The 250,010-nt window shown below is 35.4% G+C and overlaps 6 protein-coding genes across 8 annotated transcripts in view; 1 reads left to right on the top strand and 5 right to left on the bottom strand.

Moving 5' to 3' along the window:
- Positions 1-7,119: 7,119 nt before the first annotated feature.
- Positions 7,120-136,750, bottom strand: LOC106065386 (vasopressin V1a receptor-like). Of its 2 annotated transcripts, XM_056020875.1 has the most exons (6): positions 136,192-136,750; positions 104,470-104,573; positions 30,305-30,754; positions 25,550-25,576; positions 12,128-12,371; positions 7,120-9,178 (listed from the first exon to the last, which is right to left on the bottom strand). In XM_056020875.1, exons 3-6 carry the CDS (start codon positions 30,526-30,528, stop codon positions 8,408-8,410), a joined length of 1,266 nt encoding a protein of 421 aa, XP_055876850.1. In that variant the 5' UTR covers positions 30,529-30,754; positions 104,470-104,573; positions 136,192-136,750; the 3' UTR covers positions 7,120-8,407. The 2 variants fall into 2 exon arrangements, with proteins under 2 accessions (XP_055876850.1, XP_055876854.1); XM_056020879.1 differs by lacking the exon at positions 25,550-25,576.
- A 71,732-nt stretch (positions 136,751-208,482) lies between these two features.
- Positions 208,483-217,244, bottom strand: LOC106065382 (isocitrate dehydrogenase [NAD] subunit alpha, mitochondrial-like). The gene is made up of 11 exons (XM_056020863.1): positions 217,089-217,244; positions 215,723-215,767; positions 215,522-215,605; positions 215,214-215,386; positions 214,886-215,015; positions 214,244-214,377; positions 214,021-214,123; positions 213,849-213,913; positions 213,671-213,752; positions 212,255-212,407; positions 208,483-210,294 (listed from the first exon to the last, which is right to left on the bottom strand). The coding sequence occupies exons 1-11, from the start codon at positions 217,179-217,181 to the stop codon at positions 210,217-210,219; spliced, it is 1,140 nt and encodes a 379-aa protein (XP_055876838.1). The 5' UTR covers positions 217,182-217,244; the 3' UTR covers positions 208,483-210,216.
- A 4,366-nt stretch (positions 217,245-221,610) lies between these two features.
- Positions 221,611-225,568, bottom strand: LOC106065392 (uncharacterized). The gene is made up of 3 exons (XM_013224187.2): positions 225,160-225,568; positions 223,283-223,367; positions 221,611-222,485 (listed from the first exon to the last, which is right to left on the bottom strand). The coding sequence occupies exons 1-3, from the start codon at positions 225,220-225,222 to the stop codon at positions 221,857-221,859; spliced, it is 777 nt and encodes a 258-aa protein (XP_013079641.2). The 5' UTR covers positions 225,223-225,568; the 3' UTR covers positions 221,611-221,856.
- A 3,427-nt stretch (positions 225,569-228,995) lies between these two features.
- LOC106065381 (dephospho-CoA kinase domain-containing protein-like) lies at positions 228,996-234,272 on the bottom strand. Its single transcript, XM_013224174.2, has 4 exons — positions 234,087-234,272; positions 232,251-232,454; positions 231,726-231,813; positions 228,996-231,575 (listed from the first exon to the last, which is right to left on the bottom strand). Exons 1-4 carry the CDS (start codon positions 234,199-234,201, stop codon positions 231,299-231,301), a joined length of 684 nt encoding a protein of 227 aa, XP_013079628.2. The 5' UTR covers positions 234,202-234,272; the 3' UTR covers positions 228,996-231,298.
- A 58-nt stretch (positions 234,273-234,330) lies between these two features.
- LOC106065385 (RNA-binding protein 48-like) lies at positions 234,331-240,998 on the top strand. Its single transcript, XM_056020843.1, has 5 exons — positions 234,331-234,540; positions 237,462-237,655; positions 238,475-238,620; positions 239,262-239,986; positions 240,710-240,998. The coding sequence occupies exons 1-5, from the start codon at positions 234,448-234,450 to the stop codon at positions 240,740-240,742; spliced, it is 1,191 nt and encodes a 396-aa protein (XP_055876818.1). The 5' UTR covers positions 234,331-234,447; the 3' UTR covers positions 240,743-240,998.
- Positions 240,999-241,384: 386 nt separating this feature from the next.
- Positions 241,385-250,010, bottom strand: part of LOC106065379 (glycylpeptide N-tetradecanoyltransferase 2-like) — a 9,736-nt gene continuing 1,110 nt past the window's right edge. The window contains exons 2-13 of one of the 2 annotated variants that reach the window (XM_056020828.1): positions 249,635-249,899; positions 248,801-248,939; positions 248,446-248,570; positions 248,240-248,331; positions 247,807-247,923; positions 247,506-247,676; positions 247,295-247,403; positions 247,097-247,168; positions 246,390-246,488; positions 246,036-246,200; positions 245,771-245,908; positions 241,385-243,051 (exon numbers count right to left, since the gene is read on the bottom strand). In XM_056020828.1, coding sequence (XP_055876803.1) covers positions 243,031-243,051; positions 245,771-245,908; positions 246,036-246,200; positions 246,390-246,488; positions 247,097-247,168; positions 247,295-247,403; positions 247,506-247,676; positions 247,807-247,923; positions 248,240-248,331; positions 248,446-248,570; positions 248,801-248,939; positions 249,635-249,899 — 1,513 coding nt within the window. In that variant the 3' untranslated portion in view covers positions 241,385-243,030. The remainder of the gene's footprint in view (positions 243,052-245,770; positions 245,909-246,035; positions 246,201-246,389; positions 246,489-247,096; positions 247,169-247,294; positions 247,404-247,505; positions 247,677-247,806; positions 247,924-248,239; positions 248,332-248,445; positions 248,571-248,800; positions 248,940-249,634; positions 249,900-250,010) is intronic. The other variant, XM_056020834.1, reaches the window with a different exon arrangement.

Here is a 250,010-nt window from a genome sequence, read left to right as displayed (position 1 = left end):
TGACCAGCTTTGGCATGATGACATATGACAGCATAGATGAAAATATTAATGATTTTATTGAAGCCCTAATAAAAATACAAATAGCTCAGTACTTCTGAACATCCGAACTGTGAGAATGTTTTAGGACATTCATAGGAGCGCGTCATGGATGCATTGTCTCTCCAGCTCTTTTTAACATATTTCTGGAGCATAATATGGTGGAAACTCTAGAAGGATTTACTCCCAGCTTGACCATAAATGGGCGGCTTACTTCCAATCTCACAATTGCAGACCTCATTGGAGAAAATGCAGACCAGGTAGAAGAACCTTCTTCAAAACTGGATGCTGCAGCTAGAACAGTTGCTATGGAAATCAGTTCCAAAAAAAAAAAGAAGAATACTGGTTTGTTGTGAAGATCGTACGAGATGTTGCATACAGTGAAATAGCTAAACATTAAAAGACGATAACTCATGTAAATATCTAGAGTCAAACAAAAAAGAGATGGAGGATCAATAAGAGGGATAAGAAAAAATCTCTTAAGTTTTGTATCCGTTATTGTGAGCTAACCTTGTGGAAACTCTGGAAGAGTAACATCAGCTTCAACGTAAAACTAAAACTGTAGTCTTCGCTTGTGAGTCATACACAATTATTCCAATGTGAAAGTTGTACACTGAACTAAGCTTTTTAATTTCGGGATTTGTATAATTGGCCAAGTTGACAATATCCTAGGGATACAGAAACAGATGACCTTTACATCATTTGCACCCATAGATTTCAAGGTCTTCATGTTTTGTCATGAACGTTATGGTGCAGACAAGACAATGGTTGACATCACATTGAGACTTTGTCATAGATACAATAAACTAATAAAGCAGTTGACGTGTCTGTATTGTACATGATATCTTTCAATGGTCTGACAAAGTTGAACAATGACAAATATGTTTTAAAATGACAAAATTAAAATATAAACGTAACGAAATAAGTGATTAAAATTATTGATGTATGTAGTACGATTCAAGGGATCCCAGAGCCTGCCAGCTTACCTGGCTTGTTATAGTTTTCTTTTTTGACAGTGGGCTGGGCAGCAGAAAAAAAAATACAACAAATTTAAATTACTTAAATATTCTCCCTTGAAACATCTCGCTCCGAAATGTTTCAATTTGGGTCGTTTGGAAAGCAACTTGAAGTACATAGATGGAAAGACGATTAAAAAAAATATTTAAGAAAGTTGTGAGTTGCTTAGAAAATACAAATTCCTTGAAGATGTTTATACCTAGGTACTCAGTATTCAGTTCAGGTTATTTCACAGAAATGGATACAATCAAATCTATCACACACATTTGGACTTCATTTAGAAACCTAATGGGATGGATGTAAAGCCCCAAGGATTAGATCTGTTAGAGAGCTGTTTGAAGGATGAGCATAATCAAACAGTGTTTAGAGTTAGTAAAGTGCCCCTATCGGTTAACGAGTGTGTAATGTGGCCAGCACAACGACAAATAGACTCTACTTTCCAAAATTAATGTCAGGTACACATTAGTGTTGGGTGGAGTCAAAGGGGTTCTAAAAACCTCAAGGCTCAAAATCCTAGTCTTCACCGAGATTCGAACATGGGACCCCCTCATTTCGGAAGCCAAGCCCTTTACCACTCATGGCATGTCATCATGTGATAGCATACTAAGTCAGACACATAACACATTTTGTAATAATGTCATACAAAGTAATACGTTTACAGATCTGCATTGATGAAAATATAAAAAAAAATGAAAGAGAAAAAGCGAGATGATATAGTTCAAAATAAATAATGCATGACATCACATGACATCACATGATATGTATACATGGCATCAAATATTAATTTCAACATTGTCTTTTTGACATCCTGACACTCTTGACGTCAGAGTTGACGTAACAAAAAAAAATACGTTGCTACATGATTGGAACTATTTTACCAAACGTATCAGTCGTCCTACTTAAGAATAACGAATAAACGACAGACCAAAAGACAAGTGTACGAAAAAAAAAAAAAAAAAAACCCACAATATCATTAGTAACACATTAAACTCTGCAATATGCCGAAAATAGAAAAGATTTTCATGTATGGCAAAAAAGTGATTTACTGAAAATAGAACTTGTAATATAAAAGATAATTGAAGTAGTAATAATGATAATAACAATGATAATCATGTCAGTTTCTCCCATTCTTGTGTTACGAAGCAAGCCACTAACCAGGTAGACTGTCCGTTATTTTTCATTATATATTTTTGGTTAATAATACACTTGAATTTGGACATGTGCAAAATAACAATAACATATGAAATATAATAACATTGAAAAAGGATTATGTACATATATACACATATATTTTTTCTATGTGTTTATACTAGTCAATCTGTTTAAATATAATCAGTCTTTAAACACATTTTATACATATACGCAAAGTTAATATAAGTTAGTTGTTTTAATAAGTGTATTTTCTATTTAAAAAAAAATGGAGTGTAATCTTATCTTATAAATTACAGACGTTACTCCACGCGTATCCATTTATCACTCTAGACATCAATGTCTAATTAGTGGCTTTAGATCTGCCAAATCGTTTGTTTTCCTGGCTGATTCGTGCAAACCATTTCATGTTTTAACGGCACTAGTAAAGTAGTAGTACTTGTACGAATTTGTCCTAGCATAATGTGTATAAGAAATGTCCCGCATAGAAATCAAAACGGTTTAACCAATCTTGATCAAACTTGGCATAAATGTTCCTTAGATCATGGCGGAGACCGTAGTGTATGTTTAAGCCCCTAACACTACCTGAGGGCACTAAAAAGAAAGATCTGTTAGGAGAAATCCTTCCTAGCAGCTAACGGGATAATGAGGGACAGAGAAGGCGCTCCGATTCCCTGATGAACTTTTTTTAAATGTCGATTGGACTAGAGAACTCAAGATTGATCTGTTTGCAAAGAAATATTTGTGCTTAAGTTTCTGCCCACGAAACATAGAGAACTGATGACAGCAAGAGAATAAAAACAGGTAAAGAAACTCCCCTGGAAACTCGGGTAAATAAATTCGTGTTTACATCTACACAAAATTAATGTGGTATAAAGGAGCTGATATCACGCTAGCGATAAAAGAGAGGAGAGATGATCAGATGAATTGTAAGTTTGTCATGATACTCGTATACGGGGAAAGCTGAAAGCGATACGGCAAAGTCCGAATTTTGCTTGTAACTGGTAGCTTGGAATCACAATCAGATATAGAGATACATAGACTCACAGAGAAATCACTCTTTTCCTCTTAACACTAAAGTAAAAAAAAAAGTTTTCCTTTCAGACCTTGCGGTCTATAGGGCAGACGATGTTAAGGTCACCTGTTTCTTTGGACAAAGGTTAACGAGCAGGGTGTTATGTGACCAGCACAACGACCAACAGCCTTAACTTTTTCCAATTAAGGTCAGGTACCCATTAGAGTTTTATGGACTCAGGGGCGCCCTATGCTATGGAGTGTGTGTGTGTGTGTTTCTATGGTGATGGTGGGAAGAGGTTAGCGATTGGTTGTGAATTATGCAATATAGGTGGCATTGTCGTCATTTGATCTTAGTTAAGATAGACGATTCAAGAACGGGAGACTGAAAGGTTGTGTTATTATTGTAGTCAGTTAGATTTTGTTAAACAAAAATTATTACTAAAGCTTGATACATTTACTTTATTTCGTATCAACTTGATCTTATTTATATTATAGTATTGTTAAAAAAAGAAGCTACTAAAGTTATTTTGAGTTTTAATTTAATTTTATTCAAGTTGCATTACACCAACATCGGTTTAGTTGTCTACCTGCAGTTTTGTGCTGTCATCGATCTTCAACAACACCCTAAAAATTTCGAAATTAAAAATCCCAGTCTTCATCGAGATTCGAACCCAGGACGCCAAGTGCCTAACCACTCAGCCACCTCGTCCCTTTCCCTCTTAACATTGTCTATTTTTTTTCTTCTCACTCTCTTTGATATCTTTCGTTTTCTTTTTTGTATTTACCATTTTTATATCTAATATTCTTATGTTTATAAACACAGAGATACGTAACTATCTTTATTACGCAAGCAGTAACCAGATTTCATATCAAACTCTCAATGCTAACACTTACCTATAAATTTACGCCCGTGTCATGTTTTTTTTTTTCATCCCCCAGTTTGTTTATTTATTTTTACTTTTGGCGTGAGGGAGTCTTTTGTCTATCTATCATACAGCAGGTTATAGGGTTGAACATTCTTTTATCTTTTCGTGAATATAGCATTGTAAGATAAACACGAAACATAATAGACACACAGGCTACTGCCGATAGGTTTGTTCTGAAAAGTCATTATACTCGGATACAATTTAAAGATTTTCTGAGCAAGCTCCCCCACCCTCCCCTATTTCCTTGTGTTATCACTGTTCTCCTCCCAATAGTAAGATTTGAACAATTGTTTGATGTTGTGTTATTGTTTTTTAAATTAATATAAATATGTGAACTTAGGTTCACTCTCCTAGGATCAACAGAAAATGCTCCATTTTTTTGTTTTATTTCACTATAAAGGTTAATGATTCGTGTACATTTACACCTATGCAAGAATGTTTGGTCTTTTTACTGCTCTAGAATGTGATGCTCGTTCGCAGGGGATAGGTAATATCATCCGTCGCACTTTTTTTTAGTTCAGATAGGAGAGAAAGCAGACAAAAGGAAAAGCTAAAACTAATTATCCGTATCTTATTTACAAATGATTTCTAGAATTTTTTTTTATTTCATCAACAAATAAATGGCAGCAAGAAAAACATTCCAAGAAATTACAATTTTTTAGGCTACAGAAATGTCAAGATCTTAAGTCAATATTTTGCCTGGAGTGTAGAAAGATATGTAGAAAGTTTCGTCTAAAAACAATTTTGTGTTGTCACATCTTTTTTTGTAATAGTTAAATAATTTTGTTTCCCGTATTTTCACGCATATAACCCACATAACTCGTACATGTGTTTACCTCCGCACAAACTACAAAATAAGTGAAAACAAAATCTCGCATCCTATATACGAGTCGAGATGGCTGATTGGCAATATGCTTGGCTTCTGAACAGGAGGTTCCCGGGTTCGAATCCTGGTGAAAACTGGGATTTTTAATTTCGCGATCTTTTGGGCGCCTCTAAGTCTACCCAGCTCTAATGGGAACCTGACATTAGTTAGGGAAAAGTAAAGGCGATTAGTCATTGTGCTGTCAACATGACACCTGTCAAGGTTTTTACTGGTTTTACGGGTTTATCTAGGGGATGATATAATTAACCGAGGTCCCCACTTCAACAGAATAATGAATTTAACAAAGAGAAATACGGATAAAGAATCAGCCACGGCTCCAGGGGCGAGCTCAAAACTACACTTTCCACCATAACCCCCAAGTCTAACACCCTGAAACAAAGAATAATTTACATGTAGCGATGCCGCTAAATCACAGAACCTTTATTAACGACACCCGTACCGAAAATTTAACGTGACTACTACATTTATGTACTTACGTACCGTTAAAACGGGGCTGTAGCACAACCAGATTCTAAAGCTAGAAAGCTCTCGCCGCTACAAGAACACTGCGGGAACTAAGCGTGACGTAAACACACACAACAGTCTTGACAACAAAACGCGCCCAATACAAACTACTTCCTAGACATACCAATACAACTAATACGATAAGCAAACTTCACGCGCACACGACAACAGCCGCGTCAACCGTGGCCCACAAAAAACAGATGACCTTTACATAGTCTGCCCCCATAGACCACAAGGTTTGAAAGGAGTACTTCGATGGCTGCACTAACAATAGCGAGGACAGTGACGTTAGTGAGACATTAGTGAGACATTAGTGAGACATTAGTGAGACATTAGTGAGACATTAGTGAGTATTCATTGTAGTCTATGCGTTTCGACATTACCGTTATGACTACTTAGTTGCTGACTTACTTGTCACAATCGATTACTGGCATAGATTAAAGATTGTCTGCCACATTGATACTATTTGTTCTCTTGAGGTTTTGAAGGAGATGTTCATGAAGCTTTCCAATGTACATTTTACATCCACACAGCGAGCTACAGGAGGTATAAACACCCACCAGTATGCTATGTTTATGAGCAAAATACATTTTGTAAAACCTAGCACCTTCTTATTCTGGCACAGCTTCCATTCGGTTTTTAAACGTGTATAGTCCGCGGGTTATATGGGCAAAAGTAAGGTACTCGATTTTTTAAGTCTGGTTTAAATTAGAAAATAAAGGGTTGATTGTTGGTGGACATTCAATTGAGCAGACGTATCACTGTGGACAGATAGTTCTATTAGGAATGACAGATGCATCAAAATAGACAATGTTTGCACCAGTTTTTTAAGAAATAGGCCTACTGTACTCAATAAACAAAAATCTGCAGAAAGTATTTTTAAAGGGAGGTAATGCTATGAGTAGATTAGGCATAAAAACATTATACGTTTTTTTTTAAAGATAACCTTTTCACTTTGTATTTTGTTTTAGATTTCAATTAAAATTGTGACATGACAAATTGAAAAAAAACAAAAAACTATTGGACATTTTTTTTTACAAGAATCGTTTTAATCAATTTACACAACTGTAAAAGACGTAATTATTGACCATGTAAGAGTTACGTGAGTTAATTCTTGTTCCGCCTAGAAAGCGTCAAAGTTCCAATGGAGAACGATACAATTCAATATTCACCTGGTTTACAGAACTCTTAATTATTGTGCGAGGTATAGTAATTAGTCACTGACTATTCGAATGTTCATCATCTGATTAGGTCAACTCAGCGTCACATAGAAAATTGTGCAATGTTATTGGACAAGACATTTATCAAGACAAGATAGTTGTACGTATAAATATGTACATGTTTTTTTTTTTTACATCATTATTACAGCCAAAACAAAGTCATTCCCTTTTTAGCACATGGATTGCTTTTGTAACTATAGCAAGGGTCTATAACCTCAATACTTAAAAAAAAAAGATTGAAGTTATTTCCCTTGTTCTTAGTCTGGGAAAACTAATGTAGTCTTGGATAATACAAAGCTCGATTTACGCTTCACCTCAGCTTCCTGTCCGACTTTGTTTATAGTAAACATTGTTGAAATCTCCCGAATCACACAGATACATAATTGTACAAAGAATCAAGCAAAAGTATACTCCTTTTGTAAAAACTGAAATCTCAAATTTAAAACACCAACACAGTTTTATTGGCTTCATCATTTTATGAATGAATGAATTCAATATATACTTAAAGCACAGGAAAAAAGTCTGTTTCAACGCTCATCGAGAGTCTTTGTTGAGAGAGTTCGCATGATTACCTTGGCATAGTCAGAAGGTGCTACCATCTTTACAGTGGTGTTGATAATAGTTAATATCTTGCTCTAAGCTACAATTTAAAAATTACCTTCCCATAAACGTCATTCGCTGACCATTGTTCTTTTTGATAGCTCCAAAATAAGATTACTAATTGTCGCAGAGTTATATGGTAAAGTTGTCTCAGTTTTCACCCCATTAATTCAACTTAGTTCTACATTCCTCATAAGAGTTAGTGCTGTATATTTCCTGGGTTTTTTCACACACTGACAATGATTCCCTATCTCCCGTGCCGGAGATCGGAGATTTAGTACAAGTGTTTTCTTCATTGTCCTGCAGAACTGTAACATCCGGTCATCTTGGATAGTTTTAGTGTCTTAGTTCCAGAAATGAAACTTGTTCTACATTTAGACGATTTCAGACAGGAAGTGTATTGTCTCCACTTGATGACACGAAATTTAATGTGTTGTCCCTCTAGTTCATTTCATATTTCCCAAGAAGAAGAGCAGCTTTCTAAATTAAGAGCCAAACTGATTTGGCATCATTCATTTATTTCAATTTCTTCTCTATATATCGAAACATTTCTTAATAAAGAAACGTCCCGCCATTCATTGCGGGTCTGTAGAAAAAAATAAATGTTTATATTTACAGTTCTTAATCTCTCGTCCAACTCACTTGGAGTCTTCATTGAGTTCTACATTCCCGTCCTCTAACACCCGTTTCAAACAAGTTCCGATGAAGGGGAAATCAGTTTTTGGCTGACATATTAATAATTGATGAAGAAGGAAAATTTTTTTTCTTGCTGGCAAACTTTAAAAAAAAATCTGGGATGTTTAATCGTTAATTATTTTCTGTTTTGCTGATACGGCAAAAAGACATTATTGAAAAATAAAAACTAAACTTTTTTAAAGAAGATTTCTTTTTCTAGACACATCACGGTTATTATCACGTGTCCAATCATTTTCAGAAATACTCGGAGAGTATCCGATGTTGTGAAGTCTTCTAAAAGTAGTTGCTGCAGTCTTTGAGAGTATTGTAAAGATGAAATAGAATGACATCGAACCAATCCAGGTGAAACTGATTGATTACTTATTGCCTCTGTTGTTTCTTTGGTTCGATATCGATCTGTTGTAGCTTGGTTTACGACCCTTGTTCCCTGCGGTACTCAACTCGAAGGATTCTGTCGAGACCCCCGTCATTGGGGTACGTGAATACGCCGCCGACGAGTACTCTCTCGACCGAACACTGCCGTTGTACATGAGCTGTCGGTTGTTGGGTCCAGTCTTTGCCGGACATAGCTTCAGGTTTCTCAAGCATTTTAAATTGACGCTGAAGAGCAGGAAAATGTAAGGGTTGACCGCGGAGTTGGCCACCGCTATTCCACCCAGCAGGGCGTAGACGTTAGGCTTGAGGATGTTGTGGTTGCCGTAGGACATGATCATCTCTGCGATGAAGTAGGGCAGACCGCACACGATGAAGCAGCTGACGATGACGACGGTCATCCTTAGGGTCTTCAGCTTGGCGCTATGAAGGGTGGCCGACGTTGTGTTGCTGGTGAGATGGATCTTCCCTGGCTTGAAGCTCTGCCGCTTCGAGGTCCGGCAGTCGGAGGCCTTGCGGGCGATCTTCAGGAAGATGCGAATGTAGCAAACACACAGGATGATGAGGGGAATGAGGAAGTTGACCAGCGCGGCGTAGGTGAGGAAAGCTTGGCGATGGCTGATGTCCTTACTGCGAAAAATGTTCTCGCAGACGGTCATGTTCTTGATGTGATCATATCTAAGGTGGAACACGTAGAGCATCGGCGTAGAACAGAGTAGGGCCATGCCCCATCCTATAGAGACCATGATCATAACCTGTGAAGAAAGGGATAACTGAGCTGAGTTGCTTATCTATCTATCTATCTATCTATCTATCTATCTATCTATCTATCTATCTATCTTATCTATCTATCTATCTATCTATCTATCTATCTATCTATCTATCAGGGCCGGTCCTACAGATTGCGGGGCCCTATGCGAAACGGATTGCGCGGGCCCATTCTGGGTTGTGATAAAGATAATAAGTGAAAATTAAGATTTTGTATTAGAAAATAAATTCGTCTTTGCATTTTATTCATTCTTTACTAAGTACAAAATCACTGTCAAATTAACTTTACTAGCTATCTCCAGTAGATAGTAGTTTTCCAACTAAAAGCCGATAAACATTCAGATCTGCCCTTTAGGCTTACTATCGACCAGAAAAATATCGCTTTTGTTTTTTTTAAGAAGTTGAGATGGATTAAGATCTATATTTATATGGCCAGTTACTATTAAAGTAAATTAAGTATTTGCACTTTTTGTTTTTCTTAAAATTTGCATTATTATTACATTTTTATTAAATGAAAGCTGACAATGCCGGGTTTTTTTTAATCGCGAGTAGGATTGGCCTTGTCCATGTTGGATGACAAATTTGTCTATTTTTAAGGAGATTTGCATCAGTTTTCAGAAGATTTTAATAATTTCAGGAAATATTCATGACTTTTTCGTATATTTTGCAATTTCCGGAGAATTCCATGAACCCTTTAATGATAAGTTAAGATGGTTTAATTTAATAATTTACACCTACAATTAGCGCGGGGCCTATGAAAGTGCGGGGACCACATAGGTTGCAGTGGTCTAAGACTGGTCCTGTTATCTATCTATCTATCTATCTATCTATCTATCTATCTATCTATCTATCTATCTATCTATCTATCTATCTATCTATCTATCTATCTATCTATCTATCCATCTATCTATCTATCTATCTATCTATCTATCTATCTATCTATCTATCTATCTATCCATCTATCTATCTATCTATCTATCTATCTATCTATCTATCTATCTATCTATCTATCTATCTATCTATCTATCTATCTATCTATCTATCTTTCTATCTATCTATCTATCTATCTATCTATCTTTCTATCTATCTATCTATCTATCTATCTATCTTTCTATCTATCTATCTATCTTTCTATCTATCTATCTATCTATCTATCTATCTATCTTTCTATCTATCTATCTATCTATCTATCTATCTATCTACTATCTATCTATCTATCTATCTATCTGTCTATCTCTAGATCTATCTATTTATAGCTTATATATTTGCTGCTCTATCTATCTTTCTGTCCACAAATCTAATAGTGTTAATTTGCTTATATCCGTGTGTTACTTAAAGGTTTTTCAAGTTACCAAATCTATATTTGTTTCTTGACCTGTGAACAGTTTACAAATTAAATTAAAGCGATGACTTGATCTTAAGAATACATTTCTCTATTTCCTCCTTCCTTCTCCCTTTTATAATTTATTTCTTTTTTCTGCCTTCTATCTAACATCCATTTTGTGTGTGCATTTGATTTTCATGCTAGCCATTGCCAAGGCCTATTTGTTTCTTCCTGTTGTTACACAACCACAGAAATAGTTTGACACCTTGTACAAGGTGTCATTATATTAACAAAGTAATCTGGGAAGATCTCCATAGACATCTATTTCTGGAACCCGTGCATGAGACTAAGCTCTTCCGAAAAACGACTTAAACGAAAGAAGGGAGGCAATGATGGAGGAGCATGGATCAAAAGACGTATGGTTTCTGGAGCAAACAGCAATTTGTCAAACAAAACTGTTTTAAAAAATGGACAGCCCGAAATGAACATGCTACGTACAAAGGAAAAAAACCCATTCAGGGCTGTTGGTTGACATGTAACGTCAGTGTTCAGATCTGCAATGCCACGACACATTCTTTAAAAAAAAAAATTATTCGCAGGCATGCGCAGAGAATGACCATTATTTAAGGTTTTTATTTTAAAAGACTTCTGGTCTTGGTGTGGGGGTAAGGTTTTAAAGGGGTGGGTAAGGTGAAGTGGATTGAAATAGAAACACGCCATCAATCTATCAGATCGTCCTTTGAATAAAAACGCAGTTTAAAATTATTTCTTTCTTTATTCAACCGCATTTTATGTCTTTTTTAAATTTCATGTTTTTCTTTTATTCTTATTTAGTGAAAAAAAATGAAATTCTTTTCTGGAGTTTCGGACAGAGAAAGTATAAAAAAAAACACAACTCTTTGTTTACATAATTATTAAATATTTCTCAATGTGTGAGATTTGCGGGACTTTTTCGTAAGAAGAAACACGTTTAAAAAAGTCAGCCATAACATGGAAGCCGAAAAGAAAACAGGGCGGTCCACGTATAACACGGCGCAGCATTTTCGTAGTAGACCTGAAATCTCTAGGGACCAGTTTGGAAGAGTCTGTAGAAGTCGCCTATGACTGATCTATGTGAAGAGAGGTTTCCGCCCTGTGCTCCAAATGGCACGGGACCTAAGTCTAAGTCTAAGTAAGTCAATGTATATATAGAAACTATATGATGAATAATAATGAATATACACTAAAAGACCAGCTTTCAAAACTATGCTCTCTCCTAAGAGTCCATCTTTACATTTATTTATACAAACATTTAGAATCCATCTTTATTAATATGTATGTACCGTACGTGAGTCCAGATTTATATTTATGCAGTGCATTGAGGGTGCCGCTTGATAACTATGCTTTCTACTAAGACTCCACCTTTATATTTATGATCTGAACTTAAAGTTCATATATTCTGCATAATACTTAGGGTAAAAGTAAAAAGCCAAAGTTTCAATAATGTATAAAAATGCTTATTTTTGTATTGACTTTACTTGTTTAAACTAAAATTATTGACAACTTTTCAATGTCATTCTAATTTTCGCAGCGAAACTTTTCGGATCAACTGCAATGATCAGAGAAAACTTACTGAAAACTGTTTCTTCAAGGGCGCCGTGATGGCCTGGTGCCTGTCTACAGCGATGACGACCAGCATGTTGGTGCTGGCACACACGGAGAAGATCTGCAGCATTTTGACAAGGCGGCACATGACGTCGCCGGCCAGCCAGTGCCTGTGGAGATGTTCCCACACCAGTTGGGACAGGCAGGAGATACAGATGACCATCAGGTCCGCCACACACAGGTTGAGAATCAAAGAGTTCACTCGAGTCAGTCTGGAACAAATGGAATAATCAATTAGACTTTTTACCATCTCGATCTTGTCACGGGGATCTATGGCGAGAGTGAATATGTTACTTTGATATTTTGGTATGATAGTTATATCCCCGTGTTTATGTACTCCCAAGTTATGAATGTGAATAGTCTTGCAAGTGTTATGAGTTGAATGGTTTACTCTTCTTTGAATGTTCGAGAGAGTGTGTTAGTCAGTGAGGTCTTGTCCCCGGTCCAGGAAGGTTGGACAGTTGCTTCCTGGACTGGTGGTTTTGTATTAATATTTATTGAGTTGATGTCATTGTGTGCTTATTGAATGTTAAAGTATTATTTATATTTCCATGGATATCTTTAGTTGGAGTTGAAGTGTTTTTAGTAATAATTGTTCTAGAGTGTAATTATTAAGTAACCCCTAACGAGCCTAATCAAGCAATAAAAAGAACCCCGACATTTAGGGGCTTCGTCCGGTCAGGTACCGTGTCTGTTGTACATGTCATCTGTCATTTGTCACTTTGGTCAGCCAGTCAAGAAAATATATTTGTATTGTAGACTCAATCTATAAGCTCGAGAGGTTACAACAACGAGACAGAGACTATAATTGTGCAACGATTAAAGGATTTCATGTAAGACACAATACGACTTTGTATATATATATATATTGTGGTTTATACGTGACAAAGCTAATGAGTTACTAAATTTAGAAAGCCTTCAGGATAGAAGACTTAAAAGTAGAGTAGCTATTATACATAAAACACTGAACCATAATTTTCAAATACAAAAACAAAACCTAATAAAAATACTCAGAAAGATACAAAGATAAAGGCACATTTTTCGTTCCATATGCTAGAACAAATTTGTACTAATGCTCCTTCTTCCCTAGTGCTATTAGAGCATGGAATGGGTGGCCTAAGCTAGCCAGGAAAACCAGTGACTTGGCCAGAATTTAAGTCATTGGTTAATATGCAGTAACGTCTGTACTTTATAAGATAAGAAGATAAGTCTATAAATATATTTGTAAATTGAATTGTAATTTAAAAGTTTGGACTATTCTCAAATCAATCTCTACTTTTTGTTCAATTATATAGTAAACTATACACGGTTGGGGGGGGGGGGTGGCCAAATGCAAAAGGGATATTACTGATACTGTTGATGGAATGTTATATGGTGGGAAGAGTTGTGCCCATGCATAGGGGAAACTACTCTGGTAGCCAAGATGGCTGATTAAAGTTATTTGTAATGAGGTGAAAGTATTCATATGTCAAGTTTGTTTATTTTCAAGTAGGCTATCTATCGTAACAGATACTCAGCAATAAGAAAATTACAATATAATTGGAACAGTGAGTTAAAAAGGTAATTAAAAATGTTCATTGATTCAATACTTCATGACATAAACAATACGAAAATGAAATAAATTGTTGTCACGCAGTACGAGTTTGTATGCGAAAATTCAGCTGGATGGCGGAGAATGAACATTTGTCAATATATATTTTTGTTACTATGACGATCGTGTGAGACAAGAGTAGAAATTGAAAACGCATCACTTGTTGCCAAGAAGTGGACATTTATTAGAAAAAGTCTTAGTTTTTTAAAATTGTTCCTACAGTTTATGGTCATATGATTTCAAAATAACATACATATTTTAAAAAAGAATATCCCATTTTTGAGACATTAACCTGACAAACGAACTGTTAAACAGACAACACAGACGCAATAGCAGCTTCTCCTTGCACTAAACCAACAACAAGTAATTCATACAGATGCACACGTTAAGATTTTTAATTTAAAGTCCAAAGTTTTGACAAGCTTCTCTCAAGCAAGATCCTATCTCTTGCGGATGCGTCGAAGTCTTGGTTGACACTAACTACAGCACGACAGGTGCTCCGACAGAGCTCTGCAGTTCCATCAGGTACAGCAAGAAGTATCAGCTATTATTATGATGTCTAGTTCAGATAGACCTAGACTCAAGTGTTGTTGTTTTTATGTGGTATTTGAATGTATGCCTTCCATTGAGTTTCGAAGTATTGTATTTTTAGCGCACAGCTGATTTATGTGGTCTGTCCGTCTGTCAGTTTATATTGAAAAGATTGAAAATCTGATATCGTTATATTTTAGATCTTGCAAAGTTCTGATGCAACGGTTACTTTTTTATTTTCTAAAAGCGAAATGTTTAATTTTAAAAATTAAATATGCAATCATTTTTCAAATAAAAATACACAACTTTTTAAATGGATGACTTGATTCAAGGGTGGTAAATCTATTTGGGCAGTTGTTTGAGACAAACATCTATAAAAATAAAGCTAACAAGATTCTAGAAATAAAAAATCACCCTTTTGGTCAGTGATATTGTGATGTTACCATTAGATCTAGGATCATAGAAGACACCGATAGCAAAGACGAACAGACATGAGAACCATTTTCCCGATGATCAAATCATTAAATATAAACAATCTGATATAAACTTTTTCACAGGTAAATTATGAGTAAGTCTTGTGTGAATGTACAATTAGGTTTTTTATAGTTATATTGTTTTATTTGGTGTAATGCACTAAATTGTAAGACACATTTCCTTACGACAATAAAGATTATTATTATTATTTTTTTATTATTATTATTGTTATTATAATGTGAACTTCACCAATGGGGCACGAGTTTGAATCCCAACTTGAAAAAATATCTTTTGGTTTTAAGGCTTTTGTAAAGGCAGCTCAGATAAGATAAGAGATAAGATAAGATCATTTTTATTGGTTCAATCAAAGAAAATTCAGTTTGACTACCATTGACCACCTCAGCGTAACTACTATAGCAATAACAATATTGATGCAAATACGAACAACATTCACAGATGAGACACATACACACTCAGAACTAGCGCTTTAATGTGTAATAATAAATGTATGTATAAAGCGCTGTTAACAAACAAAATGTAGGCTCAGGGCGCTGTGATAACATTACAAACATAAACAGGAGAGCTAAAATGGCATTTTTTAATTGGTCCAATCAAATGAAAATGCGGTTTGACTACAAGTGACCACCTCAGCGTGACTACTGTAACAATAACAATATAGATGCAAATACGAACAACATCCACACACGAAAGCTGAAGGCGCTGTGATAACATTACAAACATAGACATGGGAGATAAAATGACAAACGAATCTAAAAAAGACTTCTATGTTCTGTACTTCTTGATGACTACAGATGGGAATCTCCAATCATAATGTAGGTATATATTTTCAATCTTGCGTATTTGTAAACATATAGGTACATTCTATGTGAAGTGTGCATAGGTCACACTTTATCAATAGTGACAATGATGAAAAACTGAAAAGCGCACTTTATTTTTTTTTTCATTTCAGGAAGAGGGATGTTGTGGGCGGGCTAGACTTGTGTGTGAAATTGATTCACGAAGGGCCATAACTCAAATTTTCTTTTTCTTTGTTATATTTTACATCCATCCAACAATTCGTTTTAGTTATAGAAGGGGGGACAACTTCAAAATGACCCCATTATTTATACATGTAACCCAATGTCATAATACATAAACACTCTTTCGAAAACAAAAATATAAGCAATAATGTTCAGGCTGTGTTTTATAATTGAACAGTCCTTCCCTATCTGCCTGTTTTCAATAGACTGGAATAAATGTGTGTAATATATTCATAAAGACTAGGGCAGTTATCGTCTTCAGCAGACGCCATGATGCGCGATGCGTTGGACGGTCCTCATATACCCATATTCTATACACAATTTTGAGGGAAATAATAAAACGTTTTGTCCTTTGAGAATTCAACGTTCGTTTTAGGACAAGAAGAAATTAATAGACACTTGTAACATTACAATTATTTCTTCTTGTTATTGTGAATTTAAAAAAAAAAGGATTCCACCTAGACAGACAATCAGACAGGTGTGAGTTTATATAAGCTTTGTAAAAAAAGTTAAAAAAAAAATTGAGTTTAGTGTGGAAATTCCCCATGAAGCCATGATCATAAGTCGTAATCCAAATTTAATTTTAAGACGATTATATTTGGAACAAGTATAACAGTCAAACCAGAGTTTTCACTGTGTAGCTATGTGTCTAATTAGGTAGATTTTTTAAAATCAATATTATATATTGCTAAAGCTGCGAAGCCGTGTTGAGATATATTCTAATAGTTTCATTCATGAATCGCGTAATCTAATAAAAAAAAGGTCACCCATGCTCAGAGCGGAGCCTTCACCCACGCTCAGAATGAACTCTATCCAAGATAAGTCTAGATCTAGATCTATGTCTAACTCAAGATCCACTTTATACTTTAACACATGAACATACAAAATTAAGTTTATTCATTAAAAATTTTAATCAAATATATGTAGGCGTACAAGCAAATGTTTTTATTTGAAAAAATGAATTTAAGTCGATTAGCTATTTTGATAACTCCATTCATACTATTTTTTACATTCACGCATTCGCTTTACTTATAAAATTATTATTTCGTTTAATTGTTTACAAAGCACTCCCAGTAACTATATCGAAAGTGATACGCAAATTAAAACCAGCGGGCCGCGGGTAACATATGGTTAGTATATTATATATATACATATATATATATATATATATATATATATATATATATATATATATATATATATATATATATATATATATATATATATATATATATATATATATATATATATATATATATATATATATATATATATGTATATATATATGTATATATAAATGTAGATCAATAGATAGATAGATAGATAGATAGATAGATAGATAGATAGATAGATAGATAGATAGATAGATAGATAGATAGATAGATAGATAGATAGAGGCCTAAAATGCCGAATTTCTAGAATAATCGTTAGAGCCGTTTTTGAAATTCCCGACCAATCAATTTTAAGTCTATTTCTTGTTCATTCCTGTAACAACTTGAAGAATTCGCAAGCATAATTGCGCACAAAAAATTGCAATTGTAACAGAATCAAATTTTTAATTTAGCTATTATACAGTGGTTAATACAGTGGTCAATACAGTGTCTCTAGACATTTAGTTTCTGTCTCTATATCTGTTTATCTCTTGCACAGAGAATACACTAGCTATCTTGTAGACATAGACGCTCTATTATTAATGCCAGTACATTGTGTCGCAGAGAAAGGTTTCACTCGGTTGTTATGTCTTTTGCATCATGGGAAGAGAATACAGCTGCATCATGGGAAGAGAATACAGCTGCATCCGATGATTTGATAAGCTATAAATAAACAAGTGGGCAGCCTCCCTCAGAGACTAGTTTTATTGAGAAAACAAAAAGTCAACTATTATGGGGATTTTTTTTTTTTTTTACCTTTGTGATTTATTGTTGCTTCTTATATATAAATATTTGTGGGTTTTTTTTCTTTTGTTTTCATGTTTATAAAGAAATGGTACACATAAGCTAAGGCCTGATAGATGAACGTCGTTTAGTTAATTACAACAGAATTTTTTTTTTGTTTACTTAAACTTTTTAGTAAAATGGAGCAATAGAGCATAATTTTGTTTGGTTTAATTTCAGTGGAACTGACGTGGTGGCCGAGGGATAAAGCGCATGAATTCAGAACTGAGTGGTCCCGAGTTCAAAACACAGTGAAGACTGAAATTTAGTTTTTGGGATTTGTAGGACGGACTCGAGGTCCAGCGTACTCTAACGAATACCTGAGGAAATAAAGGCGTTTAGTTCTCGTGCTGGCCACGTGATACCCATGTTATCCGTCGGCCATAAAAACAGATGAGCTTTATATCATCATCCCTATCGTCCAAAGTTTTGTCATTAGGATCAACGTGTAGTACATGTCTAGAAACTCAAACAGATTTATAAAACTGGACTAATAATGTCTCCAAGAGATCTTTAATTTTCAAAGATTAAGCTATACTATGAAGTATAAAGAAAGGTTGATGTATGTATGTATGAGACTTATAGACATCAAAACCGCTTGACCAATCTTGATAAAACTTGGCAGTAATGTTTCTTGGGTACCAACTTAGACCTTAGTGTATGTATTGTAGCCCTAAAACAAACTTAAAGACCCTAAAAAAAAAGTTGTCCGACTCTATTAAGGCTATAGTATTTATGGATCAAGGCCATGTTAACAATGTTGACATGAGAAAAGATCGAAAGGATTTAGATCTAGATCTAATTTTAAGAAATACACTTTGCGCAGATAGTTTTTTACTTTGACACATGAAAATACAAAATAAGGTCAATTGATTTCATTATATAATAAAATTAGCCTTCAAATTTGTGTTTCAAAAGCATTTTTACATTAATTCGTTATTTATATCTGCGAATTTAGATATCCCGATGCACATTCTTTCATTAGACATTACCAAATGGTTACACATTAACACATCTCTCTACTGAGTCTATTCCTAGGCCTAGGTCTAAAACTCTTATTGAACTCCAAGATGATAAAACTTCTTTTCGCAAAGATAGTTTTATGGTTTAACACATGAACATACTAATTATAGTCCATTCATTTCATATTTAATCAAATTTACATTCAAATTTGTTTTTCTAATTCATTTTTAATTACATTCGTTCGCTGTTCGCTAAAGCTGCGTAGCCGTGTTGAGATAGGCCTATATTCATTCATGAAAAAAGGTCACGCATGCGCAGCACGGAATGAACTCTATAAAAGCCAATTTTTAACTAGATTGGTGTAGATTTAGATCTGTCTACCTCAAGATCTACTTTATACTTTAACATATGAACATACAAAATTAAGTCTATTCATTTCAAATTTTAATCAAATATATGTAGGCCTACAAGCAAATGTTTTATTTTGAAAAAAATGGATTAGCTATTTTGATTTCGTGGCTTCATTCATTCTATTTTTACATTTACACATTCGCTTTATTTATTACATTATTATTTCGTTTAAATGTTTTAAAAACACTCTCAGTGACTATATCGACAGTAATACGCAAATAAAGACCCGGGGGTCGCGGGTAAAATATGTCTAGTTAGCTTATAAAGAGCGCAATCACAGCGTAGGGAATATATCACTTGTTACTATAGTTGTATCTCTTCTCATTATTTTGTTAGTATAATAAATAACAATATCAAATCTGGCTATAGTACGTCAATCACGAAAACTGGCCACTAAAAGACTTCACCCCCCACCCCCAGCCTCTAATCCTAATGAATTCTGGGACATCTTCAAACAGAACGTATTAAACTGTTCCTCTCCATCTTACGTCATGACAGGGGTAGATAAATCTTGAGGCTAGAAAGTTTGCCTCTGAAGCAAGACGTCTTGAGACAAAGTCCACTAAATTTGAGTTGAGATTTTATAGCGATACTTCCAGTACTCCCTGGCTGATGATTGGAAAACTCTGACCTCGTGATTACATCTTACATCTTAACCACACATACAGAGACTGTAGACATTCAATGAGGTCATCGTTGGTTCCACTAGCAATCTCACTAGACTCACTAAACATGAAGCTAGCAATTTTCTGTTCATGGCTATTTATTATATTTATTTTTCCAGTATTTATCAGCAATATCTTTATTTGTACAACTTAAAATATGATTTTATAATGGATTCATATTTCAATTTAAATAAAGGTCTTGCAGGTCTTACGAAGCAAATATATAAACATTTAGTGTCAGTTTGTACGTTATGACGCTGAGGAGGGTTCTATTATTTCTCATTTAAATGCACCAGGACAAAAGAAGACGACGAAAAGGAAATTTGAATCGACCATCGTCGGAAAACGGTTATGTCTACGCTGGATGTGGTAAAATATGTAGGTCACAGCTGGGGCTGCGTAACCACGGGTAATACTGCATTCCTCATTAATCTTCGGACTTTAAGACAGGCCCTATTATTATTATTATTATCAAGTTTTTCATCCGTTGCCATAAACAAACTAGAAAATCCTGAAGAGTAACATCAGCTTCCAAGTCAATTAAAGCTGTATTCTTCACTAGTGGTCTATGCACTCTTTATGGTTGTGAAAGTTGGACACTGAACGCTGAGGCTGAAAGAAGAATCCAAGACTTTGAGAGTAAATGCTACAGAAAAATGTTGGGTATCAGACACCAGGAAAAGAAGACAAATGAGTTTGTACTTTTACAAGTCAAAACTCTGACTGGCGAAAGGTAGGCACCTTTCAATACTGTGAAGAGACAAAAGCTGAGCTGGTTTGGTTAAATTGTAAGGCTGACTGACTGTGAAAGTCATCCTTCAAGGAACAGTGGTGGGAGCATGAAGAAAGGGTCATCCAACAGAGAAAAAAAACAACAGGCTAGGCAACATAAAAGAATGGACTGGACTCTGCTTTTTTTTACAGGGAAAAGTGTGTGTGTGGGGGGGGGGATTTGGTTACGTGAACTGTCACAGCACCCCTACGACGAAAGTTGAGGGACAGATGAGGAGGATGATGTTGATATATTTATTTCAATACTTCATTATAGCAAGACGTGTGACGTAATGACTCAAAAATCTTTTTTTTTCTTCTCTGATATGAAAAATTCGAAAAGCGAAATTTTATTTTGAGATGAGAATACGCTTGGAAAAAAAATATAACATTGTAAGGGTCAATAAAGAGTGTCATCAGTGTGTCCAATTACCTAGTGACTTTTTTTCAAAGATATACAATAACTGTAAAATTTGTATCTATATTGTTACAGTTACAGGTGATCAATTGTACTAAAACTGAATTTCCATTTGATTGGTCCAATTAAAATTATCCTATCTTATATATATAAGTTGGCCTCATCTCGCACACTTTGTATGTGGCAAGCGGCGTTGTCTGAGGGGTGTAAAGATGGTGGCAATACCTGTTCGCGCAAGGATCTCAGTATTGCACACTTTTTTTTTTCCATGTGATTTTCAAGATCCTACGGAGACATCGCAAATGGAATGAGTTTAGTTTTCTCTCTTGCTTTGCGTAGGTGGTCAATGATTCACTGCCATATGGTAGTGTACTCATAACGCATGCCTTGTAGACTTGCATTTTGGTCACTGTAGTGAGCTTCTGGTTTTCCCAAACTCTTGAACTGAGTCTAGCGAAGATGGGGACAGCCTTTCCTATGCGTTTTTTAATCTCCTCTTCTAGAGACAGGTATATATATATATATAGGTTACATAAATATGAATTTTCTCCTTTCCTCTTATTCTTTTCGACCAGCCATAGAGACTGTAAGCTAACAGTAGGAATAAAAAGGTTGTCCCCGCAGAAAATAAAAATTGATGCATAGATAATTCATGTTGACATACACATGAAGTGATTCAGTATTGTCTTGTAATCTTATTAAAGATACATCTTATTTAGATAAGCGTCTTATTATGAAACTGCTTTTTCTGTGGGAGAAAAAGTAATTTATCTTCATTGAATCCAACTAACTCAATTACTGGCTATGAAGCGATATATCTGTCCGTAGAGAAATGCCTAACAGACTTAACACAAGTAGCTTTTTTTTCCCTACTTGTAATGATATAACGAAGAATTTTTATTGACCATAAATGATTTGTAAGCATAGGTTTATTGTTGAAAATTTTTTTTAAATAAACTATTGTAAGGCAGCTGAAGAGAATCATATTTAAATAAAAGCTTAAACCTTTAAAATGTTTTGGTTTGTAAACAAAAACAAAACAATAAACTGACCCGCTTTTACTTTCCGATTTAAGATAATATTCATACAATAAAATGAAGCGAATGAAAGATTCTGGAAATTATTTCCTGTGTTTACAAATACAATTGTGTCACAGAGTTTCCCATGGCCTTCACCTTTGACTTGTTCAATACGTCACAATAAGACACACTCAATTCAACCATTTTCGCCATAGTTCACTAATATTGTTTGATAATAACCAAAACAAAAGAATGTTTTGTTTGTGGCACAGAGAAATTTGATCTAAACAAAATGTTTTTAAAAGAACAATGTATATTTTCTTTCTAGAGTAGGAATTAGGAATCTCAAGGAAGTACAACCGCTCCCTTTCACGTGATTTTGTTTCTCTCTCCATCAACACATTCACATTCACATTCACATTTCACTAATATTGTTCGATAATAACCAAAACAAAAGAAAGTTTTGTTTGTGACACAGAGACACTTGATCTAAACAAAATGTTTTTTTAAAGAACAATGTATATTTGTTTAGAGTAGGAATGTCAAGGAAGTACAACCGCTCCCTTCCAAGTGATTTTTTTGTTCTCTCTCCATCAACACATTCACGAAATATCTCCTCTCCTCTAACTTCCCCAAACTTCCCCCGTCTCCTCTTTAATCACATGACAAAAATGTTCCCCCCCTCTCTGAGACCCATCCTTAAAGTCGCTTATCGAATGTATGCAATTCCGTCGTGAAGAAAAAAAAATTTCATAGCTTAGACTAAGCTGGAGGAAAATTGACTCCTTTCAATGTTTGCTTCCATAAGGGGGGCACTATTTTTTGTATGCCCTTTTGGATTTTTTGCAGTTGTTGTTTGATTTTTGTGTAAGTTGTGTTGATATCATAAACATGGAGCCTTTTGTATGTCTCCGCGACCTCTATTTTAGTTCATGTGTTGAAATTGTGAACTGGTCGACACGATGGCTCCAGCACTACGTAGAAAATGTAAAATGTTTGACATGTTTCGGATGTACCTTCAGAGTTGAAGATAATTACTTCCTAGTCCAAACCTCCTGCAGGACGACGGGGGAGGGGAGCGGGCAGAGTTTGAAGTAGTTTGAACCCGGGACCATCGATAAATCTGAACGACAGTCCAATGCGCAAACCGCACGACCAGGCAGCCATCCTACGTAGAGTGAGAAGAAGAAGGAATTGAAAGAAGTTTAATTTATTCAAATAAAAATATAGGGTATAAAAAGGAAATATGTATAGTTCTGGAAGCTCTTAATAAGCAACGAAACAGAAATGAAATGTTCACAAACAAACACTGTATAGCACACGATAATCACACGGCATACCTAAAAAAGAAATAATTTACTTCTTTGCACCTTTGTGTTTACGGATGTGTTTATGTGTGTTCTTTGAGTTTGTCAGTTTTGTCAGTGTTCTTGTTTCTAGACTTCAAACGACAGTTCTTTTACTTTCTATTCTTTTCTTGAAGATCTTTTTTTACCTTTACCTTTTACCCTTAGTCTGTTGGACCGTTGGGGCACCATGCAAGATTTTTCGACCGTCTTTCTCCATTCCTCCCTGTCTTTTGACTTAGATAGAACTTCTTTCAATGGCAGGCTAGTCCATTTGTTTATGTTATCTTCCCATCGCTTTCTCTGTCTCTTCTTCTTTATCCTGGTGCTGTTCCCTGAAGGAATGTGTTTTTCGAGCCCCGAAGACCTTGTAATATGGCCATAGATTTTTAGCTTCCGTTTTTTTACGATAGTTAGCATGTCCTCCTTCGTGGGGTCCAATCGATGTAATAACCCTGTCTCTAATCTCTTGATCTACAAGTATGAAAATAAGTACTCACCATCTTTCAACAGAGCCACTACTAAAGACTACGCCTATGATCATGTGTTAAATACTACAGGTGATTAAAATAAAGTAAGGGAACAAAACCATTTCTACCCTCTTACTGTTCAATAATTATGTCATAAGTCTCAGATATTTGAATCGAAATACTGTTCAATGATTATGTCGTAAGTCTCAGATATTTGAATCGAAATACTGTTCAATGATTATGTCGTAAGTCTCAGATATTTGAATCGAAATACTGTTCAATGATTATGTCGTAAGTCTCAGATATTTGAATCGAAATACTGTTCAATGATTATGTTGTAAGTCTCAGATATTTGAATCGAAATACTATTCAATGATTATGTTGTAAGTCTCAGATATTTGAATCGAAATACTATTCAATGATTATGTTGTAAGTCTCAGATATTTGAATCGAAATACTATTCAATGATTATGTTGTAAGTCTCAGATATTTGAATCGAAATACTATTCAATGATTATGTTGTAAGTCTCAGATATTTGAATCGAAATACTATTCAATGATTATGTTGTAAGTCTCAGATATTTGAATCGAAATACTATTCAATGATTATGTTGTAAGTCTCAGATATTTGAATCGAAATGCGCTCTTCAATACTAATGTGCTGTTACTAAGTAAAATATCTTATTCTGTCTTTAAATGTGATTGAAAGTGAAGAGTTGAATAGTCATTGTAAGGTTGTTTTCTGGGATTTTTTTTTCAGGTAATAATATAAAATGAAAAAGAAATTCTGACACCAAAAAAGAAACAAAAAAACTGAACTAGAAATTCTAATTTGCAGACACATATAATGAACACCACATAGATTAAAAAAAATGATATATTAAAAGTGACTTTTTTTTGTTGCTACTCAAATGCTATGTGTTAAGCAAGTCTTGAAATACATAAATTGTAAGATGACCACTAAAAGCTTACATAATCACGCGCAGGAACACGAACTTTATATGATATAAACATTGATGTACAAGTTTCAAATATTCCTTCAGAAAGTAAGAATACTACGTCCTAGCTCAAACTTCTAGCAGAAAAAAAAACTGGGTTTTGAACTCGAAACCATAGTGATGATAGTTCGAGCACATACCAGACAGCCACCACAATCAATAAATTTCATAAATATAGTGCTTATTTTTGTTGGAGCACTCGGAATGGTACTGAAGTATTTGTAAAGCTCTCACTTAAAATATGATCAAAAGAGGTCTAATGTAATTATACATCTTTCGGATCTAATGACATAGTAAAAAACTGATAGACTTATTTTAAGACATTCACCACCAGCTTTTTTAAAAAATATAATAAAATTGTTTAGAATGTGAATCTTTAAAGAAAGAAACATATATCACTCGCTATAGGTTCTTAATAAACAATATTGTTTTATCACAATAATTACTTGAGTTATAATATGTCGTGTCTATTTTTTTAAAAGATCATTTTATAATTTTTTTTAAAAACTTCAGTACCATTCACTAGGCTTGTCCTCAGTCTCTAAAGCAGAAAAAGTAAAACGAAAAATTTCCATTAACCATTTGTGCAAACCATTGAAAAGAGAATGCCACCTAACGTGCATTAGAAAAATCAATAGCCACTTCTGGCAGACGTATCTGTGAAATAAGATTAACCAGGCCAAACAAAAGAAAAGTATAATCTAGTAGAAGAAATCTACTACAACAGGAGTTGCTGGTGGATGAAAATTGGGGGCCTACCTTTTTGGAGACGGATGATCAATTCTCCTGCATTAGAAAAATATATACAATTAAAACCTCATCTAAAACGTATTTAGTTTGTTTCGACTTTTAAACTGAATTAAAAATTATAACTAACAAAAAAAAAAAAATTAAATTGTGCATAGCTTTGGGACGTGATAATGTGAGTCTACTCCTTCTTATACAATTACTTGTTGACCTTGTGTGTTACTGTTTTAGTTTATTTTTTCGGTTGAAGGGGCTTTTGGATTTTATTGATACGAATTATTAACATTTGTAAATTTAAATTGAGATGTACTTGTAGAGATGAATAAATAATAACAAGAGGCAATGCTTAGGATTATAAAAACCAACAAATGACCTTCATTAACTCTTTCTCTCCGTAATTATTTACCACATTCTGGTGGAATCAACGTTGGTATCGACAGTTAGGAGAGAAAGAGTTAATAATTTAGGACAGACTATTCATTCATCACACAAATGAAGAATAAGTAATATTATGCTTAGAAATTAAATTATGGAAAATAAAAGTTCTAAACATCATTTTTTAAAGCACACAACTCAAGACAAATACCACAGAAATTGTTTTAGTTAGTTTATTTTCTATACAGTGGTGTTCCCACGGTTAAAGTCGTCTGATACGATTATCGAAAGGTGTCACTCCATCAACCAATCTCATATTTTGTTCTAATACAATCTGCCGGCGTATTCTTTCTGTTGAAACCTATTTAAAACAGCTAACAATATACATTTATTGTGAGGCGATTCGGTAATTTTTTTTTGTCTGTAGATTTCGACATTGTATCAATAAAATGGCACAGCCTTATGTATATCTTCCGGTTTTGTCGCCCTTGTCTCACACCCCCTAGCAACGCCACTGCAATCTTTAGAAAAAAAAATCTATGGAAATGACTTTGTTATTATTGCTTTTCCACAAGTGGTTTGAACACCCAAAAGTGTCGCGTAGATGTAGAGGAGTACATCATGATAAATAGACTTGGGTTAGTTTGATTTCATCATGATAAATAGACTTTGATAGTTTGATTACATCATGATAAATAGACTTTGATAGTTTGATTTCATCATGATAAATAGACTTTGATAGTTTGATTTCATCATGATAAATAGACTTTGATAGTTTGATTTCATCATGATAAATAGACTTTGATAGTTTGATTTCATCATGATAAATAGACTTTGATAGTTTGATTACATCATGATAAATAGACTTTGATAGTTTGATTTCATCATGATAAATAGACTTTGATAGTTTGATTTCATCATGATAAATAGACTTTGATAGTTTGATTACATCATGATAAATAGACTTTGATAGTTTGATTTCATCATGATAAATAGACTTTGATAGTTTGATTTCATCATGATAAATGGACTTTGATAGTTTGATTTCATCATGATAAATAGACTTTGATAGTTTGATTTCATCATGATAAATAGACTTTGATAGTTTGATTTCATCATGATAAATAGACTTTGATAGTTGATTACATCATGATAAATAGACTTTGATAGTTTGATTTCATCATGATAAATAGACTTTGATAGTTTGATTTCATCATGATAAATAGACTTTGTTAGTTTGATTTCATCATGATAAATAGACTTTGTTAGTTTGATTTCATCATGATAAATAGACTTTGTTAGTTTGATTTCATCATGATAAATAGACTTTGTTAGTTTAATTTCATCATGATAAATAGACTTTGTTAGTTTGATTACATCATGATAACTAGACTTGGTTAGTTTGATTACATCATGATAACTAGACTTGGTTAGTTTGATTACATCATGATAAATAGACTTTGTTAGCTTGATTACATCATGATAAATAGACTTTGTTAGTTTGATTTCATCATGATAAATAGACTTTGTTAGTTTGATTTCATTATGACAACTAGACTTTGTTAGTTTGATTACATCATGATAACTAGACTTGGTTAGTTTGATTACATCATGATAACTACTAGACTTGGTTAGTTTGATTACATCATGATAAATAGACTTGGTTAGTTTGATTTCATCATGATAAATAGACTTTGTTAGCTTGATTACATCATGATAAATAGACTTTGTTAGTTTGATTACATCATGATAAATAGACTTTGTTAGTTTGATTTCATCATGATAAATAGACTTTGTTAGTTTGATTACATCATGATAACTAGACTTTGTTAGTTTGATTACATCATGATAACTAGACTTGGTTTGTTTGATTACATCATGATAACTAGACTTGGTTAGTTTGATTACATCATGATAACTAGACTTGGTTAGTTTGATTACATCATGATAACTAGACTTGGTTAGCTAGATTACATCATGATAAATAGACTTGGGTTAGTTTGATTACATCATGATAACTAGACTTGGTTAGTTTGATTACATCATGATATATACACTTGGGTTAGTTTGATTTCATCATGATAAATAGACTTTGTTAGTTTAATTTCATCATGATAAATAGACTTTGTTAGTTTGATTACATCATGATAACTAGACTTGGTTAGTTTGATTACATCATGATAACTAGACTTGGTTAGTTTGATTACATCATGATAAATAGACTTTGTTAGCTTGATTACATCATGATAAATAGACTTTGTTAGTTTGATTTCATCATGATAAATAGACTTTGTTAGTTTGATTTCATTATGACAACTAGACTTTGTTAGTTTGATTACATCATGATAACTAGACTTGGTTAGTTTGATTACATCATGATAACTACTAGACTTGGTTAGTTTGATTACATCATGATAAATAGACTTGGTTAGTTTGATTTCATCATGATAAATAGACTTTGTTAGCTTGATTACATCATGATAAATAGACTTTGTTAGTTTGATTACATCATGATAAATAGACTTTGTTAGTTTGATTTCATCATGATAAATAGACTTTGTTAGTTTGATTACATCATGATAACTAGACTTTGTTAGTTTGATTACATCATGATAACTAGACTTGGTTTGTTTGATTACATCATGATAACTAGACTTGGTTAGTTTGATTACATCATGATAACTAGACTTGGTTAGTTTGATTACATCATGATAACTAGACTTGGTTAGCTAGATTACATCATGATAAATAGACTTGGGTTAGTTTGATTACATCATGATAACTAGACTTGGTTAGTTTGATTACATCATGATATATACACTTGGGTTAGTTTGATTTCATCATGATAAATAGACTTTGATAGTTTGATTACATCATGATAAATAGACTTTGTTAGTTTGATTTCATCATGATAAATAGACTTTGTTAGTTTGATTACATCATGATAAATAGACTTTGTTAGTTTGATTTCATCATGATAAATAGACTTTGTTAGTTTGATTACATCATGATAAATAGACTTTGTTAGTTTGATTACATCATGATAAATAGACTTTGTTAGTTTGATTTCATCATGATAAATAGACTTGGTTAGTTTGATTACATCATGATAAATAGACTTGGTTAGCTTGATTACATCATGATAAATAGACTTGGGTTAGTTACGAAAAAGTAAAAGATTTTCTTTTGTCATAACAAATATGCATGCAGTGATTGATAATTAAGTCTTTGAACTAAAACATTAAGTTTATCGATTAGTCTTACAACAAGAAGCAAATCTTTTTATTAAAAAACAGAACACATTACACGTCAATATCTGCTTGTATAAGGCAAGTCGATGACTAAAGGATGATAGAATTAGCATAAGAAAATTAATTTATAAGTTTTAGATGGTTTAGAAATCTCGTTACTGTTTAGGAAGAAAACATTTTGGTCTAGTATTCTAGTCAGACAGAGAGCAGACAAATGATATCAAACATTCATTCTACATAACGAAGGGGAGGAAACACTACAAGACACACATAGCGCTAGAGAGTTATGTTCCTTGTTTCTAGTATAAGATTGACCTGGGAACTCGTAAGCATTCATAATTCCATTGTTAACTAGAGCCAGATCTTACGTTCATTTGTCTGTGGTGTAAGTTTATAAATAGTATCACTTCTTAGTCCTCCAAAGGAGTTGTTCGTCTTCTGGAGCCTTGACATTTACACGAAAATTGTATTACATTTCTTTTTTTTTTATATAACAGCAAAAACAAAATGGGGAATATAAAGTTATCAACCACTTTGTTAGCCTGTAGCCTAGTGTCATGAAAGTTACCTTCTGACAATTGCGGATAAAATCAATATTTCTGATACTGTTGAGATAATTATCAGACAAAAATCAATGAACACACATTAGCACTATCAAGCGAAAAACAAGAATGCTAAAAAAAGTATAACAACATACAGGAAACAATTACCAAAAAAAATTAATTAATAAAGATATTTGCCCAAGAAAAATATCAGCACACAAAAGAAATATATACACACACAAAATGCCAAATTGCATGTACAAATGGAAATATTAAGAAACAAAAACCTTAATAGCGAAACCACAAGAAAAATATGAAAACATACATATATATCAACACACACACATATGCAAACAAATATTAACGAATAATTTTAAACTATCAACACACATGAAAACTATCAACACACAAGAAATAAATCAACACACAGGAAAATATCAACACACAAGAAAACGCACGCAAGACATGGGAAAAGAATTAATTCCTGCAGGGTTAAGGCGTGAGAGGATTTCGTCAAACTCCTGTGGCTGCAGACACCTTACATCAGGCGATAACGGATTAGCTAACTAACCAAACTGTAATGGGGCGGATTGCCTTACCTTCGCGCCCTGATCATGTAATAGAAGAGAAACAGGGCGCCAATGATCCCCACCACGATCTGAACGTACAGGATGGCCAGCCTGAGGGTGAAGCTGTACATTAGGTCGTGGACCGAGGTGGTGCTGCTCTCTATGGGGATGGCCGTGGCGTTGGGCCCCCCAGACGAGGCGTTGTACATGGCTGTGAAAGGCGCCAGAGACGTATTGTCTGCGAAGAACATCATAGTTTTGATTTTTTTTTTCTTTGACCTGTCTTGGTTTATCTTGTTTGTTTTTTTTAAACGCCTAAATCCAAGCACAATGGCGCTGATTTCCCGAAGAAGCTCAGCTGAGATATATTCCTCCTGGAAACAGGTTCAAATGAACTCTGGTATAGATCTTTGTGGCGTCCCAGTGTTGAGTGACGTCTTAAGGGACATAACTGAAAGACAGTTGAAGACGAATTCTCATCTGGGCGGGAAGAGAAATAAATAATTTATAAGTTAGCACAAGTGTTGACAAATTGGAACTTTTTGGTAAGATAAATGTGTGTTCGTAGCCAGGACTTTGTGTATGTGTGTATAGTATATACATGTAGATAGACACATAGAGAAAGACAGATTGATGTGTGAGTGAGAGCTCAGTGTTGGTGTTTGTGTGTAGATCTTATGAGTTGGCAGATGTCAGAAATGTTTCTCACCTGTATCCGTCTCAGGTTCAGTTAAATGTAATGAAAAATACTTTTTTAAAGAAAGTTGGCATCTGTGATGGTTGACTTTAGGGTTCACATCAAATGAACCTGATTGCGAGAGAGAGAGAGAGAGAGAGAGAGAGAGAGAGAGTTCCTATAACATAGCCAATATAAAATAATTTTAAAAAAGCAAGTGTGAGTGTAATAATTCAAAGAAAAGAGAGAGAGATAGAAGGGGGGGGGGAGAGTCAATAATTTATCTACAGCAGCACGCTGTCTATCTTCAACTTTTTTACCCAATCTGTCCAAGTGTTATTATTGTCCAGGACATATCTTGACCTGGTGGTTGAATGGACAAGTCAATGTCAAACGACGCGTAGAATTGGATCACACCCCCCCACACACACACACCACACACACACCCCACACACCACCCCACACACACACACACACACACACTTGTCGCATAAATCTATATGCCTTTCTCTTGTCATTTCAGGGGGAGTGTAGCACTCTAACCCAACACATAGAATTTCATAACATCTACAAGCTGTCTCCCCTTTGCTTTACCTTGCGGTTTCTATCCATTCCCAACCCTGCTCTCCTGGCGTCTATTTCCCCGACTTGGCTCCCTATTCCACGACCCTAAAAGAGTACAACATTTGAACAATCCCCTGGACTCTATGAAGTAAATACTCTTTCTTCCCTTCTTTCTTTTTGTTTCATTTCTGGAACGTGTAATGGAGCCACTGGTCCACTTTATTTGGTCGCTGGATTACTATGCTTGACCAATCGATACCATCGAAAGCCGGACATTGGTCTAATGAATGAGAGAAATTGACAGCTAGCCAATTAAAAATACATGGTCAGTTGTTGAAATGAGTTCAATGTTGTTTCAGAGTAAAGTGAAGACATGGTCACGTACAAGTTATTTGTGACTTGACTTGTTGTTTTTTTTTGAGTACAAAAACAGTAGCAAGGCATTTATTGTCTTAGTCACCAAGAAGTTTAAAACTCAAGCTGTGACAGATTCAAGATGTGACAGATTCAATATGTGACAAATTCAAAATGTGGCAGATGTGAGAGATTCAAAATGTGGCAGATGTGAGAGATTCAATATGTGACAGATTCAAGATGAGACAGATTTAATATGTGACAGATTCAAAATGTGGCAGATGGGAGAGATTCAATATGTGACAGATTCAAGATGTGAAAGATTCAAGATGTGACAGATTCAATATATGTGAGAGACTTAATATGTGACAGATTCAAGATGTGAAAGATTCAATATATGTGAGAGATTCAATATACGTGACAGATTCAAGGTGTGACAGAGTACGTGGCAGACTCAATGTGTCACAAATTCTACTTGTGACAGATGAGTGACAGGCCCAATAAGAGACTGGCTTAAAATGAAATTATACGTAACGTAACGTGGTTTATTAAATATGGAAATATCGTTTCATAATTATTTATATTTGAAATTTAGAAAAATAATTCTCGTAAAAAATGTATGATCAGAGCTAAAAAATACTTTAAACATTTGAACTATCTTTAGTAGCTTACTGACTCTTAGTAAAGCTTGCTTATAAACTCAATATCTCTCAGTATGAAAACATATTTCTAAACATATATGATAATGAAAAAAAGTCAGTTAATAGCACAAACTCATAGTCAGCCCCCACTGGTTAGACATATTTACAAGGTAAATTGTAGACATAGAAAGACCAAGTAATAAACAGTTAAACCGCATCAAGTACGCGATTCGATAATCTTTCAATAGCCTTTTGTTTTTCATTTGTGGGCTACGACTGTGACAGATGGACTGACATAACAATAGCGGATGTTTCCCTAATGGCTTCACTGAAAAGTTAAACATTTGACTGAACTTAATGATGCTGACGGGTTCAGATAATAAGTAGGTCATCAATGTTTCTTTTCTACAAATATTTGGATACAACTTTTTAATCCACCACTAAGATGTCAAGAATAAAAGGTTCGGGCACGAAAGCCAGGGGACGGTTTGACAAGTTTGTTTATATAATGTTCTGATTATGTCATCAGTAAAAAAAAAAAAAAAAAAAAAGACAACAGATGTTTAAATTGTAATTTAGTTTATTTTCTTAGTGGATGACAATCTCTTTAGGTTGAAAATTAACACATAAAAATAATATCTAAGTATTTTATGTTTTTTACTAAGCTTACATCAATTCTGTCTGTCTGTCCGTCTGTCTCTCTGGTAAAAAGTTTGAACACGCTAAAGACACATGAGTCTTAACAAAAATGATTCAAATATATCCGAATTTCGACGGGTCAGAACGTTTGTTTATTTTTCGTATTTTTAATACTGGCAAACATGTCGTGATTTTCTCGACACCCATTCTCGGATCAAGCTGAAATTTCGCAAAATTATTTCTTTTACCTGACCACACAAGAATCATTTTAAAAAATTAAACAATTAATTAATTAATTAACCATTGATAATTATTTATTTTGTTTGTTATTTCGAACAAGGGAAAGAAATTGTTCTTGACTGAAGTGGTGGTAAAAGCTGAATTAGTGCCCTTTATAGGTCGCCGCTCTAAATTGAAATAAGCAATACATAACTATACACTCTTCTCTAGTTATAAGTTACTCACTAGCAGAGTGGTTAGCACGTCGGCCTGATGAGGCGTGACTCACGAGTTCGAATTCATGTTGCCCCCCCCCCTCTTTTGTTTTCTTTTTTGTAAATGCTTTTAAAAGCTAATTACGGTAAAAATCTACCCAGATATCCCTTTCTTTCTCCCCCCCCCCCCCCATTTTCCGAACCTGTCCAGGTAAGTGATAGGATCAAAGCGTATTGAGAAAGCTTGAAATAGCACTAAACAAAAACGATTGGTAAAAAGTTTATTAATCACACACAATTATTGTTTCTTGGTCTAGATCTATTACAAACTTAGTTAGATGACTGATCCAAACAAATTTTTACAATTACACTTCTTACAAGCTTTTTTTTTTTTTTTAAACGTATTTTTTAGATTTCTCATGAATTTAATTTCGTAGCGCTTGTTTTAAAAGCAGTGTTGTTGAATTGTCTACTTGAATGTCTGACCTCGTTTTTCTGTTGGACTTTCTCTTATTCGTAGTATACCTTTTATTATATCATTCTATTATTCACTTACCATTTCTTTTTTTCTTGCTGTCTCTCTCTCTCTCTTTCTTTCTCTCTATCTGTTTCTTTCTCTCTCTATCTTGCACTTTCTTTTGCTTTTTTGCTCTCTCTCTCTCTCTCTTTCTTTTTTTTTCTCTCTCTTTTGCTCTCTTTCTTTGTTTGGCTCTCATGCTCTTTTGCTCTCTTTCTTTGTTTGGCTCTCATGCTCTTTAGCTCTCTTTCTCTCTCTTTCTCGCTCTGTTTCCCATCAATAAAAAAAAGACTTAACGCAACGGTAGAATGCCAATAAAAAGTCGCATCAGCAAATTGTTTATGCTGCCATTTCTCAGGGCCGAGATTTGATCGTCTCGGGAAGAGTCCGTGTGTGTGAAAGAGGGAAGCCTTTCTGTATTGCTCTAGATAATACATCCTAAGGACTTTTTCCCCTACCACCCCTCTACACACCCGCCTTCTCACAATGTTTATTTCTTTGTCTTAAACTCTCTTCACTTTGCCCTATTTTTTTGTGTAGCCTGCCTACGGACCAGCATATAATTGCTGGTGAGAATGGAATGTCCAGTATAAAACGGATGTGAATGTATTTACACTGGTTAACCCTCTTGTTAGTACTCATCTTTGTGTTGGCCACAATTCCTCAGGTAGTGTTCTTCCCATACCTTCGTGTCTTTGGTGACCATTTCAGACAACAAACACGCTTTGTAAGGGTGTCGAACACTAGAACAGAGGCCCGTCTTTCACGGGATAGGGTAATAAATACCAATCTGTTGTTATAGGCTTAGAACGGGAATAGTTTAAACGGGAATTTCCTTTTAGCGACGCGACTTCTAATGGACCTAATTCACCTATTGTAAACAAACAAACACAATGTAGCCACGTAATTCTCTATCTCTTCTATACAAATTACGCCATACGCTAAGGCTGTCACGTGATACGTTTTTTTCGCTGTTTTATCAATATTATCACGTGGTTAAATGTTGTTTGTTTACGTTTGGTGAATGAGGTCCATTGCACATTATTTCGAGCGGAAGTAGTTCTGGGATAGTCACGGCAGTTGGAGACGCACTCTACTAGCTGAGGCAAGACGTTGTTTTGATTAGGAACTGATGACAGAAGACTGAGCCCCTTCTTTATGGATTACAGTTATATTTTAAGTGAACAAGATTTATCAAGTCATTTTCTAAATGTATATGTGCGCAAGGCCTGAGTGTGAGTTATTAATAATTTTAAAGTACAGCTAGATCTACATGAACAGCATCTAATATCACCACCACCACAACACTGTTGAACTTACAGTTGAACTGTTGGATGCATTATGTTTTGTTAGAAGTCAACATGGTGACAGTAGGAAAGAAGAAAATGGTTGTTTTAATAGTCAGAGATTTGTCGAATTTTTAGCAAAGTTTTCTCTCTTTAATAGAATGTAAATAAATTGATTTATTTAAAGCAAATTTGTATAATATAGAATTATAATCTCTTTATGGCTAGATCACAAAAGAGATAAAAGACACCAATAGCAAAGACAAACAGACACAATTTTTTTTGTCCACTTGGCAATCAGCTCATTCAATAAAATTAAACTATCTGATGTAAATTTTTCGCATGTAAATTATAAGTGAGTCTGGTGAGAATGTATATTTTGGTTCTCTATAGTTATAATGTTTTTTGTTTGGTGTAATGCACAAATTGTAAGACACATTTCCTTATGAATAATAACTATTATTATTATTATTATTGCTATTAGATAGACCAGTCAGGTTTTTTCAACTTGTAGAGCTAAACCAAATACGACCAAGGAAGAGTTGGCCAAAGCTACTTCCGGGACTGCTAGTGGTTTTCTACTAATTAGAAAGTAAAATTCTAATCTTGTCATGTGTTGGCTGCTTACGTTGAATATGACTCAAATATTCTCTCAGCTCTGTTCTTTATATCTAGTTAGATTAAGTTAATGTCGTTGTTAGCTCAAATGTAAAGGTTCTTGTTAGCCTAACATGTGTTGTTTTGTTTAATATGTAGGTTATTGTTAGCTGAAGTTGATAGGTTTTTGTTTTTTCATTTAATTGATTTTTTGTTTAGTTGATACCTTAGCACTGTAAACACCACTGGCGGATCCAGGGGGGGGGCGGACGAATTTTAGTATAGAAGTCTCACAATTTGTATACGAATTTATTACTTATGTTAATAATATATACTAATTATTTATATTTCAAACTATTTTTAGATTATTTCGCCCCCCCCTCTAGTATGTTGGCCGATTAGGTGGGGTCGGGAGGGGGCGATAGCATCAATCCGCCCCCCCCCCCCCCAACCATAAACTTTTGAGTTGGGGGGGGCGGTCCAATTTATTTGTAGAAATCACAGCTTGCCAAAAGAATCAATTCAATATCTATATGATTAAAACTTGTTATTGATATTTTAACCGATCTTTATATTATGTCGTTCCCCTGTTGTCCGATTGGTGTGTGTGTGTGGGGGGGGGGTGCGAAACCTCTACTGCCCTTCCCACCTAAACCCTTTGAGTGGGGGGGGCGGTCCTACTTTTATGGAGAAATCATAGTTTGTGAGCAAGATTAGTTGCATTGATATATAAATTTGATATTATGTCGCTCTCCTTCAGGTATCTTGGCCGATTCGGTGGGGTAAGGAGAGGGGGCGATTGCATGTACTGCCCTCCCCGCTCTAGCCCTCTGAGTGGGGGGGGCGGTCATATTTTTATGGAGGAATCATAGTTTGTGAACAAAAATAGTTGAATTTCTATATAATTGATATGTGATACCATTTGTATATTATGTCGCACCACACTCTAATCTCAAATTTTATGATTAGTAAATATAAAAGGAAAAAGGTGGCAGGGGCGATACATGCCATCTCCTTTCCCTTATCGGACAAAGCAATAATTTTTCTTTTTGTATTATAGTTGAGAAATTACAAAATGTAAAAAAAAAATCAGCCACTAATATAATTTATTCTTTAATGCCAAATGCAATCATTAGCAGAAATTATAAAAAGGAGCGAGGATAAATCGTTTTCATTCTACCGCCCCTCCCATTTCCAGACAGAGTTTATGTAATTTCACATGAATTTATCATAATTATTTTAAGAAAGACTTTGCTTTGGAAAAGTTAGAATTCAAACAAAAATTTTCAGTATAAGAGTCACGATTGAGATGAGTAACCTCTTTTCTAACCTCTACTCAATCTAAAATTTTTCTAGTTAAATTTGGGACTATAACTCACAATTTATGCTTGAATTTTATTGAATATTATTTATTGCATTTTTTTTCGGCGGCGATCCTCAAAGCCTTAATCTAAATATGTGGGGTAAATGATCTTTTCAAGGAACAAATCGGTTTTATTTGCAATGTATTAAGGGCGTATACATTCAAATTAGAATATTTTTCAAGTACAATATTATTCAAAAGGTCCTTTTTTTAATAGGATGAATAATGAGCTTTAGGTAAGGAGAATGTGTTTCTTCAGCGAAGAATGCAAGAAAGCGCTTTTAGCGTCGGGGCTTCGCCCCGAAAATCACTGATGAATAGTGTGCTGTAGTTGTCAGGAGCAGGCGTTTCTGCAGTGAAAAATGCAAGAAAACGCTTTTTGGAGTCGAGGCTTCGCCCCGAACTCCACTGATTAATAATAAGCTGTAGATGTCAGGAGAATGCGTTTCTTCAGTGAAGAATGCATGAAAATACTGAGAAATACTGCTTATTTATTCTTATATATATATATATATATATATATATATATATATATATATATATATATATAAATATATGTGCTGTACGCACGTTTATGTATAGGGTTAGGGTTTACTGGGCGTTAGGGTAAGGGTTTGAAAAAAAATCGCCCCCCCCACTCCAAAGTTCTGGATCCGCTAGTGCTAAACACACGGCCGGATTTGAATATGTGGACACCCTTACAATTTTCGGAAAGCTTTAATAAAGATACACTTTTGAATTAAAAAAAAAATATGTGCTGTATTCCTGAAATGTGGAAACTATTAATGCTACTTTCCTTCCCAAATTTTAATATACATATGTTAGTTCTAAAACAAGTGTATATCTTTTAGTTTGTGGAGAGTAATGCCCTTGGTAGACGACGCAATGTCGTAAATGCGGAGTTGTATTTACTTTTTTTCCGAGCATGCTAGAAGCGTACACTTCCCTTAATCACGACATTTTTGCCAGGCGTAAGAATGTCAAAAATAACAAAGTTTCTGACCCGTCGAAATTTTGATATATTTGTATCTCTTTTGTGGATATCTATGTTTCTGTAGCGCTGCCTTCCCTCCCTTAAATACATAGAGTTTAAAGGTTGCTCTTAGGTTGTTAAATTGATAGGATGTTAAGCTCACGTTATTCTATTTGTTCGTATGAAAACACGCATTTAATTTTCGAAATTGTTAACATCGGCACATCTTATTTCTAAATAAATTTAAACTAATAGAATCAGAAGTAAATCGAGTTTGTGGTTTGTTAATTATCCCAGTATTTAGCATGTAATAAAAAATGATTTGCATCAATATTTAAAAATTGACTTTTTTATTTCAACAATCCAAAATAAAAAGACGAAGGCTAATCCTATTGATGCTGAAATAATAATTTTAAAAAACTCAAACCTTGTCTGATCAAACTTTATCTTTTTTTTTATAGGCGTCTTAAGTTTGTGTGATTTCATTTTGAAGCAAACGCTCTTATTTTGTGCATATTTTTTTTCTTTCCTTGTTTGCTTCTTGCAAACAGTTTTGATATTTATGATTTTTGAATACATAGAATTTTACGCTATTCAAACGTCGGTCAACTTTTACAAAATTTGGATGTAAATTAGAAAGACACTGAAATATAGAAAAAAAAAAAGCATCCGTACTAATGTTCTGGTGTTATAGAAGTGTCATAATTTACCAGGATTTTTCTTCTGGCCAAGAAGCATCATATTAGGAGAGAGTTGGATATGTCTAGTAAGCTGAGGATTCAGCTACCGTCGCCTCAGCCGTTCGCCTCCTTGGAAACGTCTAGGAGTGGAACTAGATAGGACTTTATCGAATGTAAGCTCTGGCGGCCGATCTAGTTCAAAGAGAAGGCTCTTCCACCATGTTATGCACATATAAATTGTCTGTTAGTACAAGGAAAAGAGGGAAAAAAGGAGGACTACGGCAAAGACTGAGAAGAAGAGATTTTCGCCCACCACTTCCTACGATTATTCTAGCTAACGTCCACTCAATTAGAAACAAAGTGGATGAGATATGTGCCCATGTACGTTACGACCATCTTTTTAGGGAAAGTTGTCTATTAGCGTTTACTGAGACATGGTTAGAGGAGGATAACAACGACAACCTGATTGCTATTGATGGTTTCTCTTGCGTCAGAGCTGACAGAACGGCTGAGTCTAAGAAGTAGAAAGGCGGGGTGCTGTGTGTGTACATCAACGTCAAATACTGTACCAACTACACTGTTAAAAAGAGAATGTGCTATCCTGATCTAGAACTACTGGCGCTCTCATTGAGACCTTTTTTTATTTGCCACAAGACTTTGGTGTTATTTACATTGTCCTTGTATATGTTCCGCCTACAGCCAAGACGGAAGTCTCAGCTGGAATCATCGCTGACGTGGTGCATGAGTTTCAGACAAGGTCACGGGACGCACCAGTAGTTATACTGGGTGATTTTAATAAATGCATCTTGAAGGTTGACCTACCCACCTTCTATCAACACATCTCATGTCCAACAAAAGAGAACAGAACTCTGGACTTATGTTACTGTAACATCATAGGAGCATTCACATCTCTCGAAAAGCCACCGCTAGGATCATCGGACCACAAAACAGTACAACTGCTGCCTAACGAAACTTCAAGAGGGCAAAGTCATTCAGAAAACCGCACAAGAATGGACTCAAGACAAAATTCTCAAACTACAGGGTAGTCTAGACTGCACCGACTGGAATTTGTTTAAAGAGACCACTGGAAGAATGGGTCGAAGCAGTGATGAATTACATTAAATTCTCTGAAAACATGTGTATCAGTACTAAGAGTATCAAGATCTACCCCAACCATAAACCATGGGTCACTGCAAAAATAAAACGGGAAATCATTAAAAAGAAAAGAGCATATATCAGTGGCGACAGGCAGGAAAGGAAAATAGCACAACGTAATCCGAACGTCGCTCTCGAGGAAGGGAGGAGAAACTGCCGCACCAAGCTGGAAGACTTGATTAAGATAAGTGACATGAGACAGGCGTGGGGTATCATGAACAAAATGGCAGGAGCACAAGTCAAAAGTAAAAATAATCTTGCTACAAGATAAAACAAAACATTATCCAACGAGTTAAATGATTTCTATTGTTATTTCGAGACAAACGATTTTCATTATCTAAAACTCAAATAAATGGAAGATGTCAAAGTTAACAACTGTTTAGAATTAGCGATTACTAAAGAGCAAGTCTGCAACATTTTCAAAAAACGTCAACCCAATGAACGCTGGTGGGCCTGATGGAATAAAAGGGCGAATCTGAAAAGAATGTCATGAACAACTAGCTGAACCTTTCCTAGAGATTTTTTCCACTGCATTACTAAACCATGAGATACCATCTGTGTGGAAGTCGTCCAAAATTGTACCCTTTGCCTAAGGTTTCCAAACCAAAGGAAATGAATGACTTTAGACAAGTTTCACATTGTGTCTAAATGAAAAACTGGTTAAAATATTTCTTCTGAATGATCTCTTTAGTAAGTTGGACCCATTATAATTTACTTACCAAAAGGGTAAAGGTGTAGACGATGCCATCCTAAATATTTTAAATTGTGTCTACAAACATCTGGACTTACCTAACACTTATGTAAGATTGTTCTTTATTGATTTCTCATCAGCTTTTAATACCGTACAAATTTATTTACTTATCAAAAAAAAAGCGTTGAAAATTAGTCCATATATAATACTATGGGCTAATTAATTTTTGACACAAAGACCTCAGAGGGTTAGGGTAAACAATGTAATATCAAATGCACGCATAGTTGACACAGGGGCGCCCCATGGGGCTGTGACATCGCCATTGTGGTTCATTTTGTACACCAATGATTTTCAATCCAATAGTCCTTTTTGGTCATTCACAAAATTCGCTGATGATGCGGCTCTTCATGCCCTGCTCTCAGAGAGCTCAGACGTAAATGAGTATTTCAGAAATAAAACACATTGAAAAATACTGTAAAGATAATTTTCTATTATTAAATGTAAAAAACCCCAAAGAAATGATAATCAATTTTCGTAGGGAAAAGAAGGAAAATGATATTGTTTCTGTAGCTGGAGATACTATTGAAATAGTGCAAACTTTTAAATACCTTGGTACTATCCTAGACAATAAACTAAATTTTATTGCAAATACTGATTATATCAGCAAAAAAGGGGCAGCAAAGATTACGATTACTGAGAAAACTGTCCTCCTTTAATGTTAGTGAAAAGGCCTTGGCTATGTTTTATCACGCTCACATCTGCAATATTTTAAGTTTCAATATCACTACCTGGTATGGCAATCTGAGCATTAAATAGAAACAATTAGATATGAACTTTTTCACATGAAAATTATGAGTGAATCAGGTATGAATGTACATTTTTTTTTGTAGTTACAATGTTTTGTTCGGTGTAATGCACAAATTGTAAGACAAATATCCTCACGGACAATAAAAATTATTATTATTATTTATCCGAATGTTCAGGTTGAGAAAATTAACAGTAGATTTACTACGATACACAATTGAGCTGTCTGAATTAAGACTGGAAAGCAAACAAAGCGCCTGCAGGATACATTGGTTAATTTTTTTTTTCCCTTCAGGGGTGGGGGATGGAGCAAAAGCCAGCGACTCTAACTCTGAGAATGATGTTTACATTATTTACATTCTTAAACTTACATTTTATGTAATAGCAGGCTGGTTTGTTAGCTATACATGTTTCGGGTGTTCTTTTAAAATAAAAAATTCCTAAATCCTAGACAAAGCACCCCCCCACACACACACACTTTTTGAATGGCGTATGTCGGGACCATTAAGATGACAGCCTATAGCGCTTACCACACAGCATGGCAGCCATTCTGTGTAATAGAATGCTCTCTGGCTACACTGTTAAGACTTATTTTGAAAAAATATACAGCTATAAAAATTATAACACGCCATGCAATAACATACTTTGGCGCATACACTCAATGTAAACAATACATACATGTAAGTCAACTTTCGTAATAAACTGAGAGGGAGAGAGAGAGAGAGAGAGAGAGAGAGAGAGAGAGAGAGAGAGAAATGACATTCTTAATTTAATTAATAATCAGGTTCCATACTTTTTTCTAAGAGATTGTCTAACTTGATCTGCTTTGAGAATATGTTGACCGGAAAGAACAATCTATACGATCCGAAACATGATTAATGCGCTGTTTAATTCGTGAGACGCTCACGAGACACTCAAGAGACACTCACGAGACTATTTTTGTTATTAACAAACAACTGTTCTCATCATTCCATGCTCAGCAACACAAACACACACCCACATAATGAATGAGAAGAAGAAAACTGAAGAACACGTCTTTTTTTTTTGGGCAAACACACACAAACACACACTTACACATTCTCCCGCTTCGACACTCACACACACAGAGAAAGATCAGTTCAAGTTGTTTCACTTTAGCCAAGTAAGAGTACGCTGAATTGATTCTGTGAGGGGCTGTCTATTGAGGCGTACCCGTAAGCTGTATTCCAGAGTAGCGACCTTATCGTCAATAGAAAGGCAAAACCGAGATTTTTGTATAGCGCTCTCTGGATCTATAACTGGCCAAGAAAAGTGAATACGTTTAAAAATATACGGTGTCAGAGCATGTTCCAATTTCGCAAGCAATACATTTTCCACTCTCTCTTTATGTTAAATTTAAATGAAATTGCATCACTTCTTTCGTAACAAAAATAATCTCACTTTAAATAACACAAATACTTCGATAGCGCAGTCAAATGTTAGATTTAAAAAAAAACAACAATGGAACATTTTCTTAAATTCCTCGTCCCATATGCTAGGTCAAATTTGTACAAATACTCCTTCTTCCCTAGTGCTATTAGAGCATGGAATGGGTTGCCTGAGCCAGCCAGGAAAACCAATGAATTAGCGGAATTTAAGGCATTAGTTAATATGCATGACTAGATGCATGACGCGTAGGACGTAATCGTCTTCTTTTTTTTAAAGTAACGTCTGTATTATATAAGATAAGATAAGAAAGGTCTGTTTAAAAGGGCAGAGTAGTTTTTCAGAAATTGAATCATATGTATCAATATTATAACAAGACAGGTAGTCACCTTTCATGACTGATTATTACACACACAAAAACACACACATATACATGCATGCATACAAACATACACACACACACACACACACACACACACACACACATATATATATATATATATATATATATATATATATATATATATATATATATATATATATATATATATATATATATATATATGTGGTGAAATAGTTACTATTTGTTTATGTTTGTGTAACGTCGTGAGAATGTGTTCACAACATTGATCTAGTGTGCTACTGTCCAAGTCTCTTTCGTCAGTTCATGTGTCGTTCTAGTTAATAAAGCCTTGTTTTAGGTTACTCTTCAGTGTTCCTTTATTTCTTATTACAATTTATTAAACTAGAAATTTTCAATTCCATGGATCTATGTGCCTCACGTATCTTTTTTGGATTTTCGTTCAACACTATTCTCAGTCTGTAAGTAAAAGTAGTAATACAAATGGAACGTCTATTTAGGCCAAAAGAGCTGGACATATAGCCTAGCTCGCCATCGGCTGCCGAGAAGTGGCTGCACTGGCTCAGAACATTTGAGAATTTCATCTCCTCAGTCTCTCACTGCGAGATTGACAAAAAGAAATTACTGGAAAACTACGTTTCTTCGAGCGTATTTCAGTACATAAGTGAGTGTACCACGTTCGATGAATCAATCAAAGTTCTACAAAATGTCTACGTGAAGCCTAAAAGCGAAATTTTTGCACGGCACATGATAACTCTTTGTCGACAAGAGAACGGACAAACCGTTGACTCCTTCCTACTTAAGCTTAAAAGTATGGCCAAAGACTGTGACTTCAAAGCTGTCACCGCTGAAGAACACAGAGATATCTTCGTAAGAGACGCCTTCATTACTGGACTGGCTTCAAACAGCATAAGGCTGCGACTCTTAGAGAAATCTACTCTAACTCTACAGTGCGCCTATGAAGAGGCAAGACAACTTGAATATGCCCATAACCATGCCATGGCGTATAACATCCACTCTGAAACTCCCTGTGGAGCTAGCGCCGACGAGGAGAGCCTTTCTCCAACGACAAAAGTAGAGCACGAGGTGAGTGCGGCGACTAGTAAAAGATGTTTCTTTTGTGGAAACAGCCCGCATCAACGCTTTAGATGTCCGGCCCGTGACGCTACATGCAACCTGTGCGGTAAGAGGGGCCATTTCCAGAAAGTCTGTAGCTCGACCAGACAGACACTCAAATCTATAACCTCAGCCATAGTGAAAGCAGATGATGAGACGTCTCGGACTACAACCGTTGGATCTTCCTGGGCATCGACACCAGCGTCCAGTCTTACTAAATCTACTATTTCAATACTCGTCAATGGAGTACCATTGAAGGCTCTCGTAGATACGGGGAGCAGTGAAAGCTATATATCTTCTTCAATTGCTAAAAGGTACAAATGGAAATTAGAAACGTCCAGAAACAGAATCTACATGGCCTCTACACATCTTTCTCGCACTACTCAAGGCCATATTTTTGCTAAAATAAAGTACAAAGATGAACAATATGAAAGTGTTAAGCTCTCACTACTAGATGGACTAGTATCTGATGTAATTTTAGGGCTAGATTTCATCAGCCAGCACGAAAAACTAATGATCCCATTTGAAGGAAAACGAAGCACTCTCCAGGTCTGTACGCTGAAAGCTGCACGAGTTGAAGCCCCTCGCCTCTTCGCTAATCTGGCTCCTAACTGCCATCCCATAGCCACTAAATCTAGAAAATATTCTATGCCTGACTCCAAATTCATTCAAACTGAAATCAAGAGACTTCTATCTGACAAAATTATTGAGCCTTCCACGTCCCCGTGGAGAGCCCAGATAATTGTAACAACGAATGAAAGGCACAAAAAGAGAATGGTTATCGACTATAGCCAAACCATCAATCGATTCACTTACCTCGACGCGTATCCCGTGCCAAAAGTTGATGAACTGGTGCAGGAAATATCTAAATACTCAATGTACAGTACATTTGACCTCAAAAGCGCTTACCACCAGATACCTATCAGGGATGATGAAAAGCAGTACACGGCGTTCGAGGCTGGCGGAAAGCTTTATCAGTTTTGCCGCATTCCTTTTGGAGTGACAAACGGAGTCGCCGCATTTCAAAGGACGATCAACACAATAATTGAGGAGGCAGGGCTACAGGACACGTTCGCTTACGTGGATAACGTTACCATCTGCGGACTTGACTCCATTAGCCACGACCAGAATCTACAGAGATTTCTCAATGCCGCTAAAAAGTACGGTATCACCTTCAACAATGATAAAAGTGCTATTGCGACTAATAAAGTATGCCTCCTAGGCTACGAAATCTCACAAGGGCAATTAAGACCAGACCCCGAAAGATTTCAAGCATTGAGAAACCTACCTCCACCACAAGACATGAAATCACAAAAGCGGGTGATTGGACTACTGTCCTATTATTCTCAATGGATCCCAAATTTCTCCAACAAGATCCATTTATTGGTGAACAACAAAGCCTTTCCTCCCCCTGAACAAGTACAACAAGCTTTTAAACAGCTAAAACACGAACTTGAAAACGCTGCTGTGTCGACGATAGACTACAATCGACCACTAACAGTCGAAACAGATGCCTCTGACACATATATATACATACATTTAGCGTAGACTCTTGGCAAAGATTCCTAAAGCCAGATTAAGTTTTAAAAGAAAAGATCTGCCCTCGCTTCCATTACTAGTTCACTGATGACCCCCACAACCATATTGTTTTACTAAAAGACTGGTTAACCTTAAAAAGTTATGCACGAAGATCCAGACCATCTGTTGTTGTTGTTTTAACAACATTTAATGAAAGAGGAATTCCTAGACAATAATAGAGCAATACCACAGAAGCAACATTTAAAAAAAAAAGGAGTTTGCGCTTCATCAGGACTTCCATCTAGCTACAGATCACCTGCTACATCTCCCTGCGACATCTTCTGGTAGAAGGGGTAGTAAATTAGTAAGCACTTAACACAATTGTCTGCTGCAGTAAAAAAAACAACACTAAATGGCTACTGTATAGGGAAAGGGTTGTAAGGAACATGAGTTCCCTTGTAGGACACACAATGAATTGGGACCAATGGGGGCAATGTCTAACAACTAATAAGTCTTTCGCGTGCTGAGTGGTAGGGTGGACACTTCAGGTCGACATGCAACAAACAGATTGGAACGTCTTCGATAAACGGAGATGGCAAAGGAATGTCACCTCTCAGGGTACATTGCTGGTAGAAAAAGAATATAGATTTATGGATGGCCATGTGGTTATGTTGTATGCGCTCTGGACTGTCGTATCGACGGTCGTGGATTTGAACCATGCCTGCTGCTATACCCCCACCCTGTCTTGCAGAAGTGTAGGACTAGGATGTAAAAATGTACAAATACAGCATGAGCATCTAATAACATGTTAAATAAAAACAATGTATAAGGTATTTTAAATCTATAACTAATGTAGTTATGTTTTGACAGAAACTGTAGAAGACAATTTTATGTTAGAGAGTAGATATTGTGGGCTACTTTCCTATAGAGCAGCATAGGGTCAACAAAAATAAGATTTATTTCAAGAAATCTGCAACTACCAATAAGCTTATGACTACTCTTTTTTATCCATATAGAGATCTAATATAACTTACTATTCTAACTATTTATAAAAGTTGTTTTTCCTTTCCTTGCTCTATTCGCCGATGACGTGTTCCTTTAACAGTAGGCTACAAAATATTTTTTTAAGAAAACCAATGCCAGTTATTATTACAATGTCAAATGAGAGTTTGTCAATATCTCTGTTATGACATTTGTTCTGTTATAGTGCCCTTCTGAACAGTATAGTACATCCTTTATTGCATTTGTATTTTTTTTTAATTCTCTATTATAATTTCAAATTAGATATTTTCTCTTTCTAATTTCATATTATGGTTTGAAATTTATATTGTTTTTTTTTTTCGTTGGAGCACTCATAATTTAAAAATTAAAACTATTGACCCTGAAGTGAGAGTCTCGAGTTTGAGTTCCTGTAAGGAGTGGTAGTTTAATAAAAGTACAAATGTCCACTCAGCTAAAAATCGTTAACTGAAAATAGCCAGAAGAGGAGAGTGCAGTCGTTGTAATGGCAGCATGACGCCTTGGTGATCTTTTTGTTTAAAAACACAGACTAACTGCCTGGTAGGGGACTCATCATACCCAAGTCAATCACAGTTATCTGCTTTTATTTGTACTTTGATTTTTTGTCAAGATCCCGTTTACATTTATCTATAAGCCAAAACAATACAGTAAGAAAGAAAAAGAAGATACGGCGAAGTGGGGAAATGTGGGGGTATTTAATGGAGCCTAAAGAAAAAACGTAACATATTAAAAATGAATGAAAATTGGGTTTAGAGCTAAAATGGACCAAGTAACCAATGTCAGGGAAGACTCAGTGAAAGATCGCCAGCTAAATAATAAAATTACCATGTATACAATGAATAAGAAATTTGATTCTACAAGAACACACAACTATTATGATTTATTTAAAACAGTTCGCTTGTGAATGCTTCTTTAGTTTGTACACCCGAAACACCAAAGATTCCATTTATCAAAACATCTTTTATGGCGATATTTTCAAAGAGAGCTGTATGTCTTTGACTCCCGGACAACTCCCGGCTAATACACATACAGGCTTATAGGAGGCATCCTGTAGAGACGTCAGAAACTTAAAGAGAAAATCTATGAGAAAAAAAAAATTGAGAAGGCAAGGCGCTGAAGGAGATAACTCTGGAGTTTTGGGGGAGAAATTGATTCTTTGAGGTAAAGACAATTTGATCATGATACGGCAAACTGGTTGAGAGTAACATCTTGACAGGGAGATACTTGAAGCGATGGAGTTCTATTCTGAGAGTTTCCACAAACAAAAGGACGCACGCACTGTGTCACTGATGGACAGACACACTGACGGACAGTTAATGTAAAAAGTTTTTAAAAAAGCATTTGTAAAGACACACGAATAAATTAGTCGTTAAAAAAACATAAACAAAAAAAAACAACAAAAAACAAAGAGAGTGTAAAAGATAAAGAGGTATAGAGTGGGTGAGGGAGAGACAGGCGAGAAAGAGAAGAGGTCGGAATCCGGTCTTGCTACTAGTAAATAGCCCGGCTGTTTTGAATCCTATTACTATTGAAGAGAAGGCGGGGTGTAACATAGACTCTTTTGAAATAAACGTAAACACGCTAAATATTTCAAAAAAAAAAAAAAACCAAGGAAGTTTATATAATGGAGTGAACTGCAGATTTACAGCCATCTATCTCAATACTGTTAGATTTATTTTCCCTTTTTCTATATAAAACAAAATTAATGAATTACTACTATTAACTGAAAAAATTGTTTTATTTTTTTCATTGATTCGTGTTTTGTTAAAGGACAATGAATAATTGGGCAAAATTTGAGAAACATTTTGTCTACAACGGAAAGTGGAAGAAATGTGTACACAATTTGTACCTGACAAACAAACATAGTGAGTCAATATAAGCTTTGTAAAAAAAAATTAAAAACAGTGTCTTTTTAAAAATCTTTTCAATGTACAAAAAGTCTATTCCCCGAGTTTTTATAGACACTTTTAATCGGCCTAACACAAAATGTGTTTAATTTCTTATTAGGCAAGAGACAAATTGTTTTTTTTTTAATTTCTTATCTCTGTGCCGGCACGTGACATTTGAATTAATTGAAACATGTTTTGTTTTCTTTAGCTTCCCAGAGAGGAAATGAATGTTTTAAATGGTTTCTTCATTAGAGCTTCACTTTGAAATGAGTAGAAGATGGTTTGTGTGAGTGTGTGTGTCAGTTTGTTGTTATGTAGGAATTAGTTGTGTGTGTGTGTGTCAGTTTGTTGTTATGTAGGAATTAGTTGTGTGTGTGTGTGTCAGATAGTTGTTATGTAGGAATTAGTTGTGTGTGTCTGTATTGTCTTCCTTTGTTAAGACAAAGCTTACGCTTATTTAGCGTGCCTTAGGGTAGTATTCGTTTTTTGATGATTTAACAACAAGAGGACTTTCGGTCTATTGAACTCATACAAACATGTTCCAGTAGTCCACAAACACGTTTGTACTTTAGTCTCTCTGTCTATGTCTCTCACTCTGTCTCTCTCTCTCTTTTGATTGCATTATCTTAAACACACAAACAAACACACACACACACCAATGCTCGCTCTTTAACCCTTTACACTTCGACATTCTCTCTAACATCAACCAAAAAAATGTGTATATACTTTCCCTCTGTCTCTATGTCTCCTCTCTCCCGCTCTCTCCCTCTCTCTCCCTCTCTCTCTCTCTTTACGTAAGCACTTATCTCATACATAGACATCCCTAATCGCACTCGCACACATTTCCTCACATACACACACACACACAAACTCATGTCAATTTTTCTCATAAAACGTATATTCATACAACTTTCTCCTTTTCTCATACTCTCTCTCATTTTCTCTTTCATCACACACACCTTCTCTATCTCTATCTCATTCTCTTTGTCACCTTCTCTCTCTCTTTCTCTCTCTAAGACACACACACACTTCCACATACTAATCTTTTTTACACAAACACTCTATCTCATATCTTTAACAGAATACTAAGACTACAGTAAACCTTTAACTTAACCATAGCTATCCAGAAAAAAAACAACAACTGAATACTAATTTTCATTATCCATAAATTAATTCCTTGCTTCTTCTATTTCTTCTTCATCGTTCTCAACCCTTAGCAGCTATCGTTAAGTTTAGACTTGAGGTTTCATTGCTTAGATAACAATCTTTTAGTTTTACTGGTTCTACATTTGCTTTTACATATTTCGGATGTTTGAAAATAATAATATCCAAGCCCAAACCTCCTGTAGGAAAGGGAGGGGGCAGGTTTCGAACCCGGGACCATCGAGTCCACACGGCTAAGTAGCCATCAAAGATTACATTTAGTCACTAAACTAGTCAGCATCCTGACCCATTGGAAAAGAACTAACGGCAGTATTACTAATCATCGACTTTATTTTGATCCACAGATTTAGCTCTCCAAATTTTTTAATATCACAAACAAACTCTCAGACTTTTATTTTCTGGCCATTCCTGCCAACTCTTCTCTGGCCAATTTTAGTTTTTAAATGTCTGTCCACGAAATAAAGCATGAAAGAATAAAACCCAAAATCTTTTTTTTTCTTTTTGCTTCAATTACTCTTCAGCTTTCTATCGAATCAATACACTTGACCTTTAGCATTGAACCCGCCACTTGCAGACGATATTCACTTCAGAGTGGCAGACAGTAGTCAGAGATTTAGGCGACTTTCTTTTTTCTCGTTTGAACTTTTGGGGCGTAAAAATTAATTAAATTTGGTTACTAAATGTAGATCTTATAGATGTGTGTATGTGTTTGAGTGTGTGTGTGTTAAAAATTGAAATTGAAAACCGGTAATAAGAAAGATATAAAGAAAAATGGAAGTGAAAGAGGAGTGAGAGAAAAGTGAGAGAGAAATATAAGAGAAATGATAGAGAAGTAAGAAAGAAATGATAGAGAAGTGAGAAAGAAGTGAGAGAGAAGTGAGAGAGAAATGAGAGAGAAGTGAGAGAGAAATGAGAGAGAAGTAAAAAAGAAGTGAGAGAGAAGTGAGAGAGAAGTGAGAGAGAAATGAGAGAGAAGTGAGAGAGAAATGAGAGAGAAGTGAGAGAGAAGTGAGAGAGAAGTGAGAGAGAGAAGTGAGAAAGAAATGATAGAGAAGTGAGAGAGAAGTTAGAGAGAAGTGAGAGAGAAATGAGAGAGAAGTGAGAGAGAAATGAGAGAGAAGTGAGAGAGAAATGAGAGAGAAGTAAAAAAGAAGTGAGAGAGAAGTGAGAGAGAAATGAGAGAGAAGTGAGAGAGAAATGAGAGAAAAGTGAGAGAGAGAAGTGAGAGAGAAGTGAGAAAGAAATAATAGAGAAGTGAGAGAGAAATGATAGAGAAGTGAGAGAGAGAAATAATAGAGAAGTGAGAGAGAAATGATAGAGAAATGAGAGAGAAGTGAGAGAGAAATGATAGAGAAATGAGAGAGAAGTGAGAGAGAGAAGTGAGAAAGAAATGTAAGAGAAGTGAGAGAGAAATGAGAGAGAAATGTGAGAGAAGTGACAGAGAATATAAAAAAAGTGAGAGATGTGGTGACTAGGAATTTAAACTAGTGTTGAGAGAGAGATGGAAAGATAGATAGATAGATAGATAGATAGATAGATAGATAGATAGATAGATAGATAGATAGATAGATAGATAGATAGATAGATAGATAGATAGATAGATATTAGGCTATACTTTTTTTAAAGATTTAAATAAAACACATTTTTTTTAAATATGGATCATAACAAAGAAGAGCTTAGGCTGGCAGCTTCAATAATTTGAAAACAGATTTTCTCTTGCTCGAATGTATAACTTATCTGATCTCAAGGTGCACATCTTATAAAGTTTAATTCTGTACTATAACCTTTAACCCTCCTCCCCTTTCTAAAGTTCACATCCGTTTCCTGACCAGTTAAGAAACTTCGTTTTGGAATGCCATCCATGTCAGAAAGCAAGCAACAAAAACATGGCCAGTTTTGGCCCTCATTTCTTAAGACGTTCCAGGAAGGTCACAATGACATGGAGGCCGAAACATGGCAACAGGACTGACCCCGTAGGACATGGAGCTCGGTCTTCACGGAAGATATAAGAACCGTGGACAGTCTCTGTTTCTCTCTAATGACCGATCTCAACGGAGACAATTGACCACAAACGGCGAGATGAAGAACAATCAAAGATAGATTAATATAGAGCAACTATTCATCGACTTACACTTAACTACAGATCATCTGCTTTATCGACCCATGACGCCGCTTCAGTGAAACCGGAAAGATTGAGTTAAGTAAGTAATAATTAACTGCGGCCATCGGGAGTGTGCATTTTTTAAAATTATTGCTTACTTTTTTTTAAATGTGATTTGAATTCTCGTTGGAGGCTTAACAGATCTGATTTTTTAAAATCCATTTATAACTAGTAAATTATAACTTCAGCTGCTTTGGTGGAATGTTTTAAATAGTTTTTTTTAGTGATAATCCCTTTCAAAACCTCAAAAAGTTTAGTTGTATCCCCCCTCCCCCATTTTTTCTGTGTTAATTTGTTTTGTTATGATCTCACAGCCGTGTGCAAAGTTATGAATGGTTGTGTCTAACAGCCGTTGAGCCGTGTGGAGAGCCACGAATCACTGTGTCAACAGCTGCAGAGCCGTGTGCAGAGTTATGAATGGCTGTGTCTTAACAGCCGTGAAGTCATGTGCAGAGCGATGAATGTCCGTCTCTAACAGCCGTTGAGCCGTGTGCAGAGCGATATATCTCTGCGTCTAAGAGTTCTCATGTTTTGATAGTTCAACTTTTTCCAAAGTTCAAAGAAATCGATGCAATAAAGGTGATAAAAGGTGCCTGCCGAAACTTATCTTCCCCATAACTTTGGCTTTCAAGTCTGGATGCACTTACTTTGGTATCTCACACTCACCATTAAACACATATACTCTCATATCAATGCATCCAACACAAATAATCTCACATGAATCCACCCAAGTCATATACTACCATAGATACGCTCTAGTAAATATATCTGTAGATTTGATTTAACTTTTTTTTTCAAAAAGAATCTGGACGACATCAAGCCGTAGTATGATTTAACCTCTTATGATCTTATTTTTTCTTGTAGTCTAAGTATATTCTAACATTTTAGTTATTCTATTGTGATGTATTCTAGCCAATAGCCATTTATATTGTCTATTATCTTTTCTTTTTATATTATTTTATCGCTTTTGTCTAAGAGAATAACAGAACCTCAAGATTCAGATTTTGTTTTATCTACACAGGCATGGTAATGTTCTGTTTCTATCAACGCATATTCTATTAGATAATAAAAGTGATAATGAAACAATATAGATCTCTCTTAGGCCTGATTTATCTTTTATGTAAAAGTAAATGGCGCACTGTTTCTTAGATATATGGAAATTAACTTGTTATAAGCAAACTAAAGGCATTCCTTAAACCAAAAATGCTTTTAAGATAGATGAGTTGGGTGTCACATTGTGCGGTTACAGATACTCTCCCAGAGACCATCACCTCCTCGTGGGAGATTGGAACTATAAGCTGAACAATGTCAAGTACTCTAGATTGCCCTTCCGTGTTGGCAACTAAATATTTAGGAAAACTTGAAACATTCCAGCAACGACCTAATGTCAGAAGTAAAAGACTAGTGGCAGGCAACAGAGCTTTCTATAACACACAACACATACTTACACGCAAACGTATGTATAAACCAACAATTTTACAAAACCATCATTAGACCTGCAGTCCTATATGCAAGCGAAACCTGGATGCTGACAAAAACCACAGACAATCTGCTAATTAGTAGGAAAAGAAAAATCCTCATCAAAATGTATGCTGCCACACATGGCTTTATTGTTTGTCGTGTTCTTTGATTGGAACGTAAGATTTATTTTTTTTTAACCAGAAAAACATTTCTTAATTAATAAAGTATGTGTTAAGAGAGCCTAGTATGATAACTTTTAAACACAGTAATGTCTTCTTTTCGGGGGGGGGGGGTGCGGTGGCTGAGTTGTTAATCGCTTGGTTTTCGAACCTGGGTCCTGGGTTCGAATCTCGATGATGACTGGGATTTTGAATATCGGGATAATAAGGGCTCCACAGAGTCCAACCAACTTTAATAGGTACCTGACTTTAGTTGGGTAAAGTAAAGGCTGTTGTCAGTTGTGATGGCAACATGACAACCTGCTCGTTAACCGTCGGCCATAGAAACAGATTTAACAACATCATTTGCCTCATGGATCTCAAGGTCTGAAACCTTTTTTTAATTTTTTTTTTCTACCTTATAATGTTCTCTTTGTTTACATAAGGTTTTTAAGATCCAATTTACATTCTTGAAGCAGCGAAATATAATAAAAGAGAAATCGATGTGGAGTAGTGCTGTGGAATATAAGGTGACCTTAAGAAAAAGGTAACACAATCAAAAGACTAAGATTGGGAGAGCTTTGAACTAAATAGACAAACTGTTTCGTGGACGACCTACTGAAAAATAACTAAATATCTTGTTTCTGTCGCTGGAGAGACCATTGAAATAGTTCAAACTTTTAAATGCCTTGGTACTATCTTAGACAACAAATTAAATTTTACTGCAAATACTGATTATATCAGCGAAAAAGGGAAGCAAAGATTACGATTACCTAGAAAAATGTCATCGATTAATGTTTGCGAAAAGGCCTTGTCTATGTTTTATTTCGCTCAAATCTGCAATATTTTAAGTTTTAATATCACTGCCTGGTATGGCAATCTGAACATTAAAAATAAAAATTACCTTCATAGAATACTAAATGCTGCTGGTAAAGTCATTGGCAAAAAACAAACCCCATTTGGGCAGCTGTTTGAGACAAACATTTGTAAAAAGCTTAAAAAGATACTAGAAATAAAAAATCATCCTTTGGGTCAGGATTTTGTGATTTAACCATCACAAAAGAAATACAAGACACCGATAGCAAAGACACACAGACACAAACACTCTTTCGTTCCCCTGGCAATCAGATCATTAAATAAGAACAATCTGGTATAAACTTTCTAGCATGTAAATTATGAGTGAGTCTGGTGTGAATGTACATTTACTTTTTGTATATTTATAATGGTTGTTTTTGGTGTAATGCACAAATTGTTAGACAAATTTACTTATGGACGATAAAGATTATTATTATTGTTATTCTTCTTATTATTATCTTATCTTATATAATCTGTTCTACAAGCAAAAAAGAGTTTTAAAATTTGACTTCTACGTACTCAAACGTGCACTAAAATATCAAATTTTTCTATTAACTTTTTAAAATAACTAGCCAATCAACAATCTGTACACCAGATACACCGATTAGCTAGCGATTTATGGTTTCCGCCAATGATGGAAGTCCCCAGTATACTTTTCTGCTCCTCACATTCTGTTCTTAATATAATATTTTTTCATTAGCTGATTGTTTTAGCTATTTGCAGTTTAATAAACACATATTTCTTTTTCTTTCTTTTTTTTTTAGTGTTTAAATGTTATGTAAACGCAATTCAAGTAGCCTAGTTTCATTTGGTTCACGTGTAGAATAGAGGAGAGAGTGACAAAGAAACATATGCAGGCAGACAGAGATGGAATGGTATAATATATAGTGAGAGAGTGAGAGAGGGTGTATGAGAGTGAGGGAGGTTGAGAGAGCGGAGAAACAGAGAGAGTGAGAGCTAGAGTGAATCGCATCAAGAGGAGGAGAACTGGAGAGCGATAGAAAAGGAAATAACAAAGGGGGATAATTTTATATCACGAGATAAACGAGAAGGGTAAATTAACCATCGGTCTGTTGCCTTCCCTTGGTATGACGTCATCGTTAGGCAGTTGACTGAAGAAGGTCCTATTTATATTTTCTTTTCGATTCCTCTTTGTCCACTACAAGAAACACGACACAAACATTCTGAGAGCCAAGTCTTTGTCCATCGCCGGATCACGAAGCTATTGACCAGTGGTTAACATGGCTTGAGAGTACAAAGACCCATCCTACGTTTATGCGACGATGTCCTTCCTGCAGTAAGAGGAAATCATTTCTTCTATCTACCAAAAGCACCGGGCACTGGACATCATCTGAGATCTCTAACAGTCTAGTCAGTAGTATTTATTTGAACTGATTTCTTCAATATCAGACATAGATCTTTCACAGATCTATTACAAATCTACCTCTGATTGCTTCAATATCAGACATAGATCTTTCACAGATCTATTACAGATCTATTTCTGATTGCTTCAATATCAGACATAGATCTTTCACAGATCTATTACAGATCTATTTCTGATTGCTTAAATATCAGACATAGATCTTTCACAGATCTATTACAGATCTACCTCTGATTGCTTAAATATCAGACATAGACCTTTCGAAGAATTCACAGATCTACGTGCAATCAAAGCGAAATTTTATAACATGCAATAATGCAATTATACATAAAACACTGAACCATAATCTTCAAATACAAAACAAAATTTAATAAAATACTCAGAAAGACACAAAGATAAAGGCGCATTCCTCGTTCCATATGCTAGGACAAATTTGTACAAATGCTCCTTCTTCCCTAGTGCTATTAGAGCATGGAATGGATTGCCTGTGTTAGCCAGGAAACCCAGTGACGTGGCAGCATTTAGATCAGGGCATCTTCGGAATCGAAGACATAGCCATTACATTACAGGAGATTGTCATACATGGAGGAAGTAGCAGATATTTTGTCCACAGAATAATACTTAAAATGAATCTAGCATCCTTGCATTGTTTGGCTTTTCGTGAAAATCCTCCATCTTTTTTTTTTCTCTTTCGGAATTTTATTTCTTAAAGAACGCAAAAGGGATGTTAGAGATCAAAGTGTAAATTGACTTCCATGACATCCACCATCAGACTGGGGGGGGGGGCAGAACCCAAACAGAATGCCTTGACACAGGACGCAAGTGGACAGACAACAGAAACATGAAAAAAATGGTTGGTCATCAGTAAGGCCGAAGTTGCTCAGATTAAAAGAGATTTGTTTTAGTGAACTAAAGCAAACAAATTTGACTGGAATTCTACGCGCTTTCGGTATACTAAGGATTTGATCGAGTTAGTCAAAGATTGTTATTAGCTGGTCGTGTAAAATGCGCTCTGGACTGTCGTTTCCATTGTCCAGGATTCGAATCCTGACCACCGCCGTCTCCCCCCCCCACCATCTTCGTTCTGCAGACGGTTTGAGCTAGGATGTAATAATTTTCAATTCTGAATATACATCAAAAACTTGTACAACAATACTAAAATAATGTTACAGAAGCCAACCGCAATATGTTCTTTTACTTCTGATTTAAACGATAAACCACACACGCAGATTACAAGAACACTCTGCATAAAACTAGAAAAAAAAGTTTTACTGGAAGTATGTTTTTTATTGCCATGAAATAGAGCCTATAAATATTCGTCTATGGTAAAAAATAATTTAAAAAAAAAAAAGATCTTCATCTGAAGTGGTCAATGTTAACTGTCATTGAGTCAGACAAGTAAACACAGCACAGAGTGTATGTAAATCTGTTTGACAGCTTCAACTGACAATAATGCCTGACCACGCCATTGTAGGGGACGTCACTGAGTGAAAGTAATGACTCTGACTACATGAAGTCCACACGTGAAATCACCCCATAAGTCCTCGCGGTATCAAAGTGCTCACATACCACAACGACTTTATCATCTCGCCCTCCCTCCTCCCACCCCACCCCCAACATTGCCCCCCCCTTCCCTCTCCAACACTACTCTCTCCTCTGTCAATTTAGCAGACATTATCAGGTTGAGTGAGTTCGAATCGTAACAATCGGACTTTGTTGTGGGTGAGCCCTGCTTCTAAAAGACAAGCGCGCAGTGGTGACTTGAAGAACAAAAGGTTGAAACACAAAGAAATAAAAAGTATAGCAGAGAACGTTGAATCTGGATAGAATCTCTAGAGTAGGGCACGTGACTTAACTCGAAACTACAAGTACTAATGCAATAGAATGTACTTGATATTATACACATGCCATCAAATATGAAATTTCGAAGAGCTCGTGATCCAGTAGAACTAGGGATTTAAAAAATGAGTGTAGGCAACTAATCAGGATGGCTGCCTGGCCGTGCGGAGTACGCTCTGGGCTGTCGTTCGGTCGTAACAATAGTCCCGGGTTCATACATTGTCAACTGCCATCCCACGTCATCCTGCAAGAGGTTTGGACTAGGAAGAAGATTATCTTCGACTCTGAAGGAACATCCGAAACATGTAAAACATGTTACAAGCATTTTACGAAAGATGAACTCAATCGCTGTATTTGTTTTTTCCAAATCAAGAAAATAAAAAAAGCTCCTCAGCTAAGTCTTGTGTTGGTGTATGCATGCGCGTATGTAGAAAAGAAAGATGATACTAGAGCTATTATGTCTGCCTGAGTATCTACTTTTCATCGCTTTTCTGACTGGTCGTATGGCAATAGCTAGGGGACCGTCTGGCCTCTCATATAGTGTGACACTGCATTAATAGGCAATTTATAAATAAATTTCCTGCCCAGTATGTCTGTACAAAAAACTCCATTGAATGATCGAGACTTAATTGACGTTAAGACGAAACTGATATCTGCATGTGACTTGGAGGGAATCGGGGGTGGGGAATAAGGTAAGAGAACTAAAACATGCACCAGGCATCAATCAGTCTAGATGCGACACTACATTCACACACACACACACACACATACATACAGACTCTAAAAAAATACCACAAAGATCACGTGGGCTCATTTCCCCGTATCACGAGATCAAAATCAGAGGAAATAATTATAATTGGCATAAAGGACCCGAATTGAAGTCTGTGACGGCGTGAAAGATGAAGAATTAACGGGATTTCGGTCTTCATTTGAAGACAAGTGACAACAATTTCACCCCCTAGGGGTGGCGGATGGAGGGTGGAAAGGGCGCCTGGCAATCGGGGGGTAGTGGGCTCGGTAATGACATTTCGATTTTCTGTCATTCCTGACTGTATGGATACCGTGATTTTTGAGGGGTAGACCCGGTTGGGGAGATGCCTTTCAGACCTTGCGAATAGTGGGCTACAATCACGGCGTTTAAAGCCTGTCTGCATTTAGGCTGTCAACCGCCCCCCCCCCACCTTTCTCTGCCTGGCTTTCTTTCATGTCCCCATTTCCCTGGTGATCTCTTTAGTAAGAACGATGAGGGCCACTCTAGTAAGGAAGACGCTGGTGTTAAGTTATGATTGTAAGGTGATGCTTAAGAGGCTAGAGTATGTCAGGCTTTAACTGAGAGATTATGATTGTACGATTTGTCAATCTAATCTTATCTTAAGCTTTTTAGTAGCATGCATGGTTTTAGCTCAGATAGTTGGAGCGAATAGATGCGAGTATCACAGTATGATCCTCTCTTTTGAAAGAACATCTGTAATTTAAAAATATTAGAATTTAGCTCAAGATGTAAGAAGCTATTTTGTTTGGTCATTATGTAAGATGTGTGTCTGAGTGGCAGAAGCACCGCCTAGCTAAGAAGTAGGCTCAAGATCAAGCCCCGGTGTAGATCGGGAATTTTTCGAAGGGATTAGATTCGCCTAAAAGTAGCACGGGTATCTTCTTACAGATACCAACTCTCTAACTAAAGAGATTCAACCGCGAGTTGCTAAAGAAACAGGAAAAACGAAACGTATACTTTTTAAAAACAAAGCTTATATTAAGTGTGATTGTATCTATTAGTTTGGATCAGTCATGTAATTATACATGTTATCGAACTAGGCAAAAAAAAATCTGCGCGATTAGTGTGATAGAAAATGTTATTGTTTTGTCAGGCCCGTCTCGTTATTGTAACCCAGTAACCCACATTGCTGACATGTCGAAAGAATGCGCTAATTAACAGATAGGGTGGATAATTGAATTCCTTTTAGGCCTATATATGTATGGACGATCTAACACCAATAAACCAGCATTTAAACAGACAAGAAAGTGTTTATTAGTCTCTACTAGCCTACTATTACAATTAGAAATGTTTTTTTACTAATTGTTTTTGTTTAGCTATTAGCTTTCTCAATGCGCTATGATTCTATCACGTGTCTGGACCAGTTGGGAAAGGGGGAGTGAATGTTTGCATGATTGTTTTTTAAATGCATAATGAAAATTTCTTTTTGGGCCCAAGAGTCGTCAAGGCGACTAATTCAACTTATACCACCACATGTCAAGTACAATCTCTTTCCCTTGTTCAAGATACCAAATAAAATAATTAACTACCAAAAGATAATAAACTAATTATTGTATTGATTCTTGTGTTGTCAGTTAAAAGAAATAATTCAGAAATAAATAATACATTCTTCATTGACATAGACAAGACATAAATCAATAAAAAAAAAAGTAACCAATTAGACGATTAATTACTGGTAAATCATTATTTTGTTAAATAGCAATAGAGAAACTAATACTTCGGTATTCACAGATATGGCTAAATGTGTTGGGTTTAGTCCCCATCAATAATTGTTAACGCTATTTCTCCCTCAGACATTCTCCAATCAAATTGAAACTTTAAACAATTATTTATTGCGCCTAACAAAACATGAAGCAATACACAAAAATACTCAATCAGTCAATTAATTATTGGTAATTAATTATTTTGTTTGATATCGAATAAGGGAAATAACCTGTACATTATTGGTAGATATAATTTCAAGGGCGGAGTTCTTCCCCTTTTCATAAGCTTTATTTTTTTTTTAAGATTTTTGTTTTTGGGAGGTTAAAGTAATATCACTTGTTACAGTGACAACAAAGACAAAGTTTTCCTTAGTACTTGTCACAAATTGTAGTGGTTAGTCGTAATAGATCATTGGCTCCTCTGTTCGAAATCACGAAATTCTAAAAAAAAAATAATTTTAGTTTTTTTCTCCAGACTGTCCTTTAGACATCACGTGACCTCTTCATGTTAACGTTGGCAATAGTTCACTGGTTGAAGTGTTATAGTTAGACGAGGGGAAAAAAACGAAATGGATAAAACTAATATTAGTTGTGTGTTTTCTGTCCGTCCGTCTGTCTGTCACGTTTAGGTTTCAATAATATTGAAATCGCTATTAAAAAATCAGAGGAAGCATTCTAAATTATATGCAACGACTACTTTTTACAAAACTTAAATGATCTCACTCCTTCTGTCTGTCTGTCTGTCTGGGGGGATTATTTTACACTTTTTTCTCCCACTCCCCATGACCTTAACATCAGCTGCCCTTTAGATCGCAAGGTCTGAAAAGGGGAACTTTACTTCTACTATACAGAAAGTGTATTAACGGCGGGGGCAGAATCAAATAGTTGTTAGAAAGAATGTATACATGTAATGTACGTTTACTTATAACTAAAACACAGGTAGCAATTCACATATTTTCTCATACAGGGCCAAATGACTTATCTGTGATAAAATTAAAAGATAGATGCCTATTAAGATTTATTTAAAAAACAACAACTTTGGGACTTTAATTTTGTAGTTGTCAGGTACTTGAAATCCAAAATCGATATCCAGGTCAATATCTTCTGTGAGACTAGCACTAGTAGACAACAGTAAAGTTTAAGACATAGTGCCCCTGTGATGTAAATAACTGTATATCTTCACCCAGAGCACTAAGCCTCATAGACCACCATCATCTCGACAGTTTGCTCGCCACTGGCCGTAAAAACAGCGTCCAGACTCCCGGCCCGGCCCCGCACATTCACACACACCGACTCAACCCAGTCAGTTATTGACGACTGTCCGGAGAAGTGTTGATTGTGATAAGTTATGTCCCCTTGTTCCCGTTCGATGTTAGGAAAAGTTAGATAACTCCCAACACAATGTTAGCCATGATCGTGAGAAATTTTGCCCTGTCCCGTTTTGATCTTATAATAATACTGTATGATATATCTGCCCTGATACATCTGTAATACTGTGTGATATATCTATATAACCAGTTCTACGTTTCACTAAAGCTTGATGGATTGTGTCCTCAAACAGCAGCCGCATCAATTACAATTCTTGAAAAAAAGAAACATATACGGGTTAGTTTATGATAAACATTGGTATTAGACTAAATTTCGTTATCCTGAACTGAGTAACGCAGTGATTAACATCGTTTCATAATGGTAGATTAGATGTAGATGTAAATGTAGATTAAATGTAGATTAGATGTAGATAAGATGTAGATTGTACAAGAATGTAAATAGGATGTAGATGTAAATGTAGATTAGATGTAAATGTAGATCTTGATGTAGATTAGATGTAGATGTAGATGTAGATTAGATGTATATGTATATGTAGATGAAGATGTAGATGAAGATGTAGATGTAGGTGTAGATGTAGATGTAAATGTAGATTAAATGTAGATTAAATGTAGATTAGATGTAAATGTAGGCTAGATGTAGATGTAGATTAGATGTAGATTACATGAAGATGTAGATGTAGATGTAAATATAGATTAGATGTAAATGTAGATGTAGATGAAGATGTAGATTAGATGAAGATGTAGATGAAGATGTAAATGTAGATGTAGATGTAAATTAGATGTAAATGTAGATGTAAATGTAGATTAGATGTAAATGTAGATTAGATGTAAATGTAGAAGCAAATGTAGATGTAGTTGTCTCAAACATATAAATTACTTTCTCTGGAAACGAAGTAAGTTCTACAAAATCTAGAGCGCCATCTGTTTCACCCTTTTTTTTGTACAAATCTGTCGATTAACTCTTTCCTCTCTATCCAAATTTTACGTCATAATAACGTCGCGTCTTGCAAAGATCTTCCTACAACATACAGCTCAAGAAATGGGCAGAGATTCGTTTCAAGGATATTACATATGTCTATGATAGCATTAAGGATTGAAAAGGATAGAATAAATTCCTTATAGACGTGTGGTAAGCGTTTCTCTCTTTGCGTCTTGATAGTCCCGAGTTCAAACCCCACCTGCTGTCGTCCCCTCCCCGCCCTGAAGGACATTTGCTTTAAATGCTGTATGAACGTCCGACACTTATAAAACTGACTTTTTGTAGCTATGAACAAACCAAACACTAATTTGACGTTAAGATATTTTGTTCGGAAGATGTTTGTAAGTGGTAAGTGAGGATTTGAATAAATAAGCACAAAGATAGATGTAGTAAGATCTGATGAAGTCGTGTCTAGATCAAGTCTGTAAATAAACTAGAATAACACTTTTAGTAAAATCACTAAATTTAGAAAGCCTTCAGGATAGAAGACTTAAAAATAAAGTAGCGATTATACATAAAACACTGAACCATAATCTTCAAATACAAAAACAAAATTTAATAAAATACTCTGAAAGACACAGGAGATAAAGGCACATTCCTCGTTCCATATGCTAGGACAAATGTGTACAAATACTCCTTCTTCCCTAGTGCTATTAGAGCATGGAGTGGGTTGCCTGAGCTAGCCAGGAAATCCAGTGACTTGGCAGAATTTAGGTCAATATGCATGACTGAATGCAAGTCGCGAAGGACGTAATCATCTTCTTTTTTGAAGTAACGTCTGTATTATATAAGATAAGATAAGAAGATAGATGACAGTGGATCTAGTGATTCATAGAGGACAGTTGATATAGTGAAACACAGAGAATAGTAAATATAGTGAATCATAGAGGACAATGCATATAGTGAGTCATAAAGCACAATGCATATAGTGAATCATAGAGGACAATGCATATAGTGAGTCATAAAGCACAATGCATATAGTGAGTCATAGATGACAATGCATATAGTGAGTCATAAAGCACAATGCATATAGTGAGTCATAGAGTACAATGCATATAGTGAGTCATAGAGTACAATGCATATAGTGAATCAAAGAGGACAATGCATATAGTGAGTCATAAAGCACAATGCATATAGTGAGTCATAGATAACAATGCATATAGTGAGTCATAGATGACAATGCATATAGTGAATCATAGAGGACAATGCATATAGTGAGTCATAGAGTACAATGCATATAGTGAATCAAAGAGGACAGTGGATATAGTGAATCAAAGAGGACAGTGGATATAGTGAATCAAAGAGGACAGTGGATATAGTGAATCAAAGAGGACAGTGGATATAGTGAATCAAAGAGGACAGTGGATATAGTGAATCAAAGAGGACAGTGGATATAGTGAATCAAAGAGGACAGTGGATATAGAGAATCAAAGAGGACAGTGGATATAGTGAATCATAGAGTACAATGCATATAGTGAGTCATAGATGACAATGCATATAGTGAATCAAAGAGGACAGTGGATATAATGTCCACACCACTAAATCGTCTTTTCAAAAGTATCTCAGGAGGATAATAAGAAACGAAATTCAACTTTGACAATTTTGACCTGCTCTTAACGAGTGACCTTTTAAAACAGAGCCAAGTTAGGTGGACAAATCATATTCTGCTGGTGCTAGGAAACAGATACAGAGGCAACTTTTCAAAAAAATATTCGAAGCTGATTGAGCCAGCCCATGATCGATTCATGTTTAGCTTGCGTGAAAGACGAATGAGATGAATTCAACTAATAGAAGAACAAAACCAGGAAGGTTATTAAAGGTTCGAATGAAGCCGTGGGTTCAAATCCTGGTAAGCGCGTAATTCACTTCCTTTAAATCTTTAATTATTTATTTTTAGTTTCGCGGATATTGTCTTTATTTACTCTCTGTCTCTCTGTCTCTCTCTCTCTCTGGCTCCTTCTGAGTCTCTGTCTATCTCTCCGTTGCTCCATGTCTCCCTCTTTCTCTTCATTTCTCTCTCTATTTATCTATCTCTATGACTGTCTTGATTGACTCTTTCTATATCCATCAAATGGCTGTTAATGTCTCCCCCTCTCTCTCTCCCTCTTTCTCTCCCTCTCTCTTTCTGTTTTTATTTCACTGGCTCTTCTATTTCTTTAGCTCATTGTCTTTCTATGTCTAGATCTCTCTCTGTTTACCTCTCTGTCACTCCGTGTCTACTTCCCTCTCTCCATCTCTCTCTCTTTCTCCGTCTCTTTCCCTTTCTGTCTCTCTCTCTGTCACTGTCTCTCTCTCTGTCTCTGTCTCTCTCTGTGTCTCTCTCTCTCTCTCTCTGTCTCTCTCTCCCTTTCGGTCTGTGTGTGTGTGTCTGTCTCTGTCTGTCTCTCACTTTTTGTCTCTCTCTGTGTCTCTCATTCTTTCTGTCTCTCTCTCTGTCTATCTACGTATCTCTCTCCCTTTCTGTCTCTGTGTGTGTGTGTGTGTGTCTCACCCTCTCTGTCTCTGTCTGTCTATCTCACTTTCTTCATCTCTGTCTGCCTGTCTGTCTGTCTGTCTCTCTCTCTCTGTTAAGTGCGAGTTTGGACCGCAATCTAGACTAACAGCTTGGACATTGATCTATTAATAGGTCATCTGCATCAACCAAGTGCCAGGCGTCCAGGAAGGCTGATCGACAGATCCAACTCAGTTATAAAAAAAATGTTAAGTTATTACATCGAATAGCACTGACTCATGTAATTGAAGATGACCGGCGTAATTGAGATGTAATGGCCATATTATTATTATATCCCTAATTTGATTATTTGACCTTAGGAGGGTTACTGGGTGCAATGATTAATGAAGTGTATATAACTTTGATTTAGATAACTATGTAACGAAGAACTGTATAAAGGACATTTTACTTGCACGAATTGTGGCGGCGTATCTGTTTTTGCAAGGCCAAACAAAAACAGACATTACGTTCATTAAGTTATGATACTGTGTTAGGAGTGCAGCAAATGTTTACCTTAAAATATGCGCAATCAAAGTAAAAGATGATGGGGGGATAGACTCTTTTATCGAAGGAGTTTTGCTCTCTAATCCATCAAAGGTCAAGGCTGCTATCAATTAAAGACAAAATAGGACTATAAAAGATTTTCCTACATGGAGGATGACCTATAAACAGCAAGCGTCTGGAGTTTTCAATGTACAAAATTAGGAAAATGTTGACAGGCTGTTTTTTTTTTAAGGTGAGTTGATATAAGCTTCATAATAAATGGAATACAAAACTAGTTTCAACACTCCTAACACACTATCATAATATAATGAACGTTGTACAAAGAAAGTCACGAGAAATGTCTTATTATGTAATATATTAACACAATACTTATTCGTTGACAACTGCTCATTTCAATCTATGTTTAAGTGTGTTAGTGAGCTTATAATGACTCAACTTTTGCAACAACGAACTACGAATAAAGATCCATAATCACATAGTCTTGTTTGTAGCTGTTTCAGTTGTCTGCCCCTTACACCGCCTGATGCTGCTCTAAATAGTCCTGACGCAAGAAATACACATAAATCCGATAAACACTCAAGGGAGCCTTGAGCAGGGTCTACCGCGATTTATCTCGTACTAATGTATGCACAACGCCCGTAATCTTGGTAACCGTCTGAGCATCAATGGCTACTTATGCAAGCACTTTGATAATTACAAGGTCAAATATTTGCGCATCAACTCGTGACTATGAATGAAGAGGGAGCCGGAGACATTTTCCTACAACCTCTAGAGTACAACCAATCAAATAAGAACGCCTCCTATTGTTTTGAAATACAAATGGTCTTTTCCGATTGGATTGTGAAGAAGAATGTTTACAGGTCTCTGGGTTGAATGCGTTGCCATGGGAACGTTGACACGGAGTTCTATGTGTCCAAGAGGGATAACTCACGAACAAAAGATTTAAAAAAAAAAACAGCATGAGATGAACATGACTTGAAACTGGAATTAGTTTTACGTATTTAAAACTGCAATTAACAACTGCAGAACTAGAGATGAGGATCCTGGCAATGGTATTGATATTCATTAAAAGAGGTTCTTACTAAGACAAAAGACAGAGTGGAATGGAGAAAAACGGTCGATGAATCTTGCATGGTGCCCCAACGGTCCAACAGACTAAGGGATAAAGGTAAAGGTAAGAGTGAAATATTGAAATTCTACAGAAAGACCCTACAGGTATCACATACAAAGACCGCATCAAAAACAAAAAAGATTAGAAATAGAGCCCCACGAATACCCACGATGACCTGCTGACTACTGTCAAAAAAAAAACCAGCAAAAATTGAAACTTTATGGCCATATCACAAGATCCCCAGGGGCTCCCAAAGACCTGCCTTCAGGAAGAAGAACAAGAAGATCGAGAAAGTGATGGAAAGACAATATTAAAGAATGGACAGGCCTGTCAGTGAAAGTGATTCTATCCAAGTTAAAAGAGAACTGAAATCGTGAAATTGAGAAAGGCGGTCGACCGATCATATGTGGTGCCCTAACGGTTTATCGGACAGGTGAAGATAGGTGAAGGTGTGATACTAAGCTATCTCAAGACCAAACTAAGCATAAAGAAATTGATGAAATTAAGCAAATAATAAAGTCCATTCAAAAAATTAATAGGAGCAGCTCTTGCCAAAGCGTTTGTCTTTGCAAATGGGTCATCTCTATTTATCCTATCTTATCTTATCTTATATAATACAGACGTTACTTCAAAACAGAAGATGAATACGTCCAATCGTCATGCATTTAGTCATGCATATTAACCAATGACTTAAATTCTGCCAAGTCACTGGTTTTCCTGGCTAGCTCAGGCAACCCATTCCATGCTCTAATAGCACTAGGGAAGAAGGAGCATTTGTACAAATTTGTCCTAGCATATGAAACGAGGAATGTGCTTTCATTTTTGTGTCTTTCTGAGTATTTTATTAAATTTAGTTTTTGTATTTGAAGACTATGGTTCAGTGTTTTATGTTTAATTGCAACTTTACTTTTAAGTCTTCTATCCTGAAGGCTTTCTAAATTTAGTGATTTTACTAAAGGTGTTACTCTAGTCAAATGTGAATATTTGTTTGTTATGAACCTCACTGCTCTATTTTGTGTCTGTTCCTGTTTCTTAATGTTTTCTTTCTGTCCAAAAAAAAAGATAAATTGAAAATATGACTTTCGCTAAGAAAAAAAGTTTCTCAGAATATCATCTGTCCATGAAAGTAGATGTCAAGAACCGCCCCTGCCAAAAATGTATACAAATAGTACTGGCCACGCCACTGTTATTGCTCTCAAGTGCCCAAATGACTGACCAATGACTGACCACTTGTTGTTTATACATCCCTGATGGTGTCTAGAATGTTCTTTTGTTGACATTGTTCTGATGTGAACGGAATCCCAAACGCCCTATTTGTTTTCCTCTGCGTTATAAGGACCATCCACGAACCACTGTCTCCAGGACTCCTTTGTGAGAGACTCAGACGGTGTCCACTAGTGAAGTATCGCTCTGAAGACGCTATGGCATATGTAACGATCTAGCCATTGATTTTGTCCACAAATATCGCCAGTATGTTTATATAAGCTCTGACACCCTTCAATATATGAATGCTCTTTCAGTTGGAAAAAAAAATGTAGACTAAGGCCGTCTATTCGAGCCCGGCGATTAAGACGTTGCAGAATTTATGTGGATGTGGAGACCCATCGGTGGCCTATATAATTTGCCACTTCTCTCGCGGATGAGGCCGTTGCTAACAATTTCTTATAAACTGTTATACACATGAAGAAAATCGAAACTTGAGAGAGTATTTATATCCCATTCCTATGTATTGGAAAAGTCTGTCCTATTTTTCATTTGATTTTTAAAGGTTTCATTGAAAAAGAAAAAAAAAAACTTCCAACGGGGGCTGTAACCTAGGTCAATATCTCTGGTCTCTTACCTAATGTTTTAGCTTTGGAAAACCTTTGGATGTGTTATACCGATAGTTTTGGGACGTATTAGATCTATGTGTCGTGACGAGCTATTCTTCTGTGTCGTGACGAGCTATTCTTCTGTGTCGTGACGAGCTTGTGTCCTGACTAGATTCTCATTTGTGTGTCGTGATGAGCTTGTGTCCTGACTAGATTCTCATTTGTGTGTCGTGACGAGCTATTCTTCTGTGTCGTGACGAGCTATTCTTCTGTGTCGTGACCAGCTATTCTTCTGTGTCGTGACGAGCTATTCTTCTGTGTCGTGACGAGCTATTCTTCTGTGTGGTGACGAGCTATTCTTCTGTGTCGTGACGAGCTATTCTTCTGTGTCGTGACTAGCTTTTCTTTTGTGTGTCGTGACTAGCTTTTCTTTTGTGTGTGTCGTCGCTAGCATTTCTTTTGTGTGTCGTGACTAGCTTTTCTATTGTGTTGTGACTAGCTTTTCTTTTGTGTGTCGTGACTAGCTTTTCTATTGTGTTGTGACTAGCTTTTCTTTTGTGTGTCGTGACTAGCTTTTCTATTGTGTGTCGTGACTAGCTTTTCTTTTGTGTTTCGTGACTAGCTTTTCTATTGTGTGTTGTGACTAACTTTTCTTTTGTGTCGTGACTAGCTTTTCTTTTGTGTGTCGTGACTAACTTTTCTTGTGTGTGCCGTCGCTAGCTTTTCTATTGTGTGTCGTGACTAGCTTTTCTTTTGTGTTTCGTGACTAGCTTTTCTATTGTGTGTTGTGACTAACTTTTCTTTTGTGTCGTGACTAGCTTTTCTTTTGTGTGTCGTGACTAGCTTTTCTATTGTGTGTCGTGACTAGCTTTTCTTTTGTGTTTCGTGACTAGCTTTTCTATTGTGTGTTGTGACTAACTTTTCTTTTGTGTCGTGACTAGCTTTTCTTTTGTGTGTCATGACTAACTTTTCTTGTGTGTGCCGTCGCTAGCTTTTCTATTGTGTGTCGTGACTAGCTTTTCTATTGTGTTGTGACTAGCTTTTCTTTTGTGTGTCGTGACTAGCTTTTCTATTGTGTTGTGACTAGCTTTTCTTTTGTGTGTCGTGACTAGCTTTTCTATTGTGTGTCGTGACTAGGTTTTCTTTTGTGTTTCGTGACTAGCTTTTCTATTGTGTGTTGTGACTAACTTTTCTTTTGTGTCGTGACTAGCTTTTCTTTTGTGTGTCGTGACTAGCTTTTCTTTTGTGTGTGTCGTCGCTAGCATTTCTTTTGTGTGTCGTGACTAGCTTTTCTATTGTGTTGTGACTAGCTTTTCTTTTGTGTGTCGTGACTAGTTTTTCTATTGTGTTGTGACTAGCTTTTCTTTTGTGTGTCGTGACTAGCTTTTCTTTTGTGTCGTGACTAGCGTTTCTATTGTGTCGTGACTAGCTTTTCTTTTGTGTCGTGAATAGCGTTTCTTTTGTGTCGTGACTAGCTTTTCTTTTGTGTGTGTCGTGACTAACTTTTTTGTGTGTGTCGTGATTAGTTTTTTTTTTCTACATTTCTAGAACAGAGGTTGTTCAAAACAAAGTTTTAGAAATGAAGAGCCAGAACACAACAATGTCGAACAAGAACACAATAATATAAAAAAGAACACACCAATGTAACACAAGAACACAGCTTAGAGAGGAAGGCCTAGCTAGGAAAACTACAATTCTCAAATGTTCTATTCTCGACCAGTTTAACAGGTTTCCAAAGTAAAAACAACAATATAAAACAATAAGCTGTACACAAAACAAGATTTTATGGTCATCATGTAAGCAGAAAAAGGTTTTCTGTCTGTGACTATCAGACGTAGTTTCTTATGTTTATAAATGTGAAGGGCTGTGTAGTGCTTGAAGAGATACATCCAACAGGAGTTTATTTTTCACCTTCGCCAGCCGATTGAAAATTGATTTGCGCCATGGGCGTAGCCAGGATTTTTTTTTCGGGGGGGGGGGGGGGGGTTGGGGGGGATTTCCCCCCCCCCCCCCGGCGAAAAAAAAGTATGTGTATTTATGTTTGTGTGTGTGTGTGTACATAATCTTTATTACATTCTGACCCTTCATCCTTTCGGAAGACGTTTATTGTGCCCTTTTATATTGAAAAGGGGGTTTATCGTATATTTTAGAGGGGGTTTTAAAATCGAAATCTTCCTTAACTGTGCTCTTGGAATAAGGGGATTTTCGTTTGCATTTTTTTTTGTTTTGTTTTATAGAAGAGGGGGAGTTAACTGCAAAAATCCCTGGTAGGGGGTTTAAACTCAAAACCCCTGGTAGTCGTTTTTTAACTCAAAACCCCTTTGGTTGTGCTGGGGCAAGTGATGGTTTAGTATTAAAATCTCACCTAAAATAAACAAGATCAAAGCAAAAAATCAGTAACTAAATTCCGACCCCCAAGGGGGCTACGCCCATGATTTGCGCTAATGTTCGCTATGAATCTCTTTGCTGAAATAAGGAAATAGGCTTTTAATTGAGAAACAGTCTTTTAAATGAGAAAAAGGCTTTTAATTGAGAAACAGGCTTTTAATCGAGAAACAGGCTTTAAATGGAGAAACAGACTTTAAATTAAAAAACAGGCTTTTAATTGAGAAACAGGCTTTTAATTGAGAAACAGGCTTTTAATTGAGAAACAGGTTTAAATTGTTAAATATTTTACATGAATGTTTCTAGTACTTATTTATAATGCACATTTAAAGCATTTTTAACGTGTCAATAATAATTTTTCACTTTCGACTAGTTTTTAAGAAAAGAAAATCAAGTCTCAGCTGAGTGCAAATATGTTTAACTCCTATGATAAAAACTGCGAATTAAGATACACTGAAATTCTCTGAAAATATTAAGATGCTTAAAAGCATCTCTTCATTTCAGTCGACAAATAAAATGTCAAATTATATTTTAAATGACCAGCTCTAGTCGGTGCCACATAGGTCGTAACCTTTTTTGTCCATTTCCGACTTGAGTTTTCAAGAGGTTAATTGGTTCGCCCGTGATTTACGTGACAAGGGGGAAGTAATCCATCATCTGTAGCAGCTGTCTCCTTCTAATCGTGTCTTGCATGGACATTTTTTTTCTATTCTGGGTCCCAGCCTTAGTGTTTGTCTTTGAATATTTGTCTATGGGATATTTCAATCTGCTTAACAGGGGGCCTGTTTAAACATCGACAACCAAAGGCCAAGATGTACAATGATGTATTGATCGGAAATTTTAGTAGCATCTACTCTGAGCACGCTGACTAATTGTTGAGTAAAAAAATATTTCAATCTATAATCTATTTTAGTTTTCGAGATTCTTTGCAGATTAGTTAGGGAAAATCACACTTCGTTTTGTGCTGTCCGCCTGTCCGTGCGTCTGTCTGTCATAATTAGATTTGAAAAGTAAAAGCGCTGTGGAAAATTCGCAATCATTATTGCCTGTGTCCAAAGTAAATTTTGAGTTGGGGTAATACCTACCCCGGAAGCAACTTTTACGTACGATAATAATTAATTAATAATAATTTACAAAAAAGATTCTCAAAATTAATAAAGTTCATGTGGAATATTTAAAAAGGTCTGTTACGTTTCTAACGATCATCAAACAATTTTGACTTCTGTAACTGTAAAACAAAAACGAATAGTCTTATATTTATAAGACGAATGACTTTGATTATTTCAATAAGGTGTAAGTAAAAAAAACTCCAAAAAAATATTATTTGCATGTCCATATTACTATCTGGGACAGCCTTTTAGTAAGCAGTGTATATCAAAAGATAAATTTCAATATTTTGAACTATACCAACATAAAGATTTATTGTATTACAATAGCGCTTTCATCATTTTTTTTGGTCAAATAAATATGGCTATTGCGACCTACTAGAGAAATATACAATTTCCTCTTTTCACCAATTTCATATTGGAGGTTTTCATGTCGGAAAAATTATAAAGAGCAAGCTTATTTGGTGCATCCGGTGTACGACATCAAGGATAAACTTTGCTTTTGAAAAGGTACAAGAAAAGTGTTTGCAAATTGTTAGGACTACAGAATCAAGTATCTAAGGTCTTCCGTTTTTTGACACAAAATATTTTCAAACTGGAGGAGTTATTATACTTTGACTTTAGTCTTGAAACTTATTTAAAACATGAATGGCCAGTGGTAATACAAGAAATTTAATCTAAAAGTCAACTGCCATTTATTGAGATAGTGTTATAGTTACCAATGGTTATACCCAATTAAGTCTCCTTGACATTGTTTAGTTCATCGAGAAAGTATGCAATAAAAAACAGCTTCTGAAGATTTAAATATAAACTTGTTCAGATAAGAATCTATTCCCCCACCAATGATATTGCGAAACGTTACCTGACAATTCCTATACGACGTGGCAGGTCAGTGGTGAGGCCTACTAGAACGGCTGGTCTCGGATAGACAGATAGAGTCTGTTTAACAATCTGTTTCAATAAGAGCAATTTCGCAATGGTAAAGAAGCACGGCTAGATCTTCGTGATCTAATGTACAAGCAAGTACAAAGATTAAAGTTTGCTAAAATAGATAGAACACATTTGTCATTTAAACTTTTGGACAAAGAAATGTAATATTTTCATCCATTAAAACAACCAAAGCGCGTCTATACATTTAGTTTATCCAAAAAATCTTTCGAGTTTATTCAAAGCTTTAAAATGGAGCCCGCTAGTACAGAGTTTGTAGAGAAATAGCAGCAATAACAAGCATGAAATACTGTTAGATCTACATGAGAGTGTAACAAAGCATCTGAAAAATATCTTTTGAAGAAAAAGTCAACAGTTGCTTGTTTTTTTTTATCAAATTAGGCGACCTGCTATTAATCCCCAAAATTTCTATTCTACTCTTTAATCAGCCGTATCTAATACACTCACGCACACACGCAGAAGCCTGAATGTTTGACTTTAAAGACTGTAATTTCAGAGAGGCAGACGGTATGAAGTAAAAAAAAAAAGCTAATGCCAGATCACGCATCCATTGCATCACCCTGAACAAAAGAGAAACTCTTCTTTTTAAAGATAGCCATATACATTTGGAGAGGGTTTTTTTCCCACTAAAAAATATTTTGTAACAAGAAAAAAAAAGATATTAATTTTTTTTTAAATTGGGGAACAGTAAAAAAGGATGAAGAATTGGAATGACGATCAAAACTGATTCATAAGTTACTACCACAGTGAGTGATCTTAGGGTCATTGCGGTCACTTTAGTCACTCTTTCACTAAATTATAGTTGGATACACGGATAAGCCACTAAAAATTAGCGTAATGTCTTTCTATCTGTATCTCAGCTAACACTGGACAAGATGACAGAACTAACTCAAGAGCTTGACAACTCGGGTTCAAATAGTGTGACACATTATTAAGTGCGACTGATTAATAAACGAACAGATGGCAAATGGCAGCTGGAAACACAGTGCTATTGTTTTCCTGTAGAGAACCTTACTAAAACTTACTGCTGTACTGAACTTCTATTGTGTCTCATCCTGAACTCGTCTGAACTCAAATGTTTTCCGTCCTACTGGACTCCCTTTTTATAGGGTACCCCCGAGCGCTTCTCGAGAACGATCACCAATTCAGAAAGAGGCTATGCAGTACAAAAAAAACAAACTAGTAGCAGGCTACGATTAGCTTAACAATACAGAGCCTCAGAAAAAGGCAACACAGTACAAAGTAACACGGTACAATGTAACACAGTAAAAAGCAACACAGCAGCACGGCTCAAAAGAGCTCAACTAGATAAAAGGCAATTAAAAACAAAACAAAAAACAGTGCAAGGCTAATCAGTACAAGAGAAGTCAGTGAAAGACTCCACGATACAAAGCGACTCAGTACAAGATCATGTAGTACTCACTGTGCCGTGCGATACCGATTGATTTTTTAAATTCAGTGTCTTGAACCAATTTTTTAGCTAGTTTTCTTTGTATTTAGTCTCATTCAAATGACCACGTCATGTCAAAAAATGTGTGATCTGTCTGTCCGTCCGTCCGTCCGTCACGTCTAGATCTCGTACATTAGAAAAGATATTGACAATCTGACATCATGATATTTGAGACCATTGAAAGTTTTGATGCAACGGCTACTTTTTTCTTCTCTGAAAGCGAAAAATTTAATTTTTAAAATCAACTATGCAAGCAGATTTTCATAAAAATACACCATTTTTACAACAATTCAATATTAATATTAACAAACACGGGAGGCTAACTACTTATTACACCACGACTACATTTATGCAAACGTTTTTAGATTTTAAAAAATTAAAAACAATTTTTTACAACTGTATTGCCAAATTATATAAGTTCTGTCATACTTACTACTATATTTAAAAAGTTATATCTTTTTAGTATGCATATAAGTGTAACATAATTTAAAACAACAATTATAAGTAGTTGTTCATATTATCGCGTGAACTGCAACGCTGTGGTAGTGTACAATAGCAAAGAGCATATTTATTTTTTTACGGAAATGTTTTTTTTTCTTGAGGCTTTGAATGAGATATTGACACTTTACAAAACAATTAGGTCAAGTAAATAATCATAACATGACATCAGTTAGGCCAGGTTCACATTTAGCTTCACATTCACTTTCACCTATCCCTTGGTCTGCTGGACCATTGGGGCATCACACAAGATCTATAAACCTTCTTTCTCAATTCTCTGTCAATTGCCTTTGATAGAATTTCATTCTGCTATTCTTTGTGAAAATATTGAAACCTGCCTTTTTGCCTGCCTGGGTGGACCACTTCGGGGGCCGATTTTGAGTTTGTTTTTCTACACAAACTGTCTTTGTAACCCTGTTGTCTTTCATATTTACATGTTGATGTTAAAGTCAGAACTAGATCTATGTATTGACTCTTCGTCAAATGTTTTTGTGTTATTGTCATAGCAACATAGAAACTGACATTTATAGCAAGTTCATTTTAAATATTGACATTCGAGAGACAAAGATTACTCTCAATAATGATCTACAACATTGATCCGCCTCATCGACATCGTAATATTCTAGTACTATCAATCTGATATCTTTCTCTAATGGTCTGATGAACTTGTAATGAGAATGCATGTATACGATATTAATTAGAATCGTGTATCGATTATTCACAGAACCATATACTGTCAGCGTAATGAACCATAGTCGATATACAAGATAAACTAATGGTCTTTCTTTGAAATGAGCCATAGTCTTTCTACGAGATGAACCATGGTGATTCTACGACATGAACCAGTCTTTCTACGAGATGAACCATGGTGATTCTACGAGATGAACCATAGTCTTTTCACGAGATGAACCATGGTGATTCTAAGACATGAACCATAGTCTTTTTAAGAGATGAACCATAGTCTTTTCACGAAATGAACCATGGTGATTCTACGACATGAAAAATAGTCTTTCTACGAGATGAACCATAGTCTTTCTACGACATGAACCATAGTCTTTTCACGAGATGAACCATGGTGATTCTACGACATGAACCATAGTCTTTCTAAGAGATGAACCATAGTCTTTTCACGAGATGAACCATGGTGATTCTACGACATGAACCATAGTCTTTCTACGAGATGAACCATAGTGATTCTACGACATGAACCATAGTCTTTTCACGAGACGAACCATGGTGATTCTACGACATGAACCATATGCTTTATATGAGATGAACCATGGTGATTCTACGAGATGAACCATAGTCTTTCTACGACATGAACCATAGTCTTTCACGAGATGAGCCATGGTGATTCTACGACATGAACCATAGTCTTTCTGCGACATGAACCATAGTCTTTTCACGAGATGAACCACAGTCTTTCTACGAGATAACCCATGGTGATTCTACGAGATGAACCATGGTCTTTCTACGACATGAACCATAGTCTTTCTACGACATGAACCATAGTCTTTTCACGAGATGAATCATAGTTTTTCTACGAGATGAGCCATAGTCTTTTCACGAGATGAACCATAGTCTTTTCACGAGATGAACCCTGGTGATTCTACGACATGAACCATAGTCTTTCAACGAGATGAACCATAGTGATTCTACGAGAAGGACCATAGCTTTTCTAAGAGAAGTCGCTTTACGACAGAAGAAGACGAACAACAAAAGATCTAATCCAAGAGATTGTTCGCATCAACTTTAGGAAATAGACGTCAGTGTCTTGACTTTCTTGATCAGTGCACAAAGGAAGCCAAATCAATGTATTTTTTAGAACAGTTGTGACTGTTCAATTCCCTTGATTACGTATTGCCCACACATTGTCAGTTTGTTTCTTAACATGTTTAAGTAGTTTGTCTTTTTAAAAAAAATGTATTCTATTTATTAAATGATTAAATGCAGCACATATTTAAAGTGGGAAGTGGTGGGAAGCGTGGTCGAGAGGCCAAGTGCGCTTGAACTTGGCTTGGCTTGGCTACCTAGAAGGGGGCGCGAGGTTCGACACCCGACTCGGCAGAGTTGTGTTTACTGAGCGCCTAAAGGCAGCACGGAAAACAAACTCCTAGATACCCCCTCCCACCCACTGGTCCACAAATGAGATTGAACCAAAAGCGCTCTGAGCATGATATAAGCATGAAAAGCTATAATAATATAATAATTTTAAAAAAGTGGTGCGTTCTAAGTAGATAAAAGAAACTATAATAAAACAATCTACCTTGTTTCACATAAAACAAGAGTTTGTATCACACAAACTCGGGCGGCCCCATGGGTCCCCGATACAGGTTGTTGACAGATTACAACATCTTTATCAATGTTATCAGAAGCTATGAACTACTAGTTTTTTTAAAAATCTAAATGAGACAGACGGACAGGTGGACTACACAAAACTAGCAGTAGTTTGTCCCCTTAAGGGGGGTCGATAAAAAAGAGTGCACCAATGGAATACAATACACAATACTGCTGCGTATTTTTACAATGATTGTAAGAAAAAGTTGTCTCTTGTTTGTTTGCATTCCGATTTTTCTGATCCAGTTTATATGCAATAAAATACAGCAACATAGACAACTAAGAGAAAGCGATGCGGAGAAATGTGGAAGCGCTTTAAGAAAGCTTAGAGAATAAAAGTAAAAAAAAAAAAAAAGAAGTTTGGGAAAAATTTTGAGATGAATGATGATTTTTTTTTTATTCCACATTAGAATGTAGAATAGATCTTGTACTACTAAAGAACTTTAGTGTACTACCAATGTACGCTAGATCTTGTACTACCAATGTACACTAGATCTTGTACTACCAATCTATCAGTGTTCTTGATCGACTTTTTAAAGTTCAGTTATTGTCTCTCTTAACTTCGTTTATAACGAGGTAGACCACATCACTGGATGCTATGTTCTCTCACGCCCATGGAAAGACATAAACTTGATGCTTTATGGATGGGTACACATTCCCAGAGTTAAGCAACGACTTTATTAGAAACCAAAAATTATGTGTAGTACATTGACTTCAGAAAAAACAAAAAGAAAACTTTATTTTTTACAGAACAGTCGAATGCAGCTTTAATTTGTGTTTCTCTGTATTCCCTGGCTGGGTGTTTCTATTTCAAAGTGCTTTACCCCACTCTACCCACCCCTTCCTTTCATGTTCACCGAATAAATACGCAAATTTACTTTGTTTATTTTTTATTTTTTTGCCATCCCCCAAAGTTTGTTTTTAGTACTACGAGCAGGTCAGCCTAGGACGGGGGAGAGAATGCTGGTTTAGTATTTCTAAGGAATCCCTTTCCTCTGTGGGCCATACGTTAATGGTGAGTGGTGTTCTATTCCAATAATCTGCCACATGCCCCGATGTTACAGCCTTTTAATAAGCCAAGCTCCCGGGGATAAACAGACAATACACTGTGCATGAAAGAATGGGGAAATGACGTCATCAGACGTTACCTAGTGTGCAGAAATCTCTAAACCGATTATTTTTTTAAATAAAGGATAAGAACCACATTATTATACTGGAGTCATAAGCTAGTATGACACTTTAGATAAAGAGTAAGTTAAATTTTAGAGGAGCGGTTCTGAAACTGTAAGGAAATGAGGCGCGAATGATTTCTTGTTTTAAAGGACAATAAATCTGTTCTAGCCGTTTTGCCGAAGCCGTTTTCACGCGGAAGGGGTCCTGATGATAACTTATAGAAGCTTTTTTTTTTATACGTTAATACTTTTGACTATTTTATGAAGGCATATTGGGAACTATGGATGGCTGTAGGGTCGCGTGGTATGTTCTCGGAACATGTTGCCTCTATGATCCCAGGTTCGAACCCTGCGCACCCCAATCCAAAACCATCCTGTGTAAGGTTTGGTCTTGAAGGTAAATGTCTCATATTGAGGGAACATATACCTACGTATATATATATATATATATATATATATATATATATATATATATATATATATATATATATATATATATATATATATATATATATATATCCCCCCTCCAAATTGAAATAGGTGCTGGCACGCCGTACCGGTGCGTACGGTCACAAAAAAAGCACTGTATATATATATATATATATAAATTTATTGGCTTCATATTCGCATCTACAGTATATATGCTTTCCGTATATTATAATTTGTATAGTGCTTTTATTTGTAAAATAGAATATCAGGCATTAACGATGCGTATTATTTATTGTATTATATAGATTATTTTCTCACTTTGACATTGTAAGTTCCAATTCAACGAGTATTAATTAAAAAAAACAAAAAAAAAACCGTGCCAATACCCAAATGTCCTAATCACAAAGAACATATGATCACTTTATTGACATCTAGGAAATTATACAACAGGCTAACTAATTATTTCTTTTATTGTAATTGAGTTTTTTTTAAAATTCTTACATGTTAGTAAATTATTACAGCAAGCTAAATGGTTTTAAACATTCCAAAACTTTTTTACACGGAGATTAATATTTTTCCTCAATATCATTGACTGCGATAAGATTTATTGTTCGCCATCATCGAGATTAATTTTTTTTTTTAAACTGCTATTCAGAAATGTCAGCCAGGGCGAGCTCGGCTTGTCATCAAAATTAGCCTCCAGATGAGGGTCTCTCTGTCTCCAGTACACACTCGCCCTGATGAATAAAACCACATACCTCACAGCGTGGGCAACACATATCTTACTTCAATCAGAGTAGATCAAAGATTTACTAATGAGCTAATTTATTGAGTTCACACAGTCTAACATCTTGACAGCATATACATTTCAAAAAGGATAAATGTGAAAAAATGACGTCGACAAAACTTACAAAACTATCTTGCATTTACATATTAGGTTCAAAACCAACAGCCGATACATACTATGCATTGTGTACATTGGCGTACAACAGAAAGGAGAAATTCGTTGGAGATGTTTTCAATAGATTCAATGCAGTGTACATTATCACACTACAGGAGCAACATTTTAGTTGGTAATTTTGAAGTTTAGCGTCCTTGACATTAATTGATTTTTAGTGAAAATCTCCAATTGAAAAAAACAACAAAGACTAAGACTATAGTGCTACAATAACCATTGTTTCTCCGGCCTACCACTAAATCATTTTAACACACCTTTAGTTCTAATAGTAGGTTGTTGTAGAATAGCAATATCATTATATTATAATTTATAATACTAGCATTACTCCCGTCGACTATATATATATTGCCATGGAACTCTTCTTTGTTTTTTCTTACTTTTCACAAACTACGGGGCAAACTAAGCCCCCCTCCCCCTACAACCTTTTACATTCCTATGGGTAGCGAACTCTGGGCAACTATTACAAAGAATTGAAGCGGCCTGTAAATTTGAGTATCGCCTCCCGCCCACCCCCAACTCTTTGCCTTAATAGCCTATTTACCCTGTATGAATATTCTTCAGCTTCTCAGATATTATTCAAAATATTTTCTAGACTCCATGATACTTTTGGCCTGAAACTTTTTTTGTCATATAACATTCTGCTCATATAAAAGTGCTCGCATTCTAGTATATGTTACGTGTTTTACGAACTGTGACGTGGCCAAGATGTATTGGTCTAAACGTCAGGCCTATAAGTTGCGACGTCAGGCCTATAAGTTGCGAAGTCAGGTCTATAAGTTACGACGTCAGGCCTATAAGTTGTGACGTCAGGCCTATAAGTTGCAACGTCATGCCTATAAGTTGCGACGCCAGGCCTATAAGTTACGACGTCAGGCCTACAAGTTGCGACGTCATGCCTATAAGTTACGACGTCATGCCTATAAGTTACGACGTCAGGCCTATAAGTTACGACGTCAGGCCTACAAAATGCGACGTCAGGCCTACTATAACGATTGGTTGCCCCCTCCCCCACACACACACTTAGTCGTGACGTAATATCCGAATGTTCCCTACGCCTTTTGCTGCGTATTGAAAGCCAAGCAGAGAGATGCAGCGGTACATCGATGTGACTGTAGAGTTGTGACTATCTTTGCATGGGAAATACACTCGGATAGAAGAAACAGACTGAGCCTGTGCTGTTTACAATAAATAAATACATTTATTATTATTTATTGTTCACGTATTATTTTTGGGTTATAATTTAAGTAATTAAATATTATAGTCAGCCGCTGTTGTTGAACGAATACTTAAGAGATAACTGGTCAAGTCTCATGTTGTAACAGTTTATGTTTCCCCACTGCCAAGGTGATTTCCCTAAAACATTGACCCTTCGTTCAGGTAGCGAAAAAAAAAAAAAATTTTTTTTAAATTCATCTCCCGCAACGTCTTGACCAAATACATAATTAATTTTTAATCTCGCTGGGCGCCAATTTCTCATGTAAAATATGCACATTACTTGTAGTTTGTTTGATATGTTTGATCGCTGGGCAGACGATAACTTGACTCACTACGTTCTAATTGGCGCCATTGTTTTCCTTTTCCCATATGTTGCCATTAGCATACGGGGTGTCCATTTGCCAAGCGTTCACTAATCAAACACATCCGGTCACTACTACTTTACATTAACTCTGGCTTACTGTTAATACAAGAAATCAATTTCCTTCGTCTGTTTATTGAGTGATAGAGATCTACATACCGAGATAACAATGGGGGAGGGGGGGGGAGATAAATTTTAGCAAATAATAATTTAATAGCAATAGAGTATGCTAGGGGGCGTGGCAACAGAATGATAATGCGCTTGTTTTCTGAACCGATGGCTGCCTGGTCGTGCGGTTTGCGCGCTGGACTGTCGTTCGGATTTATCGACGGTCGAGGGTTCAAACCCTGCTCGCTCCCATCCCCCCGTCGTCCTACGGGAGGTTTGGACTAGGAAGTAAACTATCTTCAACTCTGAAGGAACATCCGAAACATGTAAAACATTTTACAAACAAACAAGACTGGAATTTAGATTTTCATATTTTTAAGACACCCCCAGTTCACCCAACTCTAATGGGTACTTGACAGATCTAATGGATAACTGACATTAGTTGAAGAAAGTAAAGCGGTTGGTCTTTGTGCTGGCCACATGACTCTCTCATCAACAGTCGGCCATAGAAACATCTCTCTTTTAAGATCAAAAGGGCTGAAAAAGGGAAATTCGCTTGAAATTTGAAGACAAGTGAAGAAACAAATGCTGACCTAAAATTGAGCCTAAAAAAATCTTTATTTGAAATTTGCTTTCTTCTGTATATTTTATATCTAGTTTGGCTTAGATCAGTATTGTTACATTTAGAATGTCTTACTACGAGACTAGTGTCATTGAATGAATCTAAGTGTACTTTGCCCAGACTTGAACCAAAGGTATTTCAGATTTATTTGTTCTTCTACTCAGTCCAATGTCTTCTGTCTTTCACTCTCCCTACCCACAATCCCTCCTCTTTTACTCCTCCTTAATCTCTCTGTCCAAAAGGACACTAGGTCGTAAATCTCCTTGCTGCTGGCTCCTCAGTCACCTTAACTTTTAGACACTTCGGCTTCATTCTATTCGGCTCTGTGGAGCTGAAAACTCTAGGCCGGGGGAGATAATTCGTCTTCTAATTTACACCCACGCACCAGGCTGTGGTCCAAGAAGCTAGCAGGACCATCGCTGTGTAATCGTAAATTAGAACCTACTTCAAGGAAAACTCGCATTACTCTAGAATCTATTTGTTGGCTACTGATTTTGGCGTTACAGAAAAAAAATGTTATTTTATTTCATGGTTTTATTGTGAAATATTAAATTTATACCTTACTAGTTCTTAACAATCTGATACAAATTTATCTCTTACCATTTCTTAACAATCTGAAACGTTTTTCATATAAATGTTCTTAAGAAACAGACGTTCTGTACAAGTGTAGAGTATCTCATCCTACGAGTATTTGTGTATTAATTAGAGACTTAAGCTTTACTTTGTCTCTGGTTTCCTGTAATAATGTTCCTAGTATGTAGATTCAGAAATAGGCCATTATCTTTGTGTCTTTCTGACTATTTTATTAGGTCAGTTTATGTATTTGTAAGTTTCGTGTCAGTGTTGAGCGTAGTATTAAAACTTAAACTTGTCCAACTTCCGTTATGAAATATCTCTAAGTTTAAATGTATTTCTCTCTATACTTTGAAATATTATAACGGTCAAACTATAGTCTTCCCATTGCGGGCTTATAATTATTTTCCTAACGATATACATCAAGTGTCGAATTTCTAGGAAAATCGTCACAGCCGTTTTCGAGATTCGCATCCCAAAAGGTTTTTCCCCCTCTCAGAAGTTTCCACGAAGTTACGACTTGAATAGAGGTATTGTAAAAATATATATTCTTAATGCTAAAGTTGAAGGACTTTTAACCCGGATATGAATTCGGAAAAATTAATGTATAAATAGATATTCATAATGTTGACAGGATTGTTGCATTGTATAATGCAAAACACATACACTTATGTCCAGTAAGAAATGAATATGTATACAGCTACTAACACACCTTCTATTGTGTTGATCGCACTTTGCGCGTGAGGTCATTCAGCGCGTCACACGCTCAAAGAATAAAGAAAGATTTGAACGGCTCGAGTGTCAACAGCTCTGCATAAAACGGAAGAGCTAATGCCCTCTGATCTAATCGCATCTGCATTCCATGCATTTCTCGCCCGACGTTTTCCCTTTCATTCACAACAAACTGCAGCTTGTAATAGAACGCATGTAAAGTACAACCCACTACTAGCTGGGTATCAAATATCTATGTAAAGTACAACCCACTACTAGCTGGGTATCAAATATCTATGTAAAGTACAACCCACTACTAGCAGGGTATCAAATATTTATGTAAAGTACAACCCACTACTAGCAGGGTATCAAATATCTATGTAAAGTGCAACCCACTACTAGCAGGGTATCAAATATTTATGTAAAGTACAACCCACTACTAGCAGGGTATCAAATATTTATGTAAAGTACAACCCACTACTAGCAGGGTATCAAATATCTATGTAAAGTACAACCCACTTATAGCAGGGTATCAAATATTTATGTAAAGTACAACCCACTACTAGCAGGGTATCAAATATTTATGTAAAGTACAACCCACTACTAGCTGGGTATAAAATATCTATGTAAAGTACAACCCACTACTAGCAGGGTATCAAATATTTATGTAAAGTACAACCCACTACTAGCAGGGTATCAAATATTTATGTAAAGTACAACCCACTACTAGCAGGGTATCAAATATCTATGTAAAGTACAACCCACTTATAGCAGGGTATAAAATATTTATGTAAAGTACAACCCACTACTAGCAGGGTATCAAATATTTATGTAAAGTACAACCCACTACTAGCAGGGTATCAAATATCTATGTAAAGTACAACCCACTACTAGCTGGGTATAAAATATCTATGTAAAGTACAACCCACTACTAGCAGGGTATCAAATATTTATGTAAAGTACAACCCACTACTAGAAGGGTATCAAATATTTATGTAAAGTACAACCCACTACTAGCAGGGTATAAAATATTTATGTAAAGTACAACCCACTACTAGCAGGGTATAAAATATTTATGTAAAGTACAACCCACTACTAGCAGGGTATAAAATATTTATGTAAAGTACAACCCACTACTAGCTGGGTATCAAATATTTATGTAAAGTACAACCCACTACTAGCTGGGTATAAACTATTTATGTAAAGTACAACCCACTACTAGCAGGGTATAAAATATTTATGTAAAGTACAACCCACTACTAGCAGGGTATAAAATATTTATGTAAAGTACAACCCACTACTAGCAGGGTATCAAATATCTATGTAAAGTACAACCCACTACTAGCAGGGTATCAAATATCTATGTAAAGTACAACCCACTACTAGCTGGGTATAAAATATTTATGTAAAGTACAACCCACTACTAGCAGGGTATCAAATATTGAACGCACACGTTGGATCAACGCTAACAGTTCGATAAGTGTTTCTAATAATTGGAATAAACAAAGGAGAAGAACCGTGAAATGCAAATAAAACTAAATAATCGATTGGGGAGATGTCAAAGTTAGGCCACATTAGGATTCTCATGAAATATTTTCGGTTTAAACAAAGTCATGAACGCTTTGTTAGAAAATCACTTTAGTCAAATAAATAATACGAATTGGTTTGTGCTACAATCAAAATAACTTAGAAATGTGACTTGACAATTCTTAAAAGTGCACATAATATATCGTATACCTAAAAAATGATACCTTCCACATTACCGAGCTAATCCACACTTATGCTGTGAACACCAGATACACCAAATGGCTAGCTATTTATAGTCATACGTCATAATGGCTGCATGGTCATGTGGTATGCACGCTAGACTGTGGTTCGGTAGTCTCAATGGTCGCGGGTTTATACCTTACCCGCTGCTATCCCTTTACTCGTCTTGTAGTAGGTTTGAACTAGGACATGTAGATTTTCTTCATTTTAATGGAATATTCGAAACAAGCAAAACATTGTACGAAAAAGGTGAAAATCTCCAATCAAAGTTTGAGATTATTTTTTTTTTATATATTGCTTGAAAATGAAATAAATGAAACCTGTTTTAAGCATCACTCTCACAGTTCCTTATAAATATTGCAACGCATTCAATAGGAAACAGAGTAAAAGTCATAAAGACAACAGCTTAATAGTGTCAGCATATAGGTAGCAGCCTAATAGTGTTAGCATATAGGTAGCAGCCTAATAGTGTTAGCATATAGGTAGCAGCTTAATAGTGTCAGCATATAAGTAGCAGCTTAATAGTGTCAGCATATAGATAGCAGCTTAATAGTGTCAGCATATAGGTAGCAGCTTAATAGTGTCAGCATATAGGTAGCAGCTTAATAGTGTCAGCATATAGATAGCAGCTTAATAGTGTCAGCATATAAGTAGCAGCTTCATTATGACAGCATATAGGTAGCAGCTTCCTAGTGTCAGCATATAGGTAGCAGCTTAATAGTGTCAGCATACATGTATCAGCTTAATAGTGCCAGCATATAGGTAGCAGCTTAATAGTGTCAGCATATAAGTTTTAAATGTTAGCCTGACCTCTACACTAGTGGGAGTTTTAACTGGTTATAAGGCCAGCTCATAAAAATGTGTTGAAAATGTGTTCACTTCACCCCCTTCTCCTTCACCTATCCCTTGGTCTGTTGAGCCGTTGGGGCACCACACATGATCCGTGGATTGTCTTCCTCTATTCCTCTCTGTATTTTGCCTTAGAATATTTTCCAGTGACAGGTTTGACCACTCTTATAATGCTGTCTTCCCATCGCTTTGTCTGTGAGAGTGATGCTTAAAACAAATCTCAGCTATTTTATTTTCAAGCAATATAAGGAAAAATGACATATTTATGTTGGAGATTTTCATCTTGTTTGTAAAATGTGTGACATGTTTCGGATTTTCCTTCTGAAAAATGTTTATAAAAGATGAACCTCAACTTTGAATTATAGCATTCTGAAATATATCCGATTTCTATATTTAGCTTTAATCCTTTAAGTTTTAGTACTTGAAGGCAATCATTAGACATGAATACACTATTTAATGTATAGTAATATTCTCCTTTGCCATGATGAAAATGTGCAATCTGTATTATACTCATTTTCATTCTAATAACATCCCATAATTATTTAAATAAAACATTTTTTTTATTTAAATAAAAAGAGACATTGTATCGTTGTTAGACTCGTATATATATACCACTAGGGGCTTTAAATTACGTAAACAAAAAATCTATTTTACAAGTACCAAGAATACTTTTTTTTTGTTCGACCCAGATCCCAGACCTAATCGCGGCAGTTAAAACTGGTTTATTTTCCTTGGGGGACTTATATCATCATTTCGTCTCTGGACAAGACTGTAAAGTCAAAATTATTGTTTGACGTACACAGTAATGAGGGGGTCTTGAGCGAGATGTGACTTGAACATAGCTCTAAGATTTATCTGGAGTGAACATTACGAAAGTAGTAATAAATAGCTTCGTGTAGACACTTAATACTAACTTTTGGGAGGTCATTTAGGGAGCCTGGGAAAGGGGGGGGGGAAAGACTATTTTTAGACTTTACTTTCATTCATAATCACTCCTAACATCGTAACAGACAGGGGAGGGGGAGGTATAGTAAACAATTTATTGGAAAGACTAAACTATGCACCCACTTAATCAAACGCTGTTTCATATTTACTGCTTCTCCATACCTCTGCTTTCCCCTAAAAGACCAGCCCCCCGTCCTTACCTTCTCTGTTCTCCCCCATCACCAATTAAAAATCTGACTAAATATTTTAGAAAAAAAAATACATGACATTCGTCAGTTTTCTCCTTTATATTTAGTTGGATGAACTAAACATTAAATAGATACTTAAATATTTCAACGATTCAATTTTTTTAACCATTATTTAATTTTTTTTTAGGACAACATTAAAACCCAAACACACATAATAGATAGTGACATAGCAATAATAAACCAACGAAATTATGGACGAAAAGAACAATTGTTCTCAATTCTAAACATTGTTTTAAAAATACGTTTGAACGCAAACTCACATACAAAACAGAGATATGTATCATTCTTTTAAAGACATCATAACATGAACAAATCTTATAGTGCGGCAACAGTATTTTATAGCAAAATGTTCCGTATCAAAACAATCATCGTGGTTGCGTCAAAACGACCATCGCTTGAAAATAGCTGCGTCAAAACAACATACACGTCAGAATGACTTCGTCCAGTTTCGGCATATAGCTGCTTACACCCAGAAAAGATTTTAAAAAAAAAACGTAATTTTCTAATGAAATCTATTGGTTACCCAACATACCCTCTCAGCACTTCCTTTATTTTGTAAAACCGGATACACCACAAAAGCTAGCTATTTTATAGATCTTCCGCCATGTATGAAAATCTCTAGTATTACATAAAGTTTCCCTTTTGATCATATTACCTTGCTTTTCTATCCTAAAGACATAGCATCGATTTTTTTTAAAGAATGTTGTTTTTGTTAAAGTGTAGGTGTGAAATACGTGACTTGTCCATCAGCCTCAATATGAAACCCCTACAAAACTGTAAGGTCGACGTGAACTAATCACCCGCCTCCTGGGGACCGAATTCAATGAACTTTTTGCTTCTAAAAAAAAAAAATTTCCTTAGTTCGTTTTTTTTTTCTCCTTTGAACTGTGAGAACATATTTCAATAAGATCACAATATTCTGGTATATTTTTTTCCGAATTCCAAAGCTCGTGGTGACTAATGCTCCTATTATTTTGAGGATCCATATTTGTTGTTAGAGATTGTCATACAAGGAAGGCAAATCCATAAAAAAAACAAGCATTTGGTTATCCGGTGTCCAGAATACGGAAGTATTGATACATTTTAAATTTAAACAAAAAATAAAGTTCCACTTTCAGACCTTGCAATTAATAGGGTAGATGTTGTAAATGCCAACGGTTAACAATGGCGTGGTGTGACCAGCACAACGTCCACTTTACTTTTCCCCGGCTCATGTTTGGGTGAACTCGGGAACGCTTTTAAAATCCCATAACAAAAAATCCCATTCTTCATCAAGATTGAAACCCAAGTCCCTCAGATCAAAAGCCAATCGCTAGGCCACAGCGACCCCATTTTTAAAACCATAAAATCCTTTTCGTGTAATAAATTTTTTAGCTAAATAAAAAATCAACGTGTAAACAGAGAACTGACTACCCTGAAACACTTAAAAAAGGAAAATATCTGATACTTCAAAAACAGTTCTTCCGCAAAGATATATATATATATATATATATATATATATATATATATATATATATATATATATATATATATATATATATATATATATATATATAGCTTATTTCACTCTCTGGTAAAAAGTTTGTACATGTTATTTTTCCCACGCCCAATCTCGGGGATTGAGCTAAAATTTTGCACACTTATTTATTTTACATGACAACACTAGAATCAATCAAAACTATACAATTTTCCATGTTCATAGGCTCTCCAGTAGCAGCGTGGTTACCATGTTATATTGAAAAGCCTAAGAAGGCTTGAGCCATGAGTTCGAATTCAGGTTGTTCCCCTTTTTTTTATTATTATAAATGCTTTTTTTTTTCATTGTTAGTCTGGATCTATTACAAATTTAATTACATGACTGACCCAAACTACGATCAATATAAGCTTTGTCTTTTTTAAACATTCTATATATTTTCTTGTTTTTTGGTTATACATTGTAAAGGCTTTGCACTTAAGATGTGTCTGTTCTGATCAATGAAGACAAGCCTAGGTAACTAATGTTTGCTGTGTACCATTGCTGGCATATCCGCACTTCAACATTGATCTGCATAAATTATCAGCTCTTAAATTATCATCCTTTAGTCGGCACATCAGCACGTGAATAATGATCATTTGAATAGTCGGAACTAAGGGTCAATCAAGCGGTCAGAGCTTTATCAGATTGTATAGTGTTGAAGCATTATCTTGAAGTACCACTATACAAAATAGGACACAGTCATAAGACTGATAAGACTTTTAGTTAGTTCGTTTTCGGGACTCACTGAATGAAAGAAAGATCTGTAGTTACAGTTCCGACACTTAATCATGGCTGGGAATTCTTAGTAGCAAGAAGAAATCCAAAAGGTCATCAAAGTGTTAATTGAAGTGTCCTCCTTTTCTAGTGAAATGTTTTGTTGAAAGATTCATGCACTAATGTATATCGTGCAGACTTCTTCTTCTTCTGGTTTTTTGCTGCTGAGCTGTGAGCTCTATTGCAGACTGTGCCAAGGAAAAATAGTCTGCTGTTCTATATATCATAGAGACAAGAGACACTTAATAATGTAACATTATAACACACACGACAAAGACAAAAAAAACACACACACACACATACACATGCGCACATGAAACATACATAGGACTTTTTTACTTTTTTGAGGCCATCTTTAAGTAGCTTTGTTCATTATCAACTTGGTTTGATTTCATTTCGACATCCTCAGTCTCCGTTTGACTCAGTGCAAATAAATAGAAGTTTTCTGTCTTACTTTAAACTAGAAGCTTTCTGATAAGGTTTGGAGGCGCGGTGGCTGAGTGGTAAAGCCCTTGGCTTTCGAACCGAAGGGTTCCGGGTTCGAATCCTTATCAAGTCTGGACTTTTTTTTATTTCGGGATCTTTAGGGCGCCTCTGAGTCCAGTCTAATGGATACATGACATTAGTTGGGAAAAAGTACATTCGGTTGGTCGTTGTACTGACCACAATACACCTCTTTAACCGTGGGCCACAGAAACATGGCCTCTCATCATCTGACCTATACATCTTGTGTACAGAATACGGAAATTTCGATAAACTGTACATTAAAAAAAATATATATAAGTAACCTTGCGATCAATAATAATAATAATAATAATAATAATAATAATCTTTATTATCCGTAAGGAAATTTGTCTTACAATTTGTGCATTACACCAAACAAAAAACATTATAACTATAAGAAACCAAAGTGAACATTCACACCAGAATCACTCATAATTTACATGTGACAAAGTTTATACCAGGTTGTTCTTATTTAATGATTTGATTGCCAGGGGAACAAAAGAGTGTTTGTGTCTGTTTGTCTTTGCTATTGGTGTCTTGTATCTCTTTTGTGATGGTAAAATCACAAAATCCTGACACAAAGGGTGATTCTTTATTTCGAGGATCTTGTTAGCTTTTTTTATAGATGTTTTTCTCAAACAACTGCCCAAATGGGGTTTGTTTTTTGCCAATGATTTTGCCAGCAGCATTTAGGATTCTATTAAGTTTATTTTTATTTTTAATGCTCAGATTGCCATACCAGGCAGTGATATTGAAACTTAAAATATTGCAGATGTGAGTGTGATAAAACATAGACAAGGCCTTTTCGCTAACATTAAACGAGGACAGTTTTCTGATGTGGCCAACACAAAGACCAACCACTTTACTCTGTCTGTTACCCATAAGAGTTGGGTGGACTCACCGCCTTAGGTGGAAATTCTGAGCTGGACCTTTAGAAGAACTGAAAGTCTTCTGGCTATAATGAAGTATTAAAAGTGAAGTTTCCCTTGGCCCCCGTTCCAAGAGAGGGAGAATCAGAGATGTATCAGCATATGGAACATGACCTTGCGATCTATGGGGCAGATGAGGTTAAGGTCATCTGTTTCTATGGCCAACGGTAAAAAACGAGCAGGGTGTCATGTGGCCAACACAACGATCAACCGCCTTTATTTTCCCCTAACTAAAGTTAGGTACCTATTAGAGGTGAACCAGGGACGCCCTAAAAATCCCGAAATTCAAAATCCCGGCTTTCATCAAGATTCGAACCCAGGACCTCAGGTTCGGAAGCCGAATGCTTAACCACTCAACTACCGCGCCCCCTTAATGAAGTATTACAAGATACTAAATAAACTGAGAAATAATACATCACCATTAGCTTTAAAAAGGATTTGAACAAAAAGAACTTAACATAGTTCAGATGATCTTTAAAAATAAGTAATATTCTTTACAGTGTACATGAAAGGAAGTCTATATATAACATCAATTCAATTATTTCTATCATACTTAAGTATAAAGGGCATTTTGTTTTAAACTCTTTTGGACTGTATTTATTGAAAACATTGTAAGTATAACATTGTAAGTATAACATTGTAAGTATAACATGTATCTACCTCGACTGTCCTACATGTCTTCTAATGCTTCCGGTCGATTCAATATTAATCTACTTGGCATTCTGTATTCTGTATTCAATTGTAGGCTATTCAATATTATTCCCCTTTGATAAGAAATATATTTGCTAATCTTCTCTGCCGTAAAAATTTCTGTCTGCTTTTAATAGTTTAATATTTCATGAAGCCAATAGAAGGTGTTGTTGTTGTTGTTTTTTTACTTCTGGTAAGCTGACAATGGAACACTGCTGATATTTCTAATAGCGTGCCACTGACATGTCGTTGACATTTTTTTAATTTCCCCAATTTAATTTGTTGACACTTCTAAGTCCGTCTTGATGACGTGAAAGGAGTCCAGGCATTGTGGGATAGGCCGATGACGACAGTGGTGGGAGTCTGTCTTAATAACAAGCGTTACCTTCTGACGTAGATCCTCTGGCAGACGAACTCCTTGCAAGGCTTCCGCCTGTCTTCTGGTGGTAACGAACACGTCCAGACTGTAATGCTTCCAGTAGGATTCTTTCAGTGATAGTGACAGAATCTCATCGGACGGGGCAATACTAAAGGGTTCTGGTGTCCCAACCAATTACCAGAACCAGTGTAAAACAGTTCGCTAAACAAATGACGTGCGAATCGCGTCTATTTTTATTATTCACAGTTGTATTACGTATTATCCTGTTGATTATCTTTTATCTTATCTTGTAAATGACAGACGTTCCTTTCAAAAGGAAAGACGATTACGTCTTTCACGTATTCATGTGTTCATCTAGTTGTACATGTTAATTAGAGACTCTAATGATTCATTACTGTTTCCTGGCTGTTATAGGCAACCCGTTCAATGCTCAAATAGCGCCAGGGATGAGGAGAAACTATACGATTTTGTCCTAGCATATGAATAAGCGATGTGCCTTGTAAATTATGGTTTAGTGTTTTATGTATTATTTCTGCTTTACTTTACAATCTTCTGTCCTGGAGTGTCTGTAAATGTAGTTATTTTACTCATGGTGTCAGGCAAATAACGTGAATTTTCGTTTGTTTGAAATGTTTTAGCCCGCACTTGTCCTTATTTCTATTTCTATTGTCTTTTGTTGAGCGGTTCGAAACAGAGGATGCATACTCTAAAATATCTCTAACCAAACTTAAATATCATTTTAGTTTTATGTTCTTGTTTGCTTTGTAAACATTTCTTTTAATAAATCCTAATGTTTTGTTTAATTTTTAAAATGATTTGGTCATTGTGCAGATTTCGAGATAATTTTCATATAGTCTAGCACTTAGATATTTTGAGCTTTTAGTCTGAATGCTTTGTTTTTTATAAATCTGACCTGCTCTTTTTCGTGTCTGTTCCAGTTTTTACTATTACAGCAAACACATTTTTTTTTATATTATCAGAAAGCTTCGAGTTAAATGTAGGAGATAAAACTTTTATTTGTTCGCAACAAGACAAACGTAGGCGTCATGACAAAGTGAATGTTCCCCTTTCACACCTTGCGATGATGATTCTGTTAGTATGGTCCACGGTTATTGAGACGAATCCAGAGGCGGAAAAAGATCTCGAAATACAAAAAATACCTATCTCCACAAGGATTCGAACCCGCGGCCTGCCGGAAGCCAAACTCTTGACCGCTCAGTTCCATACGTTGATGTCCGTCTATTTATTAATTAAATTATTTACTATATACTAAGAAACATTTGAGTCGAGTGGGGGAATTCCCGCTGAAGTTGTGTTCAAAATAAGCAAAATTTAATTTTAAGATTAATATAATTTGAAAAGTTATAAAGTCAAACCAGAGTTTTCACAGTGTGGCCACTAAAATAATTATTCTTCCCCTCCTTTTCCCCCTCCAAAATAAAAAACAAAAACACAAGGAAGAAAATGAGCTACAAAACGGAAGAACTGATTAGAATATTTGATTCAGCATTGCTTAAAAAAATGCACACAAATGATCACCAGAAACGAGCTTATTAATAATTCATTTATTCTAGACAACGTATAGGATTGCGGTGTACTATGATCGTAACTAATTCTATAATTAGCAAAAGAAAAAGCATATATTAGTAAAACTCTTATATTATTTGATTTTAATTAGTGAGTAATATTGAAGCGAATGAATAAATGCTGTAAATATAAGATAGTTAAATCCTAGCACCAGAACCAAAGATTATACCTTTTAAGATAAGATAAAATAGATAATTTTATTGGTCCTATAAAATGGAAATTCTGTTTAACTACATTTGACCACCTCAGCGTAACCACTGTAACAATAGCAATATAGATACAAATACGAACAACATTCACACATGGTCCACATACACACTCACAGCCAGCGCTTTATGAATTAGACTTCTCTGTCACAAGAAAGGGAGGACAATTCAATCAATTCAGACGCTTATAATGTCCCCTGGTGTAATCATGTCTCTAGTAAAATTGAAGTTATTGCGTCATCAAAATTGTCTTGTTCAGACCGACAAGTAAAAAAAAAAAAGGTTTAAAAATAACAAATGCTACAAGAAGATTTTTTGGGGGACTAGTTTTGCTCAAAGTCACTGTCGATCTAAACATTTATTAGCTCCCTTGAGTAAGTTACATTTCAGTACAGTAATTGCATGAGTCTGTTTTTTTACAAGACTAAAATTATTGAGTTTATTGCAACAGCCTTAGATTCGATATTTGTATCAACAGTAGGCTTAACCAACCACTGGGGGAACCTCAGACTGTCAAGTCAAGGTGAAGGTCGGACGTTAAGTAAATTTGAAGGACAGATGCTAAGTAAAGGTGAAGGACGAATTTTAAATCAAAGTGAAGGACAATATAATATCAAGGTTAAAAAAACTGATCTTAAGTTAAAATTAAGGACGAATGGCAAGATAAAGGACGACCTCTAAACTAAGGTGAAGGATAGATGTTACTTGTCAAGGTGAAGGACGAATGTTAAGTCAAGGTAAAGACAACTCCTAAGCTAAGGTGAAGGATGGTTGTTAGTAGTCAAGGTGAAGCAAAACTGACGTTAAGGCAAGGTGAAGGTCTGACTTTTAGTCAATGTGAAGGACTGATGCTACGTGAAGGACGATGTCGAATCAATGTGAAGGGCTGATGCTACGTCAAAGGTTAGGACGGATGTTAAGTCAAGGTGAAGGACGATGTCGAATCAATGTGAAGGACGGATCTTACATTTGATGATTGTTTGTCAGTGTTTGCTTTTCAACTATCAATTTATAAGATGAATTGTTTTGTCAACATAATGGTATTGGTGCACAGTTAAGAATAATTGTTTTAATCTCATATAAAATTCATTGACATAACTATTAGAACGGAGTAGAAATGTGATCAGTAATTATCTCTTCCCAGAATTCCTTATCACCCCACCCTCTCACACACAGCTTCTATTACTATGAATGACATTTTCCCTAAAATCAGTATCCCCCGATTTAACTTCTGTTGTTAATCAATAAAACAACCCCGTGCATACATAACTGACCTCCCCCCCTCTCCCAATTTCTTATATTTTTTATTTGACTAATAATGTTGTCCCTATTCTCTGATAAAGGTCAACAATCTATCTATGTCAGCCTCGTATCTTAATGAGCTATCTAACGAGGGGAGGGTAAGAACTGGTGGATGAGAACAAAATGGACTGACTGATTGACCAGGGGACAGGTGGTACTAGTCTTGCAACAAAGACATTATCTTCGATGAGATCTAAAGTTGAAAACAAAAAAAACATAAGCCAAGCAAAATATACTAGATAAACCCGTTCAACACCAGACACGACTCCTGGCGAGTGTAATTTAAATGAAAGTAGATGAACTTTAATGAAGGAGCAGGTTTCAAAGCAAAACTTGGTACAAGTGGGGGTAACGAGATATGTATTGCCAGAAAATGACGACAGACAGAGACATAATGAAAACACAAAGTGACACTACTAAGAGATGGTGTCACCGTGTTATTTTATATGTTATGAATGTGGCTGTGGTTATCAATGTAGGCGTGGTGGTGACATTGGGTTCTTGTTACAAATCACTGAATAATGAAATGACGCTGGGTGTAGCAGACACAATAAGTTTAATATAACACCACATAGTGAATACACCATACAACTCGACCCAGGAATGGTCAGTATTAATCCAACAGTAATATACGAATATCACAACTTAGTACTTATTCTATAACCAACTACTTTAAACATCTAACTCTACTGCTTATATATTAAGTAACTCAATACAAGTGCTTGCTACAAGATCTCTATGTGGACTGACTGCCTTTAACTCTCTGGTTCACCTAAGGTCAAAAGTGTTCACCTTAGTGCTTACATGGGTTGTGAATAAGATTCACAATATGGAATTAACATACACAATACAGAATTAGGGTTTCTACTCTATGGCACCAACTTTGAGGTGGTGACATTACCTATCACCCCCCTTTTGAAAAAAAATTTTGAAGAAATTTTTTTCAGCTTGAAGACATAATTATCCTAAGTAGGATCAATTGGAATTCTTGGGTTCTATGAAATGTACAATTGCAGAGTTCAAATAGAACTACAAACTTGCAATAAAATATATAATATGACAGTGTTACACAAAATATTTGCTGAATCAAAAAAAATTCATACAAGGGCAAAATTCTCTAATTCATCTTATTCTTGTAAGGCAATTCAAATAATTCTCTGAGTCAAATACTTAACCTCTCAAATAATTCTTTACATGTAGTTCTAATATATACATCAATGTTCAAATGTGTTAAATATTTACAAGTCTTTTTCATAATAATATGTGCAAAGTGTGACAAAAATTTCAATGACAATCTCCTATGTCACAATGTGAAAAATTAATACAAGTTTTTATTCACAATATCTATTTATAAAAAAAATCTTTGACACTATAGAAATGTTAGAAGTCTGGGTTTTTAACACCAATAGTACAATATGTACAAATCATGTAGAAAATGTTACAAGTAAGTCTCAATATGTAAGTGATAAGTATAGAAAAATTCAAAATATGTGTCAAAATTCAACATCAAATTGTTTAATGATCATTGTTACCAATTCAATGTATCTGTTTACTTCAATATGAGGTTTGACATCTCCATAAAAAATTGTTGTGCATTAATATTACACAAGTAAATATGTATAATTCAAGTATCAAAATATTGGATCAAAAGTATGAACATCAAATCAAAATAAATATCTTTCATGGTGCTTGTTGCATGCACCTTATGTTTCAATTAAGTATTTCTCCATATGACAGTTCAAATAATTTGTAGCTAGTAATGGCAAAAGTTTAATGTTACATTGTTTATCAAATAATTATTGTGTACAAAGTTCAAAAAATCTTTGTCGAAAAAAATTCAACTGAGAAAATGTGTCAGTTGTGATACAATCTTTGAGGTTACATTAATTTGTTCAAGCATATACATACAAGCATAACATCATAATGGTTTAGTTGTATTTATTTTAATCTGTTGTGAAAAAAAATGCAAGTCCAATTTAAAAAATAATATCAAGTGTCTCTTTCAGTACTTGAAATATCAAAAAGTGTGTTTACAAGGATCTTCTTGTTGACATCAATGATTGTTACAAAAATAAAGTTCATAAGAATAGTTTGACAAAAATGTTTTCAAAAAATACAAGTGTATGTCAATATTTCATTACACTAATTGACATTAAATAAATAAGTTACATTATGAATCAATCTCCTTTTTTCAATAGTATTGAAAAATGTGACTAAGTTATATAATTGTGATAAATGACATAGTAAAAAAAATTCCAATCTTGTTTACAATAGCTGTAGAAAAAAAAAATTGTCACAGTTGTTCTCAATACAATGAGAAAAAATAATGTTTACATTGTATGGAAAAAATTAAGCTAGGTACTGAATAAGTTTGGAAAAAATTCAATATTTGTTTACATTGTTGAGTACAAAAAATGTTATTCTTGTTGACAAAAGAATGTGAAAAAAATTGTTGGTTACAATGTAGTAATCAAATTCCAAAGTTTGTTTACAAATAGAGTTTTTTTTTTTTAAAATGAAGTCTTAGTTCTAGTTCAATGTTTAAAAATAGTACTCAATGTTTACAAAATAATGCTCAATGTTCACAAAATAATGCTCAATGTTTACAGAATAATGCTCAATGTTTACCAGATGCGATGTATTAAGTCAACAACACTGATGTTAATTGTGAGTCCCTTAATTGGTGTTCCGTATATTTTATGTAATAACTCTTTGTAATGGCCAAAGTTTTTTATTTGTACCCACATTGACTCTCCAAGTTCTGGATGTTTCCAAACTTTTTTATATCCAAAATCACAAGTTATATCTTGTACTATTTGAAAAATTTCTTTCTGAAAATCAGAATCAGACAGGTCATAAAACCATATTGTTTTATGTATTACTGGCTTTTGATGCACTTTAACTTTTGGATAGGATCCAATAATTACTGGACTGATAGTATTTTCAAGTACTACAACTTTTATTTTCCCTTTTATAAATGGTGATTTCATTTCAGCTATGGCAGTTTTACATTCTATCTTTCTAGAGTTTGGTAAGGTTACAATGGCTATATCATTCAAATAATCTTCTTTTTCTACTAAATTGGGCTCTACAAAAGTGATTGTGGATTCTTCATCAACTATGCATACAACATCCTGATAATTGACTTCTAGATCATATACTTCTATCTGTTTGCTGTTTTTAAATGTCAAGGCTAATATTTCTTCTGTTATTATTACTTTAGGTGAGCTAGTGTTAATGTCATTTTGTATTTCTTGTTTTTCAGCTTTATCTTTATCATCTATTTGTATTTCATCTGTTTGTATTTCACTATCATTTGTTTGTGTGTTAATTGTTTGGCAATCTTTATTTAGTTTAGATGCTTCTGTTAGCAAATGAGTTTGACTTTCTACATCTATTTTATTTGCATTTGTAATTGACTGATTATCTTTAGTTGCTTCATGTATACTGACATTGTTGTAATCATGTGAATTAGTAGTTGATGCTAACTCAATGTTTTCTTGATTCACACTATTAGCCCATTTTACTAAGGCTTCTTCTGACAGTTCAACTATATTCTCTATGTTCCCTATAATTAGTTCTTCAGCTGGGTTGTTCATTACTATGGCTTTGTATTGACCAGTGAACCATGGTGATTCAATGAAAACTAATGCTGTTTCACATACTTCCCATAAGTCTTTATTCGCATAAGTCAGTGTGACCTTGTCTTCAAGTATCTGTTCAGGTTTTACTAGTGATTTCTTCACAATGATTGAGGTGCAGCCGCTGTCACGTAATGCATATACCTTAATGCCATCCACATAGGCAGGATACACTTTTAATTTGGCTACCTTTGTCTGTATATATGCTACTGTTTCATATTCTATTGGTGTTTCAGTTGCTACAGCTGCTATGTTTTGTCTGGTATGATTGTTATTGTGGTATGTTGTCTATCTTGAAATTGATCTCTTCTAGACATTCTGTTGTTTTGCCATCTTCTGTTTGTTTGATGTGATCTACTGTTAGTTGGACTGTAGCTTTGCCATGTTCTTCTGTTATATTGTTGTTGATAGGATCTATTGTAGTTAGGACTGAAGCTCTGGAAAGTTCTGTTATCTCTTCCATATTTATGGTTTCTATTTACATATTGCTGTTTTTCTGATGCCATTCTCTTTCTGCACTCTGCTTTGGTGTGACCCAGTATGCCACAGAAAAAACATTGTATGCTCTTGGCATATTTAAATTTATTTGTAGATCTTGGATGGTTTTCTGTCACTGTTGCAGCTACATTGTATAATTCCCTTTTGTCAATGGTGATGTTTGGGTGTGAGTCTTTGTATGTTGTTAAGTTTGATATCAATTCAGCTTCATTTTTTATTTTTCTCTCCTTCAGGAATGAGAATGCTGCATCTGTAACATTTATTAACACATTCTCAATGAGAAAAAAATCTAAGATCTGTTTGGGGTCATCTAAGTTACAGTTTGCGAGTTGTAGCCACTTTGTCATGTTCTGGTGCATGTCATGTATTGTTCTTTTTAAATCTGCATTCTTGGCTAGTTTTATTTCCCTAAAAAGTTTTCGATAGTGCTCCTCCGTTTTGCCAAAATGTTCAATTAGTCTTTGTTTTACTGTGTTGTAGTCTTTTCTTTGCTCCATAGTTAGTGTGTCGATGATGTTTAGTGGTTCACCTCTTAGGTTAGCTAGAAGTTGTTGAGCCATTTGTGCACTATTCATATTTGCTGTTTGACAGATGTATTCAAATTGAATAATGAAATTTTCCAATGTGTCTTCTTTTGGGTCAAAGTTCCTAAATTTGCTATGATACTGATGATGAGATGAAGTTTGACTTGCTGAATTGTCTTTGTTTTCTTTTGCTAGTTTTGCCATTTTTTCTTCATGTTCTTTTAATTTTATTTCATGCTGGCGTTCTTTTTCTTTCTCTAAGTTTTCTTGTTCTTTCTCTCTCAGTCTTCTTTCATGTAGCCTTTCTTCCCGTTGCTTGTCTTTTTCTACTCTAATTCTATCTATTTCAATTTTAATGAATGCAGCTCTATCATCTTCTTTTAACTTTAGTTTATCCACTATCTCTATTAGTTTTTCATACTCAGCCATTTTCAAAGATTCAAATTAGTAATATAGTTTAGTAATAGATATGTGTACTAGATATTTGTAATTGAAATATTGTACAATAAATACTTATTATTGCTCAAATAGTAATTACAGGTAATAGTAGATATATATTTTGTGCGAAACAATTGAGGTTATGAGGTATCTTAAGTTATTCTTGGTACTTTGTCTAGTTCGTAATGTAATACTTTACTGATCAATTATATGATTATGTATTTCTAGTATCTCCACTTGCAATGTAAAAGTTTATTGCAACAAATAATTCACAATTATGTGAGCCTTATTAGTCTGGTAAATAGTGATCAATGTATCAATAGTATCAAAATAGTTGAATGTGTTTGACGAGTATATACAATATAAATCTTGTCAATCTCAAATCAAAATATATCCCATAGTGTATCAAGTGTGTAGTGTAGTGTTGATAATAATAAAAAATAGGTTGAAATAAGAAGTAAAATAAATATATATATTAATAAGTAATTAGACAAACATAAATACACTATAGATACTAAACAGTCTGCTTTAAAGAGACATTACAAGATAGTAGAAATAGTAGACAAAAGAATTACAATGAGAAATAACAATGACGCAAAAGAAAATTCAACAGATGTAAACAAGACAATATCAATACAAGAGTTTAACAATATGATAGATACTTGACAAATACAAACTTAACTAATACAGCTATACGATCATGTATTTACTTTATCTAAAGAGTCCCTACCAATACCTGGATGCTTACTTGAAAAAAAATATAAATGCTCAGACTCAATAGATAATTAAATTTAGTCCCTAAAGTCAAATGTATATATAAATACAAATGTAAACAATGAAGAAAATTGTGGTGTAGTTCAAGAGAACTAATCAATACTGATAATACTAAGGGTAATTAAAGTTACTTCCCTTAAATATTCACTTGATGCTTGACTTGTACATAAAGTTCCGGTGATGCTCCACATAAAATATGTCCACAGTACAGTTCATAAGTAATCCACTTGCTAAATCCGCAGCACAACGGTACAGTTCATAAGTAATCCACTTGTTAAATCCACAGCACAATGGTACAGTTCATAAGTAATCCACTTGCTAAATCCACAGCACAATGGTACAGTTCATAAGTAATCCACTTGCTAAATCCACAGCACAATGGTACAGTTCATAAGTAATCCACTTGTTAAATCCACAGTACAATGTTACAGTTCATAAATAATCCACTTGTTAAATCCACAGTACAATAGTAAAAGATATGGTACTTAAGTTCTTGAAAAATAGTAATCCAATAAATACTTCAGATGTTTGACAGGTAATCCAATAAATAATTCATGTGCTTGATAGGTAATCCACTGTTTCGTACAGTTGCTGAAACAAATATACATAACTAAAATGACCTTAGGTAGTGACGACAAGAGAGGTCTAAGAGTGAGAGCGCTCTCTTATTAAATGTGCTGTTAGACAGCGACAATAGGAGTGTGTCATTAGAATTATGACGAGCACTCGATGTAGATGATTCTTGAATATGTCAGCTACTTCGACTGACCATATATCAGCTGTCTTCAAGCGATGACTTGAATGACTTGTAGTACTATATTTTCACCCACACCGGTTGTAGTATCACGGTTGTCTAGTTTCACCCACACAGGCTGTAAGATCAGGGTTGTCTAGTTTCGTCCACGCAGGTTGTCTCAGCATATCATGTTAAAGTGACTTTGAACAATGCTGTCATAAATGTCGTTTTCGGCCGCTTCTGACGCCATAAATGTCACTGTGTTATTTTATATGTTATGAATGTGGCTGTGGTTATCAATGTAGGCGTGGTGGTGACATTGGGTTCTTGTTACAAATCACTGAATAATGAAATGACGCTGGGTGTAGCAGACACAATAAGTTTAATATAACACCACATAGTGAATACACCATACAACTCGACCCAGGAATGGTCAGTATTAATCCAACAGTAATATACGAATATCACAACTTAGTACTTATTCTATAACCAACTACTTTAAACATCAAACTCTACTGCTTATATATTAAGTGACTCAATACAAGTGCTTGCTACAAGATCTCTATGTGGACTGACTGCCTTTAACTCTCTGGTTCACCTAAGGTCAAAAGTGTTCACCTTAGTGCTACATGGGTTGTGAATAAGATTCACAATATGGAATTAACATACACAATACAGAATTAGGGTTTCTACTCTATGGCACCAACTTTGAGGTGGTGACAGATGGTAAGATTGATAGAAAAGGATTTGAATTGTCTGTCGCATGTTGTTTCTGTTCTCGTTGTTTGAAGATATCTTTTTGTACAATTGAAATGTTACCTTGGAGACTCACCTGCTGGGCTTGACAACATGATATATAGACAAGAGTTGATTTTTTTTTTTTGTTTTTTTTTTTACATAATATTCTGTAATTGTTTTAGTTGTATTTTGTTGTTGTTTTTATCTAAGGATTCGATTGTGTTGCTTCCTTTCTCTAATGTGTTCTGTCATACGAAATGTTTCAATTTCAAATAATTATGTCAAAGATTGTATGATCAGTTCTCTAAAGTGGATAGATACTGTAAAGGTGACGGAATGAACAGGTTTGTACTATTTAACGAAGATTCGGCAAAGTAAATGGAAAAAACACATTTCTTTAGTGTTCCCAAATGAATGAGTTTCTAAATGCAGAAGATAAACAAGTAGAAATAGGAAGTAAAAAGAAATGATAAAAAAGACAAAGCAAACAGGAGTGCAAGTGAGAAAGAGCAGGTCATTAAAGTGAGATTGATTATTGAAATTAAACAAAATGAACCGGCATATAAATAAATGAAAAGCTAATCTTTTACATGGAGTAAGAACAAGTCTAACAAGATTACAAAGAGAGTTTGTGTTATCACACAAACTTAGAGGTGGCCCGCGTCGAATTCACTATTGGACAAGGAATATAAAAGCCATGGTCTTGTTTTTTATCGTTTAAAGAAATAAATGTTATTTCTCCCTCTCTCAAACTATCACCTTAGCTTTATTGTTTTTATTTTACTAAATAGTTATTCGCTTGACTAATTTTACGAACTCTTGAGCTTTTCTTTCAGTTTTTTTTCCCATCGACATTTAGACGGTACGCGGCTTCCGTCAACGGATTTGTTTTAGATTTATTCCATTAGCACAAGTAACTGTCAATCAAAGTTTCAACTGTTTCTCTTCCCCTTTCTTTCTTCAGACACCATTGTCCATTCTCAATCTAATCTCATCACCATCTTCTTCCCTGTCTCAGCAGACAACAGTCTCAAACAAACAAAATACTAAAACGAACAACAAACAAATAACAGACAAAAAAACGACAGATTCAAACAAACAATTGACAGACAAACAAACAACAGACTGAAAGAAACAATAGACAAACAGACGACAGATAAACAAAAGACACAAATAAACAATAGACAAAAACAACAACAAAAACAATAGACAAACAAACAAAAAAACAAACAACTGACTCAAACAAACAAAAAACAAACAACTGACTCAAACAAACAATAGAAAAATAAACAAAAAACAAACAACTGACTCAAACAAACAATAGACAAACAAAAAACAAACAAACAACTGACTCAAACAAACAATAGACAAACAAACAACAGACTGAAAGAAACAATAGACAAACAGACGACAGATAAACAAAAGACACAAACAAACAATAGACAAAAACAACAACAAAAACAATAGACAAACAAACAACAAACAAACAACTGACTCAAACAAACAATAGACAAACAAACAACAAACAAACAACTGACTCAAACAAAAAATAGAAAAAACAAAAAACAAACAAACAACTGACTCAAACAAACAATAGACAAACAAACAACAAACAAACAACTGACTCAAACAAACAATAGACAAACAAACAATAGAAAAACAACCAACAAACAACATACTTAAACAAACAACAGACTTAAACAAACCACAAACAACAAACAACCAAACATGTCCAGTACACACTCATGAATAACGAGTTGAAACACATTTTTTCGTGCATTTCTTTTGCGTGTGTTTTTTTTTTAAAGAAATCTTTGTTCGAGAACTAGGATCAAATTACACCCGCTGCGTGATCTCAACCCCGATACTACACTCACCTGTGGATCAGGGGCGGTTCCAGCTTGACACTAGTGTCCTGACTCCCCTCTGCACCTTATCGTTTTCATCTCTGCTTAAGAATCTGGTTTGAACCAACCTGTACCTGGTCATAAAATAAAAAAAAACAACATAATGACTTTAAAGTGCCTACAGAGTGATATGAATGGAGTTTTGTTGCGTTCTCTCGCTCCACCTACACATGCACTTTTTTTAATATTACAGAGCTCAAAATCCAGAATCTATGAGGATACACCTAAGTCGGTCAAGACTGTGAACAGATTTATTGGATTTGAGACACTAGATCTAAGTTGTATTTCTTGTTGTTTAACAAGCTGCTTACGTTTTTACAAAGGTTATGTTTACTCATTACGTCTGTCTGTCTGTCTGTCACACATTCCTTGCACATTTCCTCTCCCTCTTTCCAAGTTGAAGTTTTGCAGTTGTTCAAAGTCGATGACAAAACAAGAATGGATCAAAAAGTTAACAAACAAGTTCATCAATTAGTGTTAATTAATTCATTTTGTTTAGTTTTTAATATATAAAAGGGGAGTTAAGCCTTGCAGTATTGAGAAATATGAGAGTGATTTTGCGGTTCTGCCCCTTAGATGATTTAATTTAAAAAAAATAAGTATATTTTTGTTTTTATTTTGCTTGTTTAAGAAATGAATATCATTAAGGCTCAAGTCAAGTCCAAACGTTTGACAGGAATGCAGGGAATGGAGACGGATAGGCTTCGAACTTAAGGCCATAGTGCCCACAGTCTGAAGTGCTTACCACACGACCAGACAGCCAAGAATTGTTAGGGCATAAAAAAGAGAAATATATACAAAACTTAATGCCTATTTATTTTCCTTTTTTTTTGGTACTTTGTTTCATTTAGGTCAAGATTTGTATCGAATGTTTGAGCTACCAGACTGGAAAGAATGAATCCAATGACCCGGAAGTTATCAACCAGACTTAATTTTTTTTTGTAAACAAAAGATAAGAGCATTTATGTCGACTTCTATTTTTGGTAGTGACGTCTTCAGAACAGTGGCTAAAAAAATTTTGAAAATATTTTTAAAGGCAACAATAAGAAGAGGCTTTAGTGCAATGGTATAGCGAGTTAAACAAGAGAATTGAGAAGCTATATCGCAGCTACACCACAGCTACATCTCAGCTACATCTCAGCTACATCTCAGCTACATCGCAGCTACACCGCAGCTACATCTCAGCTACATCGCAGCTACATCTCAGCTACATCGCAGCTACATCGCAGCTACATCTCAGCTACATCGCAGCTACATCGCAGCTACATCGCAGCTACATCGCAGCTACATCGCAGCTACATCGCAGCTACACCGCAGAAAAATCTCAGCTACATCTCAGCTACATCTCAGCTACATCTTAGCTACATCTCAGCTACATCTCAGCTACATCGCAGCTACATCTCAGCTACATCTCAGCTACATCGCAGCTACATCTCAGCTACACCGCAGCAACATCGCAGCTACATCGCAGCTACATCGCAGCTACATCTCAGCTACATCGCAGCTACATCGCAGCTACATCGCAGCTACACCGCAGAAAAATCTCAGCTACATCTCAGCTACATCTCAGCTACATCTTAGCTACATCTCAGCTACATCGCAGCTACATCGCAGCTACATCTCAGCTACATCTCAGCTACATCGCAGCTACACCGCAGAAACATCTCAGCTACATCGCAGCTACATCTCAGCTACATCTCAGCAACATCTCAGCTACATCTCAGCTACATCTCAGCTACATCTCAGCTACATCGCAGCTACACCGCAGAAACATCTCAGCTACATCTCAGCTACATCGCAGCTACATCGCAGCTACATCTCAGCTACATCTCAGCTACATCGCAGCTACATCTCAGCTACATCGCAGCTACCCCGCAGAAAAATCTCAGCTACATCGCAGCTACACCGCAGCTACATCGCAGCTACATCGCAGCTACATCTCAGCTACATCTCAGCAACATCTCAGCTACATCTCAGCTACATCTCAGCTACATCTCAGCAACATCTCAGCTACATCTCAGCTACATCTCAGCTACATCTCAGCTACATCCCAGCTACATCTCAGCTACATCGCAGCTACCCCGCAGAAAAATCTCAGCTACATCGCAGCTACACCGCAGCTACATCGCAGCTACATCGCAGCTACACCGCAGAAACATCTCAGCTACATCTCAGCTACATCTCAGCTACATCGCAGCTACACCGCAGAAACATCATCTCAGCTACATCTCAGCTACATTGCAGCTACATCGCAGCTACATCTCAGCTACATCTCAGCTACATCTCAGCTACATCGCAGCTACATCTCAGCTACATCTCAGCTACATCGCAGCTACATCTCAGCTACATCGCAGCTACATCTCAGCTACATCTCAGCTACATCGCAGCTACACCGCAGAAAAATCTCAGCTACATCTCAGCTACATTGCAGCTACATCTCAGCTACATCGCAGCTACATCTCAGCTACATCGCAGCTACATCTCAGCTACATCTCAGCTACATCTCAGCTACATCTCAGCTACATCTCAGCCATATAACGTTGAGGATAACAGAATCAATGATACAGAATACATTTAGAGAGAGAGAGAGAGAGAGGGAGAGACAGAGAGAGAGAGAGAAGAGAGAAAGAGTGGGAGAGACTGGGAAACTGCCATTATTTGACAATTGTTTACGAATTGATTTTAAATTAATGTACTGTACATTAAGAACGAGGAGTCAATTTTGTTTTCTGAAATAGCCTATATCAGTGTTTCCCAAACTGTGTTCCGAGGGAATCCTAGTGTTCCTCGAGGCTTCAATAGGTGTTCCACGAACCACTGGAATAATTAAATAGTAGGCTACCACGTGAATTATTCTCTATAAAAAAATAACTAAGCAAAGTGTTCCGATAAATACTACGAATGTGCGTAGTGTTCCGTTAAGGGACAAGTTTGGGAACCACTGGCGGCTTGCCTATATAATAAATAAAGATCCTGGGAAATTTAGATGTCTAGACTATAAAATTAAACCATTATCTTTTAAGCTATGCAGTGTTTGATTTGCGCCATGCAAGAATAAATATGAGAGAACACTCTTACCATTTTTTTTTTAAGAATTAGTCCAAAATTAGCAAAGTTTAAATGTATACTTCTTTCAGTTCTTTAAATATAATAATAATAATAATGTCCTCGATTCTGAAGATTAAAGATGGGTATAGTGTTTTCTATAGCTACGCAAACCCAGTTGCGACCTACATATTTTCCACAGGTGATGCAGACGAAGCGGCTGTACGATGGCAAGTTATTTGGAACTTTTGATTAATGTTGTTTTTAGGTTTTTAAAAACAAGTTTTGTTATAAATGAAAAGCGAATTCACAGAATCCTTAGAGACCAATTTTTGTATAACTACTATTACACGTACCATGATAAAAGGGTTGATTAAAAATTGTGTCGTTCTCCAGTATATATGTTTATATATATTTCGGTCGAAGTATAACAATTTCCTACTTGTAATGAAAAAATAAAAACACTTGGGTGTGATAATAAAATGTAAAATTGTTTCTAGGCTGGTCGGGAAAATGTTCACACATCTCTAAACAAAGTGATGGTGTGTATAGAACACTGACCATGCGTTGATTCACTCTGCCTCTTTCTCTATTTCTCTCTCTCTTTCTCGCTCTCTGTTTCTCCTCTTTTTCTCCTTCTCACGTTATCTTTTTCTTTCTCCAGAGCTCTCAATCTTTCTCTTACTTAAGCTCTCTTTCTCTTTTGTGTGTCTTTCTCTTTGTCAATTCTCTCTTTAGTTTTTTTTTTCTTTTTTCTTTATCTCATTTCTAAGTTTCTGTCTCTCTTTCTCTCTGTTTCACTCGCGTTCTCTCTCTTCCTTTCTAAACAAAGTTGTGTCTGTTTATCTTTCTTGTTTTTTCTTCTCTCTCTGTGTGTCTCTCTTTCTCTCCCTCCATGTCTCTTTGTCTATCTGTCTCTTTCTTTTGGTCACTCTCTCTTTTTCTCTGTCAGTCTCTTTGTCTCTCTCTGTCTCTCCGTCTCTCTCTGTCTCTCTGTTTCTCAGTCTCTGTCTCAGTGGCGTAACTAAGGGGGGGGAGGGGGGAGAAATTTAAAATCCCCCCGGGCCCCCACCTAGGGGGGGCCCCCAAATGGGTGTCCGAATTTTTTTGTAAATACATAAATTAATATATTTGATTGACAAATAGTGTCAACGGGTGTCTTTTTTTTTCAACATTTATGGATTAAAAAATTTTACCACAGAGATCAAAGTTTTTTTTAAAGTTAGTCTTACATTTTAAACTTTGTTGCCACGAATAAAACTGCATGATATACTGCGAATTCCAGGTATCTTGTTACCTTTACTAATAATAGATCTAAATGGCGAGTATTTTATGGCTACACTAATTAACCTTGAAGCAAAATTTACAGAATCTAGTATAACAGATCCAAAAGTTATTCTTAACAATGCAAGAATAGTCCATTATTCGGATTTGGCGTCTATAATTTCAGAATTAAACTTCACACTCGAGTTATTACCCCTCTATTCATCTTTCCTCAATCCAATGGAAACTCTATTTTTATTTCCATCTAATCCTTTTGCTTTCGCACAAAACATAAACAACAAACAATGACGTAATATCATATAATGTTAGCACATCCTTCCTTTTGAAGTTATTATCACACCCTTCCTTTTTAAGTTCTTAAGAGTGATATCTACTAGCAGGGCCGGCCCTAGCATTTGCGGGGCCCTATGCGAAACGGATCGCGTGGGGCCTAGTCTGGGTAGGGATGAGCATAATGTCAATATTATTTTTTTTTGAATTTGCAATACATTTTTATCAAATGAAAGCTCACAATGCCACTTTTTATTTATAGGCACCCCAAAATGTCAATTTCGTCTATTCTTCAGGAGATTTGAATAAATTCAAAAAAAGTTCAGGACTTTATCGTATATTTTGCCTTTTCATGAGATTTCCTTGAGGCCCTGGAAAATCAGGAGGTCGCGAAAACCCTGTTATTTTATATACGTTATAATGGTTTAATTTAATAATGTACACTTAGAATTAGCGCGTGTCCTATGAAAGCGCGGGGCCCACTGCGACCGCATAGGCTGCAGTGGAGTAAGGCCGGCCCTGTCTACTAGGAACTTTAACAATTCGTCCACTTCTGGTTGTCTTGACTGGCACAACAAGTTCTCTAGACGTTGGTCTATAACTGTCTGTTTCGTTTGTTCCAACAGTTTGCAGTTCATTGTCTCCATCGGTATCATAGTACCCAGAGATGTCTTCATCGAAACTCTTATTCAAAAAGCGTTGATTTCTTCTGTATGTTTTTCCGTTTGTCTTTATGATGTAAGATCTGGGTGCTGAATGTTTTTTATGACAACTGCTTTCTGCCATGTTTGACCTAGACGAACTCTCCGACAGAATAATCTTTAGGTAGTCTTGCTTTTGCATTGTATTTCACTTTGCTTTTGATCTGTCGTTCGTTGAGTCATGTCTCTGCATTTTCAGCTACCGATGGTTTCAATAGTTTGTGATCAATTGGAATGATTCCCTGAGTCTTCTACTCGTCAGCAGTTGTGATGGTGAAAACGGCAGTCCACTTATCGGAGTATTTCTATACTCGAGCATAACGAGATATGGATCTTTCCCACTTTTGTATGCTCTGAATCCTTTTGCTTGCGCACAAAACATAAACAACCAACAATGACGTAATACCATATAATATTAGGACTGAATCTTCTTCATGCAGTGGAAAATTAAGATTTTTTTGCCTATCTTGAATTCTTGTCAAAGCTCTTGCTCCCAATTTATATTGTTCAGAAGAAACTACAAAAGTCTGGACTGCATATACGGGAAGCAGCTAAAGAAATTAGTACCCTTTCATGCTTTCTGCAAAATGATGAGAAACTGACAAAAACCCAATCCATCAAAAAAATCAAAAGATGGTAGTGAATACTATGTATTCCCTGTAATGCCTGTGGGAAGCGTGGTCGAAAGGCTAAGTACGCTTGAACTTGGCTTGTCTTGGCTACCTAGAAGGGGGCTCGAGGTTCGACACCCGACTCGGCAGAGTTGCTTTTACTGAGCGCCTAAAGGCAGCACGGAAAACCAACTCCTAGATACCCCCCCCCCCCAAACTGGTCCACAAATGAGATTGGACCAAAGCGCTCTGAGCATGCTATAAGCATGAAAGTAACGCTATATAAAAGCTATAATAATAATAATCAAAACAACCAGAAGAAAGAAAAGACTTGATGGGAAGTTGAGTTCTAATGTAGGACTGTCAATAGAACTGCAATTCAAACGTGTTGCGACAGAAAAGCTGGACAGATTTCATATGGAGATGAAGGGCAGATTTCAAAGGCTGGAAAGAAAATGGATACCTTTGGATTTCTTCTTGAACCAAGACACCTGTTAGATGAAGACCCGCTTATGACAAACTGTGCTACTTTTCCTGTTTGTATGATGAAATAAATGGAAAATCGCTTTTTCAATGATGTCATTGATGCACGAGCACCTTTCATCAACAAACCAGTAATATAATCACCAATAAACATATTGAGGAAACAGGCTTCATATGGTAATTACGTGTGCTCAAACTTTTCAAATTCCTCCGAATACTGCTAACTCAGGCCACTTCCATTACGTCATGTGAGAGATCATTTTCAAAGCTCAAGTTCATCAAAAGCTATCTCAGGAGCACAATGACACAAGAAAGGCTTATCGTGGCTTCAATGTTAGTGAAGTAAATACTAGAAAGTATCGATGTAGTTGATGTTATAGATGTCTTTGCTGCACAGAATGCACGACGTGAAGCGCTATCAATTGAGATTTGTCACTTGTGCATTATTTAACTAATAAACAAAGTTATTATTCATTAAAAGAGTCTTGATTACTTTTTGTTAAGTTTACTGATATACTGAACCAATTTGATTTGGGGCTTATATATTTTTGCGTACATTATTCCATGTCATATGTCGAATGTCAAAACGCAAGGGGCCCCCAAAGAGGTCAATCCCCCCGGGCCCCCAAATCCCTAGTTACGCCCCTGCTCTGTCTGTCTCTCTTTCTGTCTCTCTGTCTGTCACTCTGACTCTCTTTCTCTGTCACTATCTCTGCCTCTCCCTGTCATTCACTGACTCTCTCTCTCTCTCTCTCTCTCTCTCTCTCTGTCTACCCTCTCTCCTTCTTCCTCTATGATCAACAGGTCTAAGAACATAGTTAACACCGCGACAAAGTTAAAATCACTGAATGTACTCATGTAGACAATACGACAGACTAAGGTCAATACCAGTCTTTTACATCTCCAGGGCAAAGAATATTTGCATAGCTTCTGTTTGCTCATAAAAGCGAAAAGTCTAAGAGTACGTCTAAATCTGTTCTTCTAGCACTAGTAGTGGCCTTCAAAAAAGCTATTATTTTAAAGCAATGCTCGATTTGTCATGCCTTTTAAATTTCTCATTCTCGCTTAAGTTAGAAAGGCGATGGTATGAATAGTCAGTACTGTGTAACCTGATGTTATCGCTAGGATGAAGCATAGAGAAATTCCTGGAAACATAATCTAATCTTTTTAAGTTGATTTAATTCTATAATTGCTTTTTTTTTTAAGTTTTCAAGGCTAAATGAAATGTAACTTTTATAACAAAGATTTCAGACTTTGAAAACCATAACTAAATGAAAATTTGCATTTGATTTTCTTTTTTAATAGTAATCACCAAAAACAAAGGGAGTTGTAGTTTCATTTCATTACATGTAACCGCGACGATTAGAAGTCAGTGATGAATGAGCTTTAAAAAATAATTATTATGTCGATTTGAGTCGATAGTCGATTTGAGTCGATAGTCGATATGAAGAAGAACAGATTTAGATGTACTCTTAGACTTTTCGCTTTTATGAGCAAACAGAAGCTATGCAAATAATCTTTGCCCTGGAGATGTACAAGACTGGTATGACCTTAGTCTGTCATATTGTCTACATGAGTACATTCAGTGATTTTAAGTACTTTAACCATTTTTAGAAAAAAAAATTATATCATTTTTACTGTAATAGTTTCTAGGTCTAAAACGGTATTTCAATTTATAAAAAAATTCTCATGTACCAAATAGTTTTCTTTCATTTTTAGAGGTGAAAATCCGCTTTAAGTAGTATGACTGTTACATACTCTCATTATTTCTGTAAAAATTCTAGTTTAAGTGTTTTAATTAATAAATTGTATTAAACCTTTTACTTTGTTTCGCTATTACCTACTTTCATAAAAATCGAACTGAACCTGAACCCGAACTATATTCGATATCGAACCAAACTCTAACATAAAATCTGACCAATCCGAATCGAACCCAAGGTTTATAAGATGGGTTCAATTCATATCTCTAAATTAAATACTTGACCAAAGGGAAGGACTTTGTCTACAGCTCATGAATGACACTTACCGTTCACTAAACATTATTTAGATTTCAGATGATCATTCAATACCATCCGCTAAGCCAACCTCACACTGAGACATTACTTCTTAACAATCGGTTCATTGAATACAGATGAATATTAACAAGTTGATGATAATAATAACCTTCATATTTCTCCAAACACCGCGGTAGTATGCTATTATTCTGCTCAACAATACGCTCATATCGACTATCAACTTGTATCGACTATCGACTTGTATCGACTATCGACTCATATCGACTATCGAATCATATCGATTATCGATTCAAATCGATTATCGACTCAAATCGACTATCGACTCAAATCGACTATCGACTCAAATCGACTATCGACTCAAATCGACTATCGACTCATATCTTCATATGGAAAACAATTTTGACCCCTACGCGTCTCTTGTCTACTGGCGCAGATAAGGTTGTGGTTGTTGATTGTTTGCAGTTCACAACCTCTGATAGTCGTGCTGAGAATATTGAGACCTGCCTGAGTGGACCACTCCAGGGACTGCTCCTGACTTTGTGTTTCCACACTAACTTTGTTGTAATCTTGTTCGTAAAAAAAAATTGGATTTATAGACTTGACATTGTACATATAAATAATAACAGTCAGTGAATGCTCGACCAAAGAGGACGTCAGTGAGTGTATAAATAAGAGGGGGGGGGGTCATGATAAAATCTGAAAACAGGGGTCAACGAAGAAGGGGGATGATGTTTTTCCGTTTTTCTAGAAACTTACATGATGTAATAATAATGTAGGTAAAATGATATAGGCAAGCGTTTACTAGATTTTTATCACGTGACCTAAATGTACCGGGTGTAATAAACCTTCCATTAAAACAATTTTGAAATAAAATAACATGGTTTTTCTATTCTCGTTTTCTAGATACAAATCTAGTAGCCATTCAGTTCCTTTCCCCAACATACCGACATATGTCAGATAGCTATTAAAGCTGGCTGGAAACAGGGGCGTCCTTAAACTCCAAGATTTACCGATATACATATATATACCCTTTTCCGTAGTCAAAAGTTTCAAATATTACAAATATGTTAAAAATTATGTATTTATGTATTTATATATACATATATATATATATATATAGAGAGAGAGAGAGAGAGAGAGAGAAAGAGACAGACAAACGGACAACCAGGCTACATAACACTGTAAAGCAGGGATGAGTCCCGCGGGCCGCGGTTTGCCAGAGACCCTTATGCGGCCCACAGTCACCCACAGGAATAATTTTTAAAATACATAATTTTTAACATATTTGTAATATTTGAAACTTTTGACTACGGAAAAGGGTATGGGAAACATTCTCTAAAATTCAAAATTGTTTTATTTAAACAATAATTATTCCAAACGGCTATATATGTAAACATTCAGGATTAGATTTGAGTTTTTGTCTTATGTGTTGTTGGCAATGTAATGTCTTCTATTGAATAAAAAAAAAAGCAAATTATTTAAAAAAAAAAAAGGTTTGAATTGCGCTTTTACTCAGCAGAAAGTTTTCAGTATTTCAAAGTTGTGTAAAAATTTAATAAATTGAATATTTTTTATTGGATTGGATAATAACGTTTTGAATGCTTAAAAATATAAAAAAAAAAGCAAACATAAGATAAATTAAATGTCCTGTTTTTAGCGATGAATGGACCAATAAATATTTTTTAGTAATTTCATGGCAAAGCAGTGTTCTTGCTGTAATGTGAACCGATCGCGTTTTTTTTAGAGCACAATTTCAAACGACACTATCAAACGAAACTTCCTGATTTTTGATGCAATGTCACAAATAAAAAAGCCAGCTCATTGACTGACAATATAGCAAAACAGTTTTAATCCATCAACCATCAGCACGCGAAGCTGCAACAAAAGTTAGTTTGGTGCTGTGCCACAAGATAGTCAAACGAAACAATCCTTTCTTACATACATGCCGGGTTTTTCCTAGCATGCTCTCTGCTACTTCCGAAGGGACCGATCCTTTATTTCTCTTTTGTCCATCTGGCAATAAGATCATTAAATAAAATTCAACTATCTGATATAAACTTTTCGCATGTAAATTATGAGTGAGTCTGGCGTGAATGAGTATTTTGGTTTTCTATAGTTACAATATTTTGTTTAGTGTAGTGCACAAATTGTAAGACAAATTCCTTCTGGATAATAAAGGTTAGTAGTAGTAGTCGTAGTAAAGAATGTTTTTCAGACGCAGCCAATAATTTGTTTCCTGAACAGAACAAAAATTGAGGGCATTACTTTGTGAAGGGGAACTGCAGTTAGGAGTTGTCACAGTCTCGTTTCATGAAGGTAAAAGGTATTGAAATCTCTGCTTTAGAAAGTAAGAATGACTAAATTGACTTTTAGTCAGTAGTATCTTTGGTCAGTCGAGTACAGTAGTAACTTGAGACAGTACACGTATTTCTAATAGGTTGTTTTTTTTCCGTATTTATAGCTGGATACATATTATTGAAGTGTATTGTTACCCGCTGTGATGCGGACGTACTTTAGTAATGAAGTTGTATTGCGCTGTGATGCGGATGTAGTTATATTTCAAATTTGATATTTTGGTGTAACGACTAGAAGGGCAGTATATTGTATTATTGAATAAACCTTATATTTGTCTGCTGAAGATCGACTCAAATCTTTTGTATACTAGTCATATTCTTTACGTGTTAAGTGTGAATCCAGGACGCAAGAACCCAGCATTCTTTAACATTACACACATTGACAACAACACGTCGTTTTAGGCGTGTTGAAATGGTAGCTGATAAGTTGAGGCAATAACCTCACAATACAAGCAGGGACGAAAGTACTGATGTACAGGACACATCACAATTGTAGGTATTCATCCGGAGAGTAGATAGAAAGTTTCATGTCACGGAACAGTTACTCAGTGTTGAGTCAGAGATACAATCACAAGCCAAGATGTATTCAATGCTATGGAGAACTGTTTTGAAAGATTTCGGCTGGCATGGAACAACATGGTACGTGGGACAATTAATGACGCTCATGCTATGAATGGGAAAAAGATTTTTTTTTTTTTAAGTTGAATGATAAAATACAAGAGTAATATTCAGACCATACACATGCAAAGCTGCATTGAATATCAAACATGTCAGTGACCCAATGGCCACAGTGATCCACTTTATCAGGGTCAGTGGTCTTAACCAGAGGCAGTTCAGAGAACTACAATATTTAGAATTAAACATTTAAATACACACGCACACACAAAGGCACACCGACCAACAGTCGTTTTTTCCCATTAAAGTTCGGTGGAGTCAGGAGCACCCTAAAAATCCGGAAACTCAAAATCCCAGTCTTCAGCGAGATTCGAACCCAGGACCCCAGGTTCGGAAACCAAGCGCTTAACACACTATATTATATATATATATATATATATATATATATATGTATTATGTATGTATCTATATGTGTGTGTGTGTGTAAAGGCATATTCCTCGTCCCATATGCTAGGACATATTTGTACAAACACTCCTTCTTCCCTAGTGCTATTAGAGCATGGAATGGGTTGCCTGAGCTAACCAGGAAAATCAGTGACTTGGCTGAATTTAAGTCATTGGTTAATATGCATGACTAAATGCATGACGCGTAGGACGTAATCATCTTCTTTTTTGAAGTAACGTCTGTATTATATAAGATAAGATATGTGGCCCCTCATACAAAAAAAAATATACGGCCCTCTAAACAAAAAGGTTGCCCACCCTGCTGTTAAGTTTTGGTGGTGTATATATTCCCTACATTATTTTTGGTCGAGTCAAAGCTAGGGGAAAAATAAGAGTTACCTGTCTACACGTGGACGAGTTAATCAAATGAAGATCTGAAACGGTGAGTAGTGAAAGAAATAAAGGATCAGTCCCTGGGGAAGCAGCGGAGAGCATGCTGGGAAGAACACGCCATTTACTGATAGCCAGGTAGGTGCTGCCATTTACCTGGATGAAGGGCCTGTGAGGTTTGATTCGCTCTGATAACTTTCAAATGCAATCTGTCAGGAAACTTTGGGAATGTCTGAGAATGTTTTCTTTTGAAATATCTTTCTACTTTCGTACTGTTGTGTTGATTTGCGTTATAATGTAAGCATTTTCAGAGAAGGGAAGTTGTTAGTATCATTCTTAACTCAAGCTGGTATTGGCATTCAAAACAAATCTGGGCTGCGCGTCTCAGGGAATCGGAATCGTTTAGCTAAATGACGCCCTTTATCACTTTTTGTTGAGAGGACTACTGGTTACTTGTATCTTGAGTAGTAGTGGCCTTTGATAGATAATGACTTGAAGAACCCGTGTATGAATTATATGGCAATAATGTATTGAAGTCATATGTCTGAGCTTGATAGTTTTGTAGTCTTCGGCTCATATATAGGTATTACACAAGCACATGACTTTTCACACTCTCTAATCTCTGTCTCTCTTTACATATGTATATATATATAGCAGCTGACGGTGTCATGGGGCATTGAATCAAATATCTTTTAATTTTATTTTTTTTCATGATTTTGTTATAGGTTTAATAATGGAGTAATTGTGTTGTTTTTTAAATATATTTTTTTTCTTGTTTATTCAGTAGCTCAAAAAGATTCCATTGCTATAATCACAGAAGACAAACAAAACAAGTTTCATGGTCACACAATAAGTAATACCTTACTTTGCCAATCTCGATTCACCACTATCGACACAGGGTGCTCGTCATTCAATTAATTTATGAAACTGTATCGTGGTGTGTAAGAAACAGCGAAATTATATTAACTGTGAACTTATAACAGATATTCACGATACTTATAGAGGTGACATTGTGTGTGTGAGAGAATGTGGGAGAGACAAACAATGTGAGAGCGAATATGTATGTGTGAGAGAATGTGGGAGAGACAAACAATGTGAGAGCGAATATGTATGTGTGAGAGAATGTGGGAGAGACAAACAAAGTGAGAGCGAATATGTGTGTGAGAGAGAATGTGGGAGAGACAAACAATGTGAGAGCGAATATGTTTGTGTGAGAGACGATGTGGGAGAGACAAACAATGTGAGAGCGAATATGTGTGTGTGTGAGAGAATGTGGGAGTGAAACAATGTGAGAGCGAATATGTGTGTGAGAGAGAATGTGGGAGAGACAAACAATGTGAGAGCGAATATGTGTGTGAGAGAGAAAGTGTCTTTGCGAAAAAATGAGAAAGTAAACTACAATCTGTGAGTGAGAAGCTTAGTGAGACATTGTGTTTGAAAGAATGAGTAACTATAACTATCTTGAAAAGAACATTATACTTGAGATCTATTGGACAACATTAACCAATCATATTCAAGTCATCTACAAGAAAGGGAGTGAAGCATGCAAGTATGAAACGTAAAAACAAAAACAAAACTGCCTTCTTCTTCAACTGTAACAATTCAATGCGCGCGCAGTCCGCGAGACGCTAGGTATTTTATGTATCAATTCAACTGATCCCCTGCATTGTGCTGTAAAAATAGAGCGAAGTCCTAAATCAAAGCATGCTCTATCATCAATCACTTAAAGACATGCCATGTATGCACTATTTTATTTTCATTTCAGCAATCTATATCTGTATACAGCTTTTCTTTTTCGTACAACCTCCCCCCACACACACACAAACACACACATACAAACACACACACACACAAACACACACACATACACACACACACACACACACACAAACAGCCGACTTTCCAAACATTATTACCAATTTTATTTCATCTTTGACATGCGCAATGAATAACAATAATTGTTTTTGCAACGCTTTCTGCAATGCAAGTTGGCATCAGTTTCTGAATGCTATTCACTTCATCATTCCTATTAGAATCAAGTGGCCATGTAGATAGTAACTCTGTTCGTAATCTCTAGAGAAATGAAAGCATGCCAACTGTCATTTTCTCTTCTTGTTTCCTCAAAGAATTAAGTCGCTTCAAAGTTAAGTGGGTTTTCTTTTCCTTGTTGTTGTATTTTTTCCCCAAACGAATGAAGATCTAGGTAATGTTTTGATTAAATACTTAGAAAAACATAAACAGTAAACTTCAATTTTAATTAAGTTTAAAACTATAATTCATGAGTACATTTTTACAGAGCTTATATCAACTTATGCAGTCTGTCCGTCCGTCTGGTTAAAAGTTTAAACACTTTGTTTCTCCCACACAGATTATCGGATGAAGTTGAAACTTTGCATAGTTGTATATTGTGCGTAGCAAAACATGAATCCATTTAAAACATTAATCATTTTGTCAATGTATTATTGGTAATTATTCCCTCCCCTTAATTTTTTTTTAAAGTTTTTTTTTTGCACGAATGATACAGATTAAAATATGAATCCTTTTTTTGTGGAAAACAAAACACCAACAAAAAGAAAAATGGAAGCTGATTTAAAACAAAACTTAACCAATTTACTTGACCTTCGTCTGCTTCAGAGATCGCAAGGTCTGATAGGGGAAACTTTGTAATTTTTATTCGTCCAAGAGAGCCGGCGTTAAGTGGGCATGAGGCTTTGTGCCAATGGAATTAAATTAAATTTGGAAATCCTGTATACCATAACCGTCGAGCCATAAATATACATTTTAGCGTCGGGTATCCACCCAGACTTAGTTGGCAGCTTTGTCTCGTCTACCCCATAGTGTTGTTTTTTGTTTTGTTTTTTTCAACCAACGGAACTGTATCTATATATTCTGTGCATCCTTTTTTCCGGTTTTGTCGGTCGAATGTCGTTGATGTTTGTCTTTTAATAAAGTCTGAATGTTTTCACGAGTTAGCTTTATTCTGGTTGGAAATAGCTTGAACAAGTTCGACAAAACAATCAACAAGTCTAAGTGGTTGTATAGAGATTCTAAACACAAATGAAGTTGTTTGTGGATATCGTAAGTCTAGTTTCTTTTAAAGGTCTAATTGATTTTTTAAGGATAATGCAAATCCAATTAGTTTTATTAGGAGGCACGTGTCTCGTTGGCGTTTTAAGGATAGAACAGGTCTAGTTTGATTTTTTATATAAAATAAAAGAGGTCTACTTCTATTTTAAGAATAACAGAGGTCTGGGTTTCTTAAAAGGAAAACAAACAAAAAATATTGTTATGTGTTCGTATTCCTTTGAATAATCATATGATATGATATGATATGATACGACAATATACGATACGATACGATAGGATAATACATAATATGAAATGATATATGATATGATTTATCTTCTAAGTTAAAGATTCATACTTATGAAAATGTTTACTTCTTATGGGAAATTTAATGAAATGAATTTAATGAAATAAAGGATTGTGTATTTAAACAAGTGTTATTAAAAAAATGTTCTTTAGCTTTCTGTTTAAAACTGTACAAGAATTTCAATAATCTCCATTTGAACTTTGTTAATAAATTAAATAAGGAAAATTATTCGTCACATTTTTTTCTGAACATGGAAACCACGTGATAAAACCCACACTTCGCTCCTCCTAAAAACCTTTATTCTAGACAAATCCATTTAGCACTTCCTGGAACTGGAAAAGAACGAATGATTTGTAACCAATTAGTTGTTTGTGTTTGTGTTTGTTGTGTGTTCATGTTTTCTGACTGCACGTGAAAATGTTTTACAGTGACTTTATATACGCTCTTTTTTTCTCTGTCTCGTCCTTCTTTTTATTCGCTGTCATCTCCCTTCTTCGCTCATTCTCTCTTGTTCTCTCTCATTCGCTATCTTCTTCTCTCACTCTCTCTCTCTCTTCTTGTCTCATTCTCTTTTCTTCTCTCATTTTCTCTTGTTCTCTTCTCTCTTGTTCTCTTTCTTTCTCCTTCTCTCTTATTCTCTCTCCTTTTCCTCTCATTCTCTCTAGTTCTCTCTCATTCTCTTTCTCTTGTTCTTTTATTCTCTCTCTCCTGTTCTCTCTTATTCTCTCTTGTTCTGTCTTATTCTCTGTCTCTATTATGTTCTTAATCTTCAATATTTTCCCTATTTTCTCTCTGTCTCCTTCTCTCTTATTTCTCTCTTTTCATTAGCTTATTCTCTCTGATGCCATTTCTTTTCTCATACATTCTCTCTCAGTTTTTTTTCTATTTCTTTTTTATCCCACCATCAGGGTTTATCCCACCATCAGGGTTTATCCCACCACAAAGCATTATCCCACCACCAGACTTTATCCCCAGCAGACTCACCCTTCCCTCTCTCTCTATTGGACTGCAAATAAGTCATTACCATTATTATATTAAAAATTTTGAAAGCCGTTGTTAAAATAGATTATTCTAAATATATTTATAAAAAAACAAAACAATCTCACAAGTCTATGAAGATAAGCTAGATTTTGTCTGTTTCTTTTGACTTTGCCAAGTTTTTACCAAACATTTCTTCTAATTACCAGCCAGATTGAACCCTACTGCGGAGGAATTCACTTAAGCCAATGAACAAATAAAAGTTAATTAGTCCAGTGGTAAAAATTAGTCGTTGCTCGCGCCTAATTCGCTCAACTTTTAGTCTCTCTGTAACTTTTTTTTAATCACTTAGCTTAACGAATGCGCTACATTTTGATCTTTTCAATTAGTACTGTTTTGCTTAATGCATATGCATATAAAAATAAACAGACTTTTAGACATAGTTCAAACTAAAATGAAATAACGAGGAATTAGAAAAGTCCATTCCGGCTAATCGAACCAGCTGGTTATTAGCATCGAATTCTAACGGACTAAGACAAATCCTATTATACAGTGGAATCCGGTTAGTTGGCACTGCCGGATTTTATTACTGGATCTTGGAGTACCGAAACAACCGTAACAAACTCTTGTAAATTTCACTTGTAGTATTGAGGAAAAACTGGGGTATAAATGTAGATCTTGTTTGCTGTCGAACAAATTGTTTGCTCTAAATATGTACTATTGTTTTGTAATGCACAATATTAAAACAAATTTCACATGAATAATGAAGATTATTATAATGTTAGAAACGAATGAGTATTCATTCTCTCCACTGAGGAACTAAGACTAAGATTAAGACTGCTCTATTGATCCTTACGGAAATTTGTTGTGATTACAAGGACTCTTTTCTCATATAAAGACAACACAACAGAAAAATACACATAAATACAACAGATACAACATAAATAGTCTTCAGGTCTGCAGCTGTGCCGCCCTCTTACAGGCAACGAGAATGTTCCTTGGAATTTTAATTAAGGGCCTTGAAGGTATCTGTCATGTCTGTTGTTATTATTTCCTCGGTTAATACGACAATGGGGTATATTCGGTATATTGTTATTGTGGATAACTTCCATATAAACGCTTAATCTTCAAGCCTAGGTTCCTATATTTTCGTTGTTTTTCCATTTCCTTTTTTCTTAAGTTACTATTGTTATTATTATTATTATTATTATTTTACAGTCGAATAACGTTAATCAGTCCAATCGATCAAAAACGACAGCGTCCCGTATTACAGTATTTAAAAGTATTTGACTAATTCGGTACTGGTGAGATTTTGTCTTTAACACATATTTTTAAAGATATAGCTTTATCTTCCTTAATGCCCTTACAGCATGGATAGGGTTGCCTGAATCAGCCACTACAACCAACGACTGAGCTGAGTTTAAGCCACAGATTAAAATGCATGACTAGATTGACACTTTGATATGAGTAAGACGTAATTTACGTCTGTAATTTATAAAATATTTGGTGCAAGAAAATGTTTCAACACAGCCAATTTTGCGTCTGATGACTCAGCGTGGTGGCTGAGTGTTTAAAATCTTGGTGACTGAACCGAGTTGTCTCGGGTTTGAATACCGGCGAAGAACAGGATTGCCATCATTTGCTAGCCGGGAGGGGGGCTTGACCTCTTTGAGGGCCCATGCATTTTGCGTACTATTTAATATTTAATGTAAAAAACACTAATTTGGGGGCCCCTCTCAAGTTGGGGCCAGGGGTGGGTGGATTTTCCGATTCTCCCCCTCCCTTCACCCAACCTAGCTACGCCTTTGACCTGGCATTAGTTTGGAGATTAGTAAAGGCGGTTGACACATGACACCCTCGTTAACAGTTGACTGAAATAATACTTGATGACAAGAAAAGTATTGTACTGGTATTGTACTCGTACGATGCATTTTTATTTAAAAATTTATAGATGGATTCGTAAGCTACTTTATTTTAATCTAAATAGTGGCAGCGTTCGTCAGTGTCGTGTCCCATGCATTGTCCTTTGTTCGACTCTATCTTTAATTCTAAGCTGTTTTGTTTTCGTTCCTCCAACATGTTTGTTTAGACTTTCATCTCACGGACAATGCCTGGGAGGTCCACTATTGATTCCATGACCAGGGTGCGGAGACGTGAGGGAATAATGAGAGTATTCTCGTTTCAAACAATGTTAAGTGTACTGTACGTGACGGACAGTCGAGGTCAGAGGGTCAAAGATGTAACATGGCGGAAGAGCACCGGCTACTTTGCATCGTCCAGAAAACTGAAACTTTCTGAATTTCTGGCGTCCGACCCCCACCCCCACACCCTCTGCCTTCCTGTCCCATCCCTGGTGTTGTCTTTCGTCCTCCTGTGCTTTTCCTGTGGTCAGCTCCCACGGGGGATGTTCCGGTGCGCGTCTTGAGGAGGCGATATCAAGGCCAGAAAGGAAGTCAGATTAAATTGAACACATGATCTAGTCCCAATGTTTGCCAAGCAAGAGAAGGAGTCTGAGTGTAGGTGTAGACTGGAGTACGAGACTTTGTCCAGAGGCTACATGAGATCGAACCAAATAAATACAAACAAAAGTTGAATCGAGTACAGTAACTACCTCAGAGCTTCCACGAAATACAAAACGTAGTGTTTGGTCTTTGCCTATAATATTTCTTTTTTTGTTAGTTAAATTTCATTAGCAACATTTAGATAATTTGGAATTAAAAATTATAAGAAATTATGGGGAAAACAAATAAATTGATAGTACATAAAATCGAACAATTGATCGCTGACTTCCTTTTCTCATACTTCTTTCGAAATAGTCGATTAAACATGAATGAACAAGTCTTTTACTTCTTAACTCTTTCCGTAATTATTTACCACATTCTCATGGAATCAACGTTGGTATCGTCTGTTAAGAGAGAAAGAGTTAATTGGATTCCAATGCCTAATTTTTATAGCGATGTTGTACAAACTAAGAATTTTATTTCGAAGAATGTTAAATACTGTCGTGTAACTCATTACAGAGAATGTGTCCAAACAGTAAACGTTTCCATTCATTGTGTACCATGAAAATTATGAAAGCGCTTCAGATATGCGGCATCTTAATTGAACTCCAATTCTAAGATCCTGGATGTAATGAGATTACTACATTATGATTAAATACCACTTATAGTGTTTCTCCATGAACAGAAATCTCCTGTCAAAAAAAAAAAAAATTTTTAATGTTTGATGTTAAAACGTCGATTTTCTGTAAATTAGTATAGTGCAGATATACTGGTAAATGTTTGATGGTGGCCTCGTCTATAGAAACAGCTATACACTAGTTTGAATGTTCAGTCCTATTGCAAGCCAATCATATTCTGTGGGAAGTGGAGCAGCGTTCTCAGAGACACTGTGACATTAAGTGGACATATTGGCGTTTCAGTTTTAAGAAAGCGGTGACACTGTTGTGTTTGAGACAAGCCACATTGAGATTAGTGTCATGACAAAATTGAAGCCGTGAAAAGTGGACAGACTTTATAAGACATTGGTGATGTAGTTTAAAAATTATTTGACATTGTTTTGTTTCAGAATAGCTTAGGATAGCTTTTGTTTCGTCTGTTCTCTTTTAGAATATACGCCATGTCATTTTATCTATTTTATGAGATTATGCCAGACTTAAGAGTGTATTCTTGTAATATTTTTTTTTGCATACATATTTTTATAGATAATTTTTGGCAGATTGCTTAAAATTTTTGCATTTTTCTTTACTCAACAAGAAAACAAAATTAACAACAAAAAATAAAAGAATAAGACAATACTACCATTATTAAATTCCATACATAATAAAATTATTTACAAAAAAAAAAATAATTACACATTTAGTAACATGATCCCGGTATCGATCACTGACATATGCATTTTCTGATTTGGCCAGGTAAAATTGTGCGATTAATTATTGGTATGTTCATTATATGGACATCTAGATCTATTACTAGACTTAGAGATCTGATTTAGAACTCGTATGATCTAGACTAGATCTACTTCTAGATCTAGAATTTAGATGTAGTTTATATTTTGAAGCAAGTTTAAATTTACTCAGTTATCGCATATACGGTAGATTGACTGGCTCTGTGATGGACTTGAATAGAGATCCTGGTTGGTTCTGTTTAGGACTTGAATAGAGGTCCTGGTTGGCCCTGTTTAGGACTTGAATAGAGGTCCTGGTTGGCTGTGTTTAGGACTTGAATAGAGGTCCTGGTTGGTTCTGTTTAGGACTTGAATAGAGGTCCTGGTTGGCTCTGTGAAGGACTTGAATAGAGGTCCTGGTTGGCTCTGTTTAAGACTTAAATAGAGGTCCTGGTTGGCTGTGTTTAGGACTTGAATAGAGGTCCTGGTTGGTTCTGTTTAGGACTTGAATAGAGGTTCTGGTTGGCTCTGTGAAGGACTTGAATAGAGGTCCTGGTTGGCTCTGTTTAGGACTTAAATAGAGGTCCTGGTTGGCTGTGTTTAGGACTTGAATAGAGGTCCTGGTTGGTTCTGTTTAGGGCTTGAATAGAGGTCCTGGTTGGCTCTGTGAAGGACTTGAATGGAGGTCCTGGTTGGCTCTGTTTAGGACTTAAGTAGAGGTCCTGTCAAAACCATTTTGTATCCATCTTACAGTTACTAAGACCCATATTATGACTTCGTTTATAATCAATGGTAAATCTTTTCGGTAAAAAAATATAAGAAAAGAGAGAGAGAGTCTACTAGATTGCTAATGGCCTTGCCCAACAAAAAGCTGTCAAAATCTAACTAGATCTACATTTTTCCGTTTTATTTAAACTTCTGCTTGTTTGACTATGTTTGTTTTACCGCTTTCAGACGTTTCTACAAATAAGAAGATCATTTCGTCCTTGTCCAAACCTCGGCAGCGGGAGGAAGCTGGTAACATTCAACGTAACAATTTAACAATTGTATTTGTTTTGCTACAAAGCGCAAGTGCTACAAAGGGAGTCAAACTCAGGACCATCAAGACGACCATCTGAAGCGCAAACCACACGATCGGTAGCATTCCTTTAAGCATAGATACATTAATGTAGCACGATTGTATCCAATGAAATACATACCTTGTACATTCTTTTCATGTTTTTTTTAAGTTTAGTTTTTAAGTTACCATCAGACTTGACCAGGTATTGCTGCAGAAGTTTAAAGTTGTTCCACTTTTTTACTTTTGAAGCTCATAAAAAAAATTAGCCTCTCAGCATCTGGGCGTAGACCATTAAATCTTGAACATTTTTTGTATGATTATAATTCTTTATGCTTATGGTACTTGAGGTAATGAGTTACACATTGAGTATAGCGACGTGTAGTTTCGATAGAATCATGAATGCAGACACATGTTCACCAAGTTTCTGTCACACACTGGAACTTAGTTTACAAAGTGATCAATCACTTACAATTATGGTAGCACACTAGAAGATATATATAAAAATATTTCTTTTCTGATTAAAGGAAATCTCTTTCTCTCTCTCTCTTTCTCTCTGAATTTGTTGTCTTTCTCTCTCATGTTTTTACTCTTACACACTAGTCGTGAGGTATGCGTTCTTAACTGTCGACTTGATGGTCCAGGGTTCTAGCCCCGCTCTCCGCTATCAGTTCTACGGGAGGCTAAAATCAGGACTAAATAATTAAAAAGGAATATCTGAATTATGTCAAACAAAAATATATCACGCTCTCTCTCTCTCCGTCTCCTCTCTTTTCCCTCTCTTTCTCCCTCTCCCCCTCTCTCTCTCTCTCTTGTTCTTTTTTTCTCTTCTAGCTTTTGTTCTCTCTTTCTATTTGTCACTCTGTTTCTCACAATTTCTCTCATTCTCTTTTTTTTCTCTCTCCTTTATTTCTCTCTCAACTTCTCTGTTTTATTCTTTTTTTTTTCTGATTCTGTCTCTATTCTCTTTTTGTATTCTTTTTTTTCTTTCAGTCATTATTTCATATCTCTCTCCATCTCTCTCCTTCTCTCTCCATCTTCTCTCATTCCTCTTTTTTTTTCTCTTTTTGTTTTGTGTTCTTTTTATTTCTATGTCATTCTTTCATTTTCTCTTCCTTGGGTATATTTCAGACACGCATCCCTTCTCCCCCCCCCCCCCGCCTCCAGGTCACAACTTACCTCCCCTCTCCCTCCCTCCTGCATATTTGATGTGAAGCTGAGCGTGCAGAAATAAACGAATGAATGATCTCAAGAAGAATGAACAGATAAACTATTCAACATCTATTACAGACTCCGACTTTTCCTCTATCTATACTCTATACAAGTTATTTTGTGTAAGAAGAAAGACTTTCTGTCTGGATGAATATTTAAAAAATCAACGATTGCAGTAGTCATTGATTTTGAATGAGTAATAGTATACTTGCGTTTCATCATTACCGTAAACTCTCTAAAACTTTGTGTTTGTTTTTATCAAATGGGGTAGGGGAGGGGCTACGTATTCCGGATCTGCATCAAAACGTAACAGTAAACAACATTTTGAAATGTTGCAAGAAAGTTGAATCTGAATTACAACAGATACAAACATTCTTCATTGTTTTTATGATAACAACTTTTTATTGTCAAAGTTATTCAAAACTAAAAACTATAACCCTTCAATTCGTATGAATTAAACAAACATAATGTAATAAATATCATTCACAATTGCCTAGCAAGTAACAAGCGACATATATAAATAAAATCTTTTTTTTTTTCACAAAGCTTATCTAAGGAAAAGAAACGCATATTTCTCAATACTGCAGGAATAAGCTTTATTCTATATAAAAAATACTATTTACCAATTAGATCTATTGATGAACTAAATGGTTATTTTTTTTTATTGATTCATGCATTGGCATCATCTATGAATTATTTCGCTAAATTTCAACCAGATCGATTCATGTTTTGTTACATACAGCAGATAATTGTATAAAGTAAATCTCAACTTTATCCGAGAATGGGAAGTGGGACAAAAAAAAGGTATTCAAAGCTGACTACGGGAATAACTCCACCTTTATAGCCACATGTCTCAATACGTCGTATTTATTTCCCTTTTCAATACCAAGTAAAATAATTCGTTACCAATAGTTTATAAACTAACTCGTAAATCTGTATCGATTCATGTTTTGTTAGGTACAGCAAATAATTGTGTAAAGTTTCAACTTGATCTGAGAATGTTTTGTTGGAGAAAATAAAAATACGTGTCGAAAGTTGTAGCAGACAGAGTTGATTTCAGCTTTGTAACAAGAAATAAATGGACAAGTTTGGAAAACTGAATCAAATGCAAGTTAATCTACTTATACACTCTCACACAAACACAGACACATCGAGAATGTGTATATGGTTATTTCATTTCTATTCGATGTTCCAACACATGTGTGAATCATGATTGGCCTGTTCTTTTTGTTTTGTTTTTGTTTGTTACTTGTAAAAAAACAACATTACATAACTTCTTGAATGAACAGCAATAGGATATTTCTTTTCTTCTTGATAATGGAACAGACACATCTTAATTTTATCACATTGAGTGTTTTTTTAAGGGATAGAATGTGAAGGGAGACAAGTTGTAGACAAACTCTACTATCTACAATGAGATTTATTTGTACATAAGAATATAAATATATATTCTATAAATTTGACTCTAAGCAAAGTGCCTAAATTGCGCTGATCATTGCCTATATGGGACTAGTAAGTCACAACATGACCTACATTGTACTGCGGTGTCACAACATGACCTACGTACTGCTGATATGTATCAACATGACCTAAATAGTGTTGATGTGTCACGAGATGACCTACATAGTGCTAATGTGTCACTACATGACCTACATCTTGCGGATATATCAAAAAATGGCCTACATACTGCTGATATATCACAACATGACCTACATAGTGCTGATATATCATAAAATGGCCTACATATTGCGAATATATCACAAAATAACCTACATATTGTGGATGTATCACAACGTGACCTACTTAGTACTGATATATCTTTACATGACCTACATAGTACTGATTTCAAAAACATATACTAATGAGCTCCCTTATGGGAAGCCAAATTTATCTAATTAATATTGGTCACTATGTAACGAAAAGTACATTTGACTAAGTCACATTGTCGGACAGGAGTCAAGTTGCTGAAAATGTTTAGTAGAACTTTCCAAGCGTAAAGTAGCAATATAGGATCAAAAAGAGGGAACTAACTTATACATTATTGAGATATATAGCTGTAAATGTGGAGTATTTCCCCCAAGATAAATATTTATTGCTTTTTAATGTATTTTTAAGATTCGCTAGATTAAATCTTACCGTCTATATAAAATTTGTTCAAATGAAATTTAAGATTGGTGCTATCTTTCTATGGAATTTCTTTTTATATTAAATACTTCTGTCATGGCAATATTAAAAGAATAAAAATAGATATCACATCACTTTGTAATTCGGCAATATCTTCTACTATAAATAACTATTCCCTCTATGACTGTAACAGAGAATTACAGAATTCGAGAATGTTCTACCTAAATGCATACACAAGTACAATATAGTATGGTGTCCTAGCTACAATGTAGACATTTCATTGTTCATTGTTACACCAGTCTAACTCCTTAGTTCGTGACGCCACCTATCAACAAGGAGCAGATAAGCATGTTGCAGTATTGACCCTTCACTGAATGGGAATTGTATTCAGAGTAAGACAACAAAAGAAATATATGTGTTTAGCACGTACTTCTGAAGAGTGATACAAAGGGAGATAGTTACGTTGAACAGATATTGGTGTGATATGGTCAATAATAGAATATGCATCCTCTGTTTGGGACCCCTCAACTCAAGAAAACATTAAGAAATTGGAACAGACACAAAATAGAGCAGTGAGATTCATAACAAACGAATATTCACATTTGACTAGAGTAACACCTTTAGTTAAATCACTAAATTTAGAAAGCCTTCAGGACAGAATACGCAAAAGTAAAGTAGCAATTATACATAAAACACTGAGCCATAAACTTCAAATACAAAAACAAAATTTAATAAAATACACAGAAAGACACAAAGATAAAGGCACATTCCTCGTCCCATATGCTAGGACAAATTTCTACAAATACTCCTTCTTCCCTAGTGCTATTAGACCATGGAATGGGTTGCCTGAGCTAGCCAGGAAAACCAGTGATTTGGCAGAACGCGTAGGACGTAATCATCATCTTTTTTGAAGTAACGTCTGTATTTTATAAGATAAGATAAGATAGGGTCTTCAAAGTTCCAAGTAATGTATTCACTAGTCAGCAGTAGCTATGAATTGTTATTAAAGCGTTCACACTTTTCACTGTCTATTTAGTAAGCTGAGGGGAGTTGTCTTTGCTTGTCAAATGTTTTACATGTTTCGGATGTTCCTTCAGAGTTGAAGATAGTTTACTTCCTAGTCCAAACCTCCCGCAGGACGACGGGGGATGGGAGCGGGCAGGATTTGAACCCTCGACCATCGATAAATCCAAACGACAGTCCAGCATTAGGGAAAAGTAGATGTGGGGGGGGGAGGTTCGAAAACTGCTAAAATATTAACCAAACTGACATACATATGCAGACTGCAGAATCATACACACATACAAGTATAATTGTTCCCCTTATTCAATTCATAATATGACTTCACGCATGGAAATATTTCTGCTAGCGAATGTTCAGGTGAAACAGAAAATTTTTGACTTGCAAATGCGTACAATTAAAAATACAGAATTATGGAAAGAAGACGATGTGAGCTCTAAACCTTGACTGTGTCTTCGTGGTAGACGAACATTTTTACTTTTTTCAGACAAAATGTTGGGAAGATATGGATGCCAGACATAAACATGTGTATGCACGACGTCAACAATGCACATATGTATGCTAGACGTAAATACATGTATGCTAGGCGTAAACACATGTATGCTAGGCGTAAACACGTGTATGCCGGACGTAAACACATGTATGCTAGACGTAAACACGTGTATGCTAGACGTAAACACATGTATGCTAGACGTAAACACATGTATGATAGACGTAAACACATGTATGCTAGACAAAACATATGTATGCTAGGCGTAAACACATGTAGGCCGGACGTAAACACATGTATGCTAGGCGTAAACACATGTATGCTAGGCGTAAACACATGTATCCTAGGAGTAAACACATGTATGCTAGACGTAAAAACATGTATGCTAGACGTAAACACATTATGCTAGGCTTAAACACATGTATGCCGGACTTAAACACGTGTATGCTAGACGTAAACACATGTATGCTAGACGTAAACACATGTATGCTAGACGTAAACACATGTATGCTAGACGTAAACACATGTATGATAGACGTAAACACATGTATGCTAGACGTAAACACATGTATGCTAGACGTAAACACATGTATGCTAGACGTAAACACATGTATGATAGACGTAAACACATGTATGCTAGATGTAAACACATGTATGCTAGACGTAAACACATGTATGTCGGACGTAAACACATGTATGCCGGACGTAAACACATGTATGCTAGACGTAAACACATGTATGCTAGACGTAAACACATGTATGCCAGACGTAAACACATGTATGCCGGACGTAAACACATGTATGCTAAACGTAAACACATGTATGCTAGACGTAAACACATGTATGCTAGACGTAAACACATGTATGCTAGACGTAAACACATGTATGCTAGACGTAAACACATGAATGCCGGACGTAAACACATGTATGCTACACGTAAACACATGTATGCTAGATGTAAACACATGTATGCTAGACGTAAACACATGAATGCCGGACGTAAACACATGAATGCCGGACGTAAACACATGAATGCCGGACGTAAACACATGTATGCTAGACGTAAACACATGTATGCTAGATGTAAACACATGTATGCTAGACGTAAACACATGTATGCCGGACGTAAACACATGTATGCCGGACTTAAACACATGTATGCCGGACTTAAACACATGTATGCTAGACGTAAACACATGTATGCTAGACGTAATCATGTGTACGCTTGACGTAAACATTTGTAAGCAGACGTGGAGACGTCGTCCACTAAACGTACACCAGTGAGCTTGACCAAGTCTCTTCAACAAATACATCGACCCATAGAAATAAAGTCTATACGAATTTTATACATATTTAATAATGACAAGCATGATGACCTTCCTATTTCGCCGTCTCGATATATCCCACTTTGAACTGGGGATTATGCTAATCCTAAAGGACTTATTATAAGTCTCCAAAAATGTTTTAATTCTGAAGACGTAGTGTAGTGAATATTGCCTATTTTGTTGTCCTCTATAAGATTAAAAATAAAAATATGTAACCTTGTTATGTTACATGGCAAAAGGATCAAACGGGATTCTTTTGGAGCCGTAGAGAGTGTTGATGTACGACTACTGCCTTGTGTATTCTGGACAGTGAATTTATATAAAAATATTTCCTTAATAAAATTGGTATGTAGATTTTGCATGTATTCTATGCCATACAAACTCAACAGAACAATAACTTTTCCATCCCCCCTCGCGTTAGACAACACATCGAAAATAAAAAGTCCAGTCAGATGTCAGAATTTCTCTCTGACCAGCGGCCCGTTTGTTAGGTCTAGTCAATGAGGCAAGTTTTTTTTTTAAATGCTCAAATGTTTGTATGTTTATTTATTTATTTTGTTGTTTTTAGTTTTGTTTAATAGGACATTCGTCATAGTAACAGTACCAAAGAGTGCTCTCCAGAACGGTGGTCTATGTTTTGACATGCACGTGACTAGCCTGTATGCATTTGTTCCATGAAATGCGTGTATGTCAGAGCGTTCTCTCAAGGAAGAGCTTGGCTAGAGGGCTGATAAACTGGACATGTAGTAAGTAAAACAAGCAAAATAGAAACATTCCTTAAAAAAAAAATAACAAAGCTTATCTAAAGGGAAAGAACTCCGTCCGTTAAACTATATCTACCAATAATGTACAAGCTATTTCCTTTATTCATTATCAAACAAAATAATTAATTATCAATAATTAATTGACTTATTACGTATTTTTGTTTATTGATTCCTGTTTTGTTAGGCGCAATAAATAAGTGTTTAAAGTATCAACTTGATCGGAAAATGCATGAGGGAGAAATAGCGTTAACAATTATTGGGGGTTACTGGGCCCAACAAATTGGGCTCTATCTGTAAATGCTGAACTATTCGTTTCCCTTGTTCCTATTAAACAAAATAACGAAATATCAGTAATTAATTGTCTAATTGGTTACTTTTTTTTTTATTGGTTCATGTCTTGTCTATTTCATTGAATAATTGTGCGTTGTTTCTGCTTAATCTGAGAATAATTGTGGGAGAAATAACATGTATACACTTTTTATCTGACGAATGATTTATCATTCTATTTCGGTATAATTTTATACAAATTGTCACTTTATTAATGCTTTTTATTTTCGTTTAAAAAAAGGTGGATGTTATGTCTTCTAAAAGAAAGAGGAATAAAAAATAAGAGGAGGAAAAAAATATTGCCTTTCTATTTCCCTTTAATTCCAACAAGTTTATCTTCTGTCACTAAGACATTTCTATCAGACTCTCACCACTTGACTTGAGCTCAAGATCTACTCATTTGTTTCTTTCCACGAGGTTGTCAGACTGCTTTTCTTTACTCTGAATGTCAGCCAAAAGTCGCGGTCCAGAGAGAGAGAGGTAAGTCCCAGAGCTATCTACTTCAGCGGGTGACGCTCCTGACAGACATGACCTCTTCCACCGCGTGAACATCCCGTTAGGATATGACACCAGCAATAAGATGCTGGCCAGCTGAATTGGAGGTTCTCAAATCAATGGTTCTCAAGTCACTAAAGCTCTTGGGATTTCCGAATCTCTCCAGGGTTTCTCGAAAACCACCAGGTTTCTTTAAAGACTTCATAGTTTTATATGTTGTACTAGGATTCTCAAATGGCTTATAACGATGTTTAAAGTACTTAAAACTCGACCCTCATATGGTCAACGAAAGAGTTTCCCTCTCAGACCTTGCCATCTGTAGGGCAGATGACGTAAAGGTCATCGGTTTCTGTTGCCCATGGCAAGTATTGTCTGGTACCCATTAGAGCTTGGTGGACTCAGAGGCGCCCTAAAGATCCCGAAATTTAAAAATCCCAGTCTTCATCATGATTCGAACCCGGGACCCTCCAGTTCGGAAGCCAAGCGCTTTACCACTGTTATGACATGATTAGGATTTAGTTATTTGTTTCGGGAATAAGGGGAAAGTTTTTCTTAGCGACAAGTGACGTGACAAGAACGCTCTAAGTGACGCTACAAAGTAGACGCTTCGTGTAAAGCAGTACAATGGATATACGGATTTACGGACATAGCGGACATCGGACGCTTCCCTTCTTGATTATTAAATATATTTGTAGAACAACATCAGCGTCGTCTACATATTTTGATTGTTTCGGCCTTTCGCCGGTGTTACTGAAGTAGTTGAGTTCATTGTTACTTCCAGTCAGACGTAGATCTACACTAGTTATATTTCAAAGAATGAACACCGCGCGGAAGCCTTAACACCACTCAGCCACTACGCCTTCAAATAGATAAGTGGTACTAAAATAGTTTTCCGAAAAGAAATTAGCAAATATTTGTGAAACTTTTCTTTTCATATTTGTAATCGAAAAATGGATTTAATAATCTTGCGACTTCAAAGTTCAACAAGAATCGACCCGAGAATTCGATTCTATCTTTGTGCTGTTCCTCACGTACTGATGCCAGACCTTGGCCCTCAACAAACACCATAACAAAACACATACAACTGCTGGACACAAACAGAAGAGGGAATCACTGACATGCATATCTTTGACGACGCTAATTGCAAACAAAAAACAAACAAAAAAAGGGCACCATGAAAGAAAGTCCTAACTATAATCAGGGAATGAGACGCGACGCAGCTCAAAATTCCTTGAAGGCCGCTGAACAGATGAAACGATATGGAAAGATGAATTAGGATAGGAGTTCAAAAATGTTTCGGAAACTTGCAAGAAAGATAATGGAATAATATAAGTTTGGTATTTTTGTACTTTATAGTGTTTATTTATAGTGTTTCTTACCGATGTTTAAACGATTCTGAGTTTGTGTTTCCACACAAACTGTCTTTGTAACCTTGTTAGTCTTTTTATAGTGTTTATTTTTACTACTGTTTACACGCAATTCGAAAAGGGGAAGTTAGTCTTAGCATGGGGACTAGCACAATACATTTGAAACTGAGTAATCTCATCTTTGTTTTTTTGTTTTGATTTTTGAGATGAGGCTTACATTCTTCAAGCAATAAAATGCTGCACTATAGAAAAAGAAGAGAAAGTGAAATGAAGACATGTGAAGACGAGATAAGAAAGGCATTGAGATAAACTCAAGGGGCAGAATGGAAGGGTTTTGTAACTAATAGAACAAACGTTACAACGTCAAGGCCTCTATATATCAGATAACAAAACCTAGCTATTTAGTGTTATCGGAATAAATACATCGCTTGAAACGAACGAAAGGTTTATTTTAGGCTTTGCTTACTAATAATGAGCAGACTTATGCTTCCACATTATACCTCTAATGATTACAAAATGTATTGTGCTTTCAAGTCATAGTCTTTGGGAGAATCAATAATTAAGAGTAATGGAGATTTACATCTATGACAAGCAGTCAGATATATATATAATCTAAAAGAATAAACTATTTTTTCTAGCACACATATTACATATATCTTATCTTATTTTATATTTCACAGAGGTTACTTTAAAAAAAAAGAAGATAATTACGTCCTACGCATTTCATGTGTTAATCTAGTCATGCATGTTATTGAATGACTTAATCTCTGCTAAGTCGTTGGGTTTCCTGGCTGATTCAGTCAACCCATTCCGTTCTCTAAATGGAACTAGGGAAGAAGGAGCACTTGTACGAATTTGTTCTAGCGTATGGAATAAGAAATGTGTCTTTCTGAGTATTTCATTAGGTTTTGTTTATTTTATGTGTAAGTTATGGTTTAGTGTTTTATGTATTATAGCTACTTTACTTTATAAATGTGTTATCCCTGATTATAAAGAATCTAAAAAGTTGTTTTTAAGTTATAATATTAAATAACAAATATTATAGTATGCAAATTTAACTTACCAAAATGTTATATTTTCAAATTCAAAAAGAATAAATAATTAGATCACAAATGTAACTCTCCCGGCAGTCAGACCAAGAAATCCTTTACATTGAAGAGTACAAGAATCCATAGAATCAACATAGATCTAGAAGCAGATTTTGATTCTTACTGCTGTGGATGTGGATGAGGTTAATTTCTGTGAGCTCATTCTTATCCATTTACAATCTCATCATGGTGATAGTGTGTATTGTAAACATGTGCCAGTATTCCCATGTCAGTAATATCGTCAAAAAGTTTGTCAGACATTTGTTCAGGAAACTACCAGACCACGGACATGAATGATATCAGCAATGGTTGACACAATTTCCCGCCAATATTCTGCGTGTTAGCTCAGCAAATGTCCAATCTATTGAAAGTTTGGACCAAGTGTTAACTGTATAAATATATCCGTCCAAGGGGGTGTCCACTCTGTAAATAAGCCGTCATTTTCTCAAACCGTCTCGCGTTTTCACTTATATTTTTCTTGCCCACTTTTTTTTTTTTACATATTTTTTTTTTTGTGTATGTTTGAGTGGGGTGGTGTCGGTGGCACAAGCGTGAGCGTGGCCAGGGTTAGAAACTTGCCGCGCGAGCCGCTAGCCTATCGTGGCTGCTACCGAAGGTAAGGGGAATAACTCTATTGACGCCTGTTGGACGCACAAATCCCGCGTGGTGTATTCACCTAGTTCTAGGCTACTCTTCCCCCCCCCCTGTAAAACAATGTATTTAAAAGCAATTAGCCAACTATACATTTATTAAAAGTATTTAGTAGAAGACGAAGAATATAGCTTTAATATTCTTGAGGAAAATTTATTCACAAGTATGAATATACATTAGAACACATTACAGTTATGATAAATACTAAATCACGAAAACCTGTTTTCAGTGGAATATACGCGTAGGCGTAAGCTATAACTTTATGGCTCACAAAGACCATCCTTCAGGGAACAGTACCAGGATAAAGAAGAAGAGGTAGACAGAGAAAGTATTACGATTTGGTTTTGGAGGATAGTATTTATACCTAATTACATTTCAGATAAGTCCCTCTATACCTTTTCTTAGACACTTAAGAAACATTGTATTGACTATATTTTCCAAAGTCTAATACTTTCTGACTCATTTCAATAAAACAAGTAATTCGGCCGTGAACAAACATGAAATATAAATCACTTGTACGAATATTATACTAACTTGATTCACATATACTAACATCGTGGAAAAAATAAAGCACAGTGAAGATTCTGACCATCAATAAATAACTATAAGTAAATTACTGAGCACTGAACAATGACCCCATTGGCTAGCTTATGTAGCAACGTACACAGTATATTTCTGTTTTGTTTACATCATTATTAGTCTTTTCTTCAGGCCTCTTAACCTTCTATATTGACCTTCTATCATACTCTAGTAAAGTAAAGTTTCCCTTTCAGACTTTCCTATCTATGGGGCAGATGACGTAAAGGTCATCTGTTTGTATGGCCCACGGTTAACGAGGGTGTCATGTGGACAGCACAAACAACCAAGTGCCACCATGCCGTCTTACTATATAGTAGTATGTAGTGTTAAGCCAAACTAGTGAGCAGGGCTGTGGAGGAGGGGGGATATTTAATGTTTGCATAAATGTGTTAAAAATATGTTAACTCGTCGTCTCCCTTTCTAAATAGTCTCCCGTGTTTGTTACTATTAATAGTGAATAGTAAAAAATGGTGTATTTTTATGGAAAAAAACTGCTTGCATAGTTGATTTTAAAACTTAAATTTTTCACTTTCAGAGAAGAAAAAAGTAGCTGTTGCATCAGAATTTTGAATTGTCTAAAATAATGTGATGTCAGATTTTCACTATCTTTTCTTGTTTACGAGATCTAAACGTGACGGACGGACGGACGGACATTCCACACAAAACTAATAGCGTCTTTTCCCCTTTCGGGGACCTCTAAAAAACGTAAGAAAACGCTAAGAAGAAAACGTGAGCGATTTTAAAATAAAATGACTCAATAAATAATGTCAAGGGCGCCACGATTATTGTGGCAAACTAAATACTAACAATTTACTATTGGGCTAAAAGCAAAAGTGATTAGTTGTTGTTGTTTTTTCTAATGAGCTATAAAGTGCACAAAAATTATTACATGGATTATTAATATACTTCGCATATCAATACTTTATACACAAGATACACCAAGCAGCTTGCTATTCGTGGGTAGGCCTCTATCATCTCCATGTATGGAAATCTCCAATATTCTAGTGACAATTGATATTAAGATGAGATTTTAAAAACTTTCACTGTTGGAGTTTTTTTGGGGTTTTTTTTTTGTGACACTGTATCTAAAAAAAAATATGATTGTTTTTCAAGTAATGACGATTTTTACCTTGTACTGTCTATATTTGGGTTTTTAATTTCGGGATCTTTGGGCGCCTCTGAGTCCATCCAGCTCTAATGGGTACCCCATGACATTAGTTGGGGAAAAGTAAAGGCGGTTGGTCGTTGTGCTGGCCACTTAACACCCTCGTTAATCGTGGACCGCAGAAACAGGTGACCTTTACAGCATCTGCCCAGTAGATCGCAAAATCTAAAAGGGGAACTTTACTTTTTTTTAGTAAATAGTGATCCACTGCTATAAAATCAAAACACATCGCTAATACACACAAAACGGATGAAAATGCGCAATTTTTATTATATTTCATCAAACACGATTTTAGCTATAACTTTAAATTTTAAAAAAATGTAATTAGACCACACCGTGTCAGAGTATTTTTTTAGCATTCAAGTTGATCAGGGGTGGATTTAATTATGGCAGCAGCAGATCTCTGAACAAATAAGGTCACACAAAGGACGTGACGAGGAATTCTATCCTGCCCCCCCCCCTCTCCCCCATCGGAAGTCAATAGCCGTGCTGGCTAATCTACCTCTGTAGCTGTTAATGAAAGTTTGGAATTCCTGGACTGTAGGATGAGTCTAGAAAGTATTTTCTCCTTCTGAAGAGGTCTCCAATTATTCTGGCTGAAAGAAAAGCTGAGTGATGGGAGGATTCATTGTCGCAGACTAGCAGAGCGAAGGGAGGATTCATTGTCGCAGATTTAAAACTACGTTATGAGCTCATAAAAAAATAAACATGATCTGCTGGCTTCGTGCAATTAAAAGAGGAAACACGAACGAGATATTTTTTAAAGCTAATTACTTAATTGAGGTCAACAAAAGTCTGGGTTTTTGTTCTGATAATGTGTAATCGATAGCATTATTTTGTGTTATGCAGTTTATTATTTCGATTCACCATAACCTTTACCTTGACCTAATCTTAGCCTTGAACCAAGGGCAGGACTGGGTGTCGAAATCGGCCCGGGCATTTCTATACAATCCGGCCCTCAAATTCTATATCATATATGGGCATCCGATATAAGGTCTACCTGTCCTCACAATCATTATGGCAAGTTTGAAAATATATCAATAACAGTACGCATGCATATAGTGAACTCTATATCTTTATAAGCAATATAAGCCTTATATTGCCTTTTAATCGCTAATTATGTAGGCCCTAAAAGGATGAAGTATAGGCCTACTAGTAGCGCTGTCTACGGCTATTACATTATTTCAGAAAATGTCTTTGATTGAAATAGTATTTTACTGTAAAAGTAAAAAGTAAAGTGCTCCTTTCAGACCTTGTGGTCTATAGGACAGATGATGTAAAGTTTTTTGTGGTCCACGATTAACGAGGGTGTTACATGACCAGCACAACGACTAACCGCCATTACGTATCCCCAACTAGTGTCAGGGGGCACCCATTCGAGCTGGATGGACACAGAGGCGCCGAAAGATCCCGAAATTAAAAATCCTACTCTTCATCAGGATTCGAACTGGCTCGAAAGCCAAGCCCTTTACCGCTTAGCCACCTCACCTCCTCATTATACTGTAGAGTCTGTGAAATATTTGAAACACGGCAATCAGAGCGCCTTTTTATAAGAGAATATTATAAAACCTTTAACATTTTGATATTTGCCATGGTGGCATCCATGCGGCCTTTTCGGCGTATCTACCACCCATTGTGATATCGGCCCACCGGGCATTTGCCCGAATTCCCATATAGCCAGACCGCCCCTGCCTTGAGCTAACCTTAACCTTGACATGACATTGTGATCTAAGATTTGAAAGAAATAACATTAATAGCTCAACTATATCTGCATATCTATTACCTCGCCTCTCAAAGCTTGGATGGGTCAGTTAGTCAGTGTTTAATGTTTGTTTTCTTCAAATTTTACTCCCTTTCTGTTGCATAAATCGTTTCGAATTCCACTATTTTAGGCGTACACAGAAATCACCTTCACCTCTCCCTTAGTCTGTTAGACCTGTTGTGGTACCACACAAGATGCTTTGACCGTCTTCCTCCGTTGATCACGGTCTTTAGACAGAATCTCTTTCAATGGCTGACCCGTCCTTCCTTTAAGTTATCTTCCCCTTGTAACTTCTGTCTGCCTAGACTGCCTGCTCGTCTGATATTCCTCCGAATTTCTCTTGGAGGCGCGGTGGCTGAGCAGTAAAGCTATTAACTCTCGAACCGGGGTCCCGGGTTCGAATCCTGGTGATGAATGGGATTTTTTTATTCTGTGAAATTTTCGAAATAGGTCGTTGTGCTGGACTAGCCAAGCCATTGGACTCGAGACAAAAATACACCTTCTCAACACAATCGTCATTCCAACTGCTACATATGCATGTGAGACGTGGAAGTCATCTGTCAAAATTGAGAAAAGACTAAATGTGGCTCAACAGAGATGGCTGAGACGGATTTTGGGAGTCAGTTACACAGACCGGATCTCAAACAAGGAAATCCTATGCCGAACTGGGAGTCGAACACTTAGTGAGGTTGTGACTGAGCGTTGCATGAGGTTTGCGGGACATGTTCTACGTCAAATGAATAACGCACACTAAGAGTTGCGATAACATGGAAGCCAAAACGAGGAAAGCGCAAACAGGGACGTCCTCGTATTACCTGGCGACACACCTTCATGGAGGACCTCAGAACAGTGGACACCAAGTGGGAGGAGGCTTCAGACATTGACAGTGACAGATCATTATGGAGACAGCTTGCCGCCCAATGCGCCGAACGGCGCGGGAGGACCTAAGTCTAAGTAAGTCTAAGTGCTGGCGTTATGACACCCTCGTTAAACGTAGGCCACTGAACAGATGACCTTTACTTCATCTGCTCTATGGATCAAGGTCTGAAAGGGGAACTTTACTTTTTTTTTCTTTTTACAAATTACTAAAAAAAAAAACAACATTTCTTTCTGTCTCTTGTCTCTCGCTTATCCTCCCTTACTTAAACTTTCACTCTCCTATTTATAACTCAACTACGACAGATTTCCTCGTGGTTACATTAGAATCTATTCAGCCTATACAACTAAATTAATCGCACAGCTGTACTTACGATAATCATGATAACATCAGAAACAAGCACACACACTAACATTCAGTGTGCACGCTTAGCTTTACGATTCTCCTGGACAGACAATCAGACAGTCAAAAGTCCAAGTTGTATATAACAATATCTCTGGGGGTCGCATCGGGGCGTGCTGATCTTCAGTGAAATCGCATACTTGATGGATAGTCAGGTCACGAGGACCCCATAACCTGCCAAGTGACATGCGCATATTGAGTTGGCTCTTTCGTCTGTGTTTCACTTGTATGCACCGGAGTATTTTATGCGCTGTTCCGCCGGGCTGAATATCTGAACAGCACGTGAAGGCTAGGAGTTGGACTTGTTGTTAGAGGCTATTTGTGACGCGTGCCATTGGAAGCATTTTATAGGGCCTTATGGTTTTACTGATATTGTGCATTGAATTTAGAACAATGTCAAACATGGCAGCTCCTTTCCATATCGTTTTTATTTTATTTTGCCACGAAAATAAAAGTAGAGTAAATAAAATTTTTAAAAAATATTTTTTTTTTAAATTTAAGGTTATATTAAGCGAACTCGTATCAATTAGACCAGTCGTGTCATTAAATTTGTAATAGATCTAGACTAACAATAAAAAAGAATTTATTAAAATAAAAAAGGGGGGAACGACCTGAATTTGAACTCATGGCTCAAGCCTTCTCAGGCCAACACGGTAACCACTCTGCTAGTGGAGAGTTTATAAACATTGTATTTTGATCTATTGTTTCTATAGTCTCGACCTATTCTTCAGGTTTGGGTTCACTAAGACGATGATATATAAAGGGGACTAATTCAGCTTATACACTTCAGTCTATTACAGTTTCTTTCCCAATATTATTTATTAACAAGAGTTAATCATCTAATAACATCATATTCTTTTATTATTCTTGTATTATCAGATAAAAGAAGTAATGAAGCATGAATTTTCAGCTTCATCAGAGGTTGGGTGTGGGAGAAATAACGTGTACAGACTTTTTACCAGACAGACAGAGTTGATACAAGCTTTGTAAAAATGGGCTTACCCGTTCGACTAACTGTGGTGATAGAAGTTCCTTTAAGTCTTTAATTGCAAATAATTTAATAGTAATATAATGTACATAAGGCTAACATTTATACACAGGCAAATCCACTAGATGTTTTCTTTCTCATCGTTGACAACACACACGCATGACTACTCTCCAGTCCACTAACTGGCCAGGTCCACTCTCTTGACCGTGTGTCACGGTTGGCCACACATGCCGTATAATAACTGTGTCCCAACACTGACATATTCCAATCCAATATAAAATACTTGTGTTTTACCCAGTGGATCTCATTCATCAATCGTAAACAAACAACATTTAGCCACGTGATAATATTGATAAAACAATGGAAAAAAACGTATCACGTGAAAGCCTTTATGGATTACATAATTTGTTTAGAAGATATAGAGAATAGCGAGACATAATGAAGAAACTTAAGACTCAAGATATGTAATGTAAAGCCGTGTTCTGTAAAAACTCCCAATATTCAAACGTGGCTTGTTCTCAGTGTGTCTATCAACTACGAATTCTCGGCAGCAGCGACTCAATATCCGGTATCAAGTTTTCCTGCCAGCAGTCTCTCCTTCCTCAAGACGACACCTCTGACGTGTTTCTCAGGATGGTCAAGTTGGTTTTTTAATTATGCTATTAATGTGACTGCTGATGTGCTGTTGAGTGGCCACTATGTTAAGTTCGAAAGACTGCAACACCTTGGAAACTGGTTCAAGAACAAATGAATAATTGACGACAATGAAAAGACAATTCAAATCATAGCGAGACATAATTGGAGGACACAGGAGGAGGAGACATTTACTACACGTGTGCAGTTTGTCTGGTTTCACTTGCAGTCGTTATTTTAAGATCCGCCAAAAAGGCAAAGATCTCTAAGTTGAGACTTAAAGCTCGAATGGATTTGTATTTTTCAGTTCATTATGTCTCACACAAAAGAGGTAAATTTAGCACCAACGCTATTGCTAAGGACAGTTTCGGAAAAAAAGAATGCTAGCCATCACCGGGCAGCCTTGGCCGAGTAGTTTGTCCATGTCTAGACTGTACAAAGACGTTAGACACATGCTGCGCGTCTCTCTGAAATACAAGGAACTAAACCAATGAAGTCAAATACAATCGCAATCAACAAACAAACCGAACACTCAAAGATATCTGCTCAGTGCCTGAGATATCTGCAGTTTCATCACTAAAATACCCAACAAATGCAGTTAATTCATGATGCTGCAGCTCGTATTTTTTTCGGGTTCTTGCTGCTGCCAGTACTCCGTTGATCCAAAATCAACGTTTTGACTCGAATGATGTCATGTGAAGAACTTTCTTGTATCTCTTCTATTGTACACTGTTGGACGTGTTTAAACTGCTGTTTTTATCAAGCGTTGACACTGACCGTAACTCCGCCAGACTCTTTAGTTTTGTTCAAAGAAAATATAACATTTAGCACACAGCTTAAATTCACTTATATATTTTAGATGGTGCGCTTAAAAGCATAACCACTATCGGTAAGGATCCTCAAGGTTGTTACCATTTATATTATATCGTGAAATATTATGCTGAAAAAGGCTCACTGAAAATGAAACTAAAATTGCTAATTTATTTCAAGATAATCAACCTTTTTTCATTATCTAGATAATGGAATATATGATGCTCTCTGCAATTTCACATTCAAATGCCTCATTATTGCACGAACTCCATTCAGTAAGATTTCAAATTAAATGTATATTACAGTATAGCTCAGTGGTTCTCAACCTGTTGTGTCGGACACCTTTTGAGGTCGAATGACTATTTTGCAGGGGTCGCCAAAGACCAACAGAAATATGGATTTTTTTGAGAAGTGTTAAACTTGAAATGTTCACATTTTGCTGTTGTTAAAGGATAGCTCCGATAGCTGTTGTAGAGAAATGAATCACAATGATTTCTAATATTTTTTTATTGTCATAGAATAAAAATTTGAACAGTTTAAATTATAGATATTATTTCTATAGTGAAATTCGTGCATGTCGTAAGGTATTTGAAAAGCATTTTCGTTTTTATTTAATATTTTCGCCATTGTTTTATAGTCCATTTTGTTGAAGGTAATAGTTTCATTATGGAACAAGGACCTCGAACGAAGAACGTCAATAAAGAAATTTAATTTTTTTTTTAATTAAATTTTAAGCAGAAATATATTTTAGGCAAAATATAATTTCATTTTAATTATTTCGTAATTAAACATAAAGCTTGTGCAATGTTTATTAGATTTAATCTTATGATTACGATTTTTATAACATTATCCAAAGAGCAGTCTTTTAAGAATATTTTTTTTTACGGTTGGGGGTCGCCGCATGGTGGAAAATAGTAATAAGTGGTCGCCGAGCTTAAAAAGGTTGAGAAGGTTTGTTTTGTGTACCTAATCATATGACACAATGTCCATATACGTCCATTTATTTAACTCTTTACTGGTTACAAACATTTGAGTCATATTTGAGTCGAGTGCCGGAATACACGCTCAAAGCGCCATGTTAAAAAAAAGAAACAATTTAAATTTTAAGTAAATTTTTTTTTTAATTATAACGGTCAAATCAGAGTTTTCACTTTTTTTGGCCTATTATTTGGTTTCTTTTTTTTTTCATTCTCCAAATGTCCAAGTGTCCAGGCTCCACACGCAGTGGGGTGGCCATGATGGTGGAAGGAGAGGGAAGAATATGACAATACCCCGGGCTGCCACTTGACGGGGCCTCCAAATGAGTTTTTTACATTAAATATTAAATATTACGCAAAATGCAAGGGCCCCCAAAGAGTACAAGCCCCCGGTCCCCCAAATGATGGAAAATTCCTAGCTACGCCTCTGTCCACCCGGAATAAGGTTACTTTTCTAATCCATGAACAATTTGCAGGCCAATAGAAGGAATAGCATAGGAGATTCTTTGTTTTAGTATTTGAAATCTTGGACATTATTTATGCTCGGAACACAGCAGTTTGTTTCCATGCAATGTTTGACAAATCTATTTAGATCAATATAATTTTTAGCAAGGTTAAAAAAAACTGTTTGTGTGGAAACACAAATTCAAAACAGGCCCCCGAAGTGGTCCACTCAGGCAGGTAAAAAAGAAAGCCTGAATATCACAAATTATTAACTACAATTTATTAAAAAATCCACATCCACATCCATATCTCAGCTAATACTAAGAGAAGAAACATGTAAGTTTCGTAAGTGTTGGTGCTACCATTGTCTTGTTAGTATGACCGACGGCATGATACCACAGGATACTGAGATGTATTAATGTTATTATTATTACATTGTTAATATTCAAATGTATTCAATGAACTGATAGTTATGAAGATATAGTTCAATGTGAACCTGGCCTAACTGATTGAATGATCATCTCATTGATGCAACGGTTCTGCGAAGAGCTAATCACTCCTTCAAGGACTCAAGAAAGAAAAAGTTAAACCTTTGTTAAACTTTGAGATGTGTCCAGGGGTGAAGGGGAGGAGAGAGAGTGGACTACGTCTCCATGAACTCGACATTGACAATTACATTAGACTTGGTCTCCGTTAAATAAAAGAATTATCATTGGAGGTGGAGAACATTTTTGGTGTAAAAAAAAAAACTCGCTAAAAAAAAAAAAGAAACAAAAAAACATTTAAAAAAAAAAACCCAAGTAAACATTCCCTAACGTTCAAGGTCAGTATTAGCTTATCTGGGTTTTTATTATTTTATTTTTTTTTTGGATTGAGTTTTGTCCCCTTCGGACGTAACAAATCTGTTTACAAATTTGTCAACGGGATCTTTCCCTTACGAAGTTGCAAATGCATTTAATGCTAAATTGGTTTATCAGCTTTGAGCTCCTTGGGTAAATGTTTTCGAATACGCCCAATTTATTTGGTGTGAAGAAGATGCAGACATTGAGCTCTACAAATCTCGTTGAAGACAGGGAAACTCGCTATGTTCTGCTCGTCAATCTCTCACAGGTTTTAAACGATGAGAACTTTGTGCTTTGGGACACGATTTTTTTTTAAACCGTAGTGTCTAGAACAAATGTTCAGATTTAATCTATGGTGTCTACGGAAGGGCTAAAGGAAAGATGAGCAGGAGGGGAGTATGGGTCGTTTTAGTAATTATAGGTGGCTGTAAGAATTGAATGAATGAGTCCAGCCGATACCAATCGTCCTAGAAGGCATGAACATTGTCCTGCCACGTCGCAAACTGTGGGCAGTGGAACAGTGGAAACCCATAGCTCGTAGCCACGTCGCAGGTCAGTGTTTAGGCCTAATATAACGATTGGTCTCGACCGACTGTCACATCGGTCATCATTATGGTACATGCTCTTAGCGTAGGACAAGGAATGTGTCTATGATAGTGTGTCTATGATAGTGTGTCTATGATAGTGTGTTATGATAGTGTGTCTATGATAGTGTGTTATGATAGTGTGTCTATGATAGTGTGTTATGATAGTGTGTCTATGATAGTGTGTTATGATAGTGTGTCACCTGAAAATGCATTATGTCTTTATTGTTGTGGCTATTTTTTTAACTCACCTTGACCTTGTGGTGATCGAGGGCACATTCTGTCTTTTCTGGGATCTAAGTTGAGAGTAAGTTTGGGATATCTGATCAGTTACAGATTCTAAAGGAAACAAAGCTAAACCTCAATAACGATCGGACCGAAGCCGAAATTCAAAACTACACAAAATGAAATAAAGCAAACAAGTTGTCCTTGATGTAACTGAACGAATAAGAGATATGCAATATTACATATTTTGCAATAAGAGCATCCTAAAAAATATATTTCACATCACTTTTCGTACCGTAATTACATACACTAAATAGAGTGAATAGATATTATAGCAATGTAATTGATACATTATTTGAATTATGTTCTTTAATCTCGTTCAAAATATTGGCAATTTGGTGTGAGTAAGCAATGTGGATTATGGTTGTCGGGAACAACTTCAACTCTGAAAAGACATAATGTTTGCTTAATGTTTTATTTGTTGAAGATGTTCTACGACAAAATGAGTTGCAATGACTTGGAGGCCAATACGAGAAAAGCGCAAACAGGGACGTCCTCGTATAACTTGGCGTCACACCTTATCGGAGGACATCAGAACAGTGGACACCAGGTGGGAAGAGGCTTCAGACATTGCCAATGACAGATCTTTATGGAGACAGCTTGCGCCCAATGCGCCGAACGGCGAGGGATGACCTAAGTCTGAGTAAGTAAGTTGAATAGGATCTACTTCCTAGTCCAAACCTCCCGCAGGACGACGGAGGATGGCATCTGGCAGGGTATGAACCCAGGACCATCGAGATGACCGATTGACAGTCCAAAGACGAACAATGTTACTTGCATTCGAATATATATATATATGTTACCCGCGACCCGCGGGTCTTTATTTGCGCATTACTTTCGATATAGTCACTGAGAGTGTTTTGTAAACAATTAAAGGAAATAATAATGTAATAAGTAAAGCGAATGTGTCAATGTAAAAATAGTGTGAATGAAGCTATCAAATTAAAATAGCTAATAGGCTTGAATCCATTTTTTTTTTCAAATTAAAACATTTGCTTGTAGGCCTACATATATTTGATTAAAATTTGAGATGAATAGACTAAATTTTGTATGTTCATGTGTATAAAGTATAAAGTAGATCTTGAGGTAGACGTAGATCTAAATCTACACTAATCTAGAGTTCTGTGCTGCGCATGCGTGACCTTTTTTCATGAATGAATATAGGCCTATCTCAACACGGCTACGCAGCTTTAGCGAACAGCGAACGAATGTATTAAAAATGCTTTAGAAAAACAAATTTGAATGTTAATTTGATTAAAATATCAAATGAATGGACAATAATTAGTATGTTTATGTGTTAAAGCATAAAACTATCTTTGCGAAAAGAAGTTTTATCATCTTAGAGTTCAGTAAGAGTTTTAGACCTAGGCCAATGTAGCTTTAGAAAACCAAATTTGAATGTTTATTTGAACAAAATATGAAATGAATGGACATTAATTAATATGTATATGTACTAAAGTATAAAACTATCTGTGCGAAGAGAAGTTTTATCATCTTAGAGTTGAATTAGAGTTTTAGATCTAGGGATGGGATTATAAAGTAAACAATTAAACGAATTAATATTTAGTACGCGATTCATTACGGTATTGTCTAATGAAAGAATGTTCGTCAGGAAATCTGTAGTCACAGATATAAGGAACTAATTAATGTAAAAAATGCTTTTGAAACACAAAATTGAAGGTTAATTTATTATATAATGAAATCAATGGATCTTCTTTTGTATTTTCATATGTCAAAGTAAAAAACTATCTGCGCAAAGTGTATTTCTTAAAATTAGATCTAGATCTAAATCCTTTCTATCTTTTCTCATGTCAACATTGTAGACATGGCCTAGATCCATAAAATACTATAGCTGTAATAGAGTCGAACAACTTTATTTTTTTTCAGGGTCTTAAGATTGTTTTAGGGCTACAATACATACACTACGGTCTAAGTTAGTACCCAAGGAACATTCCTGCCTAGTTTTATCAAGATTGGTCAAGCGGTTTTGATATCTATAAGTAACATACATACATACATACATACATACATACATACATACATACATACATACATACATACATACATACATACATACATACATACATACATACATACATACATACATACATACACCTCACATTCTACTTTATAATATATATATATATATATATATATATATATATATATATATATATATATAAGAGCATTGTGTGACTAGTAAAGTCTAGTTTATCTTTTGGTAATTTTTATAAATGTACTTAGACCACGTTTAACACAGCCTGATATCTATTTGTCCGTAAAGTCAGTAGATCTTAGGGGAAGAAGAAAACTCAATGCATCCAGCGTCTACTTGAAATGCAGGTCATTCCAGCAAAGTCTCAACCATGTTTATGTATTCAGTTAACAGTAAGTTATTCTATATCTGTTGGACCTAACAGTAAAGTCTTCCAGAGAGAGCTGGCATGACACTAAAATCACCGTCATTTACATTTCTGGATCTGGAATGTCTTACATCTATGCTAGCTAGCATTGGCTGTCACGTTGATTGGAGCTGTTGGACTGTTAGACTAAGCATACATTATCTTTTTTTTGAAAGTTTATATCAACTCTGTCTGTCTTTCTGTCTGTCTGTCTGGTCAAAAGTTTGAACTCGTTATTTCTCCCACACCCTCACATCCTCGGATAAAGTTGAAACTTTGCACAATTATTCATTGACAATACATAAATCAATAAAAAAAATAGCCAATTAGTCGATTAATTACTGTAATCATTAATTTTGTTTGATGCCAACAAGGGAAACTAATTCTTCAGTATTCACAGCTTGGACTAAATATGTGGGATTTTGACCCCTTAAATACTAGTGGACGTTATTTCTCCCACATCCATTCTCGGATCAGGTTGAATCATTAAACAATAATTTATTGTACCTAAAAAAAAAATCAAATAAAATATTGACCAATTAGTTAATTGATTATTCGAAATTAATTATTTTGTTTGTTATAAAAAGGGAAGTAACCTCTACATTTTTAGAGATATAGATGTACGTGTAGAGTTCTTTCGATTTGATAAGCTTTCATTTCTTAAAAAGGATTTTTTATAGTGCTTCTAATAAGTTCAAGAAGCTGGTAGCAAAGGTATATACCACACAGCCACACATTCAAAACACATTCAACAATTTTAGCACATATGTTGTTGAAGTACAGAGAAAAGATGACTTGGAGTATAAATATGACTTGAAGTGTAAAAATGACTTCAAGTGTACAGAATAGCAATCGTAAACTATAAATAACAATGATGACTTGTAAAATTTAGGATAGCTATCAAAGCCCTTCTCGTAAAGATATATCCTTAAAAGTAAAAAAAACAAGGTTATAAAAGACAGTTTGTGTGGAAACACAAACTCAAAATCGGCCCCCGAAGTAAAATGTTTTACATAATTCGGATAATCCTTCAGAGTTGAAGATAGTTTACTTCCTAGTCCAAACCTCCCGCAGGACGACGGGGGATGGGAGCAGGCAGGGTTTGAACCTTCGATCGTCGATAAATCCAAACGACAGTCCAACGACCAGTGGTCCACCCAGGTAGGCTTCAATATTTTCAGAAAGAACATCCGAATGAAATTATATCAAAGACAAATGAGAGATAAGAATGGAGAAAGAAGGTTAACAGATCTTGTGTAGTGCCCCAACCGTCCTGCAGATCAAAGGATACGTGAAAGTGAATGTAAAGTTAGATGTGAACCTGGCCTAACTAGTTTGTGGTCTATAGGGCAGATGATGTAAAGTTCATCTGTCGTTGTGGCCTACAGTTAACGAGGGTGTCATGTAGCCAGCACAACGACCAACCGCCTTTGCTTTTCCCCAACTAATGTCAGGTACCCATTAGAGCTGGGTAGACTCAGAAGTTGAACATCCCAGTCTTCACCAGGATTCGAACCAGGGACCCTCGGTTCGAACTAAATAAGTTAATTTCTTTGAAAAGGCTCAATCTCATTTTCGAATTCTCAGAAAAAAAAAAAAAAAAATTCCGCTATATAGAAAAATGTTCACGAAAATGATGTTTATAAGATTACTATTCGTCTTAAATTAGGTCTAAAATATAATGCATACTAATTAGCTTTTTCTTATCAAAAACTGCTTGCATAATTGATTTTTTTAAAGTAGAATTTTCGCTTTCAGGAAAAAAAAAAGTAGCCGTTGCATCAGAACTTTGAATGGTCTAAAATATTGTGAAGTCGGATTTTCAATATCTCTTCTAGTTTACGAGATCTAAACGGGACGGACGGACAGACGGACAGACGGACAGACATTTCGCACAAAACTAATAGCGTCTTTTCCCCTTTCGGGGGCCGCTAAAAAGTAAAGTTTCCCTTTCAGACCTTGTGGTCTATAGGGCAGATGATGTAAAAGTCATCTGTTTCTGTGACCTACAGTTAACAAGGGTGTGATGTAGCCAGCACAACGACCAACCGCCTTCACTTTTCCCCAACTAATGTCAGGTACCCATTAGAGCTAGTGGACCCAGAGGCGCCTAAGGATCCTGAAATTAAAAATCCCAGTTCTCACCAGGTTTCGAACCCGGGACCCCCTGTTCGAGAGCCAAGCACTTAACCGCTCAGCCACCGCGCCTTAGATTATGTCTTCCTCAAGCCGCTGAAAAACACGATACTTATCCAAATGGTAAGAAGTTAATTTTTGTTCCATAGATATTTGTACAGCAGTTGGCCACTTTCTATTCCCTTTCAACTGACGAACAACAGTAACGTAAATTAGAACACAAAGCCTCACATGTGAATCGAGCTCTGCTAAATGTATTCTATTATCTCAATCATAAGTCTGAACATCTTCCTTCAAGAATAATTCCTGATTGTTGTTGTTGTTGTTGTTTTACAAAGCTGTAATCAACTCATTCTGTTTGTCTGTCTGGTAAAAAGTTTGTACACGTTATTTCTCTGACACCCAAACTCGGATCAAGCAGAAATTCTGCACAAATATTTCTTTTACCTGACAACACAAGAATCAGTTTAAAAATTAACCAAGTAGTTAATTAGTAATTGGTAATTAATTTTTATGTTTGGTATCTCGAAAAAGGGAAATAAATTGTCTTGACTGAAGTGGTGGCATAAGTTGAATTAGTCCCCTTTATAGGTCGCCGCTCTAAGTTGAAACAAACAATTTATAACTTTAAAATCTTCTCTTGTCAATCTACTCTTGTCATAAGTATTTCTTTAGCAGAGTGGTTAGCAAGTCGGCTCAAAGAGGCGTAAGCCACGAGTTCGAACTTTTTTTAAAAATGCTTCTAAAAATCAAAGAAAAACTATTGGAAAAAATATTATTAATCATATTTTTTGTTGTTGGTCTAGATCTACTACAAATTTAATTGAATGACTGATCAAAAGCAATTGATACAATTACACTTTGTATAAGCTTTGTTGTTGTTGTTTTTTTTAAGTATTTTTTTTATGTATTTCGTGTTTAAAGTACTTTGGACGCTACGATAAACAAGGCAAATATTGCAGTATATATAAATATATAATTGCTACTTTATTTGTATAGCCCTCTACGACAATTATATTAGCGGTTACATCCTGGTGACTGCCTTTGATAAAAGTAAATTCAAAAACAATGGACGCCTACATGTTGTTTTTTTATTTCGACATTTTCTGTCTCTGGTGGGACTTAAGCTTCTGACATCAGCATAACAAAACAAACGTCACGATATGTTCAGATAGTTGGAGATGATATAGATCTATAGCTTTCCAATCTGTTACCAAAGAGAATCTACTGAACAAAACCAAAACATGTTTTCAAACTTAAGATTCGTGTTGCTTCATTGTAATGCGCAGATACATTGGCATATCATTCTCACGATGTAACATCTTCACTTTCATCTATCCCTTAGTCTGTTGAATCGTTGGGGCACCACACAAGATCCTCGACCGTCTTTCTCCATTCCTCTCTGTCTTTTGCCTTGGATAGGGTTTCAATCCATAACAGGCCTGTCCATTCCTTTATGGTGTCTCCCCATCGCTTTTTCTGTCTGCCTCTTCCTCTTTTTCCTGATACTGTTCACTACAGTACTCTACTTATAGGAAACATTATTTCGCAAAAAGAAGTTGCACATAAAAATGTTTTGGTGAATCTATTGAAGGATACTGCAACGACCCCTTTCAGAACATCAGTTATAAATACGGAAGCAGGATGGCTGCCTGATCTTGTGGTAATGTATCTTGAGGTCACAATGGTCCCAAGTTCGAATCCTGTCCGCTGTCATCCCTCCACCAGCCTGCAGAAGGCTAGGGTAGGGCATGATAATCTTTTCTGAGGACGTCATAAAAGTATAAGACATAGACGTCCAATCATATTTAAGTTTAAATCTTTTTAGGTAGGACAGTGACAAAAGCTCAATTATATACTTTTAATAAAGCTTTGTTTTATAAGTATATGTAAATATATATGATATGATCAAGGCCTGATATAAGTAAGTGGTAGCCCTTGTCGAAGGATTTTGTGAAAGACGCAATTCTGTATCGAAAGCTTGAATAAAAAATATTATTTGCACCCACAGTTACATCATCATATCTTTACGAAGTTATCGGCTCCTCTCCCTTGGGACTAGAATACAAAGATTTTAAAACTCCTATAAATCCCTATTTCAATCATTGTGTTTAGTGGTTACTTGTCACTGAGAAGTACATAGAGGCCTGATTCATAAGCGCTGGTCACTTGTGTGTGTGTGCGTGCGCGAGACCATTCATTATAGAAAGCCTCAATACTGACCTGTGACGTCTCAACCTGTGGGCAGTACAGACCAGTAGCTCGTTGCAACGTCACAGGTCTGTAGGACGTGGTAAAGTGCGACTGGTCTCCTCTGCCCACAGGTTGCGACGTTGCATTTCAGTCTTCTATAATGAATAGTCTTCTTATCTTATCTTATATAATACAGACGTTACTTCAAAAAGTCTCGGTGTTTCAGTGTGTGTGTGTGGTATGTTTCGGATGTGAATGTTGTTCGTGTTTGCTATTATATTGTTATTGTTATAGCAGTAATGCTGAAGTGGACTATTGTAGTCAAACTGAATTTCCATTTGTTTGGACCAATAAAATTATCTTATCTTATCTTAATAAGCGCGTCATGTTTGTGAAGAGTATTTGTCAATTATCACAGCTAGGACTGCTTAGCGACGTAAAATATTAAACTTCTCCATAGTCTTTGGACTCAAACACAAGTCTTAAGTCTTATTTGTAAGCTAATCTCACTTTGCATATATTCAATATACATATACTTTATTATATATATTTACTAGACTTATGTTACCCGCGAGCCGCGGGTCTTTATTTGCGCATTACTGTCGATATAGTCACTGAGAGTGTTTTGTAAACAATTAAACGAAATAATAATGTAATAAGTAAAGCGAATGTGTCAATGTAAAAATAGTGTGAACGAAGCTATCAAATCAGAATAGCTAATAGGCTTAAATCCATTTGTTCAAATTAAAACATTTGCTTGTAGGCCTACATATATTTGATTAAAATTTGAGACGAATAGACTTAATTTTGTATGTCCATGTGTTAAAGTATAAAGTAGATCTTTAGGTAGACATAGATCTAAATCTACACTAATCTAGAGGCTTGTATAGGGTTCATTCTGTGTTGCGCATGCGTGACCTTTTTTGATGAATGAATATAGGCCTATCTCAACACGGCTACGCAGCTTTATTTAGCGAACAGCGAACGAATGTATTAAAAATGCTTTAGAAAAACAAATTTGAATGTTAATTTGATTAAAATATGAAATGAATGGACAATAATTAGTATGTTTATGTGTTAAAGCATAAAACTATCTTTGCGAAAAGAAGTTTTATCATCTTAGAGTTCAATAAGAGTTTTAGATCTAGACCTAAGCCTAGGAATAGACTCAGTAGAGAGATGTGTTAATGTGTAACCATTTGGTAATGTCTAATGAAAGGATGTTCGCCAGACAATACCCGCGGCCTGCGGGCCTAAGTTTGTGTTTACTAATCTAGTGGATTGGATTTAGATGTATGTTAAACTTAACTAATGATCCTTTCAAGTTTTTTCTCTTTCGCTACGAAAATAAAATTAGGTTTGCGAAAATGGGATTACCCGAAGCCGATACATTCATATCTATTAAAAACGAAAAGAGCGATAGCTTTGTTAAATGAATGGGATTATAAAGTGAACAATTAAACGAAATAATTTTTAGTACGCGATTCATGAATGAATATAGATCTAGGCCTTTAACTCGGCTTCGCAGCTTTCGTAGTTACATGGAGCTTTAGAAAACCAAATTTGAATGTTTATTTGATCAACATACGAAATGAATGGACTTTAATTAATATGTTTATGTGTTAAAGTATAAAACTATCTGTGCGAAGAGAAGTTTTATCATCTTAGAGTTGAATTAGAGTTTTAGATCTAGGGATGGGATTATAAATTATAAAGTAAACAATTAAACGAATTAATATTTAGTACGCGATTCATTACGGAATTGTCTAATGAAAGAATGTTCGTCAGGAAATCTGTAATCACAGATATAAGGAACTAATTAATGTAAAAAATGCTTTTGAAACACAAAATTGAAGGTTAATTCAAAGGATCTTCTTTTGTATTTTCATGTGTCAAAGTAAAAAACTATCTGCGCAAAGTGTATTTCTTAAAATTAGATCTAGGTCTAAATCCTTTCTATCTTTTCTCATGTCAACATTGTAGACATGGCCTAGATCCATAAAATACTATAGCTGTAATAGAGTCGGACAACTTTATTTTTTTTTGAGGGTCTTAAGTTTGTTTTAGGGCTACAATACATACACTACGGTCTAAGTTGGTACCCAAGGAACATTCCTGCCTAGTTTTATCAAGATTGGTCAAGCGGTTTTGATGTCTATAAGTAACATACATACATACACCACACATTCTACTTTATAATATAGACTAGACATATGTTACCCGCGACCCGCGGGTCTTTATTTGCGCATTACTGTCGATATAGTCACTGAGAGTGTTTTGTAAACAATTAAACGAAATAATAATGTAATAAGTAAAGCGAATGTGTCAATGTAAAAATAGTGTGAATGAAGCTATCAAATCAAAATAGCTAATAGGCTTAAATCCATTTTTTTTTAATTAAAACATTTGCTTTTGAATAATCTAGTGGATTGGATTTAGATGTATGTTAAACGTAGCTAATGATCCTTTCACGTTATTTCAGTTTCGCTACGAAAATAAAACTAGTTTTGCGAAAATGGTTAAACGAAATAATTTTTAGTACGCGATTCATGAATGAATATAGATCTAGGCCTATCTCAACTCGGCTTTGCAGCTTTCGTAGATGAATGTAGCTTTAGAAAACCAAATTTGAATGTTTATTTGATCAAAATATGAAATGAATGGACTTTAATTAATATGTTTATGTGTTAAAGTATAAAACTATCTGTGCGAAGAGAAGTTTTATCATCTTAGAGTTGAATTAGAGTTTTAGATCTAGGGATGGGATTATAAAGTAAACAATTAAACGAATTAATTTTTAGTACGCGATTCATTACGGTATTGTCTAATGAAAGAATGTTCGTCAGGAAATCTGTAATCACAGATATAAGGAACTAATTAATGTAAAAAATGCTTTTGAAACACAAAATTGAAGATTAATTTTATTATATAATGAAATCAATGGATCTTCTTTTGTATTTTCATGTGTCAAAGTAAAAAAACTATCTGCGCAAAGTGTATTTCTTAAAATTAGATCTAGGTCTAAATCCTTTCTATATTTTCTCATGTCAACATTGTAGACATGGCCTAGATCCATAAAATACTATAGCTGTAATAGAGTCGGACAACTTTATTTTTTTTGAGGGTCTTAAGTTTGTTTTAGGGCTACAATACATACACTACGGTCTAAGTTGGTACCCAAGGAACATTCCTGCCTAGTTTTATCAAGATTGGTCAAGCGGTTTTGATGTCTATAAGTAACATACATACATACACCACACATTCTACTTTATAATATAGACTAGACATATGTTACCCGCGACCCGCGGGTCTTTATTTGCGCATTACTGTCGATATAGTCACTGAGAGTGTTTTGTAAACAATTAAACGAAATAATAATGTAATAAGTAAAGCGAATGTGTCAATGTAAAAATAGTGTGAATGAAGCTATCAAATCAAAATAGCTAATAGGCTTAAATCCATTTTTTTTTAATTAAAACATTTGCTTTTGAATAATCTAGTGGATTGGATTTAGATGTATGTTAAACGTAGCTAATGATCCTTTCACGTTATTTCAGTTTCGCTACGAAAATAAAACTAGTTTTGCGAAAATGGTTAAACGAAATAATTTTTAGTACGCGATTCATGAATGAATATAGATCTAGGCCTATCTCAACTCGGCTTTGCAGCTTTCGTAGATGAATGTAGCTTTAGAAAACCAAATTTGAATGTTTATTTGATCAAAATATGAAATGAATGGACTTTAATTAATATGTTTATGTGTTAAAGTATAAAACTATCTGTGCGAAGAGAAGTTTTATCATCTTAGAGTTGAATTAGAGTTTTAGATCTAGGGATGGGATTATAAAGTAAACAATTAAACGAATTAATTTTTAGTACGCGATTCATTACGGTATTGTCTAATGAAAGAATGTTCGTCAGGAAATCTGTAATCACAGATATAAGGAACTAATTAATGTAAAAAATGCTTTTGAAACACAAAATTGAAGATTAATTTTATTATATAATGAAATCAATGGATCTTCTTTTGTATTTTCATGTGTCAAAGTAAAAAAACTATCTGCGCAAAGTGTATTTCTTAAAATTAGATCTAGGTCTAAATCCTTTCTATATTTTCTCATGTCAACATTGTAGACATGGCCTAGATCCATAAAATACTATAGCTGTAATAGAGTCGGACAACTTTATTTTTTTTGAGGGTCTTAAGTTTGTTTTAGGGCTACAATACATACACTACGGTCTAAGTTGGTACCCAAGGAACATTCTTGCCTAGTTTTATCAAGATTGGTCAAGCGGTTTTGATGTCTATAAGTAACATACATCCATACATACATACATACATACATACATACCCCTCACATTCTACTTTATAATATAGATAAATTTGTAGAAACCACATTCAGGAAACATGGCAGTAGCAGATTGTTGTCTGGGTATGAAAGATGATATGAGTTAAAAATCGATATTTGCATTTTCTTTTGACTCGCCTAAAAAGATTTGGATGTTATGACGTGTTACAGGAGAGGATAAAATGGTGCCGACCCCTGGCTATATGTTAGATTTAGAACCTGATGATCAGATTCATTTAATAACACTTAGATCATAATATATGATTTTTTTTAATTCTTTTTTTTTTTTCTGTTTTTTTTTTTTTTACAATACAGATATGCGTTTGAAATATAAATTGAGCTATTCGTTCATGCGTCAGTAAATATGTGAATTCTATTTTTTAAAAATTGTCACGTGATTGTCATTCGACATGTTTTCAACTTTTCTGAACTCTATCGCAAAGCTTATGACGTCATTGGTTTCTTCGCACTCCAAATAATTACGTTAACTGTTGGGCAAATTAAAGCTGAATTATAAAGTATCATGGGACATTACTCTTATTTACATTTGTCTGAGACGCAGACGTAAACTTTGATAGAAAAGAGTTTCTGGGTTCTTTTTTTATCCTACATTTGATATTTAGAGTGTGATACCTTATTTCTAAATCCTTTTATGCCAGTAATTAATCTTAATGCTGTGAATGTCAAATTCACTGAGATTTTAATGTAGGAATTATTTGAATCGCCGAAAGTTCATTATTATTCTATAACGGTCTCATAGAAGCACATGTCAATCAAATAGTATCTACAACAGACACACACATGATACACTGATTGTTTAAAAAAGATTTTTTTTTTGTTTTTTTCCTGTTTTTTTTTATAGAAAGAAAATAATTTGTCATAATGGTAATTAATAATAATAATACTAAGGCTTGTCCAAAGATTAATGAGGAATGCAGTATTTCGCGTGACAACACAGCCTTAGCTGTCTATCTGCCATTCCGAAGGAGGATGACTGCTCCACATGAATACGCAAACCCGTATTTTTTCGCACCCAGCGCAGACAAAGCCTTTGTCCTCTGGAGGTCTATTTCAGTTTTCTTTGTGTCTTCTGCGCCTGTCTTCATTAAGAGCTTTCCTTTGGGTCTCATATATGTGGCCCGCGACCTTAATCAGAGCTCTGTCTCTTTCAGAAGTGAACTGCTGTCAGCAACTTACCTCTATGCCAGTGAAGGCTAAATGGCGCCTGAGTTTATCTTTATAGCGTTAAGAGGGTCACTTCTGTTACGACGTCCTTCTTTAAGCTCGCCAAAAATGATCGCTCCCTATGCGGGACAAGTGTCCAGCCCAGGGCACCGGTCCAATAGTAAATAGTGCTTCTATACTGTCCACACCAAACTCCAGAAGAACGTGGTCATTTGTAAGGTAGCCCTGCCAGCATATGTCCATTATGGAACGGAGGCATCTTTGATTGAAGCGTTCGAGGAGAAATAGATGCCTTCTGCAGAGCAACCAGGTCAAAGAGCCCTGCAGAAGTGAGTTGAGAAACACTGATTGGTAGACACTGATTTTTTCTTTAGGTGAGCGATTTATTCCGCCACACTCTCACTTGGAGGCGTACAATAGCGCTTCTTATCTGAACAAGACGGTTATCAACTTCTCTTGAAAGTGATTTTATCTTAGCATTAACATACAGACTTTAATATAATCTTGACATTAACATCAAATTATTTTACTTTACAATAGTTATATTTAAATTTTTAGCGGCCCCCGAAAGGGGAATAGACGCTGTTAGTTTTGTGTGAAATGTCAATCCGTTCATCCTGTTTAGATCTCGTAAACTAGAAAAAAATAGTGAAAATCCGACATCATGATATTATAGACCTTTCAAAGTTCTGATGCAACTGCTACTTTTTTCTTTTCTGAAAGCGAAGAATCTAATTTTTTAAATCACTTATGCAGGCATTTTTTTTTCCATAAAAATACACTACTTTTACAACTATTTACTGTTGAAAGTAACAAACACGGGAAGCTCTATAGAATGGGAAACTATTGTATATCGTATTTGTAACACATTTATTCAAACGGTTTTAGATTTTTTTATATTTGTATCCTTAAGTTACGTAAGTTCTGTTATACATTTACACACAAAAGATACTTTTTTTAAAGAGAAAAAATCTATTTAGTATGCATATAAGCTGGACATAATTTAAAACAACAATTAATCAATAGTTTTATCGCCTGAACTGCAGCATTTTTCTAGTGCCGCAGTAAACCCTACTAAAGGAATTTGTGTTATTTTTTTTTTACGGAAATGTTTTTTTCTTGAGGAATAAGAGATTGTCCCTTTACAAAACAATTAGATATTCATTATAACACATCAGTTAGGCCAGGTTCACATCTAACTTCACATTCACTTTCACCTAACCCTTGGTCTGATGGACCGCTGGGGGCACAACACAAGATCTGTCAACATTCTTCTCTGTTATTTGTCTTTGATAGAATTTTATTATGACGTTATTTCTGAAAATATTGAAACCTGCCTTTTTACCTGCCTGGGTGCACCACTTCGGGGGCCGATTTTGAGTTTGTGTTTCCACACAAACTGTCTTTGTAACCTTGTTATCTTCTCATTCTCTACACAAGTCTTATTTCCCTTTATCTAAGATACACACGTTTTTCTCCCTTTAGCCCTTTAGAGAGTTATATATATGTATTCTGTAAAAAAAAAAAAAAAAAAAAGAAAATCGATTAATTACAACTAATTGATTAATTAACTGGTTGATTTTTTTTTACTGATTTATGTGTTGTCATCGATCATAAATTTGTAAGCAAAAATTAACGACGGTTGCATGAGCAGAAGTTGAAAAATCGATTGCAGAAATCCAAACATCCAAGAAAGAAACACAGAGAGTTAATCTAAGCGTTGTACAAAACAAAGGATGTAGAGACAGCTAAGGACACAGAGACAGCTAAGGACACAGAGACAGCTAAGGAAACAGAGAAAGAGCTAAGGACACAGAGAAACAGCTAAGGACACAGAGAAACAGCTAAGGACACAGAGAAACAGCTAAGGACACAGAGAAACAGCTAAGGACACAGAGAGACAGCTAAGGACACAGAGACAGCTAAGGAAACAGAGACAGCTAAGGACACAGAGACAGCTAAGGACACAGAGACAGCTAAGGAAACAGAGAAAGAGCTAAGGACACAGATAAACAGCTAAGGACACAGAGAAACAGCTAAGGACACAGAGAGACAGCTAAGGACACAGAGACAGCTAAGGACACAGAGACAGCTAAGGACACAGAGACAGCTAAGGACACAGAGAAATGCAGAAAGAACGAAAACAAAAACACACAGGGCGATACAGATATAAATACAGAGAGAAAAGAGAGAGGGACACTGAAAGATACATGCATACATAGAGAAAAGGAGAGGTAGAAATAGAGGCAGAGGAGAGAAAAAGAGAAAGAAAACAGGAAAGAAAGAGAGAGAGCGAAAGAAAGAAAGAAAGAGAGAAAGAATGATAGAATTCAGAGAGAAATAAAAGAGAAATAAAATACTTTCAGCGTCTTTCCCTATTTCATTTTAAGATCACCCAACCAAGAAATGGATTACATTCACAAAATTGAAACAGCAAGTAAAACTCAATACAGTCTAGAATGGATGTAAAGAATACTAGAATGACCACTAAAAAATGTATATTTGCTAAAGTGTGTATTTGAACATTTCTACGAATCCTATTCTTTAAGCTAAGCAGCTAAACGTTAGTATCCAAACAAAAAAACATTTTTCCCTCAAATTTGTTCCATGCTTATTTTATAAACTGCAAAAAAAACGACAAGTGAGTTTTCAATTTTTTAATTCCATTAGTGTTAACATTCTTATATTGAATTTCTACAATCTAGAAAGTTCTTGCGTCATCTCACACAGACATCCTGCAGGGCGATCCACAAAAATGTTGATTGGTATCCAGATATAAAGCGATATCGGAATTTCCCGATAACTATACTATAGGAGAACGATCTCATCAAATATAAAGTCGTTTCTGGTTAACATAATGTAGACTCTGGGATTGTTTCTTCTCTCGCTTTGCATAATTTAAAGAGTTCTTTCCGCATAGCAGAAAATTTGGTATGAAAACTTTTTAGCGGTACCGGAAAAAATCCGCTGTCTGTCTGTCACATTTATATCTTATAAACTAAAAGCGAATGCAAAGAAATGAAAAATGCGACTTTGCTCTGGCACATATCAATTGCCAGAAAAGGTGCTACAGCAAAATATGATCTTCCAAAAACTTGACCAACTGTTCAAGTGGTGCAGAGTGAAAATGGCCTTCATATGGAGATCAGGATTGGAGGCAAACAACTGGCAAGTGTCAGAAATAACTCGAACCAATCGTTTCAGGCGAAGGAACCAAACATTAACTACTGACCGGAATTGAACAGTTCATGGCAGTACTTGCCAGGGTCAAGACAATTTAGAAAGACACAATCATAACCCTCGACACTAAAACCCGACTGATGCACTCTTTGATCATGACAAAAATCGTGTATGCTTGCGAACTAGAACTAGATAGGAGGATCCTAAACATGGAAAAGAGATGCTATAGAAGGATCCTGGGTAACTCTTACAAAGACAAAGATTCTTGTTTTGTTAGGTAAAAGAAATAATTTGGTAACATTTTAGCTTGATATGAGATTGGGTGTTTACAAACGTTTTCCAGACAAACAGACAGATTGAGTTGATATATGCTTTGTAACATCTCAGTACAATTCTTGTTAACATCAACTACAGCAAGAAAACTGTTTTTCAACGGACCCCAGCACACATTGAAATAGAAGATACTCAAAGACAGACATACTGACCAAAAATGGGAGAATGAACAAAGAATCAGAATTTCCTCTCTACCCAGAAGAAATGAAAAAAATGTTTGAGAGTAGAATAAACGAGAAATGAACCAGCTCTTTCCCTTGTGGAGAGACATTGCCCAAGTGAATGCCGACCATGTCCTTCAAAGCTACATATTCTTTCAAGAGACCCGAACAAGACACTGGTCTGGCCCTAAAATCCTTCCTTAGAAGAAAACCTATATTGAGAACTGCCTGATCTGGAAACCACGGCGCGGTTTATCTCAGATCTATGACTACTCGTCTGAACCCTCAAACTTTAACTTGAGAACGATGAAGAAAAAGAGTTCAAGAGATACGCGTGTGTCCTGTAGTATTGAGAGACACACCAAATATTCAAATATTTCAACCATCTTTTCGTCATTTTAACATAAGTGAATTTTCAAAATCAAATCGATTAGGCCTCAAAAATTATTTCAGATTTTTAGAAACTCATCTCTTCGTCATTACGCCCCAGTTGATGTTTTTTTTTCCCCATCAATCCTTTCTTTTTCCGCATGGAATTGACTTCCTGTCCAGACAAAGCCGCACTCTCCAGTCGTATAGGAAGGATATAGTAAGTGGCCTTGATGTTGGCAAGGACTGGCCATCTATCACGTGATTACCTTATGAATATGTATTTATTTTTCGGGCGTTTAATGTTTTTGTTTAGGGCGAAGTTTGACGCGGGTCCCCAACTCACGTGTCGTCTGCTGTTCATCTCTATGGTCTTGAGGTCAGCACTAGCCGTAGTATGCAAAGATCTCAATGACCACGTGCTTAGCAACAGACAAACTAGTTTAACTGAAACGTGCGTCAAGTTTGTTCCAGTTCTTTTACTAAGTGAAATCCTACTTTTTTTTTTCTGTTTCCTTATAGGTTGTACTTTCATTGTAAGAAAATTGTAAGTGGTTAACATAGTGGGTCTTAGGTTTAAATCCAGAAAAAAAAAAGCAAATCATTTTGTAGTTTTTTATTTTATTATATATAAATTTAAATAAATATAAATATTATATATAACTTTTAGGCAGTTCATTTACAAATAGTGGGTCTTAATTCTGACAATGCCCGCCGACCTCCTCGTTGTGCCCCTGGTAACTGGAGTAAGTCCACCCTTTGCTCTCAGGGTGGTCTGAAAAAGGCTAACGTTGCGGGAGCCCCAACTTTCCTAGCAGGCTCTCATGCTCTCCTGGTGCAGAGTTCTGCTGGTGAGGTCTGGGTAATGCTAAGAGTAATGCTAAGATCTGATCGACATAACCCCTGCACGCTCGTATTGTTTAGGCATCTGTGTCTGTCGGGGTTCTAGCTAATGCTGAACTGATCAGTCGCCGCCCTGGAGACTAGTGGAGGGTCAAGCCATCAAAATTTGTGGGCCCTAAACTGGTGGCTTTAGAAAAAGGTCTCCTGCCTCACTCCACTTTCGTGGATTAAACCCTGCCCATACGAGCGAGTGGTTGAGTTAACTGATCTTTCGATCGATTTATAATTCAATGTTCATGTCTGGACTGTTCTTCACTGCTCGCTCTAAGGGGCAACCCAAATCTCCTCCCCCTGGAGGAACCCATACAACAATGTCGAGTAAATTTACAAAGAAAAGCGGGTCTGAGCAGACCCTAACAGGCTCCGCTGGCCAGGTAAAGGGCATTAGGCCTGGCATCGAAAAATGTGCTTCTAATCGCCTCGCAACGTTGGTACATAGGGAGAACGGGCCACGTTGTGAAAAAAGAGCTACCGTTCTTCCCAACACACAAACCCTGATAACATCCTTTTTCCCCCAAACAAACACTACAATTAAAAAACCAAAAGTCTCAGAAAAAATTAACCCAACATCAACACCTCATACTGGGAAAGTAAGTATCCCCCACACTAATTTAGCTGGAAAGATAAAGCAACATGATCCCCAAATTTCCAAATCTGATGCTAATACTTTCAAAGTCCTTCAATGTAACGTCCGAGGACTTATTCCAAAGACACTTGAAATAACTAACCTGCTCCACAAAGAGTGTGTGGATGTTGCCTTACTACAAGAATGTCTGATAGGTGAAAAAAGAAGTGTCTCAATACCCGGGTACTCTGTTTTCCGCTGCTCCTGTGGGGATTGCCGAGGCCTGGTTACATTGGTGGCTAATGCTCTGGTCGCCAAGAAAGTGTCCACAGACTTGAGTCAGGGGAGGACAGACACTTTGGTATTAGAAATTTGGAAAAATAATAGACGCTTCAAGTGCATCAATGTTTATAATCCACCAAAACAAGAACTGGCTTTAGATGTCAGAGAAACAATAACTGTAGACACTATCATAGCTGGAGATCTAAATGCCCATTCACCTTCCTGGGGCTATGATGACACTGATCAGTCTGGTAAAAAAGTTCTTGACCTGTGCAATTCTACTAACCTTTTTCTTTTGCAAAATAAACACTCTCCTCCTACTCTTCTGCATGCTAGCAATGGTTCACTATCACGACCAGATCTTTCTTTAGTCTCTGCTAATTTGGAATCTGTCATAACTTATCAAGTACTAGGCGATATTGGTAGTGACCACCTTCCAATATTACTGACTGCCACTCTTTCTAAAATGAACACCAAGACCACTAAAGAACCACGAAAGTGGTGCTATAGTAAGGCTAATTGGAAAGGATACGAGACAGCTGTCGACAATGCCCTTGAAAAAATCAATGTAGAGTCTAGCTCTGTCGACCTTGTGTACCGTCAAATAACAACAGCTATCCTGGGCATGGCTAAAAAGTTTATTCCTCGAACTTGCCCTTGTAAAAAATTCAAAAACTTTTGGACGGCTGAAATCAACAAACTTGTTATGGCTCGGAGAAGGGCATACAAAAAGGTCCAAAAGAACCCAAACAATCCAACACTCAGGCAGAAATACAACAGACTCAGCCTACTAGTCAAAACGTCTGTTAACAGGGAAAAATGAGAACATTGGACCAACACCTGTGCAAGGTTAAACCTAAGGGACAGCTCTAAGGCTTGGAGTCTTCTGAGAAATCTCGAAAATGCTGGGCGTACGAAAACAGCAACCCCATTATCTTCACCGAGTGGGGTAACCATTTCATCGAAAAAGAAAATTGCCACCTTGTTGAACAAATATTTTGCCAAGATCAACAAGGCTGCCAAGAAGTCCCCAATGTCCAAAGCCATTGATAAAGCTCGCAAAGCTGATGAAAAAAAATACCGAAAGGAACCACAGACCGAAAGTGCTGAGGGAACGATGAACTCCCCCTTCTCGATAGGCGAGCTTAATGCTGCCATAAGGAAATGCCAGCTTAAAAAGGCTCCCGGGCCGGATGGTATTACCCCCGAAATGCTTAAACATGTAGGGGGGAAAGGAAGGGCTGTGCTCTTGGCATTCGTAAATAGAACCTGGGCAGATGGTCATCTGCCCAGGGCCTGGAAACGTGCCACCATTATTCCTATACCAAAAAAGGGAAAAGATGCTTCCACTGCTGAGGGCTACAGGCCCATCTCACTCACATCTTGTGTGGGAAAGATGGCTGAAAAAATGGTAAATGAGCGTCTGGTTTGGTACCTTGAGAGTGCCCGTCTTATAGCTCCAGAACAGGCTGGTTTCAGGGCTGGAATGTCCGCTATAGACCAAGTCAACATCTTTGTGCAGAGCGTAGCAGATGGATTCCAAAGGACCGAAAGCACATACGCAGTCTTCATTGACTTAAAACAGGCATATGATAAAGTATGGCGGCCTGGTTTGCTTCATAAGATAAGAGCCGTGGGGGTGCGGGGACGGATATATTACTGGATTAGAGACTTCCTACAAGAGCGTACAATAAGAACAAGGATGTACGGAGAAGTCTCAGGGGAAATGACCCTCGAGCACGGCCTCCCCCAGGGCTCCGTCCTGTCATGCGCCCTTTTCACGGCCTTCATAAATGACCTACCGGCTCAGCTAAAATGCCAAAAGCTGCTATATGCTGATGATATTGTCCTTTGGAAATCCGGAAGGAGCGCATCCTCTATACAAAAAGTGCTACAGGAGGACCTCCATACGCTCTGCTCATACACACAAAAATGGAGGCTAGAAATAAACACCTCCAAGACGGTCTATTCTCTGTTCACGCTCGGGACTGGCATTCTCGGGCAACCTTTCCAGCTTTCCCTCAACGGAGTGGCTCTCAGCATGGAAAAGCTACCCAAGTACCTTGGTGTAACTTTAGATCGCAAACTAAAAATGTGTGAGCACATCCAGGATGTTGTAAGAAAGGCCTCAGGGAAACTTTGCATTGTGCGGAAGCTGGCATCCACGAAGTGGGGAGCCCGAGCAGACATGCTTCGATCCCTTTATTTAGGAGCAGTCCGATCACAGATAGACTACAGCCTACCTGTGCAAATTTATGGCTCTAGGACTGCTCTTGAACAACTTGATAAAATACAGTCCCAAGCACTAAGATTTGTCTGTGGAACCTTTAGGACAAGTCCAGTGAATGCGGCTGAAATAATGGCTAATATAGCTCCACTAACCCTTAGGAGGGAAAGGTCAGTACTGACCTGCTATGAGCGGTATAAAAGGCTGGATGAATACCTCCCAGCTAGAAAACTAGTGGATGGTTGGAGATGCAGAAGACGTATCCAGATGCAGTCTTTTATGCATCATGCCACTAGACTATCTGATGAAGCTGGCCTCTCCACCAACCGACAAAACATTCAACGCTTTCATCCCCTTCCCCCTTGGTGTCGCCCAACAACCCCAGACATACGCTTGAAATTAGTAGACCCCAATGCCACTCAGCAAAGCCGTTCATCTAACGACCTTCAAATCCTAGCTCTGGAGACCATTAATACCTTCAAGCCCAGTGCTATTTTTGCATACACTGATGGATTGGCATCAATAGATTCTGGAAGAGCAGGCTATGGAGCCTACATCGACTTTCTTGGCTCTCACACAGTCAAAATCTTTGGACCATGTGGTAGTGTTTGCAGTTTTGATGCGGAGACCATGGCAGTCTGTGAAGCCTTAAAAGTCATTGACTCTCAACTCGGCGAGGGAAATTTGAGGGCAACACAGATTGTTGTGGTCACTGACTCAAAATCTGTACTACATGCTTTGCAAAGCCCCGGACCATGGCCCCCCAATATCAACACTGTCATCATGGCTTCACATAACATCAAACAACGCTATGGCACCCCTGTAATAATGCAGTGGGTACCGAGTCACATAGGTGTGACTGGCAACACAATCGCAGACTCTTTGGCCCACCAGGGAGGGCAAATTCCACCCACTGATCAGGCTGTAAGCTTTCATCAAGCCCTGACTATAATACAAAAAACAGAAATGGAAAAGTGGTTTGAGTGCTGGGACAAGTCCCAAAAAGCCCGTGGAGTCTGGGAGCGCATGAGGCGCCCTGACCGCACTTCCCCGTGGTGGAGGCTGTCCAGGCCTGAGCAAGCTATTATAGCACAGTGCAGGACAGGCCACTGTCCTGTTGGCTCATATTTCTCGCGGCTATGGCCAAATTTCGATTCACGGTGCCCTCGCTGCGGGGAAGAAGAGGAAACCGTGCCTCATATTCTGTTTGACTGCCCCAGACTTGCTGATCTCCGTCTCGACAGGTCTGGGAAACCCAAAATTCTCGACCTGTATGGCGACATTCATGCACTACGCAAGACAGCAGGGTTTCTGTCCAGGGCTTTTGCAAGAGAGGATTTGAGCCTCTCAAGCCCTCACTCTAATGGAGTTTGATGATGATGATGATGACAAAGCCTTGAAGTTTTCATTTTGGGGTTTTCTGGTATCCTTAGAGTAAGTCAATAAGGTGACAGATTTCTGAAATTTAATTTAAAATTTCAAATACTTTGCTTAAATTGACACTTAAACACCTTATAATTAGGCTCAACTACAGTTTTAAATTAATCTAAATTAATTTAAAATTTCTTTAAATGGACCTGACTTAGTTTTTATTTTAGTTCCCCTTTCAGACCATTTGATCTATGTCAGCGATTCTCAACCTTTTATGCTCGGCGACCCCTTTTTACAATCCCCAATCTGACGCGACCCCCCCCCCACACACACACACACATACAGCAATAGAAGAATAGACAATAACAATCCATATTTTCGATGGTCTTAGGCGACCCCCGGCAAATCGTCAATCGACCCAAAATGGGGTCGCGATCCACAGGTTGAGAACCTCTGATCTATGGGGTAAATGATGCAAAAATCATCTGTAGCCGACGGATAACGAGGGTGTCATGTGGTCAGTACAACAACCAACCACCTTTACTTTTCCCCAATAAATGACAGGGGTTAGCAACAGACCAACTAGTTAAAACGTTTGTTCCAGTTCTTTTACTAAATGAAATTCAACTTTTTGTTGTGATTTCCTCGTAGTCTAAGAGCTGGGTGGAGGCATCCTAAAGATCCCGAAAGTAAAAATTCCAGTCTTCGCCAGGATTTAAACCAGAGACCCCGGTGCTAAATTCAAGCGCTTGACCACTCAGCCACATCGCCTTCACTTAAGTGGTTTACCAAAACTTAATGCACGAAAATGTGTTGTTGTTGTTTATTTTTTTATTGACAAAGCAAAGTAATAATAGAAATATTAATTTTAAGACTGGGAAATCAAGTGAAATCTTCAGATACTAAGCCATCGAGACGATGTTTTCTTCGTTTGCTACAATCTGTTCCAGTAAGACACTTACCTTTACGCCAATACAGGACAAGAGAAAGGGCTCTCTTTGCGATGTTTAGTTGTAAGTCTTTACCTTACACTTCATTGTATCAAAGTAAGTAAAGTAAAAGAGAGAGAGAGAGAGAGAGAGAGATAGATAGATAGATAGATAGATAGATAGATAGATAGATAGATAGATAGATAGATAGATAGATAGATAGATAGATAGATAGATAGATAGATAGATAGATATGTAGGTAGGTAGGTAGGTAGAGAGAGAGAGAGATTGAGAGAGAGACAGAGAGAGAGTGTGTAGATAGATAGATAGATAGATAGATAAGGAGAGAGAGAGAAAGAGAGAGAGAGGGTGTTTGTGTGTGTGTGTCTCTCTCTCTCTCTCCCCTTTACTCCCACAGCAATAACGTGTATGACACACCAGAACGAAGTGGAGTCATTCATGATACAATGTTTGAATGCGACACTAAGTCTCCAGGTCTGGCTCCCTGAAGGAAACTCTGTGTTTGGTTTGGTGTTGACACAAACCTAATATCAAAGGCAGAAGAGAGTCAGGAGATTGGACATCAAAGATGTGAACTTCAGCCTACTCAGTGCTGGACTTGATGATGCAGTGGCCAATTTGATTCAGGTTTCCATTTTGATTTTTGTTGCTTTTTTTTTCCTGAGTTGTACTAAAATTAATGAAGGCCCTTTTTTTTTCTTCCATTAGATTAGATTAGATTAGATTAGATTAGATTACTAGTAGACGTATAATTTTGAGTTCTCTAAAATGTTGGGTTGGATTTAGAATCAATAGAATATAGCCTTGTTAAACATATAGTTTAAAAATACAACTATCACTTTCTCTCTCTCTCTCTCTCTCTCTCTCTCTCTCTCTCTCTCATTGATGATAGGAGTTTATTCGAGTGTCTATAAGGAGTGGATTCAAATAATTGATGGTAAACTATGCAATTCTGCAATTTCAGGCACGACTAGATAAGTACCCGGATACACACAGGACGTAATTAACCTTTAAAAAAAAATCAACGTCTGTAATACAGTTATGAAAAGTGCGCTCGCTGGTTGGCTGCGTTTAGTTAGGTCACGTGGTCTGACAAAGGGTTTGTGTCATTTGTTTTTCTTTCTAGTTAAAATCAAATTTTTTTTTGATATTCAAAACTAGTCAGGTCACGTGCTCTACCTAGGGGCAGACAAGTATTTAATATTTAAGTCTTTACTCTCTACGACTAGACGTCAGTGTATTTGAAAAAAAAAAAAAAAAAGAACGCCTCCAGTTTGAGTTAAATGTTATTTCCTTACAAACTCGATGACTACAACATGGAAAGCGTGTGTGTCAAGTGTTTTTGTTTTCCTTTCTTGTTAGAATCAAATCTTTTTTTGTTATTCAAACTCTGGATGTTATGTAAGCAGTCTAACACTCCTCAGCCTCCAATGCCTTTTCAAAGTATGTTTTATATCCAATGATCCATAGCGATGTGTTTGGGATTAGAAGAGAGGGGGAACAACTGAGTGTGCGGGCTGGTCGGAGTTTCTATTGGCTTCTACAGGATAATAATATTACACGCTTCGGACGATAAGATTGAATAAAAGTACTGCGGAGTGAGACTAGGACCGTCTCTCTAGAGCAGCGAACGGTTGAGAAAGCACTAAGAAACTGGTAGGCCTACCAACTGGGCCGGCCTTACGAATTGCAGGCCCGGTTTAATGGATGCCCTAAGACCCTCTTCTAATATTTTTGTTTTTACAATAACAACTATTACTATTAATTAGATCATCATTATTATTATTATGGCTTTTATATAGCGCTACTTTCATGCTTATAGCATGCTCAGAGCGCTTTGGTCCAATCTCATTTGTGGACCGGTTGGGGGGGGGGGAGGGGGTATCTAGGAGTTGGATTTCCGTGCTGCCTTTAGGCGCTCAGTAAATGCAACTCTGCCCGAGTCGGGTGTCGAACCTCGAGCCCCCTTCTAGGTAGCCGAGACAAGTTCAATCGCATTTAGCCTCTCGATCACGCTTCCCACTATATGAAAAACATACACAGGAAGCAACTCAAACACAATAGACGCTAGTCGGATAATTAAAGTTACATCAATTGTACGATACACTAAATGTGTTAACCCTTTAAGACCGACATCTTTAAAGTCCGTGACAAGAGCATGACCAATAGTGATATGCTTTAATTTGCGGGGTCCCGGACAGGCATAGTTGGGAAGGCTTATGCCAGAGTAATACTGGAGCGGCTGCAGATCTTGGCAGAACGAGTTTATCCAGAATCGCAGTGTGGCTTTAGGCCCGGTAGATCTACAACAGATATGATATTCACCCGTGACTACGGATGGCTGCCTGGTCGTGCGGTTTGCCCGCTGGACTGTCGTTTGGATTTATCGATAGTCCTGGGTTCAAGCCCTGCCCGCTATCATCCCCCTTCGTCCTGCGGGAGGTTTGGAGTAGGAAGTAAACTATCTTTAACTCTGAAGGAACAGCCGAAACCTGTAAAACATTTTACAAACAAACATTTTACAAACACTAAATAGCAGCGCCGGACTTAGCCATTGTGACCAAGAAGTCATGGAAAGAGAACACGTAATCTACTATATATATTCACCCGTCACTTAATAGCAGGGCCGGACTTAACCATTGTGGGGCCCTATGTGAAACAGATTTCGCGGGGCTAAGTTTGGGTAGGGAAGCAGATAATAAGTAAAATTATTAAAAAAGTAAAAAGTTAAGAGTTCGTAATAGAAAATAAATTCGTCTATGCATTTTATTCATTCTTTACTACGTACAGAATTACTTTACTAGCCTTGGGTGTAGCAGAGTCATACAGTATATCATAATAATTCTGTTTCCTGCATAGATCACGCTCAATAGCAAGAATTACCAAATGTTTCAATCTATCTTTGAGAATTGTTGACATCAAGTAATTCTTCATTAGTTTGAAGCGCGAGAAGCTTCTTTTACCAGAGTACACAATTACGGCTAATGCATAATGCCGTTTTTATTAATCGCGCGTAGGATTGGCGTTTTCCATATTGAATGACACCCCAAAATGAAAATTTTTGTCTATTTATTTCCGTATATTTTAAGGACTTTTTCGTATATTTTACAATTTCGGGAGATTTCCAGGAGCCCCTGGTAAATTGACTGGAGGACGCGGAAAATCTGTTTTAAGTTATAAAATGGTTTAATTTAATAATTTATACACCTTGAATTAACGCGGGTCCTATGAAAGTGCGGTCCTATGAAAGTGCGGGGCCCACTGCGGTCGTATAGGTTGCAGAGGCTTAAGGCCGGCCCTGTGAGATAGCGAAGCATGCTACGCCGCCGGTCGACTAGTTTGAAAGAGTACAAAAGTTGAAACTATGTCAATTTTTCTTGCCAACTACCGAAACCTTAACAGCTATTTTCCTTTTGTCCATATGAAAGTCAATTATCATTTCTAATGGGGTTTATTTTAGTGCGTTTTTTTTTTATGTACAAAGTCTTATGTCATAACTGGGCAGATATTTACCGAAAAGTAAACTGTACATAGAGTATGCTGAAGACATCAACAAATAAAAAAAGGCCCACATATGTACATATGTATGCTCTTGCTGTGTCTGATGCCGAGACAGTGATATGGTGAAGTGATAACCTTCAGGATTCATTACCCTTATCATTAGTTCATCTTGTAATGGACACAACATCTGAGTGCATTAGAATGCATGAATAGTTGATGAATCTTTGCCTACAACTGTCCATTTGTGTTCGATGTTGACCTACCCAGTTGTATCCAACAAGGAATATTTTTTTTTTGCTCTAAAGTGCAATGAAACTATTCTTTGCAAATAAAACTACAACATATTTTTGAAATATTTTTTAAAACAAAGCTTATATAAAGATTAGCTGTATCAATTAGTTTGGATCAGTCATGAAATTAAACTTTTATAAAAATTTAAAAAAATAGTGGAAACGACCTGAATTCGAACTCATAGCTCAAGCCTTCACTATCTTCTCAAGCCAACACTGTAACCACTCTGCTAATGAAGTCTGGTCCTATTTTTCATGTTGTGTTTACTAAGACTCAGACGATGACCTATAAAGGGGACTAATTCGGCTTATACCACCACTTGAGTCAAGTATAGTTTTTCCCTTGTTGGAGATACTAAAAAGATAATTAATTACCAATTGCTAATTGACTCATTTTTTTTAATTGATTTTTGTGTTGTCAGGTAAAAAAATAATTGTGCAAAATTTCAGCTTGATCAAAGATTGGGTGTAATAGAAATAATGTGTACAAACTTTTACCAGACAGACAGACAGACAGAGTGAGTTGATATAAGCTTTGTAAAAAAAAAAGGAAGAGTTATAATAACCCAGTTCTTACTTTTGTAACATTTCCATGGGATGTTTGTTTACATTTAATGGTTAACCATAACAACTCCATCTCTAATGGTGAACATCTAATCTACATAACATGTTGACTTGCACATGAATAAATATTGCATTTCCATTTAGTATTTGTTACTGGAGACATCTAGATATAGTTGTGGTACTCGGACTTTCATCTGGCTCTGTATCTTTCAGATAGTGGACGGAAAGTCATTAAGTCGGAATAAAAACACCGTTCAAGCTACAAGCATTTTTTTTTTGGACAAACAAAAAAATCGATAAAAACATTTACATACCTTGCCCCTGTTTGCAAATGCTATTTTTCTGGTGACCCGTCAAAATAGTGCGGACAAAATAGCGCCGACAAAAGAGCGCGAAATTTCCAAGTATAATAGCGCAAAACAAAATAGCGCGGACTTACATACGATGTGTATAAAAGTAACGGATTATTAGTTATTTAATGTCGTGGGAATCATTTTTGTTGATGTCTTTATCTCTTTCAATATTAATAGATAATTTGCAGAGAACGAGGGTACTCATTCCCCTTTCCACCTTTGATTAAAATGCATAACTTGCTAGAAATAGGATTTTGAAATGTGGTGACCCGACAAAATAGATTAGGAAAATACGAATGTGTGTTATACTATAATCAGAAATCTGCGGCATCTTTCTTTGATCAAAACAGGGCGTCTTTTGTCTAACACCATCAAATAAATATCAAACAAATCAGTGGAGAGATGGCACCAAGCATTTCAACTGTCTATTGACGGTCATTACCCCAATGTCACCAATTTAATCTCTCACTTCCTCAGAGAACAGGAGAACACTGAGAACAAGATTCTGAGGTACAATACTGGAGAACGAAGTAAAGCTGCAAGCAAGACAAAGTACCTCCAACTTAACAGACGACTTCAAGCTATATTGCCAATGTAGGAAACAAGCCAGTGATGGAATTTCTACGTGGCATTTCCTACAATTTAACTTTTGTGTGTGTGTGTGAGTGTGTGTGTGTGTGTGTGTGTACATTTGACAAGTAGCTTTGCATGTTCTTCTTATCTTATCTAATACAGACGTTACTTCAAAAAAGATGATCACGTCCTACGCGTCATGCATTTAGTCATGCATATTGTTAGACACCTTATTTATATAGGTTAGTTATTTAGCGACGCACCATAGATGACGCATATTGAACGGGACTAGTGACGTTTGGGATATGTTGGGTTAGAGACCGGAAAAATCAGTTAGCGATAGAACACTCCAGGGTAACGACGTGTTTAGTGACAGAGACTTCTACTGTGGCCTTTTATCAGAATAAACCTATGTACAATTGTTCATCAGAGTCGACTACATCTCTTCACTAGTTAAAAACCGATGTTGTTTTGTTCTATATGTTTTGTTGGTCAACTACACGGAATACACCCGAACAATTACACCCAAACGCCTGCAGAGTAATTGGTTGACTTCAGGACAGCCTGAACTAGCAACATCACAGTGGCGACCCCCGACGCCCGAAGCCCGGATTAACCGAACCTCGAAGCCGAACATCGAACCGGACCTCGAAGCAGAACGTTTACTCAGGTGAGGGTCGTGCACTCGAAGATATAAGATTTCATCGGAGTACGGCTGAACACAGCATCATCGCAGAGTGACTTTGTTCTGGATCTACAAGCAGTCATCGCCTGTTTGATCGCACGTTCAACGAGCCGTTAACTCAGGGTGACCTTCGTCAGGACCGTAATCATCGCAACGTCTGGTTGAGTAGACTTAACCAGTATATTATCAAAGCCGGATCTTCATATGCTGAATCGACCTACAACCAGAGAAACCGTTCATTCATAACGGGTGAGAGATCGTTAGTGAACCTGTTGGACATATTTTTTTCTTCGTCATAGGAGCCACATCGAGTATCAAGTTTTACCTCGTCAGTTTCGAGAAGGACAGTTTGCCCGCTGTCAGAAGTATTGTGAGTACTACAAGTTTGGTAGCTAACTAAATCGAAATCGCTCTGTCGTCTTACCCTTGGAGAGATTCTTGTGGAGCAGTTTGCTCATTGAACCGGTTGCTTGCCACTTTTATAACGGTCACTGTGTTTAACCTTTGGAAGGTTAGTAAAATCGTATTTTTCGTTGCTGAACAGTGATATATTTAGCATACGTCGGTCTAGACCATATCTAGATTTGTTGATATTGAAGTTGTGGAAACAGCTACATCCACTTAATTTCGTTGAAAACCGTTAGTCGTATAACGGAACGTCGTCGGAGGTGACCTTGGTTTCACCTAGTCTACATTGGACAGTTTGGTCTAGTGAAGCAGAGTACAACAGCAAACTTCGTCGTACTACCAGAGTAGCAGCAGAAGCAGTGAACTATTTTAGAGAACCGTTATTCGTCAGCCCAGATCAAGTCATCGTCAAGAAAGTCGTTATTCGTCAGCCCAGATCAAGTCATCGTCAAGAAAGCCGTTATTCGTCAGCCCAGATCAAGTCATCGTCAAGAAATTCGTTATTCGTCAGTCGTCCAGATCAAGTTGCCGTCAAGAGACTGTTATTTGTCAGTAGTCGTCTACACAAGTCAAGTCATCGCCAGAAGAACCGTCAACCTATTCGTCAGTAACTGTGTACACAAAGTCGTCGGAACTACACATACGGTCATCAACAGTCGTCGAAGAAACTGGGACATTTTGCTGTGGCATATCAGGACATCTGTGGCATTACGTGGGATACTCGACACGGATTGTATCCACTGGTAGCACCGGAGAACAGAGTCAGAACTGGAAGAGAGGCAGTGGAATTTGTTATGATCTAGCATATTCGGGAGTCCGAACAAAGGGATCTTTCTTATCAAAAGCTAAGTGCCATTTTTCTTATTAGTGTATGTTTAGATTGCCCTTAGAAATAGATTTTGTCTAAATTTGGTATGTTAGCCTGAGTAAAATTCAGGTGGTGCTGAAGCCTTAAACCCGTTCGTGGTAAAGACATAATTTAGATGAAAAGCTATATTATACATTTAGGATTGTAATTTGTTTTGTTTGTGCAAACGTCATATCCGTTGTTGCCTAGTTACTTCGTGACGTTATCATTGTGTGCCATATTGTCATATCCCAACCCATAGCGATAGTCTCATTTAATTATTTCATTTGTTTATATTATTTTAAATTATTTATTTTTATTAATTTAATTAGATCTGTATTTTTTTTTCACTTAATGATAGAAAGTGCGGGTAGGTTTCTTTTACTGTGAATCAGACTAAAATAATTTTAGTTTGAGCGGTTAAAATCAAATATGATTTTGCCATGAGAATAATGCCGAAACTGGCTATGTAGTCAAACACTGTCGTCTGGCTAAATATAGATCTACAAATTTTGTACATTTCTTTGGTACATTTTAATCATCTAGACTCTAATTTGAGAATATTATTAATTGAAAGATGAATGAAGGTAGTACATTCTAGATATATATATCTTGTTGAAGATATATTTGACATTGTATAAACATATTTGTTTTATACGGTTAAATAGAACCATAATCTACTCTAGATCTAGACTCTAGACAGTCTTTGAATTTACTCTAGACACTTCAGTCATACCAGATTTTAAAATTGATCATAGTTATTCATACTAATAGTCATAGTGCTCTTGATAACTAGATTTAAATGGTAATATTATACATACTATAATATACTAGATTTAAATTTGTGTGATACTAGACCTAATATACAGATCTGAATATAACTCAGACTAGATTTACTCATTTACTAAATCTATAGATAGAGACATAACACTTAAAACTTGTATAAAAGTTTGAAAAAACTTAAATATAAAATAAGTTTAAAGTATAGCCATAACCAATATAGGCTAAGTAAAAATATATAAAATATAAAATACAATGGCTACATCATCATATGTGGACCTTAAGGAGGTTAAGGAAACAGCTATGCAGGATGGAAAGGCTATGGAGTTAAAAGGAAAGGACTTAGCAGCTTATGTACAGCAAGTTGTGAGGGAAGAAACAGAACGTCAAAGACAAGAGATAGAAAGACAAGAAGAAAGGCAAGACAAAGAGAGAGAAAAAATTAGAGAACATGAAGCTAAAATGGAGAAGATGAGATTGGATGCAGCACAAGCCAGAGCTCAAACTGAACAAGGAAATAACACAAATAACTCAAATAATTATACCACTCAAAGAGACAACCCTAATTCGCAGACATGGCTAAAGAGAAAGATACAAAGTTTTGATGAACAGAAGGATGACATTGGTGATTTTCTGAAAAGATATGAGGCAAAAATGTCTACATTTAATATGCCTGAAGAAGAATGGTCTGAAATACTGATAGACTTTGTTCATGGTCAAGCTCTAACAATATGCCAAAATCATGACCATCATATTGATGATAGCTATCAGGTTTTAAAAAGAGAGTTATTGAATGCCTATGGTCATAATGCTACAACTTTTAGAAAGAAATACTTTGACAATATACCATCATTAGAAATAGAACCCCAAACTACCATTAATATGGAAAAGGATTTTTTCAATAAGTGGGTAAAATTAAAAAAAGTGAATAACTCGTATGAGGGATTAAAAAATTTTATTCTAGTGGACAACTTTGTAAATAAATGTGATCCTCAATTACAATCTTTTATTAGAGAAAGAAACCCAAAAACTATAGATGAAATAACAGAGATAATGAGAGTATACAAAAATGCCTATCCAAATAAACCATTTTCTGATAGGGATAAAAGCAAAGTAGATTTAATAGGATACACCAAAGAAAATGTTGATAGAAGTAGAAATAGAAACAGATCAAATAGTGGAAATAGAAAATATAGTGAAATAACCTGTTTTAAATGTCAAGGAAAAGGTCATATAGCAGCTAACTGTAGAAGAGGGAATAGTAGGTCTGGAAGTAGAAATAGATACAATGAACAAAATAACAGTAGATATAGGAGTAGAGATAGGAATGACAGGGGAAATTATAGAAATAGAAGTTACAGTAGGGAATACAAAAATAAAGGTACAGATAGGGTATATTTCATGGAAGGAAATAGGAACAATTTTGCAATGTACCCAGGGTTTGTAGATAGAATTCCGGTGGAATTAATCAGGGATTCAGGTTGTAACACTTTGGCAGTAAAAACTAAATTTGTCAAACCTCATTGGTATAAAGGGTTTACTAGGAAAGTGGAATTAGCAGATGGCACCGTAAGGGAATTTAAAGCTATAAGGGTGTACATTGAAACTCCATTTTTCACTGGTTATTGTGATGGCATTGCAATACCAGAAATGAGATATGATATGTTGGTAGGAAACATAAAAGGAGTTAAAGAATGTTCAAGAAAAGAATTAGAAGACTGGCAAAACAAATACAAAAACATAAGACAAAATCATGAAAACATAGAAACACAAAATATAACAAGTATGGTAATAACAAGATCAATGGATAAACAAGATGAGAAACAGGAAAATACAATAAATGTAATAAGTAATGATAAAGAAAAAGAAACCAGTAATGTAATACAAATAGAAAATACAGATGTTAAGGAAAGAGAGATAGAAAATGAAACACAAAATAGTCTTGAAACACAAATATCTCAAAGTGAAAAAGAAACAACACCCACATTTGCATTAGAACAAATGAATGACAATATTATTGGGAAAATTTATTCAAGAATATCAGATAAAAACAATAATAATCCAATGGAGAAATTTTGTATAGAGAATAAAATATTATTTAGACAAACAAGTAATGATAACAAGAAAATAAAACAACTTGTCTTACCACAGAAATATTGGAAAGATGTTTTAATCATGACACATGATAATAATTTAGCAGCACATAGGGGAGTAAAGAAATGTTATAGGAATTTGTCAAAACAAGTATTTTGGCCCAAAATGAAAGCAACAATCAACAAATACATAAACTCATGTGACATATGTCAAAAGAGATCTAACAAAAGCCTAGTGAATAAAGCACCCATTCAAGAAATGGATGAACCTACAGCACCATTTCAGAAAGTATCTATTGATTTAATAGGTCCTTTAATTCAAACTGAAAATAATAACAAATACATTCTAACAGTAATAGACATGTTTAGTAGATATCCAGAGGCAATCCCATTATCAAATACAAGTGCAGAGAATATCATTAATGCCATAACTCAAAAAGTAATTACAAGACATGGTATACCTAAAATTATATTGAGTGATCAGGGATCTCAGTTTAAGTCAGAACAATTTAAGAAATGGACTAAACAATACAATATACAACACATATACTCTTCGGTTTACCACCCAGAGAGTAACGGTTTATGTGAACGATATGGTGGTTCATTAAAAAGATCACTAACAAAAATAATTCAGAATAATCAGAACAAGTGGGATCATTACATTAACTATGTACTATTTGCTCATAGAAACAACATCCATGAAGCAACACAATTTTCACCATATGAAATAATACATGGAAGAAAACCCAGAGATGAATTAGATGTTTTTAAAGAAAATCTAATAGACAATGAGAATAAATTAAATAATGACAGTGAAACAACAATCACAACAGAATTGAAAGAAATATGGACTCAAGCATATAACAACAATAAGAAATACAAACAAAGTGCTCATGAGAATCTAAATAAGAAAAGACAATTGAAAACACTAGAAGTAGGAAACAATGTATGAATATTAATAAATGACCTGAAAAATAAAATTGGTAAACAATGGAAAGGTCCATTTAAGGTGATAAAACAAATTAGTGATGTGAATTATCAAATTGAAATAAATGGGAAAATTAAAACATATCACATAAATAATTTGAAACTGTATCATGATAGAGAAGATGAGTTGATACAAAACATTCAGGAGGAAATAGAAAATACATTTTCAGAAAGAGAAGAATGCTTGATGATAATAACAAATGAAAATCACAATGAAAATGATATTAAGGAAATACCTGTAATAGAAACAAAAGAGAATCAAACTTGGCAAAAGATTAATCTTAATAATTTAAATAAGGAAAAGTCAAAAGATATAACTAAAATAATACAGGAATACAAAGAAATTTTTTCCAGCATACCAGGAAAAACAAATATTATTAAACATGACATTAAAGTAACAGACCCAAAACCTATCAAGCTTAAGCCATATAGAATACCGCTACATTTACAAGACAAAGTAAAGAAAGAAATAGACAATTTACTAGAATCAGGTATAATTGAACCATCAACATCTCCTTATGCTTCACCAATTGTGATAGCCAAAAAGAAGAATGGAGATATACGGTTATGTATTGATTATAGGAAACTTAACAACATCACAGAATTTGACCCATATCCAATGCCAAATATAGAGGATATTTTACATAAATTAAATGGAGCAAAATTTTTTACTAAATTAGATTTAACTAAAGGTTATTGGCAAATACCTTTAACAGAAAATGCAAAACCTTACACAGCATTTGTAACACCATATGGTATTTTTCAATGGAATTATATGAGTTTTGGATTAGTAAATGCACCAGCCACATTTAATAGAATGATGAACATGATAATTGGAAACAAAGAAAATGTTATTTGCTATTTGGATGACATATGTATTTTTAATAATAGTTGGGAGGAACATTTGGTAGATGTAAAAGAAGTGTTCAAAATAATAAAAGAAAGTGGACTTACAATTCAAGCAGAAAAAGTAGAAATAGGATTGGAGGAAATAATTTTCTTAGGACATAAAGTAAATAACAACATGATTAGCCCTATTGAAGATAACATAAAGAAAGTACTTAATATTGAAATACCTACAACAAAAAGACAAATTAAAAGCATATTGGGAATAGTAAATTATTACAGAAAGTTTATAAAGAACTTAGCAGAAATAGTGAATCCACTAAATGACTTACTTAAAAAAGGAAAACCTCAAAAAGTAGTCTGTAATGAGGAATGTGTGAAAGCTATTGACAGAATTAAAGATGTTTTTAGTCATGAATTAATATTAAGACTACCCGATAAGGACAAAATATTTTATGTCACAACTGATGCATCTGGTAATGCTATTGGTGGTTGTCTAATGCAGAACTATGATAACTTACATCCTATATTATATGTAAGCAGAAAATTGTCAGAGGCAGAGAAAAAATATAGTGTCATTGAAAGAGAAGCCTTAGCTGTAATATGGGTAATTACTAAGCTAGAGAGTTATCTAATAGGAAGGAAATTTATATTATTAACTGATCATAAACCTATTCAGTATATACAGCAAAAGAGCATGAAAAACAGTCGTGTTTATAGATGGTTCTTATCACTACAGGAATATAAATTTGAAGTGAAAGCTATTAGTGGATCTGTGAATATTGTAGCTGATATATTGTCTAGAATGACATTGAAGTGAAATAATTTTGTAAATAAACTATGATTATATTGAGTATGTAATATATATTAATATATTGACACCATTTATATGTTATGGAAAAGGGAGATAAGTAAATTTGATGTTAAGCATTTAAAAGTAAGTATGGATATTTTTTTTGTGTGAATCATTTCATATATCATTGACGAAAGTTAGTTCTATGGAAAAGGGTGAGTATAAAAGAAAAATGGACAAAAGCGTATAAAAGGGTGGTAAGAAAAAAAAATTTTATTGAATGTGTAAATAAAGTCTATAATTGTTTTTTTTTTGAAATATTGTATTTTATCAGATTACTGCCAGTGAAGAACATTTGTGATGTATGACGTGCCCATAAGATGCCACATTTTCCTCCATGATGAACTGTGTACCAATGAAGATGATTCTGGAATGTTATGAACATTGACATTGAATATGAGGAACTGTCAAGTCAAGATGAAGATGTCAAGATTTTATGTTTGTTTGTCTTCCCCTTAAATTGAAAATGCCCTTGTAAGACTTGACAGTAGTGGAAAAATATTGACATATTTTTTTTCAAGGGGGGGAGGAATCTGTTAGACACCTTATTTATATAGGTTAGTTATTTAGCGACGCACCATATATGACGCATATTGAACGGGACTAGTGACGTTTGGGATATGTTGGGTTAGAGACCGGAAAATCAGTTAGCGATAGAACACTCCAGGGTAACGACGTGTTTAGTGACAGAGACTTCTACTGTGGCCTTTTATCAGAATAAACCTATGTACAATTGTTCATCAGAGTCGACTACATCTCTTCACTAGTTAAAAACCGATGTTGTTTTGTTCTATATGTTTTGTTGGTCAACTACACGGAATACACCCGAACAATTACACCCAAACGCCTGCAGAGTAATTGGTTGACTTCAGGACAGCCTGAACTAGCAACATCACAATATTAACCAATGACTTAAACTCTGCCAAGTCACTGGTTTTCCTGGCTAGCTCAGGCAACCCATTCCATGCTCTAATAGCACTAGGGAAGAAGGAGTATTTGTACAAATTTGTCCTAGCATATGGGACGAGGAATGTGCCTTTATCTTTGTGTCTTTCGGAGTATTTTATTAAATTTTATTTTTGTATTTGAAGATTATGGTTCAGTGTTTTATATATAATTGCTACTTTACTTTTGAGTCTTCTGTCCTGAAGACTTTCTAAATTTAGTGATTTTACTTAAGGTGTTACTCTAGTCAAATGTGAATATTCGTTTGTTATGAATCTCACTGCTCTATTTTGTGTCTGTTCTAGTTTCTTAATGTTTTCTTGAGTTGAGGGGTTCCAAACGGAGGATGCATATTCTATTATTGGCCTAACCAAGGTTAAATAACATTTTAGTTTTATGTTCTTATTTGATTTATAGAAATTTCTTTTAATAAACTCTATTGCTTTGTTTGATTTTTTTAAAATAGTTTCATCAATATGTGGATTCCATGACAAATTTTCATTTATTATAACACCTAGGTATTTTGCGTTTTTAGTCTGTGTTACTGGTTTGCCATGAATAAGATCATCATCATCATTCCTTTGAGTTCCTCATGGAACATAGGGCCTCGACATAAACACGCCACTCTCCACGGTCTCTTGCTAGCTTTTTGATGGTGTCCCAGCTCTTCCCGGTCTTCTCTGCTTCTTCAAGTACACTGCGTCGCCATGTTCTTTTTGGTCTTCCTCTGCGTCTTTTTCCCTGGGGGTTCCACTCTATGGCCTGCCTAGCTCTGTTGCTGGTGTGAATGAATAAGATAAGTGGAATTAATTTTTTTTAGTTTTTTTGTTACTCTTAACAACTGACATTTTTCTGGGTGGAAAGACATGCTCCAATTTGATTCCCATTTCTGTAATTCATCTAATTCTCTTTGTAAAATATCTGTGTCTTGTGTCGTTTTTATTGTTCTATATATAATGCAATCGTCTGCAAATAATCTGACCTTTGTTCCTAAACTAATGCAATTTGGTAAATCATTTATGTAAATTAAAAATAGTAGTGGATCTAAGACTGTTCCTTGAGGTACACCTGAGTTTACTGTTATCGGTGTTGATTTAGAGCCATTTATTATTACAGTTAGTTTGTTCTCTCCCTATTAGAAAATCTTTAATCCACTGATGCAGTGGACCATTAATGCCGAAATATTTTAATTTTTTAAGCAAACTATGGTGGGGAACTTTGTCAAAAGCCTTGGAAAAATCTAGTAATATAGCATCTATTTGTTCACTATTATCTAAACCTTTTGAACAATCATCAATTAGTCCTATTAGTTGTGTTTCACATGATCTATATTTCCTAAAGTCATTTTGGTATGGGGTGAGGACATTATGTTTGTCTAAGTGGTTTATGATGTTGCTACATATTATTTGTTCTAGGATTTTACATGTGATGCTGGTAAGTGATACTGGTCTGTAGTTTCCTGGGTCAGATTTTTCTCCTTTTTTAAATAGGGGGGTGACATTAGCTTCTTTCTTGTTCTTTGGTACTCTGCCCTGGTTAAGTGAAGCCTGAAAGAGTATTTTGAACACTGGGGCTAGCTCATTGCTTAGTTCTCTGAGTAATCTAGCTGGAATACCATCAGGTCCAGACGCTTTATTTGGTTTGGTGTTGGCTAATAGTTTTTGAATTCCATTTTCTTGTACTACTAAATCTACTATGTTGTCTACTTGGTTCAAATTAAGTAATATGTCTTTGTCTCCTGGGGCTGAGAATGCTGATGCAAAGTATTTGTTTAAGATGTTTGCTTTAGTTTCATTATCATTATGTATTATGTTAAGTTCATCTTTTAATGGCGCTATGCCTGTTGTTTCCATTTTCTTAGACTTAATGTATGACCATAGGTTTTTGTTGTTATCTTTAGATATTACATATTGTTTATGTATTCACTCTGCAGCTGTCTGCTTACTTTTTGGGTTAGGTGTTTAATTTTTATATACTTTTTGTAAACTCTTTCTGCCTTTGTTTCTTTAAATTTTCTATATAGGTTTTCCTTCTGTTTACAAAGCTTCTTTAGTCTATTATTAAACCAGCATTTATTTATTTTCGAAGTACACTTTTGGAATGTAAATAAATGCTATATTTTGAAATGATTCATTTTAGATTATTATGATTTTTGCTTACTGTTTGCATATTTATGTTTTAAGATATCTAATGTGTTTCCTGCAAAATGACTGAAAAATTATGATAACATTGAAACAAAACAAAAAAAAATATTGGCCCTATTAATATTTTACGATATCTAAAGTATTTCTTTCAAAATGACTTAAATATTTTTTTTTCTGCGCTATTTTGTTCGCGCTATTTTGTCGGCGCTTTTTTGTCCTCGCTATTTTGACGGGATACCATTTTTCTTTATAAAAACAACTTATTTCCTAGAAGTTTCAATTTTTTGATGGAGTCCTCTAAATATTTATTACATCACCAAACTGACAGCCCTGTCAAGTAGCATTTACGACCAATGTTTAGCAGATCTGTGGAAACTAGTCTTAGTTATTTCTTAGTTCCTGAATCAAAATTCATATAAATATTTACAGTCTAACAATGTGGCCTAGTTGCTAAGATCCTCCATCGCCTCCTAACAGTTATAAATGAATGCGCACCATATAGAACAACTTACAAGTGAAATTCATGCACTACAAGCAAACAGACTGAAAGCGCAAGCACAACACTTTGATAGATCTCTTAAACACGCCCATTAAAGTGATAATCGATGTGTATGGAGCTATAGAACTTTAATCTTCATTTTAGAAAACATTCGAGTCGGATTTGTATCTACAAGGTGGCCACATTTTGTCATCAGTGCATCTACAACAATGCCCTTGTACCTTAGTGAACTGATCAGTCCATATGTCTATCAGAGAACACTCCGCTCCAAGGACTCAACGCTTCTAGTGATGCCACATTTCTACCTCAAAAGTTACGGCTTGAGGACTTTTTCAGTACATAGAACTCACTCCTTATTAATCGCAGACAGACAGACAGACATGGTACACTACATTCAAGAACATTAAGACCTATCTGTTTAAAAATTTTTTTTAAATTAGTTTGCCATTTCAGCTGTGATTATGTTTCCATTGTCATCACAGCGCCTTGAGCCTACATCATGTTTGTTAACAACACTCTTTAAATTAAATTATTATTATTATGTTAGAAATGAACGAGTAGTCATTCTCTGGCGCTGCCAGGGTCGAGTTTCGCTAAAGAGAAACAAAATTCATCGTAGTCCCTTTAACAGTTTCCACTGAGGAATTTTCTGGTGATGTGGCAGGTCTGCAGCAGTACCGCCTTCTGACAGGCAACGAAGATGTTCGAAGATGTTCCTAGGAATGTTAAGGGCCTTGAAGGTGTCTGTGAGGTCAGTTGTTATTATCCCCTCGGTTGATATAACAATGGGGTATATTGTTATTTTGGACAATTTCCATAGACGCTTAATCTCCAAGCCTAGGTTCCCATATTTTCTTTGTTTTTCTATCTCAGTTTTTCTTAAATTATGAGACAGTGGTACGGCGATATCGATAATGGTAGCGGTTTTTTCTTTTTTATCGATGAACAGCAGATCCGGGCGATTGAAATCTACCGTTTTGTCGGTCAGAATAGGCCTATCCCAGTACAGCAGATGTTCAGTAGACTCGAGAACCTCTTGCGGAGAGTATTTATAATAAGGGGGAGTGTCCTTACCGATCAATTTGTACGTCAAAGCCAGGTGTTGGTGTATTAACTTTGCAACTTGGTTATGGCGACCTAGGTAGGCTGATTCTGATAGGGCTGGACATCCTGCCATAATGTGTTCAATCGACTCGCCCACATTTCCACATTTTCGGCATTTGTCGACAACATTGAGTTTCAGGATATGCTTCTCGTAATTTTTTGTCCTGATTACTCTGTCCTGTATTGCTGTAACAAAGCCTTCTGTTTCAGGGTAGAGATGACCTGCTTTGAGCCATGTTAAGGAAGCAGCCTTGTCGATGTTGTCCCCATGTAATGAAGCCGGAAATTTTCCGTGGAGTGTTTTTTCTTCCCATTGGCGAATCTCATGCCCTACGTCGTCCAAACCGATATTGACATCAGCATTGTGTAGGTTCAGAGGGGTTGCATCGGAGTCGTATTTCCGTAGGAAGGAAACTAATTTATTGCTGGAGGCGAGCAGTTTTGATCGTATTTTTAAAACTTGCATCTTACACAATTTGAAGATGTTCTGCAATCCACGACCCCCATCCTTCCTGGGCAGGTATAACCTTATGGTGGAGGACTTGGGGTGTAGACATCGAAACTTGGTTAGTAATTTTCTAGTGAGTCTGTCAATGTCATGTAGGTCGGTGTCAGTCCATTTGATCACACCGAACGTGTAAAGGAGCACAGGGACGGCCCAGCTGTTAATTGCAGTGATGAGATTACTGCCAGACAGTTTGGTGTTGAGGATTTTATTATTATTATTATTATTATTAATTATGTTATAAATTACAGAAATTACTTCAATAAAGAAGAAGGTAACTTCTAAGCATATCCATGTAATTAATTATGTTTATACCATAGTACGTTCATTTTAATCTTGTAGGTAGGTTTAAATTGTGATTTACTTACACTTGGTACAGTGTATGAACGCTCAAATCATTTTTTGTGTGTTTTAGATCAATAATTTTATTTCTTTTTCGTCTATTGTTATTTTATACCGCTGAAAGTGTTAGAAAAAAATGTTATAACATAATTTTAAAAAGTTCTTGTCTTGTATTGCTACATTCTTTGAAGTACAGCTAACCTTTGGTAATCTGACATTTGCGGTAATCCAACATCCCCCGGTCCAGAAACCATTGGACTGTGAAAAAGTCACTTGTAATTCCATGAAAGTTGATCAGGCCAAGTTGTTTGTTGTTGATGTGCAGCTTTTCTGAACACAAATTTATAACTGGGACGAATTCATGTATCGATACATACAATATAATACCATTTTATCATCGTTTCCAAGTCCGTTCCTAGCGAAATGTACAATTATCTAATTTATACAACTAATTGTAAGGGAACATGTAGGCCTATGTATTTATGTTTGTAGGTATGAATGTCTTCGATAGAAATCAAAACCAGTTGACCAATTGTGATGAAACTTGGCATGAACCTCCTTAGATACTAGCGGTGAACCTAGAATATTTAAAGTAGCCCTACCACAAGAACTTACAAGTAAAAACAAAAAAAATGCCTACATTTATCTCTATTGAAAAACAGCACTCTCGACGAATCGGGTAAACCTATTTTTACAGTATGTTATATTAGTTATGAACGTGTCGGCTAAACGGGTAAACTTAATTTTCATAGTCTACTTTCATTTTCGTGTGAAAATTAAAAAGTGTTAAGGGAACATCTCGCCATGTTTGACATAGGTCTAAATCCAATGCACTAGATTAGTGATACCCAAACTAAGGCCCGTGGGCTGCTGGTTAACAGAAAGAGCTGATTATTTTCTCCCATAAAAAGGGAGGGGTGTCGTTGGTCCACCATATTCTTGCTCTGCTAAAAGCTGAAAATTCAAATCCATTGATAGTTATCATCCACCCATCTTTCTATTTTTCCTTCTTTCTGGGCATTGTGACCTGTAGAGTTTTTATAACCGTTAAATCTTTGCTACTGTTCTTTACCATCTATTGTTTAGACTAAGATTTGCGAAATTAGAATTTTTGATGAAAACTTTCTTTGGACATTGAAATAAAATTTAAAAAACTCATACCATTTCTATGCTAGTCCCAACAAAAGCAGATCAAAGAAAAAAAATAGAGACTTTTTTTTTTCTCATTAAACGCTTCTTAAACTTTTGTTGTAAAGGTCTGTTGTACATGTTCAGAAACCATTGTTGGGTTAGAGCCGTGCTAATGTGAGCCCCACTGCCATCAAGGCAAGCATTATTTTATCCCTGTGTCATGATGGTCAGGACATGAAAAGAGTCCAATACAAACTTTAAAGGGTCAAGTAAAAAAATATAATAGCTTCCTGGCGCCCACATTCCCTTTCTATCCGTGTTTTAATCAGACTCGGTCAATAGCATTGCGGGGAGCTTCAACCTGGACACAGGCTTTCAAGACGGATAACCCCCACACGCGCGCACATACACAAAAAGTTGGTGAGGGGGGAGGGGGAGTGTGCGATTCCCGGCTAATCCCAGACGCTATCTTCTGTTTGAAATTGTTCTGCCTGCTGTAATAAGCCCGCCAGATCAACCAAACATGTCTGATTGAATAGATATGTCTGGCACTGATGAACAGATTAGGTGAAAGGGCTCCATCTATAGACAGACCATAGCGGGTTAACAGTATCTTGGGAGGTCCCATGGTAGAAGAACAATAGAAAAGCTAATCGGGGAAATTAACAGGAAAGATGGCTAGGATCACCTTGACCTTTACACCCGTCAAACTTTTTTCATAAACTCTTCCTTCTGGGTTTCCAAAAAGATGATAAAACCAAATGGATGATCTTCCAGAAACTGGAAAATATTTATAATCTAGTCCAAACTGGTGGTTTATATTGCATCAAATATTTATAATCTCATCCAAACTGGTAGTTATATTACATCAAATATTTATAATATAGTCCAAACTGGTGGTTTATATTACATCATGTGTTGTAAAAAGAGCAAGTAGGCCTACTTTTGTAAAATTCTTGTTTTCAAACTAATTTTAAGTGTAATTGTATCAAAATTAGATTCGATCAGTCAAAGTTTTACGACTCCAATTCGAACTCGAGGGTTTAAGCCTCCTCAAACCAATACACTAACCACTGTGCCAGCGAAATGTTTATGAAAATAGAAGGTTTCATAGCTATCGTTAGTTTCAAACTTTTAAGAGACGTCCTAATTCTCTTCACAAAGTAGAGACGAATTAAACTTCAAAAACTGTCAGGTACCATTTCTTTCTCTTGTTCGATCGCAAACAAAATAATTATTTACCAATAATTAATTAGCTAATTTGTTAATTTTTTAAATTCTTGTTTTGTCAGGAACAAGAAATAATTATGCAAAATTTCAACTTGAACCAAGATTGGGTGTGGGAGAAATAACGTGTACAAAAATTCTTCCAGACAGACAGATAGACAGACAGACAGACAGACAGACAGAGGGAGTTGATATAAGCTTTGTAGTAAATCGATTGGTACCTCATTAACTGTATATATTTTATTATTGTTCAACAGAGAGAGACATGTAGCCCTTTATTGTCTCTTAAATTTACTCAACCATACCTGTCGGACCACTATTTAAAACAAATATTTTGAGAGTTTTGTGGATTGAGAGCTTAGTTTAAAACTCGGTCATAAGCTCCTTGCATACATGTTCATTTTTAAGATCCGGCTAATTCGATGACCATGTTGATCCACTGACCGCACTCAAAAAAACGCAAACTATAGCTGCATGGTTATATTGCGAGATCCTCAAGTCTTGCAGGGAACAATATCAGGGAAAAGAAAAAGAGACAGAAAAAGGTGATTGGAAGACAGCATAAAAAATGGAAGGGCCAGTCAATGAGATTCTAGTCTGGGAAAGGAGGAAGAGGAATGAAGAAACTCGACAGATCATTGTGGTGCCCCAGCGGATAGCTAAAGTTTGTGATAGTGAACATTTTTAAGCAATGAAATACCAAAAAAAGAAAAAGAATGAACATGCTATGGAGAAATGTGGTGTCGGCATAATGAAACCAAAATAAAATGTTAGAAAATGAAAAGAGGGTTATTGGGAGAGCTTTTGAACGCAACAATCTTTGAATATATCGTCCTTGACATTGTTGAGAACCGAAAATGTCTCGTGAGAGTCTCCAATTAAATTATTTGTTAGAAACTTTAAAAAAAAAGTTTTAAAAAATAGCTCAATGTTTCATATCACTATTAAAAATTGTAGATTTCCTACAAATGTCACCTGCACAATGAACTTTCGGCCTTGGTGCGTAAATGTACTTTAAAAAATGAATTGACTGGTCTGTACAATTTCTAGATCTAGATCTATGATTTTATTTTTTTTTTGGGGGGGGGGCATAATTTCTGCTTAATATTATCGTACACACCAGAGTATAAACATGAATGTCCTTTTGTGAAGAAATACGAGGAGACGAGCGATTTAGAACACTTGACCGAACTACTCAACAAACGTGTTAGCTCAAGGAACATTACGCTATGTAAAATAGTCCTGGCGTACTGATATCAATGGCCAAGATTTCGATAGAAAAAAAAAAAAAGGTGATGCTTTCATTTCGACAGACCAAGTCTTAAAAGTTTGCTGGCTAGAACTCAGACCAGTCAGGATTACAAAGACTAAAATCGCTTAAGTCAACAAAGTGTGAGACATTTTTTTCCCCCAATGGCCTTTGGCTAGTTGACAAGGAATAGAGGCCAACAAAATAAGTCTGTGTTATTGAAACACACGTTAGGCAGACGACAGTGTGAAATGGTCAGGGTCAGGGTCATGTTCTTAGCTATTTTTGTTTACGCTACTGATATGTTGTCATTTCTACGTTCACAAATGTTCATCTCACAGACCTATATATAGGCCTACTATATCAAGATTGGCAACTTATAGCAAATTTCGAAAAAGATCGCTATGTACATTACTTTGTTTCAAGCTGAAAGGGAATACGCCGTATGAATCTTGGAAATCGTTCTTCTGTCTTAGAAAATTAATGATCTTTAGTTTTTCAGTTTGCGGGACATGTTCTACGTCAAAATGAATTACGCACACCAAGAGTTGCGATAACATGGAAGCCAAAACGAGGAAAGCGCAAACAGGGACGTCCTCGTATTACCTGGCGACACACCTTCATGTAGGACCTCAGAACAGTGGACACCAGGTGGGAAGAGGCTTCAGACATTGCCAGTGACAGATCATTATGGAGACAGCTTGCCGCCCAATGCGCCGAACGGCGCGGGAGCACCTAAGTCTAAGTCTAAGTAAGTTTTTCAGTTTACAAATAGTACAGTCCCATTTTTCGGATTTTGAATAGAAGAGGCTATTAATCACAGAGCTATCAGAACTATATATTCAAGTAAATCTATGATATAAGAATTATTTCTTTTTTGTTTCAATACAGATAACAAAATATGTCACGTTTTTACATTCCTAGATCTAAATATTTCTAGCATGTTGATTTAATCATTTTATGATTTTTGTACATTTAAATAGATCTTTCTAGATGTAAATATAGATTTGGTATCTAAAAATTGAACGGCATTAAGTTTTAACATAACTTATATCCAGTGGCGTAGCTAGAATGGGGGGAGGAGAGGGTAGATTTTGAAAATCCCCGGGCCCCCACTTGAGGCTGTCCCCAATTTTTTATATTTTTTACATTAAAAATTAAATATTACTCAAAATGCAGGGGCCCCCCAAAAAGTCAAGCCCCTCGGGGCCCCAAACGATGGAAAATTTCTAGCTATGCCCCTGCTTATATCTGTTTCATGCCTATTATATGCTATATAGACCTGTGTTAGGTTGGAAAAAAAAAACAACCTTACTTCTTATAACTACTTTCCAGTCAAGATATTATATATGTAGGGAAGGCAATCATACCATTTTTCGCATTCATTTGTTTTAAAATCGGCCTGAGTATGTCTTGTAAAATAACACACACACAAATAAGTTACGGAAAAATAAAAACGATAATAAATGTACATTTTTTTGACATGTTTGAATTTCATGTATTTTATATATTCATTTATTTGTTTGATTGATAATCATTTGTAAATGACTAGACAAACACAATCAGTAGAATCACTAAACATAGAGCCACTCTAGAACAGAAGACTAAATAGCTATAAAACAGAACACACCGGACCATAGAGCCACTCCAGAACAGACGACTAAATAGCTATAACACATAGAACACTGAACCATAGAGCCGCTTCAGAATAAAATAGCTATAATACATAGAACACTGAACCATAACTTATAAACACAAGAAAACAACCTAATAAAATACTCAGAGAGAGGGTAAGATAGACGCTAATTTCTCATGCCATATGCTAGGACGGTTTCTTGAAAGAGCTATTTCTTCCCTAGTGCTATTACGGCAGTAAACGGACTGTCTGACCCTGAATCAGTTAAGAAAAGACTTAGTAGAGTTTGTCTCAAGTTGCGCAACTAGATTGACACGAAGATAAGTATTTTCTTCTTAGAAAACTATTCATCACACTAGCCTTAAAGTTTGAGTGTTGCTTTCTGTAGTTTTCGTTGACAGCTTAGTTTTGTAAACCAAACAATGTCTCTCTCTCTCTCTCTTTAGGTTAATCAAAAATGTAATCTTCGTCAAAAGTCCTATCTGCAGTTTGTCACCAAGACAGCGCCATTAGGTCGATAGTACTGAACATCCGTCGCCCACTTTTACTTCATCAATACTGTTAATTTTGACTTATTCCAGACAACAACCGATTATAAATATTCTCAAGGGCATTACAGTAATAACTATCATAAATATTAGTTGTATCTTTATCACGCTGTGTCTTCTGACTTCAACCACTGTAATTCTCAAAATTGCAGCCTTCACATTTATGGACTAAGCCTGGAGTCTGTTCAATATCATACAAAACATGTGCGTGTCTGGGGAAAAAAAAGACGCAATATTTTTTAAAATATCGGCGGGAATATGAGTAGTCGGGTAAACATCACAGTCTTGATTGGAATCATCAATGTTCTTCTTGTGGACCAAAGACCGAAACTATCAATAGTCTCTTATATCACAAGTTGTCGTCCTTCGCAATGCCTTGAACCAGAGCAACAAGGATTGTCTCCCTCAATATTCTTCACTCTGTGCCAGAGCAAAACACAATGACCGCCTTCCTATTTGTTACATAACTTCATGGCCCTTTATGGCTGTATATATATATATATTGCTTCATTTCAAACATGACAACATTTTTTTAGTGCTGTAAAAACTGTGAACATTTTGCAATCCTTACTAAACCTTTTCTTTATGAGCTCCATTATACCATTGGTTTGAAATAGCTCTATAGTAGACAAAAGATTTAATTTGGAACATTATTTAAGGTATGTGTGATTGGGGGTGGGGGGGGGGCCAGGATACTGTCTGAACTCCACGGAACTCACGGACAGTTACGGCTATTAACAAACAAAAAACGGCTTCAGACTCTCAGTGGGTAGTGATATATTCATCATTCAAATTCTGACAACCTTACCTATAAGTCCAACATCAAATTTCCTTGAACGTGTGTTTATCACTATACATGTGTTTATTTCCTAAAATAATAACAATAATAAGAGCTCAGTTAAATTTCGTGCATTTACTACTTTCGTATGTTCATTACTCTTGCATTTCTGGAGAGAGAGAAAGAGGGAGAGGGAGAGAGAGAGATAAAACGAGAGAGAAAGAGAAAGAGGGAGAGAGAGAGAGAAAGAGAAGGTAAGAAAGACGGAGCTGAGATGGAGAGAGAATGAGAGTGTCAGAGGGCCTCAAAGTGACAGGAAGGCAGACACAAAGACGGCAAAGAGAGAGTCAAATAAATATGGGAGAGTGTGACACTGAGAGACATGATGAGAGAATGGGATATAAAGAGAGCAGAGAGAGAAAAAGTCAGAGAGACACAGAGAGAAAGTCAGAGAGACACAGAGAGAAAAGTCAGAGACACAGAGATAGAAAAGTCAGAGAGACACACAGAGAGAAAAGTCAGAGAGACACAGAAAGATAGAAAAGTCAGAGAGACACAGAGAGATAGAAAAGTCAGAGAGACACAGAGAGAGAAAAGTCAGAGAGACAGAGAGATAGAAAAGTCAGAGAGACACAGAGAGAGAAAAGTCAGAGAGACACAGAGAGAGAAAAGTCAGAGAGACACAGAGAGAGAAAAGTCAGAGAGACAGAGAGAGAAAAGTCAGAGAGACACAGAGAGAGAGAGAGGACTGGTAGAGACGGAGAGCGTGACATGTGAAACATTCATTCTTTTGAAATTGTAAATGTTTTGTTTTGTTTGATTGATGGCGTGTTTTAGAGATGTAGAATGTTGGACTACATGGATACTGTGAATCAACAGTACAAGAACCATGTCCTAGAACTTTTGAGACAAACCTCCCCACGCTAAGAAATCAATGACACTGGCTCAAGTCAAGAAGTATAAGGACCCTATGTAGCTAAGTAGAACTTAATTGTCTAACACACTCAATACGTCGCTGGACGAGGACGCTGGGGGAGGGGAGGACTAGGTCTGGACCTTAATAATGTCCAGTGTTCATTACTCTGTTAAGCAGGAGGGATAGACACCGAGACCCAGGAGATGACCACAGTAGATTTGAATGAAATCAAACTTGAGATCATCTCGCTGGACCGAGAGTCCTATTCATTAAACCATTGGTTGTTTTCATCACGTGGTCACTTCTTACCTCCCCAGGTCTTCCTCCTCGATTTATTTTCCCATTAGACGAGTTGACAATACGTTTCGTAATGGACATTGAGAGACACAAAAATAAGAAAATGGTTAAACAGATGATTGCTGTGTCTTTCTGCAGATCTCGGAGATTTGTTTATAGAGTTTTATAAGTTTTAGCAGTATTGTGGTTATGGAGAGCTGAAATGTTTCACAGTTGTGGAGCGCTGGTCGTGGACAGCCTGTGTGGTTCATGGCTAGCTAGTATGAATGAATAAGACTCCAGTTTGGAAAGTTGACTTTAGTTTTCAAGCCATCGGTGCTCAATTTAGTGTTGAGTAGATATAGTTATATGTCAAAATGTCTGGTAAATTGACTTGATTTGACTTGACTTAATCCTTTTTGACTCCCAGTTGAGCATAGGGCCGCAACAGTCATCGGAGTTTGTTATGTGTAATTCGCCTCAGTTTGGTCCATGTCCATCCTGTCATCTTTGGTCTTCTGACCTCCTCCAAGTTTGTTTAGGTTTCCTAGCCTTTCTCTTTCCCCTCGGAATTCAGTCCAGAGGAAAAAAATGCCTTGGCTCTATTTTGTGATTCCACCACATAAGCTCTGGGCCTAAGAACAAAGTATAGCTTGATCTTCTTCCGAGTCCGAAAAAAAAAAGTAAGCATATTACTAAACGAGTTTGAGTTGTCACCACCCCCCTGGGCTTTTCTTGTATCTTTGCGCTGGCTTCACAGTTTGAGGCTGTACTGAAAGCGGTGTCTGTGTGCGCTTAATGTTAGCCTAACATGGACGTGTTTTTCAACGAAATGAAAATAGCAGAAGTTTGAACAAATTACATTTAGTTTAATATTGTGATCGTGACTTGACTTTGACTTAATCCTGTGAACTTTAAAGGAATCAAAAGGGCCGCAACCACACCTCTCCACCGAACTCGGTTCTGAGCAGATCTCTTCATACCATGTCATTCCAGCATCCTCAGCTTCACAGATGACTGACCTCTTCCAGATTGGCTTGGGTCTGCCCACTTTCCTCTTTCCTTGCGGATTCCAATCAAGTGTCTGCCTTGCAACATTGGTAGCTGGTTTTCGCAGGGTGTGTACTATTCATCTCCAGTTTCGCTATTTGATATCTTGGACTGCTTGTATTTGTCAAGTTCTCTCCTACAAAGTTCTGTGGTCACCTATGATACTACAGTTTTAAAATAAAGGCCAGTAACACTACAACTTGGAACAAAGGTCAGCAACTCTACAATGTAGTACAAGGCTAGCAACTCCACAGACAATTTTTGTTTTGTTTCTTGTTTTTAGAGTAAACAAGTTTCTTTATTTTATTAATGTTCAAATAGATGCTTGAATACATGCTAGAATTCAGACCCAAATTAATGCTAGAATTCAGACCCAAATTAGTCCTAGAGTACAGGCCCAAATTAATGCTAAAATACAGGCCCAAATTAAGGCTAAAATTAATGCTAGAATTCAAGCTAAAATTAATGCTAGAATTCAGGCTAAAATTAATGCTAGAATTCAGGCTAAAATCAATGCTAGAATTCAGGCTAAAATCAATGCTAGAATTCTGGCTCATATTAACGCTAGAATTCAGGCCCAAATTAATTGTAGAATTGAGGCTAAAATTAATTGTAGAATTCAGGCTAAAATTATGCTAGAATGAAGATATGAAATAATATTCCACTGAAATAGGTTGACAACTAACAAGAGTAGAAATACAGTGATACGATTTTCGCTGTGGTAATTTACTAATGCACTATCCAAACATCCAGTGAAGACATTGACCTTTTAAAAAGAATGTGCATCGATCAGTCAAAGATTCGACTTGCACGGTTTAAGCCAAATATCTCTGGCGAGTCACTGGGTTTATCGCTGGACATTCTAGTGTGCTTGCCTCCTCTTTGGCTGCGACCATGATTAGCGTATATCTCAATACGTCAAGACGGTGTGCTATACTGGACGCCCTGAGCTTATCACTATTCATTGAAGCTCATAGGGTAAGAAGGTTCGAGGGGGGGGGGAGGGAATGAGAGGAAATGAGGGAAGAGAATAAGATAGAGGAGGGGGGGCGGTGTATCTTGCATGAACACCAGGCTTCTCTCGAGTCGGCAGACAACATCCTGGTGGAACCAAAACACAGGAATAATTATGTCCCATGTCAAGAAAAAAATCAGGGCGCCGGGGAATGGAAATGGTCGTGTCTCCACCAATAGGCCCTGTTGGAATCGGTAGTGGTGACATTTCATGCAGAAGGATTTTGTTGACTTCTGACCTTAAGGTTAACAACTACTGCAAGAGTTCAGTTGTTGCCCCTTTCCTCTGTTTCTGGGATTTAGATTATTGTTAATCCCTTTTCATGATGGTCCATTTACTTTTGGTAAATATATAAATTATGTTGTGTTTGAGGTTGTAACACTCTTGTTGTGTATTGTTGAAGAATGCTGGATTCGTGTGTCCACTCAACACGTGACAAACATAGATATTACAGATTGACTTCAATCCATTTGAGCAGACAAAATATAAAGTTTATTTAATAATAATAATGCACTTCTTGGTGGTTACACAATCCAACAAATCACACAATCATATCCGCACAACAGTGGTAGCAAATATATCCAACATGTTTTCTCCAGAACAGACTACAAGTAACGTCCGAATCACAGCGGGTAACAATGAATAATAGTATGTATCCAGCTCCAAATACAAAATAGCTATCAAAATACGTGTATTGTCTTACTGACTTCAAATGACTACTCTCTACTTAACTTAAGTTCCTACTGTCCGCAACAGACCAAAAATACTACTGACTTCGACTGTTTAAAAGTTACTACTCTCTTCAAGTGACCAAAAGATACTGCCGACTGTCAGTGACCACTCTCTCGAACCTTAAGGTTACTATTGACTAAGAGTCAATTTAGTCAATCTTACTTTCTGTTTCTATATCAGGAGTTTCACGTGTCTTTTCACCCTCATAACCCGAGGTGAACATATAGCAGGCAATGTCAACCAAGACTGTGACAGAGGTTTTCTGATTTATGATTGTTGCTATAACATCAGATAGAGTTCACCCATGAGATACACAGGGCAATTTGATTCAGATATAAATCAATTAATTTTAGTCAAAAACAAATCTGGTTACATTCATAAATCTATAGATGATGAACTTATTAAAGGCTTTCAAAATTATTCTCTAGTGATCTCAACTTGAACCATATTCCAGAACTATTTAGATTTCTGAGTGCTTGTATCGATTACTGATCAACTTTTGCACTATCACCATTCTGTTATCTCATCGAAATTCTGCCAAAAGCATAGACTGCCAAAAGTCATATGTTGTTCCCACTGACCTATATTTATATTATAACTAAACTGGAAAACGGAAACAAATTGTTATTTGATAATAATCAGATCACAGACCTATATATAGATTGTTTTATGCGTAACTTTTTTTTAAGCTATAAGGGAAATTAAAATCGATCTTTTCTGTCTTAGAAAAGTAATGATCTTCAGTTTTCAAAGTTTAGAAATAATAAATTACCGTTTTACGGATCTTAAATAGAATGGGATACTAATAATATTAATAACAGAATTATATGTTTACTCAAATCTTTGATATAAAGCCATTTCCTGTTAGTTTCCATTGAGAAAATGTTTTGAAAATCCTAGATCGAAATAATTCAACTCTGCTGATTTTAATTATCTAACGATTTTAGATTGTACATTTAAATAGATTGATTACCTAGATTTTTCTAGATCTAGATTATGTATCTAAAAATTTTAAAATAATAATTTTGAGACGAGAGTGCTCTTATTTTCGATGTTAGGTTAGGGTTGAAAAAAACAATTTTACTTCTTTTAACTACTTTACAAAACAACGCCTAGTTTCAGCTTTTTAACGTTTTTTTATGACCTTTCAGTCTAGGTATAATATATATAGGTCTGTGGTTGTTCTTCATTTCAAATAAATGCAGTTTCCAAACCAACGGTAAGATTAAAAAAAATAAAATTAGAAAGCCTTGGCGCAGTTTAAGTGTGGTTTGATTTGTTCTTGCAATTTTTTTTTCTAAGAATGTAGACTATGTTTATGCTTAGACTGTAGTTAGACTGTAATGACAATTTTTTTTTTATTGTTCGTAAAATACTTATTTAAAATGTTTACTACAATCTTATCTCAGAAACGTTTCGGAACTCCCCCCCTCCCCCAAGCCGGAAAAGTTTGGCCAACGTTGCCTTATAACTACAATATGAACTCTCATTTTGAATTAATTAATAGTAGAGGTTCTTTCGATGTTCCATGGAGTTAATTAAAGGTGTCAGGGCCGGTCCTACGGGTTGCGGGGCCCTATGCGAAACGGAGTGCGCGGGGCCTAATTTGGGTTGTGATAAGGATAATAAGTGAAAATTAAGATTTTGAATTAGAAAATAAATTCGTCTTTGCATTTTATTCATACTTTACTAAGTACAAAATTACTGTTAAATTAACTTTACCAGCCATCTATAGTAGATAGTTGTTTTCCAACAAAAAGCCGATAAACATTCAGATCTGCCTTTTAGATTTACTATCGACTCGCAAAATATCGCTTTTGTTTTTTCTTTTTTTAAGCGCTCGAGATAGATTTAGATCTATATTTGTATGCCAGTGACTATTGAAGTAAATTAAATATTTGAACTTCTTGTTTTGGTTAAAATTCGCCTTATTATTACATTTTTATTAAATGAAAGCTGACATTGCCATTTTTTTTAATCGCGAGCAGGATTGGCGTTTTCCATATTGAATGACACATTGAAATGACAATTTTGTCCGTTTTAAGATTTGCATCAGTTTTCAGAAGATTTTTAATAATCTCAGGACATTTTCATGACTTTTTGTTATATTTTATAATTTCAGGAGAATTCCAGGAACCCTTTAATAATAAGTTAAAATGGTTTAATTTAATCATTTACTCCTAGAATTCACATCGCGCGGGGCCTATGAAAGTGTGGGGCCCACTGCGACCGCATAGGTTGCAGTGGCCTAAGACCGGCCCTGAAAGGTGTTACGTAGCCTGTACAATGAATTCCGAATTTAATTTTTAAATCCTACCCTTTACGGCTTCTATGCATTTTTTTTAAAAAAGGTCCTGTCCATTGCATTTAGGGAAACGTCATAAGTCTTACGTCATTCGAGAAAAAAAAAACTGGAATTTCCAAAAACAAAAATACAGCATTCTAGAATATACGAATCTTGAAGCGTAGCTTCCTGAACGTTAGCATGCAAGGTAGCCAGATTTTTATTGAATAAGAATATAAAGTTTAAACAAAAAAAATGCGCTGACCAATATTGATCTATTGAGAGTTATAAAGACATGCCAGGTAGCATTTCAAATGAAAGCTCACCACGTCATGTTGGTTGCGTGCATTGTGTGTTCGTGTGAAAAGGACATCCATGAACCACAGAGCCCTGGTGGTGTCGCAACAGTCGGAAGTTTGCGTCTCATGTGATCGGTTAGCAGGAGTTTTGACTATTCTTAGCTTAACTCCTGACCCTAATTAACGAAGAGGACGTTGCGAATCCAGCGGGCTTGTCATACACTAGAACATTCTTTTGACTGGGTAGTTGTGTTGATTCCTTAATTACAAAATACAATTCCTTTTTTTTTTATAATTTCTTGATTATTTTCTATGAATGTGTTTTGTTTCGAATATCAAAAGACCTCCACATCATTCTGTAGTGATGGCGTTGAAAGATTTTTTTAAATCAACGTTTGTTAGACAGTTAATAGTTTTTTTTATTTAAAAAGTGCATAGACATCCGTATAACTTCGACACAACTACCATCTCTTGAGACACACAACTACAATCTCTTGAGACACACAGCTACCATCTCTTGAAGACACAGCTACACCCTCTTGAGACCTACAACTACCACCTCTTGAAGACACACAACTACAATCTCCTGCGACACACAACTACCATCTCTTGAGACACACAACTACCATCTCTTGAGACACACAACTACCATCTCTTGATGATACAACACACAACTTGGTGAAACAACTATCATCTCTTTCCATTCTAATATCAAAAAATTAACCAATTAGTTAATGAAATTTGGTAAATAATCAATTTTGGTTTTTAAAAAAGGGAGATAAATCTTGCAGTATTCATTTGGCAGCAACACAAACTTTTGTTTTTTTTATTAATTTGTTTTTCTTATTTAGCTTAAAGTTTGTATTTCACAAAAAGCAACATTTTTAAATCTTTGTTTTTTCTATGTTTTCTATGTTTTTTTATATTTTGTATTTCAGATTCCAAGAAGTCTCATTGTTCCAATGAAGCCCAGTGTTGCTTGTGTATCCTACGGTCTCTATTGTACAATGCGTTGGCTCAAGCGACTCGACTTACAATAACAACGCCTGCCACCTTCCGTTGTCGCTTCCGAAATTCATCTTCCATTTGTCATCAAGTCTGACACTTCTAAGTTCCGATGACAGCCAGTAATTGGACGGCTCTGTTTCATCGCCTTGTCAAACAGCCTCGGCCTAGAAATGTTGACCAGTCCCCCCCCCACCTCATTCTTCTGCAACAAGAAGGTGGAAAAACTTAAAAGTAGCAGGTGTAGAGGTGTCCCAATTAGCCTAAACTGTGAACTTGGCCAAAAGTAGATATTGTATCTGTATACAGTTCAATCATAACGAGATTTTCGAAATGGATTTTAATTCATAACACAAAAAAGAAGGGACATAAATAGTCATGGGATGCAAACTTTTACTTTCCGTGTATGCTCGGTAAATTCCGTGTCACCGAACGTCACTGAATTCTTCGTGGAGAACCCGATTTATCAATTCAAAAAAAAAAAAAAACCTCGAAGGCAGTGGCGTAGCTAGGGATTTGTCATCATTTGGGGGCTCGAGGGGCTTGACCCCTTCAGGGGCCTGCATTTGGACATTTGACATTATAACATGAGACATAATCGTAATATTTAATTTTAATGTAAAAAAAAATTCGAACACTCATTTTGGGCCCCCAACTCAATTGAGGCCCGGGGGGGGGGGTGTCAAATTCTCCTCCTCCCATCACCCCACCCTAGCTACGTCACTGTTCGAAGGCTGGTTTTACGATACATTCTTTTTTAGTATTTCTTAGATTTAAGAAAAAAAACAACTTAAGATTAAACTAAAAGTGATTCCAAGCAATCTTTAATCTTAAACCTTTTATCAAAGAACCACTTAGCGTCATAACTAGTTTGTCATAATGTTACTAATAATAATATTGATGGATTTTTTAACCTAACGAATATTCCTAGTCTTTCATTGATTCTATACTGTAGATCACCGGTTTTTTTTTTTTTGCTTGTTTTTTTTTTAATAAGCGCTCTCCTGACAACGAGGGGTGATAAGCCGTTAAATATATTTTTCATAGTAGCTATAAATCCATATTTCATATTTGAATATTAGCCAAGTATAATGACACAATGTTACTAATAATGTCGATGGCGTCTTAACCAAACGATTTTTCCTTTTAGTATCTCCTTGATCCTATACTTTAAAGACCTACTTTAAAGACCTACTTTAAAGACCTACTTTAAAGACCTACTTTAAAGACCTACTTTAAAGACCTACTTTAAAGACCTACTTTAAAGACCTACTAAAAGCATACTTTAGAAATCCTTTTAAAGAACAATAGCACAAGAAAACAATATATTCGAGAAGTAAGATAAAGTGTATATCCCATATTCTAGCCAGGGCAGGCCTTAGATAATTTGAGGCCCGAGGCGAATTGAATTAGGTGGCCCCCAAATTAAATAGAAAAAATAAAATATAAAAAGCGAAAAAAAAAATTACGCAATGTATTTAAAACCAACAATAACATTGGGGTCGAATTTCGCTATTTGTTCTTAAAAATAAATAAATTTATTTTGAGTCTTCGGCGGATGCCTAGTTTGCCTATGCCTCTGGCCGGCCATGTTCTAGCACTACACGTCCAATGTGTATGCAGCCTTAATTAGGAGAGAAGCGTGTGGAGAAAAAAAAAGGGGGGGGGTTACATGGGGCGAAAGAACGGAACGAAATTAAATGCTGCATTAAATGTGTGTGTGTGTGTTATAATGTGGAACGCATATTGTGAGTGTGGGTGTGTTGTGTTGAGAACATGTAACCCACGTGCAGGCCTATAAGGCGAATGATGTTTTTCAGCCAATAGGTCAATAGGTTACTGCTTGACAATGCACGAGCATCTTCGGTCATCTCCAGTTCTCTAATTAATTCTGAAGTTTCCTCCCAAAACATCAACCGCGTTTTCTCCCTTGTCCCCCACCCCATCCCCTCTCTCTCTCTTCCACCCACGGATTACAATTTTCATTGATGTCTTTATGTCAGTAGATGACAACGAGATGGATGTCTGTTTACGAGGAGTCAATGAGTGAAAGAACAGACGCATGCCTCTAAACGAGGCGATAGATATAGACAGAGGAGATAAATGATGGGGAACGCAGTGACCTGGACACACCTGCCTGGATGTGATGGGACAGGGTGGCGGAATGTGTAAACAAGATTAATGGCAGCTGACATTTAAGTCGATAGGCCTATGGCCTGTTTTGATTTTTTTTCTTCTCTTAAGCACATAATAACTTAGAGACTTCTTGTATTGTTATTGGACAACCTCGGGGCTTATCTTTGTTCCGACATAGTATCTTCCCCTTCTTCTCTCGATAACTTTGGTACCTTAAAGCTGCTATTACATGTCATAATGACAAAGGCTTCGATTTCGAAGATTAAGGATGAGTGCAGTGTTTTCATTATCCAACTGAAGTAAAGTGAAGGTGGTTGTTCTGGCCACGTGACACCCTCACCCGTTGTTCAAAGAAACAGATGACCTCAACATAATCTGCTCTATAGATCGCTAGGTCTGAAATGGGAAACTTTACTTTGAAAACGTTTGGAAGCTGTTTCCATTGTTTTGATTTCTAGTTACACTTGTAACAGGCCAACGTGTGAAAATAGTTTAGAATCAACTGAAAGGTAAGGAGACAGAGGTCGTCAACCTACGCAGTACATACCACACATCAAACAAGAATGACAGAGAAAAAAAAAGTATCTACTTAATTTTTTTCACATTCAAACTTTATATTACCAATTGTAAAATACAAAATTATTCCCTAAAGAAAACAACTTTTTTGCTTCTTACTTACTTCCAATTTGGTTTCTTATTAAAAAAAAAAATTTTGAAAAAATTACTTACAGATACTATATTTTAACTTTTCGGTCTGCGGTGATTCTAACAGATCAACAGGATCTCTCGATGTCAACTGGGGGAAATTAGTTGTCCCGGGGTTTCATTTGGGTCAATCGCCAGACCAGATTTACTAGAAATCATAATAGACTTATACTTCCACAAGAAGTCCACTAAATTCCTCATGAGCTCACTGCAAAGCTCAATCTTGGTTTGATGACAAGTGAACATCTGGACACCGGTGCCGTTTTGTCAACTTGTGGAGGTCTCTCTACGAATGATTTGGAAAAAACGGTCATATTAATAAAGTTCTTGTGGACCTTTCAGCCTGTATACAATGGCGCAGGACTCATGACTTATACACAACATGATAATGACGGAGTAATGTACAGGAACATTTTTTTTTGCGTTGTTTAGCTTAGTTCTAAGTACACTTTGTTGGACATAAAAACATTTACATTTGGAATTCATGCTTGTCAGCTGATAAACGCACCAACAAAAACATTTAGCATTATGTTTATCGGAATTTTTGGGCTTCCACAGAAACTAAAGACAGTTCCTTTCGAAATAATGCAAATTTCAAAGACTTCGTTCGTTTTGGCATGTATGACACATGTGTTCGTAGATGTGTCTACAACAGAGAACAATAGACAATCTAATGATCATCAGGTTTGAACAATTTCTGAACAATGTTAACCTTAATTATAGTGAAAACATGGATCTTATGGTTTTGTCTTATGTGTTTTTGACAATGTAATCTTCTACTGATTTTTTTAAAAATCTGATATTCAAAGTTTGTTATTATAAAGATATTTCTATATCTGTCTATGTTCATTTTTTTAAAACTATTATTGAAATAAGAAAGTTTATACCAATATGATTAAGATTAGGCCAAGTTATAAATGAGCATTAATTAGCAAAACGTAGTCTTTGAGTGTACCATCCTGAAAGTAGACATGCACATCAGTTTGAATCGTCGACACTGTAGTGTAGAGACTTAAAAAAAAAGGTTTGTGGACAGCGTGTACAAAGTGTGTGAAAGAAGGGACACCACCCATTTCGGTTATGACACGAGTGATTCCACAATAACAAGTAATCAATGACGGATAATCTCTCTTGAAGTAGCTCGAGCTATAGCGCAATTTGTTGAAGTACTTGAAGTGGGAGAAAAAGATCTTGATGGGTTGTTTTTTTTTTTTTTTTGGGGGGGGGGGGATGACAAGCTTGAGTTATCGGATCGAAGAGAGTGGGAGTCGGTGTTGATACCAAGAAACACTTGGCATCGTACTGACAGATTTAAGCATGGACAAGAAGTCTTGTCTGTGGTGACCTTTTACAAAACCGTTAGGAGTTGGTATTGAAATCAGATTCTGGTCAAACTGCCAGCAACCTGTTGTACAGACGCTCCGTTCAAATTCGTTCTGGAGTTAATAGTAATAGTTAGTAGTAAAAACGAAGTCATCTTTTTTTTTTGTTTTTTAAGTTTGAACAGAAATATTCCCCCCCCCAAAAAAAAAAACAAAAAAACTTAGATTTTGTTTTTATAAAGCTTATATCAACTCATTTAGTCTTTCTGTGTGAATTCTTTTACAAGTTGTTTCTACCATTTCACATTTTCGATCAAATAGGCATTTTGCATAAGTATTCATAGTTGAAGACAACACATAATTCAAATAAAAAATTAAACTTGTTTTATATAGAAGGGGAGATAAACCTTGCAGTATTAACAGATATTGCTTTGATTGTGTGGTGCCTTGCCTTACATAATTTTTAAAAAATATTTTTTTACACTTTGCTCATCAACATTTCTGTAGACCTACGTTCGCTGTATGATCATGCTTCAAAGTTCCTTTATTCGCTCGTTTAAATTTGAGATTTAGATTTGAGCTGTCTAGATGGACACATGGATACAAGATCATGTGACAATCATCTACTCAGAAGGAAGGCCTGTTATGTTATGTTGGCTATTAATGGTTTTTAAATACGATATTTATGAAACCTGTTCACTGCTCGCATGGCACCATCAAAAGATGAGTTTTTAATCTTAATGGGTAATCGCCTTAGCAAATGATTCAAAATGTTTTATTTTCAGTGTAAAGACCAATGGTTTGGAAAACTCCCCATTATCTCAGACTAATGACATGCTTCACCTTTCACCATGTTCAAAAAGAACTTAAAGACCTATCTGTTAAAACCTAATTAGATTAGTTTGTCACTTCAACTCTCTCGAGTTGTGTCAATGCATTTAGTGAAAAATATACTGCTGAACTTTTATAAGCTCTAGTGACATTTTATACAAATTACATTTCCCCATTGAACTATTGTGTAGCTGAGACATTCAAAGTTTTGGGCGTTTGGGGTTTTCAATCCATTTAGAACGAATTCGTCTCTGCTTTCAACTATCTACTAGAGCTATCTTGTTGAAATGTTTCAGAAAAGTGAACACATCAAGTCAATAAAAGTGTAGTCATTTTACTTACTTTACTGGGAAGTCATTTTACTTATAAACTTTCTTTCCTTTCCATATTATTGTCTTTCACATAGACATAGGCCGCCTAGTCGAGCAGTTTGCACGCTGGACTTGCGTTCAGATTTATCGATGGTCCCGGGTTCAAACCCTGCCCGCTCCCATCCCCCGTCATCCTGCGGGAGGTTTGGACTAGGAAGTAATTATCTTCAACCCTGAAGGAACATCCAAGACATTTTACAAAACAGACCCCAATGACAAATAATAATAATTTTTAAAAAGCTGCATCAATGCATAGAAAAAAGAAATTGTTGAAAAAATACTTATAGAAATTTGTTTAAATGAAATTTATAAGACTTGCATGAGCCTCATGGGATTTTAACAGTGTACACTGCCCACATGTTGCGACATCACAGGTCAGTTTTGATGCTTTCTGTAACAATTGTCTTGTTTAATCACGTTATCTTTCATATCGGTTGCCAATCAATAAGCAGATATAAATTCTTAGCATAATTCCTTTACAAATTTTACACAAGTTAAAAGTAAATCTTCACTTTCTGGTAAAGTGGACTCCCTAAGCCATATAGAAAGTGTAAGATATTTAAAAGAAGACTACTCATACAGAGAATTTTCTACGCACGGAGCCATTTAGTCAATACTTGAGATTTGCAAAATAACTGCCTCCTATGTTACCTGGAAAAACAAATATTCTTTCTATATCTGTGGGTTATTGCAACATTTGTATTCTATTTATTTGTTTTTCCTAGTTAAGTAAACATATATGTGTCTACAATTCAATCTGACAGGTTAAAATAATGTAACAAACATTTACTTTGATGTTAAAAGAACTATAATAGAAAAAAAAGAGATTCGTTGAGATAGGATACATCATTATAATTTTACATAAACTGTGTCCCAGTAGTTCTATAATAAAACTAACAATTTACAATTATTTCACCTACTCTGTAAAATGTGTCAATACATCTACAATGTGTGGATTTTTTTCATACCTAGAGATCTGGATACAAACTATAGTAGAACCTAGTGAACTAAGTTTATTTATTACTTGTTTTGATTGTCAAGCAAATCTCAGTTGATATTGAAGCAGTACAACATAACAGTCAAACAAAACATATTTTTGATTGGAGCAGATATTTATGTCTAATGACTACAAATTATCAATCACTAATTTATCAGACTACTCATCTTTCTCAAAAACATTAGATAAAAAAACTTTTGTACATTAAATAAACAAATAGACAACTTTCAACTATTCTATTCATATTTATATAATTACATGTTCAATGCTCTAATGACGTTATTTTTTGTTCACTAAAGCTCAGTGCATTAATTATCAAGTTTGTGAAATGAAACCAAAACCTCAATATCAATGTTTACAAAAAATGAAATAGCAGACAAATTATTTTTGTGTTACTTGAGCAAATAGTACCACACTTTCTGTTGTGTAGGGAATTGTTTTACTTTACACCACTGTAATGTAATATCACCAATAAGTACCACACTTTCTGTTGTGTAGGGACAAAGCATAGGGAATTGTATAAAGTGTACACAAGTGTAATGTAATATCATCAATTACATACAAGATGAAATGTAGACAAAATAGACGGATGCTAAAATAGTGTTTTCTGCTCAACAAGAACAAAACTGTTGTCAAGCCTGGAGAAAATATGTTGATGGGGAGATAATGAGATTTGAGAGAATAGAGTAGTCCCAACCTCGTACTCACAGTTGTCAAAACCAAAAAGCTTTTCATGAATCAAGACAAGCAACTCATGAACATCAATAGGATAATCAATGCCCATATTAGATTTATATGAGGTCTCAAATTTTGAAATTTATTAGAAAGAACAACAAGGTAGAAGTAAAATCTTGGTTCATAGTTCATATCACTTTGGTCCAAAAGTATCATGCATCACTAGATGGCTTTAAACTTGTACTCTGCCCTTAACAAAGCTGGTCCAATGAACTATATTCAACTGTAATTGTGATATATAAACCAAGCTTGTTCATGATTGACAACTACAAGCCTGTATAAAGGAAGGCAACATGTGCAGCCCTGAAGATACACGTCCCCCTCCCACCTAAAGATACACATCCCCAAACAATTATCAAATCAAGTAACAGTATTGAAAGATAGCTGAAAATGACATATTTTATCAGCAATGATTTAGTTTTTAAAAAATGAAGCGCTAAAATTAAAATTTCGGCACTGACTTGGCTTTTCTGTTTAAGACTTAATCCTAAAAATTGACTAGAAAAATGTCTTAAATTATATTTCATGAGCATAAGATCTGGATAGATTCACATTCAGACACTATCAGATCTCAATGAATCACACACGAATGTAGATCTCACTGACTTCAAAAAACACATACAAATAGATAACAAACACAAGTATCTTCTCTAGAAATAAATAAATTAGACAAAATAAACATTTTATTATGAAATTAAAACTATTTACAGTGAGATACGTTTTGTAATGTCTACCAGTCTATGTAAAAAAAAAAAAAAAAAACATCCATGTAATAAATTATTTTAGTTATGACAAGTGTCAATATGTCTCTTTGTCCATGACACAATCTCATCTCAAGCAGTCACCTTCTTACAGATCTCTTCAGTAAACTGAGAACATGTGGCATTACCTTTTAGGTCACCTGTTAAAACCTGAGGAAGATCACACAAAATATTTCAAATGCTCCATGTTTTTTTAATTGATGTATATAGGTAGGTGTATGATGTGATCTCTTCATGCACTGACAGAAAAAGGTATACAAAATGATTTATTCGGGCCATTCATCTCTAGATTCAATCCATCCCGCAATATAGCTTGAGGGAAGCAACATCATTAGATGGACTGAATTTCTATATTTCTAATGGCCTATAATTGTAATTGTATAGTTTGTCAGCTTTTGACTAAAAATATAACTTAGGCCCTATTTCAATTATAGACTAAAAATAAAATAGAAATTTAGTTTGAAAATATTTTTATTACAATAATTAGTTGGGTTTTTTTTTTTGGTAGGTGGAGGGGGAACAAATTTAGTACTAGAAGCCAGACCTGCCTACCAAAAAAAGTCCAAATGCGTAACACTTATGGTCAAAATGCGTATTTTGGAACCAGAATGCGTAACACTTACGTGATCCTCTATTTTGTCATATATATATATATATATATATATATATATATATATAATATTAGATGTCATGATTAGATCTACAATCTAAATCTAGATCAATAGAGATGATATCTAGACTAGATCTGGATCTATGTCTTTATAATGAATATAATCTACTCTAGATCTGGGCTCAAATGTGTTACCGATGCCGTGGATCCGCTAGATCCAAACTTTCGTAGGCCTACCTTCATACTTGATCTATTCTATACTAAGACTAAGAATCTAGTCTAGATCTAGACTAGATGATAGTAGATGTTATCGATCTAGATCTAGTCAATCTAAATTCTAAATCATACTAGATCTATAACTAGTTTGTAGGGTAATGTAGAGAATCATCTAGCTAGACTCGAGCTAGATCTATTCCTGTATAACAAGTTATCTAGATTCTAGATCTAGAATCCTGATCTAGATCTAGACTAGACATCTACAATGTCACTCAATGTGTTTTTAATCGATAGCTGTTCGATTTTTTTTTCTATACAAATGAATATAAGAATCAGGAATGCACCAACATAATTAATTTCTACTCATGAACTTACAAAAAAAAAAAAAGTCACGTTGGTCAGCTAACTGACAGTACCAACCTGGTACCAACCCGCCACTCCCTCACTCTCGCGTTCTTTATTTCTAGACATCTAATTGTTAAGTACCAATCAACGTATAGATCTGGGCACATTGTGTTCACCCCACCTTTTCTGTTTCGCCCCTCTCCCCACAGGTGGGCTTAGCGTGACCTCGGTGACCGCTTGTAAGCTAGTCTAGAGAGAAGAAAAAAAAAGCATACGAAATGCGTAACGCGACGGGTTAAATGCGTATTTGCGTACTGGCGGTCATTTTTGGGAGATTTTGCGTAACGAATACGCATTTTGCGTAACGGTAGGCAGGTCTGCTAGAAGCTAACAATATAGAAGAAAACAGCTAGGCAGGCAACTTTCCATATCCCTTACTCTGGGCTAAAAGACCAGTTCAAAAATATGCCCTGACTATAAACATGTACACTTGTTATTGGTTAGATGAATGATGGTTTCTCCTGAGAACTAAATATTTGCATAAATTGATTTAAGTGTGTCTCGCAATGTAGCACAGACACTTAAGGATTATTCTAACATTATGCTTAAGTGACATGATATCAATGTTAAATTCATTGACGTTTAATGCCTTCTAACTCAATCACAGATAATAATTATGAATTGAACAGTGAATTAAATTACAATGAAAAAAATCTCTCAAAGTATTAAAGTAATAAACCAGTAATGAGGAGACTTGATGACAATATGATGTGATCAGTTGAGGATGACAATGACATTTCGACTTAATTTCTTTTATAGTCCAACTTCCAATGTCCAAAATGATGTCATTCCTCCAGCTTAAAGGTCTAAACTTCTACCCACCCTTGAAAAAACATGAATAACTTAATGAAGGCAACAAAATTATATTCTGATACATACCTTCCCCTCTCTGATAACATCAAATGCAGCTCTCTCAATTCTGTCCGCATATGGTGTGAGCTGCATGTACCTCAGCATCATCACTGCACTGAGAAGCAATGCTGTTGGGTTGGCTTTATTTTGACCGGCTATGTCTGGGGCAGTGCCATGGACCTAAAGAAAAAAAAAAAATAATATCTTTAAGGAAAAAGAGGTACGACAAAAAAAAAAAAAGAAAAGTATAAAATAAATACAAACAGTTTCTTCTTGTTATTTCATGAATAGTATTGCTTGGAATATTTAGAACCATTTTTAAAAGGTTCTCTTTCTCTACGTAAAGTCACTTCCAGCATTGATTTGACTCGGCCCTAGTGTGTGGATAATGCTTTAAATTTTTTTTTCTCCCATGTTTTAAATGTGCTATGTTGCTGAAGTATAAAATATATATGTCACAGTAGCATTCTATCCAAATTTTTCTAATTGATGTTACCAAAGAAGCTTATGCACACATACCTATATACTGTACTTCTATTCATGAGATAATCAATAGTCACAAAAATGTTGTAAATCTAATTCTATCCTAGACTCTTATAAAAACATTAGAAAAAATGTGAAGCCATAAACCCTATACCATTATTTTTATTTACTATTCTTTTCAAAATTTTAACTTTAAGAGGCTACATCTAGATCAGGATCTAGAGCATTTATATATTTTTATAGGTAAGTGAATTGTTAAAATATAGAGAAATAATTGAGAAATAATGAAGTTTTTAGCTAAATAAAAATAATTTTTTGAAAATGTCAACTATTTAGCTAGCAATTTACTTTGGTATTCAACTTCAGCTATCTCTTAGTCTGTTGGGGCACCACACCTAAATAATCTAGGACTTATTGTAAACTAATATTTGTAAAAAAAAGATCTCTAAATAAAAACATTTATTAAAACTACTATTCAAATCAAATGATTAATTTTAGTAGTGTCATGGATTTACACAGTCTGAGTGAATGATAAAGCTGTGGATCTAGTTGTAGACCTCTGAAGTTTTAAAGTTGTTTATTAATTTTAAATTTTCATTAACAAAAAATATATATTAATTTCACATTTAGAGAGAAAGAGTTAATAACCAGCTAAATATTTTTTTTTATTGTTCTATAAATAAGTAGCTACTAGCTCTACCCAAGCCTGGCTTTCAGACTAAGGTAAGAAGTTCTATATCATATCACACATTTTTTAATTATTTTTTTTTTACAAAAAAAAGGGGACGAGAGGATAGTCACAAAATAAATACATTTTTACTTATTAAGCTGAATGAACAAAATCTTGACATTACATTAATGGTCACAAATAAGGTTTGTTTGTTTTTAATTTAGTTAAAAAAAAAACTGTAGTTATAAATACTTTAAAATGCAAAATGTGTCTCTAAGTAGCATGCTTACAGATTCAAATATCGCTCCTTCCTCTCCAATATTTCCACTTGGTGTAACGCCCAGACCACCAATTAAACCAGCACACAAATCACTGCAAGTCAAACAGAGAATTAAATGTTTTCGTAATTAGCTTGTAACAGGAAAAGTTTGCAAGCAAAAGAAAATAATGACTAGACAATAAGTGTACCTTAAAATATCACCATACAAATTTGGCATCACAAGGACATCAAAGGCTAAGGGATCTTGAACAAGCTGAAATTAGAAAACATACATATACTAACTTTTGCTAATTGTTTACAGTTATATTAATCAAATATTTCCCCGTATAGTACTTTTAATACAAAAAGGTTTTCACTTACATTCAGACAAACAGTATCTAAGTACATTTCATTGAATTTAATATCTTTATTTTTGGCAGCCACATTTCTACAGCACTTCAAAAATAAACCGTCTGACATGCGCCTAAATAAATTTTCAAAAAGATAAAAAAGAACCTTTGTTTAGATTTTTTTAAAAATTGTATCTAATGAAATAAAAATCTATATGCAAAACTCTTACTTAAATGTCAAATTATAAACTCACATGATATTTGCTTTGTGAACAGCTGTTACAGTAGATCTTTTGTTTTCTCTGGCATATTTGAATGCATATTCTGCGACTCTACGTGAAGCATTTTCTGTGATTAACTTTATACTTTGTACAACACCATCAACAATCTACACAAGAGACAAAGCAATAAACTTCTTTTTGTGTCAATTTACAATCAAGAATAGTTCTACTTACAACTCACTAACCATAAGTTTTCTATTAAAGATACTACATTTTTAAAAAACTATTTTCAATTTCACTAACAAATACAATTTTAATAGCAGTATATTGTTTAACTTAAATTTCATAGCTAGCATCCTGTTACAAAAGAGGGCTCTAATAGATTCGTTAAAAAATTACATGTATTACGATTTTTAAAATTATTTTTTATCTGATTCATAGAAAGAAATCATCTGCTCAATATAATCTGATTTGTGTATATAGTTTATAAAGACGTAAGAGACTGTTTAGAAAAGAGAAAGAAATTATCAACAAAAAATATGATAATAAAATATTACATTTTTCTTTTTTTTCCCCCTCATTACTCAATAATGCATCACAATTAATATTGGAGAACTATTATTAAATAAATGCTCCTTTATTAAAAAGGGGGCAACAAATTGAACAGATACTAACAGTATGTTCTATTCCACTGTACTCTCCTTCTGTGTTCTCACGAATTGTCACAATGTCAACATTTTTATAGGGCGTTTCATAGCCCTCAATAGATTTACACGGCCTCACATTAGCATAAAGGCTGAAGGCTCTGGAAAATATAACAAAATATAAATTAAGTAACTAAGCAATAAAAACCTACACTGAGTTACAATTTTAATTTAAATGAAGCACATTTTAATAGAGTTTTAAAAGGCCAAATTGTTTAGATTTCCAATAATTTTAGTGTCAATTTTAAGTATTATAAATGTGAAATATTTTTTTTTTTAAATATGAGAAAAACTCTAACTTGCGAAGTGCCAAATTAAGAGACTGATGTCCTTTGCCAATAGGAGTAGCTAAAGGTCCTTTTAAACCAACTTTTGTTTTTTCCATGGATTCAAAAATTTTCTGGGGCAGTCGAAATAATCCATCAGGCCCTTTCACTGGTGTCACATCAACATCTTCCCAGTCTATTGGTACCTATTTTACAACAGATAAAAAATGTAAAAAATTATCTCTCAATTGTAATAATAAGCTTTAAATACAAAAATAAAACTATATTTGCAGGTGTTTAATGAAAATAAAAGTTTTAGTGAAAAGAAACAAACATATTACCGAAGCAGCACTAAAAATCTGTTTAACAGAAGCAGAAATTTCTGGACCAATGCCATCACCAGGGATCATTGTTACTAGTCGTTTCTAAAAAGTATGAAAGATATGCTTAATTAAAAAAAAAGGATCTATTTTAACATCAATATCTAAAATAAGTCATTGACCAGTATAACCCAGCATGCATAAAAAGAACATAATAATTACCTGTGAAGAGTAATTTCTTTTCCTGTCATTGTAGAAAACAAAATTCTAAAAAGAAAACAAAAAAACAAGCTTTTAAAAACATGACTTTATCTAAGATTAATAATAGGCCGACTTTTTAAAAAGTAAATTCGACCACTTTATTTAGATCTAGAAAATCTATATATTAGTATATAAAGACTAAATCTAGGCAAAACACCACCCACTAAGGTTATTTTGATATTTTTTGTTTATTTTTTATTCGGTATAAATAGCCAATAGTGGCAATAGCCTTGAATAGGTCTAGATCTAGTTAGTATATTATTTAATATACAAGCTCTCCTCTCTCTTGTTCCATGTCAACCGATGTTAGGTCAAAACGCTACAAAAAAAAATCATAACTTTCTAATAGTTAAACATAGTTATAATTTATACACCATTGGAAAGTTCTTTCAAAGTATTTTAATAATGTACTAAAGAAAATTTTTTTTAAAGATAATTTTTTTTATTTCACATCCCTATGACATACTACTAGATCTAGATATGTCACTATGTCAACTATGTGAATATTATCATAGATTAAATACTATTATACCAGTATAATTAATTATTTATAAAATTTATATATATCTAGATCTATAAATGAATATCATGATGATATATACTAGAATTCTAGATCTAAATATGAATTATGATTTAGTTGAGATCTCCATGATGATGATCATCTCTCATTCATGATGAGTCCATGACTATCATAATCATCATTTAATAAAAAAAAGTGACTAGACTAGATAGATCTATGAATTAAGTAAATAAGTATGATCCATTTTTTGTACTAGAATCTAGACAAGATCTAGAACTTTTACTAGAAGTAGAAGTCTAGATTCTTGATCTAGGACTAGATTTAGAAATAAATTGAGATCATCATGATGATGATAGATCTAGATTAATTCTAGATCTAGAATATAGATCTACATTTTTATGATGATCATTCATTGGAGATTATTTCATGATATTCTAACTATTCTAAGACAAGACCTCAGAGACTCAGACAGTGTATTCACCGTCACAATCCTTAGAATTAGAAGACCTCGTCTAGTCTAAGAACTAAAGAAGACTTAACAGCAAGTAACTTAAACTAAGTAAGTAGACTAGTAAATAATAAATAAGTAAGTAAGACAAAGTGACAAGTGACTGACAAACAGTCATACAGTATCATATATGTCATATGATACAGTGAGTCTCAGTCAGTCAGTGACTTCAGTGACAAGTCAAGTGACAAGTCACGGTCCAAGTCCGACGACCAACAAGACTAGATCTAGATTAAATGATTAAGTCTATTTTATAAATTTAAAATAGGGCAGGGTTGTAGGCTCTAATGTGCATTTACCAGTGCTCCTATGAGATTTTTTATTGTGTTAGTCTGTGAATGTTCCAACGTCGATATAGAGCTAAGCCTTCCAACAAGCGCTCTGGAAGCCATTTTAATTGACCTTGCTTTCTATGCTTTTTTTATTCCACAATTTTACACTTGCCAGTAACCAGAACTTGCCTATATAATCTAGATTCTCAATAGATAGCATATTACACACCGGCTACGCCCGTTAGTTTGTTCCCTTGATTTTTATTGTCCACTATGGCCGGAATCTTTCCTCCTTTTCGTGTTTGTTTGTTTTTAATTTTCAACAAAAAAGCCTCATTTTAATGATCCATTAAATATACTTTTAGCCCGTGAATTAGTCTATGTGTTATAAGGAAATTTAACAGCTTGCAATCTTTCCTTCTCTCTCGATCTCTCCGGAACCCCCCCCCCCCCTTTTTTTTTTAACCTTCGCATCGTAATTTCCGACATAGACTTTTGACATATGATTTCATAGTGGTTCCCTACCAAATTCTTGAGTCGATTCTCTAGCTGAAATTTGAGCGGATTCCAACCCCCTTTATGGAATGATCAGTTGAAATAGGCCTACGTATACGGGATCTGTTGTTCCAATTGCTATTTCCTTCAATTGTGAGCTTGATTTTTAGGTCAGATAATAATCAGCAGTCACGACGAAATGCCGCTTCTCGGAACGCGGGTACTTTTTTTTTTCCAGAATCGAGAAACGGTCCTATATTCGACCAAGTGAACGTGATTTACTGCTATGGGCATAAACCTAGATCTTGCCAATCGCAGTCAATGTGCTGGTTCTCGGCTGCATTGCTTGAGCCTGCAGCCTACTTGACCGTTTTGATCACTTCTTCCTGCAAATTAGAAGATTCTTTGCCACTTCTAAAGCCATCTATTTTGACCATAATGTAGAGATTGGGAAGGAGATTGTATAACGTCTTCTGAGTATACGGAATTGATAAGAGGTAAAAGGAACCTGTTTTAAAAATTTCACGCGAATCCGTTCGGAAATTGATAGGCTACATAAGCGTGGTATTTTACAAATATAGCTATAGGCTGAATTGACTTCAAAATAACTTTTTTTTCAATAGGGACAAAGAAGGAAGAAAATCATTACAATGAAAAGTTAAGGAAAATTTCGATTTATTATAGATCTAGTTTAAACTCTCTAGATTCCACTAGATCTATAGCGATGTATTTTGTATTTAATGCTTGTTTTGAATTAGCTGCATTTCCCGTAGCATTTCATCTATGATTTAATGCATGTAGATTATTTATTAGCATTGTTTTTTTAACGGCCCTCAAAAAGGTAATAGACGCTATTAGTTTTGTGTGGTTTGTCTGTCCATCCGTCCGTCCCGTTTAGATCTCGTAAACTAGATATTGAAAGTCCGGCATCATGATATTTTAGACCATTCAAATTCTGATGCAACGGCTACTTTTTTCTTTTCTGAAAGTGAAAATGTTAATTTTTCAAAATCAACTATGCAAGCAGTTTGTTCATAAAATTACACCATTTTTACAACTTTTCACTATTAATAGTATAACAACACTGGAGGCTAGTTAGTAAGGGAGACGACTATTTACCATACTTTAAAATATCTATGCAACCCGTGAACTGCAATGGGTACCCCAAAGAACATAAACACTGTACAGTCTGTACTAATGAAAGTGGAGAATTTTTTTTTTTACGGAAATGTTTTTTGGTCTTGATGCTTTCAATAAGAGATTGACCCTTACAGAACAATTAGATAATTATTATATGACATCATTTAGGCCAGGTTCTCCTTCAATTTCACCTATCCCTTGGTCTGCTGGACTGTTGGGGCACCACATAAGATCTGTCAACCTTCTCCATTCTTCTCCGTCATTTGCCTTTGATAGAATTTCATTCTGATAGGCCCTATTCTTTCAAAAAATATTGAAACCTGCCTTTTTACCTGCCAGGGTGGACCACTTCGGGGGCAGATTTTGAGTTTGTGTTCCCACACAAACTGTCTTGGTAACCTTGTTTTGTTTTTTTGTTCTATGAACAAAATAATTTTTTTACCTATCCCTTAGTCTGTTAAACCGTTGAGACATCACACATGATCTGTCGACCGTCTTTCTCCATTCCCGCCTTATTCTTTTAAGTTGCTTTCCCATCGCTTTCTGTCTGCCTCTTCCTTTTCCTATAGTTTACTGTTCCCTGAGGAAGGTTTTTGAGAGCCCTGAGGCCATTGTGATACGGCCTTAAAGTTTTAGTTAGCACTGTGATCGTCTTTTTAATCTCTTCATTTGTGATGCAGGGTCTTCAAAGGAAATACTTAGGATCCTTCTATAGTATCTTAATTCCATTGCTAGGATCCTCTCTCTAGTTCTGCAGATAGCGTCCAAGATTTTAAAGCATTATATGAGAATGTCGCCTTGATTAGGGAGCGCATCAGTCTGATTTTCGTGAAGAGAGCTATGCCTTGTCTTTTCAAATTGTTTCGAGTTTTGCAATTACTAATGTGAACTGTGCGATTCTGGCCAGTAGTTCAGGTTTGGTTGCTTCATCTGAGACGATAGCTCCAAATGTTTAACTACTGACACTTGCCACTTTTAAAGCCATTGTTGGCTATTGGTTATAATTTGTCTTTTCGACATTGATTTGCATAACATATATTGTGGAAGTCTATGCGCATCACCAAGTCAACTAGTTCTTCTTCTCTCCCTGCTAGACCATCTATTTCGCCCGCAAAGCGCAAGATTGTTATACTTCTTCCTCCAATGCTTACAGAACCTTTGAAACCTTCAAGAGCAGGTTAAATTAGACTGCCTTGTCTCACTCCAACCGCGGTTATTAGTACACGTCCGTAACTGAAGAAGTTCAATATTTATTTAAACATCTGAATGGCAAGAGTTTAAAATGTTGTAGACATTTCGAGTATTAAGTCTGATGCTTTTCCTTTTTTTTTGGGAAGCAATCTCTTTAAATACTTTTTTTTTCTGTACAGGTACATGTCAATAAGCTTTTATAATATAAGGGAAACAAAACTGGTTTATGTGACATCTGATGAGTGCACTTCACATACAGACAAACAAATGAAAACAGATGACTGACTTAGGCCAAGACATATGGTTATGGGCCTCACTTGCATTGAAAATGAGTTTAAAGTGAAGTGGATTAGCACCACTACATTCTCTCAGCCATCTAGTAGCAAGATAGGTTTAGGTGCAATGGTTGATCATGGATAATCATTTTTTCCTATTCAAATTAATGGTACAGAACATTCCACATCGAGTCCAACTTTGCATGCTAAGTATGACAAACCAAACTATCGACTGAAAAGAAACATCCAATATCCTCTACTTGGCTTGGAGGGCCAATCAACTACAGAGTGGTGACCAAAGTAGTTTATAGAGAGCATTAAGCCCAGTGGTGTAAAAAGTAGTTTAAACAAAGCATTATGCCTAGTGGTGACCAAAGTAGTCTATAGAAAGCATTATGCCAAGTGGTGGCCAAAGTAGCCTATAGAGATAGCATAATGTCTATTTGTAGAGTTGAATCTCTTTATGGGTATCCTGTACTTTAAAGTGAATGAATACAGTGCAATGGTGGCTAGGGAAATTGATTCATTGGCATTCAAATCATCTTTGAGGCATTTAAAGTGCCAATAACAAAAACAACAAAACAACTTTTGTTTGTTGTAAAAAATGTTTTACATGTTTCGGATGTTCCTTCAGAGTTGAAGATAATTACTTCCTAGTCCAAACCTCCTGCAGGACGACGGGGGACGGGAGCGGGCAGGGTTTGAACTTTTGACCATCGATAAATCTGAACGACAGTCCAGCGTGCAAATCGCATGACCAGGCAGCAATTTGTTGCCTTTCCATTGCAACTGGTGAGTGAAATATAGCATAAAACATTTCTAAGACATTAATTTTCAATCAAATCTTAACAAGCTATAACAAAGTAAGAGATACAAGAGTTATGGTAGTTAAAATATATACTGAGCTCTGTATCTGTGCATGTTAAAATGAATTCAACACATAAATTCAAAATTATCTTAAAATAATAGAAGTATTTTCACTGTACTATTCACCAAGCTTGAAGTGATAGTATTTGTTATTATTCTGACTGGCTTGTAATATTATTCTAACCCGTGTTGGATCAGAATGAATGAGCGTTTACAGAAAAAAAGGAGGGAGGTAATATTAAAAGTAGACCTATATATAGTGTGGACCATTTAGAAGATTTAAGTCAGTGGACATGACATGGAATACAGTGTTTGTTAGTGTAGACCAGCCTACTATTTCACATGGATTGAAACAATTTTAAGGAATAGAAATTGTATATTAATAATAACCCTATACAAAAGGGGAACAAAAAAAGCTACCCGGTATCCCAAAAAATTATTTCAAGACAATAAAAGTTATGAATACACTACTGCTAGGATTAACTTTGTTATATTGTATATTTATGACAATCAATATTATAAAACAAATAAAATTATCTTATGGGAGTGTTTAAAAAAAACAAAAAAAAAAAAAACAACACATTGCCAGTTGCTCTGATGTATTTTAGCATGTGTTTATGATAATAACAATGGCATTAAAATTCCAAAGTACCAGTATGCAAATACAAAGTGCAATTAATTTTTTTATTTTAGACTATAAAATTAAAAGAATTCTGAACTATGCCTAACACCTGAAATAAAATAATTGTTCATGTGCTTGGTTTAGGAATAAACAATACTAAAACACCATAACTTAAAATACTATTTAAATGACTACAATGTTGAGTTTATGTTTGTAAGCTGGAATTAGCCAGTTCTGGATAAGAGACTTCTAGTGGAGGCAGTGTAAGACTTGAAAATGTCAGAACACCAGACCCTTGGCCAAGAAGCTCCTGACTCTCCCCCAGCTTCTCTTCCATTTGCTTTTTTTCAGCTTTTGTTGATCCAAGCTCTTTTAACAAACTCCTTACAGCACTGCTAAGCCTATTGTTAAGCTTAACAATTTCCTGAAGAGATGGGGACTCCATATTGCTGAGACATAAATCCCCATCTATTTTGTTATCATTAAAAAAGTCATTAGATATGCAACTAGACTTATGACTATTATTAAAAAGATTGCCGTTTTCTACAGTCCTTAAAGACACCCTTCTCATAATGTCATCATTTTCTCGCAAAATCTCACAAATAGTTTCCTCGTCACAAGCAACGGACTCGGGTGTATCAAGAATACGAAGTCCGTCTGTCTGAGTTGACCTGCTTACAGAAGGAGTGGTTTTGCTGTTACGGTTCATTAATTCAAGCAGCTCACTTTTAGCATGCAGCCTGTCAATCTGGGACAAGTAAGCTTTATGCTGGAGTGCCAGAGATTCTAAAAGAGTTGATGAAGTGTCAGAACTCATAGCTTGCAGCAAGCAGTCTAATAACAAAAAAAGAAAAATACTAAAATTAATACTATTACTAAAACAAAGATTCATAAAAAAAATATCTGTAAAATTAAAATATGTCACAGATGAAAAATAAAATCTTTCACAGGGAAAGTATTTGCAGTAATCAGTCATATAATATAAAGTTTTTAAAAAAGTAACAGTTTTTTATTGTTTACATATTTTTAGTTTTCTGGTTTGGATTTTCCATTTTCCAGTTGATCTATTTTAAGCCATTATTAGATTCAGCTGACTGATACTGCATAATATGAGGAAAGGAAAAATGATTTTTCACACCAACAGAAACTAATAGTGTTTGTCTAAATATTTTGCTGGCCAAGTTAGACCAATATTTGTTGTCTCCAGACAATTATAAAATTAAATTGCTTTGCAGCATTTCAAGAATTTTATTTTATTTCTTAATGCATAACTGTGTTAAAAATAAGGCAATTTTAAGTTGACTTTGGTCCTCACTTTTCATCTAAATAATTCTAAAATAAAACCAGAGTAAAAGATAAAAATAACATAGTTATAAGGTCTGTGCATTCTTGTTTCGGTTGATATTATTTTCCCAACAACCTTACAATTTTTGAAACTGATCTCAGATTATAAAAATATAAATGCTTCTATGCATTTAAATAAAAATTTACAATATATTACCGTACCAATATAACTCAGAATTAAAAAAATATTAACATAGCCAAATTTATAAAAGAAGTTATTCTTTTATATTTTAAATTTTATACCATTAATAAAAAATGACAAAAATTAGAAAAATTATAGCTCTCACCAGCGGCCTTTCTATGACAGACAATTGCCTCTTCATAATTTTTGTTTTTGGAAAGCATGTCAGCACGTCTGCTATATGTATGTGCCTAAAAGAAAACAAAAGAAAATGGAAAGATCATTTTGTGGTTCTTTTGAAGCAGAAAGTATTTAATATGTATCTACCAAACCCATTCTAATCATTAAAGGGCATCCAAGCAGTCAAATGTTCCCTGGGCGTTGAATCATCATTCTGTTTTATTGAAATACAATTGTTGGTTTCTTCTAGTCCCAAAGGCATATAAATGGTACATTATTTATTTTATTATTAATTGAATAATTATTGAATTTTGATCTTTTTACAAATTTCAACAAAATGTGTTGTCATGTTGCAGGAGTTTATGTGCAAAATTTCAACCCTGTGGATAATGAAAATTTGTCCAAATAAATTTAAAATTTTGAATACAGTGATTTGACTAAGATGAAAAGTGTGTTAAATACGGTATCAAAAATATTAATATCAGTATTGTTTATTAGGCTGGCTGATCGACAGCAGTACGACATTTTTTACTTGCTTTAAAGCCTGAAATGATATTAATGTTAGGAAAAATGTTTTTAAAATTTTTTTTACTACATAACAGAAGGTCTTATAACAAAAAGTAGTATAAAGGTTATATTATACCATGGTCTGCATGGTAATAGATAAGATAAAAAATTTCTAAAGCCTTTATTAGATCTATATAATATAGTAGAGACATGGTGTATAGACTATCTTTAATCTTAAATAATACAGATGTTACTTCAAAAAAGAAGATGATTACGTCCTATGCGTCATGCATTTAGTCATGTATATTGACCTAAATTCTGCTGTCACTGGTTTTCCTGGCTAACTCAGGCAACTCATTCCATGCTCTAATAGCATTAGGGAAAAAGGAGTATTTGTACAAATTTGTCCTAGCATATGGAACGAGGAATGTGCCTTTATCTTTGTGTCTTTCTGAGTATTTTATTAGATTTTGGTTTTGAGGATTATGGTTCAATTTTTTAAGTATAATTGCTACTTTACTTTTGAGTCTTCTATCCTGAAGGCTTTCTAGATTTAGTTAAATGTGAATATTTATTTGATATGAATCTCATTGCTCTATTTTGTGGCTGAGGGGTCCCAAGCAGAGGATGCATATTATATTCTATTATTGGCCTAACCAATATAATAGACTATCACTATTAATTTTTTTTTTTATTCGCTAGAAATCTAGTAGTTCATTGATTAATTAATATGCATGACTAGAAAAAAAACACTAGATTGTCATATGAAATGTGTAGGACATTATGGTCTTCTTTTTTAACATAACATCTGTAATCTAGATCTATAAGATAAGTAGTACTATTAAATATCTAACTAATGTTATATTTACTTACATACTTATATTTATATTACAATCATTGACATCATGATATAGTCACTGTATTATAGTGAATAGTCATTATAATAGAATATATTTATATTATATAGTTAATATAGTTATAGATCTAGAATAATCTAAATCTAGATTATAGATCTAATTTAGTAATTATGTCTAATCTAAAGTCTAATATCATACTATAATACTACAAGTAACAATAGACTCAATAGTATAAATACTATATAATAATTAGTAGAATCTATAATCAACTATAACTATAATTAGTATAATCATACCCATACTTGCCAGCTGAGGTAGGCTAGGCCTAGGCCCTAGCCTAGGGCTACTAAACTTATTCATCTCAAGTCATTTTCTCATCTACTGTCTTATCTAATGATCTAATATTAATCTAGATACAAGTACGAAGTAATTACTAGATTAGATCTAGATAGTAGATCTAGATCATCTACTATGATCTACTCATGGTTGATTGACTCACACAATTAAGAGGTGATTCCATGGGAGCTTGAACAATCGGTCGACCATCATCACGGCTGAACATTCTTCCTGAATCGATACTCACTATGTTACTGATCTAGACTAGAGTGTCTAGATCTAAACCTAGTATTGATATTAGGAATTAGCAAACAAGTGGTAGACTGTAGACTACAAATGATCTAAATCTATTGAGATATAGAATTTTAACAGAACTGAAACAATAATAATAATAATAAATTTGTGACCCGGAAATGATATGCTTATGTTTATGTCACATGATTTGCTCCACTATAAGTACGAAGATATGCTGCAAACAACACATTAGTTCTATTTTCACCAATTTATTGACTATGCTACGCGCCCTCGTCAAACATATTTTCTCTCTTGCTTCATCACAGATTTTCAATATTTATCAATATACTAAAAAAACTACATAGACTAGATCTATAGAATTTTAATCTACATAATGTAGATTATACAAGTAATATTTACATCAAACCATGATTTTTTACATAGTGATAGTCACATATATAGCCTACATACATGTCTGTAAATGTAAATGTCTTTTTTTTTTTTACCTAAGGTGATATTCACTGGACTGATATAGCCTCTACAGGCGATATGATCATGAGCAAAGCCAGATATTTTTTTTAAGGGGGGAGGGGGAATTTGTTCCCATTTTTCTTTGTGCACACACACATGTATGTATGTAGTCTATATTTCTAAACAGTAACACCCTGCCCTGGCGCCAATATAGTTTTTTCCTGAGCTAAGCTTCGAAAAGCATTTTCTGAGGTTTCTACACAACAGTGCAATATATATCCTGTTGACATTCTAACAATAAAAATGTGCATGTCAAATATGCTATTCTTCACTGTACTTTAATAATTGGGCCTAGCGAGTTAATTGTAGGAACAGATCAATGGTTCCAGCTCCCATCGCGCCTCAGCCTGGCACCTCCGTGTAAACGTCTGCCCAGGGAAGCAGATAGAATAAGAATGAGAGTGAACATCGCCTCCAGTAGGCTACCACAGTATGCTCTAATGAATGTAGATAATAAATATAGCTTTTATATAGGGCTACTTTCATGCTTATAGCATGCTCAGAGCGCTGTTGGTCCAATCTCTTTTGTGGACCAGTGGGGAGGGGGGAAGGGGCATCTAGGAGTTGGTTTTCCGTGCTGCCTTTAGGCACTTGTGACAGGTGGGGAAATGTGACGTGTGTTTGGCGCGTTTAATGTCTAGGGGATGATTATTTTTAAAGCTATCACACACCAACCTATCAGCATATGAATCGGGAGCAGACACGCAACGAGACAAGCAATGAAAGATAGATACAAAAGTTAAAAATGAAGAATATTTATTTACATAAATATACATATAAGAATAAAAAGGGGGAGGGTTTGCATCTATCTCTAAATAATACTAGATTTAATCATCACTCTTGCACCTAATAAGAGAGTATGTCACTTTGTCCTCTGACTTAGCTGGTTTTCCTGTTGATGTCGCAGCTGGCTGTGTCCTGGCTTGAGGTTCTGCAGCTGGAGGTGGCGCTCTAGCGGATAGAGGGACGACGGTGATTCAGTTCTTGTGGAGTTTCAATCCAAAGTTCTGATATCTCTAGTGGGCACAGTAGGGCGGGTGGCCGGCTACCGTGGGCACAAGGTTACTGCGGGCAGAGCGGATCTGCCGTGGGCAGCGTAGTGAACAGGATAAGTCCAGTGAGTTGCAGAGGGTTGGCGTAGCTATGACGTCTCACACAGATCTGAATCTATAGGGACGTCGCACCTAATAGCTTGACAGGTGGGCTGTCGAATAGGCGGGCAATGCCGATAGCGCCAAGTGGTAGAGTTGAGTAGATCTCAGTAGGCAAGTGCAGCGCTGAATAGCACTAAGCACATAAATAGGTAAATAGGTGATTCTTGATAGCAAATAGTTGAGTAGTGTCGAGTAGACACTAAACAGCAAATAGGCAGACACCTGAGGGAGGCTGCGGATAAATAAAGACAAGTTAGGACATGTCTCTCATACATCTTATCGATGCCCTCGACTGGGGTGCATTCGTCAGATTGGTGAAATTGCTTTAGAGCACAAAAGGAGAGATGATGACAAATGGGATTTGGAAAATAGATGGCAGATAGTAGCAATATAGAAATGTACATAAAAGGGGAAATAATAATATAAGAATGTACATAGAAGGGGAAATAATAATCTCAAATAAACAACACAGGTGGATAGAGAAAGAAAAAAAAAAGGGGGGGGGGTTGAATTGGGCGACCAAGATGATTTGTTTACATATGACCGTTGGTCGAGAACAATGGAGTGCGCTTGAATGGAGAGGGTGTCTGTTCAAGCGGCGCAACTCTCGTTAGAGTGATATGACTACAGGGGAGATAACTCATAACTGTTCTCTAGACGCAGTATTAGTGCGCTAGTAAAATTATCACGGTTGTCAGCCGAGATAAAGAAAATAAAATAAGATGTACAAATATATACATGGTTGCATCAACGATCAATTGAGCAACGTAGCATTAATAGATTAATGCAATTCATAAATACATACATAGGACATGTCTATGTTCTCTACTTACGCCAGTGAGAAATACACAATGCACTAATTAAATATAAGTGAAATAATAAAATACACATGATAATATCCAATGGAAATAGCACAAAAGTAATTAAGATGGAACTTGTGATTAAGTTCGGCTTACCACCAGGTATTCCTCTAGGAGAAAGGATAAATGATATAGTCCAGACTCGATAGCTCAGCTGGAATGAGAAAGAGAGAGTCTGACTTGATTTAATTTACCTTATCTACAGGCCTGGAAAATGTGGGCGGAAACAGGAAATGTCCTAGGCTTAGAATTATCTTACACATGGGTTAAGTCCGACAAGAGATGAGATTCGCACATTGGGAGGTCAATGGGCGTGTTTGTCCTCGTGGTCTCCTAGATCAAAGAGAGACATAGGAGAAAGGGGGGGGGGAGTGACTTGCATTCCACACAAGGTGGTGTCCACTGCGGCTGTCAGACATCCTGCCGATAAGATCAAAGAGTGTGTGTATCTTTGCCCCGCCCGGTCAAGGGAAGATAAATGAAAGGACGCGCCTTAACTATCTCCAATGTGGTCAACTAAGTCTAGCCTGGAGCGGAAAAGGTGTGGCGGGTGAATAATTTAGGGGTAGGATGGGGAAATAATTAAAATAAAATAAATAAATAACGAAAAATAATAATTAATGCTGTGATAAATTTGAGTGACTCTGACAGCGAGTTTTTGACTTGTCACAGCACTCAGTAAACACAACTCTGCCAGAGTCGGGTGTCTAACCTCAAGCCCCCTTCTAGGTAGCCAAGGCAAGCCAAGCGCACTTGGCCTCTCGACCACGCTTCCCAGATGCACATGGTGAGAAGAAAAGAAAGGCTTGCTAACCCGTCAAATCTGCCACATCATTCCCCAGCAAGGAACATATGATTGGTGATGGTTCCTCCACAGAACGCAATGGTACATTACTGGAATATTGAGTATGCCCTGTTTTGGGCTCGGCCTCAAGCCTTGCATGGGATGGGGGGGGGGGGGGGGGGAACCCATTGCATTGGCTCAAGGAATCATCACAGATGAACAAAAGGATATGATCATCTAGTTCAGGGGTGGCCAACCTATGACACATGCGTCAAGAGTGGCACATTACATGATTACAAGTGGAGCACTACACCTTCATTAACTACGATGACACCTAAATCGACCCACATGGTATAAATTCTTATGGGCCCAAAATCCAGAGCACAATGGTTTATATTTCTGTTAGCAAGAACATGATCAAAAGAAAAGCAGAGAGTGATAACAAGCGTCAGTTTAATTGAACTATCGCAAAATTAATTCTTATTTATTGCGAGTCATTTAGGAAAAACAATATATATGACGCAAGCTGAAAACAAGAAAACCAAAAGTTACAGCATGGTTAATTTGAGTCACAGAAAAAATAGTTAAGTCAAAGAAGATATTTTAAATGGGCTACTTCTTTTTGTTATGAGAAGAGAAAGTTAAGCTATGTAAGAGACATCTTACAAAATGAACCTTGTCTTGGCTCAAAAAGCATAAGTCTTTGAGTTAAAGAAATTTAAAAGACCATTGAGGAATTTTCTTATGCTCTTTCTTTTTATTTTTCTTGAACAAATCTGCTGACATTTTTTATTTTGCACTGCTAAGCTTTTTTATAAGACAAATAGATATTATTGTGCCACTTCAAAAAAAAACAACAACAGAAGGTCGGACAATTTGATAAAGTTAAGTCATCAACAATTAAATTTGAGTAAACTCTTAAGTGTCTGAACTGATGGAACACAATTCAATGATTACTGTAACCTGGAACCTTTCTAAATACTATTGCATTACACACCAGAGGTTCTGAATGCAAAACAAAAATTTAATTTACATCATGCTAAGATATCATTAGTAAAAATGTTAAAATAAAATTAGAGCAACAACAGAAAAAACATTATTTATTGTAAACCGTTAGATATGGAATATGATCCCAGAGGACTTTGGAAACTGAAAAAATATTGTACATGATTAGCTACATCAGACCCGAGGAGAGATCACTTTGATGTGATTAAAAAATTGATGTCTTTTCAGTCACATTAAATTTTTAGCTGCGGGGCAACGAAGGTCTATCACTCCAAAATGGATCTAATTATTATTTGACTACTCTGTGAACATTCTCCAGAACTAACTGAGGTCTCGACTTATTTCATTTGAAGAACTTCAGTTTGCTTTCATTTGCAATTTTAAGTTTATTACAGATTTTGGTAAAGCGAAACAAAAAAATTATATCTCTTTAAAGCTAGTATGCTTGCCTTTAAAAAAATAGTTTGCTTGTTTTTATTTTAAAGCTGCTAACAGTGTTCAAATTTAATTAGTATTTAGTAATATAATTAAAATTATCTATTCTAATTTAGATATAAAGTATTTATATAAAAATGTTAAAACTTTTGTGTGTGTGAAAAGCCCATACTATCATATATGTATGTAATCTAGATAGAAATGATTATAAAAGGTATGTGTAATTGTCAAATATGTCCAATTTACCATATTGCAAAGATTTAAAAGGGGGTAAAAATTTATGTGGCACATGTGAATAAGAAGTGAAACAATTGGCACATGGCAACAAAAGGTTGGTCACCCTTGATCTAGTTGATGGGGCGAGAAGGGTTAGTGATGAGCCAATCCTTCATCCTGGCCACGAGGTTGGAGCAGATCAATATTTGAAATATTTTATTCTTGGCAGGATTGGGGGGAAAAAGGGGGGGGGGGTATTTTAACCCCACCTTGCTATGCTCATGGAATTTGGTAACTTATTTTTTCTTTCCTAAGCACATGGGGAAAAGTTTTTACAATGACGAACCTACATGGTTCATTTGAGTAAATCATAGCTCACAAAATATGTTACACCCAAACCCACAACATGCCTAAACTAAATAAAAAATTTTTGGATTAACATTAACTTCCCTTTAAATCTTGTTTTAAAGATTGTTTACCCAGTATAGGTAAGAGCATACACTAAGCAATTTTAAAATTGTAATAAAAACAAAAGGACACACCTTCACAAGACTACAAGCAGCTGTTACACCTACAGAACACTTATTAAACATTTTGATAATTTATTTTATAATCAATAAAATTCTTTAAAAAAAAAGTTTATAAATATTATATAGTAAATATATTTAAAAAAAAATTAAAAAATATAACAAAATGTATAGTTTCCAAAAACATATACATTTAATACCTCTGAAATAAATTTAAAAATAAATACTCAAAAATAGACTATTTCACAAGGTATTATTTTCCTTACAAAAATAATAATAAAAAAAAGTTCACTTACAGTTTTCAAAATAAAAAAAAAGAGATGATTATTCTCTTTTTGTTCAGAATGAGACATAATGGGCTCAAGTTTCATCTGTTGCCGGTAGCTTTTTATCAGACCTTACAGAGTTAGTAAGCCACTGCAAACACCACATTCTATCACAATCGTAGTTAACGGGTTAATGTGGTACATAACTATAATAATAATACTAACAATAATACTAATAATACTAACAATAACTTAACTTTCAGAAATTATTATGTAAGTCTAGTTTAAAACTAGTTTTGAGAAAGTAGGAAAAAAGTTCCCAATAATAATGAAACAACAGCTACTATACCAAAGCGCAATGATAAATGTCTTTTTGATGAACAAAGAGTCTTATAAATGTTTAAAGTATAACTTCTAGTTTCCTCAATTGTTCCAGTATTATCGATTGTAAAACTGCCCATTTGGCATTTTTCATCCAGAGGAAGTTGACTTTTTATCCGTGCCATTGCATCAGCTTCAGATAACTGGTTTCTTTCCATCAAGCGCTTCACTTGTTGATTTTCAGTGCTGTCAAAGAAATGACATAAATTTTGTTTTTATTGCAAATAAAATTACTAAATGACAAATATAATCATTGTAAAAGGCGTTGGGAGAAAAGATATATTATTTTAAGCATCATTTAAACTTGAAGAAAAATTTAACTTAAAATTTACTCACCAAAATACAACTATTGAAAATGTTAGAAAAGGTAACAACTGTCTTGTTTCAAACAAAAGTGGAATATCCAGAATGACAAAGTGATAGCCTGATGAAATTTAAAAAAAAAAAAATAATAATAATATTTATTATCCATAAGGAAATTTGTCTTACAATTTGTGCATTACTAAGACTAAGACTGCTTTATTGATCCTTACGGAAATTTGTTGTGATTACAAGGACTCGTTTCTCATATAAAGACAACACAACAGAAAAATACACATAAATACAACAGACAACATAAACAGTTCATTCAGCGACTACAAACAGGTATCTTGGTGCACCAAACAAAATATTATAATTATAGAAAACCAAAATATACACTCACACCAGACTCACTGATAATTTACATGCGAAAAGTTTTTATCTGATAGTTTCTATCTTTATCTAAATTGTAAAATTACGGTATATTTGTTTATTTAAGGAAAAACAAATTAATCGCTTTTTAGCAGCTTCCTTTATTGAACCAAAATGAAGAGTACAAACCTTTTAGGAAATATAGGAAAATTTCCCATAACATCTGTTTTTTCACTGCTGGGTGGACTATTGAGTTTAACTTGTAACGCTTGCTTTCATCATGAAAAATAATGTCACCCAGTTTTTCTCTATTAAGAGTTCCATCAGGGAAACAAATGTCCTCTCCAAATGCTACCCTTATCGTTTTATTTGCTGATGTGCCTGGTTCAACCACTGTGAGTAGAAAATTATCAACATTTTAATAATAAATATGCGTTTGAAACAGTTTATTTATCAACTTATATTGAATCCCTGTCAGTTAAAATGTTTGCACTATTGATATCAAATTAAATAAAATTGTATCATAATGAGCATTTTGTGTTCCACACTTGAAAAAATGCAAATTAAAAAAAGAAGAAGATGCTGAAACTTATTTATTCCACGTTTCTGGAAATCTCTTTTAATTTTGGAAACTACTACAACAGCATATCTTGGTTTTACTTCGACTTTTGTGTATATATATATATATATATAAATCTATATCAACCACCTGTTGCCCTAGATGTGGCAAAATATGTAGGTCACAGCTGGGGCTGCGCAGCCATGGGAAATACTGTATGCCTCACTAATCTTCGGACTCCAAGACAAGCCTTATTATTATTATTATATATATATATATATATATATATATATATATATATAGCTCCTCCTTAGTGATCAAAGCACATTTCTCATTTCCTATGGACTTTAACTGTGCAGTGTATGGGGTTCTGTAGGAGGAGTAGTACCTCTGTTTTGTGTAACCTTAATGTTGAATAGCCGTGCTATGACATTTGTTAACCATACATGTGTTAATCTAATTGAGTATGTTAATAAAAAATTCTGCTAAATCATAGGTTTTCCTAGGTGATTCAGACAGGATTTCATGTGCCATGTTAATGAGTTGTGATCGAGCATCACATGTGGGCCAACGTTCCAAAATACTAAGGGATAGGTAAAGGTAAAAGGGTCTCTAACAGAATAAACGGCACAATGACATGTAAGCTGATACAAATACCGTACAAACAGGAAGGTCCTTGTATAACTTGGCATCGTACTGTCATGGAGAACTTCAGGGCATTTGACACCAGTCTTGGTAGTTTTTGCATTTAAAAGATTTTTATTTGATTACAAGCCTTTTTATTTAGCTTTTTTTTTAAAGTTTATAGAAACAATACTTGACGGTTACATGAAGAACCTTTGGCACTGCAGGTATTACATTTTCATGGAAGTGATCTTTATCATATAATAATTATATGCCTAAATCTACAGATGACTGAGATAAATAAATGTGTAGAAAAGTACTGGTTCTGGAGTCTATATTAATAATATATATTGTATATCATAGTCATAAGGCACATTAATTAGTATCATGAATATGAGCATGCCATCAAGGCAAGTATAAATGATCATAATCAAGATCTAAAACTATTAATTAATTAAACTATATCTGATCATCTTTATAATTATAAACACATATTTATATATAGATCTATAATAATATAGATCTCTAACTATTCTACACTCTCACTCTATCTAATAAAATTTAATTTATAATAAATATATATTATTAGCATATATAATATAATATTTTATCATATATTTATGATAATTATAATAGACTAAATACTATATAACCATATATAAATCTAGAGATAATATTGATAGAAAAATTAGAATTAGATATATTGTAAATTATATCGTAAATAATCGTATCGTATCAAAAATAGTAAATATTAATTTAGTATCATTATAATTGATTAATTAAATTTATCATGTTCAATTTTGTTGAATTGTAGATCTATTGGCTAGTTAAATATTACTAACCTTGTCGAGCTATTGCATCAGCATCTATACACGCACATCCCAATTCTTCTCTAAAAATCTTAGTTACTGTACTTTTACCACTAGCGATACCTCCAGTTAATCCAACTAAAAACATTCTTTTACTAATGAAATGAGCAAGTTCCAGTCAAGGGACTAAATTAACGAAATAATAATTTGTTCCTTAAAATCAAAATTTGAATTCATAGTTTTTAAAAGCTTAATGTTATTAAAAACATTACTGCCTAATTTTAAAGAACTAATTTAGGGCTTTAAGGTAACTATCAAATAAATAAAAATTATTTTTAAGACTGTCTCTATCCTTAGATATGTCAAAACACTTTACCCACTTGTTAATGAGACAATGGATTTAGAAATACCAGCCCATCATATTAAACAAGAAGTCTGTGCAACTAGATCACCATATCGTGAAGGGAGACATGCTAAGGCTGTGAAGGTAAGTAGGTTTATTTAGACTCACTTTACAGTTACTAAGGATTAAGGTTACTAAGTTAGTAAGTAACTAGTACTGGGTACACTCACTCAGTCAAGTCCAAATACACTCACATCTGACATTGTATCACTGTACAGTACTTAAGTACTACTAACTAGATCTAGTCTATATCTCTAGACTCTAATACTACTTGAAAGTACGTGTACTACTAGATACTATAGTTAATAGTAGTTTACTATAGGACTATAGTCAATATAGTCTATATAATAGTATATATAGATCTAGTACTAGAATATAATATTATAGTAATTATATAAATACTATTATAGGCTTAGGTAATAAGTAAATAACTTAAGGCCACACTTAAGGTATGTATTAATTAATACTATTATCATTTATGATCAATAGTCTAGATCTAGATTTCTAGATATAGTAAATAGTAGACTCAAAGACAGTCAAGATGATAGGATACTAAGTATCACTTACAAAGACCACATCGAAATAGATCTAGAAATATAATCTAGATCTCTCAGACTCATTTGTGATGTTAAGTGTCTCAGAAGAGGGTAGAGTGGGAGTCCTAGTCTGAAGTACTCTAGATATAGTTTTAAATCTAGATCTAGTTCAAGAATTCAGACCTAGTTTAGATTCTAAATCTAAAAGTCTATATCTTCTGTGCTCTCATTCTCTCACTTTCTTTGCATAATATAGGCTATATAATATGATTTAGAAAATCCACTGATGAGGACAAACGTAGACGGCGAAAAGAAAATTTAAATCCACCACCTGTGGAAAATGATTATGCTTGCCCTGGATGTGGCAAAATATGTAGGTCACAGCTGAGGCTGCGCAGCCACAGGAAATACTGCACTCCTCACTAATCTTTGGACTCGAAGACAAGCCTTATTTATATTAATATATATATATTTAATTTATGATTTAGATATATCGACATGAAAATTTTTATTTTCAACTAATGTCAGACTGAACCTCTCTTTGGTCATGATATGACCACATTCTTGTATGATCCAGAATCTTGGATGCTAACTGCAGAATTACAGAGGAGAATCCTAGCAATGGAAATCAGATGCTAAGAAGGATACTAGGTATCCCCTACAAAGACTATATTTAAAAAATGTTCCAAAACAAAGTCTTTCTTTTAATAATTGCAACAGATTCATGCCAGAGAATAAAAATTTTAGAACCTGAGAAATTAAATAAAAACTGATGCCATATTTGACAATCTTGTTTTAAAAGTCATTTTAGGTGGAAAAGGGGAGGTGGCAGTAGAATGTAAAACATTTATCAGATAATGGTCCTCTCTCCATTTTTATTTATTTATCATTAATGATTTTATTTGACATTAGTGGGTGGGTGGGTGGTGGGTGGTCTATTTAACAAGGTAATATATATATATAGCAAATAAAATTTATGTTAGTGATTGTATCTATTGCAGCTCCCACAGTCTAACCTGGTAATGACATCCATCCATCCATCCCAGTGGCGCTACAGCCCATGGAGGGCTCTGGCCTGCTTTAACACATCCTTCCATTCAGATCTCTCCTGGGCCTTTCGTCTCCACGCCCTAACCCCAAGCTGCTTCAGATCTGCTTCCACGTCATCTATCCATCGCATTCGGGGTCTGCCTTTGGGTCGCCTGCCTTTTGGTTTTTGCCTGTATACGATTTTCGCCCCTCTGTTGTCTGACATTCTTTCAAGGTGACCTGCCCAACGTAGTCTGTTCTTTTTTATTTCGTTCACTATTGGTGGGTCTTCATATAATTGATATAACTCATGGTTAGTGCGTGTCCTCCACCCTGTTTCATCCTGTATGGCACCATAGATTTTCCTAAGAATTTTTCTTTCCCAAGTGTTAAGTAAATTTTCAGATGTCTTTGTCAGTGTCCAGGTCTCACTTCCATACATTGCTGCTGGTCTTATTATAGTTTTGTATATTATTTTCTTGGTTTTATTTGAAATCATTTTGCTCTTAAGTAAATGGTGGGTGCTATAAAATGCCCTGTTGCCTGCTGCTATTCTTTCCTTTATTTCTGTTAGTAGGTCATTTTTGAAATTAATAGTACTTCCTAGATATTTGAAAGTTTGGACGTTTTCAAATTCGTGGTCTTTGATTTTGATATTTTGTCCCTCTGTTTGATTGTCTCTTGTCATTGTGATGTACTTGGTTTTACTGTCATTGACCTCAAGTCCTGCTGGTCGAGATGCTTCTTCTAGTTGTATGAAGGCTCTAGCGATGTCAGAGGTTTCTTTACCCAATAAGGCAATGTCATCGGCATAAGCAAGGTTTTGTAGAGGTTGGCTGTATATCGTCCCTGTTGGTTGTGGACCCATGTTTTCTCTCCTGAAGTAGTTAGTAATAGTTCCCCTTGTGTTTATGTGTATACCTGGTAATGACATCCCAACATAATATACAAATGGGCTAAAATAATAAGTTGCATATATGGAGAATGGACCACTTTTGTTCATAAACTATTATTTCTGCACTAAAATCGAACTGTCCCCAACCTGAACGATTAGGCTCGGTGAAGGTGGGGGGAGGGGAAATTGCTGTAATCACTCACCCCATCCACAGAATTGGCCAACGTACCATAGGATTAAAATATCAATAAGAAGCATGTATAGATAGTTTGACTAATTTTGTTCACAAATTGTGATTTGGGTGAAACAAAAATCCCCCTCCCCAACCTGAAGGCTTACTGCAGAGAAGGATGACATAATTTAAAATTGGTTAAAATATAAGTAATATTCTAAATAAAAAATAATTTTTAAACAATTGTGTATAAAAACGTGCTATACAAAATACAATTTTTACAAAATTTCTGTTCCAATTTGTTCAAATGAATTTTTTTTTTTGTTGAAGCATGTTAATCTAAAATAATTAAATGTTTTCTTCCGATGGGCAGGTATACACAGTAAATAATGAATCGTCCTATTTACTAATACAAGGTGTTCCCAGTGTAGGGGCCACAGAAGAATTACAAAAGTTGTGTGAATCATTTGGTGAAATTGTTCAGTTCAACCCATTGGATGACTATCCATGCAGTGATAAATATACAGAAGTTCATCTTGTGAAATATAAAAAAATTATGTCCGCAAGGTAAATGAATTTAAACTCTCTTTCTTAATCATCTTACTTATTAAAACCCTAATGCACCTTAGTAGAGAGCTGTGTGAAAAAAATCAGCTCCAGGCAGCTGATGTAACCAAAGGAACAACAAGAGCCGATGCAGTTTGGAGTCAGCAGTACAACAGGCTCTGCCCGGGTGTAGCACTAAATGCTGCAAACTGTCAGCTCCTGATTTTTCCTCAGGGTTGAGTATCGAAACCTTTCCCATGATTGAATATAGCTGCAAGCTCTAGTTCTGAATAGCTCTCTAGGCTAATGTAAAAGATGGGTACTCAAAATGGTAGAGATTACTTTCTTTGTGATGCAAGACTGATTTGGTTTCTGCTTTGAAAGCTTCTATTGTATATAACTTTAAGTTATTTCAATTAACTATGAATCAGTCTGTATTTGTAAACAATGAGCATGTCCTTGCCAACATATTTTTTAAGTTCAAATAACTTTCGGTATGAAATAAAAAAAAATTTAATCCACAGTCAGACATTTATGAAAGGCATCCTCTTTTGGTCCAAATTCTCAGAATATCCCTAAACCCATGTTGTTGTTTTGTTTTAAAGTACAATCAACATTTTAAAAATTTCCAAAATAGACTGTTTGGCCTTCTTGAAACAATCAATTTTAGTTACTCTAGGCAGCAATTTTTTTCTAATTTAGAAGGCTTACATACATTACATTTGTAAATAGACAGACATTGCTTTGCCATGAATCTTCTGACCCAATGAAACATCCATAATGTTTGCTATTGAACAAGTTCATGTTTACTCACTATGGCCATTTTCTTTCTGAACATAGATTTGCAAAAAGAAAGCTAGATGATTACTCGTTTTTTGGAGGTGTTCTACATGTTTGCTATGTGCCTGAATATGAAACAGTGAATGAAACAAGAGAAAAGCTGCAGGACCGCAGACGAGTAGTTGCATCTAAACTGAAGCAATATGGTGAGAAATTTCAACTAAATATTTAAATCTTTTTTTTCCCCTAAATTTCTTGTACTCATTTTCACATCATTTTTTAATGTCCCAGAATTTTCTTCATAATATAATAAATTATTTAAAAGGAAATTCTCTGTGAAACTGGGAATGTGATTTTTTGGAGTTTTATGGCGCAGGGTCAGTGCACCTAAGTCCACCCAGCTCTAATGGGTGCCTGACATTAGTTGGGGAAAAATAAAGGTGGTTGGTCCTTGTTCTGGCAACATGACACCCTCATTAACTATATATATATATTGACAATAGATTCTTATTAACTTAATAAAAAATAATAAAAAATTAATATACTAATTATAAACTTATTTTAAGTTAAACAGTAACTTGTATATCTTTTAATGTTCCTACTGTACTTGTTAAATAGAGGAGAAAGTCCTTGAAGGAATAAGCGCATGACATTGCTTAAATTATGTTAAAAAAGCTAAATCTAAATCTTTTACATTATCTGCTCCATAGGTCTGAAAGAGGTACTTAACTTTTTACTTGACGTGAGAAATAATGACTTCCATATAAATAGTACATTATGCTATATCTGTATTTGTCATATGTACCTCATTGAATAACCAGATGCTATGATTTGTTTTCTCCTACAGAAGCAACAGATCAAGTTCATGTAAGAACTAGTCGTGTCAGTAATGAAAGAGGGAGAACTTTTACTTCAGGAAATAATAGCAATGAAACGCCCATCTATCACTGCTCAGCTCTTCCTGAAGAGAAAACAAACCCCCATATTCATAATAGAGCATATCAACCTGTGTCTATGGAATCAGCAGCTACCAAAGACCAGACATATATTATTACAGAAGCCAGTAATCAGCCAGATATGACACTTGAAACATTTCAGTTACCTCCACCCCCTAAAGAATACACAAAACACTATCATAAACCTGTTGCTAAAATCCCCAGGCTTCATCGTAATGCAAATATTACTCCAACCATACACAAGCCAGTAACAAGTACTGTTGGGTCAGACAGTATTGCATCAGAGACAAATCCTTTGCAAAAAAGACTTCAAATAGAAGGAATAGACAATAGCAGTATGAAAACTTTACCAGATGGCTCCCAAGTAATTGTACGCAATGTACCAAATACCAAGCCAGCACCTAAATTCATACCTCGACAGACAATCAAGTTCACACCCAAGAAATCAGAACAAACAAAGATGCCAGATAGTTTGGATCTAGAAATAAAGAAAAATGCTTTCAAACTTGGGGAAGTCCAAGGTCCTTCTGGGGAAATAAACAGGAAAAGAGCACTCTCACCAACTCAAAAATCAGTTAATGAAACAATACTTGCCATCAGAAGTAAAATTACAAAGGTAATCTACTTTTCTTATTTATTAGAAATTTATTAAGTGTAAATATTTTTTTAATACCTTTTAATTAATTTAAGCTTTGCAAAGACCATTCTACACAAATTGAATTACCGGTATTGTAAAAGAAAGATTTCATTGTTTTTCTTATTGTAAAATACTTTTTTTTTTTACACTATTTGTTAAATCATTAACTCTTCTTCAGAGTCAGTATTGAATAGGGCATGCAATGCGTTAGGTCGCTCAGCCATGATCCATTATAACTAAGAAAAAAAAACCTGTATTGTTCGTGATCCATTATAACTAAAAAACTGTGTTGGTATAATCAATAAATAAATACAATAAAATACATTAGATAAAATACTAATGTACATTCTAGAACTGTTGATTGCATACCTCAGATTTTCACAATTCCTCTTAGTTTTAAATAAAAAATATCTTTTATCTCAGCACTGAATTCAAATTGACCATTTGGTAAAAGGAATGAAATCCTCCACACATTTCTTTATTATTACAATTTATTTTCTCTTTTGAGTGAGCTAAAATAAGAGCATTTTTTTTTTAAATCGACCAATTTTATTTAGTTTTTCACATTCTTACCTCAGTTTAAAAATGAGGTGTGAAGGACTCATGCCTTCAAAATTGTGTTAATTGTGTTTGTAAACATTTATTTTACAATGTGTTCTTTTATTACTTCATACAAAATCAATGTCAATAAAATGTCCACAGGTGATAGCACAGGAAACCAAGAAAACATCCTGATAGCAAGTGGAGTAAAGTCCCTCAACATTTGTATTTACAATATTAAATGAATCGAATTCTATATCGAACAATTTTTTAGTGTTCAATATTGTTGTTGTGCTACTCCAGAATGGGATACTGAATTCTCCAAGTCCACAGGGAAAGATCTACGATCTACACATCAAACTCAAACAAAAATAACTTGTGTAGTAAGGATATCTATCTAATGTAATCATTCCTACTTATTGAAAAAAGTAAACAAACTTATTATTGTCAAGGCTTTATTTCCCTTTAATTGACCCTTACTTGTCACCTTATTAACATCATTGTTAATTTAAATAGCCAACTGTGTTACAATTTTGATTGAAGGGTAGTGCTAATGCTCTGTGATGATATAAACACAGTAATTCAGGATTGAGCTTAGAACAATACAAGTTTACATTCACACAAATAACAAACTATTGTCACTGCTGGAAAAACTTAGTTAAAAAAAAAAAAATAGAAAATTAAATATTACCGCAATAGATGACTTAGAAAACATGAAATGGAAAAAAAAAATATGTATAAATATATCTTTTGTTTATCTCTAATGTCCACGCTTGCCACATTTCTTCTGTTTCTATACATTTTAAAAATGTAAATGAATGAAAATAACACAATAAATGCATTATTTATAAATAATTTATGGACACACTGTAAAAAAAAATAATCAATGGTTAAATAGCATAGTGACAAGCAATCAAATATACAGCATATTTTGAAGCTTTTATTTTAAAGCTACATTAATGTAAACTAGCACAGAGAGAATAGAAAGTTGTTCTTGAAAATAACATGGGATGCTAAGGAATAGCTAATTGTGAACTATATTTTTGATACACTAGAGAATATGCTAGAATTGAGTAAAATATAGTAACACAAACATGAATGAACTGAAAAAATATCAAATCTACATTTACAAAAGCATTTCAAACAATAGATTTATTCGAAAGCTTTGCAATATTTTCTGAATGTCCAATTAATGCGTCCAGCATTTTTACCAGTATAGTCTTTAGTTATAGAATGCTCATCATAACTGTGATATTGAATTGGTGTAATCTTAATAATACGAAGCCTAAACTTGATTATTTAAAAATCATTATTAATAAATTTACAAATACCCGGTACAAAAGCAAATGTAAAAAAAAAAAATTCAAATAACCTATAATGGTCTATTATCTTTCATCTCGTTTCCACATTTTCATTATATACACTGGCTTGCATAAAATGACATTTCTGACATAAAAAGAAAATAAGCTGTCCTCAATAGTCCCATACATGAAGCAGTTCACATTGAATGCTGAATTCAGTACTGGCAATTCTTGTTTTAATATTTAAGAATTGGTCAGCACAATGATTTTTCTCATTACCGTATCCATGGTAATTGACCATTCAGCTCTGGACGTATGTATTAGATTTAAGAAAACTACCAGTATCTTAAGTTTACCTGTTTATTTACTTTCCAGTGTCAAGTAATGTTTTACACAATCCAAGTGATAGCTTGTATGACCACTTGAAGTGGTTATTAGTCAATAGAAACATAAACAAGTATTTAAAATTCTCTTGACTAATTATAAATAAAACGATGTCACATTTGTTACTTCACAGGAAACAAATTGATTGGCATATGAAATAATGAAAACTTGATTAGCCCACATATTCAGGTATTACAGATGATATAAAAACATAAAACAACGATGAATTCATTAACCTTTTAACTTTTGATGACTGACAAAGGTTTTATCTCACAATTTGTTTCACACAGCCATATTGTCACATAAAACACTGTATATAAAAGTACAAGTTTGAGAATCTATGATAATAAGATTATGATTTTATCTTGGAACTTTGATAAATGCTGATGATAGTGGATTAAGAATAGGAAAAGTTGTAACAGAACTAGGCGGTGTAAAAAAAAATAAATAGTGAATACTACACAGTACACTCTGTATAAAAAAGAAACTCTGTCACAACTGGTTTTAAAAAGAGCATGAAACAGACTGAATCTTTCAAACATTCAGATGATTCTATAGAGGAAAAACAAAAAAAGACTTCAAACACCACATACATATTACTTTTCACAAGCAAACAAAACGCTATAAAATATATAAATGATCAAGTCGTTACAACAAAAATAGTTCTTGCAATTCATTCACCCAAACGTTTTATTGACTTGAAGGAACATTCACTTTTATGTTCTGAGCTCTTATCACAGATGTCTCAGTCATCCACAAACATCATCAATCATATAGATTTTCTAAGTCATTTTGTCATCATTGCAACACCAGGCCAACCTGCACAAAAGTAAAAATAAATAAAAACATTATGATATAAAACATAAACAGATATAGAGGGTGAGGTGTACATGTAGGTTTAAATCTTATCTAGATTTATAATCTATTTCACTTAAAAAGTACTGAACAAGAAGCCTATTCAATCTACATCTAAACCTCAGGGTTAGTAGCACTTTTCCATGACAAAATTTTAGGAGATTTTAGGAGGTTTTTTAAGGATGAAATGTATGATGTGTGTGTGTGTGTGTATTTCCTATTCGTTTGTGTGATACATAGTAAAACATACACAAAACTAAGCATTTATCAAATCAATTATTGTTATTTGATTTTTAAAATAATAAATATCTTGCCAATATGACACAGAAACAATGTTATCAGCTGTGATGTGTCCACAGAAAATGTAATGAAAGTTATCTTTTAATCAAGTAACAACTTGACTGTCATCCCAAAACCTCAAACAACCATTTTTTTTTCAAAGATTTATTTAAAAACATTACAAATGGTTGCTTTTCCATTTTTTTAAAATAAGAAACATTCTTAGAGATGCCTTCATAATGTGTATTCTTTGTGATGGAAATGTACATTATTAGTTCCTATGTGTATCTTATAGATACTAGAGTCATGGTGTGCATTTGAGGTAATGTTTTATTCTTTTATTAGCTAACTTAAATCCTTCTCATAAACAGAGCCAGTAATATATAGGGCAATATAGGTCTATTTGAATGTTTAGTTGACATTTGCTTACTAAAAAATGGCTTTTGGATTGGGGGGGGGGGGGGATTAGATCTATTCGCGTTTTTTTTTCCTAGCAGAATCTTTTTCAACCATATAGTTTCCCTGGCTTTTACGAGTGAAATAATTTTTACGGCACAGCTGCATGCGAAATATTTTCGTTAAATCTACTGTGGATCTAGACTATTGATCTAAGTCACTAAAATGCGCAGATTTTCTCAAGGCTGTGAGAGAATTATCTTCACTGAATTTACAGTAGATCTAGACTCTAGATCCAAGTCACTAAAATTCGCGGACTTTTCAGGGCTGTGAGAGAAATATCTTCACTATATATATTCTAGTGATTTAGCATAAATCTAGAGTCTAGATCAAAGTCAAGAAAAGTCGCGGACTTTTCACTGCTGTGTGAATATTATCTTCACTAAATTTACAGAAGATCTAGACTCTAATGCTAATTCGCTACAATTCGCGGACTTCAACTCTAAGTCACTAAATTTTGCGGACTTTTCACGGCTGTGTGAGAATTATCTTCACTAGATTCTAGTGATTTCGAGTAAATCTAGAGTCTAGATCTAAGTCACTAAAATTTGCGGACTTTTCGCGGCAGTATGCGAATTATCTTCACTGGATATACCGTAGATCTAGAGTCTAGATCTAAGTCACTAAAATTTGCGGACTTTTCGTGGCAGTATGCGAATTATCTTCACAGGATGTACCGTAGATCTAGAGTCTAGATCTAAGTCACTAAATTTGCGGACTTTTCGCGGCAGTATGCGAATTATCTTCACAGGATGTACCGTAGATCTAGAGTCTAGATCTAAGTCACTAAATTTGCGGACTTTTCGCGGCAGTATGCGAATTATCTTCACAGGATGTACCGTAGATCTAGAGTCTAGATCTAAGTCACTAAATTTGCGGGCTTTTCACTTCTTTGTGCTAATTATCTCCACTAGATTCTAAGTGATTTAGCGTAAATCTAGCGTATTTCTAAAGTAATCTAGACATTAGATGTATCGAGATCAATAAATTGACTAAAATTCACTGATTTTTCATGTTAGGTGCGAATTATCTTCACTAGATCTAACTTAAATCTAAATCTAGATACTATTACTAGATACTAGCTAGATCTAGAAGATTTACCGACTTTCCACGCGAAGTCACTCTTACACTTACAAGAAGAAGATTTTAGGTGAGGGAGGGCCCAGAGGGGTGAAGCCTACAAATTAGTCTGGTAATTGCTCTAATAATAGACAATAGTCACTACAGACTAGATCTAGCGGGTCTTTAGTGGTAACAATAAATGGAAACAAACATTTCTACGCTGACTTCAGAAAAAAACTGCCAGGTGAAATGCTTGCTTGAGCCAAGGCCATCTTCAATCACGAGGTCGCGCTTCACACGTGGGTGAAAGGCGGTGTAGACGCGTCACTGGTCAGCTCATTAACACAGCCAGCCCGTAAGGTCATGCGATCTGAATGCCTAGTTACGCTGTTGTTGTTTTTCCCCCGCATCTTTAGCAAGAAATAACCAAATTATATTTTTTTTTAAATATTGGGTAAAAATTTTAGGAGAGTGGACAAAATTTTAGGAGACTTTCGGCAATTTTTAGGAGAATTTTAGGATTTTAGGAGACTTTTCATTTTTTAGGAGATTTTAGGAGCGCTACGAACCCTGAAACCTAGTCAAATATATTTGACTTCGGTGTGTAGGACAGGAGGAAATGTAAAACACACAGTGAGTCTTAGATTTTGTGTTTTCATTTAGTATCAGACTAACACAATGAAAATAATCGTTTTTGGATTGAGAACAACAGAGGAGAAACTTGTGAGCGGTTATATTGAGTTTTGCTTAATGCAGAACAGTAGACTATCTTGTGAAGAGTAAGTTAAAGACACAACAATGCATAATGTAATGCTGAAAAAGGATTACATTGTATAAATTGGTCAACACTAAGAAATACCACACATTTTAATAATGCATAGATTACCTGATTGGTTTCCATATGGGGACACTTCCAGTTATAAAGATAATACTGCAAAAACCCATCCCCCACACCAAACTTTAACTTTTCAAGAAAGTCTTTGTTGTCCATCAAATCCAAGGCGTTAAACACATCAAATCCCATCTAAAGACAGAAAAGAAGCAAAAGTTTAGGATACAGATGTCAAGGTAGAGAACAGTAAGTTCTCTAAGTAAGTTTCTTCTTCAAATAGATTGTGAATATCATTTCATGAAGCTAGCAATCCACTTACATTTTTAGCTTCAATAAGTGTATCCTGCATGAGATCCAGCCATGGAGTCTTAAAACTAGCATTGTAAAAGGAATATGCAGCACGCAGAGATTTGTGCACTGGATGATGCATAATAGTGGATGGAAGGGAATAAAAGCTTACAAAATCTGTCAATTTGCCGTTTGTCTGAAACAATAGAAAAAAGTTTGTTTAGAAATTGTACAGTTGTAGCTAAATATTTTAATGAGCTGGTTGTTATAATTTATTGGATATTATACATAACTAATATCTTTAAAAATTATTTGACTGTTAAGCTATTGAGAATTCTTAAATACGTGTACATGGAAAAAAAAAAAAAAAAGGAATATCGTTTACCTCCACCACGTAGCTATTTATTATTCCATCTCTTGGAATAAACCAATGACGAAACTCTTCTTCTTTAAACAAAGGGGCTAGATCATACCTCTTCATGAACTTAAAAAAAAAAAACAAACAATGTTTAGTTAACACAAACACTTTAAGTCATCAATGTAAAAATGTAAAGCTTTATCTGTAACATTTGTGTTTAGGGGGTTCTTTAGGAGAAGTACTTCTATCAACTGGGTAGCCAGGCTTTACAAGCAGCTGATTCTCCACTTGAAGTTCAGCTCATTCTGATTAGCAGTCAGCAAATGACAACAGCCACACCCTAGAAAGTGACTCTCAACTGGGAGCATTCAACTGGTGAAAATGTGGTCTGTCACCATCTAGTATGTGAAGTCTAAATGTGGCTGCATGGTGCACTTGTCACCATAGCAAACTATCTGGGCTATCAGCTGTCACCTCGCAAGGGTGGTGGAATGTTCCGAGCACTGTGGATCAGACTTCTAAGCAAGAAGATAGTGGTCATCTTTAACCACAATGCTTATATACATTAAAACTGCTATAATATAATTAAAATATCAAACTTCATATTTATGCCTACATGTGGGAAAAAAATTATTACAAAAATAAAACAAAAATTATTTTGCTATTAACCCTGTAAAGCTAAAACTAAAAATATTTATATCCAAATAATAATAAAAAAGTTCATTTGTTCCTACTTTTTTAAGCAACTGGTATGCCTCTGGAACATCTGAAGGTGTTAGCTTCCTAAAACCTGGGGTCTTTGGGTGCTGCAAGTAGAAACATTTATTAAAACAAAAAAACAACTACTTTTAAAGTAGTTTCATACGATAAATATTTCTTAAATACAAACATGATACTGTCTTTATAAGAGAAAAAAAAAATTCACAGCTTACATCAGGAAGTTTATAAAGCTTCAGAGTCCGCTGCATAGTCATGTTTCGACTTAAATGAGAAAACTTAACTTCTATCAACTTTCTAGGATTTAGAGATCTGTGCCAGTACCTGATAGAAACCAATGATTATAGGGTGTTAACTGACTACCATCTAGATGTGAATACAAACAAATGAAAATATTACCCCAGAAAATATTAAGAGTCAATTTACCTGCAGGATGCCACAGGCTTGGGAAGCACAACACCAGCAGTGTACACAGCCTGAAACAGACCCTGCTGGTGAACACGTCTTGTGATCTCTTTGATCAACACTGGAGCCACACGTTTAGCTCGAAGCTTCTTGTGAACACAAAGAAAGTTGATCTCTACCATCTTTTTGGATCTAAAAAACATTCATTTATTTCACAAGTAATGAGCACACAAAAAAAAAATGTTAAGATATTCAGCAATAATTACTAAAAATATTTTTAAAAGTTATCTATTGGATAACTATATAAAGTAATAAAACCTACTTGTCATAAATTTTAATATGAGCAGGTACAGCACTTATGAAGCCAACCAGTTTTTTACTTTTGATAACTCTTACACCACAGTGCCAGTCTCTTAGCCATCCAGGAGGCTGAAGAGCCCTAGGTTTGGTAATACAAAATAAGGTACAATGTATATATATTTACTTACATTATACATTTGAATAAAGCAGAGAAATACTTTAAGGAGACCAAAAAATAACCTAGGAGTAAGTGTTTATTTAACATTTCACACCCAAAGTACTTTTGAAAACCTCTCCAGAATCTCCCCTTGCAAGCCTAAAAAGTTTGCATAAAAAATATATATAAAATAAAGTAAAAACAAAACATATTAGAATTTAGAAATTTTAGAATGACAAATATATGCATCACTATACTATGCTATACTAAAGAAATAATTTTTTTTAATGTCCATTACCACTGAAGAAATTCTGGTGAGTAATCAAAACGAAACATATTATCATCATCTTCAACATAGTTTTCATTCAGTAAGGTATAGAGCTCTTTCAGCTGAAACATGAAGACAAAAGTGAAAACTACAATATAAAGCAAATAAAAAAGGGTTATGACACATAATCCTGAATGTAACAATTACATGAAAAAAAAAAAAAGCCAACTACTTACTATAAGTGGATCACTTATGTCTAATGTATCCCACACAAAACCAGCAGGCAATGTCAGCGGCTCTGATCTAATTTCAGAAGGTGCCTTATCTTTCTCTATCTCCTCATTTACAGTTATGTCTTCATCTAGAAAGGGTTAATATGTGTAGAAAAACTATGACCGTTTCCAAAAAATTAAAAAGAAACGAGAAATGTACAGTATAATGGGTCATACAGCTACTTTGATTAGTTTGAGAAATTTCATAACTAAAAAAAAAAAAATTTATAAAAATTGTATTTGACATAGTAATTAAACACCTAGAAAATTTTTTTACAAAATGAATACATTACTTTTAGCCATATTAACTACCACATACCACCAAATTTAGGTACAGGCTGTGTTTCCCAAAACTGATATTTTTTCTTTTTAGCTTCATCTAAACTTTTAGGGGCTGCTCCCTGTGGTAGTGCCAGCAGTTCCAGAGCATTCTGAATTTGGGTTATGTTGGCCATCTTCTGAAACAAAGGCCTTATATTAAAAAGAGTTTGTTTATTTCTATGTATTGAACTAGCCTATAAAAAAATATACTAAATATGCCTGAAATTGAAATTGAGTAGTACACTAAATGACTAAAAAAGTAACATCAACTACCTGCACATCAAAAACGTAAATCTTTTAAATAGAAATAGTGCAAGGAGATAACAACTGCTTAAGTAATGAGCTCCACAGTGTCCAGCTACAACTGTTTTTTTTCTTCTTTTTCTTCCATGTCGAAGGGTTCAGATTAGTAATCCTACATCTGAGATGAACTGGTCAGGCAGTTCTCAGTACCGGTATAGTTTTTCTTCTATAGGAGGGTTTTGGGGCCAGATTCTTGTATGGGCCTCTCTGTGATGCTCCACAAGGGCAAGTCTTGCTAGTCCTGACTTTAAGCTACTGAACATATGTTGTCTCATTTTGTTGTGTCTGGTTCCGAGGCAAAAGATTTTGCGTTGGTCATGTTGAGATAGCTTATAAAAGGTGTCCTTTTTTTTTGCAATTGTAAAACTGTTTTTTTTTTTTATGTTGTTCTATGAGAAAGGTTTTTTTTTTAAATGCCAGGGACTCTTTCAAGCTTTCTGTCACTTTGTAGAGCTGTCTAAAGTGTCAGTGGATCCAGTTTCTTCTTAAAGAACGACATATTATATACTGTGACCTATCTTGATCTTACCTGAGCTTCAACTGTTGACTTTGCTTTGCCTTTATCAGTACTACAAGGTTCAGACAGTGCATCCTCAGCTTTGGAGTCTTGGGAGCCTTGACTTTCAGAATCAGCCTCCATTCCAGACTGTGAGAGAGAGACATTGTCTGGAACTTCTAAGCATTTGTGTTCCGTAACCTCATGAATCTGATTATCGGAGTCCCCACTAGATCTCTCTGTATCTTTAGCTTTTCGCTTCTTCTTCTTACTTTTCTTACGCTGTGATGGATCAACACTAAAAAGAGAAAAGAATAACTTTTCTTAGACTATCTCTTAAAAGCTATTAATTAAAAACAAACCTATTATGTAATTAAGACATAAAAGATTAACAGATTAAAAAACGTGC

This window comes from Biomphalaria glabrata, chromosome 1 (genome assembly GCF_947242115.1).
Source record: "Biomphalaria glabrata chromosome 1, xgBioGlab47.1, whole genome shotgun sequence".
NCBI classification, from domain to species: domain Eukaryota; kingdom Metazoa; phylum Mollusca; class Gastropoda; family Planorbidae; genus Biomphalaria; species Biomphalaria glabrata.
This window is presented reverse-complemented; position numbering and strand designations above follow the sequence as displayed.

What these genes read in the sequence shown, in the direction of transcription:
- LOC106065386 (XM_056020875.1), bottom strand. Translation starts at nt 30,528, where the DNA reads ATGATGTTCTTCGCAGACAATACGTCTCTGGCGCCTTTCACAGCCATG. An exon ending in TACATGATCAGGGCGCGAAG is followed by an intron (nt 25,577 to 30,304) that starts GTAAGGCAATCC and finishes TTTCTAATGCAG; the next exon opens with GAGAATTGATCATCCGTCTC. An exon ending in GATCATCCGTCTCCAAAAAG is followed by an intron (nt 12,372 to 25,549) that starts GTAGGCCCCCAA and finishes CATTTGTTCCAG; the next exon opens with ACTGACTCGAGTGAACTCTT.
- LOC106065382 (XM_056020863.1), bottom strand. Translation starts at nt 217,181, where the DNA reads ATGGCTTCCAGAGCGCTTGTTGGAAGGCTTAGCTCTATATCGACGTTG. An exon ending in GTTCACAAAGCAAATATCAT is followed by an intron (nt 214,124 to 214,243) that starts GTGAGTTTATAA and finishes AAATTTATTTAG; the next exon opens with GCGCATGTCAGACGGTTTAT. An exon ending in TTGTATGGTGATATTTTAAG is followed by an intron (nt 213,753 to 213,848) that starts GTACACTTATTG and finishes TTTGACTTGCAG; the next exon opens with TGATTTGTGTGCTGGTTTAA.
- LOC106065392 (XM_013224187.2), bottom strand. Translation starts at nt 225,222, where the DNA reads ATGTTCAGCCGTGATGATGGTCGACCGATTGTTCAAGCTCCCATGGAA. An exon ending in TGGAATCACCTCTTAATTGT is followed by an intron (nt 223,368 to 225,159) that starts GTGAGTCAATCA and finishes GTTTTCTTTTAG; the next exon opens with GCACATACATATAGCAGACG. An exon ending in CTGTCATAGAAAGGCCGCTG is followed by an intron (nt 222,486 to 223,282) that starts GTGAGAGCTATA and finishes TTTTGTTATTAG; the next exon opens with ACTGCTTGCTGCAAGCTATG.
- LOC106065381 (XM_013224174.2), bottom strand. Translation starts at nt 234,201, where the DNA reads ATGTTTTTAGTTGGATTAACTGGAGGTATCGCTAGTGGTAAAAGTACA. An exon ending in TGATGCAATAGCTCGACAAG is followed by an intron (nt 232,455 to 234,086) that starts GTTAGTAATATT and finishes TTCTACTCACAG; the next exon opens with TGGTTGAACCAGGCACATCA. An exon ending in TTTTCAATAGTTGTATTTTG is followed by an intron (nt 231,576 to 231,725) that starts GTGAGTAAATTT and finishes TTTCTTTGACAG; the next exon opens with CACTGAAAATCAACAAGTGA.
- LOC106065385 (XM_056020843.1), top strand. Translation starts at nt 234,448, where the DNA reads ATGGATTTAGAAATACCAGCCCATCATATTAAACAAGAAGTCTGTGCA. An exon ending in GACATGCTAAGGCTGTGAAG is followed by an intron (nt 234,541 to 237,461) that starts GTAAGTAGGTTT and finishes TCCGATGGGCAG; the next exon opens with GTATACACAGTAAATAATGA. An exon ending in AAAAAAATTATGTCCGCAAG is followed by an intron (nt 237,656 to 238,474) that starts GTAAATGAATTT and finishes TTCTGAACATAG; the next exon opens with ATTTGCAAAAAGAAAGCTAG.